Consider the following 205,000-nt stretch of genomic DNA (forward strand, 5'->3'; position numbering starts at 1 on the left):
CAGGTGGCTGTGCTTCCGTGGTTGCTAGGTGACGGGCCGCGCGGCCAGCGGCGCTGGCGGTGCCTCCCCTCCCCTCCCCAGTCCTCGTCCCGGTCCCGTTCCCGTTCCCGCGGAGCTCTCGGTGGGTTCGGCGGCGCGGCCCGGACGTGCCCCTCCCGGGGTGGGCAGCCCGGCGGTCCCGAGCTGTTTCCGGGCGCTACCCGCCGGGGCCTTCCCCTCCGCTGCCGCCCTACCTCAGTGAGGCCGGCGGGCAGGGGCCGGGGTGGGGGTCGCAGGCGGCCCCTCCTCTCCTCAGGCCCAGACAGAGCTTCACAAAGTCCTGTCAGCTGGGTTTGGCCGTTTCGTTTGATTTACTTGTAACGGGGAAATTTGAGAGCTTACCCGTGCCATTCCGCTGTAACAGCGTGACTGAAGTAGCGGTCTGTTGTACAAAAATAAAACTACTCATTTAGTGGTATTTTTGATTGTGGACTGCAGTAAACTTTTTGGGTCTGTGCCAACAGTGAGGCTGATACTGGAATAAATAGCAACAGCAAAAGCCGGTTTCCTAAACTGTGTTAAAGAGAGCCTTGTGTGGTACAGTTGGTTATTTTCTTCCTCACATCCTGACGTAAGGAACCTCCAGACGAGGTTCCTTATTGGACAAATTCTGTAATTTATTATGAAGTCTCACTTCTCTGAATGTATTCCTATGGGAGTAGTGATAAATTTTACACTAGTCCTTATAGTTGACTGTATTTTATTGCTTGGTTTGGGTTTTTTAACGATCTAAACAGCATGTACAGTTATGCCATTTCTTCCTCAGTCCTCGGAAGTAAGAAGTTACTCCTTTAGGGCAGTGGGTGTACAGCATAAATATTTATGCTTGTCATGCAAAAGCGCGCTCGTTTTAGCACGTCTTGTTGCTAACCGCGCTCATGCCACAGCTCAAAACTGTGGCTTGAACAAGCCTCTAGCTGAACCTCCGACAGCTTCTGCAGTACAGAAAACTGCCGTGTTGGAGATGAAAAGGCACAGTCGTACTTAGTGTATTTTAAATATCAAACTATAGTGATTTATATAAGTTAATAACCGTGCATTTTTAATACGGATGAAGATTGTACCTAGTTTATCCCTTCAGGGGATGAATTCGAAAGGCAAATAGCTGCAAGAAAAGCTGAGGTCTGGTTTGCTGGGAAAGGTAGAGAAGCTTGGTAAGTAGAAGGGAGCTTGTTTTCCAGTCAGATTACTCCAGAGTGTCTTGAGATGCTTTACGCTGGTGGTGCTAACCTTTTTTGCACCTGGATATTGTACAGACTTAATTAACACGGTTTAAGATTATTTAAGATTTAAATGTACACAAAACCTGATGTGTACATGACATGAGCTAATTTCCACTCAGCATAATGGGTTCAGTTTAAATTGATTGTTTATCAATTCTCAAGTAATTCAATGTTAACATGCTGTAAACTGATTTGTGTGTGTCAGCATAGCAGTTGTGTGGGGTTAGTGGATTTCAGTTGATTGAACTTCCTTCTGTAGGTAAGGCTCTGTTTTCAGTCTTGGTCCTTTTTTTGGCCAAGCTTATGCTCCTTGAGTTATTTGGTGTTGGAAGACAACAACATGTCTTGTGTCAAAAGTGATTTGTAATGAATATGTTGTAAAGCCATGTGTAAATGCTTTTGTGTGTCAGTTTGTTTTAAATCTGTTCCCAGTATAATTAGTCTGAGATGGAGTTAAATTGGTGTAAGGCTGTTTGCACTGTCTTTTGTGCCATTTTAACTGAGATACCATAAAGTTTTGCCTTCTGTGAATGTGAGCTGATTTTTAAAATTAGTGAAACTTAACAACTCCACTCTTTTCTTGTTACTTGTCTTAGATTTTATTTCTACTTGTTAAGCTTTAGTATTGTCAAGGAAAATATAAATGTATGAAAATGAATGAGTGATGCTTTTGTCATCCCATCTGTTTTTTTAAAGTCCTTTTCCTGGTGTTTTTTAGTTTCTAAAATACATCCTTTGCTTCTGGATGGAAACATTTCTGGTGGTGTAGGAAGTTTTGGTCCTTGGTAGTGTTCCTTATGCTGTCGTCACTGTAGGAATCTGTAAACATACAGTGTTTGAGTCCCTGCAACCTGGTCTTCCAAATCTTCTCTTCCAAATCTTCTTCCATCTTCTCTTTATCTTCAAAAAGTGTGGTATATTTCATTTTTTTTTCTGCTTTATTAGTCTTAACACCTTTTCAAAGTTTTAAATATTTTCATTCCAAAAGGAATGCTGGTTTTCCTGTCAACTTTGTCGTCAGATTTCCTCCAGTTTGTTACTGTCTCATAATTTTCTTGCCACATTTGTGCTTTCTACTGACAATATTGTTTTTTTTTGAGATCATAAGGTAATCATATGATGTAATTTTTTAATACTCTTTAGTGCTTCCCCCATGTTTCATTAGTATGTTTCTTTTGTGTAGTGCTTTAAGACAAAGTTGCATAAATAAAACATATGTGCAAAAGAAGTAACAGAAATTTAATGTACACATGGATTAAGCTCTCAGTTTAATCTTGAAACACACTTTACAGCTTTCGCTCTAAAAAGCTATTGAATTGCTTGGAATTGGTGTAATTAAACAATACTTAATAGTCTAGATCATTTAATTTCCATTTTGAGGGGATTAAGTATTATTTTTCAAGACAACTAGTATTTTTGAAGGGTAGAATGACAGAATTTCTTTCTCTTGTTTTTAATAGATTTTAAAATAAATTATTTTCTCTTAACAGCTGCTGTGTTCTTTAACTGTATTTTGGATGGAATTTTGGTTTTCTTCATTTCCACCTATAGAAACAGATGAATTTTTTTAGGTAAGTTTTTACACATAATTTTCAATAATTTGTAAATTTATGTTTTTATTGTGTCCACATATAATGCAGTTTTTCTTTTATGCGTTTACTTACAATTTTTAATACAAAAATGTGTCTTTTGTAGCTAAGTCTATGTGATAAATATGTTTAAAATGCTTAAGACTATGTGGAGTTGGAACTAGATGGTCTTTTAAGGTCTCTTCCAACCCAAACCATTTTATGATTCTATGTAAAAAAATAAATTAAAAAGGCCAGTTTCAGTCCTAAAAATAATATTAGAATTGGAATGGTTTTGGAGCCTCTTCTGAGTTATGATCCAGTGGAAGAATAATAAGGGATTTTTCAGAAATGAAAGAAAGCACTACAAAAAAATACTTAAATGGGATTAAGAGGATCAAAATCTATTTCTTAAAGTATGTGAGAAATCTTAAAAAGACTTTGAAAAACATAAAGTCAGATATAAGCAAGAACAATTAAAATCTTAGTTTAGAAAATTAAAATAGACACATTTTCATTAGGAATTTGTGGTTTTTATACATTATTTTTTGTGTTCATAATGCTAATGTCCAAAGCTAATTTTTCACTGTTAATTTCTAAATTCAGAGTTATGTAATACTGCATAGACATTAAATGGTATGGTCAAACTGGCATAGCTAGAAATTCCGCTTATAACCCTGTTCTTTTCCTTTGGTTGGGTTTTTTTGCTGTGGTTCAGAAAACTTTCTTAAAGAGAAATTTTACCTTCTGTAGAACTAGTTTCATTTTATCCTATGGTTTCATTTTTCCTTCTTAATAGTTGAATTTTTTTTTACATAATTAGAGGTAATTAATCATTCATTAATTGATTTATACAACCTTTAGTATATTTTTAATAGGTAGATAGGATGCCATAAAACATTCTGTCCTCATGTGCCTCCTATGAAGAGACACAAATTATATCCTGCAATGTGTGTTAATAATCTTTATGAACTCTTAATGAGTCAAATCTTAATAAAAATTGTGACCAGAAAGTTCTTTTTTATTTAATATTTCTAATTAAGTTAATCATACAAACAGCTACGGTATGTGTGACATAGCAATTAAGGCCTCCATTGGTGTCTGTGTGTAGTTAGATCTGAGGTGGTTGGTCTCACACTCACATGCCTCCAGTGCCTGGAGTGCAGTTCAGGTATTGCAGGGCTCGATCACTGGCTAGGGATTGTGGTATAGCACAGCGGCTTGGTAATAGCAGCCCTGTTGTAGGCAAAGATTTAACATCGTCCACCATCCGTGAACTGTTTTGGGAGGATTTTCTTCTCACAGTTCTTAAAGTACAGGGTATAGAGAATCCCTGTTAAAAATCAAACGAAGCCAACCAAGATGTACATATATGCACACAAAGCCTTTGGTATGTTGGATGTAAATGCAGTTGATCACTGAATCAAAAAGAACAGAAAAACCGTGTTGCTGGTGCATGAGAAATAGTCTTGCTGGATTCTCTTTTACCTTAAGACACACATTTCTTGGTTGAAGAGACACTTTGTGACAATGTGTATGAACTTTCTACTTGCTAATTGCAGTATGTGGAGGAGGTTGGTTGTGATTTGTAACTTCTGAGTGAATTAGGTACTTCTTCCCATGGTAGGTGAGCTGAGGAGTTAGAGGCTTTTGCAAACCACTGTGAGACAGGAAATGGAGAGACGGGAGAAGTAAAAACATCCTTTGAACATAGGAGAATGGCATGAGTACAGCAGAAAGTTCTTTTCTCTATTTGCTGTCTGCCTGTTATGCTAAGTGGGTTTCCAATTAGTTAACTATTTGAAACACTTTCATTAAAGTGCGTCTAATGAGATTTCTTTCCATGCAGACTATATAAAAGTAATAAAGCAATTGCCTTGGAAAATAGGACTTCCTAATTCAAATGCAACAAGAAGAATGTCAGGTTAGAGATATATGTAAAAAGAATGCCACATTGATCACAAGAAATGGTACATTTCCTTGGTTAATTGGATTTTTTGGAGTGTGATGAAATTGTTGTATTGGTATGGTGAGTTTCCAAGGCATATACATCACATTGCTTCTTTTGAATGAATGTTGTACCAACCTGTTTTAGTATGTTCCCGCTCAGTAAAACTGGCATGTTAATGCATTAGCTGTGCGCATATGAGCAATGAAATTCTGCTTTTTATGAACATCTGAAATTATCTTGGTATTATGCAATAGCTTCTTCATTCAGTTTCTTCTTGTTTTATAAAACAACATGAAAGTGTTGATGTGTTCTAAACCCAGTTAGAATAGGCAGATTGATCTTCTAAAGAAGAGATAACCTGTGTAACAATTCTACAAAATTACAGAGCTGCCATTATCCAGAATGAGTTTTTCTCCCTTTTTCCCTCCAGTTATTCAATGGTGTTTTAAAGAAAATATCACTAGAAATACCTGGGGAGGGAGAATGATGTCTTACAATGTTGACTTTTTAAAGTTAATTGTTTAAAAACTAACTCTTTGCAGAAGGAAAATACCTTTTTTTTTTATCTTAATGACATTTGTATGTGAAACATAACTTTTAGAACATGGATTTATCAGTAATAAGCTTAAGAGCCAGCTAAACAGCTTGTTTCTTGTGTGGAGGCTTGATTGCTGCTTCACAGATTTATTTTGGTATCTGGCCTACTTTTGGAAACCTTATTGAAATTGTTTATGCAGCAGTAGAGAGACTATGGATGGCTTTGGTGTTGCTTATAGTACTGTCCATATTCAGTGTTTCTACTGATCCTTGAGGAAATAAAGAAGAAATTATATTTATTCATTCTGCTCATGTGATCACAAGTACTCAATTTCTCCACATGTTTGTCTTTAGTCAGTTGCACACTGTAAAGCTAAATAGTCACCTTCTTTTAATGAAAGTGTAGGCCCATGATTCCAGCTGAGTCTGTTTGCCATACCAGTGCTACATAACTTCGAGTTTTCTGCAGCTCCAGAGCATACAATGTGTATTTTTATTGGTCTTTCAGTTCAGAATGTTGACAAGAGCTGTGTTGGAACCCATGAGAATGATTCTCAGTCTCATGCTGTAAGAAATCCAATGTTTAAAACTTCTGGGCATGTCATGGAGGCAGAGTTGCCTTATCCAGCTGGAATGGTGTTGAGGTATTACTTCATTTGGACTCATCATGGTAGTTGTACTGCCTGAAGCAGTGTTCTGAGCCATTTTGAGGGGAACCAGCAAGCTTCCTGTAGGAGAGAGCCAAGGAGTGGGTCTGTAAGTGCCTGGTATGAATGATAAGGGAACTGTGGCATGGAACAAAATCAGGAGTGTGACCACTTTTCTTTTTTTGTGGACACAAATGATAGAAAAGAAAGTAGCTGCCTCTTTGGATGAAAAGAGGCTTCTCCAGGAAGTAATCAACGAAAGGGAATCAGGATTATAGGTAGTATTTTTCTTGTTTGTTTCTAGAATGATACAGCTATGCCTTTTTGTTAGGTTTAATTTGCAGTCTACCCTTACCTGTATTGAGTAACCATGGTAATGTACTAACACATGAATGGTGAAAAGGTTGGATCCTAATTGGGTACTTTGAGTCCTATTGAAAAGCTGTTACTCTGGCTATACAGTAGAATATATACTTTTTAATATGGGCAAAACCATGTATGTCTATTTCATGATAGGTAATCCCATTTATTTGCAACAATGGGCAAGATACTGCTTTTCAAGTTGCCCACTGTCTGACTTAGAAGACTATAAAGTATTGCAATGAAATGGCCTTTTCCTTTTAAGGCTGTCTGACAAACAGGGTCTAGCCTCAGTATATTAGTCAAGGGAGCTAGAAATACACCACAGTTAAATTATGGGTTTGTATCTCCAGGTGGTGCTTGAATTCATGGTTGAAGACTGTAGAAATTAATTTTGCTAAAGCAAGAAACAACAGGACATTAAGCTACTATGCCAGCTTTAGATGTACGCTTCAAAAATTTTTTGCTGCTCAGCATTATTCAGTAATCTTTAACTCAAATTGCAGGAAATATTTGAAATTCCATTCTAACAATATCCAACAGAGAATATTAAAGAAGCATTAAATTTCGAATGCCTGAGGGAAAATGTTCTCTTGCAACACTGTGGGCATTTGGATCTCACTGGTATATGCAGTGTTATAGTCTAATGTTATGCTTTAGTTGGTCTAAAATGAAAGCCCAATTTTAATTCTATCTCCAAAAACTTGGCATACTGCAGTGAAAAATAATTTATTTGAATGTTGTGTTTTAATACATTGCAACTAACTTTAAAGCTTCCTTATATAAGATTCCCACTATGGCTTTTTGTAATCTGACTCTTTCATTAAAACTTCAAATATATTTCCAAAGACTTATCTCACTGCTTTCATTGCTAATTTACAAGTTATGAGATCCCAAAGTTACCATGAAAGTTCTTCTCACGTTATGCAATTTTTCTCTTAATAAACTGAAACTTTAGATTATCTTTGTAAATATATAAAACACCAAACCAGAAGACAAATACACTCTTAAGAGGCAATATGCAAATAAAAAATGGGATTTAAAGATATATTTGCACAATTCTGCACTGGTTAATTTGGCAAACCCATTAGTGAACTTAAGTCAAAAAAGTGCCAATTAAACCTTTATGGTTTTATAGCCTATATATGCCATGTTTGATAGCAAAGCTATTTCAGAAGTGAGTCCCCAGCTTACCAGATGCTGGGGAAAGAGCAGAAGAGTATTTCTAGCAGATTTAGAAAATCTCTAGCATGGATATATTTCTTGCCATACAGTTAAGTATCTCGGTATGTGGCAGAACAAGGGCAAGTGGTATGTTACTGTTGGGAATTTAAGATCTACAGTTTTTAGAAAAATAGTAGGGTTCTTTTCCACCCATAGCTTACTTTTTTGCTGTTTGCACTTTTGGCTGGTGTAGACAGAGTAGTGTCCAGGAAGATATTGATGGTGTGATACTTGATACCTGCTTAGAGTTTCATTAGAAGCAGGCTTTTTAATAATAATGGGCCAGTTGCCTGTGAAATAGGACCATTGTGACTTGCCTGACAAATAAGATTGGGTGGAAATGTGATTTAAAGACTTCAAAACTGCAGAAAGAATTCAGACTAACAGCATACTTCAGATGGTTTTAGATGCATAATAAATGCAATTTAATAAATGGTTTTGTCTTTCATCATGTGGATATCAGATCTACAAGTATAGGTATACATGTATTATCATGCAGACATTAACCCATTTGTACAATGTAGCCATGTGGGGCACAAATAAGTGAAAATTCATTAACCGTATCATTAGTTTAACTGCAGTGCTAGACTCAGTTCTTGCCAAGTTAATCTCCCTGATTTCTGTAATGAAAGCTCGTGCAGTATCACAGCCCTAGTGCAGTATCTGCTGCCCCTGGTGGCAACTCCCTTGTAGTACTGGTGGACATCAGTTTGCCTGTTCAAGGCCCCTTTTGGCCTCTGAATTACCACATACCTTTTAATGGGAGCTGAGGCCTACTGATGGTTGATAGGCTGTTTTTGCATCATAGCTGTTCTCAGGCAGTTGTACCCAAACTTCAGGCAAGTGGAGATGCTACCTTGTAGAAGATGCAGTTGTCATTATATAAAGTTGTCTGTTTGACTGCGTCTCTTGGAAGGCAGGAGTATCCACATTGGGGTAATAACACTATTATTTAAGAAAATATTTAAAAAAAAAAAAAGTGTGTAATTTTTGGACAGAAATGACCAAACTCTAAAGAAATGTGCCCTTAAAGAATATTATGCAGTTTTGGAGGGCACTTTGGTTTTGTAGATATTGAGCCTGTATTGCTTGAGAAATGGAAAGCTTGTAAAATGCAGAAGAAATATATGTTGGAAGAATAAGTCTACATGGATGTCAAAATCAGTCTTATTAGATGGCTGTATTTCCAATTTTATTGTCATAAAAAAATCTGTAATTACACTTTTTTGATAATTGTTATATTGTCTGTTCTTTAAATAGTAGTGCAAAGAAAACCAGAAGAAAATGTAAAGCTTGATGTGCTGTGGTACAAAGCACATCTTACCTGGTACTCTGTTTTACCTGGGCTGTGTATTTAAGTAGATTATTCCAAATCCATTGTTTTGATAGCTTTAATTCTGATAACTGAATGTAATGCAGTGAGTTGCAGTGAGTTACCTACTGCTTATATTATAGAATCATAGAATGGTTTGGTTTGAAAGGGCCTTAAGGCTCATCTAGTTCCCACCCGCTGCCACAGGCAGGGACACCTTCCACTAGAGTAGGTTGCTCCAAGCCCTGTCCAACTGGCCTTGAACACTGCCAGGCAGCCACAGCTTCTCTGTGCAGCCTGTTCCACTCATGGTGGAATTCCCTCTCATAATAAGAAATTTCTTCCTTATATCTAATCTAAATCTACCATCTTTCAGATTAGAACCGTTGCCTTTTGTACTAGACACCCTCATGTAAAAAGTCTCTTTCTTATAATCTTCCTTGAAGTATTAAAAGGCTGCAATAGGGTCTCTCCAGGGCCTTCTCTTCTCTCAGGCTTTCTTAATAGGATAGCTGCTCCATTGCTCCAGTCTTCTTTGTGGCTCTTCTCTGGACCCACTGTAACAGGTCCACCTTTCTTGTGCTAGGAGAACCCAGAGCTGGATGCAGTACTACTGGTATGGTCTCACAAGAGTGGAGTAGAAGAGGAGAATCCCTTCCCTTGACCTTCTTTTTCATTATTCTTTTTATGCAGCCCAGGAAATGGTTGGCTACTGGACTGCAAGCACACATTGCAGACTTATACCTGATTTTTCATCTGTCAGCATTCCCAAGTCCTTCTCTGCAGGGCTGCTCTCAATATGTACATCCTCCAATCTGCACTGCTTCTGATGATTGTTCCAACCCAAGTGCAGGGTTGGAACTGCACTTTGCCCTGTTGAACCTCATGATGTTGACACTGGCTTGCTTCTCAAGGCTGCCATGGTCCCTCTGGATGGCATCATGCCCCTTAGAAGTATCAACATCACCACTCAGCTTGGTGTCATCCACAGGCATGATGAGGGTACATTCAATCCCACTATGTCATTAATAAAGATACTGAGCAGTACTGGTCCCAGAACAGAGACTTGAGGGATATCATTTGTTACTGATCTCCATTTGGATCTCCACTGAGTTGTTGTCCATGCAACTTTTTGGATGTGGCCATCCATCAAGTCCTTATCTTTACAATTCAGAGACAAAGGTGTTCTGTAGGACTGTGTCAAAGGCCTTAGAGAAGTCAATGCAGATAACATCGGTTGCTCTTCCCATGTCTACTACTGCAGTCATTCTATTGTAGAAGGCCAGTAGATTCACGAGACACAATTTGCCCTTTTCGAAGCCACATTGGCTGTCCCTATCACTTCCCTGTCATCCGTATGCCTTGACATAGCTTCCAGGAGGATCTGTGATCTTATGGGGCACAAGATGCGGCTGTCACACAATGCAGAATGGCGAATAGGTACCTCCTGTGATAGTCCATGTCATTACATGTGAGGAAGCAGACATGTTTTTTAAATATGAATAATTTTTAGATATTGGAAGAGTTCCCTGGTAAATGTAATTAATACATTAAAATAGAAGCAAAATTCTTAATGATGTAATTTCAGTAAATGAGGTGCAGCCTGTGGGAGAGTTTATGTGAAAGCTCAGAATGTTCATTGAGTGCTGCTGGCAAAGTACCCTATCTGTTAGGAGGGCTGTGAAATTGATTAGTGTTTCAGCTGGCTGCAAAGGTCTCTTTACATGGAATTCAGGGTAAGATTGGTACGCAAAACTTATGACACAGTGTCATTCTTGCGTTAAAATACGAAATTCAGGCAGATAATGCAACAGTGGCATTGGTGGCAGTTTCATTTGAGTAAGTATTAGGTAGTAAGCAGATCTTACTCCTCAGGGAACTATTTGATTTTAGAATAACTTGATTACATTACATTTCATTAAAGGGCAAATTAAATATTTAGATTCCTTAAAGACTTAGCTAGACTTGGCACCTGTCAATGCTAATGTTTAACTTTATCACTTTTCTTCTTTTGCTAAAAGGTTTTTTGTGTTGTTTTCTTTTGTGTGTAGAATTTTTAATATATGATTTTAGAACCCTCCCAAATGGCTTTTTTCTGACTCCGCTTTGCTTTATATCAAGTTGTATCCCTATTCTGTACATGACTTAATAAATTAACTGCACTGCTGTCATACTTGTTTTCTGATTTTGACTCTCAACACTATGCAACACGTTCAATTCTAGTGCGTGACTGAACTGCACTGCGGTAATCTTGAAATTATGCACATTGTGCAGGTGGTTGAATGTTCCTTAAAAAGCAGCCTATTAAACTATGCTGCCTATAATGTCAGCAAATAAATGCTAACTTCAGCATTAATGTTCTCCTAAAATACATGCTGTGCTGAGGTGATCAGTCACTCTGAATTCAAGGAAATAAACATACAGACACTGCATAAAGCTACAGGAGTGACATACCTGGGAAGGTGCTGCTGCTGCTGCTGGGTTTTCAGAAGATGGCATGCTGTGAGTTTTAAAACTCCTTAGTCATGGGTGAGCTGCAGTAAATGTCATTTTGTAATTGAAGCCATGCAAGTTAGTTATTCTGCACTTACTTCTAACTTCCTTTTTCAAAAACTTCTTTGCTGGCTTCAAAGAAACGTTGTCATCATGAAAGGAAATCATGCAGAATTTGCTGAATGGGGCAAGGAAGCAGAAGAATGAAAATTCTGCATCTTTTTTTCACATATATATAATAATTGTCATCTTTTTCATGGATTAGTGTGGAGATTATGCTTTTGGCCTTCTGCTTACAAGTAAAATAATAATGAAAATGGTGAAAATATTGCTGCTTCCTTTCATGTGAAGGAAACTGAAAAAGCCAAGTGTGGCAGCTAACTAGAATGGTCAGTTACAGCTCTCATTTGAGGCAAGATTTTTCCAAGTTTCTTAGAATTAATGCATTTTTAAACAATGTCCTTAAGTGGATGAAGCTGTAGTGGGTTGACCCTGGCTGGACACCTGGTATCCACCAAAGCTGTTCTGTCACTCTGCTCCTCAGGTGGACAGGGGACAGAAAACCGAACACAAGGCTTATGGATCGAGGTAAGGAGAGAGAGAGATCACTTACCAATTACCATCACAGGCAAAAGACTTGACTTGGTGAAATTTAGTTTAATTTATTATCCATCAAGTCACAGTAGGATAATGAGAAAATAAAAACTAAATCTTAAAACATGTTTTCCCCACCTCTCCCTTCTTCCTGGGCTTAACTTTAGTCTCTACCTACTTCCCCCCAGGGTGATGGGGAATGGGTGTTGTGGTCAGTTCATCACATAGCTCTTTCTGCTGCTCCTTCCTCCTTGGGAGGACTCCTCACACTCTTTCTCTGCTCCAGTGTGGGCTCCTTCCCACAGGAGACAGTCCTCCACAAATTTCTCCAATATGAATCCTTCCCACAAGCTGCATTTCTTCACAAATTACTCCAGCATGGGTTCTTCCCCTGAGGTACAGTCTTTCAGGCACAGACTGCTCCAGTATGGGTTCTCTATAGGGTCACAAGTCCTGCCAGCAAACTTAGGTTGTTCGCACAGTGCTGTTTATATTTCCATATAATATATAATTTATAATTCCATTATATTAACACTTATCTTTGATGTAAATTGGAGTCAAATGAGAAATGGGTTGGCAAAAAGAATGGGCCAAGCTGTGAAATGACTGATAATTAGAAGATGCACAAATGCAAAGAGCAAACTCAGAACTGAACATGCTACTTGGAATTTTTGAAATTGTCTTTCTGATGACTCTATTTCAATATTTTGGTTTTGTGTGATATTAAGGTATAAAATCAAGCTTCTGTGAGAGCTCAGATCATGCTTTTTGGGGAAGGGAATAGAGAGAACGTGCACTGTTATAATGGTTGTTGGTAATTTGGGGCTGCTGAACCAATGCTATTCACAGTGACATCCTGTCTTTTCAGACAATGAAGTAATTTATTGAAGTAATTAAAGACAATTACTTGTAATAGCAGAAAATTACTGTAGTTGTTTTGTTTTGCAGATAACAAATGCAGATTTATAATTTCTTTGACCACATCCAAGGGTTTACTACCAGAATTCACAGAGAAAACATAAATATTGTTCTGTTATGCTTAATGTCAGTGGTATGAATTTAACTCTTATTTTAAAATCAGTCAGGACAGGTTTCATCCTAATGTTAAAACTGGTCCACAACAGTTTAACATAAGCCCATTGTTGGTTTTAAAATGCTCTTCATGTTCTGTCACACCTGTTGATTGCAAATCAAATGTACAACTGGAATGGTAATGAGCACTTTTTGAAGGTTTTGAAAGGAGAGTTTAAATGAATCTTGATGTGAAAGTTAAGCTGTCTTTAGAGTGCTTTTGCCTTGTTGTGGTTTCATCAGGTAACTCCAGGCCTCTTAGAAAACTTGGTCACTTGGATGCTATTTTCTCATGTTCTATGATAGTTACAAGGTGCTATAATGACATTTTCTGATTCAAAATGGGGAAGGCCTTTGCTGGCAGATGCTTTTTAGAAAACCTAAAAAGTTAAAAATCTGTCTTTAAACAATTTCTTTTGAAACATAGACTGTATCTGATGCAGCCAAGAGCTGCACTGAATTTGCAGTAACCTGGGAAGTTGTAACAAAACGTGTAACTTTGCCTATATCCGAGGGCTGCTGTTCAATCAGACTGCCTTTTTTTTTGTTAATGATTGCGGCTGAAAAGATTCATCAGAGTGTAAAGAGCAGTCATTCATATAGAAGACATTCATATCTATGTTTGTTGATCTTTGATGATTTTATCAATTTAGAGGTCATACCTAATGAAGCTATACATGCTGTGTTGAGAATTAATACAGATAATTCTAATATTGTTCTTATTAATTGTACCATGGCCAGCTTCTTTGTTATGTTTTGGTATGTTTTTTCCTCTGGTCAGTATAAATTTTGGCTATGTACATAGTATTGCCTATTTTAAAAACATGCCACTTATTACTTTAGAACCCTATTTTTTTAAGTGACATAAAAATATCTGTTTACATATAATTGCAGCTTTTCATTTAAACCATTTTAACCATCTCCAGTTTTGCGTGTTAGCAAGGTCTTTTTTAACCTTAGAAACTAAAAGTGAAAGACGAGCAAATGGTTTGAGATTAGATGAATAATTATGTTAATGACTGTGAAATAGAACCTGAGGAATCAAAAAAATTATGATACAGGACTATCAAGATGGTTTTCTAAATGCTGAAGGTTTAGATTGAATTGGATAGGACATGCAGCAGAGCAACTGAGAGAATTACAGCCTCAGGGGTTTGTTCTCTGGCTTAAGCAGAAGATGAGCATATTTTAAGGATCTGAAGTTGTTTTCAGTTTCCCATCTAGGACTTGCGTGTGTGTGTGTGTGCATGCGTCTGTACACCTCATTGCAGCCTTTTGATTTCAAGGGACAGGGCAGATCACTGTCCTCATAAAGGACCTGTATTTAAAGTTATTAAGCAGGTTTCATTCCTGAACTTCTGCCCCTGGTGAGGAAGGTGCTTCTCTGTCCTTATCTCTCGAGTTTCCTGCTGGGCTTTTCCTGCTAATTTTGCACCAGGTTAGCAGAAGGTGCCATTCATGGGGCTGAATGCTTGAGTTTGAGTCTTGACAATGAGCAACAGTACACCTGGAGTGGCTGTCACTCAGTCAACTCCTGCTTCTTTTGAGGTTATACAAACGCAAATAGAGTCCATTTTCGAAAGGCACGTGGACAAAGTAGATGCTTTTTGCGAAGTTCCTTGGTAGAGGAAAACAATGCCAAAAGGACTGGGAAATGCAGTGCATTATCATCAAGATGCACTAGAGGGCCCAGCCTGCATACAACCTTTTTGCAAGAAGAAAAATTAGTAGTAAGCTGAAGGAATTTCTGAGAAATTACGGCAAAATTAGGAGGAGAAAGAGCTTTCTGAAGCCAACAGGGCTCAAAACAGGACTGAATGTGGAGAAAGGTGATAGAGTGACAAAAGCATTCAACCTGAAAATGTAATCAGACAAGCATGTTCCCCTGCTGGAGAAGGGATTTAGCAACTTTGAACTCAAAATCATGTGATTTCTTCCTCCTCCTGGCTAGATTAAAAGGGGGAGTCATGTTTTTAATATTATATCATGCTTAACAAACCATTGCGTGCTGTGTCAAGTTCATTTTCACTATCAGCTCTGGCTCAAAACCATTGCTATCTGTAGTCTAGCCTGAAGGTGACAAGAGATTTGAATCATTGTAATTAGGCACTCATCATACTGCAAAAAGATACAACTATCTTGATGAATCCCTATAAAAAAAGAAGCTGTGGGTTTTATTTTTTTCTTTGACTGCAGTTCGTGCCTGGGAATGTGAGAGCAGAAATGAGCTCAGCAAGAAGGTGAGGTACTTTCCTCAGCATGACAACAGTTGTCCTGTTCTCTGTGCATAAAAAGTTAAAGAGGTTTTTGCCCTGCCAAGTCCTGTTGACACCTTCAAGTGTTCTTGGGCCTCTCCCAGGTTTTACTTGACAAACATTTTCATATGTCCCACTTCTGTCTGATTTTGGGAAATAAATAAGAATTCACTCTCCACAATTAAGCAAGAGCTATGAAATGAGTTATTGTTTGCCTTTTAGAATCATAGCTCCAGGGCGCACTTTTGCTATGAAATGTAAGTGATGAAAAAGTGGATCTGTCTAGCAAAGCCAGAATTGTGTTTGGATACGGCAGAAGTGGGCTATAAGGAACTTTATCCCTCTGGGGAAAGGCATTTCCGTACACACCAAAATGTAGTTTTGTGACCCCTATTATAGCTGCCCCGTGTTAATAATTAGGTTTTGTTCTCATTTTCTCCTACATTTTAGGAAGAGTACGGTAAACATTCCTGAAATATGTACAGCTTTCACCAGGCAGAGGTGCATTGCACTTTTTACCCTTTCATGACAAGAACAATGAGTTACGCTTCATTCTTTTTCTCTGAAGATACATTACTTTGTCTTATCACTCATCTGTGCATCTTTCCTCAGAGACTGGATAACATTCTTTTCGATTATTAAGATCTTAAATTGTTCAAAAATGAATTGGGGAATGGCATTTATTGCCCAGTAGCATACTTACTGTGCCGTGGAGTCTTGTCATAGCCATAAAATTGTTTGAATTCAGGGTCCTAATGCCAATTTGAAAGTGCTCTGGTTATCAAAAGTGAAATGGAAGGATAGATTTACATACTTATTTTAGGCAGTGGTAGTTGAAATGTGATAATGTACTTGGGTTGCATGGGGGAAGGAAGTGACTTACCTGACATGACTCTATGAACTATGGATCTGTCAGAGTTTTGAAGAATGGGTGTTTTTAATGAATATGTTGTATAGTTTTATGAAAAACTAAAGAAAAAAAAACATGATTATGCTAGTTAATGTTAAAACTAAATAGATTTGGGATGTACTGAAAATATATTTGAGGCAGAGTTCTGTAAAAACTTTCTGGAGTGAGCAAGTACTAGTTTTGTTGGTCATGGAAACTGTCTACTGGGATTAGCATTTAAAACAGTTAATCTGCAGTACTAAAATACTGGAATGAACTTGAATTTGTAACCTTAGATATATGACAAGTAATGTGGCCAAGAGAGCTGGAGTTAACACTTAGCTCATAGTAGCAGGTGTAATTTCCATGTAGACACCTGATGCATTTACATTCGGAACACTGTTATTTTCAGTGTTCCGAATGTAAATGCATCTGCTGTCTACATGAAATTACACTTCATTCCCTTTTTTCTTTTTAAATCATCTGACTTCTGTAAGCAAAATCTACCGAGTAAAGGAGCAGCATTTTTCTTTGATTACCTGAAGGGACAACTGATCACACAGTGTACTTTTCAGTTCCCGCATTAACTTTTGGAGCTTGTTGACTGATTTGATGGATTAGGTAGAGGTCTTAAAAGCTCCAAATGTGTATGTATTTTGTGAAAATCTAAAGACACCCAAATTGGTGTTCCCTTCCCTGGGCTCCTCAAGAAAAGTCTGACCTGAGCTTAAGGATTTTTTTTTGATTTGTCCTTCAATATCAGTCATTAAATATTTACTAATTGCTGAGAAGGCTCATCACTTTGGACCAGCCACACTGTGCTGCTTGCTGCTTGGCTGGCATGAGAGTTGTATGGAGTGGCAAAGGAGAGGAAAGAAAAGGGTATTGAAGGACATGGCAATAAAGAAAGTGAATGAGCTGAATGTAATGTAGAAGCAGCTTGGGAAACTTGAAGGAAAAGCATGGAACCTAAATGGAGGTTTCAGGGTATGACATAGTAGCATTGGGCTTGTAGATCGCCAGTCCATAGAAAATCAGACAAGTTACAGTGTTGTTCACAGTTTGTATATCCTTTGGTTTACAACCTGTATATATTGTGGCGTACAAGCACATTGAAAATAACATTTTATGTACTGTGTAATTCTTGTTGCCATTTTGTTTCTAGTTTGATCGCTTACTCATCACGGGAAATTTTTCTGTGTTTTCTGCTGACAGAAAAATGCTTCCCTGTTCTTACATGTTGATATATTTCCTCGTTTAAGGGAGAATGTTTGTGTTGCCTTTAGCACAAATGATGTATACATTTGCATTTCTGGAACACTTTCACAGCTTCCCATTTGCTTTTATCTCCTCCACAGAATGAGCATCTGTTTTCTAGTTTATCTTTTGTGAAGATCAGCCCAGATTGTTGATTACAGGCTGCAATAAATTAACTTGTCGACTTTTGCCACATTTCATGTTTATCTTTTATATCTGAACAATGTTGAAGATTTATTGAAGACTTTAAAAATTAATCTGAGACATAAATGTTTGAGAACAAAGGCTTGTTTTTTTTAACTGTCTTTTATTTCTGAAAGCTGCTACATAAAATTGCACTTCTCTTTCTAAAACAAGCTTTTAAATTTTAATTGTTGAAGGGTTTTTCTAGTGATTTATTAGACGCCTCCCTTTGTGCAAAACTGAAAGTATATTATCATAAAACCAAATGCTATTGTCATCTTTACTTGCCTAAGCCGAACAACAGAGAATTTGAAAATACAGTTTGTTTAAGGTAAAAAATACAGGTTTTGTGATGTTGTGTTCTTTAGTTTGCTTTTAAAGGAATTTACTTTCATACTATTGTCTTGCAAAATAGACTCGAAAACTTCTGTGTAGTCACAAGCTAATTCTTCATTAATTTATCTGAAATTACTGAATAGGTGGGGGAAGTTGGTAAATTTTACTTTTCAGTACAGTCACCTGAATGACTCTATCCTTCTTGTGGGCAGGACACTGTTTTGTTTTCCCATTGCAATATATAGAAACAGTTTAGTTCTTACCTCTCTACTCTGTTTTTGTATTCTAACCAGAACTAATGCTTTGGACGCATGAGTGTTTTTAGCTGGAAATATAAACTTTTTACCTACGTATACCCACGACTTTGCCTCTTAACATAGTACGTGGGGTCTTCTTGTGAGCTTAAAGTGTAAGGAGCCAGAAAGTGATGGACATATGCCAAGTGCTTGCACAAGAAGACTATATCCATGTTCCACTCTCTGAAATTCCTCCTTCAGCATTATCCAGACATTGTTGGCCTACTCAGAAAGTATCTACTGCTTCCCTGTTCTCAAACGCCAGGAAATACATGCCAAATACAGGAAACTTCTTGGGTTTTTGCCTTTGCTAGGCCAGGGCATGTATGTGTTTCTTGTAGCGGTTGCTGTAGTTCAGAACAGACTTTGTATCACAGAGGTCGTGTCTCCAAAGAGTGTATCTGTCATCACATTTACATTTGTGTTGGGATATGTGTGAGGCATAATATGCAAAAAACGTTTATCAGGTGTCTGAGCAATCAAGGATCATTTGTCTATAAAAATAGATGTAAGTGTCATATTTGGTTTTTGCCAGTGCAATGGTTACATTATTCACACATCAGATCTCTGTCACTAGTGTATCCTGTTGGATGATGCAACATGCTGTGCCACTCAGTCTGCAGTGGAGCACCATCACTGGGCTTTTCCAGACTGTTTTCTTAGGCTTTGTGTGAAATGAAATCAGTCCAAGCACTACTTTGACATTTCTGCAAAGCAGTCTGTTTCAGTAGTTGACATATTTTGTGATTTGGAATAGTGGGGGAAAAAGCCCTCATTCACTCTTTCAGGGCTGATAAAAGCAGCTGCATTAACTAGCATCCAAGGAAATGTTTATCTTAAATAAAAGACCAAATTCTCATGAAAAAATACTTGGTGGCTTCCTCTGCGAGTTTAGTTTGTAGAGGTACCTTGAGGTAAATACATTGATTTTTTTGTTGGCAGTTTTTCTGTAAATGAAAGTTAATCACCACACAAAATGTGAGGGAATGGTAATGTCTGAAAACACAGCTGTGCAGCTGGGTGCTGCGTACATTGTTGCATTGACTTCATCATTTTACAATAGCAGAGTTGAGGGGGGGCTGTTTCTGCCCTGACTGTGTCTGTTTCTCTGATGTCCAGGGTCATGAGGTTTCTGTGAGCATGCAGCAGTTTGAAGTTAGCTTCTGAACTGTCTTCCTTGCAGAGCCTCCTCTGAATTCAGAGACATTGACTGAGGTTTAAAACTACAGGAGGTGATTTTTCTTCCCTGCTGTGGAAGGGGGAGCTGGGCATGGATTTTGCATGGCTTTAATCCTGCTGTGAGCTGTGGCAGCATTTGAAGCTGGAGGTATGGACGGATGGAGGAGTTACTGAGCTGGACTTGGTCTGGGAAACCTGTGTTACTTGTGTGCAGTGTGATGCACTGATTGCTTCATCAATGCTTCATGTAACTGGAGCCAGATGCCTGCTGTGCTTTCATGGGCACGCTGGTGTATCTTAGGTTTGCGTGCTAGAGGCATTTCATATTTTGGAAGACTATATTAGAGATATTAATATTTAGCACAATAAGGCTTTGCCTAAAATTAATCAGACTGTGTTATATGATGCTCATCAGTATCATACATCGTGAAGACAATGGAGCAGATTCGGTTTATTTCTGTAACAGGCATTTAGATTTAAAATAAACAAAAGCATTAGATAATACCTCATGGCAATGTGGAAACAAACTATGTAAGTCTTTCTCTAAGACTAGCTAGGTAACTTTTCTTCTACTTAATTATAACATATGAATGCCAAGTGTTTCCACAAGTTTTTTTCAGTGAAGTCTTTGATTCCACAGGAAGAGAACTAGGCCAAGGGCTTTTAGCAGAAAAATTTTGTTTCTTGTAAGGAATTTCTCATAAGGAATTTCTCTTTTCCAGTCAAGCCTGTTTCCCCTTTTGTCAAATGTCTTGATCTGAGGGCTCGGAGAAAAATCCAAGGAAATTTTTTTCAGGGAGGAGCGGAGGAGCATAAATTGATTTAAAAAATCCCCGAACAAAACCAAACCAAACCCCAGGCATCAGGCATTTAGTTCCTATTTCTTTTTTTTTTTTCCTATGTCAGTCCAATTCAGGTTCTTTTAGCACTTTCCTTTCAGATTTTAATAGATTCCAAGATAATTTTTCTACTTCATTTCTGTGAAGTGCTAAAAGAACCTGAAATTCTACCAAAAATCAGAAAAGGCCTTTCTATGTGTGACTTTGTAACAAGTTTCTAAGAGGAAATAAAAGTAGGGTCCCATCTCCTGTTGTCTCCCTGCCCCACTGCTTTCCCTTTCTCCCAAATTGGATAATACTTTTGGCCTTGGGCATTTTTATCCCATTCCTTTATCATATAAACTTGATTGCATGTCTCTGAATACAATTTGAGGGATCCCTAGGCAATGGGTAGGTCAGACTTGAAAAACAAAGAGGGTTGTTGCTCCTTATGCACGAATTTGGAAGTTTGCCTGTTTTCTCAAGGTAATTTTTGTCTTTTAAAAGCAGCATTTGATTTTTTTCTCTGTGTAGTTTTTCCATTTCTCCTGGAATGCTCATCCCTAAGTATCTCATAAGTTTCTTTGCCTGTTGAAATTTAAAGAGCTTTACTAATTGTATTTTCATTATCAGTGTGGTTCTTTCCCTATGGCTGCTTTTGTCTTAGAATTGGTCTTGAATTCAGACACTTTTTTGGAAAGCTTAATTATTACTTTTTTTTTTCTGTGGATAGGATTGGCAACCTGAGGTTTTCTACTGGCATTTTCTATATTGTCCTATAAGCTGAATTTGTTTGGTATGTTTTGGAGGGGGGCGGGGGAGGATATTGGAACCTCTTCTGCATGTTCTTTGGGTTTGATATATTATAAACTACCAAAGACCTGAGTTTAGCACAGTGGTGTTAATGATGCAGCTGAGAATTCAGCCTCTCTGATTCTGAAACTGTGGCTTTCAAGTTTTTAAAAGTGTTTCTTAAGGTATTTTTAGAGTGCTGGAAAGTATCAAAATATGGCCATTACTTTGTAAGGGACATCATGATTTTTTCCTCCAGGTCCCTGCTTGCACTCAGCCTGAGTTACCATATATCTGGCTCTGGGAGACGAACCAGGAAAATCACAACAAAGGCTACTATGGAAGCACAAAAGTACATTATAATGAATTTAAGAAGTATTATTTTGAAATCCATAGAAAGTGTCACAAGTTTCATAAGTAGAATGGGAAGAAGTTCCCTGTAGTGGTGGTGTTCTGTTTTTTTAAATGGCATGTGGTAAGTCAGGTTGGCATAAATAGGAGCTTGGAGGAGAAAATTACGAAGTCGTTTACAATGCAATGGATATTTTTCTAGTTTCCACCATACAAGTATTCTTGTCTCGTTTCGATTCTCCTAATAATAAACTGTATGGTTCCTGGTTGGTTTGGGTTTTTTTTGTTTCAACACTGTTCTCTTGCTTCATGAAGTCCCTCTGGTCACTCTTGTGAAAGAATGACCATGATAGTTTTTAGTGAAGTTTATGAAGTCGGTAGGGGTGGACATCACTGTTCTCAAGCTAAAAGCCACCATATGTTCCATTGTTTGAAGCATCCTCCTCAGGACATTGCTTAACTAAATACAATCCTGATTCTTTGTCTTTAAAATGACAAACCACCCATGGCAGCCTCTATTCTCCTAATGAGATGTGAGAAGCCTTCCCAAACATAGTGCTATGCCTTTTCCACAAAAGTGGATTTTTGATGGGCTTCTTCCCCCTTTTATCTGATGGTCTTCCCATTATTTTCATTCTGTTCTACACATGATTAGTAAGAAAAAGGAAGAGTTGAGCCTTATGGAGAGGGACTCAGGTTGAACTGACTGGAAGTAAGAAGTGGCCTTTTGCATTTACAGTGTCTGTTTGCTGGCTTGGGACAACATCCTGGAAGTTTCCCATATCCGCATGTTTGCTGGCATATGCATTGAATTTGCTTAAAAAAATAGCAATAAAACTTCCTTGTGCAGCTCCTTTCAGTTAAAGTAGGTCTCAGTGGCATATGTATTCTTGGTTTTGTGTTGATGACGACAATGTTAATATCAATGGCTACTGAGTATTGATTGTATTGGAATCTTAAAGTTGTCTTTGGAAAAATTTCCATTTTAAACTGCCTAAAAGTCAGGCCTTATTGTAACTTGAGGACAGCAACAAATTGAGAAAGCTTTGAAAGAGTTTTCAGACACAGGGCGGTTAAATCAGTTTGTGAGTAGATGAAGTGTCACAAATTTATTAGTGGGACCATTGAAAGTGTTTTTATAGCAATGTTGAATTTAATCTTTGATCTCATTGGGCAAATAATTGTCTTAGCAGATTTGAAAATAGGAATTTTGCCTCAGAACTTCATTTTATATAAATATAAAAGTATGCATGTATTTACAGGCAAGAGAATAGGTACTCCTTGGTCTCCATTTAAAATGCGGGTTTATGAGAGATAAATTAAGAACTGAGTAGTATGAACGTGTGCTTTGAGGCTTAAACTGAAACCAAGCAAAAATGTGCAGCCTGTCTCTTTTGCCTATAATAGGGTCAACATTGGGATCCATGATCCCTTTGATCTTTACATAAAGCAGATGAAAATGCATAAATTGCTTCTAATCAGAGATGAATTAAAGGAAAATAGCCTCCCGGAGGACAAAGCACCCCAGGCACCCATCAACAGCCTTACCAAATGACAGACCTGGAGGAGACTTCAAAGCTGCAAACACAACTGCCAGTGAAATCCACCAAGAATCTAGATGCCATTTAAAAAAAAAATACTAATTCTAGCAGTTTACAAGTGCCCAGAACTCTTGAAGAAAAGGTGACAGAAACTTACTATGTGGACCTGCTTTTTAAGCTGCTAAGTATTCTTTTTCTTTTAGAAGAATTGATAAAGGCAAGCCTCTCTTGTTTAATTTAGTCCAAAATGTGTTCTGACATGACAAACATTGTTAATTTTTGTGTCAGGTAGGGTTTACTCAATTTGAGTGACATGTTGTTTTGAAGCTGAAGTATACGTTTTTAGTGGAGGCAGATCAGACTTTTATTGTAATCATTTCCTTGGTTGTCATCCATATTCATCACTGTGAAGACAAGCACGGTTAACACTCCTCAAGCTGCAGAAGAAGGAGGAAATGTAGTGAAATATCAGGCTTGATTTTAGAGGTGAGGGAAGATTTGAGGCAATAATTTTATTGTGAGCCATTTTCTCTTTGTGGAACAAAGAATAATTTTATCCTGAGTTAAATCAGAATTCAGATCCTCTTCTAGTTCAGATAACTCATTTAAGTCTTGTTTAATATCAATAATGTTAAATATAAGAAATAGCCTTGAATAAGAAAATATTAATTGCTGGGTTGTTTCAAGAGAGAGGTAACAAACATAAAATCCTGTTTGTGAGAAGATACCCAAACTGTACTTAGCATTTGTAAGGATAAAGAATAAACACAATTTTATGGGATACTAAAATACCACTTTTAATAAAGACTGATGTAGTCCCTTCAGTATAAATATTATATTAGGAAGGATTTTACCTGCTGCCAAACACTTTGCTTAGGTGTCACGTACAGCATAACATTTCTGTCCAAGCCCACATAAATTTGAGAGTCACTTAGGCAAATATAAAGAGCAAACGACATCTCCAAATATGTAACTGCATATGAAATTGTTCAGTGGACTGAATGATTTGCTGTAGGTGAGGTCAGAAAGGTTGCCTAATTCTTTGTTGTAAGAACTTACTTTCAGTTGGTTATGACTTTAATTGCTGTAACTGAAGTATGTGTTAGTATTTGTCTAGGGCTGTTGCTTTTTGCAAGAGAGAAAGATTTTGTCAGTCTAAGGGTGAAGCTAGGAAAAATTACTAAGGGCTTTCTTTCTCTTAAAATATTATAAAGTTTTTCCCACATCCCAAAGCCACTGATCTCTCTGTTCTTTGGAGCAGACATTTTAAATTATGATTAGAAAAATTGGAGTTTGACTATGCGTTGTGAGACCTTCGAGTTCAGTAGTTAGCTTTCCAAAGCTTGCATCTTTGCTGAATGCACTTGTCCCACTTTTGGGCCACTGACCAGACTGCATGTGAGCTTTTCTTACAGAGAGAGAGTGAGCAGAGATGACTCCTGGCACAAAAAGCAGAGCTGAGCTTGCTTTGTAAAGACTGATCCTGAGTGATCCTATCAATATCTGGACTGACACAGCATAAGGCTGTAAGGCAGAGCAAGAAGTCTGCCTTGTTCTGTCAGGTGCAATGAGAGCTAAAAAGAGAAGAAGGAAAGTCAAGTCTGAAATAGAAGAAAAGAAAAATCAAGTGTCTTGAATGAAACTGGATAGCCTCTAATAGATAGTGCAGAGCAACAGCATACTTGATTACGGACTTTTTCCTAGTATGAAAAAAGAGGTCTTTGCCACAGCTTACACAGAGAATCATTCCCATTCCTGTAGTTTTGCTTTTACACTGTTTTTCTGCCTAATAACAAATCCTCCTTTAATGTTGAGTCATACTTCATTGACCGGTCAGTATATAAAGCCTAAAATCAAAGTCAGTCATTCTTCCCCTCTGTGAGTACCTGGAAGACTGTTGCAGATAACATGCTTCAGCACCACCGTTTGATTCTCCTTTCTTAAACTTTTTATCGTCATGAATCCTTTGAATTAGTCTGGGCTTCCTGTTGTATGGATTTCCATTTGTCATGCCAGTGATGAAGAGAAATCCCAGTTCACTGAGTGAAGGTGAGTGGTGGAATACAGCAGTAATGTCTTCCTTCTCTACGGTATCAAGTACCACAGGTACAAATCAACACTGCTAAGCAGCACAACAGTTTAGCATGCTTTTTGGTTTTTTAAGCATTTTCTCAAATCCCCTTTCTAGATGCAATGAAATTTTGGCTATTTATTTCATATTTGCTATGTAAATCTACTTGGAAAGGAAAGATGATGCATGACCATCTGCATTAAGCAATCAGCATGATGAACTCATCAAAGTCTTAGCAATATCTTCAGGTTCCCCTTAAGGTGGAGTATGCATTAATCAACCAGAGCGCTAAGTGCTGCTGCTTCTAAACTGGGACTCACAGGGATGGCTCAGGAATCTAGTTCACAATCTGGGACAGTTTACCTTTGGATGGTTGCTCTGGTTATTGCACAGCCTCTGCTTCAGGGATAATTTGTTTGCTTATGTAGCAGCTCCACAAATTACAGGTTGGCAAATTAAGGAAAACTGAAATACCATTTCAAGCTAGCATACCATTGGCACTGAGCTGTACCTTGCATCAGTTCAGGAGTGTGAAATACTCATTTCTCAAGTAGCTGAGCCTGCAACAGGGTGAGAAGCCCTTCGTGCCAGGAGAAAGAGAATTAGCTGGACATCTGGAATGAGAGCTATTGCATCTGTCCAGTGATAGTCTGCCCTGTTCAAGAACTGGCATGCTGAACTACAGCAGTTGTGTCCTTTGTCTTCTCCCTCAATATTTCAGTGTCCACATTCAAAAGCATTGCAGATAAAGAAACAATTTAATGCCATAAGTACTGCAGTACTTCAGCTGTCCAGAGATGTCCAGTTCACCTACATACGTTCTCCAGCAACAAAGACATTTTTAATGGGATTTATTTACAGGATTCTTCTACCTGCATGGAAACCAGGAGGTTTGCAAATGGGACTTCCCTGCTTATAAAGGACTCAAACAAGGACTTAAGAGTTCTCAAAAACTTCTATGCTTGTTCAGATCTAATTAGTTTGTATGTCTAGAACAGGAGTCATTGCTCTGACACGTGCATGCAAATGCAGTTACATTTTGCATGCAGTCAGTGACAGTTCTCTCCAATTATGATAATTTCATCAGGAATATGTATTTAGTTGTTCTGCTCTCTATTTAGGAATTGGGTAATGGGAGTCTCATGTGACTTATAGGCCTTCATCCTAGCAGGGATTGCTGGTAGTCCCTGCCATGCTTCTGTGTTTCATTGTACAAGCCCAATGTTGAACAGCTTTTAGTGTATCTGCTTGTCAGAATACTATTCTTTTTCTTCATCATTGCCTTTGTCATCATTTTCACTTTTGTTAAGAATTTGTCACCTTTATGGCATTTCAGTCCATGGAGGAGGAGTTACCGTGTAGCCTTGTGTTCATTTGTGCTTAGATTTGCCTATTAATTTTCATCTGACACAGGATAGCTCATTTTTCTAGGCTATGACTAAGCAGTGCAGTGAATTTAAATTTTCAGATTAAGTCTAATCCCATTTTATTCAGGTAAAACAAAAATGTCTACAGTTTGTTTATTCCTTTCCCTTCAATGGTTGAATTCATAACCTTATTACTCTGTCTCGCTTTTCTTCAGAAAGGAAAACAGAGAAGAAAAACCTTGTGTTTACCCGCCTACAACTCAGTGTAAGATATTTGGGACTTGCTGATGTGCTGCTGCTTTCTTGGCCTCCCAGAGGGGCTAGCAAAGAGAAGGTTGTTTTCCCTTCCTACCACATGAAGAACAAGCGGGCAGGACATGAAAATAAAGCATGCAGACATGGCCCAGTTTGTGAGGAACCTCTTACTGTGAGGTGTCTCTAGTTGTTACAGCCTCTGCTGCTTATAAAAACAACTTGAATCATCTGAGATTATAGTCTGTTGTATTAATGTAAACTGTGATTGGTTTTGGTTTCTCTTAATATGCCAGGCTTGTGGTTCAGAAACTCTTATGCGATGCCTGTGGTATTGCAGTCCAGGGGGATGAACAGTGGGGGAAAAGTAGTAGTACAGGTATCTCAGGGTAAACCTCTGCCCAGTCAGAGCTTTTAGATAGTCAATAGACTGGCTTAGCAGTACTGCCAACTCAGCTTCTGCTGCTCTGCTGGGGGAGGAACAGGAGGACTGTTCCAGTCACCTTCTGAGGTATCCTCTCCTTATGGAACTGTCCAGCTGAAAACACCTTGCATGTATCAGTGGTTCACATAATATCTCTCATGAGAATGCCGTTCAAGAGGCATCTTTTTGGCAGCCCTGCTAGCTGACACAGCAAGAACACTTTTGTTCTTACTTCACTACCATAATTGCGCTCATAAACTGTTTGTAAGGTTGCCTGACAAGATGGCTCAGAGAATTGAACTGGTTTTAAATTGAACCTTTTTCTTATGAAGGGCCTTATGAAGGGTTGCACCAGCACAACTGAAGCAACATCAACAACTTTGGCTTTTTTTAAAGAGGGTCTGTTCTCAGGCCCCTTTGTGCTGGGGCTCTGGGCATTGCAGCACAGTTCCTGACAAGCAGTTTTGTGCTGTCTGATAGTGGACAAGGTAGTGTTATTCTTAAGGCTGAGAAGATTTCACATTCTAAAGAACAAGTTGGAGTACAGGATATCCAACTAGTTGAACTGCTTTTATTAGGAATCTATACTGGAGTTTTGGAGATATCTGTAATGAACCCTGTCATCTTTTAAGAGTAATATTAGCGATGGTGTTGTGCTCTCCTGTATAGAAAACACACTTCTGATTTCCCTCTTTGCCATGCCTCCCTTCACCCACTGACTTGAACTCCTGGAGCTAAAAAATTTTGGCAAGTTTATAAGGAATGTGTGCAAAAAGACTGTTCTAGAAAGTGTTTGTGTATGTGATATTGGTGACTCAAGGTGACGTGGGACCGCTAATTCAGGGGCCTCAAATATTATACGGTGGAATCCTTTGTAAATATCTGAGAAAAAGTGTAGGCATTTTTTGATAAAATTTGCCTTTATAGATTTTTGCCTTTATTTATATTGAGCAAACGTGACTTGAGTATGGCCAGCAACTTAAAAAGTCTAACTGGTTTTTGAAATGAAATAACATGAATGCTTGCAGGAGATAAAGAAGAAATTAGCAGGTGGAGGAGTAGAATAGAAAGAAGGACTGCATCTGAAACAAGGCTGATGTGTGTGAGGAAGATCATATGAGATGGAGAAGAAATATTAACCATTTAAATTGGGAAAAGGAAGTGAGATTAATGGGATTGGAATATTTTTACAGTGCAAGTGCTTCAGTATTACAAGAACTGTAGAGAATTTCTGCATGTTGAAGGTGAGGTGTTGAAAAAGTCTCTTTTGATGTGGCTCAGGTTGCTTTAACCACCATAGCATTAAACCAAGATTCACGGATAGAGACCATATCCATGCTTTCTTTCATTAGCACTAAGCATTTCAAAACATACCTGTTACCTAAAACACTGTGTATGAGAACTGTACTTGGGATCAGCTGTGCCTGTAATGGAGAGAACAACTCTGTCTGTGGTCCTTGCTCTTCCTCCAGCCTCTGAAGCAAGCGATTTGGGAAGGTTATTCTGAATCCCTGTTGCAATGTACATTGGACTAAGCTTGTATGGGAATGATAGGGTGTTTTTATTTGAAATGCCCAAGGCTGAGAAGTATGGTGCATATTGCCTTAAGGAGGAGGCTTTGAACAGGTTAGGTACTGCCTAAGCACCGTTGAGAGCAGGGAGACTAGAGCATCCTAAGTAGGAATGGAACTTTTGTGGACCTTATTTACTAAAACTGATTATATTATTACTCTTTTTGAGCATGGAAGAATAAGGTGTTTTTTTACTACCAAAGGCCAAAGATTTTGTTTTTTTACGGTCCAGCCTAGGTATAGCAGGGGCTGTGTTTCAAAAATAAAGATTTAAAATTTAAATTTGTTGATTTAAAGTTGTAAATTTAAATTTGTTAAATTTGCAAAATTTAAAATTAGCTTAAAGAAAAGATTAATAGAGTTCTAAGCAACTGAACCATATTTTACTTTAAAGTTACTTCAGTTTCTACCTCCAGAAAAGGAAAGTCAGCCTGGTGAAGATTTATTTATAATTCAGCTCACACAGGTGAAGTTTTGAAAAGTTATATATAACTTTAAGTACATAGTAAAAGTAGTGAGGTGGTTTGACACTTGTAAATGCCAGGGCTGCCATCCTGTCCGTAACAATAAAGACAAGCTTGGGCACTGGACGATGCATTTTTTTAATGTGATAAAGCCTGCCTTTAATCTTTTAAGTAAACATTTTTTCAAGACTTACATTTTTACAGGAAATGTACTTTCTTGAATAATGGTTTAAAATATAAATTTGTATAGCTCAATTTCCACTCAACCAACTAGTTAAATCCTACTTTAGAGACAATTTTTATTGACTTAGACCCCAAAGCAGGTCATCCATGGGGACCTAAGCATTTCATTTAAATGAAAACCAAGTGCTAACTAAGTTAAGAATATGCTTGCAAAGGTCATGTTGATGATAATTTAGGGTATGAAAGACACAAGTGCAAACTGGCAGAAAATGAGATGAGACTCATTTGAAAGATACGTGCTGTCTTAAATAGTTATTTTTCATCAGCTGTGAGCGAATGGAAAGTGGAGGCAAGGACTGAAAATTAGTATTTTAAGCACTAGGTGGTGCCATTGTGTAAAGTTGTATTTTTGTTCAGTTTTCAGAAGGCAGTGAAGGTGAAAACGGTGTTTAAAAACTTGTTAGAAATGTGCACGGGGAGCTAGCAGTTCCGAATGAAAGATGTGTAACAGGATAAATGGGAGTGTGCCTGTAGTTCTGGTTTTGTGATACGCAGAAGGAAAAGGGCTATCTTAGGAAAGAGCTGTGTGATAATTTGTTGTGTTATTTTGACTTTAAGTCTGCTTGCAAGTATTGGCCTATTTGGGTTTCAAAGAGGGAGAGAGACCTTAACTCACGCTGTGTGAATCAAGGAGCCATCTCCTAGCAGCTTCATATTGTGAATATATCAAAACAAGCTTCCCTTGTATTACTTCAAATACAACCTAAAATGCCTTAGGATTAAAGCAATCATGTGTAATACAATATCTGTGGCTCATCGTTGATTGGCTCAAAACATGAAATACAGCCTTTTTTTTTTTTTCTTGGAACAGTCAATGTGTTTCCTTCATTGTCTGCTTTACCAAAAATCTGCATTCCTTGTCTAATCCTGAGATATTAAAATAATTAAGTGGGATAGTCACAGTTTCACTAATGAAGCATAATTGAGCTTTGGAATACTTTGATACTAAAATTAAAAAGAAAATATAGAAATGGCTTTGCTGAGCATATGCATGTTATTTCTAAGTATTGCTACCTGTTTTAAGCAGTAAATGGGGAGCTTGCTTGCCTAAGGACACTTATGCTGTCCTGCTAACAGCTCTTTTTGGCCTCCAAATCTTTATCACAGAGCGTGTGCAACTGTTTATTGGATCACTGAGAAGAGTTAGCTCTGGAAAAAGTAAGCATTATAACTCTGATGCAATCAAATTTTTGTATCTTAATGTTTATTCCTTTAGGTTTAGTCATCAAAAGCAAATCAAATTTTTGCAATAGCCCCTGAGATCTGGTTGTCACATGTAAATGATACATTTGTAATGAACTTGTCAAAAGAAGTGTATTTGGCTTTATTCAGCAAATGCTATTAGAATGATTGTTCCTATTGAGTCAGATAAAATTATTTCATGTGCTTTGTTATTTAAATATATCAGGTCCTAATAATAATTTATGTGACCTAGAAAACACCAAAGAGTTGGCATCAATTTTTAAATTACTTCTTACTTTCAGACCAAGAACCTTGTTCTGTAATAATATCTTACACATAGGGTTGCTTATTATAGATGTTGCATGTGCTTTAACTGCAGTGCAAAGCACCTCTCCCATGTAATTACACAAACAGATTCTCAATTAATATGACTTGTGTTAGCGTGATCGAGCAATGGAATAGTTTTTAGGTGTGTGTTTTGCAATCCTGAAAGAAGGCTGACAAATGAGGGACGTGGTTACTAAATATCACATATCTCATGAAGAAATCCTTGGAAAGGACAAAGGCCAAGACAGCTGAGACTTCACTGCAACAAATTGTCTTAAAAAGCCCTAAGCCATGTATTGATGCAGGAATTGCAGTATCCCAGGCTTTCCCTGATCCTTAAGGATCTGTATAGAAAAGTGTTGCCAGATATGAGGAGTACTGGGGGAACCAGAATAGTTTGTTTACTCTGTGTGGAGCAACTTGACTATATCAAACTGAAATGCCTCTCCATAACTTTCGTATGCTAGAGTAATGTATTTTGTGTTCCTTGCTTTATGTGATTTAACCACTGAGTATCCTGGAGGTAGGACCTACAGTGCAGTGTTATATTGCTCAGTTCCATGCTGTGCTTCAGTTGCTTTTTTGCATATTTGTGCTTTTTTTTCCATGTGTCAGTGCCTGGAATACTTGTAGGAATTTTGGGGTTGAGAATGAAGCTGAAGAACTCACACACTTCCTCTCCCTATATCCATTAGTTTTGCCATTACATTTTGAACTGCTGTAAGCCAGCACAGAGCATATGTCATAGATCATAATAATCATTAATATAAATAAGATTGTGCGCATGCATGTGTAGTCATGTGGAGAGATGGTTTTGGCTTCGTGATTTCATGAAGCTTTTGAAGTTGTGGCCATACAGCTAATGAAGGAGAAGGAGTGGGTAGATGAATAGAGTAGTTACTTCCCCAGGACATTTACCTGAAGTGGATTTATTTAGTGGAGCACTGCTTCAGGGGTAGATCAGGTGGTTGCTGATATATATGGGGAAGCAGTGTAGTGATGCGTGACTTGGATGACCAGTGGTGGAAACAAAAATTCAGCATAACAAGCTACTGTCCATCTCTGAACTCATTCCAGAGCTGCCACAGATAGATAGGGGAGTTCTTGGCAGCACCAACAGGCATTTTGCCATTACCATCTGAAAGCTCATTACACTTGCTTGCTGCCAGTCAGTTGTGAACTAGTTGAATATTGAGAAACAGCTGTTGGGACTGTTGTGGAAATTTCTGGTGCTTTTGGGGAGGAGGCCGCTGTGAAATGCAGCAGCGGTGGGGATGTTTCATAGAGTGCTCAATGTGCTTAAGTGGCATTGGGAAGACAAAAGTACCTATCCTCTCTTCCCTTTCCCCATAACCTTATGTAAAACAAAATTTTTGATAGGAAAGAATATTTTATGGAATGCCACAAGCACACAGCATCAGATATAGACAAATATATGTAATCCCTCCAGATGATACGGCCAAGTACTGATGTCAACAGTTTAATTTCTCAGAGTAAACCCCTGCAAAATGTCTTGATGCTGGAGTATGTTGTCTTGAGGCAGGTTCCCGGGAGATGTTGAAAACTGTGTTCAGAAAACCACTGGACAAACTAAAAAGAGAGAGTACTGTTGCTGTTTGCTAGGACATCATCCCTCTCTGGGGTTGCAGCAGTGGAAAGGGAGCAGCAGCTTTGAACCATTGGGAAGGACATGCTGGATACGGCAGCAGGCATACGCAAGTCTTTGCCTTTTATTTTCTCATGATCTGTAGGTGTGCAAAAGACATGGCTGCTGTAATGTTTGTGTTTCTCATTGTACCAAAAAGAGACATTCCTGTTTGTTTTACAACACTTTAAAGAGGGAGGCTTGAGCTAGTCTGCGTAGTCTTGAAGCTGTGGAGGGCTTACAGGTATGGATACAAGACATGCTCAGATGTGGAGCAGTGCACTGAGGGATGAAACATGACAGGCTGCTTGAAGAATAGGTAGGAATGTGTCTGTAAAAGCAGAAAACCATCAAACATTCTCTATAAAATTATTTGTTTTCACTTAGAGTGACATAAAACATCAAAAATTTAGCTCAATTAAAGTATGAGGACATCACTTCAGGGAGGTCAGCTTAAGTGCCCTATCTATTTGAATGTCTTTTTTTTAGACAAACCCTGTGTTCTGGTGATTGCCCTTCCTCATAGATGTATGGCTTCACTAGAGCCATACTCATTTGGCAGAGTTTTCCCATGACTGCTCAATAATAGTACAGAGGGAAACCCACAGAGAATTAATCCAGTCATGGTTGTGCTAATTTCCAAAGAAGCATGTGAAAATAAGGAGAGTTTGTAATAAATGCAATATAAAACCTGTTTACATGACTGATTCCCCTCTCCACCCCCACCAGCCTGACCTTACCTCATTCCAGATTCCCCAGTTCTAGCTGAAAGCATTTTTGTGAAGAATGCTACCAGGAAAGTTCCCGTTTTTATCTTGGCTGTGAAAGGCTTGTATGAAAGACCTTTCAACGGAAAGAGGGAATCTGTCTAATATGTTGCTATCGAAAGATGATTGGTTTATAGTCATGTAGTTTGGTGTTCTAAGGTGGACTACACATTTAATCTTTGACCTAGAAATGATTTTAAGAGTCTGCACATAAGCTAAAAGAAGTTCTATCTAAACACACCATCTTCAGCTCCATTTATAACTGGGGTGATTGTGGATTTTCTGAGTAATTTCTCAAATATGGTTTCACTACATAATTTCAGGGGGGTTTCTCTCCATTTCACTGGTATGTTATTTTCAGATAAAACACTCTGCACAGACTCCATGTAAATAATTTTCTGGTTCTGTACTCGAGGAGTTAGACTAGACTGTCCTCTTGGAGCTTACAGTGCTAACACTCTAATAAACTATTTCTAGGGAAGATGCAGACAGTTGGGTATTATACCTGACCTATTCTATTCTGATCTCTAACAATAGTAATTTTCAGGAATTGAAGAGTCTTACTGAAGATTTATTTCCCAAATTTTAGCAAATGAATATGGTTTGAAATGATTAATTGACGTAATAGATTGAGACATATCTGAAATGCCTGGGAGAGACTCAGTATAGTAAAAGGTCAACATTATTATGGGCAGTTGCAGCCCTCAGATAAATAAAGCACTTATGCATGTACTTTAATACCAGTGAAGCCAAAAATCTATAAACATGAATTTTAGTGCTTTGGCAAATAAGTTGTTTTGGCACTTTGGCACTTTGTTTATACACTGTCATGGAGCTTGAAATGATGTGCTCATCTAGGCAAGTAGGTTTCCAAATAAAAATTGTAGAACCAGCAAGGAACTTGCAAGTGGAAGTTGAAAAGATGACAGAAGGATCACACACACACACACACACACTTTTCAGAATCAGAGTACAGCTTCTGGTTTTGATCTTGGAAACCCTTCCCAGCTTTATATTTTCGTAGTTGATGTTACAAACATTCTCCACCGTATTTAGATGGTGACTCAGCCACTGCTTGCAGAGGCTTCTCTTGCTTTAGTTGTATTTTGTCTTTCTGTATGGATAGAGGATACTTTTCACTTCTTTTGGACTAATAACTTTCCTAAATACTTTCTTTTCTTCAGAAATGTAAACACAAATACATGATGTTCTTAATGATACAAAGCTTCAACTTGTGCAATGCATCTATAAGACAAATCCAACTCATATTACTTTAGTAAAATATACAATTAACTAAACTCAGTGTTTATGCAGTAAACATGCACTTTGGATAATCTTTTCAATGAGGATAATGCAGACATTACACCCATTATGATATGTAGAAGACAATCCATGGGGGGAAAAGATACATGTGTGTAAGTCAATTATTTGAGAATAGAGTCCTTAATTTCTTCAGGCTCTATAAAAGAATTTTGGCATCCGCACATATTTATTTTAGAGATATAGGGGTAAATCTTCAGCACGGAGCATGGGGAGTTAACCATGAAACATTCATTAACGTTAATGGGATTTCTATGGCTAATTCCCCACACACACTGGCTGAAAATTTAGCCCAAAGAGATTTGAAAAGTGATGTTGAGAAGCAAGTTGGTCAGCTAGCCTCATTACTTTCATGTTATTAACTGCTCTATCTGCCAGTGAGATATTATACTTAACAGTTAATAAAGGACTGTGTGCTAAATACAGATTCTAGTATGGAAGTAAATATTGCAGGCATATGAGCAAATTCAGGGTATTTTCAGGGAAAAAAAGTCTGAAAAGCCATAGAATAGAAGGAAAAAATATATTAAGGCATATTTTTAGACAGCAGAAATCATTTACATTTCCAGTATCTCAGTGCACCTTTAGCTTTTTTAACTTAGTATTCTGATATTAGGATCGAACTACAGAGCTGACTGACTCTGCGCAGGGGGTTGGACCCAATAACATCCATGTTTCTTCCAGCCTAATTTATTGTGTGATTTGGACTTAGAGCATTTTTCTAAAGCCTTTTGGGACTAGTTTTCTTTTGTAAAAGTTAACTGAGATAAGATAGGAAAATCAGTTTCTGTTATCTTAAAGTTGTGAAGAATAGTTAAAACCTGGGTGAATGTAAAAAGCTGTTTCATCTACTAAATTGAGAATATTGTTTCTAAAGGAAATACAGGCTCTAATTTAAAAAGTTTATCAGATTTATGTTGCTCTTGTTTTGTGTTAAGGATGTGCAACACAGAATGTATGTGAAATGTGAGTATGTGTGTGCATGAGTGTGTATACTTATATTTCTATTTCTCTTGTGTCTTAGCAGTTTCCCTTCCTTTTTAGGAGAGCTGCTAAACTGATTTCCCAGTTGCTATAGAGAGCAGTGAGTAGACAGCCATTAGAGGGTGCTTCTGCACCAAGAAGATTTGTTTTCTGAAAACCCAATTTACTTAACTTTCAAGTATCTTTAGATTTAATGAAGAATCATTTTATGTTTCCTAGAATTACCCAACTTCTTCTTTAATTTGTATTACTTCATGATTACTATTCTTGGAATTCAGAGGATTAAAATGTGGATAACTAAAGGTGATTCAGAGAGGGTGAAGTGATTCAAAGCAGCAAAATTATTGCATTTTGTAATTGTTATGTAAAAAACAGAAAATACACCCAGACCTCATGCAAGTGAGAAATGGGCTGGTCTCTTACCTAATTACTGACAGAAATGAGCATTTGTATGTTATAGCACTTACAATATTTCTATATCTTTTAGAAATGGATTAATTCATTATAACTCTACTCAGGTATTTGCAGCAACAACAGTAAAACAGATGCACTTTGCAAATTTCTGCCATTGCTAGTAAAGATAGTGAGAAAAGGTTTTTTTCTCCTCCAGATCTTCATGATTACTCATTAAGTAGCAAACTTTAAAATGGTATGTCTTTGCTATTAGCGTGTGCAGACAGCAGAGTAGGGAACTGGTTTTATGGCCATTCATCCCAGTAATACCATTTTAAAGTCTGCACTCCTGACCCAGCACATTGGTGCAAGGTGGGTGAAGGAGAATGGAAGTAGGAAGATTTCTAAAAGAAAAATTATGCTGTTGTGGAATCAGTTCCTAAGATTGATTGAATAAAAGTCATTAAATTTCCAAAGTGGCGATTAGTACGAAACAGAACAACTTGGTTATATACCCAGTAATGTCTAGATCATGAACGCTCAGCAAAGAAATCTGCCACCTGTGAATCTTTGTCAAAGCCAACCCATGGAGATGGTGGTTGTGAAAATCCTCCTCCTGGAGAAGCTGATACATCTTTGCACAAATTTTCAGATTCAGGTTAATGGTTTAACTGCTCTTGAAAGCTTTTAAAACTTCCAGAGACCTTCTCTAGTAAAATGTTGACTGATGCCTGGAGGAATTGGCACTGAGCTCAGAAAGGGGAGGGATAAAAATCTTCTTCAGGAGCTTCTTAAGAAGCCATGTAACCTCCTAAGCATTAAACAAAATGGATAGCAAAATGTCCCTTCAGACATAAGCATCTCTGTTTTAATTGCACCTGTACATGTTGATATATTCATAGTACCATATTTGTATTGAGGGCTGCTGATACTGCTGTCTCCATTATTACATATACATCACTTAGATATCTTTCCTGAGATTGCAAGGGCCCTTCTCAAAAGGTAGTGTTTATGTTGCAAGAACACATGCAATTAAAATCTGCAAAGCTCCCTAACATCATACTCCCTAATAACTTGGGAATTTAGTATTTGCATATATATTTAAGTAATATAAATTTCAAGACCAATGGGTGTGCTTTGTGAAGCTGACATGCATTCTTATATAACTAATTTTATTTTAGTTCTTCCAAGAGATTGTACAATACTTATTTATGCTTCTTTTAGCTATTAAAAGGTATAATTTTTTTTCTTACTACCTCAACTGTCTAGTTCAGTCTCAAGCCATTTATTTCTAACTTGGGAGTAGAATCTAGGCAAAAGTAAAACATCTTTCTTAAGCGTAGACAGAATAGTTGGGTATTGTGAACATCTTAGAATCATAGAATCGTTAGGGTTGGAAAGGACCTTAAGATCATCTAGTTCCAACCCCCCTGCCATGGGCAGGGACACCTTACACTAAATCATATCACCCAAGGCCTCGTCCAACCTGGTCTTGAACACTTCCAGGGATGGAGCATTCACAACCTCCCTGGGCAACCTATTCCAGTGCCTCACCACCCTAACAGGAAAGAATTTCCTTCTTATATCCAACCTAAATTTCCCCTGTTTAAGTTTTAACCCGTTACCCCTTGTCCTGTCACTACAGTCTCTAATGAAGAGTCCCTCCCCAGCATCCTTATAGGCCCCCTTCAGATACTGGAAGGCTGCTATGAGGTCTCCACGCAGCTTTCTCTTCTCCAGGCTGAACAGCCCCAACTTCCTCAGCCTGTCTTCATACAGGAGGTGCTCCAGTCCCCTGATCATCCTCGTGGCCCTTCTCTGGACTTGTTCCAACAGTTCCATGTCCCTTTTATGTTGAGGACACCAGAACTGCACACAATGCTCCAGGTGAGGTCTCACAAGAGCAGAGTAGAGGGGCAGGATCACCTCCTTCGACCTGCTGGTCACACTCCTTTTGATGCAGCCCAGGATACGGTTGGCTTTCTGGGCTGCAAGCGCACACTGAAGCTGGCTCATGTTCATTTTCTCATCAACCAACACCCCAAGTCCTTCTCCACAGGGCTGCTCTGAATCTCTTCTTTGCCCAACCTGCAGCTGTGCCTGGGATTGCTCCGACCGAGGTGTAGGACCTTGTACTTGGCGTGGTTAAACCTCATGAGGTTGGCATCAGCCCACCTCACAAGTGTGTCAAGGTCCCTCTGGATGGCATTCCTTCCCTCCAGCCTATCAACCGAACCACACAGCTTGGTGTCATTGGCAAACTTGCTGAGGGCGCACTCAATCCCACTGTCCATGTCAGCAACAAAGATGTTAAACAAGACCAGTCCCAACACCGATCCCTGAGGGACACCACTCGTTACTGGTCTCCAGCTGGACATTGAGCCATTGACCACAACTCTTTGCGTGCGGCCATCCAGCCACTTCTTTATCCACGGAGTGGTCCATCCATCAAATTGATGTCTCTCCAATTTAGAGACAAGGATGTTGTGTGGGACAGTGTTGAACGCTTCGAACAAGTCCAGGTAGATGACATCAACTGCTCTACCCTTGTCCATCAGTTCTGTAGCCCCATCATAGAAGGCCACCAAATTGGTCAGGCAGGATTTCCCCTTAGTGAAGCCATGCTGGCTGTCACCAAGCACCTTGTTGATTTTCATGTGCCTTAGCATGCCTTCCAGGAGAACCTGCTCCAAGATTTTGCCAGGCACAGAGGGGAGACTGACTGGTCTGTAATTTCCTGGGTCATCCATTTTCCCCATCTTGAAAATGGGGGTTATATTTCCCTTTTTCCAGTCATCGGGAACTTCACCTGACTGCCATGATTTCTCAAGTATGATGGCCAGCGCCTTCGCAACTTCATTCGCCAGCTCCTTCAGGACCTGCAGATGGATCTCATCAGGATCTTTCTATATAAATTTGGAGCTTTTGAATGAATACAAGTGATGACTGGTAGTATGTAAGTTCTTTGAAAATATTAGTCATTTAAGGTTATGTCATGTGTTGTTTTGAAGGTAATTGTTTATAGATTTTCAAAGAGATCTTTACATTAGACCTATGACAACAATTTAACAAAGTACTAAGGAATTATGCAATATCACAGTTCAGACAATGCCCAGCAAACTTTAACCCTAATGTGGTAAGTGTGTTTGGTACTATTCATAGAACCATAGAACAGAACACTTCCAGGGATGGGGCATTCTTGAGCAAACCGTAATAGTACTGTAATTTGAAAGAAAATACTCGTGCACGCACTCTGCTATGGACTTGGGACAATCAACCCCACAATAGTTTTTGGTCTGAGCTGAATTATAACAGGACACAATATTAATTTACAAACTTTTTTTAAATGAGCCAGATGGGTTTTTCTGCTAGCAGCATGTTTAAGTAGCTGTTGAGTTCATCACTGGTATTTTAATATTAGAACCAGATAGGTAAGAATGACTGGTTAACTGAAAACAAGGAGTCTGCCTAATCTTATTCTTTAGTAAAGTAATTAATCCTCCTGTTATTATACTTTATAATTTTAACAGATGTTGGAGGGTTGATTCTGTCAATAAACATGTCTTATATTAGCAAGAACTGCGTTGTATTAATTATTTTCAACAAATACCATAAATCCATCCGTTAATGATGGGAATAGAGCTAATAAGCATTGTAATGAAAAGAAAGGATAGATGGTCAGATATACTGGGTATGCTAACTTGTTACTAAAGGTAGTAAGGATGAACTTAATTATGTCAGTCTTGTCTCCTTCATATCTGTCCACTAGGAAAACAAACTCAATATACAGCTGGACAAGTTAGACAGTAAGCCTGAAGCCAGATAGTGCATCACCAGTATTATCTAAAAAATAGGTGGTTATTTCTGTAGAGAACCAATTCATGTTTCTCTCCATAATTCAGCTACGTATTGGGAAGAATCTGCGAGCTAGCTGGTCATCTCTGAAGTAAGGAGTTGACTGAAAGTCCATTTGACATTTAAAGAAGATTCTAGAACATAAAATGTACAAATTCTACCAGTGTATTATTCTGCAGAATTAAGAAGGACTACTAGCCTATGCTGACCAGAAATTAGAACAGTCACATATATTCTTTCCAGATGTGAAACTGGGCTTGGAGAATTTAATTACCTCTACATCAGAGTCAGTATCTAGCTTGTCCTGAGCTAACAGTTGGACTTGATGATCTCTTTTCCAACCTTTGATTCTATGTAAAATAAAGATACTGTATCATTCTGCTTTTTGAGGCAGATGAGGAAGGTGATCATGAAGAGACACCTAACAATCCAGTGGTTATGGTGTTATTACAAGAGGAAAGTTTTCCTTCGGAAGCGTTTGATGATACCTGTTATTTGTGTGATCTCTTGCAGATCCTGAAACTCAGTTCATCAAACTATGGATACTCTGATTTATAGGGATGGTGCTGGCAGTTACTAAATCTATTGTAGGACAGGTTTAAGACCAAAGCTGTTTAAAACACTGGTCAAAGGCAACCGCAGGTGTCTTAATGACAGCTTGTCTTACTCTGCTCACATAAAAGGTAGACTGAAGCTGGACTGAGTTTTCAGCCTTTGAAATACTTGTGTTAGTACTATAGTCAGTTTGGGACCCCTACACAGTCACTGGAAGAGATTCAGCCCATAGGATTTTTCCTTAATGCATACGTTCTTGGACAGCACTTAGCCACTGTGATAGCAGAACACTGTCACGTGGCCATCAGTCTTACAGACAGCAGTCTGGCAACCTGGACAAAAGGCAGGATTACCTTGGATTCTTCAGCAGATTCAGAAAGACTGCATCCTGTTTGGCCACATTCAGATGAGTATCACTGTCAGAGACATGAATGCTTAAAAAGAGAAGCTCATGTAGTGAGTAAACTGATGAATTAACTGAGCACCTCACATTAATTCTGTTTGGCAGGAAAATTTTCTTTTGGTTTTGGTAACTGGATTGCTTAAATTATAGTTTTTTGATCTTTCTCCTCCTTCTGTATCTCTCCAACTCCCCCCTCCCCAACTTGCTGTTTCTCTCATATTGTGGACTGGACCTAGTTTGTTTATATTTTTTAATACAGGAGATTTCTGAAACTACCTGCACTTACAGACCAAATACTTTACTCCCATGGCTCTCCTAAGAGTAGTAGAGTAGTTTGTAGTTCACAACAGAAATCTGTGTACATTTTGTTTTATATATGATCCCACCGCTCAACAGTTTCAGATGTGATTATGGAAATGTTTAAACAAATGCATTTTTTTCTTCAAAGTTATTTTCCCTAATGCATATCTGCATAATTAGAACAGAGCATAAACTATACTGTAGCATTACAATCAGAAATTAATTATTGTAACATGAAATTCTCATTTTTGTCTTTCCTAACTGAAAAGGTGAGTATGGCTTAAAATTGAAAAAATATTAGTCCTTTTCATAGAAACCTGTTTGAAGATCATAAAGGAGTACAAAAGAAGAAAAGCTTTTTGTTTGTGTTTGCAATCAAATTTTTCTTAAAAGGAAGGCTGACACATACAGGCATTGTAGGGTTTTTTAATATTACATTGAAGTAAGCAAGATACAAGTCTCATTGGATTAACTGGAATTCAAGTATATCAGACCCCCCCCACACTTAAAAACAAATGCTTGTAACAAGCTCAGTGAGCCTTGTAAATGGCTATTCAAAGGTGATTTTCAAATATTAGTGAAGCTTAATTTATTGCTTGCCTATTTTATTGCCTGCTTCAAAACAATAAAGGTCAATGTAAAGAAGCTCCTGAAAGTTATTAAAATGGCAAAACATTTTGAAAAAGAATACAAAAAATGTGTTTAAGGGTGTTGTAGATCTAAGATAATCAATCTGGTCTAGTAAGTTTATTCAGCTCATACAGTGTACTCGGATGTATACCTCTGGTTTTAAAGACACCTTGGAAATTTACAAGATTTGTAAATCAAATCAAAGTGTTTGCCAGCGTGCTTTTTAAAATTCTTTAAATAAGTTCTCAGTTAACGTGCATAGGATAAAATGTTAAAGGCAAGAGCTGTACAGTTCAGTGAGAAAATTGTTGTTACAGCACATAAAAGGAAAACTAAACAAATGTTTATGCTGTATTTTCAGTACTGCACTGAAATTAACCTTGCAGGTCTGTTTAGTAGTTTGATAGCTAAATCTGAAATAGTGCACAAAAACATAGACGAATCTGATTTGTTTAGGTGCAAATACAGTTAAAATTCAGATTGAACTATAGTTAACTCATTGCTTTGGACTTAACTATTGTTCTGATTGCTATTTAATAGCAGCCCATGCTGCAAGGCCAGTTGATGAACTAAAATGTCTATTCATAGAAGCCTAAGTGGAAAGAAACATTTCAGATCTGTTGCTGTAAACACATACATTTACATAAACACATACATTTACATAATTAATTTCTGATGTGATCTGGTGTTCTCACTTTAAAGACCTGCTGATGTAAACCTTCCTTGCAAAAAGGAGTTGCAACAATAGTAGGGCAGCAGAGCAAGGACTCTTCCTGTGCTTGAACAATTTGCTAGTCTTTTCACCTTGTTTCTGCTTAGCTTAAAAAAAAAAGAGATTTTGTTATCTTCTCTTTTGGCTAACAGTAAGAAATCAGTGTTATGAGATTTTATGACCTACTGACTTTTAGTATTGAAAAATTGCTTTATTTGCAACAGCAATCACTATCTAGAAGAATAGAGTAAAACAGTTTGACATTTAGTACTTCTGTAATTACCTTTTGTCATGTGTCAGCACTGGATATCTGTAGTTCGGATCGCTTATCTTCTATCTGGTTTATATAAAGGCCTTCAGGGTCTTCATCAAAATGTGCATGTGAACTTTTCACTCTGTGAAGTAAAAACGCAGGTCAATTATATCTATTTTCTATGACCTTCTTAACTTTTCACACCCACTCTGCCAGAGAGTTGTTATGGATTGTAGTACTTGCCTACAGTATCAATTGGAGAATGATTCCTAGCTTCATTAGTGTTGTCAGAGGTGTGGCTGATACATAAACTAGGTGTCTTCTTGACAAACAGCATTGCCACCTTCAAATTCATTCTGTTTCGCTGCTGTTAATCTTATTATCTTTCAGTTAATCAATAGCTGTCTTTCACAAGAGCGTACCAATAATACATATTGGAAGCACACCCCTGAAGGTAGGATGGAGAGTAGGATGGTTTGGGCAGTAGGCAAGGGTTTTGTTTCTGATCCTGTCATTATCTCCTTGGGTGACAACTCAGCAAAATTTGTGCCTTGGTTTTGACACATGACTAAGCAATTAGGTGGCAGCAAGTTACCCCTATATAAATTTTCTGTAGCATTTCTGCACGTGTCCTTGGACTTAGCACCCCTCTATCTAGCAGAGTTTTTGTTCAGAGCTCAGAGGATGAACTTGGCTAGAGCTGTCTCTCAGCCAATTCACATCTTGAACAATGGCCTGTATGGCCTTCCTTTGCCCACATAAAACTAATCTGATTTTAAATAATAATATCTCAAACGCTGGTGCTTAATATTAATATAAATTAAATCTGGCGGCAGTTTTTTACAGTTACTGTTTAATGACACGATCCTGCTGTGAGCTTTTCCACAGTAGGTGGAAAAAGAGAGCATCACCGCAGAACTGGTTTCAAGATTAGGGCCTCAACCTTCTGAATCCAGTTAAAATAGTTGTATATAAATGTATTAAGCCCAAGATAATTGCACAAGAAGAAATCCAGTCTGATAGCAACTGGAGATAATACGTTTGTTCTGTTTTACAGTGTTGACATAGTTTTGGTGTTCTTAATAAGTGTTAAATAGTCTTAATGTTTTTAAGGAGCTATACATATATTTTGCAGTTAAATATGCGAATATCCTAAAATATGAAAACTCTGTAACTATCATTGAAAAAAAAAAAGGATGATTTTCAGACTCACAAAGCAGTAAAACAAACCTCACAAAAAATCAGTTCAGTGGAGCATGATAAAACTTCACAGCATATGGAAATAAATCTACAATGTATAATTTTCGTGCCAGAATTCTTGAGTTATCAGATAATGTATTTCCTTTCAGTGATTATTCTGCAAGCCATATTTAGGCCGTTCTTACAATAGAAACCTCACTGTGTATTTCAATACAGAGTGCTCTTGTGTGTTGTTCACCCATCTACAGAACAGTTTTCCTCTTTAGGGGAAGTTAGAATAAGGAAAAGAATTTGCTTCATTCATGTGTTAAGGCAAAAATATTCTGAGTCATCGAAGTCTGAAGAGACAGATAATAGCACTGAAGAGAAAGTAAGTTGCAACAGTAAATATTTGCCCAGAATAAATACAGCAACAGTAAATACTTTCCTAGGATTTTTAGATTTATGATAGTTTAAAACTTGCTAGCTGAAACTATTTGTAAACCAATATTATAATATGAATTATTATGCACTGAGTGGATTTATAAGAGTATGCCTGTATTTCTGCTACTTAGAATCAGAAGTTGGTCTTACAGACAGAGGAACTGATTTTCAATTATACTGCAAAATCTACACTTCTTTTCTCAGTGGAAAAGGGATTGAAAGAAGTAAATAAATATAAGAATAAAGCCAACTGTGCTACTAAGGATAGCAAAGATCTCAGGTGAGGAGTTTCAGTCCCAGGAGTAGCTGTGAATAGGGGCTCAGAAAAAGTAGCTGCCGATGAGGAGGGATCTGAGTTTCATAATCATCTAAGAAAAAGAGAAGAAAAAGAAGATGAGCCCAAGCCTGCTCATGAAGGGGAAAGTGACATACTGCAGTGATAATCTGGAAGCAGAGGGGTGTTGGTGAGATACCAGTGGACCAGCAGCAAGAGGTTTAGTTATGGGTGTCAAGTGGAGCAGAAAGAATGGGGACTGCCAAAAGCCATCTTACAGTTGCTGTTACAAAAGAATTGGTAACCCATTTGATCCAAATTTCATCAAGTCAGTCTTTTGCTTTATGTAGCCACAGCATTTTTTAGCTAATTTTGAATGATAGAACAGCGCTCAGTGTTGTGGTTAACCACAATCTGACTGTAAATGGGACTCTGACCCTGACTGCTGTTTATTATGCACTGCAGAGCTGCTATTTACAATACACATATCTCAGATTTGCCAGTACATAGTGAAGGATGAAGACTAGAACCTCTACTTATCAGAAAATTAAGTTAAATTTCCACAATTAAGGGAATGAAACATTTAAGAATGAAGTGCATATAGCTTATTTTCTGCATAGGTGATAGAATTGCCAACCTGTGTAATCCAAAGAAAGGATTGCACAGTGGGAGGATGGATCAGAATTCCATCTTTGCATCCGTTTAACTTTCAACCAAATTAAAACTAGGCCATTCTGTCCAATTTCTACCATGTCTTAAATCCAAACATTTCTGAAATTTAAGTGTTGTGGCTCAAAATTCAGAGCTGATCTTAACCAATGAACCCCTTGAGCTAAGGCCTTGAAACTTGATCAGACTTCTATAGTCACTAGGTTTCTACACAGAAGCAAGAAATTGTTCACACATGCATTTGGGCCAGTGTCACAGATGAGAAGTAGCCTGGTTACTCTCTTGTATCCATTACTGAGAAACAAGTACATTTGACAGTTAGTTCACCAAGCAACAGAACTAAAGAATTCCTAATGATCTCCACCTGCCCGGCTAACATGAGCTTTGTGCTTATCTTTTGTGCACATATGTGCACATATGTGCTTAGCGGTGTAGCACATACAATATGTGCTCTTCACAATCCCCAAACATTTACCTACCACCTGCCACCTTTCCTTTCCCCTCTCTTCTCTACTTCCTCCCCATGTTTGCAGCACTCATGGCCACCATGCCACCACTGTCTTCCACAGGCTTTGTTAGATCTTCCAGCTTGGCAAGAAACAACGAGCTCTGACTGGGCTAGATCTACAGATTTCACCAAGACATGTGATTAAGGCCTGAGTTATCCCTACATGTCCCTCGGTTTTGGTACTAAGACAATCTTTCCTAGTGCTCACCTGCAGATTTGCACAGCATTTGCAGGAATTACCTATTTTGGAGAATTTCTTTTCTGAGAAAACAAACCAGAAGATTAGATTTAGCTTTATCAATGGATTAAAAATGATAAAAAGGTTAGACTGACACACAGACAAGAGTAAAGAGTATAATTTTCTTAAGAAACCAAATTAAAACTATTAATACATGTGTATAAATTTAGCAGTTTGATTTCTCCGCTGGTGACTTTTGGTGGAATAAACAGTCAGTGTGAAGGAAGAATCTGGATTGTTTCTGCTTAAAGCCAGAATACAAAATGAAGTTTTATAAATTCTCATTATTTTACTTACTTTATTTCTGTTTATGTTTATTATATATTAAACAGGCTATGGCTTCATTCAAGTGTATAAAGTGGACGCCTATCTTGTAAGATTGAGGGAATATTTTGCAGCCATTATCTATGGGAACATGACTGAGAAAAAAATTTGCCAGTCTATTTTTAAATGAATAATTACATTTTAAGTTGATGTGGCTAAAAATGTCAAAGATAGTTTATTTAAAATTTTATTTTACATGCTCTACACAAAGAAATTGTTGGATCAACTTAAAGCATACAGGTAGCTACTGATCTAATGCACATAGTTCGATCTAAACTTTATCTTGCAGTGTCAAATACTATGTTGTGAGTCTTATCTGTGCTGCAGGGAGTTTCTCTCCTTGGTGAAGGAGAAATTGGTCATGAAGAGGAGAAAAAAACAGACAATGATTTCTGCTGCAAATATTATATCATGGAAACATAGAATCTAAGTTCTAGGATGAATTGATAACTTACCTTGTTTTTTGAATGTTTGGTGTCTGAGTTAGAAATCAGACATTCGGAATGAGCGGTAGCGATGCCAGAGATAGTATGTTAACATTGGAGGAAGGGAGGCAGAACTAGGATTGTGAGTAATCTGTTATGGAGCCTTTAGCTAGCAGAGCTATTGTGTAATTAATCCAAAGTCAAATGAAAAAAATACGTATTTTTCTGAAGTAGAGTCCATTGTGTCTATTGCATTTTCCATTTCACTGAAAAAACAAACAAAAAAGACCAAAACTGTAGAACATGAGAGCAATGTGGAGTCAGAGGAAATGAAAGGATGGCCTGTGCTGATTTTTGTAAAATAATTCCTGGTATAGTATTTTTTGGTAAGAAAGTCTGACACCATGAGCAAGTAGTGAAATTAGATTCTGCAGTGTTTCCTTTTATTTAGGCATTTAGTCCTAGAGCATCTGCCCAAACCCACATCTGAAGCACCTCATCTAGCATGTGTACATATGTAATTGCAGTAGCTTTCTAACTTTGCTGTGGCATAGAAATACCTGCTTTCTGACTGGCTTTGTATTTTACCTTGTTTCTACCCCTAGAAGTGTGTCTCAGACTACAGTGATATTTTGGAGGGGATCCCACTTGTTTATCACTCTTTTCACTAGGAATGCTGGATTTCTGGGAGCACATGGGCCCACCTTCAGTGATATGGGTAGGTGGCCATCAAATACTGTCATATAGCCTGGCACTTAAAGGATCTACTCTTGGAACAGCACTTGGGATATTGTGACACCAAGCCATGCCTCTAGCACGTAAATTACAGAGCTCAGATGGTCTGTTGTAGTCAGCATTTCCTGTTCCATAGCTCTAGTTCACTCCTAACATGTTTTCAGAGGTTCATGTTCTTTGGATGCACTTGCCTTGGGAGCTGGGCATTGCCTTTCACAAGCACCCCACTCTCCCAGGTACTGTATGGAAACAGGTGAAATAAGCGCAGTATCAGTGAACCACTCATGCAGTGCATATTTCCTAATTATTTGGCACAACAGCAGCTATATGGAAGGTGTTGGAGTGGACCCTCGATGTCAGTTTCAGCATTTGTTGATGTTATGAAGTGGCCAGACAGTTATTTTCTGTATCAGTGGCTAAACAAAGATTTACTGAATTGGGGATTTTTTTTTAAACAAAGCACTCCTAACATGGGTACTAGAGCACAGTAACCACTGCAGAACATCTCCATTTGAAGATTGCTTTTATAACCACCAAAATATCTCTGCCTGCTGTTTGTGGAGACTTTGTGAAAGCAGACAGTCAGTGTTGCATGAGTAGAAAAAGAACCAGCTATTAAATTGAATTCCAGTTTTGCCTTAACCGTAGAGTTATTTTAAGGAGGTGATCCTGCCCCTCTACTCTGCTCTCATGAGACCTCACTTGGAGTATTGTGTGCAGTTCTGGTGTCCTCAACATAAAAAGGACATGGAACTGTTGCAACAAGTCCAGAGGAGGGCCACGAGGATGATCAGGGGACTGGAGAACCTCCTGCATGAAGACAGGCTGAGAAAGTTGGGGCTGTTCAGCCTGGAGAAGAGAAGGCTGCATGGAGACCTCATAGCAGCCTTCCAGTATCTGAAGGGGGCTATAAGGATGCTGGGGAGGGACTCTTCATTAGGGACTGTAGTGATAGGACAAGGGGTAACGGGTTAAAACTTAAACAAGGGAAGTTTAAGTTGGATGTAAGGAAGAAGTTCTTTACTGTAAGGGTGGTGAAGCACTGGAATGGGTTGCTCAGGGAAGTTGTGAATGCTCTATCCCTGGCAGTGTTCAAGGCCAGGTGGGATGAAGCCTTGGGTGATAGGGTTTAGTGTGAGGTGTCCCTGCCCATGGCAGGAGAGTTGGAGCTGGATGATCTTCAGGTTCTTTCCAACCCTAACTATTCTATGATTCTATGATTTTATGCCATTTTCCCCAAATTCTAATCAATTTCAAGAAGGGAGGGATGGAGTCCTTAAAGCTTAGTGGGAGGAATTTTTATATTTATTCACACCTACCTCTTTGCAATAGCAGGGCGTAGCTCATGTAGTTAAAGGAACAGTGTCAATTCTGAGAGGTGCTTTCCAGATCACAAATCGTGGAATGGTTGGGGTTGCTTCCAACAGAGAAGGATGTCTTTGTTCTCATCATCCTCATCATCCTCATCCCCATTGTGCTGGAATATAATCCTGTGATAAATGGTGAGGTGTAGTTACATAACTCTGAAAGTTGGCAAGTATTTCTTCAAAAGGAAAGAAAAGAATTCCTCTGAGCAAAATATTCAGACTTTACAGTGCCATATTTTGTTACAGGAGCAAATTCTCTCATGTTTTTTTTTCTTTTTCCTTTTCTTTCCTGTAGTAGACTATAACTAATCAGAGCATATTTCAGATTAGAACATAGATCAGATTAGAATGGACCATGTTTTGGTTCATGGAGGACTGTCTCCCATGGGAGGGACCTCATAGTGGAGCAGGGGAAGAGTGAGAAGTCCTCCCCCTGAGGAGGAAGGGGCAGCAGAAACAGTGTGTGATGAATTTGCCACAACTCCCATTCCCTGTCCCTCTGCATTGAGGGTGGAGAAGGCAGAGAATTGGGAATGAAGTTAAACCCAGGAAGAAAGGAGGGGTGGGGGGAACTTGTTAGTAAGATTTGGTTTTATTTCTCATTATCCTACTGTGTTGTGATTGGTAATAAATTAATCTGATTTCCCCAACACGAGTCTATTCTGCCTGTGGTGATAATTTCTGAATGATCTCTCCCTGTCCTTAATCTCAACCCATGAGCCTTTCACTGTATTTTCTCTCCCTTGTCCCGCCGAGAAGGGGAGTGGTAGAGCAGTTTTGGTGGGCACCACCACACCTTGTCCTCCGGGCAGATGTGCCTTCTCTCCAGTGAACTGATCATCTGCCAATCAAGGGCTTGAGGGTTTTGTTTCAATCAAACCATGTTAAGATTTGGAAATGTTCACTGTATTTGTTAACTTCGTATTAGTGAGAGATTCTTTTCTAGGATCTATTGGCACTGGGGAATGCAAGTTTTTGTTTCACTTGCTAAAGTAAGAAAGTAAAAACAGAGAAAACAAGTAAGAAAATTATAACGTACAATCTCCTGTTACTGTAATACAAATGAAAAATGAGGGGCTGCCCTCATCCATATTTACACCAGAAATGGTTCCCATGTTCAACAGACAACCACGCTACAAATGTCTTCGCATTCTTTTCCCAAACTCATTCTCACCCAAGATGAAAGTATATTCCATTTACTAGACTGTGTTATGAGCTTTTATTTTTTCCTCTTTTTGATAAAACCATAGGATTTAGACTTTTTGTACTTTTGGGAATCAGTGTAAAGAAAATGCTGTTTCCACTTGGTGCTATTTCAGTGGATTAGGCAGTGCATCAAAACGTGCCTATTAGCTTGAGTAGTAATACCTCAAGGTCTCAGCTCTGCTGGAACTATGATCACTTCCTTGATGGTACCTGAGGTTCTTGCACATATTTCTCATCAAAACCCTCTTGAGGTAAATGCCTGATACTCAATGTGGTTGGAGTTCTGCAATGAGCTTGTCATGGATTCATTATCTATGTGGCGCTAATGGAAAGGAAATGAAGAGTCCACTTCAAAAAAGAAAAAACTTCAAATACAGTTCTATACCGACAGTGGTTCTTGAGTGTGCTGTATCTGTGTAAACTCCCCTTCTGAGTCCAGCTTTCAGTGGATTCTAGGAAGAAGTGTAAGTAATTGGTCTGATGGCACATTTACGACTATAGCACTTCAGGTTATTACTCAAGGACGTCTTGGTTACTGGGTCTCAGAAGATTCCCAATGCTCCTCTGAAGGACAACACATCCTCTATTTGGAATATCTAGGTGGATTTTTCAGAAAACCTCAGCAAACAGTTTATAACAGCGGTCAATGTACCTAATATTGGAATTTGTATATTTTATGTGCTTCGCAGCTGTTGTTTTGTCAGTTTTAATTGATTTAACGTAAATGCTCTTTTTTATTTAGAAAGACATCACTTCTTATATTTAGCAGTATAACTGATGTCCACAAATATAGGATCATAGAATCATAGAATCAACTAGATTGGAAAAGACCTTCAGATTGTCAAGTCCAAGTGTTACCCCAGCACTGCCAAGTCCACCACTAAACCATGGCACTAAGGATAAACATCATGTTCAAAACTGTTTCTTCACTATATTGACCCTTCCCAACGTACAGTGTTTAAAAAATTTGGATTGAAAGTCAAACTTTCCTGTCTAAGCCAGATCTTTAAGCAGTGGCTTGACTTTAGCATATGCCAAGGTAATAGCCATACAGTAAAAAGAGATCATGTGTGTATAAGAAGTATCAAGCATAAAGTTATTTAGTGAGAGCAGCTGTAAATTTAAACTAATGTTGACTTGTCTCTCTGTATGATGTATATAGACATATCTACGTTTCATACCCTAATTTTTCCCATGCATTATTCATTTTATAGCAGTCAAAACCTACAACTTACATAGAACCAAATATCATCAGTGCTAGGTTCTTCTAGTATTTAGTTTCCAAAGTACTTGCAGTTTCATTGGCAATAAAGGGTGTCCCTCAGGGATTGGTGTTGGGAACAATCAACATCTTCGTCGCTGACATGGACAGTGGGATTGAGTGCGCCCTCAGCAAGTTTGCCGATGACACCAAGCTGTGTGGTTTAATTGATATGCTGGAGGGAAGGAATGCCATCCAGTGGGACCTTGACACACTTGTGAGGTGGGCTGATGCCAACCTTGTGAAGTTTAACCATGACAAGCGCAAGGTCCTACACCTGGGTCGGAGCAATCCTAGGCACAGCTGCAGGTTGGGCAAAGAAGAGATACAAGAGGAGGACTTGGGGTGTTGATCGATGAGAAAATGAACATGAGCCGGCTTCAGTGTGCGCTTGCAGCCCAGAAAGCCAACCTTATCCTGGGCTGCATCAAAAGGAGCGTGACCAGCAGGTCGAAGGAGGTGATCTTGCCTCTCTACTCTGCTCTTGTGAGACCTCACTTGGAGTATTGTGTGCAGTTCTGGTGTCCTCAACATAAAAAGGACATGGAACTGTTGGAACAAGTCCAGAGGAGGCCACGAGGATGATCAGGGACTGGAGCATCTCCCATATGAAGACAGATTGAGGAAGTTGGGGCTGTTCAGCCTGGAGAAGGCTGCGTGGAGACCTCATAGCAGCCTTCCAGTATCTGAAGGGGGCCTATAAGGATGCTGGGGAGGGACTCTTCATTAGGGACTGTAGTGATGGAACAAGGGGTAATGGGTTAAAACTTAAACAGGGGAAGTTCAGACTGGATATAAGGAGGAAATTGTTTCCTGTTGGGGTGGTGAGGCACTGGAATGGATTGCCCAGGGATGTTGTGAATGCTCCACCCTTGGCAGTGTTCAAGGCCAGGTTGGACGAGGCCTTGGGTGGCATGGTTTAGTACGATGTGTGCGTGCCCATGGCAGGGGGGTTGGAGCTGGATGATCTTAAGGTCCTTTCCAACCCTAACTATTCTATGATTCTATGATTAATTCTAATTAATTTGCTTATGCAATTTCTTTCCTTCTTTTGATAGTGCTAAGGCTCCATCTGCCACCAGATGTCTTTCTGCTTGACTGAGATGTTTCTGTGGTCTTTGAAGACTAACTTACATATTAAAGGTGAGCTGCTACCTGTTACTAAAACAAAACAGCAAAGCTTGTTAAGGAATGTTAAATTGATATAAAATTCTGAATGTCCAAATCAAGTGCTTTTTTACTTAGGAGAAAGAAAGAAAATTAGACAGCAAAATGATATTTGAACTTGATCACCTTCTTCGCTTATCATAGAACTGGAGCATCCTTTGAAGTGAAAAATGTTAAGATTGTATTTAATTGGATGCATTTTCCTTTTTTGGAAGCTATGCCCTACTTGACTGTAAGCTTCAGTTTAATGACTGGTTTAGGTGAATGAAGATCTATAGTCATGTGATTTGCAGAAGCATTGTGATTTATACTTAGTGTGAGCATAAAAAATTACTGCATGTTCTGGGTATTTTGTATGATTACTTGAAATTCTATACTTACAAGGTATATTTATTGTATTAATTGATTGTTCCAGGAGACACATGACTAATTACTATTATGTAGAAATCACCTTCATTCATCTTGCCTTGCTACTGCTAAAATACAATACTAAAAAACCACCCCACTAGTTTGTAAGTGGACCATATCAAACTATTATTTATGACACTTCATACCAATTATAGGGTATAATATTTTTCTTGAAATATTATTTTATTATTATTGACAATTCAGTTGAATATGAATAAATGTTTAGTTGAATGTTATTATTCAAATAGTGACTCAGTAAGTCTTGGCATCCCAAATTTGTGTCACAATTGTTCTGTTACAATACAAAAAAAAAGTCAAAAACTGTTTTATTGAAAAGTCTGATGGCTTAAACAAATACATAGTTATGATTTATTGTAATTAAAGGCATACTGTGGCCTGCTGTGCCTGTTTTCCACCTCTGACTTTCTTGCTTCCTCTCTGTACCTCATTCTAACATCCTGAGGCAGAAGGCAGGACTGCTGTCTGCCATTGCAATGCCTTCCTTCATTCCTCCATGTACGGAATGTCTCATGGTATATCACTGTCTGAGTTTAAAAGAAGACAGACGCAGTGTCCATCCCATTATTTTAAAACAATGCAACATAAAGCCATACTTAGATCTACTTGGTGAAGCTTGCCGTGGCACACCTAAGTATTTACCAGTCAGGAACTGGCTGGTGTGGCTTGCACCAAGGTAGCTGAAACATCCAAATTTCTTTGCCATGGGAGCCAGGTAGAGAATAATACCTATAGATTAAGAATATTGGATCCTTTGAAAGGGCAGCTTTATGAGTTCATGAATCTTAAGAAAATCCTATTGTCTTTAGCTCACCTGTGTCAGTCACCAGAAAACGTTTAAAGTTATTCTAAGGTACACTTTTCACCGTGATCCTTACCTTTCTTTGTGAACAATCATAAAAGATGCTCATTAGGAAGGTGGTAAAAATACTTCTGCATGTTGGCAGCTGTAAGTGAATCAAAGTGTATGTGGAGGAAATGACAGCTCCAAACAAATATAAGGACCTTTCACATTCTCCTTCAGCCCTTGCTTGCTGGTTCTTGGAAGTCCTCCTGGTATTCAGACTATGTGCTGTAGTTTTTACGCTGTTGCTATGTTAACGCCTAACACTCTTCTCCAGCTGGATGAAATTGAGATGCTGAACTTTGCATTTTAAGTTGTGTTTTGTTTCTAGTGTCACATCCATAATTAAATACATTTACATTCAATTCTATAGATGAAGATATTGGGATTCACCAGTACTACGACAAGAAAGAAGCAGGTAAAACATAAATAGCCATAACTAAAACTAAACAAAACTTCCAAATGTTCAATCTTTGTTACTGACTGCTTGCTCTGAAAAGTGCAACTTCAAATTTCTTGTTAATTTATTTATATATATATATAAATAACTATATACATATATATGTACTTTGATAGATATTGATGTATTTCGATATATATATAGATGTATGTTGATGTATTTTGGTATATATATCGATAAATCTCGATATATTTAGGTATATATCTCTGTATTTTGGCACTGTAAGGAAGCATTTTCTCTCCTAAGTTACGGCAGAGCATTCAGAAACCTTTTATTCCATAGGTGAAAAAAAAAAAAAAAAGAGGATATTTACATAAAAGCAACCTTTCTGCCATTGGAAACTTCAGTGGGATTCTAAACTCTAGGTTCCTGTACTGTATGTTCTATTTTATAGCTGATCCAGCCCTTCCAGCCCGTTACACCGGCACCATGGTGAGGGGCGGTGCGGGCCAGGGCCGCCGCGGCGCTGCTGGGCGGCCGGCAGGGGGCGCCACGAGCGCGCTGGGCTGCAGGCCGGCTCCCGCGTCCCTTTCCGGCGAGCGGAGGGGCCGCGCAGGACGAGCGATCGGTTTCCTTCATCTGGTTAATCCCGTTAATCCTGGACGTTTCCCCATGGGCCACAAGGTCTGTTCGGCTCCAGCTACAGGTCCCTCTCGGCGGCCGGGCCCGTGAGCCGAGTTCCGCGGTCAGGAGGCAGTGCCGCCGGGGCTCGGAGGCTGCAGGCTCGGTGCCGCCGGCACACCCGCTGTGCTGTACAAGCCTTTCTTTCACTGCAAGTTTAAGATATCTGCCTCTCGAGGTGGAAAAAGCAGGGCTCTCTTAAATTTTGGTGAATTTCTGCGTTTTATCAAACCGTGTGAATCTTCTCCCTAATATTAATATTTGCTGACAGCAGTTGTAAGGATTATCATTCATCTTTTCATCTCTTCTTCCCCTCAGCATCACAGATGAAGCATGGTTACTTAGAAGAGAAGCAAAAGCAAGTGGAATGTAAGGAGATTTTCTGAGATTCTTGTTACAGCAAAACCAAAGCATTAATTTGAATTGGTGACCCCCCTGGAAGAGCATTAAAATCACCTCAGCCTGTTTTCAGAGTAACTTTCTACACATACCATCTGAGGCAGGCAGTCACAGAACTACATGGCACAAAACAGTTGAAAAGTTGTAATTCTTTCCTAGTGTATTTGCAATCTGTTTTTTTCTGTGTCACTAAGAATGGTTGTGTGTGTTGTTTCTCAAATCCATTGTCAAGAGGAATCACAAAAATAATCCAGATTTTTCCTTGTGAAATTTACTCAGCAGATGAGCAATAAACATTTCTCAATCGGCTCTTGAACTGAAATACCAAGTGCTTCATACCTGAAAATTATAGCTGAAATCCTTTCGGCCAAAATCAAATTCCAGGTTAATAATCAGCTGCCTTCACAGAATGCTTCCAGCTTCCAAACATTTACACTGTTCCTGCATTACCTGGTTAAAAGCAATTTCAGTTTATGCTCGCACACAGCAATACTGTGACAGTTTAAGATTTTTACACTAGTACAACTTTCCTTTAGCTCAAGCTTTGCAACTCCTGCATGCTTACTATTGCTCAGAGCGTTGATTAAGGTTTAAACGTTATTAGATGACAACTCCAAAAAAAAACTAATTGATTTTTAAATGACTTCACAAAGTAGTATGTATGCTGGAAGTATTGCCGTAACATTTCATCTGATCATACACAATGAAAATTCACGTGGAATGGTGCGTGTGTTTGAAAGCAAAATGTGTTCCAGAAGGATAAGTTATTTGCAACACCATAAGGTTTGTTTGGAGCAGGTTGAAGCCCCAGTGGGGATGGGTATAAAAGTGCACGCAGCCATGTGGTAAATCTACACCCGCTGCGGAGGGTTGTGTGTCAGTCAGAATCAATACAGCTCTGTAAAGGTGGGGAGTTGAGAAAGGGTTATAAGTAGGGAGGAGCATAATGGATTTACATCCCTTGTGCTGTGTGTAGCATTATCTTACAGGCGTTGCCTGTGTGAAAAGAGAAGCAGGCCCAGATAAACCCCGTTATACAGAAGCCCCAATTGTTATCTTTCATACTTGTGACATGCAAAAGGAACACGAGCTACTGCACCTTGTTGTTGTAAATGCAGGGTGGCCTAGGGACAAAGCACTGTATGGCACATTTCTTAAAGAGGGTAACTGGGTAACTTTATTTACAGCTGCTGATTTGTGTATATAGGTTGGTATCTGTACAGGCAATTTCCCATTTTGCATATGTGGATAAATATTGCAATATTTATGAAGGCACCCATTGAAAATGTGATCTTACATGCCTAATTAATATTATCATAACAGTTCCACCGACGCTGGCTTCAGTCCAGTAAAATACAAAGAGAAGTTGTATGTTGGTGTGCTCTTTTGTTGATATATGAAATCCTTCATTTTTTCACTCTATAGCACTCCTATTGTAAGCTCCTTTTTGCAGAGAGGTTTAAACACAACTGTTAAGTCACTCAGTCTGGAAGTTGGCATACAAACTGACAGCTTGGAGCTCAAAACTTTTCATCAGTTTTCCTTTAAATAGGCTAGATTTTAGAAAGACAATGTGCTCTACTTTCTCATGGTTTTTATTGTATACTTATGGACAGAAAACTGCTTACTTTTAAATGATGAAATTTCACAAGTTATTAGAGCCTGATTCTCAGCCATGAAACAAACCAATTACTAGCAGCTCCAGAGGAAGCTTTGCCTCCTGGTTTCAGAATTAATGTTTTAGGCCAGAACTTTCACAATAGTTTGCTGAACATTAATAAATTTGTTAAAGGACTGTAGCAGTCATGCAGTTTCTTGTTTGCTTGACTTGGCAGATTCTTCAGACCAAATTTTCAAGAACAAATCCTATAAATAGCTATACTCCATAATACAAGTTATGGCGTTCACAATTACCTGTCGTTAATGCCTCTATATATGCATATACTCATGCATATATGTTTTAAAGACATGTTTGTGCCTGCATTTTGAAATTAGGCAATGAAATGCTAATTTAAAAGAGTAGGATCTGTTTAGGATTTGATAACTTCGATTCTGAGTTAACATACTGAATGTGGGGTGCTTTCTCATTGCAAGAACTTAGCAGCTGAGTAAGAAGCTACATCCTGAGAGCTTTGTACACAAATGCCATTGTGAAGTCACAGTCAGTGTGGATATAACATGCTAACTGTCCCTACAACAGAGCCTTTCAAAAGGATGTCATTTGACAATAGAAACCAATAAAAGCCATAGCCATGTTTTCCCAATTATAGGTAAGTTTTACATTTCAGGTAACTTCTTGAAATCTTAGGTTTGTGTTTCCACAGAAAAGGAAGCTTAACTTGAAGAACTTTATTTTATAGAAATGTATATTTGTACACATACATGCACATATCTACACATATGTACACAGTCACCTATATATATTTTATTTTATTTTATTTTATTTTATATTTTATTTTATTTTATTTTATTTTCTAGCTAGAGATTATCCCTGGATACTGAAAAACAAGCGTACAGACAAACTGCGGGATGCACTCAGGGAGATAGAGGTATGTTTCAGAAGGTTTCAAGTACAGCAACATATTATCCGGTTTTCAAACCTCTTTCAACAGCTTTAATTTTCATAAAGATCCAACTGTCCCGGTGATGATAAATGTGCTTTTGTCTGGCAGGCTGTTCTAAAACAGCTGCATCTTTGTGTGACATGCTTCACCTATAAACTCCAAAATCAGAAGTATGTTAACTAATAGTGACAGTGTGTACTGCCAACTCCACTCTCTGTTTTCTGTTGTCCTTTAGGACCTAATGCAAAACAGTCAATGTGTGCTGAGCAAATGGAAGAACAAACATATCTGTCAGGTAAAATGTTTTGACAAGCTCTTGCAGTGTTCAGTCAGTGAAGCCAAGCAGTCATTCAGCGATAGATGCAATAATGTTAAAATGTTAACTAACATAGAAAATCATGGGTTTTCTTAAATGCATGGGCTCTTATTACCTAAATTATAGTTATTTCAATTTCTAACCTGAAATAGATGCTACAAAACAGAAATCTGGGGTTTATCAACAAGAAATATTAATTAAAGGGCCCTGATTCTGTGAGATTATGATCATTATTTGGGGAAACTGAAAGCATCCTGTACCTCCAAATCACAGGTTAAGGGAGCAGTTAAAATGTACAGACAGGTCTGCAATCTGTCTTGTATTACATTTTTCTATCTTAATTATTTACATGATTGTTGCAAATCTTTTTACTCTGTGCTTGTGTAACATGGGAGGGAAGCTGTAACTGAGCCAGCTAGATCATTAAACAAAGTATGGAAAAAAAGATACTGTGACATGTGGCACACACGTAACTGTCTATGTAAGATCAACATATAAGTGTCCGTATATAAGTTCCATGGCTTTTCACATCCTCATTAACACAGAACAGTAGGGTAGGTGGGAGATCTGAACATGACACATGCTTTAGCTCCTAAACCACGAGCTTGTTCTAAAAACATATGTAATTCTATATGTACGTAACGTACGTATTTTATAAGTTTCTGCACTCTACATTGTTAATGAGGAATGTGCATCATATTTGAAACTGCTTTGGCATGGGTATAGTTGTAAATATTACTAGTACTGCTTCTAAAAAGAAATTTTGTCTTACAACCTTTATGCTTTTTCAGATTTTTTTTTCTTCTAATTCAAGTGGCTACAAGTGTGTGTCAGCAGGATGAATATTAAATATTCAAGCATTATACAGCTGAAATTACAGAAATGTCTTTAAGAACAGCAGAACTTTTAGATGCCTGACATGCCAAATAGTAAATAGTCTTTTTGTATCAATAATAAAGATATTATTGTCTAAGCAGCATTTGCCTACCAGATCTTATCTCTAGTAAAAATGTACATTCATGTACAGGTTACATGGTATGTACCTGTGAATGTTAATCTTCTATAACTGATTTAGATATTAATTGTATGCTAATTTAGATGACTTTTTTTCCCCCCTGTTATTATTGTTCTGATTAGGTAAGGAATTTGGTTAAGAAATACTGAGTCAATTAGCCACGTGTATTCATCTGCTTCCCAGTTTGCTGTCTCTTCATTTGCTTTCCCACGCATTCTCCGTCATTTTCCTTCTCCTCCCATCTGCATCCACATGCATTTTTTACCAGTTCATATATTGAACAGTGAATTTTATCATCCTGCCTTTATAGTATAACACCTTTTATTCATTATCAATTCTGTTTAAACCCCCCCCCCTTTTTTTTTTTCATTTTGCATCCTGTGAATAGTTTCAAACTTACATCAACAAGAAGGAGATAAATATGTTTTTGCTTATTTCTTGTACTAGATGGGAAAGAAAAGAGAGGGATGGTTTTATCTTAGTGTATTAGGTCTGGCTCTATATTGGATTGAATCGTGTAGGGGATAGCTTGATAAATTGAGTATTTTTACGGGCATTTTAGATGGCTTGTATAGCCAGAGTATAACTGATAGTATAGCTTCTAACATAGCCAGAGTTACAGATAAAAATCTTAGTCATTTCTCTGTCCTTAACTTCTGCTTTTGGTTTCTCAGTCATAAAACAAAATGTTTTTTTTTTTATATAACAATGGCTGATAATTGATGTCTCCAGCAGGGGTTAGAATGTTCTGCCAAAACAATTGTGTTATTCCACTTTCCATCTACCTGAAAATATAAACTCTCCAACAAATGAAAATAAAACAGAGAAAAATGAATAATTTGGGAAAGTCTAGAACAGAAAAGCTGTCTTCTCTCAGTTTTGGGTTGTTTTTTTTTCTGCTGCTTATCTGTCTTTGAGCATTTTGCAGAAATATCTAAACTCTCCCTTTTGATACAAATGTTCTGAAGCTTGTAGAAAGGGTGTACATTTATTGTTTAGTTCTAAGTAAGAGACTGATTAAGCAGTAAGTGCTTATCGCATAATGGTGCGATCTATGTCATAGCTCTTATAGCGCATGCTGTTTTGGATGGACAGCAGAGCAGCTGCTAGTGGAAAAAGAAGAGTCCATATTTGCATTAACTTTTAGGTGTAATAGAAATCAACATGGCAGACAAACAGCATGGAGAGCATGTAGGGAATTACCGTGACTTGTAATTTTCAGTGAATTGGGGAAAATCTGAGTGTATGATTTAATTTATAGTAGTTTGGGATTTTTTTAGCTCTTTTGTTTTTTAGTGCCAATACAATATAAAATTAATTTGTAAAAGTTAAAATATTTAAAACTCAACAACCATCACATTTTCCAATAATTTTTCTACGTATTTGAATCTGCTGTATCTTTAGCTGAACCAAGAAGAGTTCCCTTTGTTTGTAATAACAATGTGCTATCCAAAACCCCAATGGCTGTTGTACCTTTAGCAAGACAGAACAAATGGAAAAAAATCTGAAAGGTGATACAATGATAAAAAGACTATAAAATAAAAAAAGTAGTGTGATTTCCCTCAAATTTTGTGAAAAACAAGCATAGGACTGCTGCTAGTGTGCCTTCTGGAACCTACACATCACTTTTCCTAATCCCTCACTGCTTCCTACAGCACTTCCAGCTTCTAACTAGCCCACAGGCAAAAATAGGGGGCTATAAATTTAAACATGCCTCTGCTAAAAATCAGTGTACTGTCATGTTAACTATTTGCGTGCAAATGATCAATTACACTTCATACATATGCCTCAATGAAAACCCCAGTTAGTTTGCATACAGATTATCTTGTCCATTGTATGAATGTATTTCTCAAAATTGGCTCATATATATGAATTTGCCTAGAACAACTATAATGCTGGCCCAGCTTTCTACCTTTCTTAATGTTTCATTTTACATATTGGAATTTCTCCTATTACTTTTTTTTCATACAATCAGTGCATTAGAAGTTTCACGTTTACTTCCTTGCCCATTGCAAAAAAAAAAAATAATCTATTGACCTTTATTTTTGCAGTCCTAAGTATACATTCTAGTAGTAGTTAGAGCTTCTGAAACAGATGATGTGCAGTTCATGTAAACATAACCTAGACTGTACAGGGATTTTTGTCAAGGAGCTTTCTCTCCTATTTAAAAGAGCTTAGTTGGGCCCTAAAGGACTGAGGTCTTTTCTTTAACTCTATTCCTGCTCGTTCCAGTCGGATCTCAACCCACACCATTTCTGTTTGGTACTCCTGAATCCCAGCTTTGATGACCTGTGATGAGTTCCTGAAATAATCCTGTAATCTTCAACTGGTCGATGTCAAAGGAAAATAAAGAAACCACAAAAGAAGCATGACAAAAAAAGAGACAAGAAGTCTTTACAATAAGATGCCACTGAATTGTTCATAATTAAGTAAATAATTTACTCCTTGCCTTTCCCTGCTGAGGAGTAATAACCTAAGTAATTATTTTTATCAATATTTTTGAGTTTACTAATCTCAGCTCTGGCTGGTTCCCTTCCTCTTGGTCTCCTTCTCTAATACTTTGGAATGCTTTTAAGTTTTGCCACAAAATCATAAAATCAGTACTATGAAATGATGCCATTGGTTCAGGTTTGGTTTTACAATACAAGGTAGTAAAAATTAATGAGATCTAGCCAAAAGATTTTATTTCCAACTTTTTGTAGTTCTACATTTGCATTACGATGTAGAATTAAAACACATGCCAACACTGAATTATTTTATTGCATAAGTGCCAAGCACTAGCTGTGAATCATATCTGTTACCTGCTAATGAAAAAGATTTATATATTCTTTGCTAAATTAGTTTGATTACATTTTATTTGTGTTGCAATTTACATATGTATGTGAATGGGTTTTATGTTGCCATCATTGGCATGCTTAGAACTGGATTCTGCATTGAGATACACAGCAGTATTTGCTGACGTGACTTGTTGTATCGGATACAATGCCCATCAGCAAGCTGATTTAGCAAGATTTGCGGTGACACACAGTAACACTTCTGATATCAAAATCAAGACATCCTGGCTAGAATACATGAGATGCTGGTACCCATCATAGTTACTAAGAGGAGCACAGCTCTCATACTAAATTATTTTGGTTGCTTTTGATCAGAACCATTAATGTGTGGTTTTAGAGATTTGGAGCTAGAAGTACAAATGCATCGATTATTGTGAAACAGTAACGTGTAACAACAATAACTTCATCTGTAATAAGGCATGCAGCAGTAATTATGGTAGGGTGGCTAAGAAAGCAGTCTGGAATGAAGAGGTGGGGAAAAACCCTGGGAACCTGCTTGAACAAGAAATGCTTTACAGTTCTCGTCTCCTTTTGCATATTCCTTTGTCGGTTAGGCTCTGTAAGGGAAAACAGTTTGCAGCAGTATTTTTTACAGGCATATTTTCATTCTCTTCCAATTTTAATCAGATAGAAGCAAATCCTGGCTTTGCTCTGCAGGTATCTTTTTAGGTAGAAGGGCTGATAAGCAGCTAAGCTGCATGAATGAGGAGTGAAGGGCTAAGGCTTCCAAGGATAAAGGAATCCACTTAAGTACATGCTTAAGTTCTACTGGAGTCCACTGGTCATGAGCCTGTACTTAAGTCTTTTGCTTAATAAAAGGTAACTCAAATGTGTATTGGAGCGCTTTGCTATTGGGGAAGGGCTAAGTCTTCCTCTGAGTATCCGCTGTTCCTCTTATGTGTTTCTTGCTCACTGGATAACCATTTTTGGCACACAAAGTACATAATCCCTTCTATCAAAGTCTTCGCATTCAACTCTTCAATAACACAGAAATTAAGTGGCCCTTCCTTCCCAGCATGTAGAATGACCAGATGCCCAAACACTTTACTCAAATACAAGTTCAAAGGCTGTGCATGTTCTTCCAGTAGGTTTGAAATCATGCTTTCATAATTTGTTTAGGAACACCTTGAGACTGTTAAAGCTGTAGAGATGACTCTTTTGCTTTCTGTTTTTCACATTGCAGTACTTTAGTTTGAAAAATTTGTAAAGTGTTTCATTATTGCAAGTTTCTTTCCCTAATATGGTATCTGTTAGTTGGAATGATTTTGTGCTTTATGTAAATAATGCCTCTTCCATTTGTGTTTATTCCTTAGCAATGATGAGCAATTCCCTTGAGCAGTACTTTTTGGAGTTGGATCACTGTGTATTTGTGTTCAAGCCAAGTTTGCAGTCTTCCCCATTTGCTTTATATTCATTCATGCTTATGATTGGACTGCTCCCATCTACCAAAATATGAGCTTAACTATGCAAGTGTATGTATAATAGCACCTAAATCTTATTATGTAACAGTCTTTGCATAGGCTACATGGTAAAGAATTGAAATATTGACGTTTCAATTTGAACATACACGTATTTTCTCTTTTACAGGATATTTTTGATGACAGATAATACAGAATTATAGAATCATTTAGGTTGGAAAAGACCCTTAAGATCATTGTGTACAGCCATTCAGCTAACACTACCAAGTCTACCACTAAACCATGTCCCTCAGCGCCACATCTGCAGGTCATTTTAATACCTCCAGGGATGGTGACTCAACGATGTCCCTGCTTTATTTAAGTACCTGCTTGTACCTCATGGTAAACTTTAAGAATTAGTTTTTAAAAAGCCCCTATTCTAATCCAATGGATTTTTAAAGGAAGGTGGAAGGAATACCGACCTTACATGGCCATATAGTGTGTAAAGTCTCTGATTTACATTTTAAATTTAGACTACAGTTCCTAAAGGGAAGGACTTAGACCTGTAGAGCACAGGTGTATTACTAACCATGGTAAGTTACTATAGGAAAAATTGTGGAGAATAATGGGAAAGAATGTTTTACTGTAAAAATAAAGAAGGAGGGAGTGCAATGGGAGAAACAAGAAAAGACATGGAAATTATATATTATATATAAAATATATATTTTACTGACTTTATATTATTCTGTCATGCCATACTGATGGCATAGAGAGAGATCTATGAGATAGTGAAAATACATACCATTGGTTTAATGACTAGTTTCATAGATGTAAAACAAAGCACGCCCATTACCACAGCATTTTATATTTGTATAAATGTCTCGTCATCAGACACTGGAGCAGTTTCCATAGATTTGTATTCTAGCTCTGTAACAGGTGTGATCTATGTCATTACCAGGAAATGAACATATAGGCATAAAGTGAATTTACACATTGAAATATTTAAGAGTTAAATAATCCTAATGTTATTTGTTGCTCTCAAGCCCAGAGTTTGCAGACATATGTCCATATAGCATATATGGATGGCATGGATTATATGTCAGCAGAACGATGAACATGTGGGCTCATTCCATGACACAGTCATTAAAGATCATTAACCACCTACAGATCAAACCACATTTTTTCCTGTGTTTCGTCTCTATTCCTTACATGGATGTGTGGTATATATGTCAGGTAAACCTAGAGACTACAGACAGACTCTGATTCACTTCAGTTGTTCTCCTGGATTAACTCCAGCTTATTCTTTCTCTGCAAGAAAAGGAGGCATGGAAACAACCTACCATTGCAGTAGCTTCTTCTGAGAGAAGAACATAATTCACAAGCAAAGGTGGTGTGGAAGACACAAGTTGTAGAGTTTTTGCTGACTGCACCAGCTCTCTTGTTCGCGTATAACATTGAAGGATTTGGGGTGTTTTATCTGGCAGGATGATATTCATACAGAAATTTAGAACTGATCTTTCTAGAGTATTGATGGAATTTTGCTTGATCATTGCTTGTGTTATAGTTTGTCAGCTTCTGCATTTCAACGATCACTTTTTCAACTGCGTTCTTCAGACAGTTATGATTAGCGGTAGGACAAGGTATAATGGGTTCAAACTTAAACAGGGGAGATTTAGGTTAGCTATAAGGAAGTCTGAAAATAAATTCTAGTGGTGTCTGAAATAGAAACAAAAAATACTTGTGGTAGGAAATTATTTTTTTAAGAACAAATGATAATTTCCCATCCTGCCAAAATCTTACAATGCATTTGTTTGATAAATATATACAGTCAGTATTTCGATATGCCCTGTCATGTCAGATGTCCTTTAAGGTTTTGTCCTAGTAAAAATGTTAGACACAGTTACACTCATGTAGCTTTTATTACAATCTTTCAAAACTTCAATTTATACCTATGTTGAAGTTAGATTAGATAAAATCACAATTTAGTTCCAACTTGATAATTTTAAGTCCAGCAAGGTTTGACTACAGTTAGAAACATAGAATCAAAGAATGGTTTGAGTTGGAATGGACTTTAAAGTCCTTTCCCTGCCATTGACAGGGACACCTTCCAGTAGACCAGGTTGCTCAAAGCCCCATTCAGCCTGTTCTGGAACAATTCCAGGGATGGGGCAGCCACAGCTTCTCTGGGCAATCTATGCCAGCATCTCACCACCCTCATAGTGAACAATTTCTAATGTAAATCTTCCCTCTTTCAGTTTAAATCCATTCCCCCTTGTCCTGTCACTTGATGCTTTTATAAAAAGTCCCTCTCCGGATTTCTTGTAGGCCCCCTTTAGGTATTGGAAGACTGCTCTAAGGTCTCCCTGGAGCCTTCTCTTCTCCAGGCTGAAACACCCCAGCTCTCTCAGCCTGTCTTCATAGGACAGAACCACATTATTAAGAAAGCAGTATCTCTCTAACAAAGCTTATTGTTTAGTCCTGCTACTGGAGTAACTTCGCAAAGTTAAGTCAGCTTACAATGGAGCAGGAATTTTATGGGGTTTATTTTTTCTGTCACTGTGGTACAGCACCATTAAGTTAATATATGAATGATCAGAAATAACAAGGATAGCAAAAAGGTGATGGTTTTAATTTGTGATGGTAATATAAAGACACACTTTTTTGGGGGTTTTGATGCAGGCTATGCAGTTACTTCATATGGAAAAAATCAGCTCCATGGGTGATGGATTAGCATCATCCCTTTCCTCATTCAAGACAGAATTTTGATCTCCATTTTCAACAAACTTATTTAATACATTTGGAGGCTTAGCATGCGTTTTCTGCAAGTGTTCAGCAATTGTAATTCTTGTACCTGTGTAATTCAGTGTTGTATTACATCTCTCTCTTTCATTGAAAAAGACTTCAAAGTCCATATAAGAAACCTTCATATCAACGATAAGTATTTTTTGTAATTTTGAAAATTAGATTACTACGTAATGGACAGCTGCTAATATGTACCTTGGAACATTTCACTTTATTAATGATTCTTGATGTCTTGTTTTCTTTCTATTTGGATTTAGCTCCTCTTTCACTCAGGTATATTGGTGTCCTTAAGCCTTTCTGGGCCACAGCTGGAGAAAGTGGTGATTGACAGGACCCTGGTGGGGAAGCTCATCTCCGACACCATCAGTGATGGTAATTACAGCCACGTGCAAATCAATTGCCTACATTAACAATAGAGTAGAGAAACAGTATGTCAACAGGTAGACTAATTATTGCCACTGGGGACTTGCAAACACAGCAAGTAATTGCATGTAATGCTGTAGTTACAACCCTCAGGACTAAGAACACTTTAAGAATAATATTTAACATCAAAGTTTTCAGGCCTGTCAAATACTGAATGAGTTTCTAAAATTCAGTTTCTTACACATTTTAATCACTGTGAACATGCCATTTGAACTTGTCATGCTTATTCCATAAATGGGACAGAATCAAACATTAGCCAAGATTAACCATGGGTAGTTATTATTAAAGTATTTACTTATTAAAATAGGCTGGATAACATTAGTTGTATAGAGGTGTTATGACTTAGTTTCTGGATTTCCAGACTCTCACTATTGTTACTAACTAGTGACTGCTAAAAATAAGTTTCTAATTTAATGTGGAAGAAACTTATGAAAATGTACCTTTTTTCATCAGCTTAGTAATACGAGTATAGCTTTTTCAGTGTATCTCTACAGGGCTCCACTGAGAATTAAACCAGGTATCTTGACATATGCATGATCCAGAATATGGAATTTCAGTGAGAGCCAAATTATATGGGCATTATTTTCCAAATTCTTAACGAATAAACACAAATTGTGTGCTTTTAGTAAGAATATATGCTATCTATCTTAACTTTGATCTTTAATAATTTATTTTCTTCAGGCATCTATTGAATCTGGGTCTGGTTATTTAAGAAACCTACAATACTGTGTCCCTCTGATGTTATTAATGTTTTGTAGTCTTGAAGATTAATGTAATGATTTTAGTAGAATCTTTATCATAAAAAAATTTAACCCTAACCTCATTTTTTTTATCAACTAATAGCATAGAACACATTTGATGTCTCGACTTCTGTTTTTCACTCTTCACCTGAATTAGTAAACTATTAATTCCATCTCAGATTTTTCTGCCCTTTGTTTCCAGCGGGAAGATTTCATACTTTCAGGTGACAAAATGTAGGAAAGCATGGAGGCTAAGTTTATACCCAAATTGAAGTTGTTTATAGGACTTAGAATACTCCATCTTTTAAAAAATATAATAAATAATAAATGCATAATTAAATTATACTTACTTTGCCTTACGTTGGCTTAATGTGTCATAAAAATACTAACTAAAAAAGCCTAGAACTAAAACAATAATAAAGCAACAAATATGCTTTCCTGCAGTTATACCTCTTAAACTGCTATAAATAACACTACAGAATGGCTTGTCCTTATTTTCACTTATTCAATAATTTCTTAAATTATAAGTAAGTTCTCTATGTTTGGTAATACCTGCATCTGAAGGTGAAATAGGACTGCTTCTGTTCAGCCAACCCAGCAACCCGACCCAACCCCCAACACCAGTCATTGCAATGCATTTTTTGTTTTCATGAACAACAGAAGATACTTTTGTTATCCATGCAAATAGTGTTCAAAATACAGATTTTTAAGCTGAACTATCCTTATGTGAGAACCACAACAAAAGGTGGTCCTAGAATAAATTAACTTTAATCTAATATAATTCCACATCTTTCCAAATCTATGTTGGAATTAAGGTTGTGATTATAAAGTTGGCCATTAGAAATTCAATATTTAATACAAAAAGTCCATATAAAAATAGTAGTTCTTAGTTTAAGAATTGTGTATATGTAGAAATGGGTAAGGATTACAATCTGCCAAAATGACTTATGAAATGTAATTCTAACTTGAGTAGCATGTCCTGTTAATATTTGGAATAAAGATCAGATTGTGTGTACAAGATACATAATTATGATTGAATTTATAATTCTCCTGTCTCTAATAAAGTCATCCTGATTTTTATTATAATGGACAATATTTTTATGATTTTTTTATTATTATTTTTCATTATGTGCAATGTTAAAAAATAATTTAATTAGAAATTATAGAAAAATTGTTTTCCTAAAAGAAACAGTATTTCTCATTTTCTAAATTATTTTGTGGCACTGAGGTGTTGCGGTACTAGTATTTGGAATATTAACTACGCTGCCTGCCTTTTTAGGGTAATCTGACTCTGCAGCATATGGGTCCTATCTGAATAATGGTCTAACTATGCCCATAGCTGCATTCATGTTGATCTAGTCTCCACTCCTGCCCAGGACAACCACAGATACTGAAAATCAAGGCAGTGCTAGTCTCATTCGCACCTGCCCAGGGATCTTTGAATCCTGTTTTCTTCCCTTCAACCAAAACCAATTTCAGAAGCAGCTGAGGTGTGCTGTAGGTCATCTCTGATGTAAACTATGTCTGTGAGGATAGCAAAATATTTTAACTGTACATATTGAGGATACCATACTCAGTGGCTTTGGATTTTCATGTGTGTGTAGGATCTCAGTTATAACTTCTAACTCACCATCTCAGATGCTTTATCACTATTTCTTTTATTCTTTTTTTTCTTTTTTAAGCTAGTGTTAGTGTTATGTTTCAAAGGTAATTATTTGGCTTTAAACTTTACCCTTTAGCATTTGCATACCAGAATCTTCGGAGCTGTGCCAGTACATGACTATTAGAAATTGCAACTGGTTGTAAATCAGTCTAAATCAAAGCAAAGCTGAGTAGCAAGTTTTCAATGCTTATATGTAAGACTAAACTGTCAGTCTACTCAAGGATATGTAAAATATATTTGAGAATCTAGGATATTAGTCACAAATGCTTTTGTGTTTGTTTTGCAGGGTTGGTTGTTTTTAAATCTGGTTCCACTTGACATTTTCCTTTCAGCAGAGGTTTCTCAGTTTACTTTCTAAAAGGGCTTGCTAGCTGTACTTACACCTGATTCTCATTAACAAATCTTCAGTGACCTAGTGCTAGTAGCCCTGATGACTCACTTGGTTCTCAGACATCTCTTTAAATGCAGACCTAATATTGCTTGCATAAAATGCAGGCATAATACTGCCTGAATAACTGGATAACACTTGGGAAAGAATCTTAGATAATATTGTCTAATTAATTTTCATTGTCAAATTAGTTAATCACTTTTATATTGAACTGGTTTGGTCTAGCACCCGTTTATGATAACAGTGGGGATTCCACTGCGCTTTTCCACACTCCAGGGGAGTCTGTTCCATCTTGGTTTCCTGCATTGTTCGGATACCCCCATGTGAGGTTTTCAGCAAACTCATAACCCCTCTGAAGTATAATCCTGTATGTAACAGTTTCCTCGGTGTCTGCAACAGCATCTGGAACCTTACGATGTCAAAATACCAGATACCTCTCAAATACTAATTTGCATTTATCATCCTTAACAGAAGTTACGCTGTATATGATGCATTTCTGACAAACTGGTGGGTGTTACCATAAGGAGAAGCAGAAAAAAAACCCAACATTGAAAGCTGAACTGAGATGAAAATTAATGCGGAAGGGCATAAAACATATATTTGAATGTAGTGGTAACTTGATACGAGATAATTTATTCATGTTTATGTAATCGGAGTACTCCCTAGGCTTTATTTCTCATTTCCAAGAAGGTCCTGGCAGGATGACACATTGATGCCTTTTAGGAGATTACAGAGGCTTCAGTGTAATATTTAAGACACTGTCTTGAAAAAATTGCTTTTTGCAGTGTCTCAGTGGAGGGTTCAGTAATTTGTTTTGCTACTAGAAACAGGTGTTACAGTGGTGATGGTTTTATTTGTTTTTCAGCGGTTCTTACAGACGGTTTCATCCTCTTGTCATTCGAGGACCATAACCAACTCTGTTTTATTCAGTTTACAAAGAAAATGGATTCTCCTGATGTAAACAAAAGACTGGAAAAACTCTCTTGTTTGGACTTCAAGGTATCGCTGTCAATGGTGACTGTAAACACTGCAGTAACTTTACGATTACAGACCTTCCTGTAACTGACTAGAATAGCTTAAATTCCAAAACTGGCAGGTACTGAAAAGTAAAGAAAAATTACATGGCATTCTGAATTAATGAGTTAAAATACTGTGCCAAGAGGGATCCAATTTTCTACTGTATTTAGGTTAAGGGCTCAGACACACTGTTGAGTTACCCCTGCTTAACAGATTACCTTGTGTCAGTTGAGCAGCGGTAACTCACCTTTTGCACATTCTCAGCATCTAACAAGCATGAAGCAAAATCTGTAATGGTAAACCTCAGTGTAAAAGATTTAAGCTAATGTGTTTTACCTCTTGTTTGCTGTGGGCTAGAAACACATGCATGGTCAATTACTATGTCTCAGCTGATATACATGAACTCATGAAGCTATGATAATTCAGTCATCTGTATGAGCTCCAAGACTGTTGTAATTCTTTGCAGAAATCTTAATTTTCCATCTAGTTACAGTAATCATATTGTTGTGAGAGTTGGTTTTACAATTAAGCCACTGAGTGAGGACTCAAGGTACATAAGCTTTCTCACCTCTGAAAAACTCTGTATGTGACCTTAGGCAAGTGACTTGGTGCGTCTATATCTCAATTCAGTACTAACACAGTGAAGATTAAAATACTTCTTTTTTCCAGCCCTTTATGTATGGGTGTGTCAGTCACAGCAGTTGCTGAAAAACACTCTAGAGATAGCTGAGCTGCCTTTAAACTACCTAGTTTGGATCTCAGTAGACCCAGCTTGTCTCAAGCTGAATTACACTGTGTCTTGGATGGTTTGGGCTCTGTGGACATAACTTATTTTGACCATAAATTCTTTGGCATCAGGGCAGTGGCTTGGCACTATGATAATATGAAAAAAAATAGTTGGCCAAAGGCAATTAACTTTGAACAAACAGGGTAGGAAAGGAGCTGCATCCAGTTCACTGCAAGAATGAAGAAGAGACAAGCCTTCACCCAGGGAAGTTAGAAAGATGTAGTGAGCTAAAGAGAGAGTTTGTATTTATTTCAGCCTGGATAAATGTTAAGGAAAACAATCTTGTGCTAGAAAACAGCAAATATTTTTCCCTTGACAACCCTTCAGTAATTTGCTTCCTTACATATGGGAGTTTGCATCTTCAAGGCAGGCTTTTTTAAGGATGTGTTTCATTTAAGTTTTGCCATAATACATTTTAACTTGCTTGGTAGAAATATTTTCTGCTAGGATGAATATCTAATCCATTTTCCAGGCTGTTTCAGTTCAGGGCCTCTTTTCAGCAATGACTTGTGTTTGCGAGATTGATCCAACCTCTATAACGTGGATTTGAGACAGTTCACTGTTCACCAGGAACTGAGCTGATACGTAGTTTACTTTAAAATGATGTGCGCTTGTGCCTGGTCTATGGTGTTTGTTAAGGTTGTGCTTTAGAAGCAAGTATGGTCTGTGGTGTGGGTTGGTTTTTTAATAGCACTAAACTTCATTGAAGAAGCTGTGGTGAGCTGGAGACTGCCTTCGTCATTTAACTGTGAGGGCCATAGCTCCTTAATTTATGTAAGAAAACTCTTTTTCTAAGGAAACATTTTCATTCTGAGCGTTGCTGGGCACATTTTGGATCTAATGGTTATGGCACTTTTGCTTGGGAAAGAAGGAAATCCTAATCCATAGAAAACTCTCTGCCCTAGGAAACCAGAAATATCTGCTGCACTCCTTAATAGGGTTGTTATGTTCAGTTCTTTGCTGACACAGCTGAGCTTCTCAAAATGCCTCCATGTTCGATGTAAACTTTGCTTTCTCTTGAAATCAGTGGGAATCACTGTGCATTATTTCTTTGCCAGCCAAAAAAAAAATGCATTTGCATTTTTTAATTGAATGTTCCTTTGTGTGAGGCTTGCTAGTTATGCAGCTAAGTAAAAAATTTATTATCTTCAAAACTGCACCAGTGTGTGCCAGCAGAAAGTATTATTCACTACTGCAGTGATATTATGTCAGCTCTCTGCACTGGAGTTCTTCCTGGCTAGTTTTGGTCAAACTTGTAAGCTAAAAGAACAGACACAGTCAACACTAGTATTGTTATCAATAGTAACAAAAGAAGCAAAAGATGGTCATCAGTTGCAAATGTGCAAACTTGTATGTGCTCTCTTTAGGAAAAATTGGTTCATTAGTATTTTTGTTTTCTTTTCCCAGAGAAATTTAATTAAAAGCTAACTTGCACTGCCATGGGATCAAAATCTGGAGCTAAGATTCAGGAAGTTTGGGTGTAGCCTTCATTTCTGCCTCTGACTTTTGGTGTATTTCTGAGAATATATGTAGTATTTGCATTTAAATTCCCATTTCTAAAATAAGGAAAATGTTTGCTTACAATCATATCCAGTGATATAATTAAATTTCTGTCATATTAACATTATAATTTCTTTGGTACCTGCACAGAAGCAACTCCACATTGTGAGAAGTCCAGCCTCATGGTGGAAAAATTGTCAGGGAATGCCAGGCAGTACTGGACTGCCAGTATGCTGTTATTAATAAGAACAGGTCAACCATGCTTTTCTCCTCACAGTTTGATATTTATCCAGAAGTTGAGGGGTTTTTATACAATAGGTACCTAAATGGAAGAACTATTTTCTCTATTTTTGTCCTTTCTAGGAGATACCACCTTGGATTTTATTTACACTTTGAAAAAATAAAGGAAGATTTGGAATTGCTACAGTCTTGAAGACTGGCAAAATATAAAAATAACTGGTTTTCTTTGCCTTTTCTTAGTGGCATTAGTCCATGTCTAAAAGTGCCTTGTGTAATGCAAGACATAAAGTTTTATGAAAGATTTTTGGCTATTTTTACATGTGAAATTGTTATGAGCAATTAACACTGCAATATGGGATTAGTTAATACCTGTGGAAGATTTTGTGGTTTTTCACCGTAATAAATTTGGTGTCTTGTCACCAAATTATATAGTTCTAATTGAAGGATCAGCTACCTGTTAACTTTAATGTATCTTTACAATTCTATGTATTTTGACAAGTAAGCCACAGAATATTCTGAAAATATTGACCTTTTGCAAGTTTTTCCCATCTGTGTGTTTTTAATCCATTTCAATTTACTGAAGGAGGAGGCAGTACAAGGAGTTAAATGTTTACCATGAGAGAACAACATTGGTAATTACTTTGATTTCAGTTCCTTTTGATGTGTATTCAGGGGATGAAGAGGTCAATAATATTATGACCATGCAAATAGAAAAGGGTTCTTTTTGACCATATAAAAAACAGCAAAGGATTATTAAAGCATTAACCTTGATTTTAATGGCCTTGGTTGAGTGGTGAGATCACAATTTGGATGAGCCTGATTATTTACTAAATACAATACATAAATGCAGCGGGTTCTTAACACCCATTGCACTCTGGCATTATCGCATTACTGCCATCCTTTGTTGCCTTGCAGACAGGAATATGAAAGCAATCTGTCATGTAGTGAGACTGGCTCCAGAAGCATTTCTCTGATAAGAAGACCCCCTGCCCTTTGCTAGTGTCTGGTCCAGTAGGCTTAGCCATGCGCTTAATCCCCAGAAAGTGGTTCGATTATTGCTGACCAGCAATGGCAAGATAGTTTTTTTTTTTACCCTAGCTATCAACCTTCCATTAATTCCTTAAGCAGAAATGCAGTGCAATCTATATTTCCTTGGCATGTGTCACCCAGATGGTGCACTGCTCATGTTTTCAAATAACCATGCTCCAAAATAACAGAGTTTGAATAATAAATTCCACAAATCCTTCCTGAGAAAGAGGCACAATTCTCAAGAGCTGCATAAACTTTACGCATGATGCTGTAGCTCATCCACATTATGCAGAAAAGTATATATTCTCTTGCAAAGCCGATGTTTGTATCCGGATTCCTTAATTTAAGGAGGAAAAAGAAAGATATATGTTTGCTCAAATACTGTAGAATATATTTAATATTTGATTATGTCTTAGACATTAGCCTTAGCTCCCTGGTCAGCTTTGCAGAACTTGTCATTTAATATGGCTAAGCTTAAATCCTGTGTGTAGGTCGATGCTGTCAAGCAACCATGACTGTACATTTTGGTATTGATTGGAGTCATTGCAGTAAATTCCTTCTTAACTCACATTCCTTTCCTTCCCAATCCTCTCCCCATAGATAAAAGTGTGAGCATGTCTTTTTCTGTCTGAAGGGATACTTTTTACATTTACAGACAGCCCATATAAATATATATGTACGCAGCCCTCTGTGTATAAATACATTCACTTCCACACATCCAAACTAAATGCTCCCAATTGCTCCTACTATGCTATTTTATTACCTCAAATATTTTCTGCATTTTTTCTTCCATCAGATTTCTTATATTGATATACTTGGACCAGAAGGTAGAAGGATGAAACGTCACCTGGCAATAAATTGTATGCAAGATACCGTCATTTGCTGGTGGTCAGCAACTAGTGAAGGAGCATGGCCTTGGTCTCCTATTTCCTGTGAGAGGGACAGAGCCAACCTATTGCTATTAGGCTGTGCACATGGCAAATTGGAGGTAAAGTGCTGAACTCGTTACGTGATTTTTCAGATTTGCTGAGGAAATGTGACTTAAATGCATAATCAGGTAGATATAAAGAACAGATATATCCAAAACAAAAGAAAGATCAGCCATCCTAATCTTAAAAGCAGAGGTTTGTGATTTGATGAAAAAAGTACTTCAGTGATGTTTGCTATTTTCGCATCAAAACTGTCAATCTGAGAAATGTAGCAAGGAAGTTAAGTCTTTATAATGGAGCTGCTAACACTGAGAATAGAAATGTGAAAGTACCACTAGAAAACTCTGAGTTACAAACTGTGGCTGTTGCATGATTGTCTAATGCAGTTATTTTACGTTGTATGCGGTGTTAACTGATAGGCATTTCACATCTATTTTAAGTGTTCTGTTATAAAATTTTAGCTACATCAAGATGCTGCTTAAATTGTTGCTATGAGTACTGATGAAATCAGGGACCAATTTTTTTCTTGAAGAAAAAGTTAAAATTCCCCATCTACAGGTGGGAATGTGAGCTACAAGTTAGAACTAGGCTACAAGCTGACCCTCTTCCTGACACTGGGTTAGATTACAATTTTAGGCATTTTTCCATTCCATTTAATCTATTTCATTTTTATTTTATTTATTTAAGGATATTTTAATCCAGTTTCTTATATTAGGTAAAAACTCTGAAAAGAGCTGGAGCCTGAACTTACAATGTAAAAGCTATTCTGAGCTATCATCTTGTATAGGTGCTTCTGTATTTGGAGTTTCATTGTCAGTTTAGCTTAAGACACCACTAATTTGGACTAAAAAGGCACTCACTGTGGGAGAAGAGCACAAACCTGAGGATCAGCTGTGGAATAGCTGTTCTGGAGTAGCTATTACAGGATATTTCCCTCTAGGGAAAAGCCCTAAGTAACACTTTACAATAAGCTGCTTTTACAAACAACATCCTGTTCTTTTTAATTAGGAAAGATATAAATGTTTTAATGTCTTGGAATTGTTACTTTGATAACTAATACTAATTTCAGTGAGGATATCTTTCCCTTGAGATTTTCTATGTATTGAAAGCTATAAAGAAGAGGCAGTTGAGACAGTTTTTCTTTCTTATTTCAGTCATTAGTCACTGTAGAATTTAAGTTTAAATTACCTCCAGTTCTGCCTTCTTTACTTCTTTTCAATTGACCTCTCTCCACTAGCGGTCATCTTTGACTCATCTTTCTCCTCTGCCTGATACACACCTGCAGTTCTCAATTTCCCCTGCAGCTATGCCCAATCACATATAAAAATTACTCTGGTAGCTAAAACGTGTGTCTGTTCATTGTAAGGTCTTTCAGCCTAGTCCTTGTGCCAGTTTGGTGCTCTGAAACTTTATCCTACTAACATTTCAGATCTTACTTCTTACTGTGGTTTCCATATGCCCGGGTTCTGACAGCAACATTCCCATGGCTTTTGTTTCCTTCTCACATATTCCAGAAAGCTCCCTAATGTCAAACAGAGCAGTTTGCAATCTCTATTTTCCAAGAGGTTTTCTAGGCACTCATTTTGTCTAAGGAATTAATGGAAAGAAATTTATCGCAACCACCCTGTTAGTTTAAAGCTTTCTCTGTTTCATTTTTATATATTACAAAGAGATTTCCAAGTTACAGCATTGTTCTGCATCTTTCAATAGACATTTCTGGTTTAGACTCTTGAATTGCTCAGGGCTGAGGCATAGTGTAGTCCCAGGCACATCACTGGTGCTTAACACAGTAATGATAATAAGCATTTACTGAGGCTTTAGGCCTAAACTCATAACCCTTTTAATTTAGCCTATATTGCAATATATATATATATAAGAAAATTATTTTTAAAAGTAGAACTGCCAAATTTAACTGTTTGGTTGCTTTCCCTTTTCTGATTCTTTGCCTGTACTTGTCTGTTTTAATTCTTAGATCTTCAAATGAAATTTATTTTTCTCTATTTGTCAGTAAAATACTAAGCATTCTGCCAGGGCTATGGAAAACTTAGTCATGCATAGATAACAAACTGTCTTGCTGGTTGTCAGTTTAGTCTGTTCCATGAGATCTTGGATGCTCAGTGGGCTGCTGTGTAAGGCTTAAGACACTCTGCCTCTACACTTCTCCTATGTATCCATGAAATGTTACCTACGGTAGTGTTGGTTGGGTTTTTCTCCTTGATTTCTCTAGCGCTCCTTATACAAGTAGTTAAATTCCTGTGCATGGATAGGGGATGTCATAACCCAGCAGCTCTAGAAGTAGCATCAATCCCCAATCTGCAATTAGCCAAGGTATATTTTTCCCCTACAAGTGTCTTGGAGGGGAATTAACTTTAACTTCTGAGGGTCATTTGGTAGTGTAAATCTGAGCAAAAATGTTAGCATTTCTGGAGAGGTTCTTAACAGTTACTCTATAGATCAGATACCACAAAAATGCAGTGTTTCTAAGCATGCTTATTTGCCTTTCTTTGGCTCTATTCCCTTACCATTTGTAGTGTTCCTCAAGTATAGACCTGGCATAAAAACATGAAATGCCATTGTTACGCATAAAAATAAATTCATATTTATCATATTTGACCAATAATATGCATTTTCTCCCAGTAAATTATTATTGTCAACAGAAGAAGAGTGAGAAGCATGAGCTCATTCAGTTTGGAGCATTTATCAAAAACAAGTGTAATGAAATGATACCACCAATATTTTACTTGAAAATAGTAGTATTGCTTGGCTAAAACAGCATTATTATCTAGAATTAAGAGAAAAGCAGGAATTGCTGAATGTCTAGCCCATAAAGAGCTGTTTGGCATATTAGGCTTTTAAAAAACAAATCCAAGCCCAAGGAAATGAATGGGTGCTGCCCACAGCTGTTCTACAGCACTTTGGTGCTGACCTACAAAACCACAACAGGTCAGCCAGCTACTGACGCTCTTCTTGTGGCAGAGCAAGGGTAAATGGGGCTCTTAGGTGATGCTGTTTCCTTCCTGGAGGAATTTTCTCAGTGATATTTGCTGCCCACCAGAAGAGTGCTTATTAGAATGAAGACTGGAATAGCTCTGGGACAAAGCGACTCAACCCCTCATCACGATAATATCCTGTAACTACGCATTCTGCATTGGGATGATTGCACATACCATGATTGGCTACTGTGTACTTAAGCAGGTTTTCAACTTAATTGAGGAAATACATTTTATATTTTAAATACACTATAAATTTTATTTGAATTTTTTTGTGTGGCTTTATTCTTTAACATTTGCTAGTATTAAGGCTAAAGGTAGACATTATTCCTCTAAAACCAGAAAGAACTTTTTTACTTGCAAATCTTGACTTGGTTTACTCTGTATTTTTTTTAAGATCAGTGTTTACTGTGTTGAATGTTCTAAGATTTGATGAGGAATCATCACTTGAAGAAACAAAAGTGTTTTTAACATTTGACTTTGGTGTGCAATGTACATTTATACACACGCATGCATGTTGCTGCAGGAGTGTTGGTCTATTGAACCTTTTTCTGCTTTCTTGCATGCATTGGTTTCCTCCAGTAAACTTATCCTTTCTCCAATTTATTTATTTAAGTATTGGGGGTTTGTATGTTTCTTCTTTGTTAAAGTGACAATGATCAAGGGTGTTATTTGAATTGTCACCCTGCAGAGATAATGCTGGTAATTTGATTTCAAAACCGGAAGAGGAATCTTCCAGAAATCATTTCAAACAATTTGCTATGAATAAATAGGATCTGATGTGAAATCATCCTTGGATTAAATGCTTTGATAGAAAGTTGTGTTAAAATCAACATGAACTTTATTCTGCAAATGTAAATTAACAGGAGGTGATGATGCCAGGGCTCAGTTATTGTAGTACTTGCATTTGTCTTTGCCATGTTTATTTTCACTCTGTTTAGTGCTGGTAAGAATCACTGAAATTATACTTCAATCTTGTGGAAAAAAAATAACTTCCCTGAGAGAGAATACTATTTTTCTTTCTCCCAAGAGCTAATATTTAATAGTTATTGCTTCCACATTGTGCCTCAAACTTGTGAAATAAACACAGCAGATCTTTTATGAGTGAGCTATCCTACAATTACTGTAGCACTCAGGAAAACATCTACCGTGTGTGACTGAATAGCTGAAATACCTCTCACACACATCACAAAGAATGTAAAATACTTCATGTCACATTGGGTTCAAAGTCCAATGAATAATATGGGATAAAGATGATGATGATAAATTTTAAAAGAAAAGAATAAATGCTGACTGAAGATCAGTCAGTAAGTTTGCACGTGGGCAGTAAATAAAATGCAGCCAAGTAAGTAACCTAGAGTAGGAGCCTTGTATTTTTATTGTAGAAACGTTTTAAAATAGGATTGTTTTTTTATTCCATCTTCACAGTGCTGTACTTAAAGCAATTTTACTAGTGTGTACTGCACTTCCCACTCTATGTTTCTAATTAAAGTGTTTGTTGTTGTTTAGAGCCTCACCCTGTGAAATTAAATAAGCATTTTTCTAACATCCATAAAATAAATCAAAGATTTTTCTCATCTGAAAGACACACAATTCAGTCACAGCAAGCTTATTTCTCTGTTTCTTTTGTTTTCTTTTTTTATCTGCTGGTAAGCCAATTTTCTGCTTAAGAACTACTGGTTAAAACTCTTACTTGTTTTGATATGTGGACTTTATCCTTTCCCAGCATTTTATGCAAAATACTTCAATTTTAAGTGTTCAGAGGTTTTTGCTGAGAAGAGTGATACTGCCCACATGAGCTTGTGCTATTATTTCTTTCAAACAAAATGAAAGAAAGTATTTTAACTAGCATAATTCAGACCTTTATTTATGCAGATTAACAGATTTCTTTACTTGGACTGTTACGATTTCTGACTCTAGGATTTGAGAACTTGGTGCGTATAGTATCCCTCCCACTGCTGATTAGCTGATGCAGAGCACAGGCCAGTAGTGCAAGGGGAAAAACAATATAAATGTGCAGTAGTGATGCATGACTGCCATGTTAATAAGGGAATGACATGAATTATGTCAAAAAAGTTTAAATACATTTACTATGGTTTTGTAGCATACATGTCACAAAACTTAAAGGGACTTTAATTTTTTTTTTATTATTGCTTGATTTATTACTTTACAGAAAGTAATTGGTTTTACTTCATGCAAAGTATTTCCAGAAATCTCTGCTTGAAACCAAGGCTAAGCGCTTAGTCCAAGATTTATGGAAAGCACTTAATACTGAACAGATTATACACCCCACCATGTGATATTTCAGCTTTGTCTTTTAACATTCCTTGTCCTGTCCCCTCCTCCACAAATCCTCCTGTTGTCTTACCCACTTCTGAGGGAACTCCTCCAGCTTTTGCCTCCCTATTCCCCACGTGAATGTTTTGTTAAATTAAAGATAAATTGCTATTTTAACATTCCCCTTTTGGATTCCAGAGATCTACTGCTCACCGGCAAGGAATCCCAGTGGATTCCTTTTAAAGAACTGCTAAAGCACTGTTTACTAGCACGTGGCAGGTAATGGAGTACTATCTTCTTGGGAAGAGAAAGAGAAGAAAAAGATGTTTTGATTGTTAGACTTCTTATCTTTAAAAAGTATTATCTTAGTCTTATTAATATGTTTCTGTAGTTGTATGTCTCTCCTTTACTTTTACAGTTATCACCATGAAAAATTAATAATGAAAGTAATTTCTGACAGAGAAACTCAAATCTTCCCTCTCAGATGAAAAAGAACATCCATTTTTTTTCCCCTTCAGAGTGCCAAATACCAGTTACACTCAGCAAAACTGGAAACCAGAACAAAGAGGTCTCTCGGCTTGGTACTCTTCCTCCAAGAGGCACATGAGGCCACTGATGCATGAGAAAAAGCTTATCTGTTCCAATCTAAGGAGAAATGTTTCTCTCATTTTCAGCCAGAATATGAACAGTAGTGTCTAGAAAAGATTCCTTTAAGCCTAATTTGTTTAAACAGTATGTGAAAACTTGCATTTTGAAATGCAGCAAATTGTTTCTCTCTCCTCGCAGGAGCTTTTTCCTCGCTTAGTATTGCATTATATACAACAACCAGCTCTACCCTAGACCTCATTTCAAGGATTTGCTGTCAAAATTAAGTGAAGCTAGGAAGCTTCTCATCTCAAGTCTCATTAAATTAGCATTCCAAAATATAAGGTTTTACTTTCTTTTAAATTCAAAGTAGTGAGCAACATTTTGTCCCACTTTTGCTCTAACAAGGCAGAACAAAATTATTAATTGGATTCAGTTTGCTTGCTGACTCTCAAACGATCAGAAGACAACATTTATTTTTCTGTAGGTATTTCCATTGCTGTTTTCCAGCAGTCACTCCTATGGAGTTGTAAAATCCATGTTTCACGTGTTTTCTTCTGTATTGTCTTAACTTTCAAGGCCAGTCTCTCTTCAGAATTTAGTAGTGCTTTCTTTTATCTCTCTCTATCTCTCTCTATCTTTCTTTTGTCTCTCAATGACTTGATCATTGTGTGGATCTTCATGACTTTCTTGTAGTTTGTGAGATGTCCAGAGAGGAGCACTGGTTTTGGATCAAAATATGTAGGTGAATAATGCAGTGCATTGAAATCTGCCACAGGAAGACAGAAACCTGAGTCCCAGAGGGCCTCAAGGCTCATTTCACTGAAGTTATGGAAGCTTTGAAGACTTGCTTGGGCAGATTTCTATTTCACATATTTGAAAGGCAGCTACATGGGTCTCCGTACATACTCTTAGGGAAAACTGAATAACAAACAATAACACTTTACCTTGTCTTTATTTAGGGTTAGAGAGCTCTGTGGTCACAGTAATCCTTTGTCCACAATGACCTCTTTTGTAGGTTTCCATGCAATTCCTATGTGCTTTAACACCCTAAGAAGCTGTACATTTGAGCAGTTCTAGCATCTGCACAGTAGCCACTGCACATTTTGTGGGCATAAAAGACTAGTTGCAGAGGCTAAGTCACTGATGAGGGAATGGTCGAGGTGAGGAAATGTTTTTCAAACTCTACCTTAATTTAATCTTTTCTTTCCTCTTTGGTGTGTATTTTCATTGATGACTACTCTGTTGAAACTGGTTTTCACAGGCTGGATGCATTGGCATGTATTATATTGCATGTATTACATGTTTTTGCATCAAGGGCTTCTTTGTATGTCTCTAACCTAAAGTAGCAAAGACTTGTATTAACCAGCAGCTGGTTTGCAGCCACAGAACTGCGATAATCCTTTTTTCTTTCTTTTGAATGAGAAACCCTTTAGCTGACAAAATTGTCAGAAGAAAACAGCCTAATCAGTCTGATCAGCATTCCGAATAACGTGTTTATAGATTCATCAGTTGCTTCTGAAGATTTAATGGGTGGTATGCCAAACAAAAATCTCAATTTCTTATTCTCCTTCTTTGCAGGATGAAAGCCTAAATTATGTGTTCAGTTGGTCTTGTGATCTGTGAAAATCTGCTTTAACGTCATGTGTGCATTTCTGTTTTCAACCTGAAATTTCCAAGTTTCCTCCCTCACCCTCTCTCTGCCTTTTAATCACATTTGTTACCCCTTTTGGTGTATATACTACTTGCATACCACCTGGATTCAAAAGAAGGAGCTTCCAGAATTAGTGGCAGGTCAGCAGCTTCAGTTTGCAGTGCGAAGAATGCTGTGGGTATACCTGAGGGTGGGGTTTGGCTCAGTTTGACATTTTCCTTTCACTCTTTATTTCTGCATGAACAAATACCAGCAAGTTTCTGACTGAGTTCCACTGCTCTCATTTTTCTAGAGACATCGGTTTTCTCTTTCGTTCAAAGAAAAAGCTTTTCATAAGCTATTTGCAACTTGTTTACAACTGGTATTTATCCTACAGTTTCCCTGCTCAAATCCTTTATAGCACCTCTCACTCAAACCCTTATATTGAAGGACGTGAATCTTCATTGGTTCCACTGTTGCCTCTGTCACTTTATGGTACTTCCCATGTTTCCACACTTCAAATTCTTGCTCTTCGCCAGCTGCTGTCTTTGTATTATATTCTGCCTCTGTGTTCTTCTTCCAGTTCATTCAGCCTTCAAGTACCCCTAAATGGTCCCCCTTTCTTGCTATCACAGATTCATTTATTCTGCATCTGAAGCTATATGGCACCAAAGAACATCTACCACCTACTCATTTGGCAGTGTATAGTATACATTGTTTAAACATGCCATTGTTTCTACCACTACAGTGTAGTATTTTCTGTTACCATGGCCTAGAATAAATGATCAGAAAACCTCTACATGTGATGCTCAAAGTAACCTATTATAAATTTTTCCAGAAAATTTATAACCTACTGTAAATTTTTCCAGAAAACTTCCAGAAGATTTCTCCCCAACCCACTTGCAAATAATCAGTTATTATTTTCTATCAATCACTTGCTGATTTTTCCTCTTTCCAGCACTGTTAGGACCATTGCATCATTTATCCTCTATTCTGCTAAACTATTGTATACTCTGGACAAACAAATCTAGCTCAAACTATATTGCAGGGTTTTTTTCATCAAAGGAATTAACCTTTTAAAAGTTAAGACAGTAGATTTTACAACTCTAATTTCTGAAATGCTTGTTTGTTTTAGCTTACTGACCCATGAGAAAGCGTATTTGTGGCAGTCTGTTTTTAAATCATCAAAGTAAGAATACATTGTTAAAAATATGACTAAAAATGATTTGGATTTTTTTTTAGGTTCTGAGTTACGTGCGTACAGAATGGGATCCACTCGATGCAAGCTTCAGCACTAATCAGCCTTATCAGGTTTACACAGTGGAGCACTCCCTCTCCGCAGACAAAGAGCCCATGGCTGACAGTTGCATCTACAAGCGTGTTAGGAACAAAATGCAGTGTGTGGCAGTTACCAGAATACCACTACGATCCAAGGCCATCAGCTGTTGCAGAGATGTTACAGAAGACAAACTAGTCCTGGGTTGTGAAGATTCATCAGTAATTCTGTATGAAGCCTACAACCAAGTGACTCTGTTAGCCCAAGCAGAACTGCTGCCTGCTTTAATAACCTACCACCCTTCCGGAGCCATATTCATGGTTGGCAGCTCTCAAGGGGAGCTCCAACTTTTTGACACAGCACTGTCCCCAATTAAAATTCAGCTCTTGGCACAAGATTATTCACCTGAGGCAACTCTGCAATTCAGTAAACACTTTGATGTACCTAGCAGCCTCATCCAGATCCAGTGGGCCGCTCCTCAAGTTGCCCCTGCCAGCACTGACAGCACAAATATTCATGATCTTTTGTTAGTTAGATTTGACAAAGGACCCTTAGGAGTACTTCACTTTAAACTTGGTAAGTTATTGAGCACATCTATTGAACCTTGAGCTCTCAAGATATCTCAAGATCTGTAGATGTTTCCTCACAAGAAACATCTGTACATCAAAAGCACCCTCATTTTAGATATATGGGAACATAGCTTTAAAAGCACATAGTTCCAACGATATCTGAAGATGTGAACCAAGGAGGTTATTATGTTTCATGATTACTTAATGTCTTTTCAAATGAGGTCTGACAGAATAAGACATTTCACACAAGAAAGAAGGTTTTCATAAACTTCATAGAAGTCTCTAATTTCATTTGCCAGGGGCTGTGAATAAAAGAAGTATTAATACTAATTTTAGAATTTATATAGCACTTCTCATCTTAGGTGTAAGGAGACTTTGAAAGAGTAAAACTGTAACTATCTTCATTTTACAAACAGAATAAGAAGAAACAGTAAATGAAAGCTAAAAGGCTTTCCAAGAGTTACACAATGCGTCAGTGGCTGAATTAAGAATAAAACCCCTGCAGTTGCTCATCAGTGAGAACTGTATTCATTCCATTCAAGTCAGGCAAGTTACAGTGGTGCAAACCCACTGTGAGAGCTAAAAAAAAAACAATCATGCTTAAATCTTCTGACTACCAAGGCAGTGTTTCAGCAGGGCAGATAGCCATGTCGAATATACTCATCCTGGAAAATTTCAACATTTTGCTCATTGTCTGCCCAAGGAAACAGGATTGCCTTTGTAGATCTTTACAGGAGGGTTTTTATGATTCTTTTGTATAAAGCTATTGAGATTAGGAAGAAGGTTTTAAAAAAACCCCAAAACCCTAAGTGACAGAAAGGTTTGAAAAATCTACTTTATTTCATTACTTACTGTGATGTGCATGTGTTTTTGGGGGGAAAAATCCTGCCTAAAGCACTGCCAACCTAAATATTTGAAAGACTGCATTTAAAAACTTAAAAAAGTATGCCACTGCAAACAAGTAAATTCATATAATAGGGTGTTACAAAAATATTGGATTAACTTATAGTTGTATAATTTAAAAAAAGCCAATGCAGATTATTACTGTTATCAAAAAAAAAACAAAACAACCCAATGTTAAAAATAACTATTTATAACTTATCATTTATTTTGAGATAATTCAGTTACATTATGTTCAATGACAGGTTTAGTCATTGAACAGTACCCCCAGAACTTGATGGTTTTGTGCATGTTGGCCATTAAAAAAAACAGCTCTAAATTACCTCTTACCTGTCGAGCAGAAGGCACTCTACACATCTACCTTGCTTTTCTTTAGTCCTCCCTTGTGGGGTTTTCTCACGACAGCTTCCAGAAAGCACAGCTTTCCCCTTGCTATCTTTAGCACATTTATGTTCTTAGGAAGGCAAGCAGGCTCTCAGTGCAGGGATTTAGAGGCCTTTCCTGCTAATTGCCAGCTTGTAAACTTAATTGGACTGTCTCCCTGGGCACCGTTCCTAAATCAATTAGGCAGTGAGTTGGCTGTCACCTCTTTTTCCCAAGAAGGTTGCCTGGAAGCGCACCACCCAGGAGAAGTCAAGCATCCAAATGGGAAGATGTTGACCTCTACAGCTGAAAGTTATCACATTTTAAAATTCATTCTGTATAATTACTGTAAAATCTCTTCCAGGAGGAAGGCAAAGCTCTCTTTCTCTCCCTCTCTTCCTCTTTGTAGTCCACTGTGCAAAAATCTGCTGTTCTCTATTGCATCCTGGTTTTCAGCTTTACCCTCTTCTTCTCAGTTTTCCACACGACCAAGTTAATGCTGTGTTGATTAGTCAGCCCCTCTTCCCAACCTCAGTGGTTTTTAGTTCTCTGCTATTTAAGAAATAATGCAAATATAAATTATATGGAAAACTTAGGGATCCATGACAGCAAAACCCAGTCAGGCATTCAGGGCTGAAATAAAATCCATAATTAACTCATGGCTTGGAATTCTTTCCCATAAAAGTCTGTTAAAAAACTATGTCAGTGTGACTAGGCAAATATGTTTTTAACTTCCAACTGACATATGATTTTGGACAAGTTCTGTGAATTGTGCTGTCTAGCCAGATTTATTTCAGGAAAAGATTCCTATTAAATTCACCCTCAAACATGAATGGCAAATATTTTTGGAATCCAATGCCAAACTCATTCTCAAAAGCACTGTGGCTTCTTGTCGTTGATGTCAACCCAGATCTTGGATAATGCAAACTTGGTACTGGTGCCAGTAGTTCAGCAAAAGACATTTAAAATATAATACCATATTTAATTAGCATACAAATAAGTATGTTCAACTTCACTTAGTGATTAATGTGAAGATTACTCAACTCATGTAATACTTTAAAAACACTAAACATTTAGGAAGAATAAAGTCTACCATAACAATTAGATACTATCACACATGCACAGGTTAAGTACAGGGCTATTACATATTATAATGGCTCTAATACATGCAAATGTAAAGTGAAATACAATAGACAACCATGTCTTTTCTTTAATAACTCTAAAAAAAACAAGTATTTCTCTGTTACAAAAAATAAATATATAAGCTTTTTTCGCCCAAACTTGTATATATATTTCCCTCTACATTTTTTTTCTTTTCCATTTCTTATTTTACATCACAATGTATGCAACTACATTTATGAAAGTTTTGTGAGGTATGTTTTCTATATATCAGATCTGCTTTTCTCTGTTGTTAGATATTCCCCCCCAGCTTCAGTATCAGTAATGAAATTAAGCATGTTCCCTTTATTTATTTATTTTTTGCTTAAAATTGGTTTTGACAAACATTAGAATATAAATTGACAAAACCATGACATTATGTTTTTATTTAAAGTGAGGGGAATGGTAAATTTATTCTGGTCTCTCTTAAATACCTGGAGCAGTAGTGACAAAGAATGCCCTAACGCAGTGACCCAAAGCAAGCAACAGTTCCTAAAGTGCCATGTGTGCTCTATGTTGTGATCATTTGGCTAGTCAGAGACAATAAATAACATTACTATCTGCAGCTTTTCAGTCACATTTTCTGTTCAGAAGCCAAGATCTGCAAGTCAAGAAACATAAACAGTCTTTTAATTCTACTTTTCAGAGACAGAATGCTGTAGCTAAATCATGCTTTCATGGAGTGAGCAGTGTATTGCTCAGGTTTTGCCCCATTATGGCAAGTTTGATTTTGGTTCCATGTGCAATTGTAATTCAAAGGTCTCTAGATGTTGACATCTTTCATGATATCCCCTCACAAAAGAAATGCTTCACTGGAGAGAATCTTGCCAAGATAGAAGTTCTAGAGCAGTTTCAATACAGAGAGTAAATGAGTAACTTGCTGCTGTAAATTTGTATGTTTGTGTGACACAAATGCTATTTTTTAGTGTCGCCAGTAGTGTTTCCTGCAGGAGGGAGGTTCTATGAATATTCGCTTATTTTCTCCAATGTAATAATGGTAATCTGGGAATAAGGTTTTCCTACCATGTTTTAAACAAACTTCTTTGTATGATTCTGTCACGAGTGGATACTGGCTGTGTTCACTCAACCTCGATCTGTGAAGGTCACTGATGTTTTTTCTGCTGTCCAAAGCAACCTCAGTATAGATATGCTAACATGATAAGGAGCATTCTGACATAAAAATTTAATAATGAAATCTGTTAAACTTTCTAATTTTAGCTGACAGCAATTATTTTTAACTGTGCTGAAAAGTAGTCATCTATGTTTTATATAATGCTATCTTTGGTTTTAATATTTCTTGTAAAAGGTGTGTTCACAAGAGGGCAGCTGGGCCTTGTGGAAATCATCCACCAGTATATTCGTTACGATGAGATACATGAGGCAATTAATGTCCTGAACACCATGAACTGGAACACAATGGGTCGTCAGTGCTACATATGCTTGAGTGCCATTGTTAATCACCTTCTCAAACAAAAGCTTACACCAGACAGAGAAGGTAAGACACTGATTATATTTTTAATGTATTTTTGTGGTGTCTTTGTCATTCATATGTGGATTATAACAATATGTTTATTGGCTGTATAAAGAAGATAATAGTGAGAATCCAGTCAGCCAGAATATGGTACTTCAGAACCAAATGTAATATGTAGACAAGTCATTTCAATAAAATCTGGATTAGTGTGTTGATCACATTTTAGTTTGTGTCAATAGTGATAATAAAAATAGATATCAATATGTATATGGTGTAGGCGTTAATATATAACACTATCATAAATATGCTGTAACTTTTTTACATAAATTTAGCTTATTTACAAGCTAATACTGGTTAATATTGGGATTGAAATGTTTGTTACATAGTCATGCTGAGACAGCACCAACTTAAGGAGGGGCATTTTCCTGCAACAGGGAAAAGAGATTTTGGTATGGGTTTTAAGGTGCTTTTGAAGGGTCATTCTTTCATTACAAGATCCAAAGGCTTTGAATACACTATCCTCTGCTGCCTCCTTTAGGATTATAGCATTTGTCCTTGCTGTAATCTTCTGGCCCCCTGCAGTAGTAGCTGGGGTCCCTCACAAGAAGTGATGAATTTTAGGTTCAGCCTTGTCTCTGCAGAAGCCTGGTGCGATGCCTTACTCTTGATTTGCTGTCTATCTTGAAACTCAATAGACTTCAAGATTTGAAGTGCCTTGATTTAGTGAAGGTGTTATCCTCCAGCATAGCAGGCAGACAGCTGGGGACCAGGCATCTTTTGTGGCAAGAAAGAATACTTAGTATTCTGGTGTGTTTGATGATAGAAAAACTCGGAGGTGTCCTACATTGCTGCCAAGTCATCAGCTATCACATTTTGGGGATCTTATTAAAAAAAATCTCTGTGTTGCAAACATAGCGTATCAATTCTAAATAAAACATGCTTTTCAAAAGACCCATGAAAAGAGCTGGTTTTGAAACTCTTGTAAAAATATGCACATTATAAATAGCTGTCTGTGTGTTTTCCCCCATGCAGCTCCTTAACACTGTTTACAGCAGACAGAATTATATTCTGTCCGGGAGTTATTCTGTGTGAATCTAACAAATTTGGCATGGTAATTTGTTTTCTTTTTTATTAGCAAAACCTGGTGGGGCCTTTTATTTATAGCAATGGGGCAGTTATCTTTGAGATCTTTATTCTGCCTTCAACATCAAGCTGGGCAATCTAATGAATCTGTAACTGTGCTAGTAGTTACTCATATTCCATATAGGATGTAATATTTCAGAAGTACAAAACATGCTGTCAAAAAAACAGCAATGGTAATAGAGTATGGGTGGTTGTTTCACCATGTTTTAGAAAAAGGTACTGCTGTACTCAATTTTAATCTAAATTGACTGCTGCTTCAAAAGAAAATAGCTTTAAACTTCAACTTGCTGTCTAGATTGAGGATAATGGAAAACCTAATTTACTAACAGTTTGCTGTGTTACTGACACAGTACTATGAGCACATTTAGTGATATCAAGCCTAATAAAATATGCTTGTAAAGAAAGAACCATTATCACTAAATACAGAAATGGCTAGTTTAAACAAATGTTAATAATAGCAAATCAGTGATATTTTTGTCTGCCTAATAAGACAATGGGTTATATTTTGCTTTTCAGGCCTCCACAAAATTGTGATTAGCAGTAGCAGTTTTCACATTCACTCCAAAAGGAGAAGCTCTACAGCAAATACATAGCACATTCTCCCCCTTCTGCCTATTAGGACTTGTACTATATGTTAACTCTCAAGCAGAAGTCGCATAACATAAATATTATTGATCATTAGATTTCCTTTCAGTTAAGCATCTGGAATCCATACATATACTGTGTATTCTCTTGTATTATTTATAATGTTTTATTAAAAACATGCAGGAAAACGCCTCAGAGCTCCAGCTGTGGAATATAGTTGTTAGAACATAGCTAAAGCAGACAGAACTTCAGTAACAAAGGGGGTTTATTTTATTGATTACAAGGGATGTTATCCTGTTTCCCACCATTACACGCTGTAGGAGAGTCAAACCCTTAGGGTTTCTAGACCCTTTTATTTTAATTTTTAAGAACTGTGGGCTGGAGGAGGTTCCTTAGGCCTCAAGGCCATCACAAGAAGGGTTCTGTTACCTGCTGACCTAACAGAATAATCCCTGAGAATCTAAACTTCCTTGTTGTTTGCCTAGGAGGACAAAGACAATTTGAGCTAATTGAGAGTTGATCTCCACTGGACAAACTTGTTCAAACTTTATTACTCTTATGAGTTGCTTTTAATTGTATGCTGCTGGTGAGAACTTGATGTATTATAGACTTCATTCTTTTTTGACAGTTTTTGTTGCTCAAAGTCATTGTCAACCCAGCCTCAAAGTGAAAGTTTATATGCACGTTTGTGTTTGTACAGTCTGTCATATTTTGATTTCATCTGTCCTACCTCACATTTCACCAGTGTTTGAGGAATTTGACTGACTGCAAACATGAACAACCTGTTGTAACTGAAACAGTTTCACTTGTTTCACTGGTGCTGTGTTTGAACTCCACAGCACAGCTTGAGGCAAGCCTTGGAACCTTTTATGCTTCAACAAGACCCCTCTTGGATACAACTGTGCTGGAATACAGAGACCCAATCAGCAGATACGCAAGAAGGTTCTTCCACCACCTGCTCAGGTGAATGACAGTTTCAAGTCATTTCCTATTTCAATATCTACCTACTTTAATGTGGTTAACATTTTCCAAGAGGACCACCCCTGAAAAAAATGCATTCTGTATTACTGTTTAACTTGCACTTTGTTCCTTTCAAATAGAGTATTGCAGATAAAATGCTATTTAGAGCTCTCCTATCATCAATACATTTAATATGAATCACCCTTTCCCTTTTAGCTTGATGGAAAAAAGATAGCATGCTTCTGAGAGATTTATATTTACCAATTGCTTGCAGATTAACTATTTAAACAGCTTACAAACTTGGAGAAAATAAAGTATTTAAATAGATGCCAAAAGATAAATGAACAGTGCATGGTCCAAGATGTTTTTCCCGTTGCACCATTGAAATCAGAGCATTTTGTTATTCTCACTCTCATAGTTCTCATATAGAAATTCGTATTCCAGCAATTTTCAGGGAATTTTCAGTGCCCTTAAAAATAAGCGGAGAAAATGAAACGTTGAATTTGTCTGTAAATTACATGAATTAGAAGAGTCATAATACCAGATTCAGCTAGAATTTATAGTACATTGGTTTATTGCTGTATTTTCCTTCAAAATAAATCAGTAGCCTAAATTTCAATCATCCGTAACTATCAATATGCAGCAGTTTAACCTGTTCATGTGTTCAACCACAAATTTAGCTGAAACATTCCCTTTGAGAATTATTCAGTGGTTGGAAATAAAGAGAATTTACCTTCTGAGTGACAGAAAGTTTGCAATACATTTTGTTGTGCAGGAGTATAGATAGACATAGTGAGAAGACTTACAATGCACCCTTTTTTGATGATTCATCCAGTGTATATATACATCATCTGCATAGGCAAAGCTAGGGACTGCAAGTTACTTTGATAGTACAGTGTGTGCCTCTTTCAAAGCTTAAAGAAAAATATTTTATACCGTCTTCTATAATTTGAGTCTGAATGGGATCATCGTTTTGGTAAAAAGGTCTATTTCCATTCCAATGGGGAAATTATTCTAAGCAGAAGAATGCTCCAAATATCTGCATAATATGCACCAGCCTTTCACTAGAGCTAAAAGGTGTGGCCACAACAGTGGGTTCAAACTCCTTTGCTTTTTGCTTTCTCCTAGAAACCAGCAGGGAACATCTGTTGATGCAATGGCCAACTGTAGTGACTGTGGGCCAGTTGCCTGCAGAGGACAGATGTGGAAAGAATGCCTCAGAGATTCCTGAGAGGTGTTAACTATAGTGCTCTTGCATCTGCAAGAGAAAGGTGTATTCCCTGTGACTCAGGATTTGCTTCCAAATGCTAGCAGGCATGCAGAGGCATGGGGCCCTGGCTAAGCTTTCAGCCCTTGGGGCAGCTGAACACAGCTGAAACACTGACTCAATCACCCTAGCAAACAAGAAGCTTCAGCGTCAGAATGCTGCCTGGACAGACTGGGGCACGGACAGGAGGTTTATAGGAGAGTCTCCCCGTGTCTTTTACCTACACTATAGAGCAGCCCTTGAACAATCTATGGTTGTGGCAGTTTTTGGAACAAATGTGTGTTATTTTGCTGTTTCCCTATTGTCAAAGGGATTTGTGTTCAACTGAATCAAAGTGATAGGATCATGTGATTGCTGCAGAACAGATGGTAATGCTTAAAGCTTATCTGAGAAGACATAATCTAAGTACAAAATGGAATGTTCAAAAGTGGGAGATTTATCTGATAGAAAGCAAGGAAATTATGTTCAGAGCTGATCTTTAGTGCATTAAAGTGGCTGTGCCTTAATTGGTGTTTATTTCCTTTCAGATGTTTTCTTAAGTGACTAGAATGATTTGAATGTAGGCTAAACAGAGAGTACTACATTTGTTGGAAGAAGAATGGTAGTCCATGGTTCTGGGTGAGAGAATGCAATCTAAGTACGATGCAGTGTCTAGGAGAATCATAGGGAGGCACAATGCTTACTAATTCAGGCATGCGAAAGTTGCAGCCACTATTATATTGTCTGTGAGGAGCCAGCAAGGCAAGCCACTTCTGCCAGCTTGCATTTACAATTGTAGGTTCAGGACACAAAGAGAAGTGAGGAGAGAATTAGTCTCTTGCCTTTTCAGGTCACCATATTATGCCCATGAGGACACTGAAAATGTAGTATTCCTCCCACTACCTGTTTGTCAGAAACCAACAACTATGTCTGGGTGTCAGGAAGACCACATTTTAAGTCAGTTATACAATCTTGTTATACTATCTTGTTATACTATATTGATTTATTCAGTTTTTTACCCTTATTCGTTTAGCACTAAATACTTGACTAGTTACAAATAGTTAATGAATCTCTTCAGGGTGAATTTTTGTTACTGGAGATGTGCCTGCATGACCAAACAAGAGACGTGAATGCAGCAGCACTCTAAACTGTGATGGAGCACTAGGGGACATTTGTTACTGTCTTGCGAGCATGAGGAGACAAAAGCAAAGTCATCACTTTGTACCCTGTTCAAACAAGAAGTAGAGGAAACATAGCATTTCTTAAATTATGTGCACTATGACCGATATTCAGAAAGTATTTGTTGGAATAGAGTAAGGTCTTCCATAATTCATTTGGGCTTCAGAGAAAGCAAGCAGCAGATGCACAGAAGTTATATCTAGAGGATAAAGAGCTAAAACACACAGGGAGAAACTCAGAAATGGAGTAGGAAGAGTGAGTAAAGTGGGGTTAGGAGCAGGAGTAGAAGACACGAAATTGGAGACAAACGCCTAAAGGCAGGGATAGGGACTTACAGAGTCCTGCAAAAGGGCAGAGTGAGAATGTGGAGTGAAATGTGGGAAGACATCTTAGGACGTGTGTGGTGAGCTATATATAGGAGAACAGACACATAAGGGATGGACAGGGAAGGGTGAAGTCTTTCCTACACATTAAAACATTAAAACACTTAAATATTTCTAGATCTAAATCTGAAAAATGTTCATATAAACAAAAGTTTTTGCCCTCCCCCTGGCTTTCCTTTGAATGCCCCACCAATCTGCCTTAAGCCTTTTCTAGAAGGACCTACTCTTGAGAGAGAAATATTAATTCATTCTACATGCTGAGACAATCTTTGACCTGCCTGCTGAGTCTGCCAGAAAGGTGCCAGTTATTGTTGTACTTTTAAAGATGTGAGTGTCTGTATTTACTAGAATTGAGAAATACAGTTGCCCTTTCAGAAAGGCTATCCTCACCTAGTAATAATCATGTGCCAATGATTTTAATCTTTACTGTAGGCTGAAAGGTTGTATATCCAGTTGCAAATAACTGGAGACATCCATTTTCACATTGAGATTACAGGCTAACTACTTTTCTACCATCAAAGAGATCTGTTTCTAGAAAACACTGAATGCTGTGATAGTAGGTCCCTTATTTAGGTGTTGGGCACTTTAGAAAGAAGATGCTTCATCATTACTGGCTGTACTGCAAGTATGGGTTAGAATATGGTGCTGCAACCTGAGGTGGGCCAAGGAACACTGACAGCACGGTTGAAACGGATTGCAATTAGAAGCAAGGATAATTCCTTGCAGTGCATTTGACGCAGCCATTCTATTTGTATCCATCATTACAAAAGCTAAGTTCTTAAATTTGCAAGTCATGCAGCATCTTCAGCTTCCACTAAAATCGAAGCTTAGAGCTTTGCAGGTATAGGCCCTGAATATAAAATATGGAATACCTCCAAAACCAGGCGTTCAGTATACAAAATTAAAATTAAAGGCCTCTTAATTATATGCTGAAGATCCATTACAACAGTATTTATGGAATGAATAATTATTTTCACTTTAAATTCTTATCTATAATTAAAAAATACAAGAACTGAATTACAAGTATAGAAATGTATCTTAGGTGTTCCTTGCCACTTCAGTAGCACTCAGGTATTTTATTATGATGTCACTGCTTATAATAATATAATGCAATGCATTATATCATTATGTAAAATGTTGAGCAGAGGTGGATTTATTAGGAAGCCTTGGAGAGCTGGAACCTTCTTACCCCCACCCTTTTGCTGAGCACTGCCTACTAAGTGTGTTTGTGTAATGGAGGCGTGACTGCGCAACCTCCTGCCTCTCTATAACAGCCTCATCTAGCCGTGTACAGAACATGGAATGGGATGGAATAGCTTTTCACTCGTTAACTATGGCATCGCTGACTCATGGCTTTGCTTCACTCTGATCAAGCATTCGTAAATTGTACTTGTCATATTTTCTAATGCATGAAATTATCTTGTTTGTTTGACACACATGCACAGGCACAAACACACGCCTGCTCTGTTTTGTTCAAATTTTTCTGTCTCAGAGAGACAGTGAGAAAGTAACATAGCATGAGGTGGAGGTAAAGGCTGGGTTGGAAAGTAAAACCTGAAATGCAGCTCAGGTTTTTTATGTAGAATCAGAATGCAGTCACAGCCCTGTGTTTCTGCTGTGCCCTTTCATAGAATCATAAATCACAGAATGGTTTGGTTTGGAAGGGACCTTAAAGCTCATCCAGTTCCACTCCCCTGCCATGGGCAGGGACACCTTCCACTAGACCAGGTTGTTCAAAGCTACATCCAAACTGGCTTTGAACACTTCCAGAAATGGGACAGCCACAGGTTCTCTGGACAATCTGTGCCAGTGTCTCACCACTCTCATAGTGATGAATTTTTCCTAATATCTAATATAAATTTACCCTTTTTCAGCTTAAAACCATTCCCCCTTGTCGTGCCACTTTCCTCCCTTCTAATTCTGTTCTTGCGTTTGTGAATACACAGTTTAAGGATCTTTTTGCCTTTTTTTTTTTTTTTTTTAAGCATGGAAAAATACTAAGATTCAAAATCATTTGGACTTTTCCATCCAATAATATAGTTAAGAGAATGTCATTGGGTTTTTTCCCATAGTACAAACATGTTTCTCTACAATGCAAAGCACTGTTGTAAATAACTAGATAGTGCATTTGCTTCTTTCAAGAGCAGAGTGCATCCTTGATCACTTTCAGTGCTAAAATTTTAGGTGGATTAAGGAATGATTCTCCTTTGTCTGAATCCAAAAGCAAAAACCTCCACCATGTTTTTACTGTTACTGTTTTTACTCCGCAGATCTTCTCAGAAGTGTTGTGTACTCTTCTCAGTGTTCAATGTAAGATGCTACTGGTTGAACACAAAGAAAAATTTAGCAACACGTTGGGCAGAACATTCATAAAGGGGTATGATTTTACACACAGAACTTGATGATAGAGATCCTTTGTAAATAAACACTCATAAAGGAGATGAGAAAGTAGGTGGTCATTAGCATTAGGGGATCTGCTTCCAGCCAGTACTGATTTTTATGAATCACTTCACTATTCAAGAGTTCTGAAGTGTACTGCTGTACTACCTGACATGATGCCTTGACACAGTCAGTTATCACTTAAGTCCAAGACAGCCTTTGAAAGACTAAAATAAAGCTCTTTCGCCCTGCGGGTACATCACTTATGCAGTACTAACTACCCCTTGGTAAGCAGGTTCCCATATCACTACACTGCAATTTGCAAAGTAGATATTCACTGTGAGTATTCCATCCTAAATAGGACCCTAAATCAAAGGTGAAAAAATGCCTCAACTTCATAGGAATAGTTTCCAATCCCATCTGCTGCCAACTGTATGGAACTGAGGGACAGAGTGAGCAAAGAGCTTTTATGATCCTTTTTAAGAGCACCCTAAAAGTAGAATCTATAATTATATTGGTACATAGTGTGTCACAAAATATGTATAAACATTAATGATGACATGGTTCAGGACTGAGAATACCTTTTATATTCATAAGGTAACCCATTAGGCATTAAATTATGCCTTCAGATAAAATGACCACTGATGTCAGTCAGGTTCTCTATGTGGCCACATGAACAGAATTCATCTCTATAGGAGTAAGTTCAGTAGCAGCATTCTGACTAAAGTAGCAGCTTCTGGAGCGGACTTTGAAGAGTCATTTTTTGTCATCTTGTGAAAACGATCAAAACGAAAGGTTTTCATATTACCATGGCACTGATAAATGAGAATTTCAAGTGCTGTGATGGAACTAAACATGAAAAGATTCTGCTGGTCATGCTTCTTGACCTGTTTTAGAAACAGGAAATAAAGGCACCTATTTAATGGAACTAGATTATTTTTTCAGTTAAAAGAGGTTAAATATCTCAGGAAAAGTTTAGAATATCTTTGCTTCCATCCTATGTTGCTAATGATTTGGTTTTTTTCTTAAGTCAGCTGCACAACAGTTTCAATTTCAGTCAGATGCTTTGATGCCACAGGAATGGCTCCAGGATTTAATTCTCTAGTGGTGATTACAATGTATTAATACTGAACAAAGTATCAGGGGGATGGGGGACAAATGACATAATTGCTTGAGAATAAAATCCCATTAATATAAACCATGAGAAATCCCTGTCAGAGATTTGGGCAAGATTTTCTGCTGAACCCAATGGGAGACACTGCTTGAAACATGGGAAAAATGGCCCTTTCCGCACACTAAAAGCAGTGCCAGAGCTATTCTAATATGGAGCCATTTCCCAAAGCCAGCAACAGATGCTGCTTGGTGGCCCAGAGTGCCATGAGTCTTCCAGTTCTCTGCTACATCCCCACCAATGGGACTGCACTAGGAAAAAGGAACACAGAATAGCTATGCTGGACGAATGTTTGCGCCAAGGCTATTCCCACATGCTAGTTAATCTGACTTTGATATTGCTACTTTTAGAAGCTGAGCTCACATAGAGACCATTGTTCTGTTGTGTTGTGTAACTGATTGTCTGCCCTCATAAGGTGTTTTCTTTCCTGTTGTACCAGTGGTGCATTTCCCCTGAAATCTGAGGGGCTTTGGACATACATAGAGTGCAGAAACAACACAAATGCACCATATTTATGAACAAAAGCTCAAGAATAAGTTCTTAGCAACACATCTTCACTCTTGAGCAGCTGCGGTGAGTCAGCCTCAGCCTTTGCAGGTCATCAGTTACTCCCTCCACATCAATGCTGCCTAGTCACTAGTGACATCTCCCTCTGGACTCAAAAATCTCTTCTTGAGGTCCTGACCAAGAACAAGAATTTACGATGTTTGGGTTTTTTGCTTACAGTCTTTGCAAATTTATCCATATGTCATCTCTTTCTCCATTCATCTTCAGAGCCTTCCTAAGCCCCACTTCACTTTTCTACATATGGACCATCTGACTGTATTCTGTCTTGAGCTCAGCTCATCAAATCACAGAAGACTATGGCTTGGCAATCTGTAATCTGTTTGTTGTGTGCAAAAGATTGGTTTTTTCCCCTCTCTAATGGCTTTATTTTTCTGACTTTTCTCTTAGTTCCATCCAGTACCCTCCAGGAAGAGCTGATTGAATCAGGCAACCCAAGGCTTCCCATCTTCAAATGCAGAGCTTCCTTTTATGGCTCTTCAGAACTGAAGAGCCTGCTAAGGAAAGGATATCATAAGTAAAATTTAGAACAAAAGTCAGCAATAGTCAATTGTCCAATAACTGAATGTAGTGTCTTGGGGCACACCTCACCCCTTCTGACTTAATAATGTAGAATTCAGATGTCCTACACACTCATCTGGGCTTCCTCTGTAGTTGGTATAAAGACATGGGCACCCAAAGGATGAGTAATCCCATTGAAGGGAGATGTCTAAGATAAGCACGAAGAATCAAATACCAGTGCCTACTCCTATCAATTAACTATAAAAGGAGCCTACCTGATTAGCTTAAATTAGCCATGTAAAGATGAGCTGTTTGAAGATTTGCACTTTAAATGTGTAGCTCCTGTATCACATTACTGGCCAGTTAATAGAATGATCTTAGATGCTCAGATATAGTTTCTGTAATAGGACAGAGGCACAAAGACTACCAAAAAAACCTTAAGTAAGGTTTACAGAAAGACACAAAAAGCAGATAGGCATGCAGATTTATTTTAAAATCCTCTTTGACCAGTTGGCCAGGATCGGAGATGATGGGGGTGTTACATAGTTTACACCGATAAGCATTGAAGTATCAGTAAAAGAAATTATACCATAGACATATAAACAGTGATATATGACGAGCAGTAGATAAAATTCATCCAGAATTTCTAAAGGTAGTCAAGCATAAAATAGCTAAAATACACTGTGGTATATAACCTCTTATTTACCTTAGCACTTGAGGACAAGGACATGGAAAATGATGTCAGCTTTTAAAGAACAGCCTGCAGAGACCTTGAAGAACTATAGAGTTCTAAATCCAACCTTTGTACCAGTGAAATCAGTAGAAACTATTTAATTTTTTTTTTTTAACATACAGACAAATATGTTTTACAGGAAGAGTCAGCAGGATTTCGTAGAAACATAGAATCATAGAATATTTAGGGTTGGAAAGGACCTTAAGATCATCTAGTTCCAACACTCCTGCTATGGGCAGGGACACCTCACACTAAACCATTTCTGTAAAGGCAAGTCATGTCTCTAAACTCCCAATTCTTTGATGTCATTAGTCATGTCAGTAATGGATATGCAGTGGCTACTGATGAAAGTTTCACCACTGAAGGCCTTTTTGGAAGGCCTCCCACCACAATGTCTTAAAGAAACTAAGCTGCCACAGGATGAGAGCGAGGCTCCTCTTTCATAGATAAGTAATTCATTAAAATGTAAGTAACAGAGTAAATGGTCAGTTGTTAGTGGAGATCACCAATGGAAATTACAAGTGTAGCAAATCTATACTCATAAGTAGCCTGGCAAAGGAGCAAACAGTGAGGTGCCAGCATTTGCTAATGATAGAGGCGTTGGAACTAGATGATCTTAAGGTCCTGTCCAACCCTAACTATTCTATGATTCTGTGATTCTATGACTAAGACTGGGAAAGACAGGGACGGCTAGGAAGAGCAGCTAAAGGACTTCACTAGACTCAGGACGTAGTGTCAAAATTGGAGATAAAGTTAAATGTAAATAAATTAAAAGTGAAACACACAACAGGGGGTGACTCCTAACTTCATATATAAAATAATGGAGTCTGAGCTCACCATTATTCTAGAAGAATAATTTTGTCTTATAACTCTACAGGTATAAAATAGTTCATTACTCAGCACAGATACAAAAATCAAATGGGATGCAAGGAATTCCTAGAAAAGGAATAGGCAACAAAACTCTGAATTTCAATTCACCTGAATTTTGTGGGTAGTTTTGGAGTCCCATAATCATAGAATCATAGAATAGTTAGGGTTGGAAAGGACCTGAAGATCATCTAGTTCCACCCCCCCTGCCATGTGCAGGGACACCTCACACTAAACCATGTCACCCAAGGCTTCGTCCAACCCGGACTTGAACACTGCCAAGGATGGAGCATTCACAACCTCCCTGAGCAACCCATTCCAGTGCCTCACCACCCTAACAGGAAAGAATGTCCTCCTTATATCCAATCTAAACTTCCCCTGTTTAAGTTTGAACCCATTACCCCTTGTTCTGTCACTACAGTCCCTAACGAAGAGTCCCTCTTCAGCATCCCTATAGGCCCCCTTCAGATACTGGAAGGCTGCTATGAGGTCTCCACGCAGCCTTCTCTTCTCCAGGCTGAACAGCCCCAGCTTCCTCATCCTGTCTTCATATGGGAGGTGCTCCAGTCCCCTGATCATCCTCGTGGCCCTTCTCTGGACTTGTTCCAACAGTTCCATGTCCTTTTTATGTTGAGGACACCAGAACTGCACACAATACTCCAGGTGAGGTCTCACAAGAGCAGAGTAGAGGGGCAGGATCACCTCCTTCAACCTGCTGGTCACGCTCCTTTTGATGCAGCCCAGGATACTGTTGGCTTTCTGGCCTGCAAGCGCACACTGAAGCTGGCTCATGTTCATTTTCTCATCAACCAACACCCCCAAGTCCTTCTCCACAAGGCTGCTCTGAATCTCTTCTCTGCCCAACCTGTAGCTGTGCCTGGGTTTTCTCCGACCCAGGTGTAGGACCTTGCACTTGGCATGGTTAAACTTCATGAGGTTGACATCAGCCCACCCCACAAGCGTGTCAAGGTCCCTCTGGATGGCATTCCTTCCCTACAGCATATTAACTGAACCACACAGCTTGGTGTCATCAGCAAACTTGCTGAGGGCACACTCAATCCCACTGTCCATGTCAGCGATGAAGATGTTAAACAAGACCGGTCCCAACACCGATCCCTGAGGGACACCACTCGTTACTGGTCTCCAGCCGGACATTGAGCCATTGACCACAACTCTTTGTGTGCGGCCATCCAGCCACTTCTTTATCCACGGAGTGGTCCATCCATCAAATTGATGTCTCTCCAATTTAGAGTCAAGGATGTTGTGTGGGACAGTGTTGAACACTTTGCACAAGTCCAGGTAGATGACAGCAACTGCTCTACCCCTGTCCATCAGTTCTGTAGCCCCATCATAGAAGGCCATGAAATTGGTGTAAAAGGTTACAGCAGAACTCAAAAAGCTTTAGAAAGGGCAGCCAGAATTATTGAAGGCATGAAACAGCTTTAGTGAAAAGAATAACTAAATAGATTAGAACTCCTCGACCTATAGAGGAGGCAACTGAGAGATCTATTAAACTGTGGGCATTAGGGAAAAGAGCACAGTAAATGACTGCTCGCTGCTTCTTCTGCTAACTAGGGGTCACCAAGTGAAGCTAACACAGTTTCAAAATACAGTGATTCTTCACATAACCTGTAATTAAAATATGAAGCTTCTTACCACAGGATATTTTGGGTGATAAAATTGTATATGAGTTCAAAAGCAAGGTTTGGGGATGAGAAATCCACAGAGGAAGTTCACAGAAACTACCTCTGGCTCAGCAAATCCCTGAACCACAAATTATTGGGAGATTCCTTAGGTAAGTATCACCATACACTTGCCCTGTTCTTGTATTATTTCCTAGGTTCCTAGCTGTTGCCAAGGTATCAGGTTAGATGTACCTTCTGTCTAAGAAAACAGTTGTTCTTACATTTTATGTTCTTGTACATGATGCTGTGCAGGAAAAGCATTAAATGCTCATTAGTTTTCCATTTGCTCGCTCAGAAATATGCTGAAATTTGCACAATCAAATTTCTGGAGTATTCCTTGTCTGTCTCTCCTGTGGCTGTATTTTCTGTGATGGAGTTCTTATGTGTGGGAATTTTATGACCATTACCACTGCATTATTTTGTTATAAAGAAATAATATTAGCTATTGACAAACCTAGATAGAAAAAGTAAATATACTCTAATGGACCTGTAACTCAATAAGTGATTCAAAATTTGGCCCTGCACCATTACTTTAGGATTAGATATTTATCCTTAGGCAGTCTGCTTTAGAAAATATTGAGCTAATATATTTTCTCTGAGAAGTCTTAGCACTAAAAAACCCCACATCTTATCCAATGTCAGGCATGAAAGAGAATTGGCCCTGTACCTCATGGAAAATCATGGAGGAAAAGAGCCTGTTCATCTGAACTTTAATACCAAATTTCCATCTGCTGCAGGTTGAAATTGCAGAGATATCACACATATACAATAGGGATTTATTATAGAGGCAGCAACTCATCCTTAACCATAGCAATGATACTGGGCCTCTGTTATAGAGCTGTCTTTAGTGTGTAGACATGCTGATATGTTTGCTCAATAAAAATCCAGCTTTCAAGACATACTGTTAAGTTTACATGATCACCAGAGTGAGAGGGATAAACCTGGAAAAGAAGAAAAGCAGAAGCGAATTAATGCAATAAAGGCTAGGATTTAACAGACAGGGTTGAGTAAAATAAATGTGAAACAACAGGTGTCACTGACTCTTATCAGCATTTTTAATTAACACCTGGTTTTAGGCCAGACTACTTTGGAAGAGTATGTTGGAGTGTGTCTGTATTTAAAGATAAAGATAGACTGTTGAGAAGTTACTAAGTAGTAAGAGGTTGGGGGAACGGGGAGGTTCAGGGGTGGGAGGAGGCTGTGTATGCTGGGTGGGTGTCATTTGCAGCTTAGAGAAACCTGAAGGAAAGCCACTATGATAAATTGCAAGGCAGGGAAATATTGCTATGGCAACAACATATATTCTCTTGGGGCAAAATGAGTATTAAAAAGGAAATACAGAGTGTGGGAAATTCAAAGTATGCATTACAAGAAGAGTGAAGACTGAACCCAGTTTAAAAAGAAATAAACCAGCATATAATGATAATTTATAATAGTAATACATTGCTGTTATCCAGACTTTTATAGCACCTACTACTGAAAATCTCAGAGCACTTGATGGACATGAAAGAATTATGCCACACAGTAGGAAAATGTTGCTGTTGCTCTCACTAGTCATCCTCTTCAAGTGACCCATTCTACAAGAACCCAGGCTAATATAGCTGACCAACGTCACATGTGAGGCATGTGGCATAAATGTGCATAGAATCAGGATCCTTAAACTAATATTTCTCTGGTGTAGATATAAGACAGTTCTATATAGTGCTGGTTTATTTTTAATGTGAGCAAGGGTCAACAAAAAAATGACATAGATTTCTTTATAGCTAAAACTAATACTTTTTCTAGAGCATTTCATACATCAAGACTACTTCATACTAAATATGCATTTAAAAAGTTTAAATTATGCCTTCTTATTAAACTAGTGCATTCAAAAATTAACTTGGCTCACTTGAAAATCTGACTCAAAATGCCTGAACAGCTTCTCTTTGAACATAGAAAGTCTGTCTTGAGAATCAGCATCTATATTTAACGTAGCCTCATCTGAACTGTTTCACACAAGAATACATTTAGGTTCCCTAGAGCAGAATATCATCCTAGAAGCTAGGAATCCCATGGTAAGATTTTTTTTTTCCGTGTTGGGAATGTCGTCAAGATTCACAGCTGGTTACGGCCCCCAAGGGCTTTCTCTGGCCAGGGAGTCATCATGTCTGGCTCCCCTTATTAGCTTTTTCTTTCCTCCTATTTTTTTTAATTTGGTTGGCTGGTTTGTTTTCTTGCTTCATACCAGAGGGTGCTCTTTGATGTGTAGGGAGTCCAGTTCTACACCAAACAATCTATAAAGTTATAGGTGGACTTCCTATAGTTCCGAGAGAGGTCATTTGACAGCATACCTCAAGTAACAGAAAGTTTAGGTGGGTTGAGATCCTTGTGCCTGTTTCAAATTTTCTTATTTATTCACTAACCTGTGCTCAAGACCTGCATGTGTATGACCTTTGAAAGATTCCATAAGAGATCTCTTTTTAAACAAGTCACTCAGGCCCCAAATCCAGTGCTTCACTTAACATGCCCATATTTAGGGCCCATAGAAAATTATAGGTCATAAACCCATACATTAATGCTTTGCTGAATTTGGGCCTGAAGGGATGTATAGGTTATACCTGGACAACCTTTAGAGCTTCTGCATGTAAAACAAAAGATTCTCCCCTTGACTCACATACATATAGACCCGGTGGCTGTTTCTCCATTAGCCTTTGGTGTGCTCTGCAGCACTTTCATCAGTGTAAGAGTGTCTTAGAAAGCAGCAAGGCTGTGAACCCGCGTTAGAGGTTTGTATGTCCTATTCAGAATTGCTCATAGTCTAAAAAACTAGTAGCATATTAGAAGGAGGTTGGCAAAATAATACCAGTAGCATCTTGGAGGTCACCACTTACCAATGCACCCACTGATTCTTCTTTTGGTTCCCTACTAACTTAAGAGAATCACACATGAATCTCAACCAACTTTACAGAGGATAAGAGTCTCAGAAATAAGCAAATGCCTGCCAGTTTTCTGGAAATCAGCAAGCAGTTAGGGTTAAATCGGATGCAGGAGGTTATCTCCATCCCAAAAATCTATAATGAAAGTTTAGCAAATGTATGTTCTGCCAATCGAGACATACACTGCTTAACACCAAACACTCTATGTAGCCTCTTGCTCAAACCACTGTTGGGAGGGAGCTGAGTGTACCCTGCTGGGAGGAGTGGGTTTTTTTTAAAGACATCAGTTACAGTTTAAATTTCTGATTGTGATACATGAAATTTTTGGTATGCCTTTCCACATACATTGGTGTTGAAATAGTCTAGCTGCGGTGAACTAACACCCCACAATCAGCTGATTTTTGCCAGAGATCAGTAGTATCAGAAGTAGTCTTATTTTTCCAGACAGTTCGTTACACAAGTATATAGTAAGAGATTATGAAGTGAATTCAAAAATGCCGAGACTGAGTCCTCCAAATCATGAGATTCTGATACACAAGCCTACACTTTGGGGAATGAGGGAAAGATAGGTTCTTTGGAGAGTTCTGTGCCTTTGGGTTGCATTCAATGGTCTGATTTTCTCTACAACTATATTACTTAAAATAGGGTGTCCTACTGAGCTCATTGGGGTAAAATCCTATCAGTGTTCTGGTTTTCTAAATGAAGTTAAAATCTTGATGTATTTCTTTCTTTCCAGGAACGCTAAGTAAACTGCTGGCATTTCAGCATTCACTATAAAATGCAGGGTATAAGTCTTCAACTGGTAGTATATTTTATATATGAAAGGTTGCATAGAAATGTAAGTCTTCAGAATTTACTGAATAATTACTTTTGACTATTTTCTTGCAGGTCAATAGAATTTCAGGGTTGTCATTTCAAGGATGTGCTGTAATTACACCATCTATACCTGACTACGTTACACATCATTATTTTTCATGTGAAGTATGTAAGACCCTAAGTACTGGACCAAGGTGTTTTAAATGGGCTCTGAAGCTGTATTCTGAAATACAGCTACATGTCTAAATTAGTAGTGTTATGTTCAACAGTTGGAAGAAAACCAATCTGTCCTCATTTACTTCAACCACTTAGCAACCTAGCCACATACTTTTTGCATTCTTTAACCTGATAATCTCTAATTATTCTGGCTCATAATTCCATTGAAGTGGGATGCAGAATCATTTTACAGATGTTGTTCTTTGTTTTAATATTGTCTGATTTAAAAGGAAAATATTTCAAATAATAACATTTTTTGAGGAAAAGAAAAAGTATGAAAACCATTTCCATTCCAAAAATTGCTGATATGAGAATTTATGGGAAACAGCTCCTTTTATGAATAATTATTATTATTGTGTCTAAGAAATGGGCAAGATGCCTAGAAATTGAATGAAAGAATGAGCTATTAAATTGAAATATTAAATGAAATAACTGAATTAAAAGTAATCATATAAACCCTGCAGTAAATGTTGGGAGCTGTAGCTGGTTGAACATATTTTCATCATCTGTTTTGTATGCTTAAATACAATTGCTTGATGTAAGTAAACACTTGATTGATATTCTGAATACTTTAAAATCTGCATATGCATCACAGAATACTGAACAATTAAAACTTAATTTCAGTGTAGTTTGATTACATGTAAATTATTTCAATATTCATTTTTTCCTGTTCTGTTTGCTTAGTGCATATTTGATATCCACTTTTTGAACGCATATCATCCTTGATTGGACTGTGAGATGAGGAGGACTCTGAAATTTCTTCCATTAAAAAGGATTGCCTTATAAATATTATTTGTGCCACAGCTCTTCCCCTGCAGATTATTTTCTAAATGTTGTGTACCCTTATTGAAGACAACGAAAAAAACTGCTGCAGCCCTCCTTTATCAGCCCAGCACAAAGAATATGCTTACATGGTCGATGAGCATGTCTAAGAAGGCATGTTGGTTGTAACTAGTCCCTAAAGAAATGTTTCCATCTTTTCTGCACTGTATTTTTCTCTTGCTTGCACAAGCTTTCTCTCCCTTTCCTTCCCCCTTCCTCCACATGATTTTTTTTTCTTGGTTCCTGGACTTCTTATGAGACATTTTAATATTATGGGTAAATATTACCAATATTTTCAAGTTGACCATTTTCAGCCTGAAAAAATTTATATCTCTAAGTGAGCACATTCAATTTAGGTGTTGTGGAATACAGATGACAAAATTTTGCCTTTTGATCTATCTGTAGAACCTCTCATAAAGACTGAGGAGACTCATTTTCCTTTCTCTGCAGGCTTCAATCCATGCATGTTGTTTTGATCTATAGTGTTTAAAATCAACTTTTTTTCTGAACATCCAACAGGAGGATACCCTGCACATTTGATTTTCTTTTTATTTATGCCAGTGAAAAGAATATCCTCCCTGAGGTTAATAGATAATGTTGTATTTCGTTATTACTTATCTATTTTATTTACAAATAAAATGCTTTCCTGACATCTTTTCAGTTAAGTCACATTCTCAAAATACAAGCAGGCAGCAGGTCTGCCACTCCACCATGGACAGCAGGTCTGGGTTCTTCTCTGCCTCAACCATTTTTGACCCACGTGACCCTTGTCGTATCAGTCCCATTTCCCCTAAGTTTCCTTTTCCATACAGTAAACATACTTAGAGCCATCTTCTTAAATCTTTGTAGGATATGTAGAAAGGTTGCGTAAGAGCATATAATAACAGTAGGATTTTGTTATATGAGGATTTAAACTTAGTATTTTGTGTGCTGAACAGCTTTCAGGGTAATATTTTCCTGTCTGTCCTGTATAGCTAATTGCAGTTTGAGAGTTTTAATCTTGAAGGTCATATTTCTGTTGGCTGTCACTTTGACCAAACAAGTGGCTGAACTTCATGGTTTGCAGGCAGATTTTCTTATCTCTCTTTTTCAAGAGATATATAAGTCTTGATTGCTGGAGTTATTGTGAAGCAAGCAGTAAGTGACAAGGTGCAGGGAGGAGTGGGAAGACACTCACTTCAAGACCAGTACCCTGTAGATACCATTTTAGAAAGTAATTATTTGTACCTTGTAATCGTAGTACAAGAACAAGAGGGAGGGTGTTTTGCTTGGGAGGGGGAGGGGGGTTGTTTGCTTAAGAAGCTGATAAACTGTAAGTGAAGTGTTCCCAAGACAAAACGTGCTTATAAAACAGACATTATTAGCTTGAGGACAGTCTCCTGCTGTACAGAACTCCCTCTAATTGTTCCTGTAGAATAAATCCAATACAACTTCCTTGCCAAAGAGACTCAAAATAATGAGTACATTCTCGTAAAGCTAGTTTGGAGAAAAACTGGACATTCTTGACTGATTTAATACTGTTCGCCTAAGCAATGTAAACTTGTCACTCTTGTTTGAAATCTCCACCTTATTTTAAAGCAATTCCATTTATAATAATTTATGAAGTATCTGCGATTGTTATTTCCAGCGCTCTTGGTCTGTGAAGAGCATTTCTTGGATAGTCTTTTTTCCCCACTTTTTTTTCCCCTCAGTACAGATCTGAAAATAATGAGCTAACTTCACAGTTTTATGAATAGGGGCCATAATGAGACTGAAGTATGTATATTGACAAAGGAAAAAAATCAAAATCTTTGTGAAACAGCAGAGAAATGACAGCTCAGAGGCCATGATTCCATTCTGCAGGTCAATCAAAAGAAAAAGTTACTTTACATCTTTTGGTTTCAGGCATTTTTACCTTGGCTAAAGCAAATGTCATTCAAATAGTCTGTATAGTTATTAACTCTGGAAAAACAAAATAATGATGCAGACATTCTTTTTAGCTAGTTGTATAGCCGGTTTCTGTTTGGTTTCCAATTTCCCCTCTGAGGCCTAAGAATGTATATTTAATCTGTAATTGAAAAGAAAAATATGCCAGAAAAAGATATACAGGATAACTGTTCGAGATACACATATTTTAACATGTACTTGTTTGTCTTAATTAAAGCATAACTTCAGAAGCAGCATTACAACACAATGTATTTTAATGGAAAATCCTTAATAGAAAGCATGTTTAAAAGCTTCAGATATGTAGATGTGCAGGATAAAATGGTCCTGCACTGCCTCTTCCCCAGTGATCAAGAGGTTAACCTTAATTCATCTCTTCCCCTCCCTTAAACAGGTTCTGTGAGGAGGGCTGCAAATTAATCTTGGAAGACACAGCAGGAAGATTAGCTTTAGGGAGGAAAGGACTCCCCACTCCAGCTCTTAGGAACCTCACTTGGAAAGTGCATTTCCTTTTCTACCTAAGCTAACATATTATGCCTTCTTGTCACAAATATTATTTCTTGAGGAAAAGTCCTCACCAGCTTTATCTCAGAATCTGCTGAATCATTCCAAGTGTGAGGTAGAAGAGGAGAGAGTGATAAGACTGTAGCAAGAGGGAGGAAGAAAAATGCTTAGGCTTTGGCTGGAAACTGGAATCCCAATATGGCACATCATACGGACTCCTTCACCCACCAAGAGGAAGGAGGATGCTCACGTTTCCTTCTTGTTCACACTGGCCTAAGGAGGAGCTACTGCATTGCCCATTGTTTCCTAAGATACCCTCAAGGTACAGAACTGTGTAAATACTGGCATCCGTATGATGCTCTCTGACAATATTCATTGGGCAAACATAAACTACACCTTTCTAACACTTAGAAATCACAATGCTGCTTTTTCCCTACTGGGTCAAGGAAGTTATCTCCTTCCCCAACATCAATCATCTACAAGTGATCTATTGTTGAAATTGTTAGAAGGTGAAAAGGACAAAACTTCAGCAGTAATAGGGAAAATACAGAAGTCATTCTATGTGCAATAAATATTTTACTTCACAACTGAAATAAAATTGTTGTTTTACATATCTAAAAATTATCACCAAATCTATTCTTGCAGGTTTTTTTAAACAGTTTAAACATGCAGTAGAAGAAAATGTGTACAAATAGAACCACTTTCTCACTCACATTATGGTTATCTACATGTAGTACAAGAGGGGCATTAGCCCAATTTCTTCTGCACGAGAAATTCTGCAGAATTTCTTTTTTAGTTAGTGTTTGCCAGCGCAATGATGTATATAATCTCAGAAAGCTTCTGAAGGATGACTTGCTTCCTGCTGCTTCTGTGGAATCCCTAAGGATTGCAAACAAGAGGATATATACAGCCTTCCACAGTATCTCCATCCCATGGAGGTGTTTGCTGTAATTGCCGGGAGATGGTGCATGGTTTAGGTAGAAAGAAGGTGGCAATCTGTGTCATTACAAATGGAAGGAGCTGTTGTTTAGCAAGCCCTCAACCCACTAAAGTATTGGTCTTCATGCCACAATACAGCTCTTCTGGGTTAAAGGTAAAGGTGAAGTTCATTAGGGACTGTAGTGATAGGAAAGTGGTGACGGGTTAAAACTCAAACAGGGGAAGTTTAGATTGAATATAAGGAAGAAGTTCTTTACTGTGAGGGTGGTGAGGCACTGGAATGGGTTGCCCAAGGAAGTTCTGAATGCTCCATCCCTGACAGTGTTCAAGGCCAGGTTGGACAGAGCCTTGGGTGACATGGTTTAGTGTGAGGTGTCCCTGCCCATGGCAGGGGGGTTGGAACTAGATGATCTTAAGGTCCTTTCCAACCCTAACTATTCTATGATTCTATGATTCTGTAAGTTCCACATCCACACTGCTCCCTTCATACTCTACTGCATCTGAAGGCCATACTCAGGTGGTACATTCTAGAGCACATTTAGAGGTCATTTTTGCTTGTGAATTTTGCTCTTTTTCTCCATGTTTTACCTCATTAACATAATCTTCTTCACCATAGGATCTTCAGAAAACTCTCAGGAGTCTGCTAATACTGGGCTAAGGGAGTTAGGAGGCAAAGCAGTGTCACCCCTACCGTCTTTAGTACCTGGGGATTCATGACTGTTTAGGATGACTCAGCTGTATTATCATCCTTGGAGACCTGTAATGAGGGGTCTGTGAGGACAAAACACAATGCAGTTGAGCTAGCATTGGCTAGTAGCTGTGTTGTGGCTGGTATCTTTCAAAGGATTGATTTGTTATGATATACACACCTTCAGCTTCCTTCTGATTCAGCTAGATCTAATGGGTCTCAACACTGAACATAATACTTGCTGAAGGTTTTAAACGATGAAGTTCTGCAATCTTGAGTATGATCATACCAAGTTTCCCCAGTAAAGCTCTGGCATCACTTTTGATGAAAGTTGAAGCACTTCATCTGCCCACTAACAAAATTTGATGCAGCTCCCAGATTACCCTCAGCAAGTAACATTCCTCCTTTTTCTTGCAGGTACCAGAGATTTGAAAAAGCATTTCTGCTGGCTGTTGACATAGGTGCTCGGGACCTGTTTATGGTAGGTAATTTCTGGAGACAGAGGCTGTTGTCAGGGTGTTAGTTGTCAGCTTTTGCACACATTAAAATGGATCAGTGTCATTTGCAGCCTTAGACACATACTGAAGAGAGAACTATTCTACCTGGTTTGCCCTTTGCCATCATGAAACTCATCAATAGGAACTAAGTATCTTTGGAGTCATTGACATTTTCCCTAGCATGGCCTAAAGGCTATTCTTTATTTTCCAGGAATTAATGTATATGTTTTTGAACTTTCCCCTTCTTCATCTGTCCTGATGTGTGTGAATGTCATCTTTCACTCTAATAAGCTTATACGTTTCTAATCCGTTCCTTTAAGAAGTACAACTGCTGAGTCCTGGACACAAGAGCTGGCCATATCCTGGGGATCCTGAATGCTCTTAGTTTGTCTCTTAGGGTTTTGTGAAAAGTGACAAATTATGAACGCTTCTACAGGTACTTTTAAAACAACAAAGCTCAGCAGCATCAACACAAGGGTTTTTACATTTCATGCACCCTCTGCACCCTCCCATTTAATTAGCTACAAAAGTAAAATTAACCAGCTCTTAAAAGGTCCTCTGTGTGAGCTCTGCAGGAGGCTCTTGTTTTATAAGATCTTGCACCACAATGTGACAGTGAGGTCAGATGGACAAAGCCAATCGTGCTTTCCTAGTCTCTCAGCATGTCACTGCTCCACAGCTGATTTCATTGTTTTCAAAGAAACAATAGGAAAAGGGCTTGCTGGAAAAAAAAAAAAAAAAAAGCCCTTTGAATGATTCGTTTGCTTGACTCTTTTGCATAATGAAGACATTCTGTTGTTTAAATTAAGCTTTGACACTAGATGTTAATATCATTTATCCCATTAAGTCACTTGCCCTGCTAGTTTGATCTTGATATTTAAATTGTATGTTAAATTACACAATTAAATCCTGCTTTTATGGGTTATGAAATTCCCTTCTAATTATATAAAAAGTTGTGTGAACCTTTTGATGTTTTTTTCATGGCTCTAATCATCTGGCTTGTTCCATCTAATTAGAAAGATGTGAATACTGCGATAAACTTTTCTAAGTGTGCATCAAAAGAATGTGAAGGAAAGGTCAGACTTTTAGGAAATTCATTGCATGTTTTATGTTTACTCGCCTTGATTTTTCCTCTTTTTAACTCACCTTTTTCCTTTTCTCTTTTTACCGAATGTAACTTCTGCAATGCAAATTTTATACCTAATCAAACTAAGTACTGCTGCAGCCACATGTCAGATCCAGACTGCAACATGTCTGCAGCAGGTTACAGCTTTTTGTTGGGGGCTCTCCCACCACAGAGATAATAAATTCTCCATGAGTAACTCCAGCCATTCTGGCAGAACAAATGACCCAGCATTTGGTCTGCCATCTCAAGGGCCCTCTGTCACATGGCTGAGAGCATTTCCTACATGGTCATTTTCTCTTTCCTTCCTTCTGCTGACCCCAGAACTGACAGATCACCTCTGTCCCAGGGTGGGGAACACCAGTGCTGGCTCAAGAGATGGGTGCAAAGCTGCTAACAAGGGGGAGGGACTTTCATTACCTGGCTCCACAAGTGGTAACATGTCCTCCTCTCAACAAAATGTTCTCCAGTTTTCTTCAAGAGGAGTTTCAATATTCACAGAGAAATTAGCTCCATCCTTTCCTACTCTTCTTTATTTTCCCTTGCCTCTCTCAACACCTACTCTCCATTTCCCATCTCATCAAGGCTCTTAAACATAAATATATATTTCCATGTAGTTCCTCCTTGCTTACATTACTGTGAGATCAAAAACAGTTCCATATTGTCCTCGGCCTGCTTTGAGATTCCTCATAGTTTCCCCTAAATTATGCAACAAGCAGCATACACATCTGCCTCTTTGAATCCTCTGTTAACTGGCTGCATCCTCTGGGGATCCTTTTTTGCTAATTCATCTGCTAAAGAAGGTACTAATGAACAAACTTTACCATAAGCTAACAATGGCACTACTGCGAGACTGCTAAGTACAGGACTCAAGAAGTTTGAAGGTGAATAGGTCATAAAAGTATTTGTTTCTGCCACAGTAATTTCTAGGGAATTGGGCTTCATTGCACTAAATACCTTGTGAAAATTAGACAACTTGTTCCCAGAAAGCTTACAGTCCTTCTAGGTATTAGTATAATGATGCTATTTCTAAGAAGGTTTGTGCATACTTCACTTCTGCTTAGCACTTAATAATTTCTACACGTTGTTTATGTGCTTCAAAATGCAATTAATAACATACAACTTGACCTCACCTGTATTTAAAACATGTACAATTATGTGCAGAGCAAATACCTATACTGTTGTTTTACAGACCGTCCAAATCCATTTAGAAAACCTCAGATGGCTCTAGGAGTCACATCACCTTATTCCCAGTGAATTTAATGGAATTTCAAGAAGAAATAGACTAAAGAAAGATATCTGCTGACATAAGCAAAATGAGAAAGAAAAATGTTTATTAAAGGGCAACAGAGAAGGAACGAAAAAGGAAAAGATAGAGAGGAGCAGATAGAACAGAGGCTCAGGAGTTTTCAAATGTTGAATACCCATATTCTGAGACTTCTAAGGAAGCATCCTACGTCTTGGAGAATTTATCTCAAGTATCTCTTTCACCAAACAGGGCTCTGCAGCATTCCTGTTATTTGTTTTTGAGATTGCAAAGAAGTTTGAAAGAACGCTATCTGAGGGCTAATTTCTGTCAGAGAAATTAAAAAGAAAAAAACACCAAAAAGGCTTTAAAGTTAGTCTGATAGCTATAGCGTCACTAGTATGATGCCATAACAAAACACATGTACACTGCTGTGACTCTCCATAAGCTTTACCCTCACGTCACATCTAAGTCCATCAATTATTATCATCTCCTACAAAGTTCAATAAAAAAATAAAACTGAAAAGGACATAGTATTATGAACAACAGCTACATTTATTGGACAGTGACTGATCCAATCTGTGACAGAAAAGATCAAGCATTAGAAGGGTTGTTAGCTTGAAATCCTTTTGTAGTACGCTCCAGCTCTCAGCTGCTGAAAATTCAAAAGGCCATCCGACGTACCAAAGGTAGCAAAAAATGCAAGGAAAAGACACTTTAATAAAACTGTCAGATCTTGGGTGATACACTGATGAGGAAAGTGCATGTTTCGAAGAAACGTTGGAATTTTGCCCAGAAATATCCTATAGACAAATGCACATCAGTGTTTCAAATTACTTTTGCTCACCAAGGGCCAGCTCTGTGAGTCACAAAGATGAGAGCAAAAAGGAAGTAGTCCAAAAAGTAATCAAACTGTTAAATGGTAAAACACAGGCCTTTCAGCAAACTGCTGACAAGCAGCTGGAAATTGTTGTTATTGTCACCATTGTTTTTGAGAGGGATGGGATCTTTGGAATGATAAATTCTTAGATAATTGTGTGGAAAAATCTGTAATTAATATTCAACTAAATTAATTTTTTTCTTTTGTTCTTTAAGGGACCCTGTTATCCAGTGCTGCTGCTTTCTTTTTATTTTCTAGTTTTATTTGTTTTACTCAGAGAGTTATAAATTCTTAGGAAAAAAAACCTTTTTTTCTCACTTATTTGAATGAAGAACACCTAAATTTGATCTGAAATCGTCTAATTGGGAGGTTTTATATCTGTAATCTTTTCTTTCTAGAACTTGTTTAGAGATAGAGATGAGGGGGTTCTTTTTAATTATTCTTTATGACAGCAACTTAACAAACCATGAGGAAAGCCACTTACAGCCTACTGATGTTTGTCCTTATTTCTTAAAAGGTCACTGTTAGCAATGGATATGCCGCATCTTTACATTTATTCCCTCAAAACAGAAAACACGGGCAAAAAGGAGATCTGAAAATAACAGATATTTTGATGTAAACAGCATGTACCACCTCTGAACTGAAAGAACTTTGTCATTTTCTGAAGTTGTTTCCATCCCCTCCCCAAGTTTGTTATTTAAAAGTGCATGGAAGTATACAATACTTCTCTTAGTTTAAACTACAAAAAGACAGTCATTAAGCATAGTCAGAATGCATTTTAAATTAATGAACACGATCTGCCTATACATTCAAATCTCTCTAAGTTCAGACTTGTTCAAGAGCCCTTAGGTTTTCTATTGTTATCTAAATAAGCTGACAATATCTACTGTTTAATCTTCATAGAAATCATACCTTGCTACTCAGACCCTTTTCTCCTGACAACCATGTTAGACCTACAAAGAGAGGAAGTACAGAGTTCGCCACAAGTTCGTAACTCATTACTTTGCTCCAAGACACTTGCACATATTTTAAGTCACACCTGTGTCTGTAATTAGAAAACGTTGCTGTCTCCTGTTGGGATCCTGCAAGGCAGTACCATGTTTTCCTTCATAATTAGTCTCGGTTTTCATCATATTCTCAGTTTCTTAATTATTACTATTATTTATTAAATAAGGGGATAATAAAAGCAGCATCTTTTTCTCCTAACACTATTACTGTCACATTTTTCATCTAACTTCTCTTTCTAGCATAAAGTCACCTTTTCTTGTAAGACTTTCTGTCATAATGATGAGGGTGACAGTAAACTCATACTGAGAAGGACAGTTTCACCTGAGATATTATGCATTAGTGGGAATATAGTTGCTTTTATGGTATGCAGAAGTCAATATTTCCATCAAATACTCCTTTTCCCTTTAAATTCCTGCATGCAGATAGATTGCAGAACAATGGCCAGGAGTGGCTTAAATCTTTGGATACCAAATGACATCTTCAGCATAGAAGTGGGGAAAATAAACTTTGCCAGCTGTTTTTTGATTTCCCTCATTTTATGTGTCACAGTTCATGCACAGAGCAGCCTGTATCTATGACACCGAAGGAGAAGGGGATTAATTGTCTCCTTACTAATGGTCAAGGATGAAACTTAACTTCAAGAGCCAAAACCAAGGACATTGAGGCTGTAATTTGTCAGAGAAATATATTCTCCCACAGGCAGTGTTTTACATAGTACAGGTGGTTTTCACCTCAAACATTAACACACAGTAAAAAAGCCTTGCAATTCAGCATGTGATGATACACTCCTGCTGCAGCCCTCTGATTTTTAACCCTACATGAAGGACTAGATCCTGAGTATTAGCAACTATTCATTGCTAGACAACAACATTTTTGGAATGCTTCTGGTGGTCCAGGAATGACTCAGGAATTGTGTCACCTATGTGGGTGTTAAAACCATTGAGCAACTGTTGTCCCAAAAGAGCATTACCCCAGAATTCATGTACTAGGTGGAAACCTTAACCCGCTTCAGAGAGGGGCTGTCAGCCAGAAGAGTTCGAGTACTTCAGATCTGGTTTACACAGAACTGCCTCCTATCAATCCTCTCTTAATTCTTGTTGCCCCAACAGAAGTTACCTTAAAAGCAGGCAGATTGGTTTCTTTCATACACTGAGGCAATAGCTTCGCTTTTAGCAGTGCATGATTGGTCAGTGTTTTATTCATTGCTGCATTCAACAGCACAAGTAAGATAATAAATTTGCATTGGGAGGGAATTAAAATGTAATGGTAGGTTCATCAGTTCCATCTGTGTTTGTGATCTAAATAATAAAAGAACCTCTTTCTTTCAAAATCCCTTTTGTTACTCCTATGAGATTCATTTTAGATTAATCTCTTCTTTTTTTTTTCTCTTTTATTTCCAAAGGACATCCATTACCTTGCACTAGATAAGGGTGAATTGGCACTAGCTGAAGTGGCAAAGAAAAAGGCTAATGAAATTGATGCAGAATCAATAACTACTAGAACTGGTAAGAATGAATGGTGTTTAAAAAACCCTTTTTGTTTTAATCAATATTTGTCCTGTACAACACCATGTTATATTTGTAGGAGGGTTATCATTTCAAATGCATTGTTTTCTTTGAAAGTGAGACAGTAATTTTATTAATAACTAAAGAGGAAGGCTTACAAAAGTAACATGGCTTTACCTTTCAGTACCCATGTGAGGATTGTGTCAATGCAAAAAAGATTTATGCTGTGGCTATATAGTAAAGTTCAGGCTGTACAAACTGAATAGAGTGCAAGAGGTAAGTGACTGAATCTGAAAAGTTTTGTTCATAGTAGTGTTAAAGTCCAGGTATGGCAATCTTATTCAACTTTAAATATTTGCTTGTACACACTGTGCCAATAACTGGAGTCATATCATGGATGTTTTGGCAGCATTCGGACGAAGCATTTACTGACGTGAGCACAGGCTCAGATCGTGGCTTTAAAGTAACAGCTTTGCATGCAGTGGGATTCTTGCCATTCAATAAGGAATACTGATGCAAAAATTGCAGGGTCAGACTAATAGCTCTAACAAAGACAACTTTTCATGCAGGGGAACTCATAACTCATGCACATTCTCCTTATGTTTCCTCCAAATTGTCGTGAAGAGATGTATGCAAATATGTAGCCCGTTTTGATTTCATGCCCATAGCACAAACCAAGCAGAAAGTGTCTAAGTCTTGTTAGCTGACCTCCAGCAGAAAAAGTAGACAAAAAAAAAAAGAAAAAACAACACAAAATGGTTGTATAAAATATGCAGTGCTGGTTTGCTTATTCTACTGCATCTTTGAATATTATGAGGAAATCACTGAGCTTTTGTCCTTGTCCCATGCCAAGAAGTAGAATATGATTAAAACTCAGCAGTCAAAAAATCTTTCAGATCTTGAGTAGCATAGAATTCTTCTAGAACTGTACATCTTGGTGTTTACCCAGAGCATACAAGCAAATGCCATTCAAATATACAGAAATGGTATGTGCATTTATGTAGCTATTTCTCTACATTGCATAAATCCATGGCTTTAGAGTCTATGCATACAGTATCACCTCCTTCTCTCTCCAGCATAGTAGAAATTAAGCAGTGCCTGTCCTGAACTCTTTTCTTCAGAAAAAGTCTTTCATTTTCAAGCTTAAGTCACTTTAAGCATTTTTTACACCACATCTGGGCTGTTGGGCAAGCCCTTTCATCACTAGAATTGCCAAAACCAACATTTATTTAGGTCATCAGTTACTGGGCCCTCTTTATAGTGTACAGTTACGTTTCCCTTGCTTTCTCTTCTCTTACTTCTTAGGTAGTTGTCCTCTGCACCTAATACAACTAAGATACCTAAGATTCTTACACTTAATCCAGAAAATTTAAGCTTCAGTCTGTGTCTTCATTTAATTTCCTGCAAACTTACCCTATTACTAGATTCCTGAAGTTTTTAAGTTTACTGAGAGCCTTATGTAGTGTTATAGACATATATGCAAAGAGAGGGATAGGGAAGAAACCTGAGGTGCTCACAAATGTATATCAGATTGGTCACAAATTGCATATCATATGTAATATATGCGTTACTACAATTCAGTTGTAAACATGCAGGTACGCAAATTTCCCCTCCTTCAGAGCAGTCCTACAGTTAGCTCTGTAATGCCCCATAAGCATAACTTATTAAAGTCATTTTATATGATAAAGTGTTTAAAGTGCCCTCATTTGCTGAATAATTAGCTATTAGAATGATTTAAAATACTTTTCGATGCCCCAGGGACAAACTGTCACTGAGATTGAGTTTATAAACAGTAATGAATTTGCATCCAATTCATTTTATATGAAAATAAAGAGTAATCATCCATGAGTTCATTTCACTGCAGATTGGATCTCACCTTAATCACGTGAAATCTTACCCACAGGTTTTGTCTTATCGTTATTCCAGCGTCTTTTCTTGATGATGTTTTTTATTTCATAAACTGTTGTTAGCAAAGAAGGTGTCATTAAGAGGCATGAACTTTGCGGACCCAGTGAAAACAAAAGATAACAAGTGCTTTTTTAAAAAAATTACTGTAGTTCTCTAACATTTTGAGAGGGAGAGAAGCTCATGCCAGAGCCAGAAGTTTTAAATTGCTAATTCAAACACGTTCCTGCCCCAAACTGTCTCCTAAACCCAGTCCTCTTCATCTAGTCCCTGCTCTCTGAAGCTTTCAGCCACTCAGTTTATGAGTGGTCACACTTCCCAGATCAAATCCCAAATTTATTGAGCACCCACTTTAGGCTTCTCAAGAAGGCAACAACCTAAGCAAACAGAGGGAATAAGGTGCAATCATTGCTATTGATCGCAAGTTATACTGAATAACCCCCTAGATAATATCTGCCCTCTCTACAGTATGTTTCATATATATATATTACAATATAATATTTGGTCCTAAATAGTACAAATGTGAACTGTTCTCATCTATCAACTTCTGATGATGTTTCCTGAGCTAGGCCATGACCAAAATTCAGCTCAACAGTACTAGAAAATAACATGAGTCAGTGATCCTGGCTGCTTCCCAAGCCCTTGAGAGTGCTCCATCTTGCCCCAGATATGTCTAATTTGTCAGGATATTTCTGTGGACAGGGCTTACTTCAAACCTAATATATTTCAAACTTGGACTTCTGGAAAAGTTTCAAGCTCCTACGTATAATGTGGAACGACAATATAATTTCAGCTGAAATTTATAGATGTCATCCAGAGTTCTATAATCATTGGTGGGTTGTTTGCATATATCAAGATTTGCATCAAGATAAAACTAAGAATAGATGGATTGTTTTAAAATTTTCTTAATTTTAGCTATTCTCCATTCATCACGTGATTGCAGTTTGCTATACACTGTTTTGAGGAAGCCACTGTCAAAGCTAAGAGTGTCTAGGTGTATGTGGTAAAAACACCTGTAGACCTTCAGAGCATAGTAGTTTGGTGAGAATATTGCTGAGCAAAATTGAGCTTGCTGCTATGGTTTTGGCAGAATTGGATATTTTGTTCAACTGATTAAAATCTTATACTGAAAATTATTCTCATAAGATTTTATGTTTGACAGCCTGTGAAAATACATCTTGAGGCATAAGAAGATTGGACTAATGGTACTGTACATCTCAGAGACTGCTTAGTTGCCTCCTCTTCCCTCACTACCATTTTGTCAGCAGACCAGTGGCCATAGATACTGTGGGTTCCTCTGCCAAAGATTTTCTGTTGAATTATTTTTGTAGTTAATCTATGAGTTCCTTAGTGAGATCAGGGAGCTCTCACTTAGCTTGCCTAAAATGTATGGTGTGCACCTCATTTAACTTGATTAAAACAGAGAGGACTTTCTTCAATGTTAACAGTATTTGTAGGTTGCTAATTCTGTTTATGAATGTGTTTTTGTGTATATGCTCCTGGAACAATATTGTCCATGGTGGAAGAGTGTGTCTTTTCAATGCTGTAAACTGTAGGTTCTAATGTAAAACTTGAGTTGCAGAGAACTGACATAGCACAGCCTGTTCAGAAATGCCATAACTAATAGTGATCACAGAGGTGAAGAACTCAGCCTTTCAGACATCATTGCTCAATGAATATCCAATGAAGAGCATATGTAGTCAGTGTCAGAAAGTTTCCCAAGGCCAACTTCCAACAAATTGCATTAGAGCCTAGCAAGATGATTTTAACCTTCGAATCAATAGCTTTCACCCAAAAGGGATTCATGTTATGACAAGATAGATAACTGCTGCATAGTTGAAAGGCAAATTGGGAAACCTTGTATTTCTTGTGAGAATTAAATTCATAATATTAATAATGCTAATGTTTAGGCAACATTTTTAACAGAGGTCTCTTAGTAAAAACACTGATGTTGAGATAATTGCATTGTTCTGAAATGCTAGATGAGACTGACTAATGTTTTGGTGGTTCAGTTACATCTAATGAAAGCACTTGAGGTTTTTTTTCCACTTAAAACAGAATTTTAAACATTTCTGGAAATACTCCATAATGTTTGAAAGTGAGATAGGAAATCTTATCAGTTCTCACAGAGACTGAGGTCTAATTTCCCACACAATTCATGAAATGGTATTTAAAATATAGAGGCCCTAAGTATTTCACCTTACTGGCAAGGAATGTCACCAGTTTGAACCTTAAGTGGAGAACTTCTTCATTTCTTCTTAGTTCTGTGATAACTATTTTATGTTGAAAGGCTTACATGTTATTTGTGATAATTAATAATGACACATGCTATGGTGTTTTGTCTTCCATACAGTGTGTCGGAGATACCAGTCTGGTCTTGCATACAGTCTGCTACCTCCAAATCACTTGTAATTTAGTCATCTCTTCCCCTATTTCTGACAGTCCTGGCAAGCCTGCTTGCATTTCAAGTCCATGTTTAGAATTGTCCCTCTGTTTCTGTAACCTTCTCTGCCCCTGCATTAGCCTAGTTGATAACATTTGTTCCTCTTCTGATCCCTGGTGACTCCTTTCATCTATCAAGCAATAGACTTCTTTCTTACCCTCATATGCCTTCTCTGATGCTGATGACAAAGCCTTCTTCATTTCCTACTTTTTGTTGGTACACTCATCTTTCCCTTGCTATCAAGTTTCAAGTTATCTGAGAATCTTAACCTTTTGTTGCATACCATGATTGTTATTTCACTGTGTAACATGTTTATGATATGCTTAAAAGGTACTATACAATGCACAGATGAACTATGATCTGGAAAGACTCAGGGGACACCTGCTCATGCTACTTTTTTTTTGAGCTCTACTTCCTTCAGTGTAAATATTAGATCTCCTATTTATTTATTTATATTTTCAGTTTAAGTCAATCAAAACCTCTGCGATCAAATCCTTTGCCTTTATTTTTCTAATAATGTGACTTTTTCCTCAGAGGGACAGATCAACATTTTTAATGAAAAATGTTTTTTAAGTATGATTGGCAGTTCACCTATGGGAAGAAATCAGTTTCCCCAAGCACTTTCTAAATTTTGTGCCACACAAGATGAGTGTCTTTGAAGAGCCATAATAATTTGAAATGATTTAACTGTGCTCATGTATACACTCTCATATTAAGCGACACACAGCATTTGATACAGATCCCACTAAACACAAGGAAATATTTCCACCATCTCTAGTGGACTTTGAATGGGGGTTTTAGCAATAGCAAGCTCATGTGTAGGCCTGGCACCACCAGAACTCCTGCTCTCTACAGAAAAAATTACAAAGAGCCTGGTGTGGCTCTTACCCAGATATTGTGTCCATATCAAGGATGCCTTACTTGATATAGGTTGCTTGAGTCCTCTGGTTTCAAGGGGAGCTGGTGGCACCCAGCACTTACGGCATGGAAGCCTACTGCAGTGGTAGCTCTGAGTGCATAGCCTGGCACACCTGCTTCCTTGGGAGTGCAACAATATGTTCCCATATGACTAAGTGTATCTGCTGGATTGTCTTTATTCTGATGTTTAGCTTTTTCTTAAGCAAGTTTCTAATTTTCCCACTAGTAGTGAGGAGTTTACTCCATCGAGAGGTTACGGGCGCTGAGTGCTCCCTTCCATGTGTTCTTTTCTAGAAGTGGGGTCGTTTGTTTTACTTAAGGTCTGTAGTAATGCCAAACTATTTTTGATGCTCCACCTCATCTCACCTCTCCGCTTACTTGTGTCATGATGTCAGTTTTGATCTATACCTTTCCACTGCTAGACAGCTTTGCCTAAAGACATAATCCACAGCCCCTGATAATTATAAGTACATCAAAGCCTAGCTAGTTTGCTTAGCTGCAGAGGTCTACACAAAGATCTGTGTATCTTCACTTGAAAGAGATTTATAGTTTTGTGTCAAGCTTTAGAATAATCATGGCATTCCATTTTTTCCTTTCCTTACTGTGACATTTTTGCTCACTACGGAACCTGATTTAAAAAGCACCACTATATGCCTGAAATGAAGACACTATTCTCCTTAATATTTTCATTTTAATGATCCTCATATTTTGTAATGTCTGTCAGCAGTAAAATTTGACATTATAGCTAGGAAATTAAGTTGGAATTAGACTTCTCAGCACTAACTCCATAGACTGGAGTCAATTTAAATAAAAACCACACATAGTTAAAATAACTGTTGAAACAAACTATCAAAGAAATTGATGCATGGAAAGTGTCTTTGCATGGAGACTAAATGAATACCTTTCTGGGAAATAGGTTTTAGCCAAATACAATTCATGCATTAGTCAAACACAAGTTTTTCTGGCTTGGTGTAGGATACCTGGATGAAATTTAATGGCCTCTAATTTACTGTAGGTCAAACTGGATGATTTACACTGTATCATTATAATATAATATTCATATGTTCTGGATTCCAGTCTTGCCTACAGCTCTGTGAAAAAGCCCCTGGTAAATCTCCCATTAGCTTCAAAAGGCCCACATGCAGGCTAAAAGGCTGCAGTTAAAAGCCACATAATGTATATTCACACGTCTCCTACTATGCACGTGTGTGTGTACCTAAGTGGGTGTTATATTTACACATACACAGCCAAAATCTGGCCAGTCATAAAAATAGCTCTAAATCTGAACACAAGCACTGGATTAGTTATTACATATTTATATTTTGTTTCATGACACCAGCAGCCACAGAATTTGCTGCTGCTTTTTTTCTGAAAGAACAAGAAATAATCACAGGAAGATGCACTTTTGTAATGGCTGTGGCTGGCTGAGAGCTGGGTATCTGTGCGTTCACGGTATGTCAGAGGCATGTTTGTCTCGCACACCCTAGAGCCATCCTTGAGCCTCTATTTTTCTGATAGGGAATTCACCGATTGCATTTCTGTGCACCAAAAAGAGTTGGCAAACACATATTTGCATGGCAGCTGGTATGTGTTTTGTCCTGTTTGTTCTGCGTAACGTAACGTGATGTGACAGGCTGCAATTCATCACATCAGTGGCATGACAGCAGAGGAATTGGAAAAGAGGCATAATGATGGGTTGATGCGAGGTGTCAATTTAATGTTCGATTATGATAATTCAACATTAAATCTTTTTATAATCATCTACTGAAGAATTATCATCAAATATTCCCTGTGTAGGTGAGTTTTAGAAGCAGTGATCAGATATAGCATAGTCAACATCAGGGGAATGTGATTCCTGTGCTCAGAAGGACGCACTCATAAATAAGAGAATCTTTGCACATCTGGTTTCTGATTAAGCAAACAAGCAAAAAAAAAATAGAAGGACTATTTATTTGTCGCCTCCTCTTTCACTACACTCCCCAGCCACACCACAGGCCCTTAACTGGGGATAGCATGGAATTGCCTGCGGCAAAATCAGAGGTTGAGGCTGTTTTCCTCCAAAGAATGCTGCACAAGAGGCTGCTTGACAGTTCACCCCTGAAAAACTCCCGCAACAAAAGCGAAGGTGTTTGATGACCTGATGTTAGTTCTTGTTAAATGCATTCAGCCTAACAAAGCCAAGCTCCCTGTTAAAATCCTGTCTCAGGGCTGGTGACATTCTAATCAGGATGTCACTGGTGAAAGCCATACGGAAAAGCTCAGTGGGGCCCAAGAGTGAGCTTTGCACCCATCGCTGTTGTCAGTCTTGCACTTTCTAACATGCCAAGCTTGGCCAGAAGAGTAAGCTGTTTAAGAAAAAGCCTTGGTGAAAAACTGATCAACAGTGCCTAATACAAGGCAATAAGTACATCCAGATTTAGTGACTTTTTTCCTTCCCTCAACATACACTCTGTATGTCATTTCAGCTGTTTAAAATATCTTTTGCAATACTCATCCTATTGGTCTGCACCAATCTTTTTACTTTAAATCTCAGTGCCATAAAACTGCTGCAACTTCTGAACTCATACAGGAGTAATATCTGCCCTTCTATAATATTTTCCACACCATTCAAGACGCCAAAGGTCCTGCATCATGCTAGATATCAAACTGTAAATTTCAGTCCTAAAAATAGATTTTGAGGCAGCATCGGTTATTTCTGCAATGCTGACGTTATGAAATGGCAAAATATTATAATATAATGAAAAGACGCGATTAATAATAGCTTATAAGCATGTATGTTGATCATTATAATTAGTTACTACAGATACACTGCCAGTGTCCCACCTTTTCATCTTTATGATAACCTAAGGTGCAACAGCCACTTGATTTCTGCCTCCTCCCCTCCCAGCCCAGGGCCCGGCTGCAATACACACCTTCCCCTGAAGCTCAGGCTCCCCAGCACCCCTGTCCCTGCTTCTCCTCTGCCCTCTGGGAGGGCACAGCTTCCCCCACACACACCCTTGCCTGTATTTAAAGTGTGTCTGCAAGGCTGTGTTTGATTTCAGCACTGAGGCTTGCTGTGCCTGACTCCACCGACCCTGTCTGGATGGTGCTCAGAGCTCAGCCTGACTTCTTGTGAGGAACCAGTGACAGGAGCTACAAGGACTTTCTTGCTGCCCTTCAGCCCTCGTGGCTCTGAGAGCAGCTTTGAGTCCCTACATACCACAAGATCAGTAAAAAGTCAGGGTATAGTTCTCACATAAATTAGATCCCATGGATTAACCACTTAACTGATAGTTTTTAAACTTTTACTGTAAAAGAATGTGGAAGACAATATTCTTTCCAGTAGAATTGTATTAAAAACCTATCTATGATTTCCATTTTTTTCCAAGATACAACATTGTTTCATAGCAACTCTTAGCTTATATTTTTTGCTTGATATAATGTACTTTCTGTTACATCTTACTATGATTACTTATATACCTCTGCTAAATTTAGTCATTTCCTTTGCTTACTACTGAAAATCCTCCTCAGGTATCCTGCAGAGCAGATTCTGTGGCCATCCCAGAGACTTTGCAGAATGAGCCCAGGGCTTGATCTTGTGTCAGCTGGAAGTATTGCTGCTCATGCATCATCAGGAACCTTACCTGAGCTCACCCTCTGAGTGCGCCACATAACTCAGAGGAGGAAGGATTTGGGACCCAGTCTAAACTTCTGAATCATCATTTGAAGTTCATTGCTACATTTCACCACACCTCTGCATAAATAATGCAAACTTTTATTAACCAGATGAAAGATTATGGCTACAATTAATTATTTATTTTACTACATAGGATGTGTTGTGGCCAACAAAAAACAGCTACAAAGTGCTTACCTTAGGCCTTTGCTTTTAGCTGCCAAATGGCAAGATGTTTAGCTCACAGCCGTGGCTATGGAGCCGAGTCTGCTGCACTGTAAGCCCAGATTGTCCTGCTGACTATGCTGCTGTCTTCTCTTGGGTATGTAAGGGAAGAATTAGGACCACAGCATTCCACTCTGATCACTGTAATAAGCAGAATTTTAACAGTAAAACATTCCAGAAAGAATTCCGATTTCCTCAGTAATTCCTGAAGGAAGCATGAGCATTAGTCAGTGTCTTATTTTCATATATTATTATCAAGTATACCATCCCAACCTATTCCCTTGTGTGTTTGAGAGCTTTGCTGCCCACTTACTAGGATCAGAAACAACACCGCAGGTGAGGGACTGGGTAAAATTAGACCTTATCAGCCACCACCAACTTACTGGATGAGTCTGGCCAGTTCATTTTAGCCTTAAGTGCTTTTGTTTTCCTTTGGGGCCTGTATGAACTCTCTGTAAGAGGCTGCCCATCCCTTCAGCAGCATCCGAGTCCCATGCTGCAGCCCCTCGTCCATCACACTGTGCCCTCAGCTTCTCCTGTCTGGTGTTGCATTTCCAGCACTGCCTTCCCAGAGTTTAACCGCATTCAGGTGAATTCCATTTTCTAAGCTCACTTATTTTCTGTAATTTGAAGGAATTTTTCCAACACAGGGTAAGAACAAGACTCCTGCGAAATGAGCCGTAATACTCGAGTTTATATCTGCCATTAGGTGTCAGTGTGACAACAACCATCGTACACAAAGCCTGTTCCGGGGTGTGCAGGGATACCACCCCATCCTAAACTTCTCATTTTCAACTCGGGGAAAATACAGTCTGCAACTGAGAGGAAGAAAGAGGTTGAAAAAAGCAGGAAACATTTCATTTCAGTTTGTTTTTTTTCCATCACCTCATTGAAGTCATTTGCTAACAAATACATCTGCATTTCATTCAGTGTATCTCAGGTTCCTGGTGCTGCAGTTGTTAAAAAAGTGCAATATTTACAAAACCAGGACAACAGCTTCTGCACACAGTGATCTGACACCCTATTTTGGGGCAAAAGAAACAGTCAATACTTTCAGTAATTTGCAGTCTGCAGGAGGTAAACTGCTTTGCCCATAGTCAAATGTTAAATTACTCGTGTAGGCTGATGCTTAATGATGTTGATGCTTATAAATGGGTCCTGCACAAGTTGGTTAAAATACTGCATTAGAAAAGCAACTTAAAGTTCCACTCGTTCAAAAGAAAAGGATCTAAAAACTTTTAAAACTAGTTTTAAAGCATGTTTTTGTGTCTGAAATAGTACCTTATTCTGGTGTATCAGTGGTATGCATGATGAAGAAATAGTAAAAACATGACTTATATTAAGGAGGTTGCAGTTGTTTTCAAACAAAGTTTCAGGCACTTCTCAAAAAGAGATGGCAAAGGTAGCAAACAGGTTTTGGTTATGTGGGAGTTTTGAAAGTACAGTTTTAAAATAAAAATCAGGTTTTTAGGGGAAAAAAGGATTTTCAGAAGAAAATTAATTTTTTAAAAAAATACTGGTTGCCTCAAGTATTGAGAATACCCCAAGTACTTCTAAGATAGCAATTTTTTGCCTTATGTTTGAAACTAGAAATGTTTCCACCATTAATTTTAGTCAGATTTAGATCAGGTCAGCATAATGGCTAAATCGTCTTGGCCTGCACCAGGATCAGGGAATCTGTTGTGCAAGAAGATTGTTTGGATTCAGCTTCGACTTCTCCTTTGAGATAGAAGAGACTGTGAGCATCGCTTGAACTTGGTGAGGGTTTTTTATATTGATAGATTAAATCTTGAGTAGCACCATGCTGCTGTGATAAGCATCTGAGCATGCTGGCTTTTCTTTTAGCTACTTTCAGTTTTCTAGTAATTGCATGACGCATGAGTGGTTAGTCCTGAGCATGCACTCTACAGCCCAGAGTAATCCCAGCCAAGGCAAGGATCCTCAGGTACCATCTCTGCTACAATTCCCCATGTTGGATAGCTCCAGTTCTCATCATGAGAGCAAAGGCTTCCAAAATTTGGTAGCCCTGCCCCCTTCAAGATGGGGGTGAGGAAATTAAAGTCTCATGTGCCAGTTTGACCTTGCCTACCTTGCCTTTATAATAGAAAATTATAGGTACTAGGAGTAAAAAAGATGCCCGATTAAATGGCCCCAGCCACCTGCTAATGCAAGATTGTGATGTAATCCTTGACCATTTTCATATTGAGAGTCGCCACAATGATATTCTTCCATACTTGTGCTACTCCACTTGCCTAGAAGGCTGTCTCCTATACTTTAGTTTACTTGTATCCTAACTCTCTTTTGCTTTCTACTGTTTTAAATAGCCGTGATTAAATCTTTATTTATATTGGTAGTGATGGGGGCTTGAAAGTTCCTGGTATCCTACAGTCTGTTTTGATTTTGAAAGATAAATTGAACTTGTTATTTTCACATGTGGTTTCAGACCAGGTTCTTCTTCTTGTTTGTGGTGCAAAGGGAGCAGATGAAGTTGCTAGCTGGGTTAGCAGTTCAATAACCCCCAGCACTGGCCGCTGTAGCTGGCTGTACACCCTGCTCAATCAGGGCCCCAGCAGAGGTATAAATAGAGGCTCCAGGGCCAGGCACAAGCTGCTCAATGGCACTCCCACCCAGAGTTAGTTTAGGTGAGTCCAGAGGTAATTCTGCTGATTTTGAAGAAAAATCATAGTACAACAGACCCGAAAGCAGCAGAGATCTGTAAGGCTGCTTCAAGCAGAGCACTGTTCTTGTAGACAGTATTGCTTCAAGCCACTCTTCACAGATCACAGGGGATCATGGTGACAGTTTCCTTCTGACTGATCCCTTCTCCCTGCAGTGGGCTGAGTTCCCACTTGCAGCCAAAACCAGTCCCAAAACATCCCATAAAACATGAAGTGCAAGGAAGAGTTTCCACCCTAAGTCAGAGAAGAGCAGAGGGAGCAGAGTCAGCCTGTAAGGAAGGACTGCAAGGACAACGTGACAACCAGGTAGATAGCAAACATCTCTGGGTGATGCATGTCTGTGTGAGAAGGACTGGGGGTGGCATGTAAGGAAAGAAAAAGATTGCTGTGGAAGTGCAGGAATGTGAAAAGGTGCTTTGTAAGGGTGAACTTTCCCTATTGAACATTAATTGCTTTCCATGGATACAGAATGCACTTTAAGTGATGAAAGGAGTGGCTGACAAACAATGCTGTGTTCAACAGATATCAGAAAATGCAGTCTAGGTTAACTACCTACTCTTAAAAAAATGTTTTTTTCTGAAAAGGTGAGCATCTGTCTGGGACAAATTCTTATCTCTAAACTCCTGTTGTCTACTTCAATGAGAGAAGGAGCAAGAAAGGGAATGAAATAGGACAGTGAGGCCATGGTGATTTTTTTTCCCTGGCATCAGGCATCGGCTCTTTGCATCTCTTCCCATGGACTTTCCTCCTGGTTCCCTTCAGAAACATGGGTAACATCAGGAGCTGCCCACAGCTGCCTCCTGGGCTCTGAGCTTCCCGGGTGGCATCCACAGCCACTGCTCCTGCTGACAGTGTTTATTCAAATGGGCAGGGAGAAAGTATTCATGTTTGCAGAAGGCATCATATAGTGTAAACTACCTCCATGAGGTTTTAAAAGGAAAAACCACTCTGGTATTCATGCCACTCTGTAATTGGGGGTTACCAGTCAGATGAAGATCTTTCCAGGGAATGGAAAAAACAGCCTGGGAATGAAAACCCTGCTCTTTCTACAAGGTGGCATTTCTCCTTTGAAAGGGTAGTTGTCCCCTTTCCAAAGCTTTATGTCTTCCCTCTAAATTAGTTTCTTCTAATGCAAGGGATGGAGGGAAAGTGTCAATCCATCAGTTGTGGTTTTCAGATGCCGATAGGGTCACATCGGCTTTTAAGGCCTTTGGGCACCCAAACCACAGAATGCGCTGGTGGTTATCAGCAAGTCTGTGCAGCAAAGTGCTCCAGTGCGTGAGTGACAGGCCGTAAATGCCTATCAGGGAGGACCTGCCCTTATATCTGCTTCAGTGGCTTTATTAGCCACACCTTTCTTGTGAATTGTGAAGTGTCGGTCAGGGTGCTCCGGAGATGGTTAAAACAAGGCGTGCTCTAATACCCCAGCTTCTTTTATGTCCTAGAGCCTTGAGGTGCATTTGGAAAATGCATCCAAGTTTTATCTCATGATGTAGGATTTAGCCAAGAGATGTTGAACAGAGCACTGCGTAAGTGTCATTAAGAGAGCTTAGCAACAGGATGTCAGTGTGCATGTTGTGTGTGTATATATATGCATGCGCAAACACACAACTTTGCACGTATACACATCACAATAAGGTTTTAGACTTTGGAGGTTTGGAATAACATGTTGGTACCTATTGTTGTTTGCTATACATTGCACCAGTGTTGCCAGTTTTCTATGCAGATACACACATACACAGACACCCCATTAAAACCTGGCCCTCATTTTATGAAAACTTATCCAAGAAATTCCCAACTTAGTATCCTAATTCTTGAAGGACAAAAGGCATTATAGTAATTAATTTTAAAGGGACTGAAAAAATACATAGGCATTTTCAATTTTGGTATGTGGAAAGCTAGCTTTGGTTAATCTCTGCAGGTATTGAGCTCATTGATATGGGTAAGTTTAGTCTATACAACCTTCCAACAAGAGTAACATTTTTTGTTCCATGAAACCCACTGATTATGATCACATTTGTCTGGCAGATGCCAGAAAAATACAGCTTTGTAATTTGGACTTAAGTTACAGATACTATTCCCATTTTTCTGGTATTTGGATTAGGCAACTAACTGGTCCCAAGTTTTTCTTCATTAAAAGAAAAAGGAAAAGAAAAATCCTTTTAATAAGTGTGTGCTTCACACTTTCAAACTTCAATAGCACAGAATTTTTCACTTGATCAGAAAGCTGATTTAATTTGCTGCTAGGTAAATGTTAAAGTTTTCAGTCTTATGACCATGGATTCTCAAATTAAATTCAGTGCATTGCTTAAATTTCTAGCTGCAGTGAATTTAGCCTAATTGCTTTGGTAAGTTGGGTGCTTAGTAACTACTACTCTTCTGCATTTTAGTCTTTAAAGGCAAGCAATGAAATAAGCCTGAGGGGCACAGGTGGGCTAGCCTGCTCTTTGGGATTCACCTGTGGGGTCTTAGGATATCTCTTCCAGTCTGACCGCATCCTCAGACCATGTCTGATGAGGCTGTTCTGCTGACAAGGGAGAGCATTTAAACACCTGTAGGTTTTAGCTATTTAAGCTCAAATCAGTTTTGAAGCAACAAGAAAGGCTGCGCAAAATGGTTCAGATTTCAGTCAGTTGTCAACTAAATGTGTGCACTGGGCCTTTAAGTATTTGGCCAGACACATCTTGATTGCTTAGCTTTTGTTTTCACCCTTGGAAAGTCAGCTGGATAATACCCTGTAGCTAAAGTCTATTCCCTGATGCTATAGGCAGGCTGGGCCATGGGGCTGGGAGAGGGGGGTGAGAGGGAGAATTAACAAAAAACAGAGTTATGTTTATGTGTTTCCCAATTTTTTGTGAGCCAAGTTACTTGCAGTCATTTTCAGTTTCCTTGCAACATAAAATACAAAAACCATACAGACTTAAAATGATGCCACTGATGCAACCTTTAAGGTGGGCTCTTCTCCTAGGGAAAGAGTTGCAATGTAAACACAGGGGGGATGGAAGCAATAGAGGAAACTTCCACCAACTGCAAGCCCCGAGTGTCTAGTTTTTTCCTCTTTGTTTACAGCATTTTTAAGGATTAGAGTTCTCACGCAACATATATGTCATTAAATGGCTGATGCTTCTTTGCACACGTTGTTGTGATGGCCTGTGGCAACCTGAATTAATTGTTTCAGTAGTTGATGGTGGTTACTATCCATAATTATTATAATTTGCATTTATAAAAACTTCTTTCATCTAAGGATCTCAAAATGCTTTTTGCTTTTGCTCACATTTAATTAAGCTTCACAACATCCTGTGAGGTAGGTGTCAAGAGTGTTGTTATATCCATTTTTACACAGGTTTCTCTAAGAAAACAAGGTCACTCTCTAACATGACCGGTATTTGGTTCACATCACACTTGCACGGGACAGAGCAACTAGAACTGCAGGAATTAGGGGTGCTGATCTAGGTCACTTTGCATCTCCCACATAGCTCTTGCTGCTGCCACGCTGTGTGGACACATGCAGTAAGCCACCACAAGCACAGTCAGAGCAACCTCAGCCCAGATTTCCAGTCTGAGATGGCCCTTTCTTTCCCAGAAGTACTCCAGCAGCACAGAAGTCTTTGGAAGATAAGCATCCTACATGTTGCACAAGATGACATAACCCATTCTGCAAAGATCTGTTCTTTCTGTAATTTTCTGCCTTATTTAAGCCTTTCTTTGCAATCTGCACACAGCAAGACATTTCTACTGCAGCCAAAGCCAAGAAACTAGTTGCAAGCAATGTAAAGTTACCTTTTTTCAGCTGCTTGCTTGTTCTAGAAGAGGCTGCACGCCCTTCATCTCCCGTCTCTGCCAGCCTTAGACCCAACCTTATGGGCAGTCAAAACATCTGAGATCTACTAAATCCTAGATTGTCACTTGATTGCGGTATTAAAAGTGAGGATCAACTCTCTCAAGATAGACTTGGAACTTGAGGGACAACAGGAGGAGACAGTTTCAAAAGCTCATTTCTTTTTCAAACGTATGACGATGTTGTTTAAATTGAACCTGGCTTTCTGTAAGCTCTGTTGATCACTACACTAGCCTTGAGGAACATAGGTCTAAGTAAGTATTGCAAACTGAACAAGAAGTCCTGGGCCATGCCTTCATGGATTCCTTACCATCCCCATCAGTTTGTAAGGGCTTGTTTACACGTGGCAATGACCAGATTAGCTATTTTGAAAGAACTCTACCTGTGGATGCACTTACTCCAAAATAAAAGCCACCTTACTCTTCTAAATTAAGTGGGTTTAAAGAATGTTTTTTCTGAACAGCATGAGAAAGAATTTCCTTCCTAGAGTAGACCATTCAAAAGAAATACTCTGAAACAATCTGTCTGGCTAATTTCTCATGTTGGTTGCTTTTTTTAGGCACCAACATAGTTGCACAGTCATCAACAACCATTTTCCTTTCGGTGCATCCTTTTCCCAAAGAGGGTATGCCAGTCAGGTTGTCTTTGTCAAAGGTCTTTACCTGACATTATTTCTGCTTAAACCATCAGCATGAAATAACTTTGGAAAGCATTCCTGCTCTGTCTAACACCGAAAAGCACTGATGGAGCACAAAGAGAAGAGACTTCAATGTGTCCTGCTCCATTCATAGCAGATGAGAGTGGCAGCAGAGGCTTTGTCCTGGCTTCTTTGGAGGAGCATCCCAGTGAAGCTCAAGGGAACTCAGTCCCACGCCCCAACTTAAGCATGTCTGGAGCATCCTTCATGGATGGTATTGCTCGTCCCTGATTCTTTTCAGTTCCCCTAAGTCAATGTATGGGATTTATTCTGGTCCGTGTTTCTCTTGTGGGGGAAGGAATGCCTGGCAGTGAGAGGAGAAGGTCTGGCACAAGAACTTACGTAATTTCATTTTACCTGGTGCTGTCTACTTCACTTTCAGCAGAAATGGAGGAGAGTTACTGGGATAAGCCTGTATTTTATGAAGCTTTCTTCTGCTTTTCCTCTCCTCCAAACTCATCCATGTCGACTGCTGCACAGAAGACAAAAATTCAGTAGTGACCTGGGACTTGGGAGAATACAACACCATGGGAGTCATGGCATCAAGAGAGCTTTTTCTTGCAGCTAACAGAAAAAGCTCAGTAACAAGTCATTACTTTTGGGGTCTGTTTCTTTTTTTGGAAGGGGGGAGCTAGAATTTCTGCATGTGTTATCTCATATTGCAGAAATTGAGACTTGATGGGTACTGTATTATTCTTTTGGACCTCAATCACTCCCAAAGATTCAAGATGAACTCTACCTGCCCAGGCACCAGAGTCAGTGCCCCAGGGAATTTCTTCATATCTAAAGGATATGCAGGATGTGTACTTGCATGCCCTTGCTGCCTCTCAACTCCAGCTGTACATGCAGTTTTCCTTTAGGAACCTGTACCTCCAGTATTGCAATATCTTTTTCAGTCTCTGTCATCAAGAGTTTAAATACAGTTCAGATCGGTGTTAGTGGCCCAGCTCCAAATGAGGAGAACTGCTGCAGTTCGTTATCTTGACAATTAACTGGTCTGAGGCAATTCCTTTTGAGAGAGATACAATTAGCTAACTCTTGAACTCCAGCCTTGCTCCAGTTCTATGACATAGTTATGCACCTGCTCTAAAAGTGTTGATATTACAACTAAGGTTTTCCCACCTGTAAACGTAATTCCTGCACTAAGATTCCTTCATGCAGCTGTGCCGTGCTGTCCTCGTGCCACTCTCATACCCCACTGGAGCATGAGATAACAATGCAGACCTCATTTGGAAAGGACTCTGACCTCAGCTGATTAGAAACAGGCTGTCTGAAGACCACAGTGATCTTGTCGTATAGCCTCTAGGTAAGGGTCAGTGCCGGGGTCCTTGTCACAAAACCACCAGAAGGGCCTGGCATGGAGAGTGTTATATCAAAGAGACACATTACCAGTTGTCCCATCCTCTGTTTTGAGTCCAGCTTCCTGGTCCAGTGGAAAAAGGCAGCTTTCCTACTCCCAATCCACTGTGTAGAAAACAGCAGCCCATGCAGACCCAAAATAGAGAAAAAGAAAGCATCCTTCTAATGGTGTTTTCTTCCTGTGATTTAGGCACGAGTTTCTAGTTGCAATCCCTCAGTCCTTATATACCTAGTGAAAACTTGAGTTGTCATCAAGTACAGTACCCCTTCCTGACCTGGACAGAAGCTGTTGCTCCAGGAAAGTCAGGGACCTCCAGCCTTGCCCTGGTTCCCTTCACCTTAAGGCCTGCAGATGCAGCTTCCTTCTGCCTCTTTCTACCAAGCAATGAAAATACATCCACAGCTAGACATTGTTCTTCCAACCCAATATGGGCAGATGCACTTCTCAGCCATTTCCCTCTGGAAAACAACTCCTTCTGCCCTGCAACCATAGCTCACCTGTGGGCATCATCTTCCCTTGCACAACAGCTCCCAGGTGCTGAAATATATCCCTTAACCATTGCTTTTGGAAACTCTGTTTGGGATAGAGCTGTCCTGCAGAAGGCTTGTGTTTGTCTAGAGCCTCTTTGTATGGATTTGGTGTCTGGGAGTTTCCTTGAGCTCTTCTTTGAACTCCAAGCCTTCAGCATCCAAAACATTTAACCCTCAATTTCTTTTCTGCTTTATCAGTTTGGCCAGCTTCCAGCTGGCAGCATTCATTTGCAGCTTTCCATTCTGCATCTTGTGTTTGTAGATGTATTTCTCTTTCAATTAACCCCCTGAAATGGTTTTCTTCTCCCCTGAGCCTGCCTGCCTCCAGTCTGACCGGCACATATCCCTGCTCTGGATGCCTGAAGGGCAGAAGCCAGGAGCAGAGACGCTTGGTCCTTGGACTGCAAGTGCCAAGCAGAGGGTGTGCCCCACACATGGACGTCACGAAGAGCAGCTGAAGGAACACACAAGTTCGGCAGTGCCTGCTTTGCCCATTGTGGGTTGGGGCTTGCAAAGCCGGAGGCACTTCTGCTCTGTAGAGTCTTTAGAGCATCACTTACAAATAATCAGGTTTTCCCTGCATGCTTTCGCTGAGATACTCTGAGGCATGCACCCACATTTCCACTGCTGCATCCCCAAACCAAACAATGGGAATGTCTCTGCTCACCAGCACCTTTTGCCCAGCTTTCTTTTAGAACAGGTATTTCTAGGTAGTCACTTGCAATGAAAAGAAGGAAGAAAAAAATAGACCTGGTCCAAAGTACCACTTACCAAACAAAGAAAATGCATAGTCACCAGGAATGTCCTCCCTCCTGTGCCTGCTGTAATTACTGAGCAATAGCAGCCTTAGGTTGCTCATCCTGCGTCTTGGCACTCCAGCTTGTTAACATGCATCCGCAGAGGCAGAGGAGAGCCGCTTGCTGGCTGCCAAGATTACAAGGCAAACTTCACATGGTTTCAGGGAAACTGATAAAATCTAGAGGTGCAAGATCTCTATTGCTGGGACACTAGTCAAGCCTTTGAAGTGAAAGGGCCTGGGATTGAAGCAAAGCCTTGGTTATTCAGCCTCTTTCAGCAACCCGTCACAGCTTAGTACTACCACATCTGGTTCATGCTGTAAGAAACACCTTTAACACCCCCCCCCCAAATTAAATAATATTGGCACTGCTAAGGTAGTTCTAAGAAACCTGATTACTTAGGCTCCAGGGAAATATAAAATCAACCATTCAGCCTATACAGTGGTTAACTTAATTTTGTGTGTGATTTTCGCAAAGCAAATGAGTAGCAGAGATTGAAATCTCAGCCAGAACTGGTAAAGACTTGGCATTTCCATTTGCAGGAAGTTTTAAACCCAGGTTTCACTGCAAGCTGCAGCAGACTGCTGTGTGAAATGTAACTGTCTATGCTAAAAATTGAGTTGTTTATAAATGTTGACGACTTCTTTAGTTTTATCACACAACTTTAATTCCTACATTTCCTGTCACACCCATTGAAACAGTTTTGCTGCTGCTAATACACCTAATATCCCATTAGTGAAATAATGGCATGTTATGCTGCCATTAAGGGTTGCTTCTACTTAGTAGTGATTGAAGTGCCTTATCTTCTCAGGTATCAAATTGTTAAATTACAACAAAAATGGGAGACATTCTGATTTAATGTACGTTTTCCAGATCTCTCAGCAGTAACAGCTGTTCTCAGTGAGTTTTAGAAGTACTATAAAAACAATATTTTGACAATTTATCAAATTAAAACATGTCAGCACTGGGAATTAACAAAACAACACCAAAATAATCTAAAAGTAAGAAACTGTGGAAAACTAGGCCAAAAGAAGCAGAGAACTTTAGAGTTACATTTTTACACACACACAGACAAAGCTGTGTGGTTTTGCTGCAGGAATTTGTTGAAACTAAACAATTTTATTGCAATCTATTTCTTTAGAAAGACGTTTTCTGGAGAACAGTTGAAGCCAGAAAAAAAAGAGCTGACGATGCTCAAATCAGCAATGGAAGTTCCCACTAATTTTGATACCAAAAGAATTTTTACCCAGTGGCTTTGGAAATACCTGCGTGTGGTTTGAGAAAACCCAGGATAGAGTTAAGGTGGAGCAGCCAGAAAATGTATGAGATCATGCTCAATATCATGCCTCCTGCAGCCATCATTTGCCTTAAATTTAAACAAAAAACAAACAAACCCCCCTAATAAACTGGCAAAAGCTCGAGTTTCATTTCAATAGGTCAAAATAAAAAATTAAAATAAAAAAAGAAGTTAATGCATGATAAAAGGAGATACGAACCTATTCACATGGAAATAGCTATTCAAATGCCTATTTTAAAAGTGTGATTGTTTGGGTTATTACTAAACTATACTGTTTTGCAGCACTCACTTTGCTTAACCATTTGCATTTCTTCAGACCCTTGATTTGTTTCTTTCAGAAGAACTCTACTATTTACTTCTTTCTTTAAAAAAAAGAAGAGCAGTATGTCTGGTCTGTGTGGTTCACTGGGAGTTCATTGGGATATATTTGCAAAATAATCCTGAAGCAAAAAAAAAATGGTGTTTTATCTTTGGAAGGAGTTACATTTTTTGAACTTATTGAATTTTTCAAAGATCAGCATGAAGACTTCTGATTAAATGCTTGCTTCAGCGTTTTACAGGCTTCTTGTGTCCCTGTTGCCTAAGGAGGTCGTACATGACGATTGCTCTGTAAACATCAGATTGTACAGAATTGGTTCTGCATACCATGCCAGGCACACAAAGAAGAAGTCAAATGGCTTATCTCTCTCTTATCAACTAGTTTATTTTTCATGCCCCAAAAAAAGGACGCATTTTTACGAGAGCAGCTGCTACTTTCTAAATAATCTAATGGCTTCTGTTAAGTAGAGCTGTCAATTTTGCAAACAATATTAAAAGAAGGTTTTCATTTTACCATGTCATTGCACGTTTTAAAATGCATTTTTATCCCTGAAAGTCCGGTGGAGGATACTGGAGAATGGAAACAACTTCTGACTTGCAGACACAGATCCAAAAGAGAATAGATACGGTTAAAGAATGACACGTATGTAAGCAGGGAAAGGATGAGATCTCATCAGATGTGTATGGCATTCAGAGAGCATCCTGCTCATGAAAGCATAGGAGAACTTTTACAAGGCTTGTAAAGAAACATTTTGGCTATTTCAGACAGTTGCTAGATGTAATAATAGTAGCTTATAAGCAAATTTTAGAAATGCAGAATGCGCATTGTGTGGTTGTGTGTGTACACCATTATGCTGATACTGATCATGACAAATGGGATTTTGTAGATAAAGATTTTTAGCACACTATAATTCACATTATTGCATCTAATAAATTAATGATGAAACGTTAGCCACGATACCAACTCTCAAGTTTTTAAAATTCAAATTCCTAGATCCTCACATGATAGGCAAATCTTAGGCTAGAATTAAAAAGAGCAAGCCTTTATTGTGTAACAAGCCAGAAGATTCCAGAATACCTGAATACAAAATATAAGGTGCAACTTGTAATAACTCCAGTGTTAGCACAAAGTAAAGTCTTTATTAAACATCAAGCCCCATCCAGAGCCCTTATTCAGATGTGAGGACCACCACCCTCTCGCAGCTCTACGATGCTGTTGCCAAACTCCTTTCCTTTTTTCATTAAATGTGGGATATGTTGCCTCTGGTTTGGGAAGGGCTGTGTTGTTTAAATAGTATTCCTTGCACATTTATTTTTCTGCTGTAGCATTTCTCACAGGGAGTGCAGTCCAATGTCCCACAACAAAAATTGTTTATTTCTTTACTCTAGAGCTTGTATCTGGTGGGTTTGTGGCTTTGAACCACTGCTGGCATCTGATCCTATCTAACATTCTACTGCAACACTGCAGTTGTATACCAAGACTAGAATAGGTTCAATCCTCATAACTTCTCTAAATTTAAGGTCAGTCTCAGGTATTTAATTTAGATATGAAAGTGCAAAGAAATTTATTTGCACTCCTGTGGCTAAGAATCCCCCTCATCCCCCGATTTTAACTACAAATGTGCTTGTGTATGACAGACTGCTCTGTTTTACATGAGGTCCCTATGGATCCAGTAGCATTATTTAATAGGGTATAGCTGTACTGCATCCGCAGAGCAAAATATCAAAGTCAGTGGCACTGGTTATAATTTCTCATAGCATTCATATATTAGAAGTGTGCCATGTGAGGACTGGATACCTCCAAGTTGTAGCCCACTCCATGTTACAAAACTGCTACGTCCCACCAAAAGCATGTGTATGAGTTAGTTACACTGAAGTGATTGATATGAGAAGTCTGTGGTTTATTCAGATCTGGTTCTCAGCAGGAATAAGAAAATATAAATTAATGGTATGATGGAGAGAGATCAAGACAAAATTGCCCAGTCCTATTTTGTTTCTTTTTTTCAATATACACTCCTTTCCCAGCGTCTCTCAGGGTTTTATGTTCTGGAATGCCACTGATCCTTGGAGCTAGGTCAGCCTCAGCAATGTCTAAGGAGAAGCCATAGGCATATACTGATGAAAGTTTGTAAGTTTAATGGGTAAGTTCTGTAGGCCTTGGACATTACTGAGTAGGTGGAAAAAGAAAAAGAGAGGAAAATAAGATAAATTACACCAGCTTGACTCACACTATACATCTTAGCTTTGACATTTAGAAAACTCAAAGGTTTAACAAACATTTCCCTCCTTAAAAGGTGAAGTGAACAGGGAGGCCGTTCAGGACCAAAGATTCAGTTCATAGGAGGAAGCCTGGCAGCGAGAGCTGTGCTCTCAAGCAGAGGTTGTCAAAGTTTGTCCCACAAGAGCTGTGGTGGATTTTGCCCATGCTACACATCAATAGGAATTTTGTCTAAGCCCTTTCCCAGAGTTCTTCATGCTTTTCACAAGCAGTTTCTTCTTTTTAAGTTCTCCATATCGCTACCCTGCCATCATTCTCTTGGCTGCTCACTCTGCATCAGGCTCCAAGAAGAGATCTCCAGAGAAACCTACTTTACTTGCCTTGGAGTTGAATTTCCTAGATGTAGAGCATTGTTCCTACTCCTTTTTCTCACCTCCTTTTCTTCTCTCTCGAATTTTTATTCAAGGTAGAGGAGAAATTACACCAAGACCAGTTTAGCTCCTTTACTTATTGTAATGTGGTCTGCATGCTTGGAGGTGTTTTGCGCCTGACCAGGTTGGTTGTTTTTAGCAGTTTCCCACATTGCTCCATGTGTGGGAAACAGCAGCACAGGCAGAGAATATCAGTTACCTGAGAAAGCCAAATCAGCTGCCACACTTCACCCTTTCTCACACCACAGATGCTAATAATATGTTGGTACATGAAGAGTAGAAATAGTCTGCAGCAATCTGACAGTGTTAGCTTTTTAGGACTCGGAGGTTCAAAAACATTTAAAGGTAGATTTGCCCTCCTAAGCTGGTGAACATTCTGGGTCTCCAGCCAAAATGTAAACTAGCAGTACGGCAACGCTCACGAGAGTGTTATATTCTTTGTGCTGCCCATGGTGTTGCCATGGGTATCGTGGAGATTAGCTTATACAGGATCTGGGAGGGCAGAGAACAAGGGGAGAAAAACAGGATTAAAAAAGGAAAAAGAAAATAAATGCAAAAGGGTCTTGAGACTTTGAGAAAAATCTTTTAAAGTCTTTATCTGTAACAGGATTTTTTTTCCTTAATCCAAACTCTGCTGGCCTGTGGTTTGATTACTTTTTTTATTTATTTATATTGAGTCTCACACAGAATATGCAATTCCTCATCTGTATTTTTAAATGGTTCAGATATATTCTAACAGTTCCCTTCCCCAAAGGGCTCAGGCTGGAACTTTGCAATTGGAGACCCTTCTTTCACCTACCTGAAGACTTAGGGTCTTGATTGTGAATCAGAATATTTTGAAACAGAGCTAGAAGAAGTCCTTATTTTTAAAGGAAGGAGTTACACATACCCTTGTGGCAAACACTCGAATTGATAAGACTTGGACCTGTATGGCAACAGTGAAATACTCACATGCAGCAGACCTTGGCAGCCAGCTGGATCTTCTGTATTTGACAATTTAGAGAAGGCATTTCCTCCTTGCTAACTAAAGCCAACACTCACTTAATTTCTCCCTTCCAAAGACTCTTAGATGTGTTATTGTTGCTGGTCATTAGCTACTTGTCCTCCTTTTCAAGGGGAAGACTCAAAGGTGAAAACCGCTTAAGCATATGGTTTTCCATTCAATTTCATCCTTTACAAGAGAGGACACCCTTGTCCTTATTAACATCTAAGTTGTCAACTTGATTGGTGCTTTTAAATTAACTAAGCCTGATATCATACCTTGATTCATCTTAACAGAATTCCTGGGGCAGTCAGACGAAGAAGACCCGTCTCGGGAAGCTTTCATTGACGGATCTTCAGAGCGCAGAGGCAAGCACAATCCACCTGCTCCCTGTCTGGCCATCAGACCACCAGCACAGAGCTGCTCCCACAGGTGAGCAGTGCAGGAAGGGGCACACAGGCAGCTCATGTGTTTATCAAAGATGTTTTGTAAATCCTGTATTTAAAAACAGAAAATGGGAGGGAGGAACAATTAACTAAAATACTTTTGAAATGTAAGTTTGATATTCTGAACTTAACAACCTCAGTTGTCATCTGCATCATGACTATAAACACAATAAAACATTAAAACAGTAAGCAGGAACTAAGAAGAATGTGATGGCCAGGAGGACAGGGCATGGCATAGCAATCTCCATTTTCAAGTTAAATCATTTGGGCAAATATAGCCTTCCTTGATGAATGTACAGAAGACAGAAATACAGCAATGGAAATGCAGCAAATGAACAACTACAGTAAGCAGAACTTTCAAAACCAGAACATGATCTTTACAGATTTCTGTAAGCTCATCACTAGCCTGCAGTCAAATCCCTGGGATGATCTTTCCAGAGTGTCCTTCCTCCAAAGTTGATTAGAACCTGGAACTTACCTATTTTGAGAGAAACAACAAGTTTGATGACTGTTGGGGTTCTTTTAAGTGCTTTTATTGCTAGTGAGTCGGCACACCACCTTGCAACGGCTGGGAAATTAGAATGAAACAGCTCTTCTGCAAAGATTAAGAAAGCATTTGTTTCTCTTACTTTTCTTTATTCATTCTTGATAGAAAAGAAACAGTTATTTGCTCCCAGTGAGTATATAGATACACTTATTTTTATTTTCTATACCTACTGTTTGTAGAAACATTTTTAGGAAATCTAGTGTAAGTACAGTATTGAACTCCCACATTGACAAATCATCCTAACCATTTGTATATAAGTGTGAACACTCTGTGAATGGCCAAGAAACATATTTCTTCTGAAAAGCTATGTATTACCTAGTTTTCTGTCTTTTCTCACATGAAGAGATTGAGCTTTTGCAGTATTAGATATAATATCCAATATACCAACTGCACGCCACTAGTGGAATACTTATTTTATACATAGCCTACACCGTTTAGGGTACAGAACACCATCTAAAGCTGTTGGAGATACCTGATGGATTTGGAGGTGGTGCCTGCCTTTAAAACTATAGCACAAGATTACCTTGTCTTAACTTTTGGGATAGAGGTAGCACCATATTGGTATGGGTAAATAATAAAGACAGTAAGATCATGCTGGAGACTCTACTTGACCACAGACAACTTTCCAAGTGCTCCAATAAAAGGAGCAACTTTAACAGTGCACTAGAGCAGAGGCTAATCCCAGCATGCCATGATCCCAAGGTATAAACAAGCTATCCTCCCTTCAGCTCACCTTTTCCCTTTCAGAGCTTGCAATGACTCACACATCTCTGGCAATCCCACGTTTGCCTTCATCAGGCATCTTGGGAGAGAGATTGCCCAGTTCAACTTCGCTCCTACTCCCAGGCAGCCTGGTTTGACCATGTTCACCTGTGCCTGCCCAGGTGGGTCAGCAAAAGTTGCTGAGGCTCACAAGTGGCTCCTTGCAATAGCCAGAGCTGCTTGAACTGCTGGGATTTCCTCAGGCTTTAGTTTGCCTCTTGCCAGGTTGGTGACCGTAAAGCAAGCTCCTCGTCCATGCGACCATCTCCTCCTCCTGCTGACACCTAGTGCTTACAGCTGAACTCCCTAAGGAGAGGACTTGAGGTTTTGGTTGCCTCTTGCAGAGCTGTGAGGGAAAACTTCTCATGGTTCCCCTGGCTGGCCGCAGTCACTTGGTGCCTGCCAACATGATCTGAGTTTTAAAGGCACTCCTTGTGACAGCACCAACTGGCTGGGAAGGTCACCTGCTGAGGCATAGGTGACTCCAACAACCTCTTCTGTGTGCTTAAAGAAAACCCACAGACGGTTACAAGCACGTAACTGTGGCTTGTGTTTTGCCTCCAGTTTCACAGTTTGTTTTCTGTAATTACATCTGATGCCAAGTCTGCAGCAGACTTCTTCATGTGAAGAAATCTGTATAAAGAAGGAAGGTTCTGAATGTTAGGAGCCTACATAAATAGGGATGTTCTCAGTTGGGCAGTTACTGCAGTGTATCATCTCTGTGGACAAGATACTTCAACATTACCAGAGAATCAGCTCCTAATCTGAGACATCAGCACAGGACATGGTTTATAATGGGTAGATTTTTACTCAGCACTTGAAGAAAATTGATCCAACCTGTGAACCCCAAATTAAACAATATTTGCTTTCTTCTGCCTCAGTGAATTTACTCAAAAAATGGCAATAATAGTGCCTTACTAAAATTCAGTGAAGTTTATGAAATCACAGCTGTATAGTGCTTGTAGCTGAGCATCTTAGCGGTGCGCAGCAACATTATTATTCTAACCGATTTCCTACATCACAAATTCATATCTGACATTTCCACTGTCCATTTCTTCCCAGCCTCCAACTACTACCTGCAGTTTCAAAATCAATAGTCAGGACACATTCTCACTCCTGTGAAGGCCCTTCATCATTCGTTAGCTTGGTCATTTTTTGTTTCATTATTGACTTTCTCCATTTCGCATGCTGTTTGACGCTGGTCTTTGGTGTTTATGTATTCAGCTCACCGGTGAGATAAACGTCCATCCTGAATAATTTCCTGTTTACTTCTGAAGTCTTTCCCCTCAAGAGAAACAAAAGAAAATCCCATTTTTGTAATAGATTTACTCTGTTCCCCAATGGCATGCACAATGCAGCCTCCTGTCTTGGCCAAATCACTTCAGCCATGCTTTCTATGTATTACTGCAGGCAACTTGTTGATTTGCCTCCTCAGCATCGTTTAAATCCTTGAGATACTGTCTCTGAGGACTTGATCCGTAATCTGGCATGCAAGCTTAGTCTTTAGCTTTTGTTTGCTTCTTCCCCTGCATGAAGGCATACCATGACTTCCTACAGCAAATGTCCTTACTGGTGATGTGACGTCAGATCAAATCTGGGATCCTGAGCATTGCTCCAAGTTTAATGCGAGGGAATGTACTGCTGTTCTCTTTCTGACCTTCTGGATGCTCACCAATGCTGATGGTTCATTTCTGTTGTTATCTGGCACAAGTCTGTTCTGGGTCGCAGATCCATCTTGAAGCCGAATGTAACTGAAGAGTTGAATCTGCTTTGAGGAGAGCATTGGGCCAGATTACCTCCAGAGCTCCCTTCCAACCTAGAATAAATCTGTACTTTGCCAGTAGAGCATCAGTGTTTAGTGTCATTAATCTTGCTATAAAAAACCCACAACCTCATCCATACAAGTTAATTGTAAGTCACACAAAGCCAGTAGCACCACTGATGCACTTGGCCTGCATGAATTCAAGTACTCCCAGGCTCTGCTGTCTTCTGGGTAGCAGTGGTTCCCCTAATCAATATAAAGCACCACAACGGGACTGTAGAGATGTTCAGCAAGTGCACTTGACAGCTGTTCTTCCTTCTTTTCCAGCATCTTTTGTTGTCTGCCTGTATCTTTGTACCACCAAACCTGTGAAATCAATTGACCTACATGACCACATTTCTAACACTAGCAGCCCTGCCAGACCCAGATACTGTCCCAAATCTGTATCTCACCCAAGTTTTTGGAAGCTCATCTCTAGCACATACCTAGACTTCTTTCTTTCCTGTATTTCAACTTTGACAGAACCTTTGTTTTGGGACAGGTGAGGTGTAATCTCATGAATTACACCTAAACAGAAGCCCTGGGCAAGGACCCTGTGAAGACTAGCAGAAGATGTTACTGTTTAACTAACTTAATAAATCTTGTTGCTGATGCCCTTCAGGGACCCTGGAGTCTGCGTATGTGTAACAGAAGGCTAGTTTGGATTGATTAACAAATCACTTCAATTAACTCTTCCTGTCATCATCTCCTTTGCCTAACAAGAAAAGCTCATAGCCTGGGACAGAGACAGAAAAGGGACAGAAAAGGCTGGAACCAAAATAATCATTCATAAAATAGTCTTAGAGTTTTATTTCTTTGAGATCTTATTCTAGACAAAGTCTGACTTCTCTTCTTGCCTTGGCAGTCAGAAAGGAGAGAATATGGTTTGAGACTAAAATACGTTTTACAGAGAAAATTGGCTTAACTCCATGGTATTTCGTGAAGGTAGCAATAGTGTGGCTGTCAGCAGAGAACTGTAGTCAACTTCCCGAACTGTGCATACACACACAGAGTAAGTTACGGGCTATAAAGATTGCAGAAGAGCACTCCAGATCGAGGCATTTTATCTGCTGCATGAGTTCTTCCACTCTGACATGAACAGGACAGTTAAATATCACCAATGCACAATGCACAGTCCAGTGAATAATTTTACAAGACAAAGCTGTCATCTCTGGCTTACATTTGCCACTGACCACTTCTATTCTTCCCTTCCATGCCAGATACGTTATAGTCTAGTAGTTCTTGTCTTCTTAGTACTCTTGTTACCTCCTTATGGAAACGTTTTGATCAGTATAACCTTTTTGCTGCTTGTAAATGAGGAAAATATTTTCTGAAGGTATGGATGTTGTTGTTCAGAGGACCAAGGTAGCATACCAATCCTCTCAGCAATGCGTTAAAGGAACTCGTTGACTCCCTGTGGGACAGCTTATTTCTGGATGAGTCAGCCAGTGACTGTGTCAGAATTTGGCACATAAGAGTCAGAACAGAGCTATATGGGTGCGCTCACTCCTCAGCCGTTGGCACTGGTAACTGCGGTCAATGCGTCATTCTGTCTCCATACTATAATGCATTGAGGGTTTAAATACCTTCCATTTGTTGGTAGTGTCAGGAGGTATGTGAAGCTGGGTTGGAGGCTTTTTTTTTTTTAGCTTTTTCCATCCACCTTGTCCCCATCCCTCAACCCATAACTACTCCTATTTTCACTGGGATATCTCTGCTTTCAATACACGTGATTAGGATAGAAGGCAAAAGTATATATCATCACAGTGGTTTTTATCATAAAACTTTCCTGTTGCTTATGTACTTAAAACACATGTTTTTCTACTTTTATAGAAGTCTTTTATTTAAGCTCAGAAGCATGTTTGTATATTTCAATTCAGTAGCATAATTGATCAAACCTCAGGAAGCGTTAAAACTGCATGCCAGTTTCATATCCGTATATATTAGTTATTAAATCAGTGTAAAGAGAGAGAGAATTAGACTTATCCCACTGCATCCCCTTTGGTATGTTATGTAAAGAACCCATTAAGCAGATTTCTTACTTACTCCACTGTGATGCGCAATTAAACAAAATAAGCAGTCATCACCATTATGACACCTCTTGTGTTCTTCCACCATTAGTTGTTATTTTCAGAAGTCTTCTTTAACCACAAAGCAAACCTGGTCTTAAAATAGCAGGAATATAGGCTGAGAAATACAGTCTGCTGTGGGTCCAGGAGTAATCCTACAAGCTGCTCTATCTGTCCTAGCAATTTTCAGTTCCAAAGTAACTCTATTAAAAGGCGATGTGGTATAGGAAATTCATCACGGAAGTGGAATCCAGCAGCTCAGCAGTGCTAATCCTGCCTGGTTGCTGCACCCTCCCTTCTCATACTTTGCCATTGCCCAGCCCTGGTGAAGGCAACAGGAGCTTCACGTGCATCCAGAACGCGACAGCAGGCAAATAAATATGTGTGGCTCTGTGCGAAGTTGCACTCTCAATTTCTACATCTGTAAAACTGAGATAATATGTTACTAACTTCAAAGGGATGTTGGGCAAATTAATTACTCCGTGTGTGTACAGCACCTTGAAAATACAAAATTAACCCTTATTAGCCCGTAAGTACTTGAGACACATCAAGGTGTGCTCTATGGCCTCTTGATTCCAGACAAAGGTCTTCTTGATTAAATCAGGTTGCTAACGTATTAACACGATCGCACACTTGAAGAAAGAGAAATTTGGAAAAGCAGTTTGGCTTCATCACATGAGCAGCGTGTACACTTAATGGAAATTTTTCCAACATTCACAAAACAAAGCAAAATCAATAAAATGTCTGCCAACTGTTCCACTGAAAACATTTTATAATCTATAGCGCTGAGAATCCCGGGCCAAGATAAACCAGCATTGCTGACAGAAAATACTGACAATTATTTTACATTGATTCAACTTGGCCCAGCCCAGACTGACCTTGTTTATTCATCTCAGTCTCTTAATTCACATTAACTTGGCATCAAAATGGGACATGTGGCATGTGAGCTGAAGACCCATTTTTGTATCTTAGACTGAGATAAATGTGGCTCATTGAGTACTTCCAGTGCCTTGAGCTCTTAGGTAGATTTATATGCATTAGACAGAACTGGTTAAGTTCCTTTTATCCCCGCTGGGCTTTTCATGTCTGTTGACTGTAAAACTAGAAGCTCAGTAGAGGTAACATCTTCTTCTAAGCCTTCGGATATACATGAAATCCTCCCAGTACTGGTCAATTTTAAAGACACATCCAAAGAGGATGGAGGGTTTTAAGCTCTTTTAAAACATAAAAATAGACGGGTTATGGCAATTTGGCAGCCAAAAAAAGCAATTTGCAGGTCTTGGCAGAATCTGAGGCTGTGTGTAAGAAAGCTGATCAAGACACTACAGAGGAGATAATGGGGTCGAAGAGCAGAAGGATCCCTCTGATTTTGCAACCAGCATAATCTGGTCTCCAATGAAGTTTCTTAGTTTCTTTTGCTGAACCAATAAAGCTTAGTGTGATGAGAGAGTTGCATTACTGCAGCTTAAAAATGTTTTCAGGAAAGCTGATGAGAAGAGTTGCTTTTAGTTGCTTTACAGATGCCCAGCTGCTTGAATAGCTATCTCCTGACTGGCAGTGTGAAGACAAAGGCACAGGGAAAATCTGAGATTTTTCTTTCTTTAATTATTTATGTTCTCATCAGTAATAAAGGGCTTTTTATGCCTGGAGTGTATTATTTGTATTATCAAAGCCGAGTGAGATTTTACACTTGGGCATTTAACAAATTACGCTGCACAAAAGCGTTCACATTTTCATTCTCACAACTACACTGCTGTCATATCTGAAAGCCACCCTTGAGGAAAACACTACTTGAGTTAAACATGACTATGTCCATGGAGGAGGAAAAGCCACCCAAATGAGGAGAATTCCCCCCTGAGGGATTCCCAGCTGGCCTGGTAGGAGAGGTTTAGTTTATTTTCTCTGTTTGACTCATTCTCGCTGAAGGCAACCCTCCCTTGGACTTTGCCAGGCACTTGGCAATTTGCAGATGGCAGGACAAGCAGTGAGTTGGCAAGCCAAAATAGCACAAGATGGCCTCCAGACTTCCAGTTCCACTGCCTTGGGAATGGATTGTCTTTCCACACGCCTGCATAAGCAGAGGTTAATGATGAGTGAAGAAACCAAGACTGGCAAAACCAAAAAAAAAAGGAACAAAAAACCCCATCTGCATTTTCTGTAACGCATGCCTGGTGTTTTCCTCCCTGCAGCTCCTTTGCAACTTGGATTTCAATGATGGAAGTGGTGTGGGGACAAGGCTTAACTGAAAAATCACAGAAAATCAGTGCTGCCTTTTGGGTCTGACATCCTCATCTCCCAGCATCCGCCCGACTGCCTGCTGCAGTGCCAGGCGTGTGCGCTACGTGCATTGCACATCCCCAGCCTGTCCTGTTTAACAAAACATTAATTGCTCCAAAAAACACCAGCTTTACACTGTGTCTTTGAATGACAGGATGGTGCTAGAGCGACTGCACGGCCAAATGAGTGATCCTGGTGACACTCAGTCAACAAACGTACTGGCATCTGATAAAAGAGAGCTACAGTTTATAGCCAGGGAATTACACAGGCTGCTGTGTACTTGAAAAGATAGAAAGCAAACAAAACAGCCTTGCTCTGCTATGCAGTGTCTCCCCAACTCTTCAGCCCTTGCTCCCTCCCCTTCTATCACTTCTGTTTTGTTTTCAAAGACCCACCAGCCGCAGGCAGGCAGAGGACACTGAGTGTAAGCCTGGAGCGGACGGCCGCGCCAGCTCCCTGGTGAGGAAACCCTTTTCCGGCAGCCAGGAAGGTAAGAGAAGAAGTCTCTTTCAAATATGCATGAAGGGATGAAGCTAGAAATAATGGTGATTGATATCTTGAGAAAGAATTTGGATCTGGGAATTTAAATAAGGCAGTGGTATTGCGGAGTGAGTTTGGTTTGTGTATACCTAGCAGGGAGAGGCATAAGGACTCAGCTACCAGCTCCCACAACATAGAACGTATCGACTGATTATTGGAATCTCCTTATCTTGCAGTGCAATTCATGTTTTGACAAAGACAGGGAAAATGTTTATTAGTTTTGGTCATTGTTGCTCTCTTACTCAGTGTGCAATGGCCAGCAGCAGAGCCTCACCAGTTGCATGGCTTGTGAAGCAGTGTTTTACACTACTTCTGCAGATGGCTCTGGAGTAAACAGATGCGGCTGTCTTGCTTTGGCAGAGTTCGGTATCTCTGCTGTAGCAGCGTCAAAGTAGTGCAACAGTGTAATAGAGGAGTAGTCCAGCACAAGAAAGTCATGGTTAAAGAGTCATCCTGTAAAGTCAGCCAGGCAGGGATATGTCGGTGTATTTGCATAAGGGGTGAAACGAGGATTTTTATCTTCTGCCTTGTCCAGGTGTCCCATCACTATACTGACAGGTATGCAGGAACTGAGCCAGACTCCAGGCACACTGACACGGAAAGTCAAGGCATAACTGTGGTTCCTATAGCCACAACTGAAATAGATAGTTTCAAACAAACCAGCTACAGGTGCGCTTCCACATTACGGTGAAGCTGAACTAGCAACTTGCCACCATCAAAATGGGAAGGTTCTACTCCCCCCTTCCAACCTTCTTTTGCTCACATTCATAGGATCACGTAGGGGACCACCACCATATTAATCCAACCAAAAAAGGATTGTTTTCTTTCCTGTTGGCTTTTGCCCATCCCCTGAACAAAACTGCTTTGCCTGGGGACCAGGGAACACCACAGACAGCACCAAGTGAGGGGCAGAAGCACATTGCCTGCAGCAGGACTTCTTTTTGATGTTGGCAGCTGTTAATTCGGCTCAAGCTGTAACATGAAGCCTCATCCTCAAGCACCTCCAGCAGCAACCTGACAGCACACGGGCTGCAAAGACCTCCCGGACACAAGACAAACAGGCAGGCAGCTCACCACCCCACAGCTACCCTGCTGCAGGTGTGCTGCAGCCACAGCTCCGTCCCACTGTGTGCATCCCACACCTGCTACAGCTCCCTACAGAGCTGAGACAATGCGGGAACCCCAATCCTTCGCCAGCCTCATGCCTCCACACTGCCCTATCCACAAAAATCACTTTTGCTTTAACTTGATGTACTGTTTGAGGGAATTCTCGCATCCCACATGTATGGACTTGTATAAACAACGTATTAAAAATTGTAATTCATCCATTGAATAACAGGACATAAAATAGCTGCTTCCTATCATAAAAGTGAAAGAGTTACCTAACACCATGCCCTTGTCTGTTGGGGTTTTTCAGTGAGTTAACTGGAATGTAAATAACATGGTGATCTTTCTTTCTTGCAGGAAATCTGAGAGCAGTTCCTTCAGAGCAGGTAACCCATTTCTGATTTATTTTTTTATTTCTGCTTATTATTATTTACTCTATATTGCAGCTTCCTGAAACTCCCCGAGCCTGTCCCTGCAAGCTGTCTGCCTGCAGGGCTCTCACTGAAATTGGTAGAAATGCTCCTATACCACACTGCTAGAGTGAGGCTTCGTCTGCGGCTTTCAGCTGAGCGCAGCGCATAAAACTTGAAAATTAGTATTATTTGATGCTTGTTGGATGGGACCTAAGAAAGAACTTATTGTCCTCCATCCATGTTCGTCTTACATGAGCTAGCCGGCGCTTGTATTGGCGCTTTCATGCATGAGACCACAGTAAAAAGGGGTGAAATACTACCCTATGGTTTCATGATTGCTTTAAGCTGATTTTAAGGTGCTGCCAAAAAAGGTAGACCATCCCTTCCCCCACTGCCAGCCTCCAGTCCTATGTCCTCCTCCCTCTTCCATGCTGGCTCGGTTGCTCCTGTGCTCACCAGAACAGGAGAAGAAGACCTCACTGTGCGCTTCAAGACCCTACCTCTTCCTCCAAATCCCCCATCTCTGTGGGGTTATTACCTCCCAACCTGGTTTGGTGCCCCAGGTGTTTGAGTCTCAGTGGGGGTGCGTATAGAGTGCGTACACAGGGCGAGCCTGTCTCCAGAGCTGATGAGTCAGCAGCACCAACGCACTCCTTCAGTTCCACTTTAAAGGAAAAACATGAAAATATAAAATAAAATTAATAAAATTAATAAAATAAAATAGAATAACATGAAATAGAATAGAATAGAATAGAATCCAAGCTGTCTCGTGGCAGCATGGATAAAGGCACAAGAGTGCCTGTATTGTAGCTTCCTCCCAGTTACAGTTCTTGTTGAAACTTTTATTTTTGAGGCTGAAGCATTCAGTGTTTGGCCTCAGTACAAATAGATCATTAAAAAAAAAAAAGTAGAAAGGAAATGCTTCAACCTCCCAGCAGAGCAGGATGGCACTTACTTACTTATTTCTTTCATTACAAAACCAGCCCGTGCCAAGTAAAATCGTGCTCTAAGAGCTGTTCTACCAGTCCCGAAGCACTAGAGAACAACATGCGCCAGCCCCACCTCTGCAGCCTCCCGTGGGCCCCTGCGCATTATCTCCGGGTGGAGGATGGGGAAAGGCTGGGGAGCAGGTGACAAGAGTTCGCTGTGCTGTGGTCCAGCTGGCAGGAAAGCACCATACTCAAAAGGATGTCTTCGATGGCCTTCTGATGGCTTTGGTGGCCTCAGGATACGGAGTAAAGTAAAATATAGCAGCAGTGATGGTCTGGAGACGTTGGTAGGATTCCTAGGTTTGCAGCTGGGTCATCCAGAAGTTATCTACTCCTTCCCTGAGCTGTGTGTAAGATGCTCCTTGCCCTCACGTAAGCAGCTGAATGAATAAAAACTGAGAAGTTAATTTGAAAGCTCTGGACTATCACAATAAAATCCATAAGCACACACATATAGGCTGTGTAATGAGAGTGATACAAAGAAGAAAGCTTTGCTGTCTCATCATTAAGGACTTACACAAGGGAGTGGTTAAAGCATCCTTTGGTTCCAAAAAGTTACTGCAGCTGAGCAGTCACCATTGCTAAAAGCTGGTGGGTCAGTGTGACCTCTGCAGCCCCAGTGTAGGTGCCCTGATTTCTCCATACACTGCAGAGCTGCTTGTGCACCTGCATCCTTGTTGAGCTGCTCAGTTTCTTGCAGGATGGAGGGAAAGGAGGCAGCAGCTCCGATGGAATGCAAAAGGAAATGACTTGCTGGGTAAGGGGGAGCCTGTTGCACGCACCAGTTTGTTTCAGAGTAGAAAAGCCATCCACGCAACACTATCTTTGCACTTCTGGGAATACATTTTCAAGGCCATTCTGTCCCGATTTAATGGTGTGTGAAAATTCAGAAGTCTTGTAGCAGTTGGGTACCAATGCAGGAAACAGCACCCAGCAAACCAAAGTAGCTCCTTCTAGCTGGACCCACCTCTGCCTTCAGTTCATTCCATTCCAATTTCCAGCCCAAAACTGCCATCAGCAGCAGCTCTACACCTGGACACCACCACCAGCCTGCTGCATCAATGCCAGCATTGATGGAGAGCCCAAATCGAAGGTCCCACTTTCACCCTCCTGCTCCTCACCGCTGGTGTCCCTCCACCACCACTTCCCACATGTTGCTTCAGAGGGAACCCTCACAATACCGGGCTCGGAGCCACACAAGGGGAGCACACCCAAAACCCAGCCCTTCTTGCATAGTCGATTCCGCAGGAAGATGTCTGCAGCTGCCCACAGCAGGATTTGCTTCGTTCCCTTTGCCAGTTTGTCGGCAAAAGGCCAAAGCCAGAAGTGACCTATTCCCAGTGCAAATGGCCATGGAGGCCTCAGTGAGGAGGTGTCCAACACAGACCCTATCTTCTGTAGGTCTATTGTAATGTGCATCTTCCTTGCTTGCTGCTGCTCTCAGCTATGAGGAAGCTTCTCCTCCCTGAAACTGTAAAGATCGTGCAACAAAATGTTCCCAGTCACCTGCCAGAGCAGCAAGGCTGTCACACAGCCAAGCAACACTCAAGCAGTTAAACAAGATTTGGTTTCTAAGGGAAAGCATTAGCCCTGCAGCATGCAAGAGATGTCTCAAAGGCAAGACCATGCTACCATGGGGACCACCCGCGTGACCCCAGCAGTGCTGGTGGCTTTGTGCTAGCACAGGGAACATGGATCCTGCGGTCCCTTGGTGCATGGGTGGTGATGGGCAAAGGCTGCTGCAGGTAGGACAAACACAGACTATGTGGCTTTGCCAAACTGGTTTGTGTTCGCCGCTGGCCCATCAGAGGAGCCCATCACTGAAGTTGAAGGTGGGACAGCATAAGTAGCTCTTAGAGAAGCAAGGATAAACTGCAGTTATTCTGACCATGTGCATGTCTTGATTGGGTACAGCTCTTCAAGCCAGAGGGGTGCATGGAACGAGAAGTGAACATTCCATCCACGATATTTGGTAGGGGCAGGATTTGATGTTCATGGTCAGTTCTGTCTTCCAGGAAAGGCTAGAGATAGGATGGAGGTAGCCTTGAGGGCCATGCTGCTCGAAACCCAGCCTGCTCTTGCTGCTTTGAGCAGGGTGGTCTCCAGAGGCCTGTGTTATTCTGGGATTTGATAATCTTGAGCAAACTAGGTTGGTCACCTGGTCACCCACCTCAGTATAAGACCCTTTGGTAAATGTGAATGGCAACTGCTCTGTTGTTTCTGGACTGGAAACTGATCTGATTTATGGCAATTTGAGATGCTGAAGCCAATGGTGCCTTGCAGTTACCAAATGGTTGTTTTATTATGTTAACACTCAGCTAAATACCTATCATCCAGAAAGCTTTTATGTGATGCTAGCCAAGGGAAACAAGGCACTTCCAGTGAAACGAAGCAGTACCTATGGATCCTAACAGGCATGTGCTTCCACGTAGCCATTCCTGCAGTCTGGAATCAGACAGTCTCTGCCTGAAAAAAACAGATGTTTGAGATAATTCCCCATGGCATTGCTCCTTTGTGGCATTGCTCTCTTTCCCACTTTCATCTTCTCCCACCTTCATCATGCCCTTGAGAATAATTCCCAGGAGAAAACGCGCAGCCTTCTGGGAGCAATACAGCAGCACAGGGAAGAGGTTTTTCTGTACTTCCCACTCCAGGAGGCTAAAGGGATCCTCCATTCTGCCTCAGACCTGAGGAGTCCGAGCAAACCACTGCCTCTATCCTGCTATACCTGCAGGTCCAAGATGCCTTTGTGGCTTTTCAGTTACAGGGTGTGCCTTCCCATATTGCTCCTCCCTTTGCCTGCTGGAGCGGGACCACATCATTACCATGCAAAGCCCCACGATCTGAGCTCTCCAGGGCACAAGTAGATGCTCTCCTGTCAGGATATTCATGCTTTCCTTCTCTGGATGACTAGGTGCTCATTACCATAGGCAGCAGCACTGCAATCCTGGCTTCCCTTGCTCCTGGACAGCCCTCTTCCTGCGCTGTGAAAATCAACTCTTGTCCAATTACTACAGCATCTTTTATTGCTGGGATGCTACATCAGAAAAGATGCAGATGACAGAAGAGGGTTCTAGTCATTATCGCTCCTCAGCCTTTGATTAACATTAAACACCTCTACAAGCTTGATGCCACATCACAGGCTTCCCACACGACACCACTGTGTCTTTAGTGTGACCAGAGAGGTTTGCAAATAGTTCTTTTTAAAAGTGTTTTTTTTAAGAAGCAGCTAGGTAGGTCTGCAGAAGCGGGCTCTTGTTAACCTCTCCCCGGACAGAGGCACGAAGCACGAATCACAAAACCCAGGTCAGATACCTTCCTGATGCACTCAGGACCCTGAGCCTTGAACAATTGCCCAGACAACCTGGAAGCCAGACATAATGTGGATTTTTTTTTTCTCCAGCCTGCATTCACCTGCCCAGCAGAAGCCCCTCTGCATCAGGCAGGGCTCTAGGTTAAAAAGAGCCACCCCTTACCTTCAGCTGCTGATGCTCTGCAAGGATTTACTGCTGTGGCTCCCCTGCAGAGACAAATCTTTCCTGGTTTTTGGTGACTCCAACAAGTGCCATTCAGAGAGTAAGGAGAGCCCACAGGAAGCTTGCAGCCACCCAGAAGCCGAGGCACATGCACACAGCTGATGGGGGCTGCTACAGAGTAAGGCACCTCATAACCTCCTTGGAAGACACTTGCCTAAGGAGCAGTCTTCGCAGTGAAGCTGTGCTTCTACTTTCAACACTGGAATAACGTGGTGGAGTCTGGGACACAAGCACTGGTTTGAATGGGACGTTGGGGGTGCTTTGTCATCATCTTTAAACTGCCTTCGAGAATTAACAGGGGGTCGTATAACGGCAGAGCCACCTCCTGCCATCTCCCTGCAAGGGAAGCTCCAAGCAGTGGGCTGGAGACAAACCTCCGTGTCCACACAGCGCCTGTTTTGAGCTGTCACACTTTACTGCTCCCTCCACGCTGAGGTAGGGAGGTTGAACACAGGAATGCTGTTTCAGAGGGTGATGTCTATCTCTGTGGTGAAATGCACATGCCATGAGATGGAGCTGCTGCTCTGGTAAAGGTTCCTCATGAAGCTGCAAGAGTTAAGGGATTTTTTTTCCCTCTTTCCTGAAGGTAAGGAGCAGGAGTCACTCACATGAGTCCCGTCTGCCCTCGTCAGTGCTGCCACAGCCTGACACAGCCCTGACAGCCACCTTCTGGGGCCGAGCCCACCCCGCCTTCCCACGCCAGCCAGCGTGTCTTGCCCTCCAAGGCAGGACAAACACACGTTTCCCTTTGTTTTCAGCTCCACACCTTGTTTTTTTCTTTGCATGATGAAGGGCTGGCTACTCATCTGTAATTCAAAAGAAAGCAATGACTCACTAGACTACAGCACTTTCCAAGGCAAAGTATTTCATGCATTTCGCAGGCACGCTAACCTGCCTTATGAAATAACCTCTATTTGTGGCACATATTCTCCGCATCGCCATGTCCTTTGCAAAACCAGAGGGCTGGGATTTCTACCCTGCACAGGCACAGAGCTCAGAAAGGGAATTTGTGCTGAAATCATGTATTTGCATTGTATGAGGAATGCAAAATGCCGTATCCCTGTGTAACTTTGAAAAGCTGGTTCTCTACCCACTGGTGTTAAGCCAGCCTTGTGGTGTTTGCAGTGCGTTTTAATTAAAAGGTAACAAAAATCTAAAGTTTCACTTTTGCCAATAAGCTTCCAAGTCCTGGGGAAGGGGGCTCAGGGGCAGGTGGAGCTCCCATCCCCTTGCATCCCAACCCCATATCCACCTCATGGGACATCATGAGCAGTCACTGGAGCTGCAGCCCCTGGTTTCCCCAAGAGCAGCAGGGGAGTGGCATTGCAAAAGGACATAAAACAGTCTCCAGCACTTTAGGGCTGCATCCTCCATTCCTGAGCCAAACGGGGGACAGTATCTGCAATTGTCTCTTCTCCATGGGTTGGGATGGTGTTTCAATACCCATGCTTCCATCCCTCCGCTCCTGTCCTGAAGCATGCCTGATCCTGCCTGTCTTGTGCCCCACAGGAGACTGGAGACAGCGGATCTCTCAAAGTCATACACTTGGGGCTGGTGTGACTGAGCTGCCGAAGCAAAGAAGGGGAAACTTCTTCACCAAGGTGGTGAAGTTCACAGGAAATCCTTCAGTGAACTTCCAGACAGCCCTGGAGCCAACCAGTAGCAGAAGATGAAAAACCAGACTTAGAAAATAGTCTGCCCTTAGACCTCTGAACTATTTCTGAGTTAGCACAGACGTGTCCATGCACACACTGCTCCATGTGTGCTTATGGAGGACAGTTTGGTGACATTTTCATTCTGTCATTCAAAGACAGCAAAAAAGCTAGTAATTACAGCTCCCCATTTACCATACAAATGCAACACTGAAGAATTTGGGGGGTGGTTCTTGGATGAATCCGTAAACTTCTCAGGAGAAAGTCTGTAATTCTCTATGCATTATATATTTTAACAATCTTCCCTTGGAAGCAGATTTGAATTTCCACTTCAGGCTCTGAAAACCGTCCTGTTGAGATACCAGCAGATAACATCTTCACTCAGGATACCTCTGTGAAAGAGCAGCCTTTCACAGTCGGCAGCATTTTTCAAAGAATGCTCTCAATTTTCATATCTAGATATATCATCTTAGTTGAATAACCATTATTTTGCCTTGAAAAAAAGATGCGGAGCCTCTTAAACATCATTCCATTGGAGTCCAGATTTTAATCTGCCTCCTCTAACCACGAAGAGAAAATGCACTGAGAAGGTAACGTAACCTGTTTCAGCCTTCTAGTTTTTCTGTCAGTGAAGAGAAGGGTGAGCATCGCTGCAGGTCTTTCTTCCCACCATTTGATCAGGTGCAGCTTGCACTGATGCAGATTTTTGAGTTCTACCATAGGCATGCATGTGGGTTAAGCTGGAGTTTTTGGATGGCTGCAACCCAAAACTGGCGAGCTTCTTGAAATCAGTTTTGTATGATGAATGAATCTGTACAATGAATGGACTGAAAATAAAAGCACAATGTAAAAAAGTCAACAACACAAGCCATTAGAAGTATTTTATTGACAATTGTTCTGCATTCACCCAAATAAAGTATATCCGTGCTCACTGTCATTTCCCCTACGAGCCAAAATCCTGCTGAACTTCTACTCCACAACAGGCAATTCTGATCACACGAGAAAAACTCCCAGGCCATTTCAGCACTTCATCCCCACCAGCACCTTTCCATGAGTACATTTGAAGGACCCTTTTTGCTTTGTGGTTTGAAGGGAGCAAAGGGGCTGCAATGTGCAGAGTTTTGTACACTCAACAGGGAAAAATTAATACAGAGAGCTTCAAAACAGAGCAGGCTGCTGCACCACCTCCCTGCACAGAGCCGTGCCTATGCTGGCTGCGCTTCGTGTGGCACTAGGAAGGGAACACACCTTTAATGTCCTGTGGCTTTATATTTATTTTCTGGAAAACGCACAGCGCAAGGATGGAGCGCAGCAATTGGGCAGGGGTTCTGCCTAGGATGCTGCGATGCGCTGCTTCGCCGTACAGCTTTTTGCTGAATTGCAGCCATATTTCTGTCAGTACAAGTGATGGTCTATATGAGGGATTAATCTGACACCAGACAGTGATTCTTAATCCTTCAGTATATCATAATCTATTTACTTTGCATGCTAAGAGGATTTCAGCTTAAAAATATACAGGAAGTGATACTAGAAATGTACATAAGATCTAGAATGCCATTTCCTAAAATCACAGTTTTTCATTAAAAAAAAAAAAGTCCTCTCATGGCTTTCTTGGAAAAGTCCTGTCTGTCCTGGAAAAAAAAAGAAAGGGAGTGTTGAATAGGGATTTAGCTGGAAATAGGCATATGGTTTCCTTCAGCTTCAGCCCTCTGACCATTTCCACTCTTCTCCTTCCCTGCAGCTTTTTGTGCTCAACTATACAACACGAAGGAAGAACTCTCCAGTATAGCAGGTTCCTCAGCTGGGACTTGAGTTACACTGACAGGGTTTTTTTGACAAATTCAAAACAGGTTTGGAAGCAATGATGTGGGAATTTCTGTGCATTAATTGCTACTCAAAGTGCATGAATTAGCAAGCACTGGCTAATGTAGAGGTGAGCACAGGGAAAACCACAAATGGTCGGGTGCGATAGCTCCCGATTCAGCTGGGATCATCTGTTTTCTTTGCACCCTGCCAGCCAGAAAGGCTGCCTATAAAATAACTGTAGTCGGCTGTGTTAGTGGGTACAGCTCCTGAAACTTACAATTTATAGTATTTTTTTAATGACAATTTAATTCATGCTCAGCCGTAGCACTTTGTGTCCCCAAAGCACATCCTGCACCCAAAATTGCAATTGGCCACCCTGGCCAGCAGCAACCCTGCTGAGCCTCTGCCCACCTCTGCACAGCCAGGTACCGCTAAAGGCGTTCAGGTCATTGCCTGTCACAGCTCCCTGGCACATGTGGAGGGTTTACAAGCAAAGATTTACAAGCAGGGGCTCTACTCGGAGCATATACTCCCATAACAGCAAATGGATCATAAATTATTTCAGGTCTATGAGCACCAAGCATAAAAACTTAATGACAGCCCAAGCTGGGTTGTATTCTCGCCCTCTGCCCCTCTTCCCCTCGCATCCCACAAAGTCCTGGTGCTTGACTTACGGGCAGGAAAGCACCAAGTGCCTTTGGAGCAGGCACTCTGTGTGGAGGCAGTTGCCGCACAGGCGAGAGGCAGGAGCTTCACCAGGCTTGAGCCAGGTAACCCGGCATCTCAGCATCAGCCCCTGGGCCACTGGCAGTGCCATGGTCCAGCAGCAAAGAAACAAACCCACTAATAGCAGCCATGCACCCAGCAGCGTTCCTGCTGCAGACGCGAGGCACCCATCACCCAGTGAAACAGGCAGCCCTTTCACAACCAGGCTGCCCGATCCCGCCGGCGCCTGCTCCCAGAGCCGGGCACCGCAGCCAGCGCTGCTCTACCTGCCAAGACTTGTGCTCCGGGCGGCAGCGCCTCTTCCAGCCTCAGGGAAGCCCACAGTGGAAGATGTCTGCTCCGCCAGCCAAGCCCTGGCTAGGAAAGTGGGGGAGCGCTGGGGCCCCCCAGACCTGGCCATGACCCTCCCTGGTCCATGCTCACCCGCCGGTGAGCACAAGTCACGTCTTGCCCATGCTGCTGGCACCCACCCATAGGCGGTGGAGGGAGGATGAAACCTGACCATGCTCGGCTCCTCGAAGGGCATTGCTGCTGTTTTTCCAGGGGGTTCTCCCTGATATAAGAGGACAGAAATAAGCAGTTTTAGTTGTTTTCCAGCAAGCCGGCTGCTCCCGATGGAGCTGTGCGTGCCGACCTTTGCAGAAACTCCAGGGCTGAGAGAAATGCAACAAAAAAAAAAAGAAAAATGAAGCCAAGCAGTGAGGGCAAAGCCATTATTTGATGTGATCTCAAAGAGTCTCCTCTGTGCCCCTGCCTCCAGCAGGGCTCAGCGACTGGCCCCACCGCTGTGCTCCAGGTCTGTACTGGTGGGACAGGAAAAAGACCACCCTGTGTCGTGGGGGATGCAGGAGAAGCCATGGGGCTGTGACACGGGGCGCTGCTGAGTGCCCAAAACAGGGGCATTTACCTGGGGGACATGAGAACCCCTCGGAGTCCCAGACCCTGAAGCAGACCCTCGGCCCAGCTGCACTGCAGGGGACTGGCTGGAGAAGAGGTTTAGGACCACAACAGCAAAAATGAAGCTCAGACTCCCCTCTTGGCTGTGTGTCTCAGCAGCACTGATTTACTGCGTTCTAACGAAGCAATGTTCATAAGGAGGATGCAGTGTGTGGGGTGGGTGTTACACAGCTGCCGGCTCCTGTATCCCAGGTGCTCACTGAACCTGGGAGGGTTCACTTTGGGCTGAGCATGGATTTTTAGTTTTGTTTTCATTTTACAGCTCCTGAAGGGCTGTGAACAACTTTTTCTCTTTAAATGAAGGGCTTGGGGATGCACAGGCTGGTGGCACCCAGAACCAGGATGTGTGGTCCTCCCTCAAACTGCCTCTACAGCCACCCTTTGGTGTGATGAGTGCCTTACTAGTGCTTGCAGGAGAGAACAATTTTTTTATACACACATATACATAATAATAAATATATGTGTGTGTGTGTGTGTGTGTGTGCACACTTAAGGAGACAATGAGGGAAAGAACCATTTAAAGAAAAATCACCTGAAATCAACTCAATTGCACTCATCCTCTCTCAGCTCTCCCTACTGCACCATGAGGCCATCGGTCACTCCCCGCCTTGGGGCTGTGCTGTGGCTTTGACCCTGGAAGCATGCACAGAGCTTGTGGTTCCTGGGGCTGACCCCCACTGCTTTTCCCTCTGCAGCCCATTTCCCAGCAGCCACAGCAGCACATTCCCAGCCCTATTTGCCCACCACAAGGATGCTCAGGGGGATGGAGAGAGGTGCAAACCCTCCGCAGAGGAGAACAGTGATTCCTCAACACGAGGGATGGGAGCACATGGCCCAGCCACAGAGCTCTCGGGTGCAGTGGGCACTGCTGCAAGACCACAGGGAGGAGGAGGGGAATTTGGGGGTGCTCCACACTCACACATCAGTGCACCGATGGCCCAAGCAGGGTAGCAGTGGTCACCTCAGCCCTGGTCCCGTGGTAATGTGGGAATGTTGGTGTGTTTCCATGGGTCAGGGATGCAGCCCTGCGTGCCTGGCTGCCCACCTGCCCCTTTCCAGCAGCTTTGCCCCATAGCAGGAGAGGGGCCGTGTGTGTAGTGGGAATGGCCACAACGCCAGCAGGCAGCCTCCAACTGCAGGGAGGGTCTGGAGGGAAGAAGAAGGGGAAGATTGTCACTAGAAATAATTCATCCCCTCTCTTCCCCATCTGGACGCAGCCAGCAGCAGCTGAGGAGGGAAATGCCGGGAGCAAGGGCTGGAGGCTCGGATGCCGAGCATCCCTCCCTGCACCTGCCTGCACAGTGGGGGCAGAGGTCTGCCTGCACGGTTGTATGTCTCAGTGTCCCTTGCACCCCACCACCCCCCAGGCCTGCCTGTAGGTCCCAGGTTGGTGGGGCTGCCCCACTGGGTGCAGGGGGATTGCTGTTTCAGGCAGCATTTGCCCTTCCCGTGCGTCCCACCGGCACAGCGGTGCAGCAATAAATCAGTTACCAATTAACAGCATCAACTCACATCAAAGCAGGCCCCCAGCCCACACCTGCAGGGGCAGCGGTGGGTCTCCCCTCCAGAGCACTCACAAACTCATCACACACACAACCCCCCTCCTGCTGGGACCCATCAGGAAGTATTTCCCAGGGAAGGAAGTTCCCTGGGGAAGAGGAGGAGGCGGGTGGGAGGAAGGAGGACAGGACACCACCGCGTTTATTAGTTTGGATTTTATTGGAGTGGGGAAAGAAGTGGGGGGGGAGGGGGTTGCCTTACAGTTGAAGGGGTAAGTGTGGGGTTACGGCATCAACAATCACATGTACACGGCCCCTCTCCTGCTATGGGGCAAAGCCTCTGGAAAGCCCCAGCCTGGGGCTGGTGGGCAGCTGGGCACGCAGGGCTGAAGCCCGGACCCGTGGAAACGCACCAACCAACAGAAGGGGCTAATAACACCCACCCCACCAACCCAAAATCACACTCCCAAGAAGTTGTGCCCCCCAACCGCCAAATCAGAGCCTCTTTCCCCTGTAACCCCCCCGAACAAAACAAACCAAAACTTTTCTTTCAGCTGCTCTTTTTTTTCCTTTCCTGTTTATTATTGTTTTTTCATTATTTTGTCCAAAAGTTCCGGGTGTTTTTGGTCTGCAGGCTGCGGATCAGCTGCGCAGCCCTTCCCTCCCCCTTTGCCTCCTCTTGGGCTGCTCCCCCGCCCCAACACACACCCCAGCCCCCCCCCCGGACGGCACGGCTGAGCTCGCGTGGAGCCCTCGAGGATGGACGGAGGACACAAGATAGGGAAAGGTTCATTTTTAGGGGAAAAAATTAAAATTAAGATTAAAAAAAAAAAAAAAAGGATTTTTTTTAAAGTTCTGCTCCATGTTAGACTCTAGAGAAACGCCAACCCGACAGCATCAACTAAAAACAATCGTGGTCACTGGAACGGACCCAGTATTTACATTGATCCCACCGCTCCCAGCGGCAAGAGGCTGTACAGGACCGGCGAGCCAGGGGACTCCCGCACCCGGAGGAGGGTGTGAGGGTCCCCACTTGAATCTGGGGGGGCACCGGCAGGGCAGGAGCCAGCCTGCGCCTCTGCCCGGGGGGCAGCAGGGGAGACGCTCGGCTTTGCATTATTATTACTATTATTATTATTATTATTCTTTTTTAAACTCCTCTTCTGTTGCGTTTAAAAAAATAATAATTATAATAAACCCGCTGGAGGGGTGCAGGAAGCAAATAAATATCAGTCAGTAGAGATGGGGGTGGCAGGACCCCCACCCCGGGGCATCACCACTGCAAATGAAGAGGGGAGAGGAGGAGACGGAGGAAGAGCCGGAGCCAGAGTCCTGCCCGGGAGGTGGTGGGAAGACCCTGGGCGAGGGGTCCACGCCAGCTTGGGGGGATGGGGGTGGCGGTCAGCCCCTCACAAGACCTGGAAGCGCCAGGACGCCTGGTCCTTGTAGTCGAGGCAGTCGGGGGAGTTGAAGTTGAGCTTCCAGGAGGCAGCGGCGGCAGCGGCAGGCTCCTTGTAGTCCAGGCAGTCGGAAGAGTTGAAGGGCAGCCCGGTGCTGCCATAACCCTGATGGTGGTGGTGATGGTGATGATGGTGGTGGTGGCCTGAGCTCTGGCTCAGTGGGTGGTGGTGGTGGTGGCCGGGCACTGAGGAGGGCCCCATGGGGCTGAGCTGGTGGGGATGGTGGTGGGAGTGCATGGGCGCCAGGTAGGAGCTGCAATCCACGCCTCCGAAATAGGACGAGGAGGGCGGCGCAGGGTAACCCTGCCCGTACCCCCCGCCTTGGCCGTAGGACACGGGGTAGCTGGTGGAGGCAGCGGCGGCGGTGGGGCCGGCACGTTGCATGCAGGACGCGGCTGCCGGCGGCAGGGGCTCGGGCACCGTCACCCCTGCTGGGGCCGCACCGGGAGAGATGGACGCTGGGCTCCAGATGGACGACGCCGGGGTGCTGAGGGATGCCGGGGCACCGGCTGGGGCCGACGAGGCAGAGCTGGAGGAGGACGAGGAGGCTGAGCTGGAGGCCGCGGCCGGCGGCGTGAACTGCCCGCTGCTCTCTGATCCCGAGCTCTCGCGAGCCGGCGATGACTTCTTCTTGGCCGGCCGGCTCTTGGCCCCGCTGCCGCTCTGCTGCTGCTGCCGGCACTTGGCACGGCGGTTCTTGAACCAGACCTGAGGAGGCAAAATGGGGTGCAAAGGGATGAGCGGTGGGGCGAGGAGGAGGCCGGAGGCTGCTTCCAGAGGCCCTCTGTTTGCCCTGCAGCACGCAGCCAACCTCACCCCAGCTCCAGTTCTCCCAGCACACACACCCAGCCATTAGCACCGCACACCCCCGCACCCCAAAAGAACCCCGCCTCCGACTGGCACCCAGTCACCCTGCATCCTGGGTGCCCCAGCTCACGCATGTTCCCTGAGCTGTGACAGTATATGGTTCTGGGGGACAGAGCCTGCACAGGGTGCTGCCTGCATATCCCACCCCGCTGGGCTTCACCATGCAGGAAGCAGTGCTGCAGGTAGCACCCCTGGAAGCATGCGGGGAGTGGGGCTGCTACACTCTGGGGCAGGTTGAAGGGGGCAGAAAAATATTGATAACAATAAAACTAATAAGAGGATAAAAGAGAAGAATAAAAGCCCCCCCCCCCCCCCCCTTTGCCTGGATGCCCCCCAGGTGGGAGAGACAAGTGACAGGGAGTTCACACACTTTCCATCCCCAAGGAAACAGGGATGAGTTTGGAGCGAGAGCCGGGATGCCCCGCATCCCCCCAGCCCAGTTCAACAGGTCCTGTACCTGGACTCGGGATTCGGGCAGGTTGATCTTGAGGGCGACCTCCTCCCGCATGAAGATGTCGGGGTACCGGGTCTTGGCGAAGAGTGCCTCCAGCACGTCCAGCTGCGAGCGGGTGAAGGTGGTGCGCTCCCGCCGCTGCTTCCGGGGGGTGGCTGGGGACGAGCATCGCTGCGGCGGTCACACCGGGTCCCCACACACCTCCCGCAGCCCCGGGCACGGTGGGAATCCCGGCACCCCGCGGGATAAGGGCCAGGGAAGCATCCCTGCCTCCCACCCCAAGGAACCGCGCTGCCCCCCACACAACTCGGCCTCACGGCAGCGGGCACTGCCCTGCTGCAGGCACAACGGGCAGGACATGGCTGGGGAAGGGGCAGGCCCGGCCCCGGGGGGAGCACTGGGGAGATTTCGTTGTGTTGAAGTAAATCTGCTTTTCCTGTTGTTTTAAAGCTTTTCTATCCTTAAAAATCCCCGTGGGAAAGAAGAAGCCCCAGGAAAATTCAACTGGACCCAGCGCTGTCCCCCCCACTTTGCTGTGTCTGGCCAGGGGTGCGGGCAAATGGGGGCACTCACCCTACAGCCCACCCAAAACCCGACGGGGACAGAGCTTCCCCCAACCGCTGAAGCAGGGGGTGCATCGGGGCATGGGGAGGTCCGCGGCGCCGGCACTCACCGGGGTACCCCACGGAGGGATGCAGCAGGTCCATGGCGGGGCCCGTCAGCCCCAGCCCGTTCATGCCATAAGGGGGCTGTTTAAGGTACGACATCATGCTAAAAGCCGGGCAGGGATCCTCCAAAGTTCCGCAGAAAAAAGAAATAATTGTAATGATAATAATAATAAAAAATAAAAATCGAAAGTGTGGGGAGGGGGAAAGGAGGAAAAAAAAAAAAAGCCCCAACAAAAAGAACCCCCGAAAAACCCCGAACAGGAGGCAAAAAAATGCAAAAGCCAACCACAATTGAAAATCGAAGAAATGAAGCACAAAATAGGTGCAAAAGGAGGTTGTTTCGTTCCGTCCCGCAGTCACCGCCGCGAGGTCCTCGAGCGATCGCAGCAAAGGAATTGGGGGGAAAAAAAAGGAGGAAAAAAATGAAACAACGAGGATCGGAAAACAAAAAGTCGGGTTTCTTCCCCGCGCAGAGGCGAGGCCGGAGCGCCTGGGGAGAGAGCGGAGAGAGGCGGGTTAGGGGTCCGGCCGCCCCGAGTCCTGCCGATGGGCACCCCGGGGGCTCGGCCGCCGCAGAGCTGCTCGCAGCCGGCGCCGTGGTCCGGGCCGGCGGCCTTCAGTTGCGAGTTTTATTAGTGATATTATTAGCGGTATTTTGTTGCAAACGAAGGCGAGTTGCGCCCAAGCGCCGAGAGGCAACAGTGCCCGGCGATGGGGAGAGATAAAGCAATTATTTAAAAAGATAATTGGATTAGGAATCAAAAGGAGGTATCAGAGGAGGGAAGAATAATTAATGTAAGAGCGAGCACACGGGACGTTTTAATTAGAAATGGATAAGAGTTAAAAAGGGGAAAAGGAGCGCGCAGGCACCCGAGCGGGCGCCGGGACGGCGGCGGAGCCCGGCCCGGGGGCTCCGGCGGAGCCGGGTGGGGGGGACAGACGGGACCCGGCGGCCGCCGGCTGCAGGCAGCGGCCGGGCTCGGTGGCAAAAAGCGGCAGATAAACGCGGAGAGGAGGAAGGGGCGGAGAGACCCCGGGCGGCCCCGCCGAGCCCCGGGGGCGGCCCCCGCTGCAGAGGCCGGGACCCCCCTCGGGGGCACCGCGGGCAGAGCAGCCCGGCCCGGCCGGCGAGGGTGGGTGTGGGGGTAAGTTTCGGGTGCGGGTGAGGAGCCCCCCGTGGCAGGCCGGGACCGGGAGCAGCGCGGGCGGCAGCGCCGTGACCCGGCGTTGCATAACTTTGCCGATGAGCGCGGCGGAGCGGGACGGTCCCGGGCGGCGAGAGGGGGAAAAAGGACGGGAAAAGAAGGGGAAAAAAAGAAGAGAGAAAGAGGAAAACCCCGGGGCAGCCGCGTCCCGGCCGTGCCCCCTCCCCCACTGCCCCCCATCGCACACTCACAGACACAAGCACCCCGAGTGCTGGTGGCGGTGCCGCCGGACCGCTCCGCTCCGCTCCGTCCCGCCGCCGGCCGCCCCGTCGGGGAGCGCGGATCGCGCCGCACAGCCTCGCCTCACCTGCGCGGCCACCTGCGGAGCGGCGGGGGCTGTGCGCGGGGCAGGGCGGAGCGGGCGGGGGGCGCGGAGGGGGCGGGCGGGGGGGCGGGCTGGGGAGGGGGCGGGGGGGACGATGCCCGAGGCCGACCCGCGCACCCCCAACTTGCCGGGGCGCCCCGCGTTACCTTGCCGGCGGCCCGCGCTGTCGGGGCGATGGAGCCGCGGCCCTGATGAGGATTGATCACCTACCCCCGGCCCTACCCTTGTATGTGCGCGCAAAGCATCTGCGTAACCAGCCCGGCGCCAATCCCCGGCCGCTCCCCGCCTGACTGACAGCCGCCCGGGCAATGGCAGCGCAGGGCGACGGCTCCCTCCGCGTCCCCCCCCCCCCCCCCCGCCCCGCGCCGCTCCGCGCTCCCCCGCGCACCCACCGCCGACGCTCCCGACCCGACCCCGGCGGCGCGGAGAGCGGGTGTCGGAGCCCAGCGGGTGGAGCGGGGCTGGGGGTGAGCGCGCAGGGCCCCGCGTAACCTCCGTGGGGGTGCAGAGGACGGGTGGGAATGCTTGGAGAAGTTGTGCGGGGGGAGCCGCTGCGCGCCCGCGCAGCTCGGCCCCTTCCCCCGGCACCCCCGTGCGCTGCTCCGAGCCCGCCGTCAGCGGGACCGCGGAAAAGTTTCGGCGGCCGCCTGGGGAGGCGCGGAGGGCGCTGCTGGAGGCGGGGATGTTGCAGGGAGTAGCGGGGAGCGGCGGGGAGCCGGGGGAAGAGGGCTACCGGCCCCCCCCCCCCCCCCCGTGTCTGGAGACTCGCCCAAACTTTGTGCTTTAAAATAAGAATAAAGAAGCAGCGGCCGCACCTTTACTGCGAGTCCCGCGTTCAGCGGCTGCTCCGCGCCAAGGGGGGCCCGGGAGCGGCGGGGAGCGGGAGTTTGGAAGGGGTTGGACGGGACGGGACTCACCGCTCCGCACCGCTCCGCGCAGCCTGACTCTTTCCCCGCAGCGACGGCGACAGCGGAGCGGAGCGACCGGCGGGCGGAGAAGTGGGGAACGCGGAGCGCGGCGGTGCAGCCGAGCGGGCGGCGGAGCGGCCCCGGCCCCGGCTTTTGTTGGGCTCCCCAAATCAACTCCCTCTAATTGCAGTGGGAGCTGAAAGCGAGCTAATGTTCAAAGGCGCTGCCCGCCGGCACCACCAAAGCGCTGGTTTCCTCCTTCCCCCCCATTTTCTTATTTTCCCCTCTCTTTTCCCCTTTTTCCCGGGCCAGGACGGAACCGTCTGATCCGGGCGGGACGGTGACGATGGGCCGAGGGGGGCAGAGAAAAGGAGGTTTACAAGCTCCTCCGCTTGCCCACAAAAGTCAGCGACACGGGCACTTCTCCCCGCAACAAAGGCGCCGCGGCCCATTCACAAAAAGCAAAGGGAGGAGGAGGAGGGAGGAGGAATGATTTAGGGGGACAGTTGCCCCCACCCTCCAGGCCCCCCTGTTTAGCCCCGGTCCCTGCGGGGCAGTTCCCGGCAGGGCTGCGTTCCCCCGCCGCCGCCCCATCACTTCTCCCGCCGGGGCAGCCCCGGTCCTGGCGGCCAGCGGCCGCCCCCGGGGGCTCCCTCCCCACACCGGGAGATCTATGCCTCCCCCCCCAAACCCACCCGCAACCACCGCGGCTGCCCAGCACCCCCCCTGCGGGCACCTCCCCGCCGGCTCTGCCGGGACTGCGGGCAGGGCGGGCGCGGGGCTCGCCGCCCCCCGAGGGGTCGGTCCCGGCTCTCTCCGGCCCCCCCCCGTCCCGTCCCCTCCGCCGGACGGAGCTGCGCCCTCCCCGCTGCGCCCAGGTAAGGTCGGGGCTGCGGGCGGGGGCTGGGCTGCTGCTGAGGGGGGGGCAGGCGGGACAGCTCGGGCAGGACACGGGATGGGAGCGGAGGGCACACTCACACGCACACTCACACACTTATTTTCCCCTCAACCCGGGGGCTGAGTTACTTTTCTCGCGTTAAAGACAGACAAGCACCGGCCCCGCGGGGTATCGGGGTGTGATGTGCGACCGGGACCCCCCCCCTCCCGGAGCTTCGGGCTCAGCAGCTCCCGGTGCTCCCCGGGCAGGCAGCACCGCGGTCTTTGCCGCGCTCCCCTCTCCGCTCCCCTCCGCTGCTCCCCGCGACCGTGGACCTCCCCCCCCCATCTGTATTGTTGTGATTAGGCCGAGGGCCCTCCCCGCATCCCCCCCAACTTCTCACGGGACCAAACCCACCGGCGGGCACCGGCACAGCCCGCGGCCCGCCTGCCGCCCACCCAAGGCCGGGCGCCCCGTCCTCCCCGGGTGAGGTTTTGGTGGGAGCGGGTCGCAGTTGCACCCGGAGCCTCCGGCGATGCTGGGGTCCGGGGGTACCTCCCAGCCGGCAACCGAGCCCCTGCAGGGTTTGGGCTCCCTCCGGCCCCGCTTCCCGCGGGTGCGCTCCTTGCGCGGCAGCGGCTTCGCCCGCGCCGGGAGCATCGGCCCCGTCGGGAGAAGTTTCGCTTCCCCCTCCGCGAGCTGCGTTTTATTAAAAGCAAACGAAAAACTTTTCCCTCTGGTGGGTTTCGTTGCGGTACGGGCGGAGCGGCGGGGTCCCTCTGCCCCACGCCGAGTCGGGCCCTTCCCGGGGCCCGGGACCCCCTCCCCAGCCGGCGCTGGAGGGAAGGAGGGAGGGATGGAAGGAGCACCCCAGGTAAAGAGGAACGCGGCAGTTTACGGTAAGAAAGAGTCGGCTTTTATTGAAAATCTTATATATGACTCGGTATTGTAATAAATAAACGAGACGAGCTCCACGAAGGGACGATGCGAGCGCGGGACACGCGTGGGGACACACGACGGGGGGGGGGGGGGGGGGGGCGGGCGCGGGGTGGACGCGGCCCGGGCGCAATAAATAACGCGGAGCGGCGGCCCGGGCCCGCGGGGGACGCAGGGGGAGGCACCGGGCCGGTCCCTGCCGCTCCCCGGGCTCTGCGCTGACTCCGGCGGAGGAACCCCCCGAGTAGAGCAGAGCGGCTCAGCTCTGCTCCCGGGGACATGTAAAACTGCTGAAATAAAACACTGGTAAATACAGCACATTTTTAATCATAATAACTGGGGTGGATCTGACCTAACTATAAAATGTAGGTAGCTTATTAAGTATTACATATGGCAGGACTAGATGAAAACGTTCCCAATGATTTTTTTTTTCCTATATCCCCCTCTCTAATCCTATTACGACAAAAACATATTTATTTCAAAACTCAGCCCTCCTCCAGCTACAGCATCCAGGACGCACTTTCTTTCTTCTGCTCCTCCGTACATCTCCGGCACCGCCGCACACACGGGGGCTCGGCGATTCCGTTTCAAAGCCTTTCGGCAGGAGAGCTGAGCCCACACGGAAACCCTGGCACAACGCGAGATCGCTTGAGTGGAAACCAAAAAACAACGGAGCGGGGCCCGGCGCAGCCTAGATCTGGCCTAAGAAAATGGAAAAAGTTTTAATTTTTTTTTCCCTTTTCAAAACATTTTTTCCTTTTTTTTTTTCCTTTTTTTTTGTTTCCTTTCCAGTCTCCTGTCGGCATTTTAAAAACGTAAGAAAGAGCCGCGCTGTGATTTTGCCACCGCCGCGGGAAGGCCGCTCACTGGAGGACGCATTTCTCTTCCTTCTTGGCCATCTTGCCTTTGTTTTGCTCGAGGGTCCTCTCCAAATGCTCGTCCTCTTCCTCGGCCCTGCGGAAAGAGGCGGCGGGAGGCGCGGTGAGGGGCTGCGCGGCCGCAACGACACCCGGCCACGGCCACAGCGCCCGCGGACTCGTCACAAACTTCCCGTGGAGAAGGGGACCCCCCCCCTCCCCAGCTCGTTCTCCCGACTCACTGCTTCTCCTGGGCGTCCAGGTCCCTGACCAGCGCGTCCCGTTTGTTAACGAGAATAACGAGTTCGTCCAGCAGAAGCTGCTCTCGCCTCTTCTGCGCCTCCGTCTTCTGCCAGTCTGCGGGAGAAAACCGAAACACGCACACACCGGTCAGCGGCTGCCGGGGAGCAAGGCACGGTACAGCTCGGTACGGCCCGGCCCGGCCCGGCCGTGCCGCTCTCCCCAGCGGGCAGTACCGCAGAGCCAAGCACAACCCGCCGGTGTTTCGCCTCCCCGTCACCCGGCCTGGGAGAGCTCAGAGGCGACTTTGGGGTTGTTTGGGTTCCCTGCCCCTTTTATTTGTTTTGTTTCTTTCGTTTTATTATTATTATCATCATCATCAACAACAACTTTTCCTTTCACGACTGTTTCTCCTGGACGGGCACCGACATTTACTAAGTTTTCCCTCCTAGGAGCAAAGCCCCGTTTCCCTACATCCCGGCTCTCTTCTTCGCTAATTCCTCGCTTGCTCTGAGCAGCCGGAGGAATCTCACACTGAGCACCATATGCTTCGCAGTAACTTTAAAAGCAGGTATCAGTTAATTAGCATTTTCCGCTTTGAAGTAAAAATACACTTGCTACAGAGTAGCGCGGGGCCAGCTTCCACACACACACACACACACACACCCTCCCCCGAGCGCTGGCCCGCAGCGGAGCCCGGGGCCGCCCCGCTTTTCCCAAAGGGATTTTTCCCGGCCCCGCATGCCGGAGCCCCCCGGGGCCGCCCCGCAGCCTCCGGCCCTCCAGCCGGTCCGTAAGGGCTTGTCGCTGTCAGTCAAGGCCCGGCCGTCCCCGCCTCCCTCATTAAGAAGGTAAACAATGAAAAGCAGGAGCAGGAGATGATGAGGGAGATAGGAGGACAAATGAGGAGCGGGGAGGGAAAGAGGACACCGGCTCCAAAAAACCCCATAACCCACCACCGGGAGAAGCCGTCGCCACCGGCCCGGCAGTGTTCCCCCCCCCCCCCTTTTCCCCTTCCTCCTTCTCCTCCCCGGCCGCGCTTTCCGAAGGCGAAGGGGAGAGAGGGTGCAGTCCTTTTGGCTTTCTCCCCGCGCTCTCCATTGCCCTGGGCGATCATGTTAAAACTCACATGGCTGGTGCTTATTCAGATAACCCGAACAATGCTCACCACCGGTTACCATGTGAATCTTCACAAACCCCGCAAGAATGCGGTGGTTCAAATCCCCCTGACCCCCCTCCAAAGCCAAATTTATTCAAGACAGCAAACCGCTCAGAAGCTGTATGAAAGCAAGTGGTGCTAGAGGGAATTCAGCCTTGTATTTACAAATTAAAAATTAGATGCATCATCATGCAATAAAGGTTGGGAGAGCGGCAGAGAGGCAGGAATGTACAACCGCTTTTATCGCGCCCTCGCCGTCCGCCTGGGCCCACGAGTGAGTGACGGGTCCCCACGCACGCAGGGAAGACCCCCACCGACACGTGTGTGCGGGCACACTCGGCAGAGGAGAACATGCATGGAAGGCTCTCGCAAGCTGGGAGCCCTTCCCTGAGCATCGGCCTGCCTAGGAACTGCCAAAACTTCTCAGGAGTTTTTTTCTCTTTCTTTTCCTCCTTTTTCTCCCTATTTTCCTTTCTTTCCTTCCTTTTCTTCCTCTTTTTCTCTTTTAAATGTGTTGCTTCCCGTTGCTAAGGAAATGATTTTCCAGGTGTACACAGATAAGAACTGAAGCTACTAGCCAAAATCACCGGTAATCTAAGCCATTCCTCCAGCGACAAAGCTGCTTTAATTTGGGTAGCAACCTTTTAGGTGCTAATTCTCGAGGCAGTCTCTCGAGTTCCATCGCTGTTTATCCCCTTCGCTCCGTCTGGAGACGGCTCCTTTGGTTCAACCCGTTTAAAACACACCGCTCTGCACCTCTGCAAGCCCGAGCTTTCCAAAACCGGAGGGTTTCCCCCATAAATATAAAGCCCCTGTGTGTGCAACGCAAACTCAGCGTAACAAAACCCTCTTGCAAAGGGCAACAGCAGTGAGGCAGGCAGAAAAGGAGAGGCTTGGTAGAGAATTTCACCATGGTTTTGCTGCCTGCAGATGTGGTCCCCAACCTTCCCCCAGGTTTTGCTGACGATTGTGTGGAGACCTGGGCTCCCCAACACATCTGGGCAGAGGAAGCTCTGGATGAGAAAGGACCTGAAATCCACCGCCTCTACCTGGACTTTAATTATTTTGCAATTTTGATGGTTTTCACTTGGGTGAAAAACTCTTGATTTTTAAAACTAACTTTTGCTTTCTCTCTTTCTGTCTCTTTTTTTCTTTCCTTTTTCCTTTCATTTTTTTTTCTCTTTCTTTCCTTCTTCATCCCCCACTTTTGCTGTTTCAGCAGCAATTTAAGCTTTCAAACAGCAAACACCAGTCAAAATACTTCAGTGCAAGTTTCGCTCAGTCCTTTATTATTTTTCTCTAAGTCTCTTTCTAAGCACTATGTTTTTTGTTGTCCCATCTTGTAGCCCCGTGGGGTAAATAACGTCATATTAGGACTTCACGGAACAAAACCGGGCTTTTTTGTTCCTGCATTTGTTTATTATTAGCGTTGAAATAAGCTATGGGAAAACTTGCTGGCAGAAATATTCCCTTGCATTTTTGTTTTGTTTCCTAGAAAAGGAGCCTGATTCCCCCCCTCATTCCCGCTCCCCAAATACAGTCAAGCAGCAGTTGGTTGAAAGGGGAACTAGTGCAAAGTATTCAAATAACATTTCCTATGTGATTACATTGCGATTTTGTTTTATCCAACAAAACATTGCAGGGCAGCACTTTCGGGAAGCATCCCCACATTTAAAAAAGCAACTGTGCTCAAGTTTGATTCCTACCTGTTGTGCCTTTTAAGCCAGGATTACCTATAGCACCTGTCACATACACTTACCCAGCCTGACTGCAGCTCTGGGAAGCTACAATATGGGCTGTGATTAATTTGAAGATTTCAGAATAATACTGTTATAAAAGCTACACTCTGGACAAAAATAGGATTAAGCTCTGAGGCTGTATATGAGCTAAAAGTGTTGAAAGCTAAAGCCCCCCATGCTACCGCTTGCAACAGGCAGTTTAAAATGACAAGAGTTTGCTAAATTCACTTCGAAGTAGAAATGTTTTCAATTATTCATCTTCATTGACTTCACATTGTCTTTTTTACCCCCACCCTCTCCTCTCAAACTGATAATTACTTTGAGCAAACAGGCGGCTGGTTCCCATAGAAATGCTTTAATAGAAATGGTCGAAAGTTCTCATAGTAAAACCTTCAGCCTCGCCACTATAATAAATAAGCCCGGCACTTTGATGAAAATTAACACTAGTTTTGTAAAGAGCACATTGGGGGATTGCAGTCAGGTCTTATCTTTAGTTCCAGTCAACTAGCAATCCTGAAAGAGTTTGCATCATCATCAGAGCAGGCCATTTGATAGGATTCTGCTGCTGAACCTAATCAATCTATGGAATACTGTGGCTGCGCGGTATAACAAAGCTAAAATAGATTTACAAATGGGGTTTTAGAGGATAAGCTCCTCCACAGGATTACATATTGATTTTAAATATAAAAAGCTTATCATATAAACCATAACTACAAAAATAGTGAACCTATGCATAAATCCTTTTAGAAGAGCACCCACTTCAAACTATAAGCCAAGAATAAATCAAGATGTACAAAATCCAAAAGAAGATCCATTTCTTGGGCAGAAAATGAACACACCACCCCAAGGTGTGCAAAAATGAACTTATCTTTCCCAAGGAGGCATTAAATCTTGAATGAAATAAATAAAACAGGGAGCGAGAGGAAAGGTGGCTGGAAGTAAAGCATCCCGCCGCGGACGTGGCAAAACCCAGCCTCTGAAATGCAGCACCTTGTTTACAGGAGCCGGCCCCCCAACAGCCAAAATGCCTTCCCATGGGCGCAGGTCAAAACAAACCAGTAACCTGTATTTTCTTTGGCCTATCAGGCAGGGATTTCAGGCCTCGCTCGGTCAGAGCAGTCTCAGCAGCAGAAAGAGAGGAACACTGTCTAGCCTGAAGAAGGCAGTGCCGTAGCTCTCTCTTTTATCTCTACGGCTGAACAGGGTGGGGGAAATAAAAGTATGCCTTTTTCTACCACCCTCGGTCATTCATGTGTTCCGCGTGAAGTGCTGCGACACTCCAAAAGGCCATTCAGCTGCCTGTGCCTCCATTTTAGCGGTGGCTAAGAGGACACAGGCTCCACATCACTGAACATTATAACGGTCAGCACCTCCAGACGCCAGCGCTGCCACACGCTGCCTGCACAGGCAGGGCAGGCCGGCCGCCAATAAACTGCCTTTATCTGCCATCAGCAGGCTGCTACCTTCTGCAAGGCTCTCTCTTTCTCTTTTTTTCCCCCTTTCCTGTCATCAACCAGCTAAATAAATCGGTTGATAGATTTTTAAACAGCACAGTCACGCGTGGAAGAGTTACAGCAATTTACCAAACCAGTAATTATCACCTTTCAAAGACTTTTCCCTTTAAGTTCCAGTTTGGGCTGGTGTGTTCTACCTTCCTTTTGGACAAACAAACCTGTCCTCTCCTGTCACAGATAGATTTTTTTTTCTCTCCTTGCCCATATATTCCAGGTTTGGAATTGGTGCCGGTAAAAGTGAGATGTGTCTTTTCACCTCTTTAACAGAGACCAAGCGCTCACTAGCAATGAGCTAAACGGCCTTGGAGCACTGTTCAGGCAGCCCATGCTTCTTTGGGGAAATCACACTATAAATGGTGTGGTTTTACTGGTGCTTCCCAGAAGGTGCTTATTGGCACCCCAGTGTATGTTGGACACAGAAAGCAATACAGTGCTGACACACACATCAAGAGGCGCGGTGTCACAAATGTGTATCTTGTGGGTTTGCAGTTATTTTCTTGGGAGAGTTTCTCCTTTAGTATGTTTTTTGGGTAAATGCAGATAGCTGCTAAAAGTTCTCACAGACTAATAACAACCTTACCGAGGGTTAAAATGTTAAATGTGGACTTTGCTGTATAAATAATAGAAGGAAATCACCGACCTCCAGCACTTTGGTTTTCTCCCTAAATCCCTGTTTATGATGTCACCAGTAGCACACACAAAAATAAAGGAATTGAAAAAAAAAGAGGACTTTCGTGGGTTTTGGTATCCTTCTCTGAACTTATAAAGAAGAAAATAAAGGAGAGATTTTTGTTCAAGTCAAGTCAGTGTGTGAATGGCACGGGCTGTGAGACATTCAAAGGCTGCTGCTAGGATGTTCCAAGACAGCAAAAGGAAGGAAGAGGCAGTTAAACACTGAGATTTTGGATTTAAATACAGTATCTGTTAGCTCCTCTCTGGTTTTAAAGTATTTAATGCTTTAAATATTTAACTAGTATGATTCCCAATTAATCCGGCCTGTCTCTGCACAAAGCAATGTGTATATTTATGATTCAAGTTTATCCAAGAATACAGTGGAAGTAGCCTTATGCAAAAAATATATCCACAGATGGAGAGATATGAAAAAGCTACCTGAAACCTGCTGCTTTTTTCCTACAAACTTATGCTCCCAGCGAAGTCTCCAAACTAATTAGAATTGATTTATTATGGATCAGGTACCTTATCAGGTGAAGAAAGAAATTACCATGGACAGTCAAAGGGTTGAGAGGTCAATACAGAATAGCAAAATCAATTTGCATTGATTAGACAAAAGGTCCATTTTACAGAGCCCAAAGGATTAACTTTAAAGCAAACATCTTTGAACTATAAGACAGCATTTGTGACTGAGAGGTATAAGCGGTGCAGCATTAGAAAACACTTAAGATATTTAAATAAGAAAATAATGCAAGCAATGGTTTAAGCTATCTGGATGTTTATTTTTTATTATGAATCATCCCCAGGATTATTGTACAATTCACTTGAAAGCCCTATGGAAAGGATGCAATTGTTTCATTTATCCCGCGTGTCAATCTTCCCGTGAGTTTTCATTCAGGTAAGGTGACTAAACTCGGGAGAGTTGCAGAGAAGGGAGAAAATCTGTGCAAAGGATCGCACTAATCCTGGTGTTGCTTGCGATGAAATATTTACTTGGCAAACGTATGAGACCTCTTTTTTTTTCCCAGTGAGATACTGTTGTAACCCAGATCAGAAAGACTAAGAGGAAGGAGGCTCCCTTCTGCGGGTTACCCCTTCCATTTTCTGCGGCACTGAAAGCAGCTCAGTGCTGCAGGAAAGCCAGGAGAACATGACTGCAACAAAAGTAATAAACCCTGGACAAATATTCTTTACCTCCTCCTTATTTTGTTTTCAAAGTTTATTCCAATGAGACAATATTTCTTTGTCCCATACATTAAGACTTTTATTTTCTCCCCCTGAATACAACTTAAGAATGGGACTGCAGATCCAGCATATTCGCTGTGTGCTATCACTGGAAATGATGTAAATACCAGCATTAACTCTTAACTGGGCTCCAGAAAAGCCTCCCTGTTTTGTACATTCAGATAGCCACCTTCGGCAGCAAGCATTTTCCTTCCCTCAGTACCCAGCATTGCTCTTACCTTCAATAGCGAGCATTGCTCTTAGCTCCCGGTTCAGCAGTTCGTAGCGCCTTTCTAGGTCATGTTCTTTTTCCCTAGGCAAGTTGCAAAAGTTCATCAATATGTTAATTACTAAATCATTAAACACTTAAAAGAACCTTTAACTCACATTGATTTTAGGACTCGTAACTGACTTTTCTCTTTAACTTTAAGCTACTCCAAACAAATGATACACAAACTTAAAACCTTGCTCAGGTGGTGTATTCATTCACAGGGCTTCTTCATTTTCTGTAATGTTGGCTTTAATTCCATCAGTTTAACTCTATTGTGCTACAAGACACAATTATTTAATATTCATCCTTGGAAGCGGCTGTTGTGGAATGTCCTAAGTATAACACATTCCCCGGATCTAACGAACAAATTCCAGCATCAGCCTATTCACCAAGATAATATGACACTGTAAGTATTATCCTATATACAGTCTGCCCTAATGAATAGTGAAAATTAGACAAGGGATTAGAAAGTTTAATATTTTGAAGGTAGAATCTTCTGTCAAGTTCAGACACGGCAGGAAATACATGAGCACAGGCTCTTCCCAGGGAAGTATGCAGGCATCTACACTAGGTGGCATTACTGAAAGAAATATAACCAAACTGAAAGGAGCTGGAAAAGAAGCACGGAGGGCAGAATGCCTCTAAAAACGAGCAGCATCTCCCCCCTTCCTCCCTGGTGCTAGCCAGAAAGTTTATTTGTCCTTACTTTGCAGTATCAGTGCATCATCACACTGTGACTGATTCACTAATAACCTTTCAGCAGTCCAGTGCTGCTGAACTACCAATGATGGGATTGAGGATTTCTACAAAGCAGGTAGTGACTCAGATTTTGCTCTCTCTCCAGTCTTTACCTGTCACATATGAGGCACACTCCAAATCTATTTGTGTGTTTCTAAAATGTAATTTTATTTTACTGCTGGGCCTTTGAAAATGTAACTGTGCTTAATATCTCTTTTTGTTTCTCACAGCTTTGGCTAATCTTGTGTCAGTGCATGCTTCTCATTTTCAAGTCTGAAATATGAGAAAGGCAAGTTACTCTGTGAGTTCCACAAAGCATCCACACTACTCACTTTTTCAGGGAATATATCTGAAGTCTAATGGGATGTGAGCAAAAATGTTTTGCATCTACCTGATGGGTAAATATTCCAGCAAATCATCCTTTTGTAAACACATGTGCTCATCCATACTTACAGAAGAGAAAGCTGGTTCATTCGTCTTATTAAGGCATTCTTCTTATTAACCAGCATGAACCATTCCTGCATCATAGCTTCTTCTTCTTCTGTGTTTCTTCCTGCAATCAAAAGGATTTCATTACTTAAGTGGTTATTTCCCAAACTGAGCTATTAATTTCATTTTAGGTATTGGAGCACTGGTCTCCAATACCATTGAGCATTACCAGGCATACTCTCAAACGGCAAAAATGACTACAAGTCCTGCTACACAATCCTGCTTGTTCCATAAATAAATATTTGAAAGCAGCTGATCTTCAGCATCTATTTTAGTGTTCTTTATCATGCTCATACCCTAACCCAAATAAACACCTTTTTAAAAGTACTATATCTTTTAAATTCTCCCAAAAGAGCTATATTGTTGCAATGTTCCCAAGGAAAGAAAACCTTGCTGCTTGAAGATGCCTGGTCATCAAAGGCTTCCAAACACAAAAACAATCCTTGTGGGCAAGATCTACTCCACCCATGCAAACCCAGCACAGTCAGGATGACGTGGCAGGGATGAAAGTAACTGCAGAGGACTTGGTAATCCTGAACCCTTGGCCAAGGCATGGGCACCTGTGCTTATGGCTAATCTTCCAGATGATGCGCTGGAAAGAGCTGCTTCTCTTCTCAACCTGCTATGAAAGGGAACATCTGCACAAATACAAGTGACTTTGGGGTCTGGGTGCCTAAGGGTCCTCGTATGAGTATTCATGGACAAGCATCCTTTCTCCCCGCCGATGTCCATCACTGTGTCCCAGGCACGATGAGGATCGGGACCTTCATAGCCTACCTGCAGGCAGTGCTACGCTCTACCAGGCTCTGTAAGACTCCCTGTTAGCACATCTGCACCATCGGGGGGAAAGGCAGACAAGCAGCTTCTTTGCACACAGCAGGGCCATTCAGCTGAATTCCACTCTCTCTGACCTCAGAGACTAAGAGAAACCTCACCGAAGTCCTATGTGGACACTGTGCCTCTGTGGTGACCTGCCACTCTCATCTCTCAAGTTGAGCTGAGGAGCAAAGTTTACATGGTCCTCATTGAATTATGAAACTCACATATTTCTCATGGTTAAAATTAATCTGGGAAGAAACTTGCAATATGGCAAAGGAGCGGAGCTGGGTCTTCTGAATGCTGCCCCCAGCTCTGACACTGCTTCCCTGGGAAACTGTGGGCAGACCTCTGAGGAGTTTCAGTGCCTATGTGTGTAATATGGGGACAATCACCAGTACCCATCTCGCAAGGGTGCTAAAACTTAGTTCTTTGGTGTTTGCTAAGTGTTTTGAAATCTCGAATGCAAGGTGCTGGTATGCTTGGGGAAGCTATCTTTACTAACTTAAACCACAGGATCCCTAGTTGCAGAAAAGCAATTTCCAGCACCAGAAGCTGGAAATACACCAGAAAAAATATTGTTTTGCTCTAGAAGAAAGCTTTCAATTTCTGGACGGGAGCGTTTGAAATGCTTGCACGTACGTGCCTGCCATGCACATGTTCCCACCCCGATGCCACGGTAGTGTGCAAGCCCAGATCTGCAGGGAGAATCACCTCCTCACCTGGCTATGACCCTGCTGCGTGCAAGGAAAGGTCACCAGCCTTCTCCAAACTGCCTGATCCCCCCCACTGTGGCCTATGGGCTTTGTGCATCCACACAAGGGAAAGAAAATATGAACAGGGAAATGGGTCAGCTTGGGGTGAGATGGTGGACCCATGCAGTAAGAATAAGGTACACCATCTGGCATGTTCTCCTTTCTGATGTGAGACATCCCTCCATATTCACTTATCACCCTGGGAAACTCCTGGTTGACAAAACTGTTCCTGAAAGCATGCTTTTAGGGTACATGATTTGCTAGCAGTGAGATGGGAAGGGCAGAGCATCCTGAAGCAGGGATGGCCATGCAGCCCTTTTCCAAGCAGAAGAAGCAGAGTCCAGCTCCTGGATGACTGGAGCAATGCAGGAAGAAATTTCTCATGTAGAAATGCTCTCCACCAAGACCTCCACTTCTGGTTTTGTGCAGACATTATTACACCATGGCATTTACAATAATATTCAGCAGTTCAGCACTCCCCCAAAGAGGATTAAAACGCATAGGTATACTTTGCTGTTAAGTTACAGATCAAAGGTGCTGCTGTGTTGGTCCATCTAATAGGGTCTGCTTTTAGAAGTAGAGGGTAACCAATATTAAAAACCTTTTGTTGGCATGCACCAAGTAGCTGAAATTTATTTAGGGGAGAGGGCAATAAAAAGGGGATAACTTGTTCTTTTTAATCTGCAAAATGACCAGTCTATTCTGTGACGCACAAGATTGCCACATTGCCAAGCTGCTGGTGAAAAAAGTTCTTGTAACCAGATATATCTGGCTATTTTTTCATCAATTTATGACAGTAAATTTGTGGGTTTTGGGGTGGTCTGGGATCTCCGGCTAAAAGGTGCCATTATAAATGCAAGCTCTTGCACGCCTTGAAAAAGAAATGGGAGACGGAAACGTTTCAAAGGAGTCTGACTCAGTGGTGGACCTGAACTTGAATTTCACGCCATGTAATCTCAGGGTGAGGACTCAAACTTGAGATAAAACCTTCTTTCTATTAACGCATTCCTCCTAAATAAAGTTAGCTGCAACATGTAATGAGAAAAGATGTAGGTAAAGCTTGGAGCTGGCGAGTCCGATCTGAACAGGTGCCTCTTGCTGCCACCAAAACACACGCACTATCCATGGAATAGGCTGGTTTAAAAGTGAGTTAACAAAGTCTTGATTGTTTTTACAGAATTTTTAATCTGTTTTTGTATTCGCTTTGGACCCATGTGATGCCCTGACACCGGTCATGTGATATCGGCTGCGATAGGCACAAATCCCCGGGCAGCAACAAAAGAAGAAAGAGTAAAAAAGAAAAAGCTGAGAAAAAGCTTGCAATTTGGAAAAAGGCCAATTGTACCCCGGCGAAGGCCTTTTTGATCAGTGAAATGACACATGTGTGAAATAGTAATAGCAGTCAATGCTGATATTTTATGTGTTGACCATCAGCTTTTAAATTCTTGCGCATGGAGCCGAAACAGATTCTTCCCAGGCAAGCAAAATAAAGATGAACTCCCATATATAAGAAATTTAAATAACTCTTTTCAGCAAATGCATTACTATCAGAGCATTACCACTTGCCCCCCCGCCCTTGGTGGAAGGATGCACACGAAACACTTTCAACAAAGAAAAACTGAGTGTTGCCACTGCAGCGCTACTGCAAGGCTAAATTCACGTTTGCAATTTTGAAATAAAAAATAACAGAAAAAGCCTTTTTTCAACACAGTTTCACTCTGCAAAATGCTGCTGCTGCTGGGGAGGGGCTTGTTTCCACTTTGCAAGTGTAAAAGAAGTATTGAATTGACTTGCTATGAATGCTCGAAAATTAGAATTGGGAAAATATCTGTGTTGTTCTCAGGGGAAAAAAAAAATACTGTACAGAATATTTAAATGAAGCAAAAACCATGTTTGGGAACAAATCGATCCCATGCATGCAAACCCCTTATCTGGGCCAGTACAAGATGATGAAAATCTATTAATAGCCGACAGATCTTAAACTTATATTTTTTCCACAATACATGCATTACACTATTGTTTTTGATAAAAAAACAACAACAACAACAACAACAAAACCCTTTTAAAGCTAGTAAGTTGGACCATTACAAATTAATCCTGACTTTAATAACTGGTTAAAGACCCCTTCAGCTTTATAAGTAACAAAAAATATTAAAGCCTGTGATCACAGCGAGCTTTTCTCATTTCTCCTCTAACCATTTGTTATTTAATCCAATACTAGTAATCCAATTTGTCCATCAGACTTTTAAAGGGCAGAATGCAACTTCCCCAGCTTAGACACTTTTCAAAGTACAATATATTTTTCAAATGAATGCTGGATGTTTCATTTTTTCCCCAACTGTTCCTAGCTCTAATGTATGAGGAAAAAAAGAACAAGATGAACATTGTTCGTACTGATTAAGTAAGAGCTCATTAAAGAGCTGTCAGTGCCGTACTTTGAATATGCATGAAGCATATAATCAGATCTAGTACCGTCACTAGAGGAGAATACGGTAAGTACAAAGGATTGATTTAATTACTTAGAGTGGGCTGTGGTGGTAAAGCAGTCTTGTTAGCGCAAAAAGAAAAGGAGGTTGTATTCTGGCACGGTTAGGGGAAAAAGGCAGTTTTAGCTTCTGCCACAATACCTAATCTCAGGATAAAGCACTTTACATTGTAGCTTAAAATGAAGACTGTCAGTTTCCTAAAAAGACCAGAATTCATCTTATCTTGTTTAACCTCATCTGGTTAACTATCTAGCAGAACATATTTATTCTCTTTAACACGTAATTATGCTTATACCTTTTTATCCTATAGTTCAATAATGACTTCTGAAAACAGTCTTCAAATAAGAGCGGGTAGTGCTGCAAACATCATATGCATGCAAAACGCTCGGTAAGAGATTTGAAAAATGCAGAAGCAGAAACTAAGACCAAACAGTCAGTACACGCGCCTTTATGTGAAAAGTCAACACAGCTTTTAATGTTGGACTTTATTATTGAATAGGTTCTGAGGAGGCTTCTGGGAAGGTTTCTCTCATTTATTTTCTCCCTCCACCCTCTTCCTTTCTGCATCACCCCCCCTACTTTTCCTTTTTTTTCTTTTTTATTATTCAATTCATTCTTGTTTTATTCTTCCTCTAGGAATCCAGGGGAATTCTCTCACATCAACTCTCAGTGCCATTTTCTAATTTCATTGTCTGGCTTGAGTGGTGAAGGATGCGTGCTCTATTCCTCTCTTCACTTGACATCTACCAGAACCCTCCTCAATGATTAGGAACGAGCCCAACACCAAGCCTGGAATAGCACAAGACGCTAAATTCTGCCCTCAGATACGAGAAACTCCTAACTGACTCTGGAGTTGTGATTCTGCACTGCAATAGCTCCTGTGCAGGATTCAATCAAGGCTGCAGTGTAAAGTTTGGGGATTTTAGCCCTTACTAGGACAAATTTTAATGATAGCCAAAATAATGATAGCCAGAAGTTTAATTACAGCAAAAAAAAACCCTCAAACCCCTTTCTTTTCTCCTGTGGTTCATCACATGTATTCCAACATCATTTTCCTGACTGTAATTCAAAACCAACTTGATCCAATTTTCATCTACAGTGCTCAAGAATTACAAGCGTGTTTATCTGGTACCATTTTTTTGAGAGCAATATAAACGACTAGCTTATTTTAACATTGTACAGCTTCCAGGCAGTCTTTTCAAAATACCTTTTCCTTCACATTCTTCAGGATTTACAAATGGATTTTTGTTTACACTGAAAGCTAATTATTTGCTAAATATTTAAATAAGAAGCATCTTGACAAAAGTCTCTTCTGAATCCATCTGAAAAAAACCTATTTGTTTTCTTTTTTTCCTTTCCTGCTAAAAATACTTCCAAACCCACCCCTTCTGCTCAGCCAGCTATCAGTACGTATATGTACACTTAGACCCATTATTTTTAAGCCGTTTGGGCAGCCAGTCATTAGATAAACCTAATATGGATTAACATAGTAAACCTGTACATTGCTAAGAAAATAGAGAAGAAAGTGCTACGAAACACTGTGAATACTGCTTAAAAGGAAGAAAAAGCAGCAACATGCAGGGACAAGATTAGTTTACAGTGTAAATGGATGAACACAGTAACTCCTCTACACTTTATTCCATCGTAAATCTGTCAAGATAAGCCAATAGATTAATATTTTTTTAAAAACCCTTAAATGTAAATGTATTGAGCTGTTGTGCAAAAACGAATTACAACCTGCGGAAGGTAAATAATAAAAAGGTTTCTATCAGCATCCCAAACCAGCCCATTCAATCTGGCAAGAAATAACAGGTTTACAGAAATCACTCCGTATGCTGTCTTAAGCAGTAATTGTTTTTAAATTTTATTTGCACTGTGTATAGTGTGTGTACCATGGTGTCATGGTTAAACACAGACACCTCCCCATGTCTCCCCATTTACCTCAACAGAACTACATGAAAAACAACCTACTTAAGAGACAGCCCATTCTTCACCCATTTGCTGATGTTTACACACAGTTTTAAAACAGAATAGAAGAAGCTTTCTTCACTCAACACAGTTGGGTGAAGAGGCCAGCAGGAGAATGCCAGTGCATGTGAACTAGAGTGGAGCTAGTAACTACAAAAACTGGCCAACTTTGCTCTGCTCCTCTTTCTGGGCTATTTGTTAGTTGAAAGAAGCTAGATGACCACCAAGAGCAGTCCAAATGCCAGCAAATGCCACAAATTTAACGGGAAGGTCTTTTGAAAACGTTCCCTACTGCCTTTATTTGCCTGCTGGTAAAAAAAAGAAGCTGCATTCACCCAATCATGGGGATAAGTTTTTACGAGTTTCTGTATTAGGAGTGAGCGGACAGATTGGCTTGTTTACCTGAAGGAGAACATGAATAGCAAATAAAGAATAGTTGTAGGATGTGTCTCATCTTGTCTCATAAGAACCTGGGGAAATTCACTGAAATTGAAGGTGGTGTGTTTAAAACCGATAAAAAGAATGATCTTTCCTCAAAGCCTCATCATTTACCAGTAGAACTCGTCGCCACGAGGCAATGTTGAAACTAAGAGCTCAGCAAGAATTAAAACCAGGTTGAATGTTGAATATGGAAAGGCAAAGCTCTTGCAATAAATATTCAAACAAACAAAAAAACACAGGAGGCAGGAATTGGATCTTCCTGCTTTAGGACATGAGCTAACCTTTAATTTTTAGAGGTTAAATGAAATGTTCCCTAGGGCCAGGTTAGCCTGTAACTGGCTCCTGCAGGGTTTCTTGCTCCTGCCTGGGTTCAACCTGTACCTGTCCCTCTATGGGATGGTCCTCTGGACCAGACCATGGGGCTGATCCACTGTGGCAATTACAGCTTTACTGAAAGGAAACATGGGAAGGGACAAGAAACAACGCTGGGTGTCTTATCTGACTAACCTCATGTTGCTAACAAAGGCTGATGGAAGGTCTCGAACCCTTCCAAAATCAGCGTTGGACTTCCCATTGATTCTAATAATCTTCTCATCTCACTCCCTATGAACAGCTAATACATGGACGAGCTCTTGTTTTTAATGCAAGTTACTGAATTTAACAAATACTTAAGTAGAAAAGCTTATATTCACAACAGATATTCTTTGTAAGGGAGCACTACATGAGACCAACCGCAAAATGCATCCGACACAACTGAAAGCTATGGTAAAGATTTTAAAACAACTAGTGTTTTTCACCGAGTGAAACTGAGGCATCCCAAAAGAGATGTGTTTTCGGAAAAATCACCCTCCTCTGCTTTCAGAGGACCACCTTTGGTGGAAAAGCTCTGAATTTTTGTTAAAATAATTCTTGCTCCACCTTGAGCTTCATGTCTCCCATTTCAGATTACCATGCCCAGCTTTATCCCAGAATACAACTTCCTTTCATGGAACAAGGACCTTCTCAGTTATTAAAAATCACTGAAAATGAATAAGAATAGCCACCAAGAGATAGACAGGACGGGACCAGTTTATAGATGGCACTGTAGAAGAGCTAACTAGCACATGAAGCCCTAGCACAATTTTCTGAGTCTGAAATGGATGAGAAAATGCCTGAGGAACATTAGAAAGGCAAATTCATGGCCACTAAAACTTGCTGTCTGAGAACAGTTGAGAAGGAGACATTGATGTCCACACAATGGAGTCTCATAAAGGTAGGTAATGACTGCCAAGAATCTGCCAGGCAGAGTTACATTGCAGTGCATTGTCTGACTCTATTTCAGCCCCCCAAAGTACTGTAACCCTAATGAAACAGAGCTACAGCTGAGGGAATGCCTTTATCACAAGCACACATCAAATTAGCCTAATATCAAGCAGGAAACTTGTAATTTCTTTGGTTTCTGAAACATAATAAATCAGAGAGGCTATTTAAAATTTTGAGAGCTGTGTAAACAGAAGGTCAGGGTTCTGACCACATCTCAGCACGTGCGAGGATTTATTCTACCTGGAGTGGGACTGACTCACAGGAGGACAAACATTTGTGGCCTGTAGTCTTGGCAACCTAAAATTATCACAGAACTGAAACTTCCACAAAAGGTGAATTGCCTCAAAGATTGCTGATTTTCTCTACATGATGAGTCAACGCAGTGGCCACTAGAAAATAACAAAAAATCAACAGAGGCAGAATGCTTGGGCTTGATAAAGATTATGAATATATTTTAAATGTAGAAGTGTCAAACCAGACCAAGAAAAGACACAGTTTATGGCCCAAAATTCAGGCAACAAGAGATGAGATTCAACTGAAACATCTGGAGAGACTCCAGCAAGAAAAGTGATGCATCCTGCCTTGAGGACAGTGCCTGCAGGGGTCCTAGCACTGAGCAGAACCCAGGCATGTCCTTTATCCCCTCTGGTATCTTTTGTACCCAAATTTTCTCATGTAACACAACTTCAGAAGAAGCACAGGCTTGGCAAAAATATTCAACAGCCCTCTGCTTCCAACACAGGAAACACGCACCATTACCTGATACACTCAAGACTTTGAAGCTATGGAAAAAACAGTAGCTCACACTTGGAAATCCACCAAGAAGGTGATGATGGTCTGGCAGATGATGATTTCACTTGCAGGCTGACAAGCAGAGTTGGATGCTTTGTTATGAGTGAGAGTAATTTCTCTATGGCTCGTAACTACTCCTTGTGTCGGTTGCCTGTTTACTTGGCAAGCGATGGCTGGGCAGGATTCTGAAGTGACAGACCACTTAACCTTAAAGTCATTGAATTGTGCTATATTAAGTCAGCATATTATCCCATTTTTATCAAAACTGCCTTACTTCCTTCAGAACATAATTCTCCTGGAACTGGGAAGGGGTGGTGGACAGTGTAAAATGACTTCTCTAATGGTCAGGGCTGAATGTAACCCAACTGCCTGAGATGACAGCTGGCAATGAATGGGACCTTCTATTGGTGCTAATGAAGATGCCTACTCTTACTGGGAGCTGGCAGGTTTGCACTTCTGGGATCCAAAGCTTCCCAGGGCTATCTGGACAAGTTCAGGTAGGCTGAGGTGTCCTGGGGCCTCACAGTTTTGACACAAGAGGTGGTTTTGGTGGTAAATGGAAAAAAAAAAACATGAAAATGTACCACGGCTTTCTACAGACTGCAGTAGCACTGTGGGCTGGGAGCCCCAGGGTGACCAAATCACCTTCCCTCCCGCCTTCTCTTTACAGGCAGACACTGACTGTAGAGAAAGCTAACTTCCAGGCACGAGGCCAAAGACTATGCCTACCACATGAAAGAGCATTTATACTGCAATACCACAATGATAGATGGAAATCAGTTAAAAGAAGCAAGTGTCTGTTGGGTCTTGCAAGACTTCTGGAAGGCTTGCAAGCCTATTCATAGCGCCTAGGGCCCTCCCAGAGTAGCCTCCTGCTATGCAGGCAATGCTGCACTCAGCCTCTCTTCTTCAAGCTGGCCTCAAGCACTTTGTTGACAGGTTCTTTTAAAGCAACAATGAGGCCACAAGCCAGGGAAACGCATGGAGAGGAGGCCGCCACCATCTTGTCCTTCCAGCCAATGACAATTCTGTGTTACTTTGAGGAAAAATAACAAAAAAAGGTCATTGTTGCTGCTGAGCTGCTTTAATGATTTGATGAACTTGGCTGGGGTAAGCTGTACATGCATGCTGCCCAAGTCTGCTCTTGGAAAGGTCTCTTCCTGGGAACTTCTACCTACCAGTGCACAAACCTAAGACCGAAGAGATGTGGTGAATTAGAGTCAGAACTGTGAACCTCAGGGTTTGTCATGGTGTGTTCATTCTGTGGGAGCTCCTCAGCTGTAGAAATGCTGGGCATTTGGAAACATATGGCTAGTCTTTCTTTACCGAAGGCAAGCAAGATTGCTTCACAGCTAATTGCAGACGATGGAGATTGGAGAGAGAGGAGTTTACCAGTAAGAGACTGTGGAGGCAACATGATAGAAGGGAAACTGGAAAAAGTTTGCCAAGCCTCGAGAACTCAAGAAGTCTTCAGTCACTCAACAAATGCATGGTTCTGCCAACTACAAACCCAATACTTGTGCAGAAACTTGTGTATGAAAGATCTGCACCCTTAAGACTCGCATCAGAAAAACAGCTTACTAGCATGCCAGTTTATTTCCATTAACAAATTCTGATGAATGGGTTTGAACTGCATGGATTCAGTACTAGCAGGCATTGCTACAGAACTCTGAGGGCTTCAGTGGGATTCAGGTCAGTCAAGTCATACTTGGATGCAGTGCAGAAGCAGTTACCATATTGTAAACAAGAACTCAATCATAATGTTGTTGCACTTTTTTCACCCAGGTTTTTGACAGTTGCCAAAACTCCCATTATCAAAATCCTGGCAGCAAGTTAACATTCCTGAACACTGGAGAAAGAAGCATCTCATCGAGTGCCTTATAATATTGCTTTGCTTCGAAAAACCAGTAGCTATCAATGCATCAATGCACAAAACAGTTTGTGAACTGCTATCACGTTACAATAAAAATCACCGACTCTGGTGTCAAAAATCTTCTCTCCAACACAAATTGCTATTATTAATATCCTTCCAGCCTCTGAATTGTTATGTATTTCCAATAGGGAAACTAACATCAGCAAAAAACCAAACCAGTGCCACATACGCATCACTCACGTATTCAGATTTTTTTTAAGCACTTTCACTCAGTTTTTATGCTAAATGTAAACAGGCAAATGGTGAAGATGTTGTTTTCAGTGATACTTTTAAATTTTCTATCCTGCCAGAACTGCCGTTGTTACACCCCCCTTTTTTCTCTTGCTGTGCTTCGGCATGCGCATCTTTGTCTCTCACAGTATGGTTGGACAACCCTCTACCACGTTGTGGTTTGGCAAGTTTTCAGTTCACCTGAGATCAATCATGCTGAGCTAAGCAAAAAACCAGCGTAACAAAGCAAGGCTGGCAAACTGCTATAAAACTTATGGTGTTGTTAATTCATTCTTTCTGATTGAAGTAAGATATGAAAATACGAAAAGACCATGATTTTTTTCATCTTTTATATATATGAGCTGATATTTTTCATCCTGTCTTCTGCTTGAGGATGGTAACAGAAACTTTTTAAATTGAGTTCACCTCTCAGGTAAAACGGAGCATTCATCGTTTTACTCCCCAAGCCCTGACACTAGTGAACACAATTCTGCATTTACTTTCGAGAAAGCCAAAGAGAATTGTGAATTTAATTGTTTTTAAAAGACAGACCTTGGCTTAGGGAGCAGGATGCCTGCTCCTAGCTTCCCCCTCTCTCCTCTAGCGCAAATCTGTATTGCAGACTGGACGACTCCAGTAAGAAGCATTCAAGATGGTATAATACAGACTGGTAAATACAGCTTGGTAATAAGGTTTGTGAAGGTGCAGAGCATGTAAGGGATTTATTTTTGACAGTGAAGCTATACACATATACATCATCAAGCCCCCATTGAGAAGCATACCACTCCAAGTGTTTAATACAGCTAAAGGGGGCAGATAAGAGATCAATGACAAAAATCACCTGGTAAAAAAAGAAAAAAAGTAAAAGGTGCTGCATTAAAAGGGCTTTTACTTTGCATGAGAAACAATACCGAGAAACCTGTATTTTAGCACTTGTACTCAACAAGCACTCCAAAGTATGCTGGGATGAGAACAGAAACCCATCCTTTCTAATAATCTTGTGACAAAAGCTAAAAGACATCATCCTATTAACTAGTGATCTCAACTGCTAATGCAGAGTACTTCCTGGTGCCTTTTATGTAGAATGCCGCTATTAAAAAACCACTAAACATTCACTGTGAACAACACAGAATCATTCATCTTTTATCAGCATCTCTTGTTAGAGGAGTATGAGAGGGGCTGAAGGTGTCATTGATATTATAGAGCGGAAATTAATCAGAAATTTTTCTCATATTTTCCTCATCACACTCATTTACTTTTGTACAAATTTCCCCCTGCTAAAAAGTTCATACCCAGCCCCCTGTTGTACGCTTTTAAGTTGAGAATATTCAACGAGTGCGTCAACTGAAAGGCACCAGGTCCTAACACAAAAAGCATTCGAAATTCTCATTTAGTTGTCTTTATTTTGCTAGCGCCATGTGGTCCTTGAAGATGTAGAAAACACGGGAAGCCGAGTAAAGATCAGAGCAAGCTCATTAGCATTCTGACAAAATTGGAGTGGTGGAGATGTATAGTTTGCCTAGTTTGTCGTTTTGAAAGCTACCGGTGGTAAGCTTTCTATTTCATTGTGCTTTTGTCTTTTTTGGGGGTTTTCAACGCAGCGGGGTGGTTGTTAGCCTAGGTTTTCACAGTGCATTGTGGGAACCTTGCCTGCACATTCAGCCTATATAGTATCATTTGAGTTCAAGTAAAAAAAAAAAATAAATCTTTTTTTTTCCTATTTGTTTCATAATCACCAATGCTAATGCAGAGCTGTCGCCTGGCTGTCAAAACCCATGCTGCCAACACCTGGTTTATAAAGTTAAAATAAAAAGAAGAACAAAAAAAACCCAAACAAAATAAATTCTGATCTGTATTTAAAAATGAAACCTTTTAAACATGTTGCGAGTTTTCTTCAGAAGACAAGATAAGAAGAAATTAATTTGATTTCCACTGTTTACGATCAACTAGAAATGAATTTGGGACAGATCCAGTTGATTAGAATTCAAAAGAGACTCTTTCACTGTATAAGATCCCCAATTCTATTTCAGAGCCTCTTGAAGGAAAGATGGGTTTATGATCCAGAATTATGTAAATAATGAATTACCTCTTAGAAGACCTAGAGAAGTTATTACCCTGGTCATTTGATTTATTTTTTTTACATATATTTTTAAACATAAGGCTCACTTTGAAGGGCTAAAAGGGCTACATTAATGCTGCTATTCGACATGAACGTTTCCAAGTTGCAGTGAAATGGATAAAGGTCTTTTTGGATGAATTTATCTGCTAAATCCTTGTGGTTGCCCTCCTATCTCGGATGATGACCCAAAAGAATGTCAACAGCTCATTTCCCAGAGAGCTGGAAAGAGTCACTACGCAAGCCATAATCTGCACGTTTTGAAAGAACCGTTTCAAACATTACATTTCACAAGCTGTTTAAAGAGATTTTATTTTTTCCCCTCTCATCTCCACTATCCAAGCAGCCTTTGGACATCACTGCCCCAGAAATGAAGGCTTTAATAAAGTTGAAACGTGACTTTCTACGTGTTGTGTTGGTGGGTCGTGCACATGTGCACACACGCACATGCACCGTGCAACATGTGAGCGTCCATGGATACCCACGCTTTGAATATGCACGGCTAAATTCTAGCTGCACTATGGCAGGGACAAGTAAATGCTAGGAATCCAAAAATACTAAGTCACCCCTAATTTACTCATTGGATTTTTATTTTTTTTAATATAATGTGTGTCAGGCTGCCAAAATCAGAGCTATCCCTTCAGTAAGAAAGGATAAAACCCGGCTTGAAAGGAGTGTTACAGTGGTCTAGATTCAGATACAGTAAATTTCACAATGGAGTGGGGATTAAAGATTTCTTTACTTAGCAAGGGAGAAAGGATAAACAAATATTAAGAGAAAGAGCTGCTTTATACAAAACCTTCAATATTCTTTCTTTTTGTTATGCGCTTGGATAGCATCATTACCATTATCATCAAAACAGCCTTAGAGCTGCAGCCAGCCTCTGCTGATCAAGAAAAGCAAATGGTCAGGCCAAAGAGGGGCCAACTGGTCTTTAAAAAACAAAACCAAGGACAAGCAGGTGAGTGCTCAAGGACAGAAAGCTCTGAGATACCCACATAGCCATGTAGATTGACAGATCTAAATATTTCTGTCATATTTAAAATTAAATTTCACTCTATGTCCATGTGAAACACATGAAATTTCATCACAGGGGATGTTGTAACGTTTAAGCTCTACATGAAGAACTGTATTCCCTCCCCAAGCAAAAACAGCCCCCTAGCCCTCAGAATTAAATAGCAGGCATTATTTTAAGCTTAACAAAAGGCAGAATTTTGCCAGCTCTGAGATGCCACCTTTATTTCAAAACTGCTTTTAATCACTCAGCTCCTTTTCACTCAGGTTCCAACTCCCAGCAGAGGCAAAAAACCTGGAGACTGTTATCCACACGACAGTAAAGGCGATCGAATTATTTTCTATACTTTAAAATGTGCTTATAGCTGCAAAATTATTTATCTCCTTCACTGCATTCTGCTACGAAAGTTTCCTCCAGAAGAATCGCCGGGACCAGCCATATCAAATTAGAGGGCAGTCAGGAGTGTCTAAGTCCAGCTTTAAAACAAACATCATAACAATTACTTAGCCATATGGAAAATAGGGTATGTCTTTCCTGAAAGCTTTTATACATTTTCTATCTAAAATTTCAACTTCATTAGAAACTATTTCTGACTAGCAAGCTGCAAGATTGCTAAATATCTGTTAACTCACCATGAAGAAAGAGACTCTTTTGAATGGCAGAACTTTTCCAAGATGCAAATGAACAATAATCTAATTTCAAGAGTAAATTAACTGAAGGATTCATTTTAATATGTTTCAAACTCTCTGAAATTAAGTGGCAGTTGCAACCTATGCAATACACACACATACGTGCACACACGCTAACACAGCACCCCCACTGCACCCAACTCCCATCTTCAGAAGAGCTCACATTGTACTTATGTTTAGGTTCCTATGACTTAAAGGCCAGATGTTTCACAAATGACCAACAATTGGAGGTTAGAATAAATTAATGACTGATTTCTGAGCTTTGATGGAATTAAGCATACTTCTTTTCTCAATGTGCCATGTGAATGTTCGTCTGTTAAACTTTTTTTTTCCTCTTTTTTTTTTTGACAAGTGAGGCCACCCGGCAGAAAACAACTGATGCAAAACCCAGGAGTAATCCCTCTGTTTAGTTCAACACTGTGGTTAGCCTTAACACTGCCTCTATTATCCAATGGATTTAGAGAAACTTTCATTTATTTGTTGGCCTCAGTCTTCCAACTTTGTTGCCTCCTTTAAAGGACCCAAGACCCATTCCTATGTAAATACATTTGCATAGGGCCACAATGAAACTTTCTGGGACTCGGATTAAAGTTGCAGAACTAGATAGCTGCACCGTGCATATTTGTGATCTTCACATAAGCACTTTCACAAATACATATGACTAAATGAAGCTGATGTCAACTCTTGTTACAGGAGCGCCTGGAGTCTAAAAGAAACGCTCTGTCACAAACTACTTACCAAAGCCCTGCATGCTGAAACAAATGGCAGACACAGCACCCAAATGCGAAATTACAATATACGATAAACAAAAAGTCCTTTTCGTTTAGGAGCTGTTAAGATCGGCACTTTATTTGCTGCAAAATGTCTTCCCTCCTAACCTATTCCAGTAAGACAACAGGATCCCTGACGTAAAAGTGATGATTCATAGCTGCTTGGTTTTTCACTCTTTTTTTTTTCTTGCCTCTCTGTTTATAAAGAGTACCTTGGGTATAATGTATTATTACATACTGTACACAATACAGCCTTCTTGCAGCCAATTCAAATAGAAAGCTTTGCATGCAGCATGTCTATTAGGAAACAGCACCAGGATTAATCCCTGCAATTACCACCCTCAAAAAGTGCTGGTGGATACTCAGTGCAATTTTGCCATTCCCACATCCAAAATGCCAATACCTTAAAGGTTTATGTTCTGTAAGAGACGAACGATGGACCTAAAGTATATACTAGGGACTGGTTTTGTAATTTCACTGGCACTGATGACTGTGGGCCAGGAATTGCAACTGAATATTCTTTTGGTATGCATTTAAGGAGATAACACCTGCTTCCAGGGGCAAAACGAACACAGATATTTAATTCTTTGTTTTGCAGTACAGTCTATTTTAATCCAGTGTAGAAAGCTTTGCATCCATAACTTAAAAAAATAAATCTCATATTATAGTGTTGAGCCCACTACTACAATGATTAAAACAATGAAGCTAAATGTACATATCAAACTTAATCACATACAAAAATACATGAGCAACTACAAAATACCTTGCATAACTGGAAGAATGTTAACGACGACACTGGCACAAATTGCAAACCAATTCTGATTTACACTTTATTTTCCCTATTCCTGCCTGTACAGTTAGCCTCTGCTGCCCCATGTAAATACCATATACAAACCCAATTTCTCTCGTTGGACTAAGCACATCAATACAAAAGCAAATGAACTACCAAAGTGCCCTAATTAACAATTTTGCAAGTGAATGCAGACATCAGTGCCACACTGCAGCCATTAAAGTCTATTCCTTGCCGTATCTGTTTCTGTTAACATTTCAATAGACCAATTAAATGACCTTTCCCCCCTCAAACTCAATTAAGCTATTTGAACATCAATTGATAACTTACCATGTATTTATGCAAAATGTGCAAGCAAGAGATTCATTTTTTCAATCCTAATGATGTTTTGAAGAAGAGAAAACTATCTTAACTATCCTGTCCTGGTATTCCATGGAGAGGGGACCAGGGATGGGACTGTCTCCCAAGGGAGCCTGGTGGGCAGGTTGGCATTGTGAAAGGCGGTTTGGAGAAAGCAGGTGTGAGGCAGATATTCTTCTTCCATGCCATTTGGTCCCTACCAGGCAGCTGCCTTGGGAGGTCAAAAGAAAGCAGAGACAGCCATCTCTTTCAGCTTGCTGGAGTATCACATCGCTGGGTCACAGCCAGCACGCTGGTAGGTGGCACAGGGTCACATCAGCCAACTTGTAGATATCCAGAACTGATTCTTTTTTTTGCCCTTTTTTTTTTTCCCCTTTCTTTTTTTTGTTTTGAGTTTTTACATCTCACTCTATAGTCAAAAAGCAAAGGGTGCCCCAATGCATACACCTTTCTAAGCATCGCAGGGTAGGTATGACATTTGACTTCTGCCTGCCTGCCCCATGTTAAAAGAGGCGATTTGCTGACATTTGCATTTTCCCAAGGGGCTCGTACACCAGGAATCTGTTTGTCACAAATTCAGGGGACTTGAGCGGAAGGAGTAAAGGCAACACTCTCAATTCTTTGCTCATGTTAAAGGCTAGATAAGGGTCAGTGTCTCCTCTTTAAGAGCTGGCCTTTGCTTCTCAGCACAGGTAAACAGTTCCCCCCAGGGTGTGTAGATAGGGACTGAAAGCATGGGGATTTATTTAAAATAAGACCACCTCAGTCTAGGACAGAGGCATTTTCATCCTGCTGCCACGACTAATTTAGGTGAGAAACACAAATTTGTTGGCTTCAAGAATAAAAAGGACAATTTTTCCAGGAAAAATAAGAAATGAGTATTTGTTTAGGTCATTCAGAGGAAAGCTTTGGAAGTACCTATTACCTCTCAGTAGGCTTTTCAGATCCATAATAAAAAAGCTCTAATTTTAAAGTCGGAAGAAAACAAGCAGAAAATGCCTAAATGGAGGGGAGGAAGGCGTAAACTGTTCAGCCTTTCTTATGTCTCGACAGAAAACAAGTTGTACCTGAGCAAATTAAAAAAAAGCACTAAGCCCCAAAGTAATCTTCCTTAAATTAAAAAAAAAAAAAAGTAACAAGAAACCAAGCTAAAAAAACTACCCCAGATCTTTTTCACATTTCTTTGAAGATGGGCAGGAGAGAAAATGAAGATCCAACTCTAACAATTCTATTTGAAGTTTTAGTTTGAATCCCTTAAAAAAAAAGAAATTCTAGTGGCACCCTGGGATAGTTCAACAAAGGCCTGGTTTCTGGGAAAAAAAGCATTGTCCCTTTCAGAATGTTAATCTGGTATATCACTTGCTACTACACCCCAGCATGTACTTTTGCTCATATCGACAATTAAAAGAATACATTTATTAAATAGTCTTATCACTGGATGTTATAGCTTGTAATTCATGCTAACCAGATAACCAAAGTAAATTTTATTTAAATTCTCATTTCTTTGTGAAACTTTGTAGATGGTGCATATCTCATGATTAACGGACAACGTCTAAAGCATCCCGTCCTCTAATCTTCCTAAAATCCCTTTTCATCCAATTGTTTAAGACTGCTTGAAAGGCTAACACCAAGCCTAAGACTACTGCACATTTGGGGGAGGGGAGCCTCTGTAGGTTAGCTAATTAAACTGTTTGTCTTCTGAAACATTTAACTGGCTTTAGAGATTATTCTAATTAAGAACGATGTTAGATGTATTTTTTAATGTAGCTATTAAAATTAATCATAATCCAGCAATCTCATGCACTGAACTATGTAAATAGAGATGTGCTTGAAATCCTGCTGCATTTTCTTTATTTGGGAGCAGATCATTATGGATTCTAGGAAACGCACATCAGCATCAACGTAATTTTTAATTGAGAATGCCTTGTGAAACTATAACTTTTAGTCTGTATTTATGAAAGATAAATAACTGACCTCAGCATAGCCAGGCACTATGGTGTTTCCCAAGTAGTACCACTACGATAGGATAATATTAGCTCTCATTCATACTGTACATCTTTTTCCCTCTACTTTGCAGACCGTGTATTCAATTGAAGTGAAGGAAATCCATTAATTTTGGAAGGTCTGCAACTTGGCAATTGCAACTTCTCGTGCTTTTCTTTACTAGACATACAGCAGAGCTCTCACAAATATTGCTGGCAAGGAATTTTAAAAACAGAGACCACATAAAAAAGTTGGCATTCAAACAGAAAGAAGGGCTGGGGCTAGGAGCCAATATGTAAATGGGTTCGTTTAGAAAAAAATTATTCTAGTACGATTTTCTCCTTAAATAATTAAGAAAACAAAACCAAAACAAGAGAAACAAATGAATTATGATTGCAGTACACACAACAGGCAGCCTCTATCAGAACTCAGAAGGGTATTATACTCTAAACACTTTTTCTTCCCTTACTGCTGAAAGATTAATACTGGTTATCCCATTAAAGTTGGTAAAATGCCATTCTTGTGTCTTAAAGCTCTAGCATTGGAGGTCAAGAAGTGTATGCTGCTTCTTACAAGGCTAGTGTGGATGTAATCTTCCCAAAGTTACAATAATTAATGTTAAGCTTCTTTAGCAATACGTTTCTGAAAGAACTTGCCTGATAATATACTTAGAGCCTGGCTAGCTGTTTGTGTTTCTGAGCAAGAAATGTATTCTATGCTGCTCACGTACTTCAGCTTAAATCTTTAGTCAAACTAGGGTGATGATGAGCAGTTTGACTTCCAAGTAGAAATAATATTTAAATTCACAAAGGTGAAACGTTTTGGGTGTAGGGAAAGCAGGGGGCACAGATACTGCTTTAGAATATTTACTGCCACTAACTTTACGGATGTGTGCGCTGTACAGCCATACAGGTCTATTTTAGGATACCAATTCCCTATGATAAAGCTGCCTGTACAGGTGCAATATATTTATTTAGAAGGTGATGCATAGCAATGGCAAAAGAGCTGACACTGGAGGTCTGCTCTCAGCCCGCACTTTACCATTAGGTACAAAAGCCCTCTGCCTGGAAGTGTCCCCACGTGCTTCAGCTCGGAAGCTGTGGTTATGAATGAAACAGGGAGTGTAAGATTAGATCTCCCTCTGCTCTAAAACTGAGATAATTTCATTTATTTCAAGCAAGCTATCTCTACTGCTGTCTCAGGATCTGGCTCTTTCAGTACAGATTAACAGCCTGGGTTACAGCAGTTATTTCTGAGGCATCCCACAAGTAATGAAAAATGTATTTTTTCTGAATGCATGCACTTTGCTGCAACATTTTTCAATGCCACTTCAATATTTCATAGTTCTACTTGCTAGAAAACTAACAGACAAGCATATCTCCCAGTTAAAAAAACTAAGAGCCATTTCTGTGAGTGTAGTTGTGAATGAGTGGTCTGAGAAAGCCTGAGCAGTGACACACTAACCGAACGGAGCAGGGACTCTCATCTGCACCTTTCTTTTTGTCTTGGGCAGGAAAAAAGTCCCAGCAATACGTACATGTTTATCTATTTGCTTCCATTTTCTGCTCCATGAATGCATGCTTTATCTCTGGGCATAACGGCTTGTTCTGGTAGAAGTTCTTTTTGTCTTTCTATGCAGATTTTAATGCAACAGCATAGGTAGAAAATTCACTCTTGAATGAGTTTACAAGGGGAAATTATGTAAAGAAGTTACTAATCAGTCGATGACCTATCCTTTGAGGTAATACAGTAGACAAGGAATATCCAAAGCAAGCCACCCTTATGCATTATTATTATTACAAGCAATAGGCATGGAGACTTATTCTGTTAACCTGACAGCAAGTGCATTCTTCATCATTCAAATAGGTGAGAGAAAGCAAAAGAAGAAGAAAAAAAAGAAGAACACACAAAATCATCCTGAAGCACAAAGCAACCCAGACAGTTTACTGGCAACTTGACCCTGAGACGGTTCCAAAAGCCAGTTTCACAGCCACGAGCGTGGTTAACAATGGTGTCAGTCAGCCAGCCAGCCCCGAAGCTGTCCAAAGAACCAGCCAGATACTGCTGCCGCCCAAGAAAAAAATATATTCTAGACCTGGCTTCTGGATAATATAGCTGTAAGGCACAGGCTCACCACAGCTGTTGACTATGTTGAAGATAAGGAGGGAGATAGAGGGAAGCTGCAGTCCTGACACTAGCAGCCCAGGTTCTCAGCTACCTAATGGCCCAACGCCTTTTGTCTCTCCTCTCTTTTTTGTATGTGCTCTGATATAAAGAATTTGTGCATTTTATGCCTCAAATAGTATACAGCCAGATGCATTATTTTTCATTATCTGATGTTAGACAACTACTACAGTTTAACTAAATAGGTACTCATGGACTGTAACTAACCACTGATACGTGCCCTGGACTGCTATTAAAATAAAACAGCATATATATCCATACAGTGATGTGTGTAATACAGATATGCGATCCCTTTACTATATTTTGCATATGTCCATATAATTTCATAATTTATTTTACATTATTTACTTCTAAAACAAAATCCAGGTTTCCTAGGACCTGAGTTTTAGTGCCCGACACTGGTAAATGTCAAAGGACAGTAAGAAACATTATGGTAAAAAGAGTGAATACAAATTCACCCCAGGATGAGATTTAATATGAGAAGTGGAAATTTTATTCTGTTACAGGAGACTAAATCAACTGTTTAAACCCTCTTTTGTGCCTGTACTTTTTTAGCTCAACCTTTTTCCATTTCTATTAATAAATTCAAATGTTTCCCTCTTACAAACCTCAGTCCTTTCTATCTTCAAAGCTGTGTAAAACGCTAACTAATTAATACATGTGACTTTCCTTTCACATGTGGCAACAAAGCATATGCTGCTTTTTCGATTGGTAAGAGTTAATTTGCAGTGACACGACATATGTGTTTACAGGGTTTCTAATGTTTGTTGTTTGGTTCCCTGTGTAATTAGTCCTATTGACAAGGAAGCTTATGCGCTGAAAAAGGAGAGGTGAAGCAGTGGCTGGGAGATGGCAATCCTGCCCCATTCTGAGCACCTGGGGTGTTGAAATTGGCTGTGAGATGGAAGAAAAACCAACACCCCAAACCCAGAAGAAAAACATGTGTAAAAGACTCTCAAGCCACAGTAAGTGCCTTTAAAAAGGCAGAGCTTGTCAAGATCCACCCCCAGGACTTCCTGCACTAAGGAGTATCACCAAGGTGTATCAGATACTACAGGGAGGGTAAATCTCAGCAGACTTTTAGGTTTCCTTTTTTAGGTCTTTGCATTTAGAGGACTGTATGCTTGCGGGTAGGGTCAGCACAGGTAGACTGCAAGATCTCAGTGCTTGATTCTCGTCTTAGAGCAACACCACAAACTCAAAATAGCTTCAGTGTAGTCATTAGAGTCATACTAGGTAAAGCATGGAAATCACATTGGGGTGAATGATGGAACAGTGGGGAATGGAAATGATTAAAAACCCCACCTCTGCTGTTTAAGATTCACCCTGAAAACAGCAAATATAAGATAGCTGTCAATCTAGAGCTTATCTGTCCGTGCAAGATTTTACGATACTGCATTTAGCTAATGTGGCTAATGAAAGAAAACCAACTTAACAAAAATAAACCCATGAGGACAGTTTAAAACAATAGATTAAACCACCTGCATTATTTCCTGTGCAATTAAACTCTACAATTAGCATACAGTAGGAAAACCACCAAAATGGTGATATTATCGCTTATCTTGTTCTCTAGTGAATCAAATTCACAGCCACCCCCACCACACACGGTACGTTAACTCTTTGCACCGTGGGTACTTACAACTCTGAAATATAAAATTAGTTGCTTTTGAAGGACACTGAGCTCCCTCTGGTGAAGGCATAACAAGTTTATTAAGTAAGCACCACCTCTGGAAGTATAATCCCCTCTGGCTTCTTCCATGGAGTTTATTGGTTCAGTTTTCCTAACCATGAGCATCATTAGGGCAATGCAGTAATTAAGAGTTGTTAGAAAGTGAATTCTCAAACTGCAGATTAGAAAATTAAACTATTTCCTGATTACATATTAATGGAGCACAACAATAGCAGTTGCCATAAGCTTGGAAGGCAACCAAGGGATAAATCTGTGTACTTAATTACCATAAACAATGGCTGCATAGAAATGAAGTTTTATGCACATTCCCTTCTGTAATATGTCTGATATCAGTACACACTTGACAATTCTTGTTCAATTATCTCTATTATTTAATGCGCTGTGAACGGCTCTGTGTAAATAAAATTAACCACCCCAATTACTTTGAATTCATCTAGGGACAACGTAATAAAAAAATGTGAAGAATTCTGTATGCCTATTAATCTAAAACATTACAGAAGCTTTCACCAGATTTTCTTGTCTATATTTATTTTGTCTGCACTTATTTTAGTGCACTGCTAATTCAATTACATTTACCATCAGTGGTCAATCAGCAGCAGCAGAGGGTGTTTTTTTTTATTTCATTAATCCTTATACGGTACCACAAACATGCTCACCCATTGGTAAGGTACAGGATCTCATATGGAAAATACAAATATGTTTTGACTTGAATTTGGAAGCTTGCAGTTAATCAGAAAAAAAACAATTAAAATCACTTCATACCCTGTGGTCAGATAACAAAATATCTGATAGCTGTATTCTTTTCTTTTCCCCCAAATAGTTGTTTTTGCAATTAGTGAAGAAATAGTGACTGAAAAAGAGCTAAATTTAGATTAGAAATTTGTAAACTAGGCTTCTTTGTTTTTTATTTTAATTGTATTATGTGATAATTCTGTTTTTAATTGGCATTTGGATATCAAGATGATAGACACCTTAAAATACAATGACAGAACAATTTGTAATAGAGAAAGGCACTGTCAGGAGTAGAGACAAAACTTTTTTATCCACAACAGGTTAGGCACAACATAGGTAAGTACAATCCTGAAGAAAGGAAGATAATCCTACCTCTGTCACCATTTAGTGTCAAGAAGAAGAATGGAAATGAATGATACTAGAGTGTACGATTTCTATACTCAATCATACAACTAACTCCTCTTACCTGAACCTCTGTGCTGTGTTTTCTCTAAACACTTGCACCCACTGATTTTTTTGTGACAGTGTATTTCATGTGGTGTATGTTGCAAAACCCCATCCATACAGGTAGCTCTTACATATATCCAGACAGTGATAGCAAACGTGCCATCAGCTTATTCTACAGAGTTCAAGGCATTGAAGCACTGATTCTCCTCACAGTTTTGCGATGTACCAGTAAACACTGGAACAAGGTGAGATTACATTTTCATTTTAAGAGCAAAGACCAAGGACTGAGGTTACGCCACCAGTGACATAAATTACTGGATATTAATAAAACTGTGACTATTCAGATTCAAATGGAAATCAGCAACCCAGGGATTTTAATAACCTCGATGTTTTCACACATCTTAGAAAGTGTTTCTAGTCAAATCATGAGCAGCTGGTGCTGGAAATGCAAAGCTTCAGCCAGTTCCAAACTCTCTGCCTGGCTGACGAACTTCGAAAACATCAGCTCCCCTTTGGCCAAGAGCCAGAATCCTGGCTTCCCCAGCCAAAAAGGCTGTTTTGCAGGGCTGGAAAGTGGCAATGCATGTGCAGATGAGGACCTGGGCTCTCTTCCTATAGCCCCACTTCCATTAGATGCCCTCTTCCTATTGCAGGGCAGAAGATGAAAGGGCAGCAGCAGTGGAAGGGATACTTCCACAATCCTGGTTGCATCCTAGGGACTGGACTAGAGAGCACTGTGTGGTTCCTCTCCTCCTGGTCCACAGCAGAAAGGGAATGGAGCACAGAGAACCTCTAAGATCCACTCCTTGCAGCTCCTCATAGCTACTGTTGTCCCAGTAAAGCTGGAGTGGCATTTTCAAACTCTTGCTTGAAATCCTAAACTTTCACTAAAGAAACTTTCACTAAAAAGTAAAGCGGGGTGTCTAACAAAGTCAAACAGTGCCATGAGCTGGCAAGCAAGAACATACATTGTCCATATCTACAGCTGCTTCCCTTTCGGTGAGAGCTATGAACTCTTCCACATTTACCAAAACCTGCACCGTGCAGAGGTTAGTAGCTATGTCTTTCTGGTCTTACCACTAGGCCATAGTAAGGAAATTCTACCTGTTTTGATGCCTTGACACATGGGAGAGGAGATGAAGTCTTTTCCTGTGAAATGAATGTAGCCAGAATAGAGGGATTGTTTCAAGCTGCAGCCTGAAACAATCCCTCCTGGCTGAGCAATAAAAAGGACTCTCAAACTCAGAGGATGAAGAGCTGCCAGGTGGCAAAGAGTCTCCCCAGTGGAAAAAACACCACCAGTTTTGTGCTGGAGGAGGATGAGAAGGAAGAGAGAGAGCTTTCTTCCTAGTAATAGTCTAAAAAAGAACAGGGCCAAGCACAGTGGCGAAGGAAAAGATGGTCCAGTCTCCAGCAGACACAACGGGGATGAGCAGACCACACTCCACCTTCCTCTTGAATTTCATTTCAAGGCAATGACTGAGTCATGATGCAAGTTTCCAGTTGTTTCATTTATCTTGCATGGTTTTGGTACATGTGGAAACAAAACTGAAAATCCCAATACAAAATGCTTCTGTGTTGATGGGGACAATGATTCTGCAAACATTTATTAGGACAATCCAGTGTAAGCCCTTCCCCATACAGTTGTACCAACACAGCACCCTGCTTCAGCTGTTGAGGAATAAGGTCAGCAGAGAGTCTTACTTGCCTGAGGCTCCCCTCAAGCACACAAAATTAAAAAACAGATGTGCTTAGAAGAGAGTGTTAATTATAAACCCAACTCGTTTGTGGTTCTTGTCCTTCCTTCGTGTTGTGTTTACAGGATCTTTCAGCTGTGCTTGCCTGTATGGATCTCCTGATTCCTAAAGCATGCTTCCTCCTTTTCTCAGAAAAAACAAGTATCAGAAGACTTTTCAGCACAACACTGAAAGCTGGCAACATTTCACATGTCTCATCTTTCTGGTATGTACCAACACCTAGGGCAGTATTTGCAAAACCAGCCCTGCAGGGCTTTTCTAGCTCTCGGGCTGCAATTCCTTTCTTCCTTCAAACTTGGCTTTACAGACCACTTGGTGGTCTGTGGCAAGCTGTCAGGTCATATGGTGTTGACTCATCTTTTTTGTTTCCAGATTTCTCTCTCAGACAGTCACACACTCGGGTGAAGCAGCCCAGACCCTTACAGAAGAAGCTGGGACTAAGACAGAGGCACAAGCAGCTTATTTGTCTGCATTAGGAATTATTTCCTTAAGGGAAGTATGGAAGAAAAACAAGTGCCATCCTAAGAAAATGAGCCACTAATAACATGAGCTACAGCAGATCCTCTGAAGCAACTACAGATGGTACCAGAGAGGAAGAGAGAAGAAGCAAGCAGAAGAGCATGCAAGAAAGCTAGGCAGATGAGGAACCAATGGAAGGGGATTGCACATGTGGCACAGAAACAGAGTTCACACGACAGCATTTTAAGGCATAGCAAAAGAAGATGTTCATATCTTTTTCCACTACTATATCACATTAATGACTGTAAAAAAAAAAAACAACAACCAAAACCCTTCTAACACTACTTTTTCATGTAAGCAATTGCAGTTGCTGCCAAAGGCATGTTGTCTGACGACAAATGAGATATTGATTGACAGGGGAAGTAGTACATGAGATAGGTTCTCTGTTAAGATGGGAACCATAGTTAGGGAAGTTTACGAATCTCTGCTTTCAAGGCTATAAAGTTAACTATAGGTAAGAAACTCCACTTTTCACATATTTTCTCCTAAATCATGTTTTTAAGATGACAACATAAATAGAATCTTTACCAAGGACTTGTCAAATAATTTAAGTTAAATTCTGGATACTCAGGAAGTCATCAAGAGTACAAAAGTAAATTTTTTATCATGGCTGCACCGCTTCTCCCCTTATCCCCAGTAAAAGAAGCAGCAGGTATTCATTAGTATTCCTGTAACAACCCTTACTGCTACGCTGTGTA

At 40.6% G+C, this 205,000-nt stretch overlaps 3 protein-coding genes and 1 long non-coding RNA gene across 22 annotated transcripts in view; 1 reads left to right on the top strand and 3 right to left on the bottom strand.

Annotated features, from left to right (window-relative positions):
• Positions 1-259: 259 nt before the first annotated feature.
• WDPCP (WD repeat containing planar cell polarity effector) lies at positions 260-158,949 on the top strand. Of its 5 annotated transcripts, XR_009963986.1 has the most exons (21): positions 260-321; positions 2,753-2,833; positions 4,680-4,754; positions 52,323-52,407; positions 54,075-54,119; positions 55,101-55,151; positions 57,660-57,730; positions 57,981-58,040; positions 66,367-66,481; positions 70,189-70,322; positions 74,693-74,884; positions 83,553-84,162; positions 87,883-88,071; positions 90,615-90,738; positions 110,684-110,747; positions 116,423-116,525; positions 141,114-141,249; positions 142,558-142,694; positions 149,109-149,209; positions 150,724-150,752; positions 156,814-156,909. XR_009963986.1 is itself a non-coding variant. In XM_062614284.1 (19 exons), exons 3-19 carry the CDS (start codon positions 52,347-52,349, stop codon positions 158,743-158,745), a joined length of 2,133 nt encoding a protein of 710 aa, XP_062470268.1. In that variant the 5' UTR covers positions 260-321; positions 2,753-2,833; positions 52,323-52,346; the 3' UTR covers positions 158,746-158,949. The 5 variants fall into 5 exon arrangements, 2 of the variants coding, with proteins under 2 accessions (XP_062470268.1, XP_062470267.1); XR_009963985.1 differs by lacking the exon at positions 4,680-4,754; XM_062614284.1 differs by lacking the exons at positions 4,680-4,754; positions 142,558-142,694; positions 156,814-156,909 and adding an exon at positions 158,698-158,949.
• Positions 41,456-46,846, bottom strand: LOC134161460 (uncharacterized). 2 transcript variants are annotated; one of them, XR_009963988.1, is made up of 4 exons: positions 46,726-46,846; positions 45,680-45,788; positions 42,665-42,776; positions 41,456-42,488 (listed from the first exon to the last, which is right to left on the bottom strand). It is a non-coding gene; the product is annotated as an uncharacterized LOC134161460 (long non-coding RNA). The 2 variants fall into 2 exon arrangements; XR_009963989.1 differs by lacking the exon at positions 45,680-45,788 and having other exon boundaries at positions 46,726-46,832.
• Positions 158,950-162,640: 3,691 nt separating the features above from the next.
• OTX1 (orthodenticle homeobox 1) lies at positions 162,641-167,159 on the bottom strand. 4 transcript variants are annotated; one of them, XM_062614288.1, is made up of 4 exons: positions 167,070-167,158; positions 165,399-165,516; positions 164,729-164,880; positions 162,641-164,112 (listed from the first exon to the last, which is right to left on the bottom strand). In XM_062614288.1, the coding sequence occupies exons 2-4, from the start codon at positions 165,493-165,495 to the stop codon at positions 163,354-163,356; spliced, it is 1,008 nt and encodes a 335-aa protein (XP_062470272.1). In that variant the 5' UTR covers positions 165,496-165,516; positions 167,070-167,158; the 3' UTR covers positions 162,641-163,353. The 4 variants fall into 4 exon arrangements, with proteins under 4 accessions (XP_062470272.1, XP_062470273.1, XP_062470270.1 ...); XM_062614289.1 differs by lacking the exon at positions 167,070-167,158 and adding an exon at positions 166,790-166,894; XM_062614286.1 differs by having other exon boundaries at positions 162,642-164,112; positions 165,399-165,883; positions 167,070-167,159.
• Positions 167,160-169,601: 2,442 nt separating this feature from the next.
• The window catches only part of EHBP1 (EH domain binding protein 1), a 228,173-nt gene continuing 192,774 nt past the window's right edge, over positions 169,602-205,000 (bottom strand). For all 11 annotated transcript variants that reach the window (XM_062614292.1, XM_062614298.1, XM_062614297.1 and 8 more), the window contains 4 exons: positions 178,512-178,611; positions 177,289-177,362; positions 170,744-170,858; positions 169,602-170,598 (listed from right to left, as the gene is read on the bottom strand). In XM_062614292.1, coding sequence (XP_062470276.1) covers positions 170,508-170,598; positions 170,744-170,858; positions 177,289-177,362; positions 178,512-178,611 — 380 coding nt within the window. In that variant the 3' untranslated portion in view covers positions 169,602-170,507. The remainder of the gene's footprint in view (positions 170,599-170,743; positions 170,859-177,288; positions 177,363-178,511; positions 178,612-205,000) is intronic.

This window comes from Pezoporus occidentalis, unplaced genomic scaffold, assembly GCF_034315485.1.
Source record: "Pezoporus occidentalis ecotype Australia unplaced genomic scaffold, CSIRO_AGI_Poc_V1 ctg175, whole genome shotgun sequence".
In the NCBI taxonomy this organism is placed as follows: domain Eukaryota; kingdom Metazoa; phylum Chordata; class Aves; order Psittaciformes; family Psittacidae; genus Pezoporus; species Pezoporus occidentalis.

Coding starts and splice junctions, on each gene's coding strand:
- WDPCP (XM_062614283.1), top strand. CDS start 52,347: ATGTCTTTCTGCTTGACTGAGATGTTTCTGTGGTCTTTGAAGACTAAC. Junction 52,408..54,074: donor GACTAACTTACATATTAAAG/GTGAGCTGCTAC, acceptor TCAATTCTATAG/ATGAAGATATTGGGATTCAC. Junction 141,250..149,108: donor GCACAGAGCTGCTCCCACAG/GTGAGCAGTGCA, acceptor TTGTTTTCAAAG/ACCCACCAGCCGCAGGCAGG.
- OTX1 (XM_062614288.1), bottom strand. CDS start 165,495: ATGATGTCGTACCTTAAACAGCCCCCTTATGGCATGAACGGGCTGGGG. Junction 164,881..165,398: donor TCCCTCCGTGGGGTACCCCG/GTGAGTGCCGGC, acceptor GCTCGTCCCCAG/CCACCCCCCGGAAGCAGCGG. Junction 164,113..164,728: donor TGCCCGAATCCCGAGTCCAG/GTACAGGACCTG, acceptor TTGCCTCCTCAG/GTCTGGTTCAAGAACCGCCG.